The following is a 226862-nucleotide window of genomic DNA, read 5'->3' as shown; positions in this document are numbered from 1 at the left end:
TCAGGCCGCCGCCGGGCGTGGGGCCCCTGACGTACCTGCCTCCCGTTAGGCCGCCGCCGGGCGTGGGGCCCCTGACGTACCTGTGGGGCCCCTGACGTACCTGCCTCCCGTCAGGCCGCCGCCGGGCGTGGGGCCCCTGACGTACCTGTGGGGCCCCTGACGTACCTGCCTCCCGTCAGGCCGCCGCCGGGCGTGGGGCCCCTGACGTACCTGCCTGCCTCCCGTCAGGCCGCCGCCGGGCGTGGGGCCCCTGACGTACCTGCCTGCCTCCCGTCAGGCCGCCGCCGGGCGTGGAGCCCCTGACGTACCTGCCTGCCTCCCGTCAGGCCGCCGCCGGGCGTGGGGCCCCTGACGTAGCTACCATAGCTTTAACCCTAACACTAACTTGACTAACCCCAACATCCCTGAACCCCCAAAAATCTTCCCAGAGGTGTCCAGAGGGGGGGCCAGTTGCAGGAGGTGGGTGGTCGGGCCTGGGCAGACTCCTGACACCCCCCTATAACCCATGATGCCCGTAATGCCCCGCTATATCCCGTATTGCCTCATAACAGCCTCGCCACATCCCTTAAGGATACTGAAAAGGTATTAGTGGGGATTATGCCATATAGTGATGCATTTGTGTTTCCAAAGTATTATGGGATGTACTGGGGCATATGTGGGGCATGATGGGATATACCAGAGCATTAAGGGGGACTATGGGATATAGTGAGGCATTTTCCAAGTGTTATGGGATATACCATGGTGATAGTAGGGCATTATGTGATATAGTGAGGCACTTGTGGGGCATGATGGGATATACTGGGGCATTTTTATGGGGTATCATGAGATGTAAGGGGGTGTTAGGTGGGATTATGGCATATAGTGGGGGAATTTCTGTGGCATTTTGGGATATAGTGGGGCATTTGTGGGGGCATGATGGGATACAGCGGGGCAGTAGGGGGGCACGATGGGATACAGCGGGGCATTTGTGGCAGGATTATGTGATATAAGTATATAAACTGGGGGGAGTTGACCAGGAGGGGCCGATCACTGCTGGGGGACTGGCTGGGCATCAGTCAGCGGGTGGTGAGCAACTGTATTGTGCATCACTTGGGGGTTTTTCCCCTTTGGGTTTTATTCCTCTCTCTTTTTCATTACAATGGTTATTATTACTGTATTTTATTTCAATTGTTGTTCTTACCTCAACCCACAAGTTTTAATGTTTTCCTGATGCTACTCCCCATCCCACTGGGGACAGGGAGTGAGCAAGTGGCTGCGTGGTACTTGGTTACTGGCTGGGTTTAAACCACAACGGTCCCTTCTGGTGCCCAACGGGGGGCCTGAAGGGTTGAGATAATGACAGATCTGACCAGAGCATGTCAAAATCAATGTGTTGTAAGCATTCATTTTATTGTTTTAATAGTCACTGGCCACACTGTTGGTTTTTTTTTTGGGGGGTGTGTGGTTTTTTTTGTTTGTTCTCAGAGTTACATTATACAACACCTTACTTTAAGCTTGTGTTTGCTGGTTTAGTATTTATCACCCTTGGGGCCTGGGCTAAGGTTCTTGTTTTGTTGTGCTTTGCAGTACTGGCTTGCGGCATGTTAGAATCCTTGGTCCTGAAACTAAGCTGGTCTGTGTGATCAGTTTGGTCGTCACCTGTGTACTTCGGGTGCCATCCCATGGGAACTACCACTAATTACACCTTTTGCCCATTCTCCTCAGACAGCCAACCTATGGGTGAGACATCTTCCTACATCTCCCCCTTCTTCTCCAGGCTAGTTACAGAAGTATTTAAGAATTTTGAAAATTTTGAATATCCTTGGGCTGTTGAAACCTGCCTATTGCTGGTCCTGATACTATTTCTAGGAAAACTAAATGTGGTTCTGATTTTGCTGAGAATTAAGCAACCAGCTGTGGGTATTCCAGGTCCTGCAGTGAGGCACTGCAGCTACTCAGACTGAATAAGGAGCCATATATGATTTATTTAAGGAACAGTGTGCTCATGTTTATCTGAGGAGACCCTTATTGTTAACTTGATGTACTAAATCCTCAAACAGGTGACATAGGGAGTGTGCTAATTGTCCAGGCACAAGATATGTTAATATTGTTAACTTGAAGATATACTAAATCCTTGAATGGGAGTGTGCTAATTGTCCAGGCACAAGATATGTTAATGAGTTCCCAGAAAGTTAATGAATAAACATGAGTGACTTGTATAAAGAGGGGGCTGAAAGGCTCCCTTGGTGTGCATGACTTTGGTGGAGCGATGCCCCATGCACCCAGTGCTGCCGAATAAAGATAACCTCTGCTCACCTGCATATTGCAGACTGATTCTTCAAAGCAAGACCCCCGTGAGAGGCACTGTGGCTAGTCAGACACCTGCACTGGGCATTGTGGCTACTCCAGCCCCAACAGCAGGTACTGCAGTTACTCAGAACCCTGTGATGGGCACTGTGGCTACCCAGATCCTGGCAACAGGTGATGCAGAGGAACAACCCATGTCTGTATCAGTGACCCCTACACAGAAGAAGAAATGGACATGAAAAACAGCTCATTTAGTAATGGAGGATGCAGCAGGGCCACAACAGGAACTGGAGGAGGAGGAAGAACAGGAGGTAACCACTTGACCCCTGTCCCTGAAGGAGCTGTGGGCTATGCAAAAAGATTTTAGCTGTCATCCAGGTGAGCACGTTATCACCTGGCTGCTCTGATAGTGGGCTAGTAGTTCAGAATTAGAGGGTAGGGAAGCCAAGCAGCAAGGCTCATTTTTTAGAGAAGGGAGCATTGACAAGGCAATTGGAAGAGGGACACAAATCCTCAGGTTCTGGTGGTGGCTCCTGTCAAGTGTTAAGGAAAAGTATCCCTTCAAGGATGATATGACATGTTGCCCAGGCAAGTGGACTGCAGTAGAGAACGGTATCCAGCACCTGTGGGAGTTAGCCATTCCCCTGGCAGCCTTGTAAGAGCCCCACCAACACTGGGGCTACATGCTTTCCTAGCCACAAAACAGTTCCCTCATTTTCTCATTCTCATGGAAGTCTGCTCCAAAATTGAAGACTTTGGGAGGGGGTGAAGAGATAAGTCCTAATGTTTTATTCCTCCACACCAATGGAACATCTTACGCGTGCATGCATCCCCTGTTAGAGCCCACTCTTCTAGGGGGGACCTTCAGCATTGATTTATCTGGTTTTGAGCTGAAGGGCTCCCTCTTCTCCAGGTCCCTGCTAAAAAGACCTGTCTGTGCTCAGGAAGTCAGCTTGCCTTTTCTCTCTTCACATCTTACTCTAAGAAAATGAGTCCAGTTTTGGGGTATGGGACTGCCAAAGCAAAGATTTAGCTGTTCTGAAGTCACCTTTATCCAGCAAAAGGAACAACAGAAGTATTTCTTGCCTTACTTCGTGGAGAGAAATCAACCCCTATCAATACCCTACATGAATATTGAGATAAGCTCCTTTATACACAAATGCGGCATGCTAGTTTACTTGATTTTTGTGACCTTAGTGGAATTAGATAAGAAAATAACCCTCTGAGGTGAAGGCACAAAAGGCCAACACAAAACTACCCGTTGCTGCCCAGTGCCAGGTGAGCTGCCCACGCTGCCTTTCAAAAACCCTTAGAAAAGTGACTAGCAAGAAAAGGAACTGAGTTTCATCTACGAAGTCCCATATGTAAGAGGTAGTAGACCCACTTCCTCAGCCTTCCCCTGACAAGCAAGACATCAGTGATAAACAAATGGGTTAGCTGCAACACATTGGCATACATCAGGTGCAGCAGGTACCTGATACATTGGATCAACTACTAGTAAGTAATGAAGGTCCTGGCCCCATCAAGACATCATCAGAAATGCTCCTACAAAACATAAGATGAGGCCCCATTCCAGGAACTGGACCAAGAAGTTATCCCCACCTCCATGCAGAAATCCCAATTACTTGCATCCCAACATCTTGCCCTTCCTGGGCTCAAGTCCCCCGTAAGAGCTAGGTCTGTGATCCAGAGACTTCCTTGAGTTGTTTAAAGGAGATGCCACTTGCTTGTCCTGATCAGGACACTCACCTCTGCCACAACGCCAGAGTAGTTTCCATGCAAGCGCATGAAGAAGGTTAGGAGCAGACAAGGCCAAACACACTCTGCTTCCTAATGATGAAATCACTTTTGAACTTTAATTCTTGTTTCAGCATGCCACCAAAGCCAGCCTACTTTGGGACACAATAGCTGATAAAAGTAACGGTGAGATTAATACAGACTGGATAAAATGTAAGCACAACCATTCAGATGGATAAAAGGTAAATACATTTACATAAATGGATAGCATGGGGAAAATGTAAACATAATCATCCAACAATAAAAACAGTAACAAATTCCAAGACAGAACGTTGGCTAAGCTGCAAACAATGCACAGCAAGATGGGAAACACCAGGAAAAATTGAGCTCAAATCACTGGGTCAGTGGAGGGATTTGTTTCCACAGCTGGGCTCCTTCATGCCATTCCCATTTATCAGAATAACCCTGCAGCATAAAGAGAGAAAAGGAGAGAAGGCATGAAGGCCAAGCCAGACGCACCACAGTGGTTCCTCAGAGCAGTGGACAGGCAACTTCAGCAAAGCTGCCTCCTACAGCCCACCCCTGCCACCCTGTGTCTTGGCACGGAGCACTTACTGGCACATGCAGGATATGAAATCACTCCATCCAGGCACTCTACATGAAGTTTCTCTGTGGGTGAAACTACGCTGTATGACCATTTGCAGTTAAAGGAAATATAATCTCCAGAGCGATAGGTGGAAGTGCTCGATGGCCTTGGTGACTGTAGTTGAATATTATTAGCATTCATAACCTCCTCCTGCAATGTACAGTTCTCTGCAAAAAATTCTTTCGTTATTTGCCTGTAGGCTTCACACTGGACAACTGATGCTCTGTAACTGTAGGTACCAGCTCAGAGCCCCTGAGAGCCCTTTCCCCAGCAGTCTATCCAGCTCAGGTATGCTGGTCAACGGCTTCCCAGGAACACTGACCCTCACCACCTGCAGCTTACAGGATGCTCCCTCACCCTGGATCCTCCCCAGGCCCTCTCCCAGGAAAGTTAAAGGCTTTCCCCTCAGCTTCAGCACTAAAAATGCAACAACACAGCAGCTAAGCTGTGGCTGAAGTGGAGATGACTTACTTCCTTCATTGCACCGTGGATATTCTAACGTCCCCATCACACACTGCACTCTGAAGGGCGAAGATGCTGGGTCCGCCACATATCCTCTTTTACACTGAAATTCAATAAAGTCACCCGATGTGGAATACAGCTTTGTTTTTGTGACCCATTTCAGCTCAATATTGTTTCTGTCCATGTCTTCTTCAGATGCTGTACAGGCCACTTGAAAAAGGCATAAGAAGAGTGTCATGACTTCATACAGCTGCACCGCAGGTACCTTGTTTTCCTCTAGAGCCTACAGAAGTTCTACTCATCAACAGTAAAGACATTGACATGCAAGCTAAAGGGAAAGAAGACCATGGCTGAGACCCTGCGTAGAGCTACAGAGAAGCCTTTTCACTCTGACAATCACACAGGGCAAGATCAAAGCACAGGTGGGGAAGGTAACAGGCACCAGTGAACTGCCCTGTATCGTTTTTGGGATCGCCTCTTCTCTTCTGCTCAGCAGTTCTCTGTATTTGTTTCCTCACAGCTATGGCACGGATGCACCCCCAGATTTCCCCAACACTGCCATGTACTCTGACCCATCCTCCCCGCTCACAGCCTGCTGGCCATAGCAGCATCCCCAACTCGGAAGCGTTCGGGAGCCCTGCACAGCGATGGAGACCTGCTCACACAGAGGGGGCCAGCCAAACTCTCCTCCCAAACCTGTTGCGGCAGCAAGAGACAGCAGGCAGCAGAGGGGACTATGTGAGCTGCCTTCATTCAAGAAGAAACTCCTTTTGGACAAAAGAAGGACTCGTTGCTGTTCTGCCCTGCTGGCACCATGGCCTCAGCACAAGTGCTGCTGCACAAGTGATGCCCCCAGGATCTGAGAAGACAAAGTAACAGTCACACAGCCTTTGGCCACACAGCACACACGTAAGCCTACCTAGGCAAACTGGGGGACTTGTCCACTGCCCGTTAGTACAGGTGATATACCGGGATCCTTCCAGGATGTAGAGATTTGGGCATTTGTATTCCAGAGTTGTACCTTGCTGATATTCTCGCACAGGGAAGGAAAGAATATCTCCATTTTCAATAGCTGGAGGAGGGCCACATTTCCCACCTTTCCCTGGAAGGAAATTCCCAATCAGAGGGCATGCTGTGAGTTTAAATACAGCCTGATCTTAGTTTAACTGCTGTTTCTGCACCCATTTCAGCTTCCAGCTGGGTGGTGGTTGAGTCAAATGCTGCTGCATTGGTTCATGTGCTGAAACTTTCCGTATGTCTAATGAAAACAAATGCGATTATTCAGCGCACTCATGAAATCCTAGGAGGCACCAACACAATACCTAGGTATTGGCCCACACATCAAATTCTACTCTCGGTTGATTTAGCATTGATTTGACTGCATGGCATTCAATATAGCAGTGTTATTGTCTGCATTATTGGCATCTCAACTCACAGGGAAGCTGTTGGTTCTGTTCTCCCACACTGATGGCAAAATTTTCACTCTCTTCTCGTCAGGCAGACCAAGAAAGGAGATACTAAGTTGTCCAAGGACTACATCCCAAAATCAGACCTGGCCAGCAATTGTGCTCGGCCTCATGGTGGTTTTCTAGATGTGGCTCTCTCAAGTGAAGCTACTGGGGTCACACAGCTGTTAAACTCGTCTGAACAGCCACCGAGGGAAACGGCTTTTCCCTGAGCATGCCAGATACATTGTGTTTGTGCACAATAATGAGACTGAAATGTGGAGAAGTAAATGCCACCTTGTCAGCTTCATGACAGTCTCACTGACAGGTGACTGTAGGAAGAGAGAGAGAAATTACCTCTACACTTTGGCAGCTCTGTCCAGGTCCCATTCTGACACACTACGGTGGAAGGCCCACTCATCTGAAAGCCTTCCCAGCACTGATAGTGAGCATTCTCCTCAGGCAAATACCTTGACTTTTTAATACCTCGAACGTTACCACCAGCAATTTCTGGAGGAGGTTTACACGTCACATCTGAAAAGAGACACTGCTGCAGTCATGTTTGCAGTCGCTGAGGTGTTTCCCTATACAACCAACAGTTAAAAGAATCCACCTTGTTAAAATTTCTGTCCGGAGTTTCTGCCTCAGGTGGGTCAGAGCTCCAAAAGTTCATCACAGAGAAAACAACGAGGTGTGACAGTGGCAGCAGAACACTCTTTCTGGGACTCTCAGGAGATGGCAGTGTCAATGACAGCTTTTAGAAAAAGCTAGTGTTTCTGTAGCTACACCTTATAGCACAAGAAGCCACACCAGCCTTCCTGCATGGCCATGCCCCTCCACTGGGACATGGAAATCCCTGGCATCCCTGAAAATTGCAGGGGTAGTAGACCAGCTGGTGCTCTGGTCAAACACAGAGCTCTGGAGGACCAGCAGTGTCGGAGGAGCTTGTCAGCCTGCACTGTTCACCCTGCAGCCACAGATCTGGGCAGGGGACAGGAGCACAGCTCCTGACAGTTCCTTGTCACAGGAATGCTCTTCTGACTTCCATAGGCCTAGCAGATCTTACACGGTTTAGATCTGAGTCTCTGCTGGGATCTGCATTGGTCAGAGTGGAGCCCTGGGGAAGAACAGCTGTTTCTTCCCCGGCTGCTTCTTCCATTCAGATACTCCCTGACAAGTTGGAATAAAACAGAGGAGCCCTTATATGTCTTTCTGCTGAAGGATGCTGAAATGGTGGACTCTGGGGAAATGCCAGTATTACCCAGGACAATGACAGAGCAGCCCGTCTGAGGCCCTGCTTCTTCAAGGCGGTTTTGCCACTGATGAAAATACCCCCAGTATTTCTAGAAGCATCAGGCTAAATTAAAGTGCTGTGCAAGGAAGCAATAGCAAGCACAAAGTTGGGGTAGGAAACAGAAATAAAAAAGGTAAAGTCTTTAGTGTGTGTTCAGGTAAACAAACAGTTCCCTCTATGCTAACAGGCAAGATGAAAGCACAGATTCGTACCTCTGCAAGTTGGTGCTTGTGACCATACTCCATCCATACAAGTGACATAATTTCCACCCATAATTTGAAAAGTGCGTTCACATTCATACTGCACTCTGGCACCGGGCAGATACTTCTCCTGTTGAGTGCTTGTAATATAAGCATTGGGAATTTCAGGTGCGGGTCCACACCTAACATCTGAAAAGAGAGGTGCATTTAAGCATCCTAGTGCAGCAATACGACAACCACAGAACATTGCATTCCAGAGCACCGTTGTACCTGATGAGCAAAACCGGTTTGTGTAACACAGATCATTTTCTACAGGTAGAAAAGGAAAATACTATCTATGGTCTTTATTCTACAACACTTCACCACGTACTGTTTTTTCCTGGAGTGACTAAAAAGAGAAAAGGAGTTGCAGAGATTAGCCAAATGTGCAGCCTGGTGCTGTACAACATTGTGCACCAAAAAGCTGGAGAGCGAAGTGCTTGCTTTTGTATTTGAAGGCAACTTTCAGCAACTGGCATTCTTAGCGATGTGAAAATAAAATACAATATGCTGCTAGTAACCTCCTCCCTTGCAGCCAGCATCCGTTCCTCTGTAAGCCTCTGCCTGCTTGATTTCAGCAGAGAGCAAAGTTTGAGCTAGTAGCTTCAGCCCATGGGGGAAACAGTTTCTTTGCTGATCTACTCTGCTCGGTGTTACTCAGGAGCCAGAAAGACAGGCGTTGTAGCAGCCCATTCAAAGCAAGTCATTGGTTGGCTCTATTGGGCCAACTCACCTGCATGCCTGAGTTGACATTATTTTAATTCACAACATGAACGACTAAGTAGGATCACGTACTACTTAGAACTAGAACCTATACCTTGACAGAAGGGCGGTGCTGTCCAGTTTCCTTCTCTGCAGATCGTTTCAGGGGAACCAACAATCAGAAACCCCTCGTCACACTGGTAGCGAATTGTTTCACCAGCCTCATACATTTCCTTGTTTCTGCCTTCAGTTTGAGCATTGGCAACTTTTGGAAAACTTCCACATGGAATTTCTGAAAAGATACAGAAAATTGATGCTTGTTCTAATGTGATACACATCACATGAGTGTACTGTTTCCACCTCACAGATGCTTTAGAGAGCTTTTTCTAACATCAGCATAGTCATCTGCTGACAGTGGATTTTATATAAAAGGTAACATATGGAAGATTAAATAAGTCCTTCCCCTAAATAGGCATGGATGTCAGTCAGTGAAATATTTAGATCTTGTTGTTAACCGTGCCAGAAAATGTTAATAAAGGCTCTGTCCCTTGCTGTGCCAAAGTTGTTTCCATCACTGAGGCACCAAAGCAACTCCCAGTCGCTAGCTGGCTCTGTAGAAAACAGATCCTTGGATTATGAGGATGTGCCCAGGGCTCACCTGGCATAGATATGAACTGAACAAAGACTGCAAGAATACAAAGAATAAAATATTTAAAAATTAAACTGCAGTTGGAAGGTCAAGTCTTGCATCCAGACAGGATTGCTCTGAAGATATCCATGAGGGATGATAAGATTCCACAGCAAACTATGGAGTTAGGGGCCCTTACTAGTCAACTTCCAGTTTTAAATTCTTTCCATTTCATTGCTAAAAGCGATTCAGAAAAAGTACTTTTTCGTATTACCCAAGCATGTAGGAGCTGTGGTCCAGCTTCCCATAGAACAAGTTATCTCCGATGATCCATTTAACACATAACCAGAACGAGACACATACTTAAATCTAGCACCAGCCAAATATATTATTTTCCCTTCTTTTTTAATTTTTAAGTTTGGATTTTCCAGTCTGGGAACGTCAACACATTCTATGGGTTCTGGTGGCAAACATGGACTTTCTAAAAAAATACAGAAAACACAGATAAACAAAATGCAAGACAATTAATATTGCAATGACATATGCCATCTAAAACTAAAAAGAAAAGAAATAATCCAAACATAAATTAAATAGCTTTAAAGGAAGATGAAGAAATATTTAAGATACACAAAGAAAACAGTCTGTCTCATTTCCCTCCTGCATGGGGTTTCTCTCTATTCCTTTGAACGAAATTAAAGCTGTTTTCCAGTTCATTCCACGGAGGTGCAGTTACAGCTTAGCATCAATAACAGGGAAAATTTCATAGGCAGAGAAAGAGGGAGACGTCATCTTGTTTTGGGATACTGAAAGTGAATTCCTAGAATGTTACCTACTAAATTTTTCCACCATTAATAAAGTTGTACCAATGTCATAAGTGGTTTTGTGATGACATGATGAAAATGAAAACAAGAACAGAACTTCCAAAGTATTATAATGTACTTGCTGATAAATACAATGGATTAAATCTCTGCAAAGTCCTCCTGAGTCAGGGATGTTCCAGTGCTTTCTTTTGCTATACTACTGTCAGGTGAGTGAATGTAAATTATGTTTTGTATGATTTTAATTAACTAACTAATTTAAATTAATTAGTAAATTAGGTTTTACTAGTTGCCACATCAAGTTGGGAGCATATGTGTGCACTGAATTCCATAATACAAAAGATCTAATAATAGTCAAAGGTCCTGTTCAGTAACTGGGACGTGGAATTTTATTTCGGTAGAAGTTATTTTATGAATAGCTCAAACATTTTTTTGGTTATTCTTCTCTGTGTCTGCCACTTGTCAGCAGAAATGGAGACACGCAGTGTAGAAGAGAAACCACATGGCATCAGAATTTTGCAGCTTAAAAATACAGACATGGTTGGCATGTTGTGCACATCAGTCACCAGCTGGCATCTCATTCGTCCCATGCTCAGCTATTTCCTGTTCATTTCAGAAAACACTTTATTCTACCTCTTAACGAACTTCCACTTACAAGATATCACCTGCATCGGTAATATTTTACCAATTGAATTAGATTCCTCAGCATTTCTTAGAATAGATGGCCTGAGTGATGCCATGTCGTTTATACTCCTACTACAGGAAAAGCCCCTCCCCGCCTCCCCCCCCCCCCCAAAAAAAAAAAAAAAAGAAAAATCAAGAAAGAATAAAAATGAAGAAACCCAAATACTAAACCAGCTAAATAATAAATAGTACTGTTTTTTTTCACCAGGATACTATTAAAGGCCTCCAGTCAAAACTGAGACTCTATTCTGCAATATACTAAAGAAATACACAGCTCTTGAAGGACTACCTGAAAGTTTTATATGCCTCTTCGGTGAGTCTCTGTAAACAAGACTTACTGTCCAGCAGTTGGTTAACGACACTTTAGGAACTTACATTCTATTGCTTTTCTGCAGTTACCTGTTCATGATAATCTTAACGTAAATAGTATCATCCTCCTGCTAACGGTGACTGCAAATGCATAACATAGAAATTAATAATAAAATAAATAGAAAAAACAATCCACTACTGACCCACACAGTGAGGTGGTGATTGCCATTTCCCTTCTATACAGGTTATTTCATTCGAACCGACGAGCTGGAAACTCTTCAGACATGAAAAAGCTATTTTACTCCCATGCTTGTAATTTCTTCCAACTGTTATTGGCTGCGCACCAGGCACCTGAGGTGGAGGTGGGCATGTGCTCTTGCTGTCCTCAGCTAAGGACACACACTCATGTTAGATCAGAACATAAGATAAAGTGTAGCAGTTCATCACAGATTGCAATACAAACAACCAAGAAAACACTGGCATTGGATAATTCTTCAGCAGCTATCTCAAGCTTTAATCAATGTAATGATCATTTTTTTGTGCTTCAGAAACACCAGAGCTGCCTTCAGATGCTCATGTGCTTTCAAACTCATAGAAAAAACAGGCACAGCTGCCGACAGCCTTCTAAGCTGAAGCTTCTTGTAGTCCCTCCTTTCCCTTACACACAGCTGCACACTCTTTGTGCTTTCCCTCTCTAGTGAACTGCTTTAGGAAAAGTGGACCAACTTCTGGAGGTATTGTTTTGTTCTGTTGCTTTTTTTTCTTCAGACTTAGCTAATAACAGCTAAATAAGAATCACAAAAGGAAACAAATAAAACTTAAATTTTGCTGCTCAAGAAATGAAGGGCTGCTCCTGCCAAAGGAAAGAAAAAGGGAGGGAAGAAGGTAGATCTAGGAAGGAGAAGACCTTCAGAGCTTGGTTGGTTGCTCCTAGTGGTTCCAGAAAACTGAGAAGGTAGGGACACGGTTTTGAAAGGGAATGCAGCCCAGAGTGACTGCTGCTCTGTGCGCTTCTCCCACTTTCAGGCATCATTCCCATGGATCTGGCATAAACGAGGCAATGACTAGTTTACAATCGTGCCTTCTTCAGGCAACATCCCCCTGTGCTGTACGTGAAGGCAGTCCTGCAGGCATCTGACCTTTGGGGTGTGTTACATAAGGGCACTTATGTGTTACTCCAGGTCTGTGCTTTTGACTTGGCCAACTCGGCTTTTTTTTCTTATTATTTCACTAGGAAGTGAAATCAATAGGAAGCAATTGGAAAAAATAGAAGGGAAAAAAAAAAAAGAAAAATCAGGAATAGGAAAGCTTTGAACGTTTACAGGAAATAAAGGAACTTTTCTGGAGCTTGAGCTATGTGCTACTCTCATTTGCACCACGGTAAAGCCCTTTGGAAGAACCAAGCTTAAATTTATCATTGCATCTTTTCTCACATCAGAAGGAACAGTGACAACTGTTCCAGTTGTTAGAAGAGAGATTAGTAAGCCTGCCTTGCTAAAATACAGTGTCTCTAAACCTAGTCAATTGTTCAAATTAACTAGGTTTATTCATTACTATTGCAGATTATTCATATTTTTCGTGACTAGCCTTTAGCATATAATAGAGTAAGCATGTATATAAATAGGTAAGCTTTTCTATTTCAAACTAGTGAAACAGCAACACTAAGCAGCTTTAATAATGAGCATTTATCATTCCTAAATAAAAAGAAGAAATTGTCTGCAAATCTAAAAACATACCTGTACATTGAATCTCTGGTAACCATTTTCCAGACACACAACTTGCCAGTTTAATACTTTTGTCACCCGATTTACATACGTAACGTATAACTTTATGGAATCTAGTCTCCTTTTTTTGTTTGGAAAGATGACTCTTGTGCACAAGCTCAACATTCATTGGAAGTACACACTGAGGAATAGGATCTGGGAAAACAAAATAAAAAGAAAAAAAAAGAGCTAAAACCCAGTGTTGTTGAGTTAGTATGTACATACACATTCACCAATGAAGGGCTCATCAGTTTCCCAATGCATGTCCGTGGGAAAGTATGTGTTTAATTTACTGCAGTCTGAAGTAAGTACAAATAGTTACAAATAGAATCATTTTTGTTCCAGCTATCTAAAGCAGACTGTTCCCACTCACAAAGCCATTATTTTTATGTTGACAGGACCCCTTCTGCTGAGTGCAGCAAGTAAGATAAAACCAAAGCATTCTTTTCCTCCCTAAAACTATAAAAAGGTAGCAAGATGAGCAAGACAAAAAGCCTTCTTTTGCTTGTAGAAACAGGAGCATAAAGGAAGTACTACTCCACAACGAATGTGTATCCAGTATCAGACTCCCGTGGAAGTGTATCTAAGTCACAACCATGTCTTGAGTCCTTGATTGCTGATTCTGAGAGTCAGAACACAAGCCGTTTGTGAAAGCTAAGCAGAATGCGTTTTGTGCCAGATTCAATCCTAACATAATTGTAAATGAAGGTATGGTGTACTCAAATCACTGACGAATACAAAGTCACTTGTGAAGAAAAGGGGGGGTGGGGGGGTGGGGGGGGTGGGGAGGGAGGGAGGGGCAAGTTGTATTCTGTTACAGTGAAATGCTGGAGTAATCTAGAGTAATTTATCCCAGATAAGACTTCTCGTCCAGTGCCACTTCTTTCTTAAATTACTGACTCCAGTGTAATTCTTTTCTTTTTCTTAGGAAAAGGCTTTGTTTTATATATTTCTAAAAGTTATTACTTTCATTCAATTTATGCAGTGCAAAACTTAATGGGAAGATGGGAAAAAGAGAAAACTACTGATCAGAAATGAAAAGGACTAATCCACATAAAAACGGTGAGGATGGGATAAGCCTAGCATGTTGCAGCTATTAATAGTATTTTGAATTCCCAGTACGATTTTATAAAAGTAGTATACAGAGACATAAACCTATAAGTAATTAATGCAACAGGCACACTGCTTTATTGCAGCTGTGTCCCAAGGCTTCTGAAGGGTTGTTACTAGGGAAGAACACTGGAAAAATGGGTAAAAGCCACCACACACCGAAGATCTACCCCCATACTTGATTTTACCCACTGTGGAAGCATGTTTCCTTTCCCAAACCTGCTCAGAGTGCTTACAAACTTGTACCTGCAGGAACTTTCCAGGATGAAGGACATGTTCACATTTAAAAGAGAAGTAAATAAAAAACCTCTTAGCTGAGATGCATGAAGCTATAGTATTGCTGGCTACATACTGATTGCTGAAGGTGTTGACATTTTGAGTAGATCTGTTTCCCTAATATTTCCACAGTATTTCAGATATGAGCGTGATATAGATTACCAGGACAAAGAGGTAAAGGCTTCCATTCCCCATGAAGACATTTTATTTTCATTTGCCTAGAATTGCCAGAGCCTTGTTTACATCCACAAATTACTTCATCACCATGTGAAAACTGGGTCTGGTCTTCCTGATGGAGAACAACATTTGGAATAGAGGAAGGTGATCCACATGGCGCTTTGTCTTCTGTTGAAAAGAGCAGAAGCATTCCAGAATAATATTGGACTTGTATATGAATAGCTAAAAGACCTCAATTAAAAATAACCATATTTGCATATGGTGAATCAAATCTACTTCCATTAACTGTAACAACTAAACTTTAACACAGCTGAAGCACGTGTATCTTTTTACATCAGTTTATTAAGTCCCTCGCCCATCTGTTCCCTTCCTTTTCCATCACTGGGCTAAATCCACATGTGGCATGCTCCACAAGTAGTTTCGGTTAACATTCGTTTCCCAAACTGTTTTTCATTGATACATAAACCCTAAAGTGTAAGAAAACCTTCAATTAATCCAACACAATTGGATCCCTTGGTGGGATCAACCAACTTCCATGATTCTGATCAGTCAAAATTATATTTGATTATACATCTACACGTCTGTAACGCGCACTTTCAGTCACTATTATTACAAGAACTGAAAACCATTCTTGCATCACTTAGAGGGCTACAGCGCTCTCACCTCTGTGTGATATTAGCAGTTCCTGCTTTGGGCTGTCACTGTTGCAGTGGCAGTGACAGCAAAGGGTCGTGTCTTGCACAGGTGAGTGCAGCATGTGAGCAGGTTTTTTTGAAGGAGGAAAAAGGTATGCAAGGGAAATAAGGGCAAGGGCCTGCTCTGAACATGGGAGAGGGAAGACCCATGATAACCTCAAAAATTGATTTTGAACAACCCCATACTCAAGTTTGGACCATTATTCCTGTCAAGCCTTTGCACTGAAACTATTCTCACTGGATCAAGGATTGACAAGATGCAAGCTCCGTGCTATACGTATTTAAACCATCAGTGTTACTTAAGAAAGATGTGTCAGGCTGTACATGTATAGGGACAGAATAAACCAGTCCACAAAAATGCTACCATTTATTGGTTCTGCTGTAAGATCATCCTGTGCCGTAAGAATTCCCTAAATTATTTTCTGTATTTACAGATGTTCAGCTTGAATATTCTATTCTACTTCAATTCTGAGACACTCTCTTAACAAACAAATAGTAGTTTTGCACAAGCATTTTTAACCCATCGTTGCCATTCACACAGTATCAGACTTCTGTGTAGGTATGCTACCTAATGACATGCACAGCTGATCAAAATTGGGTTTAGGGGTAACACAAAGAAAAAGAACAAGTATGTAGCATATTTAAAACATGCTTAACATATCCAATTCAGAACTTGTAGATCAGTGAAAAGAGGCAAGGCATAAAAGCATGCTAGCAAACCTAAAAATTACCCCAAGCAGATCCTGTAAGGAGGAAATCATCAGCATCAACATCTTATTCTTCCCAGTGAACGACTGGAGATACTGATAATGTGCTACAACTTCCCTCCAAAACACACCAGACTGAAGACATTGACTTTAGGACCCAAAGAGACCCATAAACCCAGAAAAAGTGGTAAATAAGAGAAAGTGTGTGTATAAGAATTGTAATTATAGATAACTGTTTCTATTACTCTGATATTCTGTATTATTTATATATTTATAATTGTTCTTTATATATTATTTATTTTCTTTCTCTTTCTATAATCATTTGATCCAGAGTCACAACACTTTGTTTGGAATCTTAAGATTTCAGTTATACTACTAATAAAGTTTTGGCTTTACATATGGTATGTGTTTACTTTTCACCCATAACGTGTTAAAATGTAACATATTATACTTGCAATTATATAGTTTTAATTGTGAAAATATCTGTGAAGTATTAACCTACAGTGAATTATAGACTTCTCACAAGTAAGAGTTACATAAATTACCAATGCAAGAGGGAGAAGATGACCACTGTCCATCGACACATTCTATTTCCTTTGATCCACTCAATTTAAATTCAGTGTTGCATTCATATTGCATTCTGTCCCCATGCCGATACTGTCCCACAGAGCCACCAGCAATACTTCCATTGGTAATCTCAGGTGGAGGTCCACAACCTCTGGTGTTCGCTGAAATCAAGAGATCAAATCTATGCTCCGAATTCAGTACTTCTAGCACAGTTGTGTGTTAAGTGCAACACAAAATAAGTTGAATTTGTTGTTTAAAGTTAAGAAAACCCAGTAGAACAGGTTAAACAGGTCATTGGTTTATGCCTTTGACTATCTAGATTCATGTTGGGCTGGAGATCACAAACATACATGTGTGATCCTGGCTCACTGCGCTTACTTCCATGCACTTTGAATTGCCTGCTATGGTAAAAGAAATGGTTGATAAAAACAATCCAGTTTTAAGATTAAAAAAGTGTTATATGGATAACAGCTGCAGTATTCCTTAAAAAAAAAAAGTGAAAATTCTGCAAGTAATAACCACCTATGTTATAAACTACCCAGCAAGTGATATGTACTGTATACTAAAGGAATTAACTTCTGACGGAGCGAACAGAGCTCCTGTTAAGGGAGTTTAGAATCTTTCTGAGCTAAAGAGCCAACCGTATGAAACGTACTTGTTTTTAAATGCAAAAGAGAGTGAGCAAAAAGGAACTATGAGAGCATGAAGGACAACAAGGAAATTGAGTGTGAAGAAAAGGAGACGAGGAAGATGAGATCTTTTCATCCTCCCAAACTTTCTCATGAAAGGGCATAGCACCAGTAAAAGAAAATCTTTTCAGATGCCAGCAAGTTGTTCTGTGTCTTAAAACCAGTAAGAATAGGGGCATACAGCTTCCCTTCTGCACGAATTTGTTCATCCTACTGGATGAAGCTGAGGAATGTTAAAACCCTTCACTGAGCTTCTTTTGCTTGGGTTTAGCTCTGTGTCACCTCCAAAACAGTTTTTTTTCTTCATTATCATGTGATCAGAAAAAGGAATATAGGGTACAGTATCTGACGGGTATCAACACTAGGCAGTGGCAAAACTTAGGACACTTACGATACAGTAAGAGAGGATGTTACTCAAATTGACCACTCCTGGCTGCCATACTGCACATTATTTATGCCTTTTAAAATAATATTTTATTTTCATACAGTACAGTCAATAACCTGAGTGAAATTTTGCCTAAGCCATTTACCAGCTCACTTTTCATTGTTGCAGAACTCCACTTGGCATGATTAAAGCTAACAGAAAGTTCAACACTGAAAGTTCAGCTGTTCAGAACATGAAGTAGAAAACTACTATGAAATGATCCAAAGAGACCCGTTCCTGCTCTTCTAGAGCTGAAGATGGGATAATGGTTCTTGGGAGCAAGACTAGCTTACAGAAGGTGTCCACAGAAGTCTTTGGGACCCAGGCATTTTCATCTATCTCTTACTACATTAAAGTTAACAAAAGAATTACCTTTACATACTGGTGGTGGTGGAAACCATCCGAAGTAATAGCACTGAATAGAGGCAGGTCCCACTCTAATGTAATTGTTTGTACAGATAAAATTCACAACATCTCCATTCTTGTATTTACCCTCCTTGGGAGAAAAATCTCCATTGGGCAGTGTCAGCATGTCGCATTCTATTGCTACAAAGACAAAATATTTTAACATCTAGTACATACCTTACAAAAAATACATGAAGTGTTACCAATTAGAACAAAACCAAAGTAAGTCTTAAAGAAAAAACTTCACAAAGTCTATACAGAGTTGTACAAAGGCAACAATATTCACCAAGACACTGCGGTGTTGGACTCCATTCACCATTTACACCACACCTTGTGGTACCAGTTGGCATATTACTTGCAGTTCGATATCCCTCCAAACATGTATACTCAATTGTTTCTTCAGGAAAGAAGATAGTCCTATTTGTGTGGTAATTCAAAATGTCCACATGAGGTCTTTTACATGATTCTGTAGAATGAAACAAACAGTGCATTTTGTGATCCAGAAACACTGCCCTTTGGAAGCATAATTTCTGGAGCAGCTTTAATGCGTGCTAGTCTACTGAACTACTCAGTATATTTGAAACATGAAAATTCTTTATTGCCAGAATATGAATGTAGAACATCATATGTAGCATATTCATATAATATACATTGCATTAATTTTCAGAAACATGTATCTAGAAGTAGTATCTAGCATAAATATTTCTTCTTTAGATACAATTCCTTTCCTTCTACTATGTATTATTATTGGTGTCATAGCAAACATGCTGTAGTCCTGTTCCCCAAGGTCATTTGCAAGGGGGGCTTTTCTTTTACGATCCTGCACCCCAGTTCAGGAGAGGAAAAAACTTTTAAGAGGAAAAAGGCAAAAACAGTATGGAGGTATTTTTGGGAAAAAGCACTCCATTTTTTGTACTTTTTAACACCAGAGCAGACATGTGCATTGTGCTTTTTATGCATAGGGATAACATCTTCCCAAATAATGACCCCATTTTTCTCTAGTCTGGTCACATTTCAAGGAAGTTCTTGACAGAATCTCTTTGTTCACAGGTTCATAAATCTTCCCTCACATGTGTGAAAGGTGGGAGAATTGGGAGCACATGTTCCTTGTGTCAGGTAAGAATCACTGGAGAGGTGCAATTACCATATATTTGTGCTACAGAGGTCTAAAAAGATAACTCACCTAGAAAACAGTAGATATTTTCCCACCTTATTCACTTCCTCTATGTTTTCTCTATTTCTTGGACCTCCAGAAATGTCAATATCTGGAGGATCAGTCCTCTGAGTCTCCTTCTGCCAATAAGAAAATTCTACAAATCTGGATGACAAAAATCTGAGTACACAGGACATCATGTCTGTGCTAAGGACAATGACAGGGAGCTCTGAAGCCTTGGTGCTACTCACTGATGCACTTTGGAGGTGGAGTCCAGCCATTCTTTTGACACTGTGTCACTCCTGTTTCTTGTCCTTCTGGAGTTACAAAGCCAGTATGACAACTATAGGTGGTCTCCTCCCATAAATTAAATGTTTCCTCTCCAAGGCTGAAATAACCGTTGTCAAAATTGACATTATGGCATTTTTCTGAAAGAGAGATACGGAATTTCTTCCAAGTAAAACACTGCTAAACTACATATTTATAATACACAGAAGGAGAACAAATGAAGCACCAGTAGGACTGAGAACATTTTTAAGAGGACATGAGTTTTTGCTTCTTCATTGAGCTGTCTTCCTGGGGGACAACTGGAAAGTGAAAAGTCAGAGTTCATGTTACCAACTCATGCAGCACAGACAGGGATGGACAGGAGTTTGTTTTTCAGCAATCCTGCAAGCTTTCAAAATTGCATGTCCACATCTCGTCTTCGCTAGACAAGAAATTAATGTTGGGCATGCACAGCACCGCACGTGCTTAGAGGACCTTCTGTCTATATTGCAAGGGGCAAGGGCACGCCAGAGATCACCACGGTGTGCAGGTACTGCCTCAATTCTACCAGAGAGATATCATTCAGAGTGCACATACTGCAGGACTAAAGCAAATTTGGACCAGAAGTCCCTTTATTGCACGCTAAAACACTAGCCCCGACAGATGCAATGTTATAACTGGTTTCACATCACTTGGAATACATTAAGCCAGTCTAAATGGATTAAAATCGGTCATCTTGGTTGGATGTCATGGTCTTGTATTCTGAAATAAAATTTCTGTGGTATGCTAAATTCTTCACAAATAAATGAGCCTGTGAAGGAGTTTCCTCATTTTAAGAGATTAACACTAGAAACAAATAGCAATATTTTTGCATTAGAGAGTCAAGGAAATAAAGATATGAAAAAATAAAGACTTTGAGAAACACTAGAGGATGTATTTGAATGCCAGAAGCAGAGTTAATGATACTTTAGCGCAACAGCTTCAGAAATTTAAATTCTGTATCAAATTTTTTGGTGTTTATATCAGTGATGCCCACAATACCCTAACACTAGGAATCATAAGATTTTATTTTGCTTGCTCATTGCTATGTCAAAATCTATGTGGGTGGCAGTCCAAAACATTTTATGGTCAGTGTCTCTATTAGGGTCAAACTGTTTCCTAAAAAGATATTTTTACAGTCCAAGAAAATTAGGTTGTATTATTACTTTTGTCCATATGACATCATTATCTAAATTGTGCAAAGTTTCTGTGAGAGATTCTAGAAATTTCAGGCTTGGTGCAAGTCAGGAACAAAAGCTGGAAACAGAGTTAGGAGTGATAACTTTCCTATTCCCCCCACTTTCAGTATGACACTAACTGGAGAGGAAGCAAGAGAAACAAGGGTCAGGTGGCACAGAGAGAGGCTGAAAGGAGACAAGTTACAGCTAGGCTGTGCAAGGGAAATGATTATTATTTGTTACATTACTGCACAGCTACGTGCACAAGATTCCACTACTGAAGACAAAGGGACCATGACTCCCACCCCAGAGCATACATTCTGGGAGATCAGCACGAGTCACGTGTGAATGTTTCATAACGCTACATTTTTCATGTCTGTATAGTGACTGACCTCAGCAGCATAACAGGGACGTAAGAACCACACGAGACAGTTGAGAGAATCACAGCACTGTGTTTCAGTTGCAGAACACCTAGACTTAGGCTTAGTAAGCAGTGGTGATGGATTAATGCAGGTGATTTGATGACCAATTTACTGGTTTAAGCTAGAAACCCCAACAAAATACATTGCACACTCACTTTTACGGATACATCTTGGAGGAGGTGACCAGTCCTTCTTTGTGCATGTGACTTCCCCACCTTCATGTTCAGTATAATAGTCATTGTTGCAGGCATATTTAACTCTTTCACCTTCATTGTAAGCATTCTGCCAGCTACGTATGAAATAACCATTTTCCACACGTCTGACATAGCATTTTTCTATGGAAGGAAGATAAGTACATTTAACCACAGTAATTTGCACAGCAAGAACTGAGGTAAATGAATTCTTAGGAAGACAGTGACTTTAAAACAGGCTTCCAAGCACCTTTCTGTAGTCTTCAATCCCCAAAAGGTATTCATGTTCAAACCTGAATGAAAGCGTGTTTATTTCACTGCCCCAACTAATCACATGAGCAGGGATGCAAGTCACCACATAAGGTGCTGAGAAGCAGTATAGTAAACACTACCACTTACCTAGTGTTCATATGCAAGCCTGGCTAACTTCAGCGCACCTAGCGTCATGTACACCAGCTCTGGTTTGGTCTGCTATGTCTCTGAAACATTGGGGTCTGCCCTGAGTGATTTTCAGCATTTGCCTCTAAAAGATTTTATCTCTATGCAAATGTATCAGCCTCTCAAATCAGCAACAGCTAAGCACACTGGTGTTGCGGCACTCTCAAAACTAGCTGGCTGCAACAAGGCTTTTACCACCCCATACCAGGTTAACTTCGATAAGTAGTTCCCGTGCCTTGCCCCGGCACGGCCAGCAGTCCCCCACAAGGTTTCAACAGTTCATCTACTGGCCATGCTGTTTCTTCATCCTCTTCAGGCCAGTCCCTCCGCTGCATCCAGATCGTCTCTTCTCCCAGCCAGCCTCTCCTCACCTGGGCCCCCTTCCTCTCCTGGGGCCTCCCCTATATCTGGGGCACGTTCCCTCTGCTCCCTCCAGGTCTCTCTTCATCCAGTGCTCCTCTTCCATACCCCTTAGAGCTATTTAACTACTTAGCAGGAACCAGCCACAGCTGCACCTTATCCACATCAGCCAGCCCACCGCCCCTGAAGCCAGCCCACAGCTGTATATTATCAACGTTAATTAACCTGCCCTCATTCCTCTATAATTCCTCTACACACAACATCCTGCACCCCCAAGAGCCCAGACACACAGAAGGTGGCTGAAGGGATGATGTAGCTGTGTTACCTGAGCAACCAGGTCCTTTCATCTGAGCAGGACTCCATTCATTCCCTGCACTGAGCACCACTCAAGGCACCACAAGGGCAACAGGGAAAGATCAACCTTTTGTAATCCGCTTCCAAGCCCTACCAATAGGTAGGAACTTTGCTGTGACTGAAGATACATGTTAGGAGAGCAGGCCTCAGCTTGCTGCTTTAAATCTATTTTAAATCTAAGTCAGTGTATCTGGATCTTTTGCTGATGCCATGCTCACTCTCAGCTTATTGCAAGCATGTGCCCCCTTCTCCGCTCCAAATGTTTTCCAAAGGGAGCAGGCAATGGAGCTCAGAGAGCAAACTAGACAAAGTGCCCAAGATGCAGAGGGAAGAATATATCTACATAGAGTAGAAGCTCCCTGTTTATATGTGCAGATGAAAGTAGATGCATGCACATACCCTGGAAGCCGGACAAATGTTTCCTGTGTGTTTCTTAATCTCATGAATGGTTTTGGGAGTAGAGAATCTCCAAAATCTAAAAGCATTCTTTCATCCTTACTTTAATCATTTCAGAGTATCTTTTTCTTACTAGCTGACAGTTTGAGCTCTGCAGATAGGATGGACAGTCTGGTTGCAGTTCCAGGGATCAATTAAAGCAGTTCTGCTTTAGCAAACTGTTCCCTGTTCCGTCTTGTGCTCCATCGGCACAATTTCTGCCGCACAGACCTTTGCCAATTACAACAGAACTGAGCATATAGTAGAAATGTACTTACTGAGGCATTTTGGCTTTGGAGACCAGCCCCTTTCAGAACAGACCATTTGAACCCAGTATTCTCCACTCGGGGTTGAATAACCATTGTTGCAGCGGTAATGAGCGTGCTGCCCCAGCCTCATTGGAAAGTAATAGTATTTGCCGTACTCCAGTGATTCACTCAACCTGCCATTTTCTATAGCTGGATAGTCACACGGTTTCCCTTGAAATAAAATTGAACAGTAACAACATCAGCACATGCATGACAAGAAGTTCAGGACACAATTAATTCAGATTCAGTTTGGTCATCTGAGCGTTTTCTGAAACTGACAGAATCAGGACTGCACACCTTGGCAGATCCTAAGGAGTGCAGGAACAATCACACGCTGCTTCTGGTGTCTGTCAGTGCTTACACCTGTGTTGCTTCCCTTCGACTCCATTGGAACCAACAGAAATCAAGTCAATATTCTCAGTGGACTCCAAAGGCTGATTCATGAGACCAAATGTAAGTATTTATTCTACAGTGAGAGGACACCGTCTTTGTAGACTGTCCTGACTAAATTTGCTCTACTGACCATGATGGGAGCCCAGACAGCGAGCTCAGCTACAGACACTGAACTGTGGACTCTAAAACTGAGATGACTCCTGTCACCACTTTCATTTGTAACTTTTGGGATCCTGCACCAAAATCTCTTCCTAGATCTTCTAATTTTGATTTTAAAATTCTTTTGTTTTCTCAGTTCCTCAGAAGAACTGATCCTTTTCAGGGACAACTCAAGGACTGAAGGAGGAGATTCCCAGAAGCTTTTATTCAGTTTTTACCCAGGGTGTCCTATTCGGCCATGGCAGGTACATTCCTCCTGAAGTGCCCTGTCTCAGAGCCTACATGCTGAGGCAGGGGACATCACCCACTGGACAGACCACCCAATAATGAGTGAAGTGGTCTCAGAATCATATCTGAATTTTAGAACCCACACATATATAGAGGAAAGATCAATACAGATACTAACTGCACTTCTCAGGAATAGTTAAAATCATCTTATCCAAAGGTTCATTTACAAGATTGATTTCATCAGGGTTTCTCTCATTCTGTTTTCTAAGTTTTTCTTTTATTTTCAGTGACCAAAGAGTGCTAGATTATGAAATTAGTTGCCAATTTATTTATTTATTTGTTACTACTGTGCCTACTGGCAAAACTATAATTGTAGGTATGGGAAGTTTAAGCCAAGAATGAACTCATCAACAATCAAGAATATCTTGTTTTGTTATTTGACAGGTTATAACAGGTAGAATAAAACTGTGATTGTTCATAATATCCAACATACAACTGCAAATAAAAATATGAATGATGAAAGATAACCTCCAACCATTACCTATGTTTCAGTTTGGATACTTTAACACTCACTACATCCTCTTATCTTGACTGGCATGCTACTCTGGCAGACCACAAACCTTCCTGACAGGGAGCCAACTATAGCACATTTTAACACATACTTTCAGAAATGCAATAATAGATAACACCTGTGTTTATAAACAAAATGTAAATGTAGATTATACCATTGTTTGATAGCTGTTTTTCCAAACCACCAAATTAAGTTTTAAATCATGAAGAAACACAGTGAATAAGCAACTCTCACTTCTCATGCTTCTGAAGTTTTTCTCTTGGCCTCTTTTTCACTGATATATTTCCAAAAACTCCACATGTTGTGTCTTCATTCACAAGAGCTACTTACAGGTACAAACTGGATCAGGCACCCAGCCATTCTTGGTGCATTCAGCTGTGTTTCTGCCAGTTGTTGTTGTAATTTGATATCCATCATCACACTGTATTGTGATTGTATCACGTTCTTTGTAGCTGTTGCGTTGAGGTCTAAAGCTCCCATTGGGAATGCTTGGAGGAGAGCACTGAATTACTAAATAAAAAGAGAAAAACTGGATGCTAATTTGAAGACTATATTTATATTTATTACATAAGTTCTTATTTTCATAGCATATTAACCATAACTGCATGAAATCGTTAAAAAGATGTTGCTTAGGGCAAAGAAAAGGTTACACTTCTCTTCCACCCTTAGAAATGTACCACTTTGTGAGAGGAGAGTCACAGCTCTTACTGATGTCAGGCTAATTAAAAGACTAAACCTGAACTGCAAAGAGAATGGCCAAACTCCTTTGGCAATGGTGATGTCAACTTCAGATTGTTCTTCCTACAACACTATCTCACTATTTCAGAAGAACTCTTGAAAGGCAGCTTATAACTTAAATCAGGATTTTAATGTGAAAGACACTTTGAAAGAAACTTTTTTAATTTCCAGTAATTTCTGAAAGATTGCACTGTACACTAACAATTTCTTACTGAAGTTCCATCAGTGAAACAGGGATCATTTTTCAATTGTTCCTCTTCAGCTGGAACTGATCGATCAGAACTATTAGCCTGGAAATTTAGAGGATGGCTATAACGACTAGCAACCAGGTGCTCAGTCTGCTCAAACTACCCTAAGACTCATCAGGACACTCACACAAGATGCAGAGATCAGTTCAGCAGGTCAAGCAAACTTCTCTTCTCTCAAATGTTCATACAGGGTGAGATGCTGAGTGGTATTTTATGGTGTGGTTAGTCCCATGATTATAAGTAGCAGAGTCTCAGCTATGGGGCCACTGCATCTCAACTACTGAACACAGAAGACCTGAAGATGCATTAATTTGTATCTCCCCCTCAAAGAACTACTTGTGTTTCATAAGCATAGGCTTAAGCTTAAGGAAAGCTTAAGACTGTTAGCTTTCCCCAGTTTTAGTCATACTGCTACAATTCATATGGTATCAAACAAATATTTCTTTACCCAGTCTTCCAACATACAGCAAAGCCACTGACTTGTACCAGTTATGTTCAGGTTAAACACACTTAGAAAGGTATCAAAACTTGATGTGAAGACAAGAGGACTTAAAAAAACGATACCACTTCTCTAAGAACTTGGTTTGAAATGTTAATTTTTCAATGCATTAAAAATTTCAGGTTCCGTCTGTAGTTTAAATTTCTCTTGTATTAATAATTTTTTTCCTGCTTGCTTAAATATTCTTTTTAGTGCCTCATTTTTCCTTCCCTTAGATAAAACATGTTCATTGCATTTTGTAGAAGATAAAGAGATTCAGCTTTATCCCTCCTATTTGTCCAAATTAGGATTTTTTTCTAGCCCAAGAAATCATTTTCCTATGTTCTTCACATTAATACAGAATCATATATAAAAAAAGAATAAAATAACAATACCTGCTAATGCAGCATGAACTATTTTAACACCAGTCTTATTTATGCAGTATACTGGAGCAATTTTTGCTTTGTGGGCCTATTTAACTACACTCAAGTAACAAAAGACTGAATTAACTGTTTTTGCTGCTGCTCTCCATGGAAAATTCTTGCCCAGTTGTTTGGCCTCTTTAATACTTAGTCCTTCCAGATCTTCATGGGCTACTGGTCAGATGCGGATGGATTTATTTTGTGGTGATTAAACTAACTTTTGTCATTACTCAACTCTGAAATTACTTCCAAACACAATAAATGTGCAAAATAACTTTAGGCAAGGCTAACCAGTGCAATAGGGGGTTGGAGTCCATCCTGATTCAGTACATCGTACATCTGCTGTGTTACCATACGTATACCCTTCATCACAGACAAACGGCAGCTTTTCAGATTCCTTGTAAGACCTCTTTGGAGAACGTATAAATCCATGCTGAATATTTGGTACATCACAGATAATCTCTGAAATTGAGAAATACAGAATTTTTGTTTATTTTTATTTGCTACATTTAAATGCCTACTGGAATAAAATTTAGGTTTTTTTCATTTGACTTCACAAAACATTTGCATTTGGAAACTGAAACTTATTTGAAAACACTTCAGTGACCTGCTTGTGGATGCCAGGTAGAAAGTGTGGTGTAGCACAGCATCTATAGCAAATTGGTTCATGAGACACATTTTAGAGCTTTGCTTTGGGTTTTAATGATCTCATAATCAGTATATAAGGGCAGGGGACATTCTGAAATAAGCATCTAGGCTAGCTGAAATCTAGAATTTTCCATTTTTCAGATAATTAAATTTCCTTGTAATTTCCAGCAAACTTAAAGCTCTCTCATAGCCAGTAGATGATTAGTTAAATCATGGCATCAACAGGAAAAAAGAATTAAACTACCTGGAAAACTGACACTAGAATGCTTAACTATCTATAAAAGAACGTCAGCATCCCCATCTCCTTGCCAAACCCAATAAAACCACTAAGATCTTGCAGTTTCCAAAAACTGCATTCATAAAGCCAGAAAATATTCAAGGCTTTCTTTCCTAGGCCACAGAGCAGGACACCAAAGAGTCCTCTTGGATTCCCTTGCATTTAAGATGAAACATAGCTCAGTAGAACTGTAACTGTTTAATCAAATTCACTATATTCTGCAAAATATTAAAGGTACATGGCTGTAATCCCACTTTATGCTGTTCAATTTACAATAAATGGGGGTTTCAAATCAGAAAAATGCAGCACTGAAATTGTGAACAAACCATATCTGATATCCTGACATATATACTCTGCTCTTCTAAATGCACACTTCATGATCAGATAACATAAATACTCCAAGAAACTTGATGGACCAGATACTTAACAGTGATTGGTACCACAAGCTTCCTTACATACTGACAGTCCAATCCCATACAATCTGTATTTGCAAAATGGGAGGAATAAACCCATTCACCAGTAGAAGCTGTGGGCAGAGCAGGGTGGGGTCAATTGGCTAAAAAGTATTTTTGCAGAAAAAAATCTTAGCAGTCTTCGTGGACAAACTGAACAGGGGGTAACAACGTGTCTTTGCAGCAAACAATGAAAACAACACCCTGGGCTCCATTGGGAAGAGTGTTGCCAGCAGGTCAAAAGAGGTGACCTTCCCCCCTTACTCAGCACTGGTGAGACCACATCTGGAGTGCCGTGTTCAGGTCAAAGCTCCCCCAATACAGGAAAGACATGGACATACTGGAGCAGATCCGGTGAAGAGACATGAAGATAATTAAGGAATTGGAAAAACTGAAAGGCAAAAAAAGGCTTAAGAGAATCTAGAGAAAAGAAGGCTTGGGGGGAGAGAGGATTTTATTTATATGTATAAACTCCTGAATGGGGTGGGACAGGCAGAAGCAAAGATGATGGAGCCAGACCCTTCTCATTGGCACCCAGTGACTAGATGAGAAGCAATGGGCACAAACTGAAAGATAGGAAATACCACTTAAACATAAGAAAAAAACATTTTTACTTAAGAGTGGTCAAACACGGGAATGGGTTACCCAGGGAGGCTGTGGAGTCTCCATCTTTGGAGAAGTTGAAAAGCCAAGTGGACATAGTCTTGAGCAACTTGCCCTAGCTGACTGCTTTGAGGGTCCGTAAGAAGTCCCTTCCAGCCTCACCTATTCTGTTATTGTGTGGCTCTGTAAAAACTAGACATGAATTAACCTTCTAACCTGTCAAAACACATTAGTCTGAAGAAAGAAAGAAAGACCCACCATGATTTCTTTGTATTTTATATAACCTAAGAACATGAGTGAATTAAAATCATACCTGTTTTTTAAACTTGGTTCACATAGATTCAAAACTGTAATTACTTTTGTTAAATCAACACTGAAGTGATTGAATTTTATGTAGACATACCAAAGCTATTTTCAAGGAAATTGACTGCAGCCTGGCAAAACATAGAGCTTGTAGTGAAAATGTGGAACAAACAGATGGTCCATTATGACTATATTAGCATCCAATATTCTCTGATTTCTCTTTCTTATCCTACTTCTGCATATATGCAATGGAGATTGTTTACAGACAAACTATGCTTAATTGCTGTGGAACAAAGTGACAGCTTTGTAGTTTCCCATACGGCAACCAGTCCTTAGAAGTCTTTGAGAATAAAACTTCTTAATTACAGATAATAAATAGTTTCCTCTTTACCTTGGCACTGAGGCACATCGCTACTCCATTTTCCGTTAGAAGAGCAAATTATTTCTTTAGATCCAACAAGCTGGTATTTTGCATTACATTCAAAATTCACAACCTGGCCAAAGGAATATTCTTGGCCTAGCTCAAATGCACCAGTTGTAATTACTCTTCCATTTTCTGGTGCTTGTACAGGTAAACACTTTGCCACTGGAAAATAAAACAAAACCAAAGCAAAGGAAAAAAAGAGCCATTTTGAGGTCTATTCTGTAAAATAAACCAACACATAAAAAACTTAAAATACAGAAAAGTCATTGTAATTTTCTTTACACATTTTAAAAATATAGACTCTTGCTATGTAATCAGATACCATTTGCAAGAGATACAATACAAAACCCTAAGCAAAAAGACAGACCGACATAGGAGGAAGCTTGTAGACCAGCTCTCATCATCCTTTTCTCTGCCCTTGAAGGCTGAAGACAGAGCACCCACTGAATTAGATGACCTCAGGTCCCACCCAATCTAAATTATCCTGTGAATTCTACAGATGGTTAGATGAGCCTTGACTGATACACAGGGCCACTAAAATCTGTCAAAATAGATTCATTTACCTTAGCGCCATGCCAAACTGTATTTGCTATACACAAGTGTCTGGAAAAGTGCCATTGTTACAGGCTGACTCCAACAGTTCAGTTACCCACTAAAAATCCTCGTTCTCAGAACAATTATGTCGCTAAAGTAAAGGAATACAGTGTCAGCCATTAATTTAGACCTCTTTTATCTCCTAACTTTGTAATTCTAGAAAAAGGAAAATTTACTGTATAACATCAGATAATTCTTATTAAGGGGGAAATGACTATCAAAGCTCATTCTTGAATGTTCATGAAGATATCACTGAGCATACATGAAAGTGGCTGGCGTTTCGCCTACCATAGCTCCCACTTTCCTCTGACAACATTCTCCACCTTATAAGCGATCTGCCTTTTCTGTGAGCTTACATTCTATCTTCCTACAATTAGGACATTATGCAAATACTTTCTTCCATAGGCAATCACATTTCAGCACAATGAAAACTCAATCATGACAGAAAAACCTTATGAGGACTTTGAAATTGCAGTATCTTGGTGACATGTGACAGAAAATTTTGGAAACCATTGTTCTATACTGCGCAGAGACCTGCATGCCTAAAATTGAGGACGCTCAAAATCCAGTAAACAAGATGTGAAATATCTGAGATCAAGGAAATGTCAAAACACAGACAACAAACTCTAGACAAGAGAAAGATACTACTTTCATTTGTGATTCTTTACTTAGAGAACCCTTCCTGATATTAGATGCTTAAGCTAAAGATAAATGTCACCGCTGCACACATATGTTAAAACAGAGCAGTCAAAAATTAACTTTGAGAAGAAAGGAATCTTATTTTCATAATCATACAGGTTTGAAACGGGTGAAAATACTTCCAAAATCAGGGAAGTATCATCTGAGCCATCCAGTCTATTAAGTCTTGAGGTCTGAGTCTCTCTCACTCTTACTTATTGAAGTTCTTCCACAGTATGTTAATAGGGAGAAGAATTTCTAACCAAATCTTAATGGCTAGGATATTCGTGAGGGTGGAGGAGGAAACTGGCTAAAACCACACATGCTTTCACATATGTCTGAAATGCCCCATCCCGGCTGCCTTTTGTAACCATGTTTTGCAGGCATCTCAGGGCCTTCAGGTGAGGCAGAGCTTTAAGTGAGTCTGGGGGTGAAAAGACTGTTTTGCAAATGCTTTTTAAAAAAGCTTGAGTGTTTGTTGGACTAAAATGGCTGAGCAGTCATTGTAAGAGCTTCACTGCTTCATAACTTGAATTTAAACATACGTGAATTAATACCAGTAGAGAGATCACAGACTAGTTCTAGATCATATCAGACAGACAAAAAGACAGTTTGATAAAGAATTAAATGTCAAACTCCATTTACCTTCACAGTGAGGGATGTCATTGCTCCATCCATCTGCCTGACATTCACGGTAATTTCTTTGGCTGAGCATCCAGTATCTTACCGAATAAAAAGTAAACAGCTAAAATACAGTCTCATTATGTGACAGAAACAGCAGTGCTGCTGTTTTTGAAGCACAGGAAGTAGGTTTCATATGATCTAGCACAGACTAGCCAAAATGTGACAAAATGAAGTAGTTTTTTGGTCTGCATCTTAACTATGTTCTTTCTTTTAATTGCATACGGCAAAAAATACAAAGAAAATCTGAAAGTAGGAAGTGATTGGTAAGACGGCCTCTTCGTTACAGAGGTAGCAAGCTTTAGCTACATAACAAATAGCCTAGGCGTAATTTACTTAATCCATAGCAAGCAGAGTAAAACTCCTGTTGCTCAAGTATGACTGAAAGCCATGTGACAGCATCAAATTAGGACTTAGTCCAAACCGTATGTATCTCATGCTTTGATGAACTAGTATTGTCTTAGGTTTGAGGGCAACACGGCCACAATGCCATGGCTTCTGCTTTGTCTGCAATGTAGTCAAAGGAAGTACAGCCAGTCTGAAATGACAGTGAAGAACTGTCTGAAATTAAGGGATTAAGGAGAATATTGATTTTAGAACTCTTTTTGTGGAACTCAGACTAGATTCCAGCAATACAAAGATTGATATGCTACTGTACCATGCTTATAGCTGACTTGCATTTCAAGAGGAAAGCATGCAGTCAGAGGCATACTTAACTAAGCACAACACATATACAAAAGTATATATATATGTATTTGCCTTGCTGCAGTTTTCATCAGAGAAGATGAATAGAGGAGAAACAGAGAATTTCCTCCAAGCAGTCAATGAAGACATATTAGTGAGTCTACTAGAAATTCCTTCCATCAAACATTTTTTACAATACATTTTACTTCATAATGCACAAAAATGATTTAGGCAGGACTGGTGAGTTGTGGTTCTGAATAGGAGACTGTCGTAAGGACTAATGACTTCGCTACCAGAACTGCATCATGACTGCATACTGAAAGCACTGATTCCAGCATACAAAGCTGCATTTCCATCTGAACTGGCTGGCTGGTGGAGTCAGCTTCACAGACAGACCACTATATTTGTTTTCTACTTGAACAGCCATGATTTCAAGTTAGATACTGCCTTTAGTATTTTAGACACTTTGGATGACAGCTTCAAGTGCATGAGTTCAGTTACTCCAGTAGCACCAGACATGAGAAAGAGTTATCTTTAACATTACTGTAATTACATAAATTTAAATTAAACAATAACTGAGCATTAAATATTAACGTTGAATCTGCCTTACAGACAACAAATATATAACTGACACTTCTTTTAACATTAGCACCTTATGTTAACACCCATACATTGAACTAAAAAGGTATTACCCATCATTACATCTGTATTCAACTCTCGCACCAAATACAAATTCACTTCCACTGGTAAGTTCAAAGGAACCAAACTCAATATCTCCAGGATGTCCACAGGGCTTATCTGGTAAAAAACAAGAAGAAGAATTAAAAAACCCAGCAACTTACACCATACATAAGAATGCAAAAGTGTGAATGAGAGCACTTTTCTAATTATTAGTAGCAAGTATGGGCCTTTCAAAAATGCAAAAATACTCAGCATTAGCTTGATTACCCCCCCCCCCCTTTTTTAATTACTATCTTCAATGAGAATGTATTGCAGTAAGGATCTGTTGATTTTTTAATAACAGTTAAATAACAAATTAGCAGGTTTTATTCTTTAAAAAGGCTAAGCTCATCTTAAGTTTTATGACAAAGAGTGGCAGGATCTAACTTCAGATTTTTGTACAACTTGTGACATAAACGGGTCCAAAGCTTCCGCTACAGAATCCATCCATGACTGGAAAAGAAATTTCCTCAATTTGATGGGGATTGTGTTGAGTAAAGAGGGATGGTCTAAGGCCACAGGAGTTTTTTGGTCCTCTGTCCTTCCTGCTCAAAGCTCCCCAGAGGACTTTTCTTGTGGTCTGGCATCAACTATTTGCCCTGGATTCCCAAAAGAATTGCAAAGATGAGCACACCATCCCTCTCATTCATCCACTTTGGATGTCATAATATGGACTGGAAAATAAACTGCATAGCTAAAACGTATCAGGCCTCCTCAGAAGAAATCTTCCCTGGTCCTTGGTAACCTAAGCAATTTCACTTCTTGGACCATATCAGTGTCCTTGTTTTTCCCAAGGAAGAGGTGTTTGAGTAGGCCCTACGCCTGCTCCAGTGTGATTCAGAGAAAACCGAAAACCTCATGGTCAGTTTTGCTGTCCAGCCTGGCCTATCCTGAAAAAGGGACATGGTTATTTGTGGCAGATCATCCCTCTCCTTCTGCCTGCACCTTGCCAGTGCCAGTATCTATTCACTGGGTGGCAGTATTTACCAAAATATGCTACAAAAGAGCAACACCAATTTTTCTATAATTTTTAAGATCTGTGTTCACTAAGTTATCCAAACATATAAAAACTGAGAAGGTGACTAGATGAAAAATGTAAAAGAAACCAGTAACAACTTTATTAATTCATTTTTACTCATCATTTGTATTCATTTCTGTTTGAATGGCACCTGGACTAAATTACATATTATCAAACCAAACATTTATTTTCTATCAGTAAAAATTTTGTATGTTAGACATGCAAGAAAAAAAGCTGTTTCATCTAAAATTTGAGTTTAAAAATAATTTCTTATAGAAAATATCTGCTAATAATAATTTATTTATTACTTTATTTATATTTCTTCAGTTTATTCACTAATAAATTCCAAATCAAGGTGTGAGATACTTCTAAACTCTTAACATAGTATACTAGAGATAATATATAGCAGTGCTTATTCTAATCATGAATTTTCCTTCACAGATTAAAAAAGCAGGCAAAGAAAAATAATTTTGCACTTCCAAGAAGTTATATCTTTCATAGAACTAGTTGAAAACTTTAAAGAAGACAATACTGTCTCCTGACTCTCATTCAGAAGCTAGGTTTGTAATTCATTCTGGTTAGAATGTAAATTTCATCTGCATTCACTTTTTTTCTATAATTTTGGAAGCGAGCTCCTAATAACTTAATAACTTCACATAAATTGGGTTAATAAGACTGGTCTAGAGTAAGATCTTCTCCTGTAAAGAAAAAAAAATGCTCCTTTGATCTGGAGAAAAGGAAGTTCCAATAATATTTCCTTATGCATACATACTTTTTAGGATGATATTTTAAAGGATGCTGAAATAAGTAAGTTACAGGCAAAGATACAATTTCACATTGCCATCACTAGGGAGGAATGTGATCTGTCAGGTCTAATGTTTGCACATATTTTGTGTAAATACTTACTTTTGCATTCTACCCCTGGTGGATATTGCTTCCATGCTCCATCAACACACTCAAACACAATTCGTCCAAGTTTTATATATCCAGGCCGACATCCATATGTTACTTGAGTACCATGTGGATAGGGAGGTTTGTCCCATATTTCATTAGGCACTTCTTTAATCCTCCTAGGAGGAGGTTCTTCACAAGCTAAAAATTGTGAATAAAAATATTGGTGACTGAAGCATGTTGCAAGTGCCAAAATAATTTTACAATAGAAAATGTAGCAAGAAATCCTGGTGGCATTTACAATCAAATGAGCATACGTCTTCTACTTAATCATCACAAAATAGGAAAGTGCCAAGAAGCTGCATTTTGTAGGAATATGAACTGACATTTAGAAGGACATAAGAGCAGTCACAGAAATTCCAAGAAACGACACGGGACAGTCAAAATGCATGAAATAGATTTCAGTTACAAAGACCAAGATGACATTAGTGCCCAGGTTCTCACCCAGACACATCTTACCCTTCCACCTGCTGGAGCTCCTCCATGCCTGTCCTTCCATTACCACAGAGAACTCTGTGTATGCAGTTTCCTTTCAAACTATTTTCTTCTGCAGCCACCTCCATCCTTACTGACATTAAGTTCATGTGTCATTTGATCAACTTCTATCATATCTCCCCTCACTTTTGTGTTGCCTAAACTTTCTCTCCAGGCTGAAATCACCTGATATTCCAAAATTTAATTCCTCCTGTCCATGAGATTAGTTCTTATGACAAGTTACTTACTACACAATGTAATTAATTCTGGGTTACCTTTGTTAGCTTCAAAGCATTTTGATGCAACTTAGGGGGCAGATGGTATTGTGTGAGATTTCTCATTAGCTCAATATTATATAGTACTTCCCAAAAAACTCCTTCCTGGGCCTTCTTCAGTGTCTCCAGTATACAGAAATGTACAACTAAGCCCATATGAATTACAAGAAATGAGCCTGAATTAATATTAATTAGAAGTTCCTCAACAGCTTGAGAAGGAGAAAAATCGGACAAATTAGGTAGCTGTGATTTCTAATACAAAGTGAGCAGATTAAATACTCATTCTTCCACATCAAAGCGTGGAAAGTGAATTTTACTTTAGTTGTACAAAGACATACCCTTGAACACTCACCGATTTTATTTCAGTCAGTAGAGTACCTACCAAATTAGAGGCATAATTTTAGAAAATTGTTTAAAATTCAGGAAAAAGATCTGTTACAAGAAAAAACACACCTCTATAATTACAAGTGTACTGTTGCTATGGCATTTGAAAATATAAAGAAAAGAATGTTAATTGTGAGATCCAGTAACTTTATTTTGGCTGTCTTAAGTAGCCAGAAGCAGACAAGCTTTGACAATACTGCTGAGGTGCTAAAGGAAGAGTATGCCCACACATTCCCTTTTTTTCCAACTACTTTGATAAGTATGCTCCCTGCTACGAATGTTTGTATCTGAGTAAAAATTATTGCTTCTATCCACTAGAGGGTACTACCCTACTGTCAAAAAAGGCAGTAGGGCCTTCCACTTCACAGGATTTAAACACAGGCACTTTTTAATAACTTTTTTGCAAAATGCAGGAATAAACAAAATGAACAAGACTCCTTTAGCTAGTCCTGTCTTTTACATGTGTTAAAAATGGTTAGTTTACCCCATAAAAGTTCTGTGTAATGATGAGAAAAAGAAATTTTCTAATTCCACATGTTTTTCATTAAAGCTCGTTAGAATTAGTGCTTTCAGTTTGCAAGCTGAGAAAGAAGACTCCAAACTCCATTATTTAAAAAAGAGGCTGTTTAGTACAGGCAATGCTTCTCTGCTCTATTCCTCTCTTGCTTCTGAGTTCTATATTATTTTTAGCAGAACGAGGCCTCTTGACTCCTCCTTGTCTACATTTATAAAAAAAAATAATGCTATGCAAAAGAAAAACTCCTGATAGTCTCTTCATCATTACTAAAACATGCTTCCTTCTGGGTGCTATTTCAGCTCTCTCTGATTATTCTTTACCACTCCTGCCCTGATGTCAAACTATGTGTTACCACAAAGTGTCACAGTATTGGTAAGTATTTCTGACTACAGTCAATTTTATATTTTTTATATTGCAGCTTCTTAGTAGATTGAGAAGAAGTAGTCTGCTGACAGGATGCACTTCAAAACTATATTAATTACATCATGCACTCACCATGTGTACTCACCAAAACTGGGAGGGTTTCATTTTTATATTAGAAAGCATGCACTTAAATACATACCTTCAAATCCTTTAGTGAGAGAACAGGAGAGCTGGAATTAATCACTTAGTATTTATATGTGACTTGACCTCAGTCAGAAATAGCTCAAGCTGCTTTCTCGCTGTCATTACGCTGGTAGCAACTTCCATAAAGTCAAGCATAAATTATGAATTCAGGTAGAGGTATTTTTCAGCCCTTGTGCAAAAACCCAGCTCTTGAACAACTCACACAGACTTTCAACATGAAACTTGAACTAAGAACCCTGCATGATCCATGGTAATAGCTGTCCCAGATAAATCAAATATTGCTACATTCACATTCCTCTGCAATCTCTCTGATCTAAAGAAAGCATTGTGAAAAGGAACTGCAAATTCAGGGAAACTTTCTTTTCAAATTCCAGACTTTTCTGGACTTCCTTGCAAACAATTTAGACTTTATTAGTTGCTTTGGAGCATTCTTTATTATAAGGATATATAAAAAAGATAATAAATTTCATTAATGTTCTGATTTTTTTTCAGGTTTTCAAAGTAGAATCCATCAGATTGTTTTGATTAATAAGGTCTTCATAATCTTCACCTAAGATTAAAAACAACCTGAACCAAACAAAGACACACTAGCTCAAAACCATCTAGCACCCTTTTCACAACAGCTGATGTAAAGAAACCCAGACAGAAAGAAAAAAAGGAAATTACTAAACAAACATTAAACAAGATAAACACAATATCAAAAAAAATAAATTGAATAGAGAAGCAGAAAATATCAAAGGCTTCTGAAGATACCCAGAACACTAGCTACCTCTTTAAACAGGTACAAAAGCACACCTGTATACATTTATTACATTTAATAAATTAAAACCAGTCTGTCAGTCAATCGACATTTTGTAAGGTTCTCAGTCAACATAGTAATCATTCCTCTTTCTCAGATCATCTCACAGATTATTCCGGACAGAAAGAAATGCCCATTTAATGCATATTTCCTAATTTAATCTACTGGCTGTTTACAGGTTTTAAATGTTAGAATAATTAACAAACATAATCAATAACAAATGAGTTGTCTGACTGCAGCTTATAGGGATACTAACCATTAAAAATTCTGTTGCAACAGATTATAACAGCAGTAGTTATCCAAATAAATAGGTGAAATAATACTTATGACAGGATACCAGATACTGCCAGAAGAGAGCTCAATTATCATGATGCAAAGTTCATTAAAATGGGCTACAATGCAAATATTTTATTTACATATTGGTTTTGTTACCATCTTCACACACACTTTACGAAAGGTTTTGCTGGGGGGTGTGTGTGTGTGTGTGTCCCTTAAAGCTTACCTCTTTCTGCAGTACAATAACACATCCAACATAAGAGCATAGCTGTATAGCCCAGGAGCGACATCCTAGAGGTTCAGAAATTCAGCAAGCACACTGGTATTGTAGCCTACTTTTTTTGATTACTCTTATTTCCACTCCTGTTTTATTCCCTAACTGCTCCAGGGACTGACCTTGCAAAGCATTTATACTCTGATTTCAGCAGTCACTTCCCCTAATCCTCTTGCAACACACAAGTGTTTATTTTTTTTTTTCCCTCTCTAAACTTTGCTGAAAGAATAAATAAACTTCTGGCAAGCCTTGTTTTTACATTAAACCTCATGTTTTCATATTAATCCCTTCCACACTCAGATGTTTATTTCTTTTAGTATCCAAAACAAATTGTACAAATAAATTTCGTGATTCCATGTGTCTTATATGCTCAGTTAAAAAACAGAAATTCATATTAAATGGAATGTGTGTAAAAATTAACTTCTCTACTATATGCATATCATTCAAGATTTGTGTTGAAAACAATTGAAGTGAAAAGCAGACAAAAATACAAAGTGACTTACTAACTCACTGGTTCTCGTGTAAGATAATCAACTGCCCAGAACAAAAGAAACTTACTGGATTAAATAAACCTAGTTGATATTGAAGCACTTGTTTCAATACCACAAGAGAAATGATAAGATGGAGATGTGCATTAATTGTAAGATGGATAATAAACCATCCAAAGAAAAATCATAAAAAAGCTTGTGCTAAAAGAACTATATGCCAAACTGGCCTAACAGAGGAATTCCTCAAGGATTCATGTAAGTAACAGTCTTAGTAATATTCTCATTAAGTTTCTTGTCTTTATAAGAAATGCACTCCAGTGGAAATGTGGATAACATGATGACAATTATTTGATACTGAGAATTAGGGGGAAAAAATGTAACAGTACAAACTGCTCTCAGGAGATGCATGTAAAACAGCTGCATGCCAGATACCCCATAGTGGTCATGTCTGACTGGCAGGGAGTACGCACAGACCAATCTTGTATATACTCCCAAAAGACGCAGATAACAGACTTTTAAAATCACTGGCTTAGTTAGCCTACCGATATAGGATAAAAATTAGTGTGTTTAGAGAACAGACCTCAAATCAAACCTGAATTCCAAAGCAGTTAAATCTTTTTTTCTTCTTCCCAAAATGCAGCTGGAATTAGTTTGGGTTTTGTTTGGTGGGGTTTTGGTTGGTTGGTTGGTTTTGTTGTGGTTTTTTGTTTGTTCGTTTTGTTTTGGTTTTGTTTTTTGTTGTTTGGGTGGGTTTTTTTTGTAACCTGGGCTGTGTTTTCAATTACCAGTTCTAAGAAACGGTCTTAGTGAAAACTGGCATTCAGCTGTTTCACCTACAAGAACTCTTATAGACAGCATGACATCTCTTCCCTTCACTACCCCTTTCTCTTACATGGAAAATGAACTCTCACTCTGCTCCGTGACCCAATGATGATCAGCCTGCATCCATTTTGCAGCTACTGGTGCATACTTGATCAGTAAAAATATTTTTTTTGCACCTGCCTAAGTTCAGTTCTAAGAAACAGCTCCTTGCAGAACTTCACTGCCCAAATCTTTGGTAAAGTGCTATGTGCTGCTACCGACAGCAGTGCTCTAACTGCACCAAGACAGTCCCACATTTATAATAAACTTTTAATACCATGCACATGAAGTTGTGCACCCACCCACAGTTACACACACAGCCCTCCTCTTACACATGCCCTCTGTAGGAGATGCGGGTGCTTAATGTGTACCTGTGCTGCACCTCACAACCTGTTAATGCACACACTGGGGAGAAAGCACCACACAAGGTCACATATGCACACCCAGTTGTGAGCCCGTACCTGTTGCACCCTGTGCTGTTACCGCCTGAGCTGGATGCAGGCTGCTGGCAGAGTCAGATAGGGACGATGCTCTGCTGGCCCCAGGCAGAGGTTTTGATGCCAGTGGGTGAACATACAAGTGTCAAACTCAGTTCCTCCAGTTTTGACTGCTTGCTCTGTTCCCACTCTTCTCCCTACTGTTACAAAGTTTTATTTGTCCCTTACATTTATTTCCAAATTGGCATCTACCTTGTTTCAAAATTCACCCTAACTCCATGGTTACTGTTTCATCTGGCTGATGGTTGTCATCCTCTTTAATATGAGCAGCTGTAGCGCATGCACTTTCAGACAGTACTGGATGCGTGAACTCACACTCCTGTCTTAACAGCTGTTGTTGTTTAGGCCATTTTACCAAGGATGGGCCACATGAGCACCCCTGCAAATAGAAAAAAACAATATTAGGAATTCTTTGAATATTCCTTCAGCTTCTTCTAATGTAAATTAGGTAACAGCACCTGTTCAAGCAGGGTTTTGCAGCAATGACAGGAGACATATGTCCAATTCTGAAAGTATTTTGTGCCACACTTCTAATTACTCTTAAGTACTATCTCATTCTCCTGCCTTAGTGCTCTGTTAATGAAAAGTGAAGTGAAAATTACTTGAAAAGGGGTAGCAGGAAAAAAAAAAAAAAAGCTCTGCTGTATAAAAGCAGCTGTCAGTATCTCCAGTTAAATGAAGTCCTCCTACTTGCAGCCAAGTGGAGATTTACTGGAAGGCAATTCAGAGGTTATTACCATTTCCAACCAGCTCTACCCCCACTGTTGCAGTACTGCTATTCCTCTTATTCCTACAGTTTCTTGCTAGGTCCCCACAGATGTCAGAGGACTGTGGTGCACCAGGACCACGGGTAACCCTGAAGTGGATGCTGTTGCTTTTTGGATCTGTGCTATGATGGTTTAGCGTCTAAGAATACAAAGATCATGTCACATTGTGTGCCTTGTGTCTGAAACAGCCTTGTAAGGATCATGCTTGCAGTAGAGTCATGCTTACCTGGCTATGGAAAACATGCCGTCTGCCTACCAAGATTTCAGTTTAATTACACACATGACAAAAACCCAAACCTACCTACTTTTTTCTTTTTTTTTTTTTTTTTTTAAATCCTTTCACAGGTATTATAACATTGGAAATACCTCACATTACTCTTGCCCTAGCTTTGCAGCTTTTTCAGTGACCTTAAAATTCTGTTCTCACTTTGGGCTATTTCACTCTGTTACTGTTTCTAAATTACTATTAAACCTTTCATGCCAGCAGAACACTCTGCTGCTGCATAGCCATTTAAACAATAGGCACCAAGTGGAAAGATAGAAGAACTCCAAGAACATCTTTTCTCTGAAGTTTAAATAGCAGCATTGTACTCTGGAAGGTATATCAGATAGTAAAATCAAGAGATATGCAAAATACACAATGAAAAGTAAATGGGATCATTACATTTTTAAAGGTATGCAAGAATAGCAAGATTTGGTATTTGTTTGGAAAAAACACATGGAGCAGTCTGGAGCTTGTGCTGCTGCTGCTGCTTATAGAAAACTATGATTATTAGGGTTTTTTTTTATTTTATTATGTATTAGTAGTATTCCCCCAATGGCTGTGCTTTGTTAAAGGATAATTAAAATGATCATCAACTATTCCTGTTATTAGTTCAGCATGCAACCCAGCTACCTAGCAAGGAGGTCACATAAGCATTCCTTTCTGCAGAAACACTGCAGAAACTCTCTGGACAACATCATGATTATTTATGTGACCATAGTACTCAGACACCCCTGCACCCAGACTGTACTCTCAGATTCTGAATGAGCCAAAATTTTGCCTTATGCCTAACAGCCAGGAATCTAGTAAGCCATAACGAATGTGCATTTAGACTAAGAAACAAAAAAGGGTCAAAACTGATATGCTTATGTTGACCTAACCCACTATCAAGTTCTTTTTGAGAAAAGGATGTGAAAGAGTGGTATTGCAGTAGAGATTTTTTTGCAGCAAGGGAGAAGAAAATGATGATGCTTTCAAATTATAAAGTGTGGGAATAGGGAGTATTAGGGAAAGATGCAAGACAGAAGTAATCATCTGAATAGGAAATGCAAGAAGATAGATCCTGGACTTTTTTATTTTTAGATTTGACTTTTAGAGAGCGCTGATCTCAGAACACAGCACAATAAAACTGGCAAGAAGTTGGCAGCAGGGTAAATTGCTATTTTATTTATTTCCCATATCAGCAAAAGCAAAGAGTGAGTTACCTTTGAACTCTTGCCACATACGTGCACCTGTTTTGCTTCATCTAACAAGCCTTTCTGAGCAGTACATTGCAAACGCTGCATGCAGCAAGCTGTGAAAAAGGGTGAGCATCATACCCCAGTGATCCCAAGATTTTACAGGACCTGCGTCTCTCTAAAGAAACAGTAATCAGCGAAGCTATGTTTAAGAACTCTGTGGTGTAGAAGCAAGGAAAGATGCACCATCTGTAACAACAGCAGAGACAATCAGAGTCCTGAATTGAACTACCTGTTGGTTACCAGTAGAACTCTTTCCATCACAGCATAAAGCTATGTGCTGGATTCTCAGCAGGGCACGTTATTATGCGATACACTCCAGGCTGCCATACTGAAGCTGACACTGTATGTGCCATATCAGCTTTTAACTAGCTTGCCTTCTACGCAGAAATCCAACTGAATGCAAAAAGAAAGTTCACTCTTCAACACACAGTGTGAATGCATGTACCTAATGAGATACATGGTATTTTAACCATATATATGGAGAAGTTATGGAAATAACTTCTTGTGTATCAATTAGCTCCTGATTCAGGAAAATTTAGATCTGAATCTAAGAATTGCACCAGCGTTAAGACTGGGCATGACTTTGTTCTATAGGAAAGGAATGCTGTGACTGAATGGTTTAGGTCAGGGGTCCTCAAACTATGGCCCGCGAGCCGGATACGGCCCCCCAGGGTCCTCAATCTGGCCCCCGGTATTTACAGAACCCCCCTGCCCCCCCCCCCCCCCCGCCGGGGGTTGGGGGGGGAACCAAGCAGCCGCAGATGACTGCCTGCCACTTCATCCGCGAGCCGGCCCCCTGGTTAAAAAGTTTGAGGACCCCTGGTTTCGGTGAAGGCATAATCCAGGAAGGCAAATCATGGCAGGCTGTGAAATATAGTATTTCTGTTTACCAGAACTGGGGCATTACGTGCTAAGGATGACAGATAGTCTTCATTACAGCGGGCCTTCTAAGAGCAAATCAAAAAGCCATTATTCACTATTTCAATTTGGTGACAGCTAATTCAAACAAATAATCATATGGGTAATACGTGCTTAATCAGTCATATAAACTTTCTATACTGTCTCCCACTTTCAGACACTGCCTACAAATGTCAGTCACTGGAACAATTCCATTTCCCCGTATTTTTGCTGGGCCTGTGCTACTCCTCCTGAGGTGCACAGCAGCCCCCAGCTAATTAAAAGCAGGAACTGACCAACGGCGCATCGCGTTTGCGGCCGTGATTTTGGAAAAGCTGAGTCCCCAAACGCGAGACACATGTCACTGGCCAGATACGCCTGCCTGACTGCCGAGGGGAAAGGCACGGTTATGACAGACCCGAGCCCGCTCAGAGGAGCCCCCAGCAGTGGCATGGGGGCTGGGCAGGGGCTCCCCAATATCAATCACCTCAGTTTGCGAGCTTCGGGGCCGACAGAAAAGTGCTTCTGAGGAAGCCCCAGGCGGCGCGGAGGCAGGCTGGTGAAGGAGCCCCAGGACGGACACAGAGAGGGGCTGGGGCCGAGCCGGTGCCCGGGGCGTGCAGCTGCTCCTCTTGCCAAGTGCCGCGACGCGGGGACGGACTCGGCCACAGCGCCCCCCGGCCCCGAACCACCCCTCTCCTGCCGCCCGTCTGCGGCGCTGCTGGCGGCTCCCCGGGCCGGCCGGCAGGGCCCCCCGTGGGCAGGGCTCCCCCCTCCGCCCCGGCAGGGCCCCCCGTGGGCAGGGCTCCCCCCTCCGCCCCGGCAGGGCCCCCCGTGGGCAGGGCTCCCCCCTCCGCCCCGGCAGGGCCCCCCGTGGGCAGGGCTCCCCCGTGGGCAGGGCTCCCCCCTCCGCCCCGGCAGGGCCCCCCGTGGGCAGGGCTCCCCCGTGGGCAGGGCTCCCCCGTGGGCAGGGCTCCCCCCTCCGCCCCGGCAGGGCCCCCCGTGGGCAGGGCTCCCCCCTCCGCCCCGGCAGGGCCCCCCGTGGGCAGGGCTCCCCCGCTCCCCCCGCGGCGGCTCCGCGCGGCGCCGGGCAGCTCTTTGTTGTCAGCCGCGGCGGGCAGCGCGCGCGCCTCCGCGTGCGCGCTCGCTCGGTGGGCGCGCGGCGGGCCGCTCCCCGGCACCTGCCCCCCCCCCCCCCCCCCGCGGCGCGAGGCGAGGCGGGACTTTCAGCCCGGCGACCGTTAACCGCCGCTCGCCCCCAGCAGCGCGAGCCAGCCCCGCCCCGCCCCGCCGGCCACGCCGGGCAGCGCTCCCGCCGCCTTTGTGCGCGCAGCCCCCGCGCCCGCCTGCGGGGCCGCCTGCCCCGCCCCGCGCCCCGCCCCGGCCCGGCCCCGCTCGCCCCGGCCCCGCCCGCCCCAGCCCCGCACGCCGCGCCGGGCTCTTTCCCCACCCCGTGCGGGCGGGCGGGTGGCCGCTGCCCCCTCCGGGCAGGATGGTGGACCTGGACAGCGAGGTGCCCCCGCTGCCCCCGCGGTACCGCTTTCGGGACTTGCTGCTGGGCGACCAGGGCTGGCAGAGCGACGACAGGTGAGCGCACGGTCCGTGGGCGCGGGGGGCCGCGGTGGCAGCCCGGGAGGGAGCGGGGCTGCTCCCTGGCCGGCGCCCCCTGCCGCAGAAGGGCGGCCCGGGGTGGTCCCGCGGAGCGCCGTGCCCGTGTGTGGGCGCGCACCGGCCGCGGGAGGCCGGGCCCGGTGCAGAACTTTGCCGGGAAGGGGACGCGACGGCGGCGGGGGGCTGCGGTGCCCCTCCCCGTAGCGGGGGCGAGTCGCGGCCGGCGCCCCTCGCCGAGGCGCTGGGAGCCGCGCAGCCTCGGGGCCCGCTGCCTCTTGCCCCCGGCTGCGGGCGGAGGGGGAGCGGGACAAGTTGCGCCACCGGCTCCGGGTGATGAGATGCGGCGCGGGGGAGCCCCAACCAAACCAGCTTGTGCCACCGGTCCGGAGGCTGGCGGCCGGCGGCGCGGGGCGCGTTTGCTGTTCGGTATGCATGCTGCTTTACATACGGTTCCCTTTCATGCAAGGATCCTAGGCTTGGGTGTAACTACATTAATTTATTCCTTTATCAATTATTTCAAGGACTGTCACCATCTTCAATTACAAACCGATAGAAAAAGGTGTATGTTTGTGTCAAGTCACATAATGCCTTTAAAAGAAAAAAACAAAACACCACCAAACCCGTGATACTAAAACAAACAAAAGAACCAGGGATGTGTGTTTAATTTCAAAAAGCTAAATGAACAGTATTCATGACCACCCCCAGCACCATGCTACTTTATTTGACCGTAAAACCTGGCTTGTCAATTACATGATCCCATCCTGCAAAATTATGTGTGATCCATTGTTTTAGTAACAATTGTGGTCAAATGACAGAAAAGCAAAATTAGCTAGTAATATATAATGGCACATTGGGCCGATTTTAATTCAGTATGTTTACATTGTCGGAACGTGCGTTTAACTTGGCAGTCAAAAACTTTGTTTTTAATGCTGGTCTACATCATTTACATTTAGCTACTTTCCTAAAGAAAGATGGATTCTCATTGATTAGTAATCAAATGATAATGCAGATATGTGACTAATCGTTAACTCGGTTCAGGAGAATATGCTATACTTTGAAGCAATTAAATTCTGTCTATTTCTGAGAGTTATGAAAGGGTGAATGAAATCTTAAGATAGTCACAAAAAATGAATGCTGTTGGTTGCAAATGACAGCATTGTAACTACATAATGGAGAGTTAAGAGAGTATGTTTATCATGTTCTATAGTTTAAAAAATAATTAAACCATAAGTTTATTCTGTATTCATAAATTAATGATCACAGTATTCTTTGAGATTTTAGAAAATGTAGATCTTAGCATCTTACATCTACATTTTATTTTCTACTGGAATGGGAAAAAAAAAACCCCTTTCTTTTTCATCAGCTTTATTTAGCTAGGGTTTTGATGCCTAAAATAAACAAAATATTCTTTATTTATCTTTTTGGACCACTCTATGGCTTAACACTTTTTCCAGCTCTAGTTGAAACTTCTGTCAAGTGCTTCCCTGATACAAGTTGTTTGACTTGAACTTTATATTACCTTCAATGGCAGAAGCACAATCTGGTCTCTAATAAAATAGTGTATAAGCAGCTGCACAAACCATAGCATCTATGTAGCTATAGAAATGTCTATTTCAAGTCTCTGTGTACTTAACAAAATGGAAACAAATAATCCTTAAAAAATATTGATAGCAGAAATACAGCATGACAGTTGTATAGAGCATGGTTATTGTTGGAAAATTGTAGCAAACCAGTACTGGAAGATGAATAGTAACTTTTAGTTATTTCATTAATATTCGTACAAGCATTACAAGAAAGATCTCTAGCACATCTGAAATATAGAAGATGAACCCAGGAATGAAAATAGATAGTGGACATGGCTTTGTAGATCTTCAAGTATTGTCCTGTGCTGAGGCTGGACACAGGTGCACTGTGGCAGGAAGGCTGGGCAGTTGCTTCCCCACAATGCAATCAGGATTGTTTTACGTGAGGCTGTGACAGCAGCAGTCTCTCCTCCAGCTCTGCAAGTTACCATAGCAGTTTCTTTTGATAATAGCTTTCCAGTAACTGAACAAAGTCCACTCTTAAAAAAATCTTGAGTATTTTTTGGCCACCTTACAATAGGGTCTTGTCCAGATTCTTGTTTTTCTCTACTGGAGGATAACACTTTTAATATAGAAATATTAATCTAGTCCCATGTTGCTGGTATTTTGCTACTATCCATTATAGAAAAAGCGTATGTATTCTGCATAGAAATAGAACGTTTAGTGTGTTAGACATACTTTCAGGAAATATTTAATTAGAAAGACTGCAGACCTGTGGGGCCCCTGAGATCAGCTGCTTATTAATTAGTGATTATTAGTATTACACACTTATAGGTCTTATTTTTAATTGTTTGTATTTTTTTTGTCATTTCTTTGCACCCCTGTGTAAGTGGTTCAAGTTTGGTTTTGGCAAAGCATATCTTTTGTATTCTGTTGTAGTAAGTGTACATGCAATATAGCTAATGCCAAAGGTGTCGCTTGTAGTCCCTTCAGACATTAACTATGAATGGAATATCTGAACACTAAAATGCAGTTGAAGTAGCCTTATAGTATGGCTTCACAATGGCAAGAGATCCAGATAGTTAATTTTAGGCGGTTATTGGCCCTTGGCTGAGATGCTGGAAATAGTTGTCTGCATATTTCCAATTCATTGCTACTTCTTAATTCCACTTGCTTTCAACTCCTGCAATCTGATTCATATCAAGGGTTTTCCATGTGTGTGATCTGTGAACTTCAGGTCTGTTACCAGCTGAACTCTTTGTCTTCTGTCTTAGCCCCATTTCCTTTTTGATCTTTCCGGTCTGTTCATCCTTGAGGTCTCTCTTTTTCTCCTTGCATTCTGCTCTTTCTGGAAAGATGCTCACTTTTTGCTGGCTGGGAGGCATATGTTCCATCTCTGTGTTTTCAGATGCTTGTTGATTGTTCAAAGTGGAGAGGAGATGGAATTATTCCTCTCATCTGCCACAAACCTAGGATTCTGTGTCACCAAATGACAGTTTTGATAGAATAGTTTGCTAGTAAGTTGCATGGTAGTATTTAATAATAAATAGGATCAAAATGATACAGACCTCTTTTTTGCTGAAAGATAGATTTCTGACATAAGCATAGTACTCAGTTTTGAAACCGTACTGGTTACATTTCTTTAGGAGGAGAGTTTGATCAGCTGTTTCTTTTAAATGGTCCTGTTCATTTATGAAATGCACATGTGTTAAAATGCTTAGCTCAATGTAATAGGACTCTGATTCAGGATTTTTGTTCTTAAATCTGTACCTGTTTGGAGACAGATTTCTAATCTTATTTTTTTCTTGAGGACTTCTCCTGTGGTTGAGCTTGACTCAGCCTTTTTTTTTTTGTTGTCTAGCTCATGGTCCATTTCTTACCTGTACTTCTCCAGTACAGTAACATCCATCTCCCTGCTTTTGCATTTCTCTCCTAAGAAAATAATTCTACTTGCGTAGTGTAGGTTCCTAACCAACCTTGCACTTGGCTTCAGTAATAGATGGGTTCTGCACTGTTGCATTCCACAAACCACCAAACTGGATTGTATATTTTTCATAAAAGAAGTTGCTGTGTGCAGAAGAACATGATGAATCTTTCGCAAACACATTTATTCAGTAAATAAACTATGCTGAATAATTTATTAACATTCTTGAGTTTGCTGTGTGATTTTTTTTTCCTGAAAAAATTTGGATGTTAAAACCATTTTTTTTTAAGGTTTTTGAAGGACTAGATTTTCAAAAAATCTGTTTCCTTTTGACAACTGTGGAGATGAAGCTTGATGCTTTCAGTACACATGCTTGACCTGGAATAGTTAAATACTCATTTACTTGGAGAGATAACTGAGTAAAAAACTCACCTGTTTTCCTGTCACTATATAAAATATTTAAATACTGCCTGGATCTGAACAGCTTCCGCAGGACAGCATTTAAAAGATCAACCCAGTAGCTACAGCGCGTGTGTGTGTCAAGGGGGTGATCTCTGTGGCAGGTAGGGTAGTGTACCAGGTTTCTTCTGGCCGTGTAAATATCCCGGTCACTGGACTGAGGGTAAAGAGAAGATGGAGTCATTGACTTTTCCACTAATTCTGTAAATAATGCTAATATTCCTTTGTGAATCTCATGGTTTGCTTTCATTATTAGAAAGTATCTGAAACTGAAATAAGCTGTTTTGATTTGCTGGATATTCTGAGGTATTTCTTGACCATCATAATGAAATTTGTCTTTCAGTTTGGCTGCTGGGGAAGGGAGTGGAAATAAAGGGGGAACTCGGTGATTAACACAAGTTATTCACCTGTTAATTCAGTGAGGTTTCACTGAATCACGATTGTAACAGTAAATTATGTAATAAAAACATTTCATAAACCCACTGATCACTAATCCTTAGTCTTACCAGCTGTGTTGAAGACGAGCACAAAAGTAAAAAATATCCTACCTAGTGAATACATGTTTAAAGCTGGTAAATAATTTGTTTCGGAGGCGGGGAGAAAGGAAGATATTTATTTTAGGTTCCCATGTAAGCTTTGGAAAGATAGAATGGAGAGGTTATTCACAAAAAAGTATTTTCTGGTGAGCATACATCATTACCATGTACTTTCAAAATAGCCAAACCACAGGACACTGGAGATGTAAAGAAAGAATTCTAAGTTAAAAATAAAAAAGCGTTTAATTCCGTCAGTATCACTGCTTTTATAGTGAGGTCTGTCATATAAATTCAGTGCTTTGGTATCTTAAACCATTTGTGTACAGATATCTAATCTGTTCTTTAAAAGCTTATTAAGATATAAAAGCTGCATTTGTTTTAGTAAACAGAAGCAAGCCAGGAATGTTTCCCACCATTGAAGCATGTCTGCTTATACTAGTGAGCTGTTCAAATTTCCCTTTGCATGCTTTGGCCATAGCCAGTAGCCCAAACTGGCTTGAACAGTGCAGTTGCTCTGGAATGATTTGGCAGGGGGTGTGTCCAAGGAAACCTCCAAGCAGACAAGCTGCAGGTAATCACCCAATTTGGGAAGCTGGAACAGTTTTCTGCTACATACGTAGGCTGTTTGTGCCTTTTAATGACACTGCCTGGGACCGTATCTAGGCGAGTTTAACTCATTTAAAGATGTACCCAGAGAAGATCCAAGTAATTTTATAGTAACCTCTACACTGCAACATTACCGGCTGCTTCTCTCGTTTGTGCTGCTAGTTCCTCTCTTTCTGGTCTCCTGTATTTCTTGCACAGTCACACATTTAGATTTTGCATATATGGTGCACTAATGTTGCAGAAAGATCTATTTGTAAAGCACAGACCTGCTTATGCTTGGTGCCTGCCTTCCTGAAATACGCAGTATAGCCCGTATACATAGCCAATAAATGTGTTTTGTCCCAGAGTCTTAAAAAAAGGGGAGGAAACACTTGCTGTTAAAGATCTTTGATTATTGGAATAACTATTTTCCCACAACATTTTGAAGAAAGAGAAAGAGAAAGAAACATGGATGTTTTTACAATATGCAGAGTGATATGCTTTTTATTGATTTCATAAAAATATGTATAGTATTATTTTTTTATATACCTTTTACACTTTAAGCCCCTTTGGGTTTAGTAAGATTAAGCAGTATGTTGGGCTTGCTTTGGACCTTGCACACCAAGGTAAACTTTATCAATGCTGAATATTTCTAGCAATATTAATTGAGAGAACGTGAAGTACATTCCAGCATTGAATTGCTGAATTAATACAGTCTGCCATATGAACAAGTCATTTGACAGTCATAAGCATCTATTTCATACTACTATTTTGCCCTACTGCCTGTTGAAGTTTAGCATTGTTTACATAACTATTATGTTCTAGGAGAAATCACTACTACTGTGCTACTTCCCATACAACAATTGGAATGGAAAGAACAAAAAATGAACGTAGAAACCCAATAGATTTTTCCAACCCCCACCTTCAAAGCATCAGATTTCATAACTTTTTTATATGCTATTGCAGTAAGTGTTTATAATTTCACAGTCATGAACAAAAATTTACATTTTTCAATTCTGTAATTTTCTTTTTCTGTATATATGTAACAAGACACATTAACTGGTACTGGAAATACATTTCAAATCCTGCTTCTGTACTGAGATGAAAATTTGAGTCATTTTGCTACATTATATACTTTCATGATGAAACCAGAGAGCTAAATTTTACCTTTGTGCAAGAACTGTTGTTACATTGGATACTTAAAGGATTAAATTAAAATTAGCTTTCCCTTCTGATGTGCTTACTGCATAAAATGAACGTTAAAGGAAAGAGATTCATTCAGATAATACAGACACCTCCACACATCACTTGGACAATTGTATGCTGCTGGCTGCCATGTTGGCTGGTGACTTTCAAAAGAACAACTCCCTACCATAAATCTCAGAAGGCACTTTAACAGTCATTTGTCACAGTGTGAATCAGTGAGTGAAGCTCTCCCTTTGCCTTTCCTTTTGGAAATCACCTGAGATTATTAAACTATAAGGGGATAAAAAGCCCACACATTTCTGAATCAAGTGATTTAAAATATCAGAGTCTAGATTCAACTTGCGCAAGAATTCTGTTATAATTACCCCAAAAGAAAATTCTGTTATGATTTCTTCAAAATGATCTTCCTTTTTCTTTTGAGAAATACATCAGTTTGGCCTCCTGATTTTAGAAAGTGTGTTAACTTTTATGAGTTCTTCCATTTAACAGAGGCTACTACATAAAAGGACTGAAGCAAATATTGTCAATTTATCTTGATTTGTCCTTGTAAGTAAATTTTTGTAATACAATTATTTAGAAGCCTAAATTCTATTTTGAAAGCTGGATTTCACTGAAACTTCTCAAGATCTTAATGGTCTAATTCACTAAGAGAGCAAGTGTTTTCATATCGGCAGTGAGGCACTGCACAGTAGTAGGTGAGTTGCCCTAAAGCCTGAAAAAATCTCTGTGTGTACAGGCCAAGTCCTTTATCACTGTGAAACTCACCTAAATTAAAAAGGATTAAAGAAAAATATTAATATTTTTAGAATCACTGCATTGGGCACACCAAAAGTTTACACTTTTGTGGCAGGTTTTGGAGTCCTATGTAAGTAAACTGTTAATATATCTCCATACTCACCTTCCTTCAAAATTTATCTTAGGATTGGGTCCCTATTATAGATAAAAGAGGGAATCTATTTACTTGTGTGGAACGAAGAGGAAGTAATGCTTTGCAGAAAGCAGTTCTGTCCGCCTCATGCTAATTTCTGGTTTAGCATCGTTCTTGCAGCGACAATGGAAGACAAAATGCATTGTTTCTATATTCCACTTAAATTAGCACACACTGAAATTGGGGGAAGGACAACATGAAAAGAGGAGCGAAACACTTCAGTGCTGTTAAAACTGTAGCTGTTTGAGGAAGGCTTTGGTAGTATACCCCAGCCCAAGTTTTCTACTGCAGAAAAGGTTCTAAGTGTCTCAGCTTAAAAACTTCCACAGATCAGGCGGTCTTCCTCCTTTGGGACAAGATGATGTACAGTTTGTAAACGTTCTTTGGTACTTCAGTCATTACTTAGTTATATACTTACTACTCTAAAGCTGTAATTTTTCCATCTAGAACTTGATACATGCTACTTTACATTTGGCAGACACTATTATGCTCCATGGGGAACTGAAGCAGTTCTTTCCCAAATGGTTTCTCTCTTAATTTTATAATTGGTATTCTATCACAGCCAATGATTCTGATTATTTATTTTATAACAGTAAACGTCTGTGCTGCACTATGCATTACTCTCAGAATGAGTCTTCTATAACAAATGGTAGCATTGATTCATACCATCTCCCTTTTATCCTTTAACAAAGAAACAGATCACATGGAGCATCGGAAATGTCTGAAGCTTCAAAACGCTTTGATTGTAAAATAAATCTGCCAGCCGTTTCAGCGCTACACATTGAGTTTCTAGACTTAGCAATTAAAGGTGATCTTTCATACTGAATACCAGTACGTACAGTATGCCCAAGTACACGTACTAATTCACTACATGCTTTAGAAGTGGAATTTTCATGTTTTTTCCAAGTAAATGAGCAAGTTAAGTCCTTCCTGGAGGCCTGCACACCATGGTCCCATAATCTCCATGTCACTGGAGAGAACACCATTCATAAACTGCAAATGTTCTGCAGCATGGAAGATTTGATACAGAGTGCCTTAAAGCAGCTGTTGAAGATTTCAGCCTCCCCCGTGCAATCATCTGCTAATTATGTTAGCAGTCAACTTCCTGGTGGGAAGTAGCAGTAAAACAGAAACAGTCATTAAGAGACAAAACCCGGTGTTTATACTCATAGATAAAACCAGTGATACTATTATTTACTCAGAACTGTCTCTTGAGGGACAAATCCTGCCTCCACTTACAGAGATACCTGTTAGTAAGTGCTGTAGTTTTGTGGTGGAAAGCAATTTGCTATGTCTGACATCGTTGTCCTTGACTTGCAGAGTACCAAGCAGTGGTAGATGGGGAAGGCAGACATCAGGTTAAAATCAATGCAAATCATCTCCTGAGTTACCAGAAGGAAGAAAACTCTGCCTACTCCCTCTGCCTGGATCTTACAAGTCTCCTGCTAGCTTCAGCCATTAATCACTGCCTATCTGACTGCTAGCACTGGGACCATATGCCTGGCAGGGGCAATTACACGATTTGAACAGCAGTCCTCACTATGGATGAGCTCTGCCAGGAAAGTCTGGCCCTGCCTCCAAGATTCTGCACCGAGTCAAACCACTTTGGCTTTTTGCAAAGAAAAGAGTTTGCCCTTTAGCTTTTTATGATGTTAAAGTTAATAGCATTTACCGTACTTCAAGTAGCTTTAAGTTACTGAGCTCCTTCAAAGTATAGTGATTGTTAAAATATTTAATAAGGAGTAAACACTGTAAAATAGCCTCACTCTTTTATTGTTCTAAATAGCTGAAAATGTTCTAGAGGTTTTATGTCTTTCTCACTTTGTTTCTCTTCCCCTTGTGATTAGAGAAAACTGCAGCACAGATAAAAGCAGTGTTACCAAACCAAATCTAAAACAAATACAGATGGGAAAAACAACAAGCTGAGTTGCAAATGGAAAACAGTCAATATTATTTGTTCCTTATGACACAGCACCTGTTAATACACAACATTCCCTCACTTTGAAAGGGGATTTAGTTTCCCATCTTCACGCCAAGTTCAAAAGAAGCTAAGGTCACTTATCACTATTGCCCTGTAATTCTCACTATCGAAACCAGACAGCTATAACAGAGATGGCAAAGCTCTATATTTAGCTGAGTGTACCCTTTTGAAAAGTGAGCAAGCTGTGTTGTCATTGTGTCCAACAATTTAGCATTTGTTGATGATGACTTGTTCAAAGGGGTTTAATCAGTTAAGTAACTTTTAAAAATGCATTTTTGTAGATATTGTCCAGTTTTTAATTACTGTTTTGTTCTCTCAGTAGTCATAAAAAAAATACAAACACAGAAAGTAGAACAAAGTATTCTGTAATTACAGAATCACAGAATGGTCAGAGTTGGAAGGGGCCTCTGGAGACCATCTAGTCCACCCCCCTGCTAAAGCATGTTCACCAAACTTACGCAGAGTTGCGTCTAGGTGGGTTTTGAATGTCTCCAGAGAAGGAGGCTGCACAGCCTCTCTGGGCAGCCTGTTCGAGTGCTCTTTCACCCTCAGGGTGAAGAAAATTTTGCTCACATTCAGAAGGAACTCCCTGTGTTTCAGTTTGTGCCCCTTGTTCCGTCGCTGGCCACCACTGAAAAGAGCCTGGCCCCATCCTCTTGGCACTTGCCCTTAAGGTATTTGTTGACACTGTAAGTTTCCTTCTTGGTCTCCTCCAGGCTGAACAGCTCCAGCTCTGTCAGCCTTTCCTCAGGAGGGAGATGCTCCAGTCGCCTCATTGTCTTCACAGCCCCTGCTGGACCCTCTGCAGTAGTTCCCTGTCTCTCGTGAACAGGGGAGTCCAGCACTGCACACAGCACTCAGATGGGATTCTGGAGTGGTCACCTCCCCCAGCCTGCTGGCCACACTCCTCCTGATGCACCCCAGGATCCCACTGGCCCCTTGGCTACATGGGCACACTGCTGGCCCATGGGCAGCATGCTGTCCACTGGACTCCCAGGTCCTTCTCTGCAGAACTGCCTTCCAGCAGGTCAATCCCTAGCTCATACTGGTACATGGGGTTGTTCCTCCCCAGGTGCAGGACCTTGTATTTGCCTTTGCTGATTAGTCAACCAGGTTTTATAAAGACTGTCAAAATCCCAGTAGATTTTTCATCCACCGAAGAGTATCATAAAAGTGAAGCTTATCTCACAAGAGTCGTTCCAGGTATCATGTATCTCATTGACCTTGAGGAATTAATTTACAAACTATTCAAACAGTGACCCACATGATCATTTATTTTTGTACTGAGACTGACCACAGACTGCATGAAAATTACTATTTAGCTAAAATGATACAAACAACGTTCAAAATGCACTGAATTAATTTTAAAGGCTTGATTAGTTTTTACTTCCCATTTTCCCTCTTATTTGGGAGTTCACAGATCACAGTTTGAGTCCAGGAAAAAACAACAAAGTAAGTTAAATTTGCGCTAACATTCTGAATCCATTTAATACAATTAAGTGTGGCAGTTAGTGTTCGTGCCGAGCTTATCTGGTCCTTCCGAATGTTGGGATTTTAGTGTGAAGTTGCAGAGCATTGCGTGTGGTGGGAAGAACAAGGCTGGCTACTAGAGATGTTTCACAGTACTATTGAGGAAGTATCTTTGAGGGTGCAGGAGAGGCCTCTCATAGGCAGGCTTCTGACCAACACTGTGGGCTAGTCTGAGACTGTTGTGGAAAACCTCAGGTTTTGCTCTGAAATTCAGACAAAAAAAGAGCTGTTAGAAGATCACCATTATCAAAATTATGAGGTGAACGTTTTCTTCCAAGCCAGAGGTGGCTGGGCACAAAGAGTTTTCTAGCAACCTGTTGCTACTTGACTTCAGGCTAAGGTGAACTAAGCATTTAGAAAATTCCTTTCCTTTCTAAGATGGCAGTGCCGCTTTACAGGAATAGAAATGGTCGTATGGAGGGAAGGAATAGCTGGAAGCACTACAGTGCCTTCTTGTATCATCCTAGATGTTTGACGATTGGTTATCAGACCTCCTAATGACAATACAGCCAGTCTGGTCCAGTTCATAAACACCGATCTCTCCTCATTGTATCCATTTATTCCACCTAAGTCTGGTAAGTGTTAATATCTTCAAAACGAGATGACAGGGCAATACCTCTCTTGACACACCTCACCAATACAGTTAGCTAAAGAAGTCTTAAATAATTAGTGATAATAACTCTCACCACAGCCAGCAAACTGACATTTCTGCATTCATTTGGGAAGTCAGATTTAAGGAAAAAATACAGTGTTTACATTGGGCAGGCCAGTTTTCTGAAGGTACCTGCTAAATGATTTTCTAAACACACACAAGGCACGTTATGAAAGTTTGAAGTTATTATTTTGAAAAATTGAATACCGAACATACCATTCTACCAGCTATACCACTGATGAGCAGCATTTTACTTCAGAGTACTAAGATGTTAAGTGCCATTTGACATGAATAAAAATGACAAATTAAACTTCTAAAATATTGTGAAAATGGGTCTTTTAAATTTTTCTTAATCTAATGAAAAGGCAATTAAAACCATGACTTATGATTAATCAGGAAGTTTTAATAGCTCATTCAAGTAATGAGACTGAGATTTATGTGAAGTCTGTAATTACATGTACCCTGTTAGCTGTGGAGAGAACAGACAGGTGACATTTTAGAGATAATAATGACTTTTAAAAATTTTGTTTCTTTCTGTTACATGTTCACAGTTCTTGAATCATTTCCATACCTTAATGAGACATTTACAATTTGTATTAAAATTTTGTAAATTATTAAAATGTAAAACAATAATCATATACTATGGTTGTACTGTGCAGCGACCTGCATTTGAAAGGAAGAAAGCAATTCCACACCACTGTAGGATCTGATACAGTATATACATCATGTTAAGCTGCAAGTATTACTTCAGAAATCCTATGTATTTTATACTCCATCTGGATGACAACATTGGAGCCAAAACACCTTTGAATACTAGAGAATGAAGATAGGTATGCATCAATGCCCAATTCTTATAGGGAGCATCATCAGCCGGAAATGTCATCAGCAGTCTTTTCCTTTTGATTTAGTAGAGTCTGTGAAGTCTCTGACAACCTTTCCTGTGTGGGAAATGTCAGGTGAGACACCTACACCATCAGTATTAAGTTTTGTTTTATGCTTTTTCCTGAGTCTTTGCCTCAGTATGCCTCCTCTTTGTATTTATCTGTTTAAATACTCACCTTTGTCCTTGGTGTAACTGTTACATGATTGTGGAAGACTGAAAGCAGAGACAGCTCCCATAATTTCAGGCAAATTGTGATAAACTCAGATTCAGCTCTATATTTACCTTTCAGAGTGGCTGGCATTCTAATGGCAGCTTTTGGGTTACTGTATGTTTCCAGATTGCAAGTCTGGACTGTTTAAATATGTAACTTTAAAAAAACGAAAAAAAGACACTTCTTTTTTGTAAAGTTACCCTAGTCCTGGTCATGTGTAAAAAGCATGTGCAGTATCACTTCCCACCCTCCCCCCCCTCCTTTTAACGCTTCAGCTATATATGGAATCTCAGATAAGTTCTTCCCAGGCTTGTTAAAGTATCCGTGGGAAGTTCCTGACAAATGTAGTTTGACTTTTTACTATTTTTTCCCTTTCAGGTTCCTATAATTTCTTACCCTGTAATAAACAAATATTGTTAATCTAAGTAAAGCTGTAGGCAGATGGGGAATTGAGCAGAGTACAGAAAAGAAGTGAATGAAATATGTAAACTAACTTTATTGCTTTGGAAGTCATATTCTTGCATTCTACCTAATATTACTTCTATCAGTAACAGGAAGAATGTAGCTTGCAGAATAAATAAATGTTTGTGCAAGAAAAAAATAGTTTAAACGGTCTGATGTAATTGTTATTCCATGCTTTAGTGTGTTTTGTGATAATGATCATACAATCCAAAAGATAATGGTGTAACATTTTTAGTTACTAAAAATTCTGTAACTAGTAAATCTAGTTTAATTATCTTTACAGGTACTATTTTTAACTAGTGATATTTCTCCTGTGGAAATACTGCTGGCTATGATTAGAGTCAAGAAAGAGCTCTAAAAACTAGATTTCATTGTGTATTGTTGTGGGAGTTTTTTCATCATAAACATGGTTCATGTGAAGGTGAGGAACGATCAGAATTAGCTAGGTATTTATTTTAGATTAAAAGGACTGTGCATTTACCACACAGCTTGTTCAGTAAAGTTCCATAATGATTTTCAGTAACTCTGAAGAGGCTATTTGAATCATTCTCTCAAAACAAACTGAAGAAAGGCTAAATTATTATATTGACTAGTGGTTTGATGAGAATTAGCACAAAGCCTGATTTTAATTGGAAGTCTAATCTCTTCAAAGCTGAAAAATCTTTTTGAAGTACTTTTCTGCTTCTCTGATCAAGTAAAGATTCACACTCCAAAAAGTTCTTTATCAATTTTCACTTTAGGTCATAGAACAAAAAAGAAATGTTAGCATTTACTCCTTTTTGCAAAACCTAATGTAGATAACCTGTAAAAGGCATTGTTCCCTAGAAGTTATTCACAAATGGAAAAAAGGCCAAAACACCAACTGTATTCCTTATTTGCCATGCTCTCCTCTTCTCATAATCAATCCTTCACCTCCAACAGATTTAGGGTTGAGACTATGTCTTTTGGAAGCAAAACACCGATGTTTTTATCCATCAGATTGCCATGCTACCTTAAGTGGATTTGTACAAATTCTGGTCTGCAGCAAGACTTAACATCAGTATGGTACAATATTGTTTTGGGCAGATTTTCAGCCTCTGTGTATCTTTAAGTATTCATCAAAATACTGTAAAGAAACCAGTAGATCTAGATGAAGAAAGTTAGGCAAAAAGTGTTCTGACAGTTAATGGCGAAAAGGGGACACACACACAGATGACACACAACTGCTTTTTAAGTAACTTGCAAAGTTGGTTTTTTTTACATTAAATATCACTTTCTACTACAAGTAGTTATTTTTATTTCAGTGGGAATATTTGTGGGTCTTAGTCTGAGCAGAAAAGGTTATTTCCCATTTAAGAGAAAGCATACTAGGCAATACAGCATCAAGCTTTATGAAAACTCTTGTATTTTCACCTTGACCCAATGTAGCTTAAGGCACCAGATATAACTGCACAGATTTTTGAATATATGGAAAACTTAAAGCTAGCTTCAATTCCTCTTATCAGTACAATAAATATAGGCATAATAGGTAAAAAATAAATACAACTAATCTCAACAAGTGTCCTGTGAATTCATATGCTGATTTTTTCATTATCAAATGTGACTTAATAGTTTATTATTTTAAGTCTTAATTTGATAAATGGCATGTATACATTTTCACCCCGTACCAAATTAGCATGTGTGTACGACTAATAATTACTGGCCTCATTCTGTGCTACTGTATATTGAGGTTCATGGAGCATTATGCCAATGAACTCCTTCTCTTTTATATTACTTAATATATTTTAAATGGTGGTGCTACCAGTGCATACTGATAGGTCCTAAACAGACTGTTTCAGGTGACATCCTAGTGACCAATGTTTGACAATTTTAAAATATTCTAGAAGATCGAGACATTCACAGATAAGTCATGTGTATCTGTCAAAATATTGAAAATAATATGTTAATTTGTTGTTACTCAGTATTTTGAGAATTAAGATGCTTTGGGTGCTTTTGAAGATATAACTGCGCTACAAGTCCAGTGCTACACAGCAAGCAGATACAAAAATCATCACTGATAGATCACTTGCATGTCAGCTGTGTATTATTTTACCAAAGCAATATACACAGCAGAAAAAGAAGAGGTAATTAATTATTAGCATTTTTATTCTGCAGCTGTATTATCTGAACACTTAGTATACGTACCTAGGAATACACAGCGTTCTGACAACTTAGTCCAATTATTTTCCTCCCCTTTTGCTAAAGTAGCTGATTTTATACCTGAAGTTTATGTCTGTCCCATTTGACCACAAAGCATTTTTATTTCCTCTGCAACCAGATGTACAGAAGTCAACTGGTTAATAAATGATGATGAACACATTTTTACCTAAATGATCAATATATTCACAGCATAGGAAGAGAGTTGGAAGTATATGTAGTTCCTTTGTGTTGCAACTGAATATATGTATACAAGTTTCAAAATATTTATTCATTGCTCTCGGTTATTTTAGTGTTCTTACTGTCAGGGTTCAAGGCAAGTAAAGATTTCTTTGATCTTGCTTAGTCTGCTTCTGCTTTATGAGTGCAACAGGCCTCTTCTTCGCTATGTCTGTAAGAAGTTATGTGGCTTATTCTATTAGGATTCTGTCTGCTCCTTCTAAAGGATCATTGCATGGTCCTTTATGAAAAAGGATTTTGTACTATTTTATTTTTCAAGTTACCTTCCTGTTCAATAGGTTCTTTTCCTATTTGACTTTCAAGCTAAATTATTATATTAAAAATGTACAAAAAAAAAAAAGTATGCTTCTGTAGTGGTAATAGATTTTTACCACACATTTGTTCCAAAAGATGTCTTCTATGAGGATAGGCACTGACTTTGTGTTATATCAACACCATTTATTTACTTTTTGATCTGTTTACTTCTTTTCCTTATTACAAGCGTATGATTTTTTACCTTCAGTATCAATCTCCAGAGAACCTTTTCAAATGCCTTATAAAAATTTTAAGTACATGATGTTCACTTTAGACTTCCCCCTTATCTATCTCTTCCAATTATCTCATAATGGAGCAGAGTGCTACAGCTCATACTCTATTTATATTTGTCATTTGACTCATTCTTTGTTTGTTCCCAGGCTAAATCCAACTTGTAGGTCTTGACATGGGTGCCCTTTATTCTTTCTCATCTCTTGTTGACATTCTAGCCATTACTTTATTTTTATCATTCCTAATCTACATTATAAGAATATTTATGTTTGCCTTTTGCCATTACTTCATTTAGCTGCTATTTTTAACTCTTTAATCTTACTTGTAATACTCCGGTTACAAGACATGTCAATTCAGTATCTGGCATTGTAGCCTAGTCCCTGTGCCTAGAAACTCCTAACATTGCTAAAATGTTAGGAGTATGACAACCAGAATATATACAACTAAGTAGAATTATTATGTTCATTGAATAACATTAACCGTATATCTGAGACTACTATACCCATGCATGTTGTTCACATCCAGTTAGGAATTGCATGGATGTATTTGTGTTGAGAATGTGGTTTATACAACTTCATAGAAATTGACATCACTCCACAGTGAGGATTGCCTTCTGTGCTAAGGTGCTTCCGACTTCAGTGGCTATAGAATGGGATCCTTGAGACTCTCATTTTTTTTTAAGATAAAGCTTTCTTAGGAGTTCATAAAGAGAAAAATGGGAGGAACAAAGGAGCATGGGAAGGAAAGCATTGTGATACACAAAAATCTGGTTTTGAACTTCGTATACACTTGCCTTGTAAATAAATAAAAAAATATTATTAATTGTATTTTGATATAATCCAGAGACCTTGAGTCTAGGTCAGACCACAGTAGCAAAGCTCTGTAGGGAAACAGAGGAGCGTATGATTCCCATTTCAAAAAGAATGTGGCAGAAGTCAAGCGATGTGCAGCAAGTACATGGAGCACAGGACCAGGATATATAGATCAAACATGAATCAAACAATGAAGTATTCAGGGTACTGAACTACCCTTAATCCTGAAGGTGTATACAAATACTGATACATGAGAGGCACTTTTAGGAAGAACATTTGAAGACAGCAAACATGAAAATGAAGGAAAAATAGACAAGGTTACAGCAGTAAATGGAACATAGCCTTTCTCTAGACAGAACAGTGGCTTGATAATCTTTGTAGGTACGTGTTGAAGCAGTAGAGCAGGACCCTTTTTTCCAACTTTCCCCTCCATCACCACTCATGCCATTCCCATGTGTATTCCCATATTTTCTACATTTTGTTCTTACCATCAATATAGTTGTTATTGAAACAAATGATCAACATTTTCCTAATGATACCAAAGTGCTCCTCATGCTGTGTTTTGAAGCGCTAAAATGTGCTCTGCAAGTTTTGTATTAACATTTACAAAATGTTATTAGACAGCCTAATATAGACAGTATGATTAAAGTAAAGGTTGCAGAGAAACATCTGTATTATTTTAGAAGTAACTTGTGTTTGTGAAATGGGCTATGACTGGATGATTATTAGCTTGATCAAATAAAAAGTGATATGTTCTGCTTAAACTACCCCTGTAGGAGCTCTAACATCCGAATAGTGACAGATATATGGGGTTTTTTTATAATCAACTTGGAAATATTTTAGCACTTTAAGAACACTGTTAAGAAATTTGGCCTATAAAAATATTGTCACAGTTTAGGGAATTGATTTTGAAAATACATACTGACATTTGTCCAGATTTGAAGGAGACAATAAGGAACTAATTTATTTTAGAAATGCTGTTTATAAATCTATAAACTTGCCAGTTGCAAAAATTCTGAGTAAATATTTAACAAAACTATGACAGCTATTAATACTGTATTATGTATAGCATAGACGTTTTACACAATCAGTGGAAGGCCTTTCCTAAAAGGCTCACTAGCTAAGGACCAGTGATGAAAGTACATAGCCAGCAGAAGTCTCACTGGTGACGAGTGCACAACAGTTTATTATGCTAAAGCAAGGCTTAGTTTTGAACATTGTTATGTTTAAACCAATTTTTTAAAAAAGACTTGGCAGCAACATAAGCCCAGATACCTGTAATCACATTTAGGAATGCAATTCTATTAACCTCACACTGTTCAATCCTACACAAGAGTTTTCCGTTGTTGTCTCCCCACCCACCTGCTCTGGTTTAACTCCAGCCAGCAACTAAGTACCACATAGTCGCTCACTCACTCATTCCATGCCCTCACCCCCTGAGATGAGAAGGAGAATTAGAAAAAGGTAAAACCTGTGGGTTGAGGTAGGAACAGTTTAATAACCGAAATAAAGTAAAAATAACAACAGCAACAACTGTAATGAAGAAGAGAGAGGGAGGGAGGAATAAAATCCAAGGGAGAAAAAACCCTAACAAAATACTTCAAGTGATGAACAATACATCTGACCGATGCCCAGCCAGTCCCCAGGCAGCAATCAGCAGGCCCGGGCCAACTCCCCCCAGTTTCTACACTGAGCATGACGTTCTATGGTATGGAGTAGCCCTTTGGCTAGCTTGGGTCAGCTGGCTGGCTCTGCTCCCTCCCAGCTCCTTGTGCACCTACTGGCTGGCAGAGCATGGGAAACCCAATTAGTCCTTGATTTAGAGTAAGCACGACTTAGGAACAACTAAAACATCAGTGTGTGATCAACAGTATTTTCCTACTAAATGCAGAACACAGCACTGTACTAGCTACTAAGAAGAAAATAAACTCTATCCCAGCTGAAACCAGAGCACCAACCATTCCTTCCATTATTTCCATTTTCTGGGCAACTGAAGAATTGGTCCATGAACTTTGTAGCATCAAATTTATTCTGTCTTTTACACCAATACAAAGAGATAGTTAATAATAACTGTTAAGTCAGTCAAGCACTGCATCTGTACTAAGGCCTTGCCTTTTCCACTGTCCTAGAGTGTTTTCTCCTGCTATGCCTTTGTATTAGCTATGATAATCAAAATGATTAAGCTGAGTCTGATCAACAGACCGATCCAATTGAAAACTCTCTCCAAAGGAAAGAATAGAAACAGTCTTTAATTAGAGCTAGTTCCTAGTCAGGCTCACCTGGAAATCACCCCTTTGTAGGGGGCACCTGAGTGGAGGCCCCCATTGTGGACATGGCAGGTTCTTATACTGGTTGTAAAACAACATCCTAACTTGTCATTTTTATCTACTGCTGTCTGCCAACAGTCAGCACAAGCCTGTTTTACATGGTTGACAGATAAGTGATTTTGTGTTTACTTCTAATTCATACACAAATCTGTACCACTGGTTTATCTGGTAATAAGCATATCAAGTGTTAATTGGTCAGTACTGATAGATTTAGTGATAGTTGGCAAGAAAATCACATTGTTGAGAGCAGTAGAGCAGTGAACTGCACTTTGATAAATAAACAACTGTCTAGTTCCAAACATAAATCAGCTACTGCATCTGTAAGCTAAAAACTGCCTATATGACTTTCTTGAGAAAGCTGGTAGTAAGCTGATAAATACCAGATGATTCAGTGAAGACATGCATCTGAATATTCCTTAATGATTTTGCTGCTTCTGCAGAGATCCCAAATATACCCTAGTAAGACTCCACACTGAACAAATGTATGCATATTCCATATTGTGTATACACTTGACTATAAGTTTATCACTTGATACACCCGAACATTAAAGAGTTCAGCCAGTTCCAACTGAAACTGGTAAATCTGGAAGGGCAGTCTAAGCACAGCCTCATGTCCTGCACGCCTCTGCGTGTAGTAACAACAGCTCAGATCAACTAACAACAAGCTCAGATCAAAGTCCAAGGCTTGGGCCTCTCCTTTCAGGGCTGCTCTTCCACTGCAGGTTGCAAAAGTAAAAAACCTACATGCCCTTCCATTCCATAAGTCTGTGCCCAATGATTTTGTGTAAAGTAGCTACTGCCCATGTTAAAATTCTGGACAGCTGGTTTTATTTGCCACACTGCATGGTGCTTTGTTGAGGCTTTGCTGCCACTTCCTCTGGTCTGTGCTTAAGCTTCGTTGTGGTAGTTGCTGTCTGTGCCTCCTGTGTAACAATTCTCATGTTTTTCTGAGTTTCTTTTTGCTTTTGATTTTTTCTTTGTTTGTTTTTAAACACCCAACTGGAGAAGTAATAATTTTTGTGAATTTTTCAGGCCTTTGTGGCTTACTACTGCAATAGTGATTTGGACTATCAGACTTTTATTTAAACTCTATTGCACTACATGGCACCTGTCATATAAAGGTTTCTGGTCATTTATCTGAACATATAATGTCTTAACTTGCCCATCCCACCCAGAGATTTATGTTTGCATAGCTAAGGTAGATACGTGCAAGGATTTACCTTCCACATAGCATAAAACTCTGCCAGCCGCCTTTGTGCTGTATAAACTGCTCTGAGTAAGGCTGCTACACAGCACCCTGGAGAGCAGCTCTTGGCACTTGGTCCACACTCATCATATCCCTCTCTGCAGGGGATTAGGAGGTGAGAAAGCAAACTGTGGTGACAGCTGGGGGTGACAAGAGGAAGTTCTGAGGATTAGGGATGGAAGGAAAGAAGTAGCAAGGGTAGTAACAGAAAGTAAGATTCAGAACTTTTCCTCCTTCACATCTCCTATGCTGAAGAAACATTTGACAGTTTTGCTGAAAGAAACAGGCAAGAGGTCAAATAATCAAGGAAACAAGGACGTATGTATCACAGATAGACAGAGGTGTACGTAAGGCTACAGGTAATCTCACTGGACATTAAAACCAGCAACAACTTCATTCTGATGAAGTAAAGGTGTAAATACTTGAAGGTTGTAGTGTCTCAAGAATTTCACTGCTTACTTTCCCATGACTTGGCAGTAAAGTGCACCGGTTTCTAGAAATGTAGTTCATACTTGGACTGCCTTTGTAGAATAGGCAAAGTTAAATTGTAGACTAAGCGCCAGACTTTCATTGACTGGAAATGAATTTTACCTGCAAGGCTTTTTCTATAGCACACAGAATATTTTTTTGAGGGAATTTTGTGATTCAGGTTCTGAGACATCATGTTAGTATCACATCACAGGAAATACAGACGGCATTTTGCTGGCTTCACTTTGATGCTGGATTGTTAGATCCAGCAACTGCAGTATGTTTGGATGTTATTTTCTCGAGGTTAATATGTATATACACTTCAGGTTTATAATATGTTTAGAGAAAAATGTTAAATTTCAGGCTTTGTTTCTCCTCCAAACATCCATAATATGGACATTTTGTTTGTCTTGAAGGAAGCAGCTTTAGGAGATGTAAAAAAGGAAAAAAAACAGGTCAGTCTGAATGGGGTCAGAGAATGCAGATTTGGTGGCCAATTTAAAAAAAAAAGGATTGTAAGTGTAAAATGTGCTCATTTTTAGCTTAACACTGGGAAAGGAAGTCTTCCATGTTTGAAGGATAAATGCAATGTTTTCTGAAACTGCAGGTTATTACAATTCATCTGATGTTTCTTATAAACTTTTCTTAGTATTTTCAGTGAAGATGGCCTTAGTTTTGCTGGTTTTACTGCTGAACTCTGCAGGAAGCTGTTAAACAATAAGGAATCATGTTATCCCCATACAGTTACTTAGAAAGCAATCACAACAACTAAGTTAGGGCAGAGAATTATGAGAAGAATACAGCTTCCAAAAGGGAGGATACAGAATATAGATCACATCCCACCAGGTCAATGTGATACAAAAGGTGGCATAATACCTTGCATTGTAACTGGAGTTGTACAAGAAATAAATTTTAAGGCTACAAAGACTTAAAATTTCAGATACTCTGTTTTAATTGGGTCAGAAAACCCAAGCAACACCAAAATTCATATGAAAACAGAACTATTCTTTGGGCTGATGAATGCGTTTTCCTTGGAAAAATTCAATAGATTTTCTACCTTAAGAACAATTAAAAAATATAAAATATCATTACCTTCTTGAATAAAATATTTTCAGAGGGAAAACAGGAACTTGTGATTTTGATGTGACATATTGACATTTCTGTCTTGGAACTCAGAACATTCCATTTCTGAAACTTCTCTCCTTAAGAAATGCTAATCAGTAAGACTCCATACAAAGATCATGTAAATCATCTGTTTACATTGAACGCTGTAGTTTAACTGTTGTTTAATTTTTCATAAACTCTGACTTCTTTTGGATAGGTGCAGCTAATACTTCCCTGTAATTTACTATGTCTTTGGTAAAAATGGAGGTTGACTTACTGAATCCCAAAATTTCATTTGGGAACACAAACAAATAAACACCTTCAAAATTTGTTACTCTGAGTTGATATAATTATGCTGTGCATTTTTCCAGGAATCACTGAATGAATTGTTGGTTGTAATTGAAGATTACCAAGTATGACTAGCATAATACAGTAAAACCACAAAAGCAGAAAAGCCAGCAGACAGACATAATACTAAAGCAAGATGATAACTATGAAAAGCTGTGAAATTATATAAAAAGAGGGGAATAAATATATATGATCTTCTGAATCTCATACTGACCTGCCAGTTTTATATAAAATACATTGTATAATTGAACTAGCAAGAAATTTGCTTTAATTTTGGGAGAAAAATACTAATTAGATACTTAAAGTAATAGGGAAATATCTAGTTTGAATATTTTTAATATTTGATTATTTGACTCGACTCTTAAGTGAATAGTATCTTCCATTGATATAAGTGGGAATTGCATCAGACCTACTAGGAAGCTGGCTCTGTGTTCCAGGTAACATATTAATGAGTCATATTTAAAATTATATTTTACAGTTGGTCATGTGATACTTAAAAAATGACAGATGGGATTCACCCACAAAAGTTTTTTTTTTCTTTTTTTGATTTTTTTCTATCCATCTGCTCTTTTTCTCTTGTCCCTTCTGCTGCATTTTCAGAAAACTAAATCTGAATTTATTTTTTTAAAGTGAAAATAAAACTGAGATAAATGATCTAATCTGTGAGGATACCATGTACAAACAGCTCTCAGTTTTGTTCTACTTGCTGTTTTTGAAAAGTTCCAATCTTGAAAAATAAGAAAAAGGTAACTTACAGAAGAGCAATAACAGAGTAGTCAGATACATTTGTCTTACAGATGAGAAGTAGAGTTTAAGTAGTGGTCAGGATTTCTCTGGTAATCAGAGGCTAACTTGAGTCACTTGCAAGGGACCAAATTGTAGAAGAGTGTTTACTCAGCACTTCCTTAGTTAAGACATGTTGGGTTTATTCTTTCTCTCATTAAATGAGACCTCTGCACACACAGTGGTTTTTGCTCTTTTAAGCCCTGAACTACTACACACATAAAAATGAAAAGTATTAAGTAGCTCCTATGCCTAAACAAAGATGGCATGTCATTCACAGGTATTTGGTTTTTTGTATCATAGAATCATTTAGGTTGGAATAGACCTTTAAGATTATCAAGTGCAACTGCTAACCCGGTACTGCCAAGTCCATCACTGAACCATGTCCCTAAGCACCACATCTACATATTTTTTAAACACCTCCAGGGATGGTGATTCTACCACCTCCCTGGGCAGTCTTTCAGTCAAGACATTTTTCCCCATATCCAATCTAAGCCTCCCCTGGCACAACTTGAAGCAGTTTTCTCTTGTCCTGTTGCTTGTTACCTGGGAGAAGAGACCTACTCCCACCTGCCTACAGCGTCCTTCCAGGTAGTTGTAGAGAGCAATAATGGCCTCCCAGGGCCTCCTTCTCTCCCTCAGTGCCCCAGTGGGGTGTTGTGCCCCACAGGCAGGACCCGGCACTGAGCCCTGTTCAGCCTCATGCAGTTAGCCTCAGCCCGTCGGTCCAGCCTGCCCAGACCCCTGTGCAGAGCCTCCTGCCCTCTGGCAGGTCAGCACTCCTGCCAGCTCGGTGTTGTCTGCAGACTTACTGGGGATGCACTTGATCCCCTTGTCCAGATCATGGATAAAGGTATTAAACAGAACTGGCCCCAGCATGGAGCCCTGGGGAACATCATGTGTGCCCAGCACCAGCGGGATGTGACTCCATCCAGCACCACTCTTTGGGGCAGCCAGCTTTTAACCCAGCGCAGAGCACACCCGGCCCAGCCATGAGCAGCCTGTTTCCCCAGGAGAATGCTGTGGGAGATGGTGTCAAAGCCTTTATTAAGGTCCAGGTAGGTAACCAGCCACAGCCTTTCCTGCATCCATTGGGCAGGTCATCTTGTTGTAGGAGATCAGGTTCATCAAGCAGGACCTGCTTTTCATAAGCTGAGCCTGATCCCCCGGCTGTACAAAAATGTACCAGAACAGTTTAAGGTTCCTATTTATCCAAACACCTGTTTCTATCTTTATCTGGATAATCTCCATGACAATGTCCCTCATAGTGTTTAGCTGCTTGCTTTGTAAGAGAAAAGTGTTAAATGAGGAGCACGCAAACTGAATCCAAACTTACTAAAATAAAATCTACAGAGAAACAGCATTGCATGTTAAGTGTTGGAGTAGGAGTGATATAACTCCATCACTGCCATAGATCCATTTTGAACATACATTGGGTATTCTCGTACATGGTCACCATTTAGTCTTGATGGTGTTTATGCAATGCTGCAGAGGTTGTTTATTAAAGCCTTGGTATCTGTGGGCTATCCTAATGTGCAATACCAGAAGTAGGCTGAAAATTGATGAAATAACTCAAGAGAAGAGAAAAGCCAAACATCTCAAAGGACTGAGATTTTTCAGTGAAATGATAACTTTAAGAGTAGTGAAGTCCAGAGGTATCTGTGGCACAGGCCAAGATTTTGAACACTAGGAATTCAGAAGGAAAGGAATGACCTTTAGGTTTACTAATAAGCTGAAAGATAAAGTTACAGGAAGAGATGGATGATGAAAAAAGAGAATTTGCCAGAGGTAACACTAAGTTAATGACACTTGGTGACAAAGAACCAGGAAATTGTTAACGGTGACATGGAAGGAGGCCTAGAGAGAAGGCTATACATTCTGTTTTGACTGTGGTTAGAGGTGGTGGTGCTATGGGAAAGAATGAATTCTTCCTGCAAAAGGAAGATTTTTGGCCAGAAGGAAAGGAAGTTTCCAAAGGAGAACAGAAAAGGACAAGGAAGGAAGGAAGAGAGTCCTGAATTATAATTCCAGATGGTGAGACTGTAAAGAAGAAAGGTGTGTTGAAAGCAAAGGTCTATGCAGGGAATTAGAGCAAAGAAAAGAAACTACAGGAAGGACAGTGTGCCATTTCTGCAATGTTTTCAAGTGGAATGGTGAAGTTCTGTGGTACATAGGGGAAGACAAGACAGGGTGAATTCTGCAAGGAGGAACTAGACAAAAAAACCCACAACAAACCCAACCAAAAAACGGAAACCAAAACCTGTTGAAGAAGGGATTGGAAATATTCTTAAAATTTGAATGGAAGAATAGGAAGAAAGAGGAGTTTGAATGAGAAGATGGTGGATTAAATTGTTGATTTAAAGAGTTGATCGTGGATTAGCAGGCGAGAGATCTCAGATGACCAAGGAAAGAGGTTGGGGGCAGGAAGGTAAATAGATGGAGGGCTACAAAGAACTCCTAAAACTACTCCTGACCCTGCAGACGGTCTTTGGTGTAGACAGAAGTGTCTACTTGAGGAAATAACTAAGGGTTTTTTAGAAAGAGAACAAGAGTCTTGCTAAGGTAATAAGTAATTGGCAATGTTTTTACAGAAGTTTGGTAAGCATTAATAAATAGCTTCAATCAGAAGGTTTGCGATGATTAGCATTAAAATACTGTAGTAGAAAATACTGTTTAAATTTTAAATCAACAACTTGAGGCATGTTGTTACTCTTAAGAACAGTAATTTCCAATTCATTCATACTGTATACATGGGGTACCCAGGCAAGGTGCTTGACCTTGCATATGCCTTGCCTATCACAGAGAGGATAGATTCAATGCATAGAATGCTGTAGTTGTAGGAGCAGGATCTGTTACCCAGCTTTTGTTTTAGAGTATCAACAGGTGATAGGGACACGTAGTTGTGATACAGAGGAATAGAGCATGTTAGGCACATGAATTGTTCTCCTCCAAGTGCAGTTTCATTACTCATGAATCACCAGCCGTCCTGTTGCCTTTCATAGCAAAGCAACCTTTTCCTTGAAACAAAAATTAAATGTTGAATGGCAAAGAAGAAAGTTGGTACAGGAAAATAATTTCAGGAAAGCAGTAAAGAAGATGACCCGGTCAACAGAGAATAAAATTTGAGCAGAAAAAAAAAAGATATGGTAGCTTGTATCAGTTACAGTGTCTTTTTTTCCTAATACTCTAATATAGAATTAAATCCAGGCTGACAGCAACAGAATAGTGTTATCACGGTATGCCTGATATTCAACAAGTTTGTTTCAAGTGTCTTTTTGACAAGTAGTTGCCAACATTATTAAAAAAACCAAACCAACAAACATTCATGCTGTTCAGGTATGGTTAATTGGCAGAACTACATACAACTGAACAGTATCTGGACAAAAACTCATGAAGCATACCCCATTACAGATTTACAGAGTTGCAAATTACAGATATTCAGATTTACACACTTGAAAAGCATGGCATAGTGGATTTTTATTGCAGTAACTCTGTGCTGTAGATACTCTACACATGAAGTATTTTTGCCCAGAGATTAAAGAGAGCTGTTTTCATTTGCAGTTAATTCACTTTAAAATATGTTTGCTTTCCCCTCATTGTAAGCTTGGTGGGTGGGGTGGGGTGTTTATGAAAAAATAAAAGAGGAGAAAAAAATGAAGGAGGAAAAGAAAAACAGAACCCCCCTCCCTGAAAGTTTCATCGAACTTGTCAAATATCTTCCTTGTGTGATTTTCTTGCAAATTTAGCTTAAAACGGCGCTATTTCTTTATGCAGTATTCACATTTGATTTGTTAACATTCCAGTATTAGGCAATAGATTTGAACAGGAAAGTGTATTTGCAGTAAAGTTCAGAGTGTGATATTTGCAGGGCCACTAAAATGGAGAGGGAGATTGCTCTGAAGTTTCTTTCCCCCATAGTAAAACATTGTAGTATTTTCTGTTATGGTTTAATCTCAGCCAGCAACTAAGTACCACGCAGCCACTCATCCACTTCCCTCCCCCCTGCCCAGTGGAATGGAGAGGAGAATCAGAAAAAGGTAAAACCTGTGGGTTGAGATAGGAACAGTTTAATAATTGAAATAATAATAAAAAAATGATAATAACAACAATTGTAATGAAGAGGAGGGAGAGAGAGAGGACTAAAACCCAAGGGAAAAACCAAGTGACGCCCAACACAGTTGCTCACCACCCGCTGACCGGTGCCCAGCCCCAAGCAGCGACTGGCAGCCCCCAGCCAACTCCCCACAGTTTCTACACTGAGCATGACGTTCTATGGTATGGAGTAGCCCTTTGGCTAGCTTGGGTCAGCTGGCTGGCTCTGCTCCCTCCCAGCTCCTTGTGCACCTACTCGCGGGCAGAGCATGGGAAACCCAATTAGTCCTTGATTTAGAGTAAGCACGACTTAGGAACAACTAAAACATCAGTGTGTGATCAACAGTATTTTCCTACTAAATGCAGAACACAGCACTGTACTAGCTACTAAGAAGAAAATAAACTCTATCCCAGCTGAAACCTGTTTTAAAGGACACTTTAAAAAAAAAGTTTCTAATGACAAAGAATACAGATTGAACAGGTGTAAAAGTGACATGATAATTCCTTTTTGAATTTGGATGACTTCCTGTGAATGGGGGATTTTTTTTTTTAAAGGAGTGTTATATTTTGATTGAAAAGCATGCATGCTACCTACCACTGAGTCTCAGTCACTTTCTATCAGTCTTCCCTTAAAAATCTTCCCCTCAAAGAAATGCAAAAAATGAAGATATTTTGCAGTGAAATTTTGAAAAATAATGTAATTTTGTATCTCTACTGCTGTATTATTAAATTGCTGCCATGGATCTGTACAGGTTTTTACAAAGACAGCTTTATATAACTGAGGCCAGGAACATGGCAGGAACATAAAAAGGAACATGAAGCTGACTCACAATCAGATTTTAAAATATGTTTGTATTTATATACATAAAATTATAGATATACTATTTAAATTGTGCAGAAGAAAATGTTAATTAAGGGCTGAAATTTTTAGTATTCTGGCTTTTGAACAAGTGAAGAAAAAGTTTGCTTTTACATAGAAAATATTTTCTTGTGGTTGCAGGTGCAAATTTTTATGTTGTGCAACCTGAAAAATTCAGTTTTGCCTATTGTCTGGTGCTGTCTTAGATTTGTTTCCATTGAAACAAGCAGCACTTACTGGAAGGATACAGTAAGAAGTGTCTGAGCTTACATACATTTCTAAGCTATGAGGTCCTTTATTCTGTAACTTGTGATTAAAGTGAACTCAGTGTGTGCCATTTCTATCTTCATTAATACAGAGATTTTTTACAGTGACACCATAACACCTGATCTCTATAAACCCATCAATTATGGTAACATCCAGTTACAGAATCAAGCAAATGTAGGCATGTCTGGAAAAACTTCACTAGCTAGGTTAACTCAGATTCACTGGTTTAGGAAGTAACTTCTAAATAAATACACCCATAGAAAAAAAAGGAACAAAAGGAACACCACGTACAGATGTTATAGCATTACACTCTAAGTAGATGACCAAACGTGTCTTTGTTCCATGACAGTTCAAAGCTGAACCAGACAATTATGCTGTGCAGGAGGTTCTAGAGGGGTACTGCAAGAATTTAGTTTGGAAAAATAAAGAGATAATAAGTAATACTTCATACCACAAGGCAAGGCAATTGTTAGAAGGTGTAAAACCTGTGTTCTATCATGTACATTCATGATGTTAGGTATTATAAAGAATCTATAAGACAATACTACATGAACACAGTTCTGCAGAGATCTTTAAAATATTCATTGGGTTATTCATAATAAACAGATAAAATCCCCTGTCCGAAGACCTTATACCCATCAGTTTTAATTATGCTGACTTGTTAGAATTCATCTGTAAGAAAAAGCAAGGCCATTTGCAAGCGTTAGGTTTCATTAGCATTGTGCATGGCAAACGGCTTCAGTAAGTGTATAGCTTTTAAAGACTAAAGTACCCAGAAGAATGTTGGGGTCCTGATCTCCACAACTTTTTCATGTCATGTTCACACTGCAAGAATAGACTACCAGATGGCATCTTTCCTGTCTTTCCAGTAAGTGGGAGGAAACAAGCACGCTGCCTCCCCCAGTTACTACCATTGGCTTTGGGGTGCTGTCATTCAGCAGGAAGAGGAAATGGAAAAACTCAGAACTTTGTGTTGAGTGTTCACGATGACCTATGCAACTGATGACTGATTTCCTACCAGAAACAAATAGAAGGCCACCTCAGGTTAAGAACCAGTAATGGAAAAGTGCTGGTCTTACAACCATTTCCTTCAGCACAAGATGATGAGTTATTATTACAGACAAGCAGTCTCCATCTGTCATATGGATTCTGATGAAACAAACAGGCCTGGAAAGTCAAATGACCATTTTTCTTTGAAGTTCTAAACAAATCAGTGTTCCCAATATTTAAGAACTTGCAAAACTTCAAAAAGAAGAGAGCTGCTACCCAAGACAGTCATCATTAAACTACATTAATCTTTCATTAAAGGCTAAAAGAAAAAAATGCCCATTTTCTTTCTTTGCAGTAAAATAGGCTCTGACAATAGCAGTTCACTTCAGCACTGTTTTCTGATTGACTGAGTACCAAGCAAAAAATGAATTCCAAATCAAATATAGAATAAATGCAGTTTATTATATTACAATATAATAAAGGAAAATAGCATGCAATACGATAAGAGGAAGCAGTACTAGTTATTATGCATGATACGATAAAAGAGCAATAGGTGCGAAGCATCAAATCATTGCTGCAAAGCTTTAATGAGACTAAGGAAAGGAGACACCGCCAGTTCCCACCCCAACATCACCCAGGCCCATCCTTTGGCTGGGAGCCCCGTGGGAGCCAGCACCAGGAGTCTCTTGGGAACTGGGAAATTCCTATGCAGTGTGCTTGCCTGTAGGTGAGGCTTCTGGCCCAGTCCCGCAGCTTTCCTGCCTTTACGCTCAATGAAAACCAGAAACAGGTTACACACCTGGTGTATACAAACTTGTACGCTTATGCCAAGTGCAGGTGTGCACTGTCTCATGATCTGTGAGGGTCACACATGCCAGGGACGTTGCCCAGATGCTCGAGCGCGGTGGAGTTCCCACCATGACACAGCTGCATGCAGTATTATTGTCGGGATGGTCCTGCTCACATCTTGCTTGTTCAGGGGCTCAGGACAAACAGTACCTGCTCATTAAAGTTGTCCTTGATCTCCCTGAGCTCCCTGTCCAAGTTAAACGATTCCTAACTAAAGACAAAGGCTTTTTCATAAGCAGTAATCAATTTAATAAATTTTCACCACAAGCACCTATCTAGACCTTACATAATATACTTTCAGGTTTGAAATCTAACAGGATTTCACACATACTTGATTGGCAAATCCTAATAAAAAGCATATTGTGTCTGTATTACAAGCCTCTTTTTGTAGGAAAAACATGAAATATCCCTTCCCGTCAAGATGGATTTAAATAAATGGATCTGGTTTTCTTCAGCTTGGCTCCATTTGTACATTTAATATCTTTTCTTGATTCCAATGTCAAGAATTAGTAAGCATTTACAGCTTTTAGTACACACGTAGTGAGAAGTCCCAACTGATACTTTCATTTTTGAAGGGATTATTTCTGCCAAATCTGCTATTTTCTAACATAGATGACAATTCGTAGTTTTGAGGGTGCAAGGTAATACTGTTACTATAGTAAAGCATGGCTACAGAGTTAGAGTGACATTGTATATAACAACAGAAAAATGCAGACGGATTGGTCCCAGTGCTTTACAGTCATGACAAGCAGTGCTTTGTGTTAGTGCCCTTGGCATGAAATAGTATTTTCCTGCTATACTTCGTGGTACATGAAAACGTACTTCTCAAATGATGTCTTCACTGAATTAGAAGAGCATGATGTATACTGGTACTTTGGGTAGTTAAAGATGCTTCTTACAGTTTTGAAATATTCCATCGGCATCACTATTCTTAGATTTTAAACTAGAAGACCACTATTAATACTATTCATACTATTTAATTTTAAGAAGGTTAAAAAACCCACACTGTTTTCAAGGGAATCATGTAACTTCAGTTGTTTTTGCCACAAGTATACCAACCATGTATTTGTGCATTTTCAATAAAGCAAGAGTCAGTAAAGCGTAAGACCTGTTCTCTTGGCTTCCAAAAGCAGCTTTTCATGGAATATTCAGTGCCTACCACATAAATAGGAAAAATCAGAAGCGATTAACTGGCTGCATACACAAAATCCTTATGTTCATCAAACATTTCTGTCCCAGTAACCATCACCAAGGAGAGTAGTGTTTTAATCCTTCAGCTTGATTTCCTTTTGGTCAGGAACTACTTCTTTCACAGGAAAGTAAAGAACATGGAGCAGAAATTGTTTAAACTACGCTAAATTACTTACACTAGAAATACAGAACAAAACCAAACCTATTCCATAGGCTAGATGAGCTATGCACACATATACTATCCGCGTGTACTGCATGTGTCCCATTTTAACAAAACCATTTGCTTGCAATCAAATTCCAACAAGTATTTATCCTGCAACAGAGAAGTTTTGTATAAGTATGTGACAATGAATTTAATGCACTCACTTGAAACATCCAATTAAGTTCAGGAAAAGATTGTTGAAGCCCTTCACTACTACTACTAAATGATTTTGATTTTACAAGAGAAGTTCAGAATTTTTTTGTGTTATATTCCTGAAACACTCCTTTTCTAGGTTACACTTCATGGTGGGAAAAATAGAGAAAAGAGCAAATACTTGAAGTAGAATTTTAATCATTAAACTATAACACAAATGTTCATGTAGAATGAGTGTTCTCCCTAAAAATGAAAAGCAGAGTATTGGGAAGCAACAGTATCTGGAGGTTTCTGCCCTTAACCTGCCAGTGGCTTCTTCAGCCATTCATTTTTAGCTTTACTTAGCGAATGGTAACCTTCGAGAAACAGAATGAAATGTTTTCTGTCTGGTAGCCAGGGTATCATGAAAGTGTACATTGATTATAGATGCATGATAATGTATTTCCTGGAAATGTAGAAGGCTGATACAGTCTTAAGTAAGTTTAAAAAAAGTCAGGGGAAGGAGAAGGTGGAGTTGAGCCACAAAAGTGGTATTAGCAGTGTTTGTAATCCATTTTGCCATGGAAACTGCAGCTCTGTGGAATCCCAGTCTGCTCTGAGCGCAGGTTGCTAAGAAAAGAAAAGTAGACAGCTGTTAGAAGGCTATCAGAGCAATTCATAATGCTAGTGATAGGAGGGTGATTAGCTCCCACATCCTCTTTCCTCATTATCATTAAATCATGGCTTACTGTTAACATGTTGTTCTTTCACAGCGACTACTGTAATTTTCTTGCTCAAAAATTAGTTTAAAATGTGTAAAAAAGATCGCTGATACTGTGCACCTTTTAAATAACATCCCTTACTTCAATAGCTTGTGCCGCTTTGTTTACTTACTGAAACATGTCCTTGAAGATTAAGTATATACACTTAGCATGTGGCAGCTGCCAAATCATGGGAAGTGTTTCCCACTAAAATTGTCACTGCATTAATGACAGCCAGTAAGTACCCTGGGAAATGTGCAGAGAAGAACTGAGGCAGAGCTCAGGGCCCCACAAACCTGTTCACATAACAGTAAACCCCTGGACATGCTTCCTTAACTTGCCTTAGGGGTACCGACTGTCGAAACTGCACTGTTGATGGCAACAACTCCTGCAGTCTTGAACAGCACAACACTTAGTTCATATATAAGCTCAGGAAAAGTCCCAAAACAAGTTACTCTTCATCTGATGGGTTTTTCCTCAAGTTTGGTAGAAGTTTCTAGGACATTCCTCTGGGCCCAAGCTCTCTGGAAGATGCAGCTGCAGCTACTCTTAGTTTAAAAAGCAGGGGGTAGGTGGGTTCCTCCTCATTAATTCCAACTGCTTAAACTTCTTTACCACAGAAAGGGTAGAGCTGGATAGGGCAGGAATCTGGTCTGGGCTAGGGGTTGCTCTTACCACTGTGTCAGAGGTGTCATTACACAGAAATGCATTTGAACTTCTGTAAGTTATAGAGCTTGGTTCCAATACAGATTCTTAAAAATAAGGTTATGTTTTTTCTTCTTCTGAATAGGAAACCATGTAATTATCCATTCTACAAGGAACACTACAGTACACCACACCAAAGCAAAGTGACTAGCTAAAATTAACTGACCTCACTGAGTAAGTCATAGGGAGCCGCCTTTTCATGACTTGCTGTCCCTGTCCTACAAAGTGATAAGTAAGCAAGCATGCAAAAACTGCATTACCCACGATGTCATCCAGTCTGGGCCCATAACAAAATAATCCTCCAGTTCCACAAGTGTACAGAAATATGCAGTATTAGACAAGTATGAGAGGAAGATAGAGACTATAGATTAGGTAAGATTATACAAAAATTGTTTCAGCGAAGGCTTCACATGCAAGAAGGGAAAAATTAAAGTCAGGATCTTGCTTGAAAAACATATAAGAGCAAGTAATTGAAGTACAGTCATTTGATGAAGGAAAGACTGCTGAAAAGAAATGCTCAAAGATCAAGTATGTCTACAAACAAAAGGTACATGCAGTTTTGCAACAAATGATGGTATACAGAGCAAGCCAGAAGGAAGTAACTCACTTTTGTGATGTTGCTTAATTCTTTAGCAACAGTAGAGCAGTTCTCAAACTGAGCACTGATTTCTCAGGAAGGCACAGAAATTCTGCTGGGGTAAAGTGTTTCACTGCTGGAGGAGAACTGGGATTGGCGAGGGAGACCAGTCAGTTGGGTAGAGCAGGGACTTCAGTGGAAATGGAACTAACTAATGCTGTGTGGTGCAGCTCCACAAGTGTGGAATGGCCTAAGTTTTTGTATACAACTAATGCATACCTTTTCCCCTTGCCAGCCCCTGAAACAGTTTTTTCTCTCTTCTAGTCTGTAGAACTATTGCATGGGTTGTACTCGGACTGAATTGAGGAGCAGAAACATGAAGTACATCCTGGCAAATTCAGGAGGAAGGAAGGGAAAAGATGTTACTGTTGCTTTAATATAATGAGGAAGGGGAGCTGTTTTCTATACGATAGTGTATGTTTGCAACATAGCTTTGCTTTCAGGTCTCAGTATGCCATTGTGACAAAAGCGAAGTTCAGAGAGGGTGGCTTGTTTGGTGCATGAGCATTTTACGAAAGATGGATACAAACAAGTGAACACTTGGCTGAGAAATGAACACTTAGTAGAGATACAAACAAGACAGAAAAAAAGAAGGATCATTGACATGCCAATTTTACAGGAATGGAGTTAAACTGAGATGGAAGGTTTAACCTGAATATCAAGGAAATCTCCCTTACAAATATGCAGATATAAGAATAGTCTTCCAATGACAATATGAAAACCATAGATGCTTCTGATTTTGCAGTGTAGAGTATCCAAAGACTATGAAAATGATTCTGCATGTAAAGGGGCTAAACTAAAATTTTTTAGTTTGTTGGGTGGTTGGTTGTGTTTTTTTTTAATCTTTCAACATTACTCATTCAAATTCAAGTGAGCTCTTTACTGAACACTCTCTATATGTTCCTCCAGTTATATATAAAGAACAGGTGATTAGCATAATAATTTTGAAAAAAATAACTTATTATCTTTCATATTCAATTCTAATACTTCCTTTTATATTTCAGGGTGCAAGTTGAATTCTATATGAATGAAAATACATTTAAAGAGAGACTAAAGCTCTTCTTCATCAAAAACCAAAGATCAAGTAAGCAGTTGGATTAATTTCTGTTAAGCATAATTGTGATACTTTGAGTAGAATCCAATTCCATTGAAGGCAACAGAAAAGTTATCATTCATTCTCTTCTGAGCTAAAATTTTACCCTGTAGAGGAGTCAGTTTTACATAATATCCAAAACAAATTCAGAAAGTGTTACTTAAACTTAAAACCAACATGCTTTACTGCATAGGTTCAAATACTTAGTGACTTGATTTTATTCCTGTATCATGATCAAGTTGACCATTTTGCATGGATCTGACATTGCAGTGCTCACTGACAACTCATGATTGTATGTCTAGGAAAGCAAAGAGCCTCTAAGATGCTGGAGGAAAAAAATCTGCAGAAGTACGTAGCTTTTTGAAGTGTTCAATTTTATTAAGTATTCCTAAATAAATTTCAAACTTACTGTGTACTATGAAAATCAATTTGGAAAGGAAACTAATGGGGACAACATACCTCCTTCTTCTGAATGTGGTACCTCAGAAAGGTGGTCCTTCTCTTTAGTCTGATTTAACGATATCTTCATTGACATAAGCATTTCATAGGCCATAATATGAATTAAGATATCTTTTTATATACCTCCATGCAGCTGGTCAAAGGGAATAGAAGCATGGTATATTATGAAAACTTGATTATACCAGTTGAGGTCATAGCTGAGAAGAGCAGTAACTGCCCTCAATTTTCCTCTGTGTAGCAGGATTGAATTTACCTCCGTTTGCCTACATCTGTAAGGAACTAAAACTGCAATAGTTTTATACATAAAGCTTTTAGAATAGAAAGAATACATATTGGCCTTTGTAATACAATTAAGATAGTCCCATAGCTTTGTGTCTGGGAAAAGGACAGAAAAGAAAAAAAGGAAGGACTTTACTTTTTTGGTGTCTCAATCTAAAAAAACCCAGACAAAACAAAATTTGGGAGACTGGATCAAGTTTTTTAAAATAATACAGAGCATCAGACCTTCTATCAGTAACAGAGCATCAGACCTTCTATCAGTAAGAGCTAGCTTTTTATAGGTTAAGCTTCTCTAACTTTCCAAGTTTAAGAAGCAAAATTCTCCTGAGGAAAAAAAAAAAAGGCACTGTGCTGTGAATAACTGGTATTTTCAGTTTGGGCTTTGGATTTATTTGCCTGTTTTGAGCTGGAAAATTGGGTTTAACAAAGCTGCTGGAGGTTAATCCATGGGGAAAGCTTTATTTATTACACCTACATAGACACACAGGGGAAAATTAATCTCAATTCAGATGCCTAAATACCTTAGAAAGCAGAGGACTGCCTCTGCTACTAAATGATGTGGATAGCCTTTAGACTATATTCTCTTCTAAACTTCAGATGAGACATAGGTTTTTTTACATTTTTTATAGATTTAACTAGATTTGGTTGGTAAAATTATTTTCTAATGATACTTTTTATTTGAAAGAAGTTTCTTACTCTGTATTAGCACACGTTAGAGCTCTGTTATTGCATTTTGGCCAATATGAAAAGAATGTGTACAAAACCTCCGTATGCATAGAACAAAGAAAGGAGATGTGTGAAGTACAATTTCATACTCCATTTTATGTTTACAAGTCTGTGTTGCCAAAAATGAGTTTTTGCATCTAGATTGAGGAGTCTTTCTCCATAGAGATACTAAAAACTGTCTAAACACAGTCCTGGGCAACAAGCTCGAGGTGGCCCTATGTGAGCAGGGGGTGTTGGACAAAATGACCTCCAGAGGTCCCTTCCAACTCAACCATTTTGTGATTCATTAGAAATAAATGAATTTAACTGAATTTATATTTTAAATGTAATTAATTGCACTGTAATTTCTCAAATGGTTTTAGTTCTCTTCTACTTTTCTCCTGTGACTTTACATGTCTAAGTATTTTGTATCTTTATAGCCTTTGACTTACGACATTGTTGATATAGCGTGTAATGGAGTAAGAGATAAAACAGAAAAAGCATCCTACACTAGAAAAGAGCATTACTCCTGGCTAGAAAGGCAGTCAGAAGGTGTAAGCAATAAATAGGTTTTTTTAGTTTCTGATCTAGTCCACAAAACAAGAATTTGACGTGGTTTTGTTTACTTACTAAGAACATTTATAAAGTTATGACCTGACTCATTCTAAATCGCTTTTCACTGATAAGGTGGGAAGGTTCCAAACAGTACCTTCTGGCTTACATGAAAGAATGTTTTTCCCTACTTTAAGATCTTAACAAAGTTAGAAAAACCCACATATATACAGTTACCTATTTTGATGGCAGAACGGCAGACTCTGTGCATCTAAAAATAGATACATTTATGATCATCAGCACAAAAATTAAACCAGAAGTTCATTAATTAGTATGAATTTATAGCCTTTCCTTTGCCAAGTGCATACCCTTCTGGCTAAGCACATTAACGGAATTGTCATAAGTTACTACACTGGGACATCTCTATTAGGTTATGATTGGGTAAGTGTGATATATGGGTCCAAAGGAGATGAATGATGTGGAATTTTATTTGAAAAAAGCAAGAGAGTGTAAAACAACTGTTAATTCATCTTGTTGGAGATGGGTTCATGCTACAGACAAGTAGCACAGGAATTTTCCTTCTTGGCTTGCTTGATGATTGCTGGAAAAATCCAGATTCTGATGAATTCTCCTATGCAGTGATACCATACAGTACAAGGTAGATTTTTTAGAAGAATGTTGGTTTTGATTAACAAATAAAAACACAGTAATGAGTTCGTCCTGCACAGCTAGTAGAGACACTGTCATTATGGGCACCTTCATTCCTGACAGGTCCTCAGGAGAGGACTCCACGGAAAATTTAAGAGATGAGATGTTTTATCTATTGTTGAATTATGCAGCTGGTTCATGGAAAGTAAGTTGGAGAATGAGGGTGCTTACTGTACTTACAGCACCGTATGGCATGGGCATGGCATTTCCCACTAGAATCCCACAGGTTACCCAAGCACTGCTACTGGTTTTCATGATAGAAGAAGCTTAACCAACAACTGGAACTTAAACAAGACAACTTTCAGGAGAATCAAAGAGGAAATACAGCAGAATTATTACTGTGCTGAGTGAAAAAATAAAAAAAAAATCCTCAAATCGGAGTGTTCAGAATTGGTAAGTGCAGTCAAACACTCCTTCTGCTTATGCAGATCTTGGTTCATGTCCAAATACTTGCATTCAGAATCCTCTAAAATAATCTGTGTTCTTGTCCAAATACTCACAACCAGAGTCCTCTAAAATACCATCTCCAAAATCCTGCTGTTCAGATAGTAGCCTGCCACTCATTCAGTCCTCCATTGAAATTAGAGGATTCTGTTGCCCAGAGGTAAGAGGGAGTTGATAAAGATACTGCCCTTTAGATCTTTTTTGGTGTCTGTGAGAGCGCTGAAAACCTTCCTTCACATACAAAAGATGTAATTGCTGTAATTGAGAAAGTAATTGTCAGTAGTATCAGCGTATTTTCAGATAACTAAATCAAACTACCCGTGTTCACCAAACAGTTTTTGCTAACCACTAAGACTTCAGAAGTGAATTTAACACATCAGACTGTAATATCATGTGATTTTTTCAACTAACAGTCAACTCTAGAATTTATATGAAATTTCTACCAAATACTATTCTGATGCAAATCATGTGCAGACTGGTAGCATGAAATATCAAGCATTTAATTCATTATTCTAATTTTGGAAGTATTTCTGTAAACTGATAAAACAAGCCTCCATGCATGTCTAATGTCATCCTAGCTTCCACTCAGTCTTCTGCAGATGTCTAATGGAGTTCAACCAATGCATGAAAAGCTTTTTACAAAGGTGTCAGCCAGCCCTCTGCCAAAGAAAGAAAGGGGGGGGGGGGAGGGGGGGAGGGGGGAGATGACATATTGGTATGACTTACTTGTACTTGCCAAGATCACACACTGTATTATCACAGCATAAAGTAGGTCTCAAAGGGAAAAAATAAGCAACGTTTCAGTTTGGAGGAGAGGGAATGAAAGAACCACCACCAGGATATAAATCATAAACAGTATATTTTGATCTAACTTCCCAAGCAAGCTGCTACTGAGATGGTTTTTCCTAAAAAACAAAAATATGTTACAGACTTACGGGAAAGGAATAATGGAAGATGATCGTAAAATCTTCTGCTGCCATCTCTGTCACTGTTGCTTTGGTTTAGATCAGCTCTGTAAATGAGAGGATTAATCTCTGAAAATGCTTCTGAGGGAAGCATTAAGAATTTGTAATAAAAGTGAAAGTCAGTCAGCAACTGTATTACTGTACTTAAAAATTCCTGCAAAAAAGAGCAAATACTTGTCCAAACTGAGAAGGAAGCATTAATGTCTGACGTAGTTACATGTGTTTCACAGAACAGATTTTGAACTGTTATTATCAATTTGTTCTTTAAAGAAGACAAAGGATGTGACACTGTGGTTACACGGACACAGTGAAATTACGGTCTAATTAAACAATACATAAGTGGGTAACAGTGTATGATTGTTGTATCTGAATACAAGTTTCAGACACCAGTGTCAAAACAGAGATACTCTGTGCAAATGACCCTGCTACTTGAACAATCTGGCTGCAAATGGAAAAAAAGAAGTTAAGTAGACCGTGTTGATCCACTGACAGCATGTAAAGTGGAAGACGAAAATAACCAGCAAAAAGAAATATGAAATGCTTTCTTTGTAACAGAGTAATAAACAAAAACTTATTTTAAATACTTGCTCTAGTGATTGTCCCCTCCTTCCCATATTTGAAATCCTGTATCCCCGTGATAGTGGAATAAATGTGTTTCTTCCAACTCATAGGTGACACCCCCAACTATGAGGTTACAGAAGACTTCTACGAGAGACAGTACTTATTTGGTAGTCCTACATTAATTACTAAAGCATTGGTGGGGATGACTAATCCTACTCCCTCTGACAGCACATCCTATGTCTAAAGGCTGAGGCATACAGAACTAGGAGAGGTGACCTTCTGGAACAGGATAGACTTGAAGCCTGTTCTTCCGTGCTTCCATTGTAGTAACTGACCCAATCACACACGGTACCAGACCTATCCTATTGCCTTACTTTATGTATAACCCAGTCCCTGACACGCCCTTTATATCTACACTAACAAGAACCCTAATATGAAAATGTCTGGTGTGAAAACCCTGCCCGATATTCTGTCAGGAACAGCCATTCCTGTGGGGATACCCAGAGTCTGAAGCGCGTTTAGGCATAGCCTGGAATAGACTGATGGAACTTCAATATGTGAATAATTAAGTAGTTCTAGATTTGTCAGGACTAAAATTTGAGACTTAAGAATTTAAGGCAGCAGGCAGGATCATGGGTCCCTTTTATGGATGTAGTTGAAAAGCACCATTTTCTTTGGGCATCTAAACCAACACATAATTAGAAACCAGGTCATTATCAATGCAGAAAAGAAGTGTTTCACTCTAGGATTAACATTTACAGAGCTAAAAAACAGAAGAAAGAAACAGCAGGCTTTTATACTTATCTAAGAAAGTTAGACAGCATGAAATTGGTGAGGAAAAGAAATCCTGGTGGGCTTTTTTATTTGGGGTGAGGTGTTTTTTCATTTATTTTTTTTAACATTATCTGCTTTTCCTGTTGTAATAGTCTAGTTGTTATGGCAACCATTCATACTCTAGCAGACTTGCACAAAAGGGTTAGTACAGACAAAGAACTCATGTTTTCTTCAGCAACAGTTCGAAAAAGCTGCAAAAAAAAATGATCATAGCATTGTCCAAGAAAAGGTGTCTTCCTAGCATGACAACACACTTTTCTACCTTCTATAGCCTCTCACCCCGTTTACTACTTCAACATCTTCACTCATGTTGCGGAATAAATAGTCTCTGGCTAATGACTCTTGACAGGGCAGCAGGATCCGCTAGGTTAATGTTCACAAACCTAACTGCCAATAACAGCTGTGGGGCTTCTCATGGTTGGGACCACAGGATTTTAATCCCTAGTTTACAGATGACAAGGTGCTGTAAAAGTCCATCCAGATCTCGTGTCATAACTGCAACTTCACAGTTAAAAGTAGCAAGCAGTGTTGTGTAATGAGCTTTAAGATTTCTTTCAGCAATTGCATGGTAGAATATTTAAAAATCTGTTTCCTATTTTTCTGTGTTTTCTTTAGGTTGCATTTTAATGGGAGGGGAACTAGTAGATAAAAAAGGAGATTTATCAGTTTTATCTGTAAGGTGTTCATTTTGAACTTGGGACTGAGTAAAGTGAAAAAGTATGTAATATTACCATAAGATAATTGTGATTCTTTCCTTCAAAGGGAATGTATGCATACAGCTTTGGGTATATACAATAAAGCTGTAGTTCTGAAGCCATAGAAGTAATTACATTGAGTTCAGCAGACCTGCTAACATATTTGCAACAAACAATAAAATATATTATCTTTACTATGACTAGGCGCAAATGAAGTCACACCTTTGTAAGGCTTGGTCAGTAGAATTCTCCTTTGGACAGAAGGGTTCATCATGCAGAACTGGACTCTCAGTTCACAAGACTGGAAAAAATTGGTGCCTAAAGTGACCTCCCCCCACTTAACTTTAGTCAATTGACAGTTTTAACTTAATTGGTGAACAAAAACTTAAACCCAAGAGTTAGATACAAATATTTACATAGGCAAAATTTTAAGACTAGTGAATTTAATAGCAAGACTGAAAATCTAAACTCTAATCCTCTAATGACTGCAAAATCTGATTAAAATACAGTGAAGCTCCACTGTAGTAGATGATGGCTCCAGTAAGCACTGAAATAAATTGCCCATGTGATAGAAGCAAGTGTCCATGCGGATCCCTTTGAAGGAATCTTGTCTTTGGACCTATGTTTGTGGGAAATACTGTAATATTTTGTGATAGTATTTGTGATGTATCTTTTCAGCGAGAACATTTCAATATTCATATGGTCTGTAGAACAAGTTGTTGATTCAGTTCAGTTGTGCATTCAGCATGACTTTCAAATGCCTGGATTCTTGGACATGTAATTATGCAACTTCAACATGAAATAGCTACGGTTTAATATGTGTAAGTTGGGGTAGTATTAATATGTTCTGTATGAGAAGCTACTCCATGAAGACTTTAAAATATTAATATTTTAAAAAATTGCCATTGTATATCCTCTGCCTATGGTTGAAAGTATGCCTTCTTCATGTTGCTGAATCTTGCATCTAAAGTACCGTATGTAGTTCTGGTTCCCCTTTCAAGAAAGTGGACTTGTAAAACTATGGAAGACCCAAAGAATGGCCTCAGGAAAGATGAGTGGCATAGGCTAGGTTCAGACAAATCACTGAGTAGTTCTTTGTATTAAGACAGACTTGAGTCTTAACCCAGGGGTTCCTCGAAGCTCGAAAGGTGTATTTGTGCCTGACAGGCTTATTCTTACATTCTGTATGCTATGGCGATCGCCAGTATCAGGGACAGGTTACTGGCTAGATTGACCTTTGCTTTGTTACAGCATGGCTTTTCTAGTTCCTTTTAGTTTTATCTGTAAAGTGGATGAATCTGTAAAGAACCTGAATTTATGTCTGTGTTTTCTTTTCTTTTTAAAATAGGTCTGAGGATACGATTATTCAATTTCTCTCTCAAGCTACTAAGCTGTTTCTTATACATAATTCGTGTGCTCCTGGATGATCCTACACAAGGAGTTGGATGGTAATGTGTTTGATTTTTTTTTGTTTCTTTTTTGTTTGTTGGTTTGGTTTTTTTGTGTTGTGGGTTTTTTTTTAATTATTTTTGCTCTTAAAGCATTGTTTAACTTATAAGAAACGAATTAATGTAATTAATAAATGTTTGATATTCTGTCAACAGGGATTTGATTTTATGTCTTACAGATGTTTGGAAGAATTATAAAGCTAGTCTTACATCGTGAATGGAAATAAGAACTAAAATAACAATATTCTTTTTTCACTTTACTGCTAAAATAATCCTGACTGCCCAGATACAGTGTGTCAGATACAGTTGTGCAAACTTACATCTTTTGATTGTATTATTACATAGCATTTCTATATATTATGTTTATATTTATAAAAATCACAAATATTTGTTGCCAGTTTATGCAACAATGATTTTAGGATTTTACTTAAATAATTTTACTTTGGATTTTACTTGAATAATTTTACTTAAAACCCCAGATCCCAGAAACAGACAAATACATGAAACTGAGCTTTCATGGAGATGACATTGATGATAATTTTCTAGTCCCCTGCCTTCTCTAAACACTTAGAAAACAGAAAGGCCAAAAGTGTATTCCATGCTCATGCTGATCTATGGTGATAATGTGTGATTTTGCACACCTACAGTTGTCAGTGTGGCATTCTATGTGGGTCATTGGGTACTCTGCTCCCTCCCTCCCCCCGCCCCCCCCCCCCCCCCCCGCCCCCATGTGTTATACAATCAACCAGTTGTAGAAGAAATTATATTGATAATTTATTCAATTGTGTACTTCAGTTGTATTTGTATCCTGGATATATTGCATCTTCTCAATTCCAAATGCTAATAAGCACCACATTTTATTAACTTACTTGCTTTCACTTCATTTGATTCTGTCGGCCTTAAATACTGAAAGAAGCAAAGCACAGATGAAAATGCTAAGCTTAGGATAACAGAATAAGCACTCCTCACACAATGTTAAACAAAGGACAAAAGTATGAGTTCCAATTTTAATATTTGAAAATCAGTAAATTTGATAAGAGTAATACTATAAAAAATCTAGTACACAGGAGAAATACTACATTTTACAAGAACAGAGTCCAAAGCAAGGTATTGGCTTTACTCAGCAGTGCATGAGAGAAGGATGTGTGAATTGGAAGTACAGAAGATGCATTTGAGAAAATTTTTGTCAAGATTTATTGTAAGAAATTAGAACATTTGAAAAAGGGCCAGAAAAAAAAATCTTCCTGGAAAAGCGAAAGATATTTTTTGTCTCTGCATGTATCTGAGAATGTCTCTTCAATGAGAGGGAAATGTGCAGGGAGGAAGCGAGCAGTAAAGATTTTGCAAAACCTTTGTGATGGAGAAGAGAAAATCCATCCTTAGAAATTTTGACATAGTAACCACAGCAACTCAGGGACTTGAAATTTTACAGTTAATGATAGTTTCTGATACTGTTTTGTTGTAAGAATACTAGTGAGCCCAGATGAGCATATTATATTGCAAGGTTATGTGGGGTACACAGTACAGATTAGAATATCATCACTTCTGCCACGGTATACTTCAGTACTTTTGTATTCATATGCAAAGATATTTCTGCATCTTGCAGGCAGCTTAATTCCCCAGATGTTTCCTGACATGTCTGTTCCTTCAATCTAAATGTTGAACAATTCACCAACCAGAATTTGTATTTTCTGTATATACTATTCCCTTATATTGTGTTGTGGTACATTTAAGAGATTCTGTCTCTGTATAACATTTGTCTGGCTGAGAAGTTTCAGGTGAGTCATTTCTGCATGCTCACCAAGACCCCAGTCTTAGAAGCTATGCCAGACAAATCAGCCCTGTGCCCAAATGGTACCCTGTTAATGTTAATGCTTTTACCCGTAGAGATCCCAAGGGCTTTATACCTAAACTACTGCCATAATGCGTTCTTACAAATGCACTGTTATGAATTAAAAATAATCCTTTTTAGATACTGTGTCACAGCCTGATGAAAGAAACTACTCAATTTGTTGAGAGCATGGCCGCAGAAAACATTATCACCTGGTTGTTTTTAAAGTGACAGTTCTGGGAGGGATGCAAATTTATTTCCTGTTTTTCAGAAATTACTACACAAGTTAGTACCTTACATTTACTCCTTCAGGCACAGTGGGTGTGCAGGGAAGAGCTTAATACATAAAGCATCCTTATTAATGGACACCATTTAGCACCTGTCCCACTCATCGTTGGTAAAAAATACAGCTATTACTAATCTGTGGTCTGCAAATCCTTTTCTGCTGACCTTGTTTGCCAAGGTTAAACAAGGATATTTTTCATTACTTAAATATATATTCTCACATCCTTATATCACCTTTTGAAGGGAGGATTTGTGCCAGCAATTCAAGGCAAGAGAACATCACATGTACATAGCAGCTATTTTTTTAAATAGATGTCACCAGTTTCTTTCTTGAATTAATGCTGCATGAATCTCCAGCCCTCACCACATACTCAAATAAGGATATAAAGTGTAGTTTGATGCAATCTTCCCTATCTTTCCTGACGCTCTTTCTATCCCAGCCTGTCCATGTGATAGGATTTCTGCTGTCTTGATCTTAGTATTTATTGTGTGCTTAGTTCAGCTTGTTAAAGAATAATTTCAGCTGTTTTGTTTTTAAATTGAAACATGTTTGAAAAATCTTTAAAAAATATAACCCAATATGCTTCATAATTCTTTATCTGTAGATATGGAATACATACAAACTACTTCCTAGAAGTTAATTTACTTTTAAAAATGTCTATATCCATTGCCTAGGGTTTCAAACTATCACATGCATTTTATAAAACACTTCATAATGTAATTAATATCCCTTTCCTCTCATATGTTTTTATGATCGTGTTCCCATATACATTTGCTAATGAAAATGGACTTTGCATGGATGGCATGACAACTTTCAGTAAGGAGTTAAACCGGAGTTGTTCTAATCAAAACTACACACCTGGAATGATTGACTGGTGAGTTTCTATTTTGAAAAAGCAAACCAAAAGTCCACGTAATGGTGGGAAGGGGAGAAAAACAGAAAGACATATCCATTTCCGTCTGGAATGGGGACATTTTAAGATATAATAGTGACATTTCCATAACTCTCAAGCAATTACTTCCGTGTTCCTGATTATTCAAAGCTGCCTTTAATATTGTAATTGTTTCTGTGGTTGCATAAGTGAACTGCTGGATTGGATGTTCTTATAAGATCTGAATTCCATCAGTGCTTATACCTTGCTGAAACTCCCCCCCCCCCCCCCCCCCCCCCCCATTTAAAAAACAATTATGACTGCCAATAAATGAGTGACAGTAAGGTACTGTGCCATTGAGTGTGCCAGATCCCAGTAGTACTGTATCAAGTGCCTATTAATCTTGAATTTAGTAAATCCTAAGACACGAGATTTTTCCAAGATATGACAGCCCCTATGAGTTATGTACTATTTGTGTCATTACACAGAGAGCAAAAACTTCAGGCAAAATAATTGTCAAATTTTTTTCCTACCACAAAATATTACTCCTCTGCATCTCTAGAATCAAAAGCACAACTTGATTTATTCTTTCTGGAATCATAAAGGATGAACTAGCAGCCACTGAAGCCAGGAACAGATTTTGTTGTCACTGGGTGTTGGATTACTCCCATGGGAACTCAATGATTGGCTCTAGATTAGAAATACAAATGTCAATACTCAGTAGATAACTACTGATTTAAAACTTTTATTACTGAGAATTTGTTTAAAAGATAAGGCTGCTCTAATTTCCATTCACATGTACAAACTTTTTTCCTCTTGATTTTATTCAAAACACTAACTAGATTCTGATTAATTTCATATTTATTTTCTCATTATATTGAACAGGTCTCCTATTATTTGGGTGAATCGAAGCTTGCCTTTATGGGGATTACAGGTAATATGTAAATGGCCAATTTAACTATTTCCATTTAATAAGTGTAGACAATATTGATGAATAGCATTTTAGTGGTGTTAAAGGGTACTTGGAAAAGTTGGTATTAACAAAGAAGTCTACTTGATGGCCAAGTATAACAAAAGCACAAAGTAAAGATAAGCTGATCTGAGCTAACTGATTTGAATTTATATGACTTCACAATATATTTATAAAGTATTAAAGCTTATAACAAAATACTGTAGAATTAGATACCCTTTTCTCTTAGGATTATCGAGCTCTTTTGAGTCAAGTATTCACTGCTCTGATGATGAGTTTAAATTTCATAATTGCTTATGACTAGTTTTTGACATGCTTCATGGGCTTTCTTGTTAAATACATTAGAAAGCTAAAGTTACTTCATGGTATAGAAGCCTACATGTTCAGAGGAGTATGTCACAAAAGGTGCACTACATCAGTGCTTTTGGGGGTCCTGGAGGTCTTTTGAAGTTAGTGGCTCAATCCACAGTCTCCTGGATCCTGCTCAGTTTAAGGAATGCTTTTTTGACTTGTGGACAGTGATGTGGGAATTCTCCTTGTGAAATGCTTTTTTCTAGTAAGAATTCCTTAAGCTTCCAGAATGGTTCTACCATTATATTCTTGCACCATGCTTAGCGCAATGCCATTACTGTGGTTTGTACCTCTATGTAATACACAATTTTACTAAGACATGAAAAGACCTTTCAATCTCTTGTTCAAAGTATGCATAGTTTGAATAAATTTTGACTTAGACATTCAGATTACTGTATTCAGTTTAATTAAATACTGAGAGATTTATTTGCTTATGGTTACGGTCTTTCTCCAGTAAGTTTATTTGATAAACATAGGACTTTATACGTATGTGTATGCATGTGTATATATATGCCTGCATTCACAGTAAGGTATATACAATAGCTGCAAGCAAAGGTATATTTTTTTTAAGTATAACCTGAGTTTATGTAAAACAGTAATACTTACTTGGAGAAACTAATATATTTTGGTTACATATTTGAATAATTTTCCAATTCACAGCATCTTTTTCAAAACTAGATAATGATATTGAGAGTGAAAGTAGTGTACTCTTCTGAGTTTTCAGTAGTAGTGAGCATTGGTTTAAAATTAGAAATCCTGAGGCTTCTTTGACTTCAGGCTCCAGCTGAATTTGTGTATCTCTTTGATAGAATATTCCCACAATATACATTAAAATAGAAATATTTGCTATGCAGAGGATTTAAGTAAGTTTTGTGGTTATGTAATACGCATAAAGTTTTAAGTAGATTTTTCACCGTTTTGGTATTTGACTATTTACATATTTTTCAATTACATAATATGTATACTACATATAATCTTAGTGAAGGCTGGTAAGTTGAGCTCAGTTGCATTTGAATATTAAAATCAATAACTATTAATCTGTATCATTTTTTTGCTGTTTTCAGCTTTCTGAATTGTACACAGTCAGAAAAGTGTTTGTTTTTCCGCACATTCATAATAACCTTTCAGAAAAGTAAAGAGCTGACTAACTTCCATTATTTACAGCTTTCTCTTTCTCTGTCTTCTGAAAAGATCTTGCTACCTTTTAGGAACAGACAACTGAAACTTGAGAAACAATCTGGCAGACTATGTACGGAGCTGTCTAAAAACCATGGAAAGGCCATCCTGCAGGCTCTCTGGAGTGTTAAACTTGGAAAAGAGCAATGAGACTCAAGTCACAGCCGCTGCTTTAGTCAGAAAAATAACAATATTTAAGCTTCATGCTGAATGCTGTTAGCTGAGATGGCTTCAGAGGATGTGTGAAAAAGCTGTTTTTTACTGTCTTTTACTTTTCATTGTAGTGCTTAATGTCATATATTCTTTAGAAGCCAGTATTAATACGTATATTTTATCACTTAAGGTTTCTGTGGCTTTAATAAGTCTCTTTGAAACTCTGCTGCTGAGTTATTTAAGCTACAAGGTAAGTAATTCTAGTTACTTTTAGGTGTAAGTCATCAAAAAAAGTAAGTTAAATGTTTCAATGTAAAATTCATGTGCCTGCACTTATGCCCACACTGATGTACAAGCAGGAAATTAAGAAAACCACACATACAGAGGACAGCCTATTGTCACAGGCAGCCCTAGTCATGTTTCCCAAATTTATATGCAAACACTAATATCTAGAGAGTGGAAGTCAGAAATGAAGTTTCTGGGTTTTTTTCCGTTGTAATTTGAAAACATTCTCAAATGTGACCTTGATTTTTAGATACTGATTTTTCAAGTGCAGTTTTATATGTCTATCCGTAATGCAATGGACACGATTGTCATTGATGTCAATGCTGTAGCTCCTCAGTATCTGTAACTCAAGTTTCATGCCTCTAAAACTGCACACCAAAAACTAAGCCAAGATAGTACTTTTTGGTTTTTTTTTTTCATTCAATACCTACATACTTGTGTTATCCATCTCTCTGATGCTATTGGAACATCTTTGCAAAATGTCTTGAAATCATCTGGTGTGAATACATTATATTTTTGTATTTGCATTCTCCTTAAAAAGTTATATTTTCCTAAACTTTTTACTCAGTTTTTTTCATTACATTTTGTTATGTGCTGTTCCAGTGAGTTTTAGGTACTCTACATTTTTAGTATCTTCAGGAGAAAGAAGTGATTTATCAAAGTGAATATGAAAAGACTTGGTTTCTAAAGCTAAAAATATCTTGTAGCAAAATCTTTTTTTTTCCCCCCCCTCGATTTTTGAATTATTGACATTAAGTAGCTATCAGAGCCACCACTGGAGTTAGAAGTTGTACTTTAGTGTGCTTATCAAGTGATTATGGCATAAATATTTTTCTTAGTGCCCAATAATGCTAAAAGAATTAAAACTATCTACTGTCTAAAAATTACTCTTCTTAATCCTTATAGCATATACTGTTTAGTTGGAGATTACAGGTGCAAATCAGTTATAGGCAGAAGCAATCCAAAATTAACACATCTAGTGCCAAAACAGCGAAGAGCAATCACAATTTATATTGTTCCTGAGTTTACTGGGCAGCATTTTATGGGCATCCATTATGTTTGTGGTCTGCATCAATTTCAGTGAGTACAGAAGACGAGAGAAATATTGTCAAGTCACCTCCCATGAGCAGTTACTTACTAGTGTGCGATGAGTGTAAAGCTCTACTATCCTGATTTGCTGCATATGCCTGTCACAGAAGTTGAGGTAATTTTATGAGGCTGTCTTTCCACTTCCCATAAAGGAATAAGAGTAATGTAAGAAGAATAATAGTATTCAAATGCACTTTGGCAATCCACCTGATGCAAACACCTCCTTCTCTATGGTCCTGTCCTCGTAGTTACAATCTGGAAATGTCATGATAGAGCCATTTACCCCAGTTTTACAGCAGTCTCAGGAAGCCAAGGTGGCAGTTACTTTGTTCACTGTAAGGCATTTCTGCACTGCCAAGATGACCAAGGGAGTCTCGGTTCATGTAAGTCTGTGACAGATAACTTCTTGCCAACATTTCCAAAGCAAAAGCTTTTCCAAAAGCAATTTAGGCACAAGTCAGAGGATGAGCCAGGAAGAAAACAAGGAAAAGATGATTGTGTTTGCGTTTGTGTCCACATTGCTGGGATTTCACAAATAACCTGTAAAATAAAGCAAGCAGTCATTTGAGAGAATACTCCATGGAATTTACCTTTCCGATATCTGGTGGATGACATCTGAGAAGTGATTCAACGTGCAGAACAGTGAGGGTATAATAGTGTGTCATGCTACTAGGATACAGTTGATTTGCATTTCTTATTGTTTTTATATGGTGAGGAATGCAAAGAATGTAGCACTGTATTACATTGCTGATCACTTGGATCCAAGAATGAGTGGTTCACAGTCTGCATTCTCACAGCGTAACCCATTACATGAGGGTTCGCCCTTGGCCAGATTCTGACAGCTATATACGTTAGAACTTTCCACGGCCAAAACTCATCACATAGATCTGGCAGTCCTACTATATCACTGGCACACAGGCAATCTTAGCTACTCTTACCAGTACCGTATGCAAAATGCAGTTTTGCAGAAGACATGATGCATTTGTATGTAGAAGCCAGAATTTACAGCTGCATACATCAGTAAGTACCTGGAGCACATCTGTACAGGCATTTTGTGTGCACAAGTAAATTATGTGACATTTCTTTTCTATAATGCAGAAAAGAAACCTCTTAGCATTAAAAATGAGGAAGTTGGTAAAAACACAAAAAGGGTCAGTTGGGAAAATCAAATTTTCTTTTGATTTTATTATTCCTACAAACAAAACCTCAGCTTACCGTCTTATAATTTCATTTCTGTTTGCAGGGCTGCTTATCAAATGAAATATTTAAGGTTACTCAAGTATGTCTAACTCCCACCAAGTACAATTACATGGAAGACAATAATCCCTGCCCCATAGGTACAATGGCTTCCAGATGTGAAAAGTTAAAAACAGAAAAAGAGTTTTATATGCTATAACACTTGTATTTAATATTCAGTGGTTATATCAGATGGTTATTTGAACAGGAAAGATTAAGATGCCCTTGCAACTGAAAATATAATGCTGTACTGCACATTTTTTCAATATTGCCATGATATATACTACATTGTTATTGCATCACCTGTAATAATCTTGATATACAGAATTACTAAAGCCGTAAGTCACTGAATTTTAAATACCTTCTTTTTTAAATGTATGCATTTTCATCCCAACATTTAGTCATTCACAGTCACTGCTCAGTTGTGGAAAAGAAGTAGTATTATCCCCATCCTGTAGCTAGCAGTAAGCAGATTAAAAAGATCAGTACCACTTTTGTTGAAATATGTGGGAAGGACGCTGATTTAAATGTAAGCAGGTTCAAGTTCCAAAAAGCCTTGAAATGTAAGGAAGTGGTTGTGGCAGAAATACAGAACTTTGGTCTTGTAGTCCTAATTCAAATACTACATGCTAGATTGTCTTCCTTACTTCTTTTTCCAAAACAATAGGGAAAGAGAAAATGTAACGTAAAGATGAAAGAAGACAAATGCAAAGAAAGGACTTGGTATACTAATCTTTCTGTAATTTCACTTCATTCCTCTTCTTAATACGTATTTCTTAATAAGTTAAGATCTTGCAGAATTAGAATTAATAAAAGAAATATCCAGACCTTTGTGACTAACATGCAGAGGCTAATGAAACAAAATTAGGAGAAAATGAGCTGGTATTTTTTCTTTGGAAAATAGAACATATTTGCATTCCTCCTCTGTTTTATGTTTTGCCACGAAGTTCTATCAGAAGGATGTACAGAGAGCGCCTCATCATTCATAACAAACATTAGTATAGACTATAATAGGACAGCCACCTGTCCATAGAGTAATCAAAACAGTTGATTTGATGGTAAAATCTTCTGAGCAGGTCATGTCCTTTGGATAAGCAACTCTTAGGCTGTATTAGGGCTTTGTCTCTAGTTTTTAGACACTCTTAAGACAATAAACATTAAGGTAAGGAAAGCTTTGGCACCATCACAAGCTATAGCATTGCAATGCAGGATTTTAAATATTTAGAGTCTTCTAAGAAAAAGAAGTAGAAATAGTTGTAGGTAAAAGAATTTGCCAGCAAGGCAGTCTGCTACTTGTATGAAGAGTCACTGGAAAACGAGAGTTATTAAACAGATAAATTCCTTAGGACAGGAACTTCTTATCTGTGTGTAAGTCTGCATGTAAAAATGAAAGTAAACTAACCTTTGAAGAACAAAAAAGCAGAGATAAGGTGTCTGTGTATGATTCCAAGGTACCTAAAAATGCAATAGTAGAAAACAGGAGCATATTATTCTCTGAGATAAATGCATGTCCTCATTAGCTGAGAGAATGAGTTGACTAGTTAATGCAATTAAAAATCTTCATTTGAGCTATGTTACTAACTAGGTCATAGCAAGGAAGTATATGGTCATATGGAAATAGAGACCTGCTCTAGTGAAAATACAGGTTTAAAATTACATATTTTTACCTGTGCAGTACATTATGATAAACAGGAGATAAATAGGCCAGAGTGGCCTGTATTCTATATTCACTTTTGACGTATGTGTTTAAGTCTGAGATGAATGGTCTTTCTGAAATTCAGCTAGTGGGAGAGACTCCCTATGTGACATTGGAATATCACAAATATTTCTCATCAGAACTATACGTAAGCCTACTGTGACATGATGGGGTTTTTTCTTTTCATTGAAGGGAAATATCTGGGAACAAATCCTGAGAATACCCTTTCTCCTGGAAATAATTAATGCTGTCCCTTTCATCATCACGGTAATCATATTTGAATTAATACATTTGCACATTGCACTTTCATAGCTGCCAAATACTTTTAATTTTTATTGAAGTAAATTTGAACCATATATGGATGACAGATTTGTGTCTGTGGGAACAGAAATCTGTCAACAAGAAGAAGAAGATAGTTAGCTACATGAATGAAGTAATAATACAGATGAGTTTCCCCTTCCTCCCCAATAGGGGATAAATAAAAACAAAACCTTCTAAGTCAAACTACAACACAATTAATAAAATAGACTAGCTAGATAAAAAAATCTAAGAATATCTGGTGTCTGCAATGAAAATTGACTGTGCTTATTTTATCAAATTATCTTACATACAGTTAATCACAAAGGAAGAAAAAATATTATTTAAAGCCATATCTCACATTAGAAACATGTTAATAATAAGTATTTTTCCCAAGTGTTTCATTGCTGCTTGAATAGAAAAGCTCTATCCTTGAATAGAAAAGTGTTTAACAAATTTGTTAATTTTTCTTTCAGATTTTCTGGCCAGTCCTAAGAAACCTGTTTATTCCTGTATTTTTAAATTGTTGGCTGGCAAAGCATGCTTTAGAGAATATGATTGTAAGTATGAAAAAGGAAATAACTATTTTTGACTTTCTATTTTTTTAGTATATTGTCTTTAGTAGGATTTTCACAGTGCAGTACACCGTCCAGATTTAATAGACAGCTAACTAGATGTGTATTTAGATGATACAAATGGTCAAGCATTGCTAAACTTCTTTCTGCATTACAATTATCAAAAATTAAGACATCAAGTGAAATCTCAATTAGTAGAAATTGTTACTGTGCCAACAGGGAAAGTTGGAATAGCTAATTCTTTTGCTGCTCTTCCATTCATATACAATTGCAGGGGACTCAACTGCTATGCCTTAATTGGTCCTTGCAGCCTGTAATTTGTAAGTTAGACATAAGCAGACAGACCTTAGGGCAGCTTCCAATAGTATCAGGCTTGTGCAAGGATGAACAAAGAACTAGTTAAATAATCACAGAATCACAGCTGGCTCTTTCACAGACTTCTATATGATCAGCAAATTCTAGAGTGGTTTTGAATGACTGCATTTTATCAAGGCACTATATAATTCTTCTATAGAATCAGCTCATGCCTTATTAATTGAAAACAAAATATAACACCTATTTTCCATTAATATAGAATGATCTTCACAGAGCCATCCAGCGCACACAGTCTGCAATGTTTAACCAGGTCCTCATTTTAATATCTACCTTACTGTGTCTTATCTTCACTTGGTAAGTGGCCAACCCCCCGTTGTTTTTATTATATATTGGCTTTTCTTCCTTTACTACATGGTGATAAAACAGGCATTGTGCAAATCATGCATTGAAATATAAAGAGTAATGTACTTGAAATGAAAGTGTTAACTAGTACCTGGTACTGCTGGGGTCCTGACACACTGGGTTTGGAAACAGAACTGCATGCATGGGAAAGGGAATCATTCTCAGCCTAAGGAAGGAAGTACAGATGATGAAAAAACACGGGAGAAAGGAGGAAATTTACATGCACACCAAGAAAGCAATCTCAGCAGAAAAGTCACTCAGATTCGAAGAGTACTAAGGTCACCTTCCTCTGACTGATAGGCCAGACAGAGAAAAATATGCAAGATCGCTCTGGTGACCAAGTCAGGTTCACAAAGGGACTTTGGGGACAGCTGTTAATAATCTAGATTCCAGAAAATGTAGGTTTTATTTATCTAGGTTACAGAAAGTAGTGGATAGTAGATTAAATGCGTTACTCTGAGTAACTTTTTTTGCTGCAAAACCTGGAAAACTTAAAATTGATGGGAGTTTGGGAAACATTAAGGAAAAAATTTTGAGGGCATTAAATGTAAACATACTTGGTTAATGGAATCCATGAGCTACATGCTACTGGAGGCTAGGAAAAGATCCACAGGAAACACCACCTGATTGCTCCGTTTTTGTTGTATGCCTTAGGGGTCTGCTGTTGACCAGGGCTGGAGACAGATAAAGTAGACTACATGAGTCTTTGGTCTCTGGTAGTATGGAGTATGGTCATGCTTATGTCTGTATAAATGCACAGTGGTTGTAATGTAACTTGGTAGCTTACTTAACATACAGAATTTTCTGAGCAGTAGTGTCTGAGAAGTGAGTATCATGTCTGGGAGAGAAAAAAAAAATAGAGGAAGAATGTGTATGTTACAAGAGAGTGCAGAAAGGGGCAGTGAAGAGAGATGCTGCTGTGTGGAAAGGCTGAACCACCTCTATGCATGTGGCCAGACAGGCTGCCTTTGGGTCAGCACACTTGTAAAGTTTGCTCTGTCATTTTGAAGACACTGTGATTTTCTGTTACTTTATTTCTCTAGCTTGTTTTTCTGATAGCCACTGTTACATGCTGCCAAATGTTTTTGGTAATAAACAAATAATGGCTTTTTCCAGTCTTGTCCCTTTGGGTCCTTTATTCAAGAGGAGTTGTTTGTTCTAGCTAGTGGCTAACCAAATGGTCTGATTTTACTCTTTGTCTTATGGCCTCACAACTGCATAATGACAAATGCTGCAAGTTCTAAACAATAACGAATTTACCTGGGATTAAATTTGGTATTATGGCCCTTTGAGAGGAAATTTTATATGAATAAGGACTACAATACTTGAACCAGAATGCATAACATTCTATCGCTGTAGCATTTGGACATTTTTAATTGGGTCTAATTTTGCTTTTTTTTTTTTTTACAATAAAAAGTGCTCTGTAGTAAATGCGCCTTACCTTTTTTCACTAACCTACTTCAATATTTTACTGAACTGCTGCAAAAAAGCTGTATCTAGTTCTCACTGAAGTAAGCTAGTTAACAAGATTGTTTCCTAAGAACTCACTGTGATGATCCCTGGTTGAATGAGGCATAGAAGCTGCAGCTGAACAGAAAGAACATCATGCTCACCACCAGGCATTTTGATAACTGACAGTAAACATGCAGAAAATGGCAAGCTCACCTACAGTAATTATGTCTGGTCTCAACAGCCACAGATACCAGCTCGTATTAAATACTGACCTAACATTGACCCTTCTAGACTGCAAAATAAGCTAAATAGGGTGAAAACACCCTGTAATGCAATAACGAAGGAAATCAAGGAGTTTTGGAATTATAAAAACAGTTGTTCAAGCATCTGCAGCTTGCCTAAGCCAGAGTTCTGTTCAGGCAATTGTTACTATTGCTTACATGAACACACATAGTAGCATTTTTACAGTTTTTTACCCAGCTATGTATGATTTTATATTACAGAGTATATGTTTAAAAAAATCTAAAAATTTCTCTATAAACAGTCAAAATTCTTAGCTTAATCTTTTTTATTATGTTGTGTGTATGGGGAATTTGAGACAGTGTTTCATTTTAAGAGACATCATTTAGAGCTTACATGAGTTTCTTCGTGCTGAAAGAGGAGCAAAGTCCATTTCCAGAATCTGTCCACTTAAGGATGGCTTTCACCAGGTTGATCTTTCGCATTTTCTGCAACAGCAAGGAGTAACAAAGTGCATTCCCCCCAAATACGTACGGGAGCCAGCACTAGACTTATCCATACATGTAATGGAGCACAACACAAAAAAATTCTGAGCTAGCACTGGTCTGGTTTCATAATTACGTGTTGGTTACATTTAGAGATACTACCTTGGTCAGTGAAGTACCATAGCTTCAGTAATGTAAAATTAATAAGCCTAGATCAGTAGCTTGAATACAGTGCTTACACTTTCAAAGCACTTTCCCATTAGAGATATTCAGTACCATGGGGACATGCTCCTGGTGTGCTTTTGGCACCACTGATAACTGCCCTCACTGTGTCCCCCTCTGACCAATGACTTTCAGTCACTGTATGGATTAAATTGTAATACCACAGCCCCTCTTAGTTGTGGTTGACAGGCTTGCTTTTACCATCTGCTTCAATAGAAACATTGGCTTCTCAGCACTTCTGAAGTCAATATAATTTTACAACATAGGGTCCTTTTCAAAACCATGCTTTTTTGTCAGACACATAGAAAGGGTTGGCATGTAGCTTCATATGGGCATTACACCATTTTATAAGAAGTCCAAGATGGTATGAAGGACAGAAAGACTGTTCTTTCTACTTCCGTTTTTTATTGGTTCAGTTAGACTGGTGCACCGAGAAAGTGCTTTCTTACTGGTTCGAGACCGAAACCTTTGTAAGACTTTTGATGGTCATTGCTGTGAGAAGGTGTAAAACAAATAAATGCTGAAACGTATCTACTTTCCAGTGATTAGTTCGTATCTAGAATATATGCTCCTTAATCAACTTTTCAGAATTTTAGGTATATTTTGAACATATTTAAAAGCAGTTTTTTGCTGAGGTGTGAGATTCTTTCTTTACTTCCATGTACGACAACAGAAACCTGTAGTTCTGCATGGAGTACAAAACAGCTGGATATGTACAAGCATATTGGAGCTGACATGTCTCCACTGAAATTTCTGAAAGTACAGTTTTGCTGCAGAATGTATATTGTAGGATCTTTTCTGAAAGTTTGTGTGTTTATAGAGTAAGAGGGTATTTATATCAGAAGACAGTTATGTCTGATCTTTGTATGGGTGCAAGTTCAGTGAGTAGGAATGTGCATCTGCCATCTATCTGTCTAGCCAGAGCTTAAATTATGCTCTCTCAAATGTGGAAGAACTGTTTAGTCTCAGTCACTTAGAAGTGCCTCAGCACAGCCAGGATCCTGGGAAAGAACCTGGCTGGACCTCCTGGTCTCTCCTGATAGTTTACAACGGAGGGAGAAAATTTGGTATTTCTAAGCCTAGTACATTTCTACTTCTACTTGTTCTTCTAATGTGTAGCCAGCAGCATTGCATTTGTTACCATTTGACTGGTGATCTTTCTCAACGGAAGTTTTCTTTAAAGATCAGTTTGAGGGATCTATCTTATGCATCATAGCTGCTATAAAATGGTGTATTATAGAAAACTGTTAAAAAAATTATAAATGCATATAAAGGAGCTCCTCAACTTTCCTTCTGTCTGCATATAATAAGTATTTTCAGAATAACTTCTACCATAGCAAGCAGAAAATCCACATAAAATTTATTTAATTCTGCCTCATGCATCATCAGCAAACCTGTCAGTTACATATCCACAACAGAATGTTACAAGTGGTGGTTACACCTGTAGATGCATTACAACTTTAAGGCTTATAACTCAGGTGCAAGCTTTCAGATGAAAAGTTGAAAAAAATAAATTATCTAATGTTTACAGCTAATTGGCTGATCTCACAGTTCTTAGAGATCATTATTCAAGCTCTTCTTTGCACTCAATATAGTGGGAAAAGGCTCCTTCTGTATTTTTGTATATAGTTCAACGTTATTACAGAATAAACAGTAATCACATAATAAATTTTTTGTCTATTCCACTCCTTGATTTTTGATGATAATTGTGTATGGATCTGGGAGTAGAACTCATATGCAGAACAATAAATTCATAAGACCAACTCTGTGTATCTGTAGTTTACAGATTATATACCAGGATATTTTTTTCTCTTTTCTTCTGATTTCAAAGACAGATTAAGCTATCCAATAATTTTTCCTTCTTTAAATACCTCAGAGGCCTCCTAACCAGAGCAATTGTATATATACTGAAAGAGGTATACAGACTGTTCAGCAATCTCTGTTGATAGAGTTTTAGTGAAAGTTACAGACCTAGTCAAAGTATATGTTGTGTCATTTAGCTAATGGATGTTTGCACTTGTTTGTCAAATGGAATACTAATTATTTCTGTAAACTGTACAAGAAGAAAAATGACACTGAATGACTATTTCAGGCATCTTTCTGTGACACAGTGAATCATCTATTAAGACTTATTTTGCTTTTTAAGTCAGTGTTACTCATATATCACCAGTGTAGAATGATTAGCTTGTGAAAAAGGTGGCTACAAACTGAGATGGACGTTTATTTTTTTCATACTGAAGACTAAGAAACCTGCACAGACTTTGCTTGTGTCTTCTTTGAAAGCTCACTGAGGTCAGTCTTAACATTTTTTACCCTTTGGTGCTTTCAACATCAGAAAATTAGGATTTTTCCATACACTGATTTACAGAATAAACATAGTATGCCAGTACTGTAGCCTCAATGTCAATTACACAATCAAAATTCTCATCTGGAGGGAACAGTGTAAGTTCCTTGTAAGGATGAAAACAAATCCAGACAACAGTCTAGTCCAAACAAGACAAACTAATACCTTCAGATCTGGAACACTTAGGTTACAGAAAAAACCCAACCAAACAAAAAAGGATCAATCCACATAAGGTTAGTCAAAATAAGTCATCTCAGTACTCTGGTTCCCTTTATTATCAATAAGTAGAGGCAGACACCTTAGAGGGTAATGCAGATGCGAAGGGAACTTAATCACCACATGGAGGTCTGTGCTTCTCTGCCCTTCTGTGTTGATTATATCAGGAGCCTACAATGGCAGTTCTCCAAGAAAGATGCCTAGCATTAAGTAGGATGAACTTGAGGAGTGTTGGTGGATTACATAATGTAGAATAAAATGTGTTTTTTGGGTCTACAGTTCTTTCTGTAATGTTATGTTTTGTTCTACAGCACTCTCAGTGCTCGGGCCCAGTCTCAGTTTGATTTAAAGAGATTTTCTGCGTTCAAAAAGAGCACAAAAATAAACTGTAGTTCTGTAGTTTAGTTTGATAAGATCCAATTATTCTGAAGTGGTAAAAGCACACGAAGTCTCAGGCTCTAATGGACTAAACAGGAGTTGCAGAACTTAAATCCCAGAATATGATAGAACATTAATTGAAAACTCTTAAGTAACTGTAAATAATACAAAATAAATTATTCAATTTTTTTAAAAAAATCCCACAAGGTATTAAAATAATAGTGCTTGTGCTTTTCTTTCTTTGAAATAAAGCAAATCTGTCAGGAACTTGCTTGTTTCAAACAAGGGATCTCTGTATTTTCTGTTTTGAAATATTCCTATACAGTGCTCTTCAAACATAAACAAATCTAGAAGTAGGCCAGGTAGCACCTTGTAAATCCATTGTTTTCAACTTCCACCCTACTCTTGTCCTACTTCTCGATTGCTGGGATCGAGGCAGTGTGTAAGGGTAGTTTTCCTGTGGGTCAGTACCATTAGAACTGAAGTCTGCTTCGGGCAGTACCTTAACTCTTCCTTACGTGATGAAACAATGAAAAGGCTGTGCAGCCTCCAGAATGTCAATAACAAAGCATTTCTTAAAATACCCATTTGTCATTTGCAAACAAATAATCTATCAATTCGATTAGACTTTATCTGAAATATCGCTTTCTGGGAAAAGCTGTGTGCATCACCTCAAGGACAACACTTTCATCAGCTTTTGGAGGAGAAAAACACTGTACAGTATATTTCTTGGGTATAGAAATTTCTGAGGTGGCTTTGCTAAAATCTGCTGTATGGGACGCATGTGAAAACAGAGGCTTGCCACAAATAGTTGTCAATCTAGATTATTTATGTTAAACACAAATTCAGATAAAATTCTTGCTGTTTCTAATGGAATACGGACTTACGGGTTGGGCCACGCCTTTTTTACCTTTGCTAGCACGGGGGACCATTTGCTTACATCTGCATTACTAGTGCTTAAGGGCCAAAGCCTTTGAGAAGGCGCAATGAGAATGAAAAATTACAATGAGAAAATGCAATAAAACCCCAAACTTGTTTATTGGATTAAGGCTTTTGCACGTTTTTAGGCAACTGTTGTATTGTCACAACAAAGAAATATTACCATGTATAAATTTATTTTCTTTCTTTCCCCTTTGGTGGATACCATGGTAATTGTTATAACACATTTGTAAAAATATTTTTACGTGTGTAAGTTCAAGAGTTCAGATCTTAAAAAAGCATATGGGTGATTAGAGCTGTTAAGAATGCTGCTTAAAGAGGACATGGACTTAGGCAACTGAAAAATTGGTTAGTTGTTTGTGAGAGGCAGAACAGAAGTGTTTATTGTAGGGAGAGCAGAAGTAGTGAAGCCCAATCAGAAGTCTTTTTGGCTACCCATCAAACATGGTTTCTATGGAAACCTAGGTAATTATACAGTGATTTTCATGCTATTTTAGTTATGAATTTGGTAGTGACATAATATTTCCTTTGTTAATCTTTTTAGATGATTCTCCATATTTCTAAAATAATTAGGTCAGCATCTTTCCCATGCGACAAGCAGGGAATTCTTTGTGTAACTGATGTAATGGAACGTTTAAAACTAGACACTGACACCGGTGAAATTAACAATAATTCCAATAGTCTATTTATTGTGGTCTGTGGAAGAAAGTCAAAGGTTAGCGAGTTCAATCTAAATTATCTTCTGGCTGTGACAGATACATTTGTAGTCATCTTGTCGTCTTCTGAAAATAAAAAATAATCAGAAAGACACAATGGTAGCTCAGAAAGCTACACTTCATAAAACCTCTATAAAATGGAGTGTCAACATCATATTATTTATAAACAAATCCTTCTATTTTTTAGAAATAGAAATTTTAGAAATTTTTTAGAAATCTAAATATTAAATTAAGGAAGTAAACAGTATGATTGAGAGATTTCTGTTGTTTTATTGCACCCTGGAAGATGAGTCGGAGCTTCAGGTACTTGTAATATTTTCAAGTTACAATCAAAGCTGTGCTGATTTTCTAGCACAGGTTGTGGATCATTTATTAACCTGAAAATCGTTAGTTCCAGACTAAATTTAAGATAAAGGTGAGCAAAGTTAAAGTTCAATAAATTTGAAAGACAGCATAAATTTATCCACATTTTCTGTTCTCTATTGTTCTACCACACAATATTTTAATATTTTGTATGAGTAAATCACCCATCAGCAATTAATGCAATGGAAATGTCACAGTCTAGTAGTGTGTTCTTTAAATCAGTATTATTAATTGATACTAGGAAGAATTTTCAGCACGGCTTGCAAGACTTTTACTCTTGGTGGGAGTTAGACATTTAATTACTTGCCATTCTGAAAGTTCCAGCCTCTATCTTGTGAATCATTTGTGATCAGTCTCTTCTAATAATCTTTTCTGCTATGTGAAGGTACTGAAAATTCAGTCATCAGAATATGCATTTTTAAGTAACGTGTAAAAATAGATTCAAAACCAAACTCCTGCCCAATAAGGAGATAAAATGTCTCTCACGTTCTTTCCCAATATTTTCCCCGTAAGTTTCACATGATGTAAAAATGTGTCTCAGATAACAAATGCTGCTAATATTCAGAATAATCTTGACAAGTTTTCTTTGAAGATGCACTGAGAATATTTGGGATACAAATTATTTTACACAAAATATTATGCATTCTGAATATGCCATTGGGCGAAGAATTTTTTGACCTTTATTATCATATCTTGTAAAACAGTAATAATATTTCCAGATACCATGACAAGTAAAGGTTGTTCTGGAAGTAAAGGCCAATTACCGTTATGAAAAGAGGAAAAAAGGTAAATTATTTTGAGTCATATAGCACTTGGACTGTTAGAAATACAATGCTAAAAGACTACATCTCCATAGCATCTTTTCATTGGGAATTATATTTTGAATTCTGTGGGAGATAAATAAAATCAAGCTGCTACCACTATTAACTAATCATGGCTTGCCAGCATGTGTAAAGCAACACATAAAATTCCTCAAAGTTAATCTAAATGCAATCTTGTCCTTGTTCATCTGCAAGAGCATACCACAAGATAGAGTGACTTTAAGGAATATGTAAAGTTTTAGTAAAATTAACAATTAAATTAGTAAAGCCTGCTTTAATTTTCTGTGTCACACTGGTGTACATAAGGACAGAACTAGGGCCACAAAATATAATTCTGTAATTGTCATGTGAACCCCATGATGTAATAAAGGGCAATTTATTGAAAATCTGGAAGTGATTATCCAAATAGCATGAACAAATAAGATGTCAAAGAGAAATAGAATGCCATATTTCATTACAAAATCATCAATTACCATATTTTAATGCGTGCAATATGCGTTTGAGATATGTCTGTCTTCAGAAGTATCAGTACTTGAAAAAGATCCAAAGAAAAAATGCAGTCAGAGAAAAGGTTTTGGGGGTTGAGACAAAGGGAACTATGGAGGTAAACACAGCAGGCATGCAAAGGGATGCAAATTAGGATGTGGGTTCTCTAGTAAGCTTTCCATTGGTTTATAAACATACATGCACACATACACCTGCTGCTGAATCACAGGCTTGTAAGTAGATACCTTGTGTGAAAATGTAGATGTTACATATGCCAAATATGCATGTTACTTTCAGAACAGAGGTGACAAGAATAACTTTGCTAAAATAAAATGCTAGAATAAAAGTTGATCTGGAATACAACCAGAATCTTCAGGCTGTGAAATACTGTATCATCATATGGGTAAAAGAAATCTTAGGTTTTGCTTTGGTTTTGCGAGGACTTCAATAAAAGCAGGTATTCTCCTTAAAGGGGCAATTTGTTATATAGAGTAAGTATTAAAAACCTCTGTCTTCCATCTCCTTTATTACATGAAGGCATTGTATTTGCACTTTGCAGTAAAAACAAAATCCCGATAGTTGCATGCTGTCTTTCAGAATGTTATATCATTTTAGGCAGCAGCAAATAGAATGCCATGTGTAACAACAGATGACTAATTATGTTGAAGATGCTACTTCACCATTTAAAATTCAATGCCTGGCAGGAAACCATCATTACTCACAATTCCTGGCTCAGAAATGAAGTTGTCGTTAGCATCCAGACGTTTAAAAAACAAAAAAAAGTATCTTTCATTGACTGATTCATTAGGCTGACAAACTATTTATTTTACTTTACTAAAATTTGGTGTTTATGGTGATTTACACTAACAAATTTAACTGTATTATTAGATGCCATCGGTTACTCTGGTTCTCTGATGAGCAGTAACTCATTATGGTGATTTGTGATCAATATAGTTCTTTAGTGATTTCTTCACTTATATTGTCCATTTCATATTTCAACTGTATTTTAAGGGTGTGAAGTTTAGCAAAGTTAGAATTTCTCATATCAGAAAGTACAGTTTAAAAAGATAGTGATACAACTTTGGGCATACTAACAGAAGCTGGCACCAGCTACCAGAAATTAGTCACTTACACTCTGTTTGTATTAGGCATAACTTTATGGAATATTGAAGGGACATCTCAGAGGCTTTGGCAGAACTAGGGATGTGATATGAGGTGATCTAAAAGAAGACAGATGCTAGTGCATTTACAATGGATTTTAAAAGTCAAAAATTCTCATTTTTCTCTTCTGTATACTAGGTATTCCATTAGAAGTTGCTGTAATGTTTAGGCAGATGTTTTTTAAAGAGGTGAAGATGAGAGGTGTAGGCAGACATCCAACATAATATCATGTTTGGGCGAAAAACAAATACATGTAAAATTTAAATGTCCATGGATTCCTTGAATTCACCTGTGTGTGATATTTTTTGCATTTGCAATAGATGGAAAAAAGCAAGCAAAACATGCCAGGGATGTCATGTACCAGAGTCACTTACTGAGCTTAAGTAAAGGAAGCGAAGAATAAAAAGTATGGTTCATTACAAAAATGTTACTTGTAAACTCAATCTCTGAAAATTTCTCCTGGACTTCAATGAAAGTCTTTACCATAACATACAAGTCTGTCAATCATGTGACCTAGTCACAAAAATTAAATGTCAGCTTGATGTCAAGGAGTGTTAAAAGTTTAATCTCTAAATGGTATCTTATCTCCAATAAATTTGTATTTCTAGCACTGTTAACAGATACTGCTTTCCATTCCCCCTCTCCCCCACAAAGCAGAAGTCTGTAAATAAAGACCCTTTTGGGTGTAATCCAAATAAACAGCACTCTGATTAATGAGTTCTGTACTTTGGCAATTAAAACCTTCTCCTAAAAAAAATTAAAAATACTAGTTTATATTGAGTTTTGTTACCTCTCAACCTCATTAAAATATCTAACTGTATATTTGTAAAGAAACTCAAATGTAAGCCTAAAGTTGGATATATGCTCCCATTCTTTGCAAAAACATAGTTATGTTTTTTCTGTTTGTGGAAGTGGCACATTTCTGCAATATAGATGAAAAATTATATATACTGTGCATTATAGTGGAAGTGCCTGAGTCACAGAATAAGGAAGAAAAAATAATTGGTATTCATTTAGTAAACAATTAAGTACAAACCGTGGGTTGACTTTGCAGACTGAAAATTTAACAAGAGGTGTGAAATCAAATTGTTGGTTCCTTTGGGCACAGAATACCATACGTGATTCTACAGCAAAGCAGTATGTTTACTAATATATTACAAAAGGATTACGAGATCATGTGAGGGATGAGGCTATTTAAAGGTATCCAATACATTACTGTCTCCTATAATTGCATGCATTCTACTGCTTTGCTTAACTCCACAGTGTAAGAACAAAACACTTCATGGCCTTCCAATAAACTTTTGAATTACCTTTTCATATTTTCACAACATCTATTATTACTGGCCTACATTTATGATGAACCTTACTCAACTGCTGAGAACAAGCACAGGTACTTAATTTGCTTTTCAATTTAGAGTGTGTTAATATCAACAAATTAAATACAGTCCTCTGTTTTGCAAGTTTTTTATCATTAGTGATAAGCCGTGAAAACGGTCATGAAAGTATTTTATGCAAAGAAGTTAAAAATAAAATCATTAATGAGAAGGTAGAGCTTCATGTGAGCATGTATGTACATTTACTAGAATTAGATAAATACGGCAGAAAGAACGATTGTGGGTCACGTTTCAGCTGTGCTCCTTTACTCGATCTCTTTTTGTTAATTTTGCTAAAACTAAAAAAGAAAAAAAAATGCAGAAAATAAAGATTCAGGCAACTTCAAAGTGAACATGAAATACTTCATCTTGAATATTCAGAGTGGAAGTCTAATTTTAAGGTCTGTAGTGAGCATGTACTAAGTATAAAATCTTACTGAATGTTCTCCATGGACTAAGCAATCGTATGCCAGACAAAACATAGCAGAGACTGAACTATATAGTGTGCTGTCAGTCACGGTGATCTTCTTCTTCCTCCCCTGCCTTCATCTTTCCAGTATTATGATCAGTAATCCTGTATTATTTACTTGAATTGGCTCCCCTCTTCACTTACACGTATGCCTGCTGTTTTTTGGTCATCCTGATACAATCCGTGCTCTTCCTTTAAATCGTGAGTATAATCAAGCACACTCCATTGAGAAGACATGTAACATTAGAGAGGATACTTCAAGGTCAGGAACTGCAGGCTTGTTTACGACAAAAATGTTTGTAATGAGACTGCAGTGTACTTAGGCTAGGAGGGACACGGAGCTGATTCACCCGGCATCAGAGAAAGTCTGTTCTTGCACCACGAGTACGCTACGCACACTGAGTTATTACTACAGGTTCTTTTTTTAATGCAGACAGAGTATTTCAGGGGAGAATCCTTCCATACTGGTTTTGTTTATTCTTTCATTAAAAATGTGTTACTCCTCCCAGTAGAAGCAGGACACTGAATTAGAGTGTCTAATTACTTTTGCCTAATCCAATATGGCCTTTTTTTCTGTGTCAGTCCTTTCAGAAGCTTCATCCATCCAACTTGAGAATCTTTTTACTCTTCTTACCATCTCTCTCCATCACTGTCATAAAGACGAAAGAAATGGGATGTGTTTGAATTCAGTCATAGATGACGAATATGAAGCTGGATCTTCCATATCACCAGTAGCAATCTAACCAAAGGAGCAAATAATAAAAAAAAGAAAGATAAGCAGCAGTGCTTCCACAGTAGATATAACCTGATCTTAGAATTTTAAAAAATTTAGTTTCCATTTCTTTATTACTATTGGCTTCTCTTAGCCAACCTTCTATGATTCAAAAATTTTTATTTTTTTTTTTAACAAATCTGATTATTAAAATCCAAGTTTAGCATCTTTAAAATCTGTCAGGTACATAATTAAACAACTTCTGTAGTGGTAGTGGTACAATAACCAGGCTTTGGAAATTGGATATAATTTTCAATGATTTACCCCAAAACAAACTTAGGTTCAGACAGATACCCAAACACAGTCCTAGAGTTCATTAGCATTTTTTTGAGGTTTTCTTCATATTTTTGAGGATTTTTATTAATTTTTATTATTTATGCTAAGAGGATAACTGTGGACTGCACTCTTGTCACTAGGAAATGAAATATATATATATATATATACCTGGTCATAATCAATACCTCTGCCTCCAATTCCTATCCTGATTCTACATGGGTTAGTTAATTCTTACACATTTAATAAATATTTAGATAATGAGTCTTTCAATTGTTAATTCAGTTTGATCAAGGGGTTGTGGGCGGTTTGCATGACAACTGTTGCACCCTTAAGGGTGTTTCAAAACCACCTCAAGGAATGTCATGGTCCAAAGCGTAACATAGTGGGTGTATTAAATTAGAAGTCTGCATTTGAATTTTCCAGCACAGCACATATGATTTCTGAATATTATAAATAGATTACCTAATTATTCTTCCTGAGAAAGGCAAGGTATGTAGTATTATCTAATTCTGTGATGCCCTGCAGGTGCAGGGTGTCTGGTGGTTGAAGTACTGACTGCATGACTGATTTCCTGAAGAGTTGCTGGCTACTTCAGACTCCAGCTGCAGCAGGATTGATCCACTGATGTTCGAATGCCATGGCTTACTTTGTTTAACGTCAAGGCTCTGGGGAGCTCTGGGGCAAACTGAAAGCATGCAAAAATACAGGTAGTTCTTTGGACTTACAGACTGAAGGGTGCACAGACCTTTTTAGGGGAATGGGCTGAGCTGAGTGCTGCCCACAGTGGGACTCCACTTGTGCCGTCTCAATTACCAGGGTTGTTTTATTGCAGCTCCACTTCTCATTTCACAAGATGCAGCAGCAGGAGTAGAAAAGTTCTCACTCGGTTTCAACAAATATTTATAAACAGTTGGTCATTTCATAATATCCTATTCTGCTTACCAAGATGTTCTGCAGTTTCTAGAAATCACATGGCTTACTAGTGGAAGTTTATTTTTATAAGTTGAGCTTTTGCAACCATTAGCTGCATATAACATACTGATCTTTGGGGAAGGAAGATGCTTGTGTTAGGCACTATGGGTAAACAATAATGCTTATTATTAAAGCACCATAATTTAGGATAACGATACAGTTGGAATACAAAAAAAAAAGTGACCTTTCTGGCTGAAGTGACATTCAGAATTCATTTCTGACATGGTGGGATTTCTGTGCAGTGAAAGAAAGTTCTGCACCCCTACCTCAGCTTGTATTCAAAGTCCCACAGAACCAGAGAGCTTGATTCCAAGTCTGTGGATGTAATCTGAGTCCCTTCACTACCATGATTCTGAAAAAAAGGGAGAGTGTTGTATGAATATGTGCTGGTCTGTGAAAAGAAAATATTCTGGAAAAATAGAAAGATTTACATTGGACTTTCTGATAAAGTGATGTAAGTGTTGCAAAAATGTCTGAGATACGTAACATTAATTTTGTCCTTGAATATTAAGAAGCCACAATGTCCAGAAGTTGGTTTTTTTTATTTTTTGTCCAGTCAGTAAATACATTTCAGCATGATAGCAAATGTATTTCTCTACTGTCTTACTTTGAAGATACTGTAACAACCTTCGTCTTCTTTCAAGTCAGTGTTTCTCCCTCATTCCTTTCACTGTCTTGTATGCATTAACCATATTACGTCCTGGAATTCAATTATTCCCACAGCTTTAAAGCCTTCTATATGTAATTAAAGGTGCAAATTGTAATTTCTCGTTGTAATTCTTAAATTGCATATATTATACATGATACATTGTACCAGATTCTGTCATTTTAACATTTGGAAATTACACATCTACTTAGACTACTCAGTTTATTTATTTATGTAATTTTTTATTTCTATTTTAATACTGTTTATGGAAAGTTGCTTTTCCGAAAATAAATGCTTAAGAAAAAGCCCCAGATATTTTAAAAGGCCAGAGAAAGCATCACAAGGCTTGGAAAAAGTTGAAGCATTTGGTTTTTGGCAACTTAAAACCTCAGCTTCTGGGTGTTTGGGCAGGATAGACATTTTATTATTGATCAGAGTATTTTCTGATTGTCTCTTCACTCACTTATGTGCTGTAGTTTCTGCTCATTCCTTGTTCTCTTTCTTTGCCTCTTCCTCATTACTTACACAAGACTCAGAGATTCTATCAGAAAACATCAGGGGTTTAGGTCATAGGTAAGGTGGTTAGCAGCAACAGCTTCACCTTTTGTAGGACCAGACTACAGAGCTCAGCTGTGTCTCATAGGAAAAAGGTAATTAAAATTCAGAGGACATGTATTATCATTTAGAAGTCAGCATACAATATTTCTATATGTATCTTATACATATTTATATGTATATATGCTTTAAATTAGTCACTGCAGTCATACCAGTATTCAGTGCAGAGTTTTCTGAAGTGTAAATTGAGCGTTTAATGGTTTGTGTGTATACTAATTCTACAAAGACTTAGAATTGCTTTTCCAATAGTGTCTCATTTAAAAATACAGGACAAAACTGCATCTGGCTCTACCTCAGTGTCCTAGAGAAGACTGAACACCCCACAGAGACAACTTCAGTATGAAAAACTGTTTGCCTCTGTACGAAGCAGGGCATTCTCCAGATAGAGCATTAGTCCTAACACTGTAGAGGAATGAAGGCAGTGGGTTGATTACCATTGATAACATGCAGCTGTGGCCTCGCCGCGAAGGCTGTGGGTTGATTGACATGGATGATGTCCAGCTGTAGCGCGTTCCTGCTAAGTGGTTAAATAGCACTGGGGGTGGTGGTGGTGTGTATGTATATGTGGCTTCTGGAGGAAGGAGATATGATACAGATGGTAGAACCTGACCAATGGTACAGCCTTGTTGCAGCCTACTAGTTTGTTTGTGCTGCAGCATAACACCACTTCCATTTCAAGGACTTAAGACTGGCACTAGCTTAATATTAACATCTTTGGCAAGTAGCGAGCACCTTTTTCTACATTCAGGCAAAACCTCTATGCGTTTATCAGACTACTGAAAGATATTGCATGTCTCCCAGAGCAAGACTATAGTGTGAACTATTCTATAGCCACATTTTATTTTGGTGTGAAGATTGAGGAAGTTTCTTTAAACATCTTGGGTGAACTTTTCCAAAGCTTCATTTCCTTAAGCAGATACTTATAGCAACTATAGTGGTAAAATATGTCTCAAATGCCTGCCCGTGCGTTTCCTGGAAAGTTAATGTGGTCGTCATCTTCAGTATCTTGGTGTATTTGAATTTTACTTATAGATATTTGCTACAGTTGGTGGTCTGACAACAATTTTGCTGACTGATTGTTCATTCCATTTTTTCTCATAAAGAGAAAAAAAATAGCTGTGATAGTAGCATCATAAAATTTTGAAATAATACAAACAGCAGTACAGAACAATGAAATAATCATATTTTTATTTATGTCTTCTAACATCACCATTCTGTGGTAGGATATGTGGAAACCTAGAGTTTTGGATGTGAGAAACTGCTGGAAACACTTACTTAATATGCAGAATGGCTATATTTCTGAGTTATTTCAAATGTAAGTTTTGTAGTGTATCAGTACTGAGCCTGTACCACAGAATAGCACTGAACACAATAAAATGAATCCCCATTGATTTCAACATATTCATTAGGTAGTTCGTGTAGCTAGCTGATTAAAACACAACAAAGTAATTGTACAAGTTGAAGCTCAAAATTAAAGTCCAAAGAAAAAAATGCTGTTAGTTGCTGCCTAATCCTGAAGACACCTAAGCATCTCTAACTCTTGGCAGACCTCAAGAGGTTGTACCTATTAGCAATAATTTTCTCTAAAAGTAAAAAAAAAAAAATATGTAGAAATCGGACATACTTGGCAACACTGAAAAATGAAAATGCAAACCAATATAAAATAGATTATAATTAATTGCTTTTAAATAAGGATAGTTAATGTAAAGTACTTGCAAATTGCTATCCACATGGTTTTTGTTCTGTCTATTTCTATGACATGCTACCACAGCATGATAAAAATCTGACTTCATCTCAGGGGTTAATTTACTCTACAGTATTTGTTTCTATACTGCATGTAAAGACAGGCTATTTATACAAACAGTCGTTAGTGTTGGCACATAAAATACTCAAGCAAACAAAGATTCCTGGAATTAAAAAGAAATCTTCCAGGAAAACAAAGATTGAACTCTCAAAAGTTCAAATGATACCTAAACAAAACATGACTAATCTTCAGATTGCATGTTACTATCTTTACCTTTTGTTTTTCAAGTGTAGTGGTAGTAGAGTGTTTAAAATCACTTCCATTCTCAATAAGTTTGTAATAATTTTTCTGATACTACTTTTGCTTTAGCAGACCTATAGTTTGGGTTTCTGTGGGCTTTTTTAGTAGTACTAAATCTCCTCTCTGTTCAACCAGTTCTGTTTTTATCTGCTATGAAAAGGCAGCCTCGCTCAATTTACAGGAAACCTAAAATTGGTAGATAAAGTGCTGAATTGGCCCTATGTTTTAATGAGCCGTTTTCTGTGTATTTGTTATTACAGTCATTTATTTTCTCCACAAGAACAAGTTGGTGTGAGCACTGCCTTTGCTGAACATTCCCTTTCTGCTTGAAATCATTATGTTTGTCCAGGGATGACTAAATTAATTATTGTCTCTTCATGGGATGAAAAAGGAGGAGGAAGCACACTTCTCATAGAAGCATAGAATGGTTTGGGTTGAAAAGGACCTTAAAGATCATCAAGTTCCACCCCCCTGCCATGGGCAGGGCCACCTTCCACTAGACAAGGTTGCTCAATGACCTGGCCAACCTGACCTGGGACACTGCCAGAGATGGGGCATCCAGAGCTGCTCTGGGCAACCTGTGCCAGCGCCTCACCACCCTCACAGGGAAGAATGTCTTCCTAAGATCTATTCTAAATCTACCCTCTACAAGGAGTACCCTTGAAATCTAGCCTCTATACAAGAACAAGGAGATAAAAATACCAGCATGAAATATCAAAACAGCCAAAGGATGAAATCAAAGTTACAACATATTTCATTGTGAGGAAATATGAGAAAGCAGACAAGAACACACACTGTCTGTATTGGTACATGCCGTATTTATGCATCTTTTAAAAATAATGCTGAACACTTAATTTACAAGAAAAAAGGAGTTGATACTGCTATTTATATAAAGAATTAGGTTATATTGAAAGATATCAGAAAGTTGTGGGGAATGGAGTAACTAATGCATGTGGACAACTTTCCACTGCACTGTCTATGCAGTGTAATCAGGTAGCCCAAACAGATAGGAACATGCTATAGATGCTGACTAACATTTCTTTAGAGGCACTGATGGTGAGATTAAAGTGTAATATTCCTGGGGGAGGAGTAAAAGAGATAATATTTCACTTGGTAATTAGACTCCCAGAAGGTTGCCTCTTGAAAGTCAGTTTTTTCTGCAGTTTTGTGGTTTCTGCCTCTAGTAAAAACAAAAGGCAGAGCAGAAAAACACCCAGTAAAATTAAGACTTGGTAACTTAATTTTGGATTTATTGTTCCTTTTTTTTCAGGGTTAGGGCTTCGAGTACAATTTGGTAGAACTGCAAATGAGGTGCAAGTAATTTTGAAGAAATTAATTTTTTCAACAAATGCCTCTGCAGTATACTCCATTATTTCAAATTAGCACTGGAAAAGTATTTAGCAGAAAAACTTCCTTGTCTGAGACAAAAAGGAAGCTTCATTAGCTTAACTCCTTACAGTTCTTCTGTTAATATTTTCAGGGACAATAATATAATTATCCTCTTTGTAAAAAAAAAACCAAAACAACAAAACCAAAACCAACCAAACCCCCTAAAAACTGCAACAAACCCAAGCAAAAACAAAACCAAACCAAAACAAAAAAAAACCCCCAAACTTGGGAACATAGTGAAATTATGGAAGATCTAGATTACAACTCTAGTGAAAAATGTGGGACAAATTGGGTAGGAATATAAAAATATCAGTTCTGACTGAAGTATGAAGCTTATGCAAACAACGGGGGAAAAAACCCCACCCTTTTTAGAACATTTTGAGATGTGTGAAAACTACAAATGCTAGAACTGTGAAAAGGAAACTGGGAATTTGATCCATATGTTCTGGAAATGCCACTGCCCACAGCTAAATTATTTTTGGAGAACAGAACAGAGAACAGTAGAACAACTGCTAAAGCTGTTGTAAACACAGGGTCTCCCTGGTGATGCAAAGATCTCACCATGGCAGGTATTAATGGTTGACTATTACCATCTGGATACCACATGTGAAGAAGTAATCTTTGGCATGTTCTAGAATATTTACTAACAAATACGACATTATATTTCTCTTAATTCTCTGAGTAGAAATCAGTCTGTTAACTCCAAAGGGAAAAAACTGCTATTCAGGGTAGTCCACACATTGATATGCTTCATATAGGTGAATCTAATCTAAAAGCCTGAACTGATCTAATGAATTCTACTGTATGAGGGAAGATCATCTTCTAAGCTTGGGAAGCTCTTTAGCATGATACATTTTTTCAAAGTGAAATGTTTTTACAGATGTATGAAATAGCAGTAAGACCCGTGGACAGATTCGGCTAGTGCTTCTTAAAACTGAAAGCACATCATGCTGATTAAAAAGTAAATAATTACTAATTTACTTGAGCCATTTACTTGTTCACAGGAATGTGTGACTGGAAGGAATGAACTTCAATCATTTTGCTATCAAAGACAACCAGGCCTTGTATTTCTATTCTGTAATTTTAGCAAGCAGAGTCGACATACCAGTAGGCATCTTCCACTTCTACCTGAAGACTGACTCTGGACACTTACTCCTCTGACAATTCCATAGCCTGCAGTTCTCACATTCGGGTTGTTCTAGACAGAACCCATTTATACCAACATTATCCTGCTAGTATGGAACATGTACTCGCACAACTAGTTCATGCTAGTAACTCTTGCCACAGAAAGGGATGCAGACTAACCTAAAGAGCAATAGATTTAAAGAAAGCAGTATGTACATTTGCTTGGCCATTCCAGCAAACTCTCCCTGAAAAAGTTAAAATATGTTTATAAAAAATTCTGAATGGTGGCAACTATGTACCATCTGTTTTGTTCTGGTTTAGCAAGGAATTGCGTCAATCCGTGATGTTCTATATACCACCTCTCCCTCACAACAGCTACTAAAGCAAAACCTAGCAACAAAGTTGCAACTATCATATGGAAATAGTCAAGAAATGAGGTTTTTTTAATTAAAAATTACATTTGAAAGTTATATTAATAAGACACTTCTGGTGTGATACTAATTTTTACTCTTCTTTGAAAAAATGCCTTTGCAAAGTAATTAATGAATTCTGAAAATAAATAGTTATCTGCACATATAATCATCAAACTTGAACCGACCCTAAGTACAGTTTTTATTTTTCGTGTCTTTTATTCATTCTTTTCTACATAGTATTTGTGGAATTCAGCATCTGGAACGAGCAGGAAACAGATTGACTCTCTTTGACTCCCTTTATTTCTGCATAGTGACATTTTCCACTGTGGGCTTTGGGGATGTTACACCCAAGATATGGCCTTCAAAGCTGCTTGTTGTCATTATGATCTGTGTTGCTCTTGTGGTGTTGCCCATACAGGTAAATGTGGATTTTTCTTCTCTTTAGAACTGTTCCTAAAACAAAAGAATAATAACTGAAATAATTCATTGTTACTATTACTATTGCATATAAATGTCAGAAAAAATAACCATCTTCTATACCTCCTGTGTGTTTGTTGGGGTTTTTTTCTTCCCTTTTCCTTTGTCTTTTCTCCCATAGTCTAGATTTATACCAAAAAATAGAGCAGTAATAACAGTTTTTGAGTGCTGGTGAAAGCTTTCTATTCCTGTTGTGAGCCACAGAGCCTTTACTTCATCCTGAGATATGGGTTTGTTATTGCTGAAGCAATTTAAAAAAACACCCAAACACAACAGTAGCCAGCACTTTCTTTATGAGTATAGCATTTCCTCTGCAGGCGCTCCGTGTTTCTAATCTTGGTTCTCCCCACTTCCTCTTACCCTTACAGCTCAGTGCTAGCTTGAAAAAAATCTCATTAAATCTGCAACTCAAGCAAATTGGGTTCACAGCTGTGTATGTCAGTACACATACACAGACACACAGACAGAGCCAACAGCGCAGCTAGGAATTTTTTATGGCTACTTAAGTTTAGGACCTCTAACAATTTCAACAAGAAAAGGATGATTTAGGAAAATCCAAGTTTTTCAAGGCATGGATCAGTTGCATTAAATTTGTTACCAGACTTTTCCTAGCTCATTAGGTTAAGACTTGCTGGTAGAAACCCTGGGATTGTGTAGGAAACCCTGCCAAGATGTTAACTGTTCCACACTGGGTCCTGCCACAAAAAGGGGGTGTGGAAGACTTTGTGCAGGGTTATCAAAGCTGATAGTAGACTTGCTAGATCATGAAGCTCCGAAGTTTCCCACACAGCCATAGTTTTGAGACTCTGCTTCTTTGACAGTGAACTAAAGCTCACTGTGAGCGAACACAGAAGCCCTGAGAGGTTGCAAGCTCAAGATTTCAGCATTAGTTTTCTTGAAATTATTTGAACATTTTAATTATACCTAAATATTTGATCTTTGCATACACAGAGATAAACACTATCACAGTTATATTCACACTCAGTGGAAATCTAATGACAATAATACATGCTTTGTTTAAAAAAATTGGAATTTTCCAGGAAATAGAGATTATATCTTTCAGGTGGTTCTGACATAGACTTCAGACGTAAGAGCTATGCATTACCAGTAAACACCTGGAATCTACTGCCCTTTCAAATAAATTTACCAATTATTAGCTACTTTATTTTATAGCTTTGTAGTGATAATGGGGCTTCATATATTTTCCATACACAGAATGTGGGAGGCATTCTCTCCTCAGCTTTTGCCCTGCTAAGATGAAATAAATTATTATTCACAATTCAGTCTCTCTGTCAGTTGAATGCGGATGAGAAAAACCCCTACCACACAGGTATGTCATTAAGTTGAGCTCAGTATTAAATGCATATTACTTACAAGAAGCTTTGAAATAGTGTCTGTTTGTTTTATTGCAGATTGTTACAATGGCACTGATTGCTACAGTATTCTCTTTAAAGATTTGGACTGGTAGAGCAATGTTTACTGTTAGCCTGCATATATTGTTCAGCTGGCAAAGGCAGATTTGCTGTATTGACAATTGTGTATTTAAGTTCTATTTAAATTTGCAAGACAGATAAGAGAGTATACAGAAGGCCACCTTCAGAACAGTATAAAATCTCTTGAGAAGAGTTATTGGCCAAACTAAGTAAAATGGTGCTTCTATCCAAGTATCTGTAGTCACAGTATACACTTAAGTATACTTTCTTTTATAAGTTTTAACCTTTCATTTGAGGGAAGCACTTGTGTCCCATGGCACTGGAAAAAGAGAGCTCAGAGGTATAAAATGAGTACAAGAAATAAGGTACAGCCTTCATTCTTTTCTGAAATGTTGAGATTGACTGTGGTCTCATGATATTTTAGTGGACTTTCCTTGCTGTTTGTGTGTGGTCGAGACTGGCTGTACTGTCATGTTTTTCGATCACCCTATTACTCATTTCACCCACTTACCAGAAAAGTTTTTACAAAGGAAAAGACATTGTCGGCTAAGTGCAGCTTTTCACAGGGGCACAAGATGAATGATGCAACATTGTTAAGTCATGATACGGTTGTACTGCACATCTGCTTGTCTGTGTTTCACTGCCAATTGGGATCTCTTGCAGTTTGAACAGCTGGCATATTTGTGGATGGAGAGACAAAAATCTGGTGGTAACTACAGTCGACACAGGGCTCAGACGGAGAAACATGTTGTGCTGTGTGTTAGCTCTCTGAAGATTGACTTACTTATGGATTTCTTAAATGAATTCTATGCTCACCCCAGATTGCAGGTACTTACAGTGAAAGAAAAAAGAAAAAATCCACTGATTTTTTTTCAGCCGGCCTTCTGAAATGGCCTTTAATTTGTAAAACTGTTGGGAATTGCTGGCTGAATTGGGATTCTAGAATTGCAATAAGAAGCTGAGATACAGTATGGAGACATTAATTTTAAATTGAGGTAAATAGATCAAATAGATAGAATTACTGTCTTGTTGAATTATGCCAGTCCTTTTAGAAACAGGTATTTCCATGGAAATTCCCCATGTTCTACCCCAGAATAGAAAATAAACGAAAGTACTAAAATTATTTTTCCTGTTGTTTTGGGACTAGATCCAAAACTCCTTATAAGTCTAAGCGTCTTTTGGTTTCTGCCTTTTGCTCTGGTTTGTTGTCAGTCTTAGGAAGATTAGCTCCCTTCAGAATTGTTGAAATTACAAAATAAATAGTTGTACTTTAAAGAACAAAGACCTTGAAAGATTAAACACAAGAGATTTTCTTAGGGTACACGTATGCCCTAGGCAATGCAGACATGCCAAATGAGTTATTTTTGATCATATAAAAGCTTATTTATATGAGATAGTAATTTGGATTCATTATCATTAGCTTTGCTACAGACTATTTCTTTTATTAAATCTTCTCTACATCTTTTTCTGTTACCTGTTTTTCTGTAACCTGTGTTACATGGTTCCTTGACTAGTGCAAAAAATCATGAAAACACAATCTGCAAATTTTTGAGCAGCAATTTGACAAATCCCAAATCCAAAATACCAGCTAGTAAGAGGTGGAATTCAATGCACAAAGAAGTCAGGTTCTGTATAGATGCAGACACAAACTGAAATCCAAGATTTTGTTAATTAGCCTGAAGAATGAGTCAGGCTCTGTGGTACACTGGAGACAAAGAAGTCCTAATACTACTTATGCATCCTAAAAGAGCTTATATACATTCCTTTCACATTTGAAATGAGAAGCCGAAGGGTACAGATACACTGGGTCAAATGCTCTAAGCTTTCTGCAAAAGTCTCTGTGTGCTAAGGAAGACTGCTATGACAAGCCTGTCCTAAGGTCTCAGTCTCTCTGCTCATGTTCCTTTTATTTCTCCTTTCCATCTGTACACACGTGTATACTTCAGAGCAACCTTACTTTTCCTGACAAGGACTGTCTGTAGCACAGGAAACAGGGTTGGGATCTGCCCGTTAATGTAGGGGAAAAATGTAGGAGAAGACAATTCCATTTGGATTGTTGAAAACTTCCTACATTTTCCAGCTGGAAAGACAAAAATTTAAATTGTCTCTAAAAACAATTTATGATTGTATGGAAACAAGAATGTTTCTTAATGGACTTTAGTTGCCACCCTGGTGTCTTCTGTGAGCAGTTGACACCTATCTAGACATTTTTATTAAATAATTCAATATTTAAATTCATATATTCAAATAACTTTTGTTATTAATTTTGAGACTTAGCAGTGATATTTTTGACATCCTGAGTCTCTGTTGAATGATTCTCTAGCAACAATAAATGTTAACATAAAAAAATAACATGACTGTTCCCCCTTATGTTTTTGACAGGACTATTATGTCGTTATTTTGTGTCCTACTGAGATGGATGCTCAGGTCCGAAGGGTGTTACAAATCCCAATGTGGTCCCAAAGAGTTATCTATCTGCAAGGCTCAGCACTAAAAGATCAAGACCTGTTGAGAGCTAAGTAGGCAAATATTGACCAATATTAGTTTTTACTTTGTGTCACTCACACTGTTTGATAAATAAGTTTGACAAACAACAAAAGCCGTGCTAGAAGGAAAGCATGTGTATTCAGAAAGCCAGGCTCTTTGATATAATTTGTTTTTCTTAATATCTGAAATGTTTTAAGGAACAAGTATTTGTAAGCTCTTTCATTTGACCAAATTTTTCTTCACTGTCTTTTCTGTCTCAGTATTTAAAGATATTGAAACAGAGGGTCTGTGATTTCTTCTGAAAAAGCAGCACAGAAAATTCCAAAACTGCTAGTCATGATAGAGTTTGTTTCTGTTCCTTGAGCTAAGATGGTAAATGTGATGGTAGTTCTTCTGACTAACTGAAGAGGAAAAAAGTAAACAATTACCACCCTTTGAACCCGTTGCACAGTTTCGTTTTCTTCCTAAGTTCAGCCTGGTAGTGTAAGCAACTACCCCACTATACCTCTGTATACTCTTCTTTCAGGCCCTTCCTCTTACCGCATACTTCCACCACACCTACACAATCCTCTCTGCCAGTTGGTGAACGGCATTAATCAAAACACATCAGTCAAACACCATTAGTCAGACTCCCCCCACCACTGCTCAGTCTCTTGAAGGTGTGAAGGAATTCACAGTGGAATTCACATAGGAGGATCATCTCTCTAAACTCTCCAAAGAAAGAGAAAGGTGATTCTTAGCAAATAACTGATTTAAATTACCTGCATTGTTCTTTATAAGAACTTACTCAGCAACTAAGGTAGATGTTTAAAATTAAGCCAATACCTGTCTGAGTATTTGAGTCATCCAGCCTTCTTTACCCCAGGGGAGTTATTTCCAAGAATCTAATTTATGAGAAGTCAAGTGAGCACTCTTGTCTTCTCAGATTTCTGCCACTGAGGAAACAAATACTTCTGAATGTTTAAAATTGGAAAATACAATAAAGCTTTTTTCAGGATTAGCAATTTTCTTTTAGAGGGAGGTCCCTTTTTTGGCTTTCTTGATGTTTTCAAGACAGAATTCACGTGGGGATTTAGCTGGCATTTGTTCTACACATTAGGAGAAGAAAAATTAGGCTGTTCCCTAAAGGTAATCTTGAATTTCACTTATAATAACCTGGAGGTAGTCAGCTGTGGAACTGTGCTTTTTCCTGCAGAACATGTAATTGGATGTACCTGTCACAGAATAATTTTCAACCTCTCCTGAGGGAAGAAGCATAGTGGGAATTTAATAGAACATTTAATATGAAATATAACCCAGTACCTAAGACACTTGCTGTATTTCTTTTTAATAAGAACATAATGTACTGAGAAGATAACAAGGCACAGGTTAACTTATTTTAATAAATAAAATAATGGTTACCAACACAACTAAAAAATAAAAATCAAGAAGTTTCTCGTTATCAAAGTTTATACATATATTCTATGTGAAACGCAATGTCAAAATAACATGATAAAGGTCACCCTAAAAAAGAATACCAAAATTTGGCAGACTGGGTAAGTAGTAATTAACAAAAGACTGTATTTTTTCTTTATATGCCGTAGAACACAATTTGACTTCACAAAAATGATATCCGTTCCTGCTTCTTACCTTTGGACCTTCACTTTGCAAATTTTTGGTGTTCTCTGAACAGTGTTCATGTGCTCAGCTTTAACAAAAAAACAGAACGAATTCTGTCATGAGGTATCACACTGATACTTACTTTGTTCTTCAGCCTGACTGGAAACTATAGCTGCTTCAGCATTTGAAACAACACAGTAACTGCTTAAACCAGCTCTCGTTCTCCGTGCAGACTTGCACTAGAAAGTAACACTACTATGCTTTATCTCTTTCCCCTGTGACTTTCTCCCATGTTCTGTCATGACCCCAAATATTTTCACTCTCTCCTTCCAGTTTCTTTAGTGAACCGTCACAGATCGTAATCCTCGTCTTTACCACTCTTTTTCTTGACTTTATACTTCTTCCTTTCAGAAATTTCTCTTCAGTATAAAAAGTCCCTATAATTTCTGCCATCCTCAAGCAGTGGAACTGTCAGGGGGTTTTGCCTCAGATTCAGTTTTCTGGCATGTAAAAATGTTGTAACTGACAAAGCTTTTTCAGTTGTTAGGTCTTGAATAACATTACTCATAAGGATACTCTGGGTTCTAATGAGTGTTTTCAACACAGATGCTGTTAGTGTTTCTGTTGTCCAAATTAATGAGATTTGTAGATGTTAATGTCAGGTTATTATTCTTGTTGTCTGTGGCTGAAGTGATTCAAGAAGTTACAGAAAAACGTTGGGGAAAAAGGTGACTATATTCATATGAGGTTTCATTTCTTTGTGAAACCATCTGTGTCATCCCAATTACCTCATCAGCTCTCATCAAAATCTCATCTAATTGCACTGAATTTTCTTTCCTACAACTTTTTTTAAGACCCTATCTTCCCAGTTCTGCTCCCATACTTAGCTGAAGCTACTCATACGGTTCCCATGATTTCTTCCTAATCAGCCCTCGGAAGTGACCTCCTGTCCTCACTTCTCCACATCAGCTGCATTTGGCATTACTATTTTAGATATATTGATTTACCTTTGTTACAGTGATTTTTCCGTTTCAAGTACTTTAACCTTTTGAGGCTTCCCCTGTTTTCCTACTGCTGGGTACCTATGAGGAATCTACAGTGACCTGACTTTATCCTTCTCTTTTCTTTATACTTTCTCTGAATGATGTCACACAACGCACACATATTTAATCTCTGTTTCTATAGTCAAAACCTAAAAGGTTGGCCAAGCTATCTGACATCTCATTGTGGATATCTATTCATAGACTTTAGTTTAGTTGCAGACAGCTGTAAATAGATCTTAGTTTTTTCCTACTAAAATAAAGCCAGTATCCTACTGTGGATCATAAGCTTGGAATCATATTGTAGAGTATCCTGTGTAGACTGAGCCTGCATCTTGCAAGTGTTTTCTCACACAAGCTTATTTTTGCCCCACTTAAAATTGTATTTATATTCTTAACACATACATCATCTCAACTCCCTGAACCCTTGTTTCAGAATACTCTGGAAATATTATTTACATAGTACATCGCTTTGCCTCAGTGCAGTCCTTCTGTGGCTTACCTTTCTTTATTTCATCAAGGAGTGACCCCTTATTCTCACTTAGCCTGAAACTCCCAGTAATTCCAGTAAAGTAACCACAGTATTCTCTGTTGCATCCTCTCTTCGGTGGGTTCTCTGCTATCAGGTGAGATCACTTTCTGCCATGGTAATTTTTGTATTCAGGTATTGTCACACCGTTTCTTCCCGTTTCACATGTCTGCATATACTTTCGTTGTCCTTTGTCATGTCACTTAGAGCTTATATGGCAAGGACCGTCTTTTTGTTCTGTGTTTGTACAGTACCTAAAGGAATGGGCTGTCAGTCTAAGCCTACAGTCCCAATGGCCTAAACTGTTACTGATAACCACCAATTCCATTTTCTAGAGCAGAGAAACCAAAGATTTAGGACTCTTGGGTCCCATTCCAGACTCCAGAATAGAGTTGCTGTAATGGGCAGTGTATCTCCTGCTCATTTTCCCCAGCTTCTCTCTCACTTTTCCCCTTCCCAGGAAACCCATTCTGATCATCCCGTTTCTCTTTGCCCAGAAAGTTGTGTCCTCCCAAAGAGGTCAACAAAGTCCCCATTTCTTTATTTCCACATAACAGCAAGTGAAGTTAGATTCTCTGGAGAAGGATATCAAGATCTGAGGCAAGAGAGGAAAAGCAAATTTGGATGAAACCTTCAGTCGGACAGTTTTTCTCTGTACTTCCACCACCACTCCTTTTATTATGTGACTCGCTAGAGAACAATTAGGCATTAAAAGTTCTCAAAGAGACCATGAACTGGAAACAGTTAATTCATTTAATGCATACATACACAGAAATGTTTGTTATTTATCCCAGATGTATTAATCTAGTACCTCTACCCATTCTTCTGCTACCACTAGGCAAGACAGGTCTATACTAAGTTATCTGCCCCCTCTTATGCATTCTTACCAATAGTAACTCATCATACCCTTACACACTATGCAGACTGGTGCTATTTATTTACCTTTTACAGTCATGGCAGATAAATATTTATTTTGCAAATTAGGTATGTTTGAGGCCTCTCTGGTTTTATTCATTTGGCACAGCTTCTATGGCACTACAGAAAGAAGGTTTCCCACAGCCTAGCGAAGAATTACTGGCACACTAAGTCAGTGCACAAGGTGACTGCTGCTGACGTTCAGATAATGCATGAGAACAAATTGAATAAAATTTCTCTGTATTCTGTTTCTGTAAGTGTACAACACTATAAACTGTGAAACATGAGTCCACATAAGTATTTGTTGGCATGTAACAGGCTTGTCTCCCCTTTTCTAGAATGGATGATGCTGAAGCTTGTTTCATTCTGAGTAGCCGCTGTGAGGTGGACCGGACAGCAGCTGTAAGTTTTGAAGGAATAACTAAGAATGAACGTGCATGCTGTTCATACTGTTACTGCCCTTATTCCCTTTCAGGGACTGAGACTTCTGTGAATAGAAGGTTAAAATTAGCTGATTTACACAGAGATTTTGCATGCAGGGTGAACTTCTTGTCTCAGTTTGGATAATGAAAAGGTTTCTATTAGATTCTATAAGGCCAGGATTTCACAAATGTATGAAACATGATCTAGAGGCTTATTTCATGTAACATATCTACTTCTTTTTTAGAAAATAAATTACATGACCTATCTAGCAAAGAAGTTAGGATTTTACAGCACACTTTAGTTATACATTGAACTTTAAAATAAAAGAAGAATTTATACATTCTTACTGGACTTTAAGAAAACTAAGTACTGTAAGAATGGAGTACTTTCAAAAAACAATTTTCATGCTGACTAGAGTAACTTTCAATGAGTTCTTTCCTTTTATGGACCAATGGCAGAACACCATATAAGCACTATCATGGTACCTTATAGATAGATCGACGCTTGGTCATTAATCGCTCCAAAGGGTAGCGCTCTTTCAAAAATTTTTACTCAGATTACCTGCACTAATACCAGGGTTTGCTCAAGATATCAAATTCAAAAAGTTATATTTATTAAATCAGAAAAGAGTTATATATCAGCTGGCTGGTACTTCCATGCAGAACTATTGAAGTATTGAAAGTTTACTACTAACAAAGTAAAGATTGAATTCAACTGTATAAATTAATCTGTGATTAATACCAACTAACCAACATATCTGAGAGTATGACCATTTTTCATACTGGGCAATTTAAAATGTGAAAAATGGCGGGATCCTTTAAATGAGTTACTGTAGTTTTGCCCATTCTACTAGTTACTTGCAGTCAGGTAAGTTGCTGTCCACAAAGCAAGACTGCTAAGAGAAGCCTCGACTCAGCGTTATCTGTGGTAAGAGAATAAAACTATTTTAATATGAACTAGAACTCTTCAAACTAATGAAATTACCTACTGATCACAAATCTTCAGGAAAAAAGTCCACATGGGAACGATTTATGAAGACAGCTTTGAACTTTTCACCATGAGATACATGCTAAAATTATTGCACACTTGCTTATATCCAGTTTGATCTTGAACTCCAAAGGAAGATCAGAATAAGTCTAAATATTCACAAAGTTAAATTGAGATGCTTACAAATTGCCAACAAGATCAAACTAATGTTTATTATAAAGTAATTATGTTTAAGCTATCTCAATTTAAAAATACTGTTTTGCTCCTACATTATAAGACACAGCAATTACTTTTCTAAATGTTAGAAATAAAGTAAAACATGAGAAACAAGGGCTTTGCATTATATATGTAGTATTTCTTAATATATTCTCTATCAGTTGCTATAATTTCTTCATCTGCCGTCAAAACTTAGTTGTTTCCATACCTACAGATATAGCTTATCAGAGAAGGAGAACAAAAAAAGCAACATAAGCTGCAGCTAGCAAGAAGAAGGGATTGTGTCCTTGCTAGGCAAATGAGTTGCCAGAAGCAAATTTTATCAAAAATAGCTTAAATTGTGTAGGCTATCAGCGTGATGAAGAAATGTATTTTATTCAAAGCTAAAGACCCTGTACTTACCCATCACTTGCAGAAAGCCACTGAACTCCCTGACAAATGAATGTGTGGTCCTACTATAGTATTAAAAGTTAATGAATGAAGAGATCTGAATTTGATTAATCAGCCACAGGCTCCTGAAAACACACTAGCAAAAGCCACTGAATTGGCAACAAGTAATCCTGGAGTGGTCAAGTAAGGCAAGTGTACTATTTGGAAGTGACAGAGGTGCTAGTGTGTTTAAGAACAAGCAACAGTTCTTGCAAATACCTGGGAAAATACTGGTAACTTCTGTGAGACTGAAAAATATCAAAAAGACAAGCTGCCTTGCCTAAATTAGCCATGAAATTCAGAATAAATCAGCTACAACATCTCATTTCACAAAATATACTTGACAGTTGTGAAATGGTTAGAAATGAGAAATGCCATACAAGCAGAGCACGTGATTTACATTGCACTCGGTAGGTTTAAGCAGCTTTAAGGACAGCTGCACCAACACAGGATTCATTTTGAGGTAAGCTGTTCATCTCTGCTAGTAACCTCTCCAGAATTTATGCAAAGGACGGACTTTTTCAGCTCTGCTGAACCCTGCTACAGGGCACACACGCAGTGGACTCTGTGTGGAGCTTTCATCCATTCTGGCCAGCACTGGCTGGTTTTGGGCTCCGAGTCGTGGCCAGCTACAGCTCTCTCCAGGCAGCCTTTGTGCCCTCAGGGACAGTGTGCCCCAGGAGACCGTACCTGGCACATTTCAGCATCCAGTACGGACTGTTATCAAATCTCATTTATCACTGTATATGGAGCACACAGACACAATGCTGTTACTTTCCTTGAGACAGAATGCCCTGTTGGGGGACTGGCTGGCTAGTCATAATGACCCAGTATCTCAACTGTAGCGGTGATACTGTGACAGTCACTGTCATCTTAAGTTTTTAAACAAGATGTCATCTCTCTCCCTATTTCTCTTGCTGTTCAGATTTCCTTTGCACAGGGAATGCAATTTTATACTGCAAGTTGAAAACAGGACAACTGTTTGTTGTTTTGTTGTTTTTTGTTTTTTTTTTTAAATTATTTTAGTGCCCCCTAGAGCTTTGAAATGAAATGGATTTAATTTCCTACACTGTTCCAGCTCTAGTCACTACTAAGAACCTCTGTAAGGTACAACATAAGGTTACAGTTTGTCGCTGAGCTGAAGAAAGTTCAGTTAGCCCAGTGTCAGTCTTTATAACTACCAACTCATTTTTCACCCCGCTGTGCTTGAGAGGCTGACAAACCATTAGGAGTGCCTTGGATCCTCTCCTGTGTCTGACAGCTGTCAAAACAGGATTTAACAGATGCATTGAGGAGATTCCTGACCAGAACAGCTGTTGTTACTTACGATTTTTTGAAGTCTGTGAGGGTTTTTATCTCCCAAGCTCCAGTCCTCAGCAGATCTAGTCATTTGCCATGAATACCGCTGGCTAATCATTGCTTGCTGTTTCATTAGTTTTGGTGCCAAAATCTGTGGCTTCTGACCCATGGGTCTCAGCTGTAGCTCAGAGGAAAAGTACAGTAACAGGTGACATGCAGTTACTTTGTGAAAATTGTCAGTTGCTTCCTTTTTCATTTGGAGGCGTAGGAACTTAAGCAGTCTAACCAAGAATTTGTCAGCTTTCCAAAGTCTCCTACCGGAAACTTTCTCTTCTCTTGCAAGACAGAGCTCTGCCAGATTTTATTCTATCAAATGCCATTTTGACTTCTTAGACCAAAGTGTAAACTGCTCATCTGCTACAGTAAGCAGGGCAGACATCTGTTTCACTTCTGGAGGAGGCAGCTCTTAAAGACAGTTCAAATTGTAATTAATTCTGGATGACAACTTGGTTTGGTTTTGCTGTTGCGGGTTTTTTTTTAAAAATTTGGGTTTTTTTATTATTTTGATTATTTGTTATTTTGATTGATGGGTATAGAACAGCAGTCTGTGCCACACCACGAAGTTAGCCAATAACTTCAGTGCACTGCCTACATCAAAACTGCTCCACAAAACTAAGGTGCTTGAAAACAGTGCATCTGCTGTTTTAACCCAAGTAGGTGTGGGAAGAGAAGTCTCTTTTGAATTATCCTGTAACTCATTAATAGGTAATATGTCAGACCACTTCTACTGCTGACAGCTTTGTTCTGATGCTTTCTGAAAATTTGGAGATGGCCGAGTTCAGTTTTTCCCCCCCTTCTGTTAATTAAATTGCATGACGCTATTATACTTGTAATCTAAGTTACATTGCCATTAATAGCATCACAAGACGGATGCATTGCATAGGAAGATGTAACTAATTTATCAAGTTGTGTGTGGCAAGAAAAAATTAACAAACTATTTAAAAGTATATATTAAATCAAGGCCTTGCTTTGAGTTCTGATGATTTAAATTCCTTATACCCACTTTAAAAATTACAGCTTTTGAGACATGAACTTAAATATCACCTCTATATTAATCACCATCCATATCAGTGGTAATTTTTGATCACTGACTTCAATTCATTGCTTGGAGAGCACACAGAAGAGAATGCATATTTCCCCCCATCTCCCAAAGAAGCATATATTTTGTAATGTGGATAGAAACTAAGACAACCGCCCATACTATACGAAGACACCGATTCCAAGAAATCATTTGAAGTGCCTGCCTGAATTTTCATTTCTACCCCTGGAATGCATCTCCAGAGGGGAATTTGGGAAGGTAACTGAACGAAAAAACCCATGAAAACCCAAATAACCAGATTTTGTATACAAACACATGCATATACGAAGTGAAAAGAGAGGAAATGAAACAATAAGGCAGGGTTATTATGTTAACAGTACAGACACACTGAGTTGATCTTATGAAGCTGTATAGGAATTTAAGTATCCATTTTATACATATTGCATATTTGTAGACTGCTTCTTCAAAAAAGAGATAGCAAATGGAAAGCAATACATATTGTTAAAACTGCAAATGTGCCAACTGATCATCAAGAGATTTCAATATTAAGGAGTCTTTCCCTTTCCTATACAATTATTTAATAACATTTCATGTTGAGATTCATTCTTTTAGTTTTACAACACTCACTTCTGTGGGTCTAGGTTTGTTTACTTTTCTTAATGGTGCCATTGGAATAATTTTAATAAGCGCTTTTCATTCTTTTTTTTAACAATTCTTGCACCGTCTGACAAAACCACGCTTTTTGGACCAAATAATATTTTAAAAAATCAAAGAAAATATCTTAATATCAAGATTAAATAAGGAAGAGTAAACAGTCTGAAATGTACAGCCAGAATAGTATTTACTGGTACAGTTGTGGTTTATCACAGTGAATTTAATCTTAGCTCATATATGTAATACTGAAGAATGAAAAAAGTAGTTTACCTGAGTTTCATTGAATATAAACTATATTTCTATGCATGCGGCATACAGGAAACAGCCTTTTCTCACCACTTTTGCAAGCCAATGTGGTCTGTGAATGATTGCTGTGGAAAGGAAGGGAAGAAACCAGTAATGTCAAACTGTGCAGTTGAAGCCATACCAGCACTGCAAGTGACTCTTAATGTGTTTCCCTGACACCTTTTGCATAAAAAGATTAGGTAACATCTTCAACAATACAGGTTTTTCAAATCTGTCCCAAATCTACTCCTACTCCTTCTATAGTATATCTATACAACTGCCATCTATCCCATTACCCAGCCATTTGCTACTCCTAAGGTGTGTTGGCATTTCATTCCCTTAAAACAAAACAGCAAAGAAAACCCCTAAATACAACCCCCCCCCTACAGATCCTAAAGAGGATAAGTTGCTGTATGCTATAGAAAAAGTGAGGAAAAAGTGCCTGCATGGAAGGAAAGCTCATAGCAGGGTACATCCAAGCTCTGAAATCTCCTGAATGGGCACAGCAATCCTACATCTATGAAACTCTTAATAAGAAAGATGTGAAATAGTGGTTTTTATCGTCCTCAAAAGGTCTTCCCCTTATGACTCCATTCTAGTATTTCTAATAGAAAAAGTACTTGCTAACATCTCAGTAGACATTAAAATATTATGGTTTGAAAGTGTCAATTATGCTCTGTTCCAGGCAGATATTTTCCCTTGTGTTCATCAGCATGAAAGCTTTTCTTACTGCTGATGCTGAAAACATAATGAATCATACTTTATATTTTATCTTTTAATACCACCAATTTAATGACTAGGCAAGATATTTCAACCCAAGTATTGCTTCCTACATGTGGCTCTCAAATATTCCTTTCCAGTTCTGAAATAAAAACTGATGGCTGGATACACTGAAATTAACCATATTTCATGAAATTCAATATATGATTGTGTTGCCTTAAAGGGGATGGAGTAATTTAGTGGGAAATACACACACACCCACACACACACACCCGCCTTCCAGCTCTCCTCACCGAGGTGGGAGGTTGGGTGCAGCTAGGGTTAAATTCTAGGTGATGTCCAATTTACCACTATCAGTCCAGTCGCGCTTAATATGTATATTAAAGTGCCAGGGGTCTGCACTGCCAGCCCAGCCGTGCTCATGAGCTAGCACGGCCACACTCTAGGGGATGGTCGCGCTCAATTAGGAGCTGCGATGACCAGCTACTTAACAGGGCAGTTTTATGAGTGCAACAGATAGACAGGTTCTTGGATTGCCAGTGATAGCGACTGTTTGCAAAAAGGCACGTGCAAATAAAATGTTATAACATGTGGAAAAGTTACAACAATACAACCTGGCTACAAATATTGAAAAGTAACTCTCGAGAGATATTTCTAAGTCTCCCAAAGAAGCACTTAGTTTCAGTCTCATGCAAGGTGTCCCAAGGGGGGGAGAAGCAAGGCTCAGCCTGTCGGCTGGTCCCAGGAGTCTGTCTCGGTGGTGTCTTCCCTTGGTGGTGTCTTCCCCACTTGTCCCCTCATTCATTCACTTTTTATACTTCTCTTTACTCTCAGGTGGAGCTTGAGTGACTCTAGTCATACATTCCTTTATTATGCTTGGTGTAAAGTTCTCTCACTTTCATTTAAAGAAACAGTTCATTTTAAATTTACTGCGCATGCTCCCCGAGCGGGGGATTCACTTTCTTCGGGGGAACCATTCAAGCAGGAGGTCGCGATCTCCCACTACCACAATTATTTTACCCTAGCATCCTTGAGTTTTATCTCTTCAGCAGTTCGTTTTCTTTTAGCAGTTAGCACGTCCTCATCAGAAAGCTTTGAAGTGCTGAGGGGGCCTAATTCCCAACCTTCTTTCGCAGGTAATGAGGCTTTTGCTTGGTCTTCACCACAGTTGCTGGCCCAGCAACAAGCATCTATATTTGCAGCCACTATGCAGCTTATCGGCTGTACGGTACCATTGCATTCCGGGTCCTGCAGGGAGTAGAGCAGATCCTGGCCATGGTGTCTCCACTGCGCTCCACCCCGCACTGCTGCTCTAGGATAGCAGGTGGTGTGGCTTTAGGGGACTGTGGTGATGGAGATTTCATGCATGCCAACCGTCTGAAAGGCGATTGCTGCATTTTACCCTAAAAAGCTTTCTGTAATACTATGCTTCTATTAGTATTTTTCTATTTTTCTCTAATTTCCCCATCAAGGTGGTTTTCCCACAGAATGTATTACCCATAATTTATGGGATAGCAGTATTCATCCTGTGGTTAACGCACTCTCAACATGTGGTAACAGGTACCAAAACTAACAGGCTGGGAAATCTCTTGGAATCCTTTGGTCAGTAGCTGGCTGAATTCTGACATCAGTTATGCGAATGTTCTAGTTGCACAAATATGTCAAACTGTTTTTAACTGAGCTGATACTTTTTAGAATCATCCACATTTTTAAACTCTTAATTCCTGATGTCCTCATTTAATGTTATTTAAATTCTGAGTCTCCTTGGAAGGCCATGTCTAATACATCATTCTTGAATAATTTGACATGACTCATCACTACCATCTAAGTTTTCACACAATTCTTCCACGGCCAAATGCTACCCCTTCCAAATTATAAGATCCCCAACATTTTCAGAAAGATAGGAGAGGGAAAAAATATTAGTAGATGATTTCTGGAAACAAACCCTCTCTTCTGCATTCCAATAAATGAAATATATTATACTAGAATCGTAGGGTAGTAATGGAGGTTGGAAGGAAGCTCAGGAGGTCTCTAGTCTGACAGGAGTCAGTTATGGACATAGACCACATTGCTCAGGGCTTTATCTAGGCTGGTGTGAAAGTGTCCAAGGGTGGAGACAGCAGAGACTTTCTGCACCACCTGTTCCACTGCCTGTCTTCGTGGAGAAGAGGTTTCTTATATCCACCCTGAATCTCTCTTTTCAACCTAACATCCACTGTCTCTTGTCTTCCAACCATGCATCACTGCGCAGGACCTGGCTCCATCTGCTCAGTAACCATCCCGTAGATAGTGGGGGTTGGTGTTAGGTCCCCCTGAAGCCATCTCTTCTGCAGGCTGAACAAGCTCCATTCCCTCAGCCTGTCCTCACAGGGCCTCTGCTGCCGCCCCTGACCATCTTGGTGACCCTCTGTTGAACTCGCTCCAGTTGTGCTGGGGGCCTGCAAACTGGTTGCAGTGTCTGGAGTCAGTCTAACTTGCACTGAGTAGAAGGGGATAAGCAGTGTCCTCTGTCTCCTCACGGTGCTTCTGTTAAAACAGCCCAGGATGCTGTCTGCCACCTCTGCTTCCAGGGCACACTGCCAGCCCATGCTTGGCTCACTCTCTGCCAGGACCCCCAGGTTTTTCCAGCAGAGCTGCTGCCTAGCCAGCCAGCCCCCAGCCTGTGCCAGTGCAGGAGGTTACCCAGTCCCAGAGACAGGACTCTGCTTGTGCCCTTGCTGAATTTCATGTAGTTCTTGCCAATCCATTCCTGCATCTTACCTTGGTTCATGCCCTAAAGTGTTTTGACTGTGCCCTTCAGTCTGGTATTGTCTGCCAACCTGCTGAGTGCGCACTCTTTCACCTCCTCCAGTTCACAGATAAAGATGTTTAATAGAACAGGTTCCAGTACAGATCCCTGTGACACTCCAGTGGCCCCAGGTCTCTGGGTAGAGTGCCATTTACCACTGACCTGAGACTCCAATCATCTAACCAGCGTTTTACCCCTGTAGTTTTCCACTCATCCAGACTGTAATACCTGAATGTGGAAATGAGAATCTGTAGAGGATCAAAGGCTGTGGGTTGATTGACATGGATGATGTGCAGCTGTAGCTTGTTCCTGCAAAGTGGTTAAATAGCACTGGGGGGTAGTGGGGGGGTTGGGTTCTGGGGGAGAGAGAAGCTTGGAGAAGGAAAACTCTCAATGTAGCAGACAGAAGGAGCAGTGTGGTTTGGCCCCTGGAGGATGGAGAAACAGCTTGGATGGTAGAATCTGGCCAATGGTAAAGCCTTGTTGCAGCCTACTGGTTTTGCTTGTGCAGCAACAATTGGTGCCCTGTGTGAGGAAAACTGATTTGGACTCAAACTGCAAAAAGGATCCTCTCTGAGATGCAGCATTCATGTGCCTGAACTATAGTTCCCCACTTCATCCTTTTGTTTGAAGATGGGTGGAACTATTAATTTTTCTGCTGTTGTTGAGGACCTCCCCCAGTCTGCACAGTGCTTCAAAGGCAGGAAAGCAGCTGTGCAAGGACACTAGCCTGCTCTCCCTGCACCCATCTGATTCTGTGTGCTTATACAGGTTGAGTTCCCTGGAGCACTCCCTGTCTTAAAATAATCCACTGCTGGTCATTCTACTCCTGCTTGAAGCCTGCCTCAAAGCAGAGGCCTGAGAGATGTTGTTGGTGAACACTGAGAGTACCACAGCCTTGTCTGTGTATATGTATATTTAGGTGTATTTACATACCTGTAATATACATAATGTTACTTATACAATGTGGACATCTGCATGTAACATCCACAACAGCTGGTGTTAAACAGGCTTAAAATGAGTTTTCTTCAATGGAACTGGTCTGGTAAGTTCTTTCTCTAATTTAACATGGTATTTATGTTTCATTGTTGTCTCATACTCTTTATTCTAGGATCATCAAACCATTTTAAGAGCATGGGCAGTCAAAGACTTTGCTCCAAATTGTCCTTTGTATGTCCAGATACTGAAACCTGAGAATAAATTCCACATCAAGTTTGCAGGTAAGTTAAGATTTCAGCCATTTGAACCACCTGTTAGTATTTGGCAGTTTTTCATATGCACACAAGCAAAGTGAAATTCCATAGGCATGTTTACTGGTTAGAAGCAGATTGAGATTGCAGTATTGTAAAATGACATGGGCTGTACGTAACCTATCAATAGTAAAATGCTATGTTTTACATTGAAGTCTTATTTATAAATACTTTTATGGATTATTACTCTCATGTTACATAACACAGTAGAATTATTTGCTACATAACACGTTGTTACTCCTTAATTATCAATCCAGGTAGGTTTCCAGCTTGATGTATCCATGTCTTTAAATCATTTCTGCCTACTACTAAGGGATATATGAGAAGATCTGCTCAGAAGAGGCCAAATTTTATCCCAAAAAACAATTGGGGGGGGAAAAAAAGTCTTCCCATGGGACTGGTTTTTTTTCTAAGTAATACAAAAAACATTGTTTTAATGACTTCCAGATATTTTGGGAAGATGCATGTAACTTAATTCTGTATTCAGTAAAACACGTGTTCAAAACTATGACATAAAATGCCAAATAATGTTAAGAAATCCAAACAAATCTATTCTTTTAAGAAGCAATTGCAGCTTTAATTTGACAGACTGTCTCTCTGCAGTACGTAGGTAGGTCTGTCTCTGTCTATGTATAAACACACACATACACATATATATATATAACTGCATATACATACATACATATGCACGTGCAAAATGACACCAATACTTTTGTAATGAACTTATTTTGCCTATCTTTGGAAAGATACCTGTATGAAGTATAGGCAAAGCTTTCCTTTTCAACTGTAATTTTGAAAATTCAGTTTTCTGGAAGGATATTCTAAGGAAGAAAGGGTTGCTGAGTCATGCAAAATTAAAAAAAACTCCATGGAAAAATATTAGTCTACTCCATCATCCCAGAATGTGATGAAAAAGTAAATTCCAGTGCAGAACAATTCCAGAGCAACAGTTAAAGCTGTAATTTTAAAAGCTACTGAATTACCACTAGGTTGGAAAGAAGGAAGAAAGCATCAATAGCGGTTCTGAAGTTATAAAAGTGTAATCTCAAATTGTGAGATGGCACAACAGGGAATAAGGCTCTTGCTGTGACAAGAATGATGGTGCTTTTTCATCTTCCCCTTAAAACCACCCAGCACAAACATAATCTCTTCTCCCTAGCCATGGCCACTTTTCTTTATCAGTAACTGTGCTAATGTTGTTCCTAATTGTATTTTTAGGAGAGTTTCATTATTCTTAATGGCTTGTCTCTGTAGGAGCTTATATGTAACTAGACTTGCAAAACTGAGGCAATATTTCATATATGTTCCAAGTCTCAGACTGAGACTTCAGACTTTTTTAAAAAAAAAACCAAAACAGCAACAACAAAACCCCCTCTTTTTTTCCAACATTTCATTCAACTAAGCTTAACCAATCTGGTATCTTACTGCCTTAATTTATGTTCTGTAGCTCTTCAGGGGCTTGAAAGAGACCTTTTGTATTCTGTGCCTTGTTAGCCCCCTCTAACATTAATAGTACTGTGGCATAAGTCTAAATATTCAGATAGCACCTCACATCCCAGAATATTTTCACATGGATCGTAGGGATCACTGCATCCATTTCCACACTCTCTCAGCACAACATTAAAAGCAGAGAATTACAAGCCTTCCTTCAAGATTAATTTTATTCATATAAAACACAGGAAACTTTTAATGCAGTTTTAAATTCACAAGGTTACGAACATGGTATAAATATCACCGCTGGATGCTTACCTACTGCAAATGGTTAGGCTACTGACAGTCACGAGAACATTTGTTTACATACGTTTTCCCAAGAGGACTACTTTGGTTATTAATCTCATTCCACTCTTCTTCATTCTGAAATCTGTACGCAGTGGGGGCTGCAGACTATAGCCCTGTCAGAGTGCTTACGAATAAAATTTGTCATAACCGCATGGAACACTTTGTAATCCGAAAAGCACTTAGCAATTTGGGACTGCTTTGTTAGTACCTTAATGCAAAAGTTTTTTTAAACTTAATATTCGTTTAAAAAATGACTCCTTCCTTCTGGAGGTTTCACAAAACAATATTGTGCATTATTGTGGACTTGAAATATTCAGTAATAGCAGTAATAGGATTTCTTTCTTTTTTTTTTTTGCTTTATACACAGGTTTAGAGACTATAACTGTCAGAAAGTTTCTGAATTTAGAAAAAATACAACCAAAGAGTTCCAGAAGGACCTTGTAAAAAAGTTTAACTTTTAACTACATGGAAAATTTTTAAATCACTAGAAGCCCAGTTTCTCAGCAGGTTGTATTAGGTTGACCAGTCATCCTATATTGCATGAGACAGCCCTGAAATTTAGACCCTGACTGCATTTTCCCCTGGAATAGCATCCTGGAGATTTTCTGCCAGAGGCTTCAGTAATCATATATATGACAAGTGCTTGCTATAATTTATTCCCATTTGGTAGACAAGACTTCTACATTCTTCTTCTCCTTAATGAGAGTACAACAACTTATTCCTATCATCAGAGCAAAGAATGGAGACACTTTGCACGGGGTAGTATGGCCTGTCAGAAAGGCAGGTTTCTTGTCTTTTCACCTGATGACAGACACACACCTTTGCATCCTCTATTTTCTCTGTTACTTTTTACAGCAGAGCTTAGCTACTTTGTTTAAAAAGGTAACTTATGCTTATGTTAGTTAACATAGTGGAAATATTTCTCTGTGCTTGAAAATGATTCTTCAGTGGAATCTGGAAAGCACACAGCGTAAGTGTTTGTCCCAGCAAACTCCTTTGCAAGTTCAAGGTGTAAACGCCTTATAAATATATAGTCACTCTAACATGACAATTGTCAGATGGGCAAGAAAACATTCCTGTCACCTGTGTTAACAGTCTTATGTCTGAAGCTGAAATGCTTTGGTTACTCCTTTAGTAATTTCTAATATACAAATGCGGTGACATGTCCAGTTTTTCTTTCAGTAATACTGCATTTTTCTTCACTGGCAGTTGCATGTGTTTTTCTTAATCTTCCTGCTTTTCCTTCAAACACACAAGGCTACAAAAGGCCACGTACTCTTAATGCGTGCATTTCAGCACAAACATGAAATAAAGCAAAGATTATCCACAGCAGAGCAATATATTTATGCAATTCAGAGACTGGAATAAAAATGCATGTTTTCAGAGTTGAGCTTAGAACTTTTATGTATTTGCTAGAAAATAAATTAATTGCCTTTACCTTGAATATTCAGAAATCATGTATAATCACAATTCCAGGAACTGGGGATACATTTTGATGTTCTGTATTTATTCAGAATGCACTGATGAATTAGCACAGGTTGGTGGTCTGACATTAAGCCTTTAGTAGTTTATTGAAAAGGAACATAGTCCAGATTCACCAAAATGGATGCATTTTAAAGTGAATGCATCTGATGAGTAACCAATCCAATTAACTATAAAAATGGTCTAGAAGTAATGAATGGGCATTTTTCTCTATCTGGTCTGGTAGTGATCATGTTAATTTATCAAATTGACAAAAGTAGGGTTTCTCAGGATAGTTGTGTCATGACTGGGACATTCTTAACACATGGCTGATGCTGCAGGCTTAAAACATATTTAAAATACTAATTTATCTTCAGGAACATTCAGAAGTCATAACTCACCACACTGCGTTACTACATCTATTTGAGACAGACTTAGAAACGTGTTTTTTGTCAAAATATATTTTCAACAGAAAATACAGCTTCTGGAAAATACTAAATGGATTATTTCTTTAGTGTAAATGCAGTCAAAATACTTGTTTGGTAACCTGATTTGACATATTTAATACTCATTTCAAGATAAACTGCAGTTTCCTCTGCTGCCTTGCTGCCATACTGAAGGAATAATTTGCTGATTCTAGAACCTGCTGTCACAGGACCTGACTGATGTCCCACACCTGAGGAGTGGGAAAGTTGTCACCGAGCTTCCTCCCTACTCACTTTAGAAGGGAGAGCATCAGATAAAATTCTGTATAGCCTTCACTGCATCTCCACAATAAGAGTCCTGAACATAAATATAAAACACAGTAACATTAGAGGCAAACTATAATCTGTCAAATAATTAAAGAAACAAACAAGTTATTTTTGACCTGATCCGTGTCTAGTACAAGAACTTCAGCCAAGAAGAAAAACCCATAGTACCTCTCTTCATTTTTCAAATGGCTATGATATTTCTAATCATGATAATTGGATCACTGAAGAATCTTTCACCTGATGTTGTCAAACCACCTCTGAGAATTCAAAAACTTCAAAATAGTTCTGAAATAGGCAGGGTATTATTTGCATATACCCATTTTACAGATGCATAAAAGATCATGGAGGGCATAAATAACTCATACAAAGTCAAAGTTTATGATAGGAGTGGAAATAGTCCTACAAATCCCAGCTCCATGGCTCCTGATGTAACTGGACAATACAATGTGAATCTCTTACACGTAGGAGATGAAGATGAGTATTGTAGGACAGCAATCTCTGTTTGCTATGTGCTATGTTACCTGTTAAAATGGTACTTTAACATAAATTATATCCAAAAAGTCCACCATAGATGTCAGAGAATGTAGAACATATGGAGAACTTATGTCTGATACACTTTTCATTTGCATCGTGCCATCCATGATATATCCATTTTCATTTACATATATTTAGGTCAGCATGTACAGTTTTGTCCAAGTACAAGATTTGAAATAACAGATGAAATAATTTTCCTGTGTATTTTTTCTTGCCCCTATTTTCAAAAGTATTAGCTATAATATAACAACATTCTAAACAAAAAATAAGGGGAGGTTATTTGGCAAAATCCTATACAATATGGAGAGTTTGCATTCCTCTGTCAGGAAGTCAGTATTCGCTTTCATGAATCTTTGCCATCTGACTAATGGTAACGGAATGCAGATACTCCATCCAAGCAGTAGACTATGCCTTACTGTCTCAAAATCTCTAGTTTAAAATTCAAATAGATTTATTCATGGCACATCGTCAACTAAAAGAACACATTTCTGTCTGAAATATTTTCTGCAGGAAATTTTTAATTGCTACAACTGAAATATAATTAGCAGAGGAAAAATCTCATTTTGTTCTATATTTGACGTTGTCTTTATATAACTAAATTCATTCCTTTCCTATGACATTTAAATATGCCTTGATCTTCAGAAAATGAGAGAATGAGTTTCTCCTTCTGGTAGTCAGTGATTCTGTTACTGAAAAGGCTCTAAAAATTTCAAAAAAAGGAATAGAGAAGGCATAAAGTATGCCGGTTCAGTAAGTGGCATGCTTATAGCTACAGTATAAGTTCTGTCTAGAAAGTAGCTTAGAGAGGTAAGGTGGTTCTATGGATTTTAATGATACATTAGGGCAACTAGAAGTAGAGGTATGTAGACAGCTCAGACCTAGGTGGGAAGATGATTTGCTTGCTTTTATTAAGCAATTTTCATACAGCTTATGTTTTGATAATAGGCTGTACTACTTGTAGTATTCTTTCTCATCAGAAGCAAATGCTGCTCCTATTGAAAGTAACATAGACTGAATCAAACAGTAAATTCAGAAGAAAAAATACTTACTAGCATGCAATAAATGCCTTCATGACCTTAGAAAACCTTTATGACTTGTGAATTTCTACACTGACAAGTTTAAGTCATAAGTTTTGTGCTTATCCCTCCTTATATCTATTTTAATACTGTCACAGCTATTATGTGAATGACATTAAAGAGTAATTTCTATTTCATTTTCATGCTGTCACCACCACTGGAGAGCACTTAACTGTGATCTGAATTTTAAGCACTGCCTATCCAAGTTAAATAATAATTGATGTGATACTGAAAGCATGTGCAGAAGATTTGGCAGTTTTAGCTATAAGCCAATACAGAGGACTAGATATAATGTCTCTGTTGCTTTCTCTTCTTACTTCCCCTCCCCTAAATGCCATTAAAAGACAGAAAAAAATAGGTGTGCCTATAGTACTGTTCCATCACAGCAAGTACTAACATGCAGACATACTTTCTTCTAAGGACTCTTAGAACAATGCACATTTTGTGATTACAAAAGCCAGACAAGGACTGGGGTAAAAAGAACGCAAAGTTGTAAAAAACTGGAAAAGAAAAAGCAACCACCCCCCTGGCCTATATTTCAAGGAGGTAGCAGCTGTTAGCAGTTCCTGGGGAGATAACAGTCAAACCTACATCACATATGGAGGTGCAGCGCAAACTCCCAGAGCCGCTGTCAAATAACCAGTCTGCAAACCAGTACAGCCTATCTAATTGATCAGCACTCCTGCATTGCGATATCCTGGGTATGCTACTTGCTGAACACAAAATTGTATCTGTGCAATGCTTGATGTCTCTATGCAAAACTGCAGAAGGCGCAAAAGATAGAAACTAGACATGTGACATGGCTTACTCATTCAACTAGTGCAGCAAGATAGTGGAAGTGGGAATCACAGAGCCGTTGCATCCTCTCCATGTGTAGCCGCAGGACAGAAAGTCTGAAGCGGATGCAGAAGTAACTCTGCTTATGCAATCTGAGAGAGAGCGTAGATTGGGCAAATCATACACAGCTGCTGTCTGGGTTCTAGTGGAAGATGAATGTCTGGAGGCAAATTTTGATTGTCCCTGTCTTCACCACTTTCCTAGACAAGGAAAGGAAGTGATAATTCTTTTCAATGGAAAGTATTTTTTTAGAACAATTTATATCTTCTTTTTGTTTCTACAGATCATGTTGTGTGTGAAGAGGAATTCAAATATGCTATGCTAGCTCTCAATTGTATATGCCCAGCTACCTCTACGTTAATCACGCTGCTGGTTCATACATCTAGGGGACAGTAAGTATATGCCACAATAAAAAAAAACACCTTATGGGAGTTGTAGCTGATATTCTTTGGAAAATAGCTTACCCTGAACTCCCAGACAAAGTTTTTAAGGAGAAATTGGAACTTTCTGCGCAATAAAAGCATCAAGTTATTTTACTAAAGATACTGTTATCTCAAAAAGAAACTCCCCCCACCAATATTTAACCTTGTTGCCTGCTGTTGTGCCGCTTCCACAAGGTACGAAAAATATGTATTTCCAATGTAGTAGATTGAATTGTGTATTTATCACACAGTTCTACTTAACAACAGCAAGAGCCAAAAATGCCAATTTTAATATGTTAATGTGAAGTTCTGTTTTTGTACACATACAAAAATTCCTATTAATTCAGCTCAAAAAATGTTTTTATGATAACATGCAAGATATTATTTGCTATTCAGTGCCTGAATGTTAAGAAGTAAACATACATATGAAGAGATGGTTTTTAACATCATAACCACACTGCCAGAAGGGATACAGACACGGTCACAGTAGAACCTCTCTATATTTACCAAAAGAATTTTACCACATCTAGTATATCTCTGTTATGCTATGTTCTTGGAATAATAAGGTATTCTTATCAAAATGTTGTGGGAGGAGGGAGGCATTAAAGAGTAAATCTCCAAATATATCTGTAGAAATGGAATATGTGCATATAGACTGCACAAGAGTGTATTTGGGAGTCTCGTAAAAATGCATACTTTTTTTTCGAGTAATCATGGACCCAGTAATTCCTTGATATTTACAAGCAGTGTTATTTAACCTTCTATATTGCATTTATATATCCCCCTGTGCCCAGGATGGGGAAAACTGAAATTATTGCTAGAACTTTTACTACCAAGAACCACAAATGTCAAGATTTTAATGGCAGTATCTGTAGTCGAATCTGTTAATAAGAAGACAACAAAATACTGTTTCTGTGCCTCCTGATAATCATGCTGAAATATGTTCTCCAGCTGCCTAGCATTCAGTATCTGACATGCACAGAATACAGAGCCTTTTTTAGTTATTTAGGAGAGTAATATTCTTAACAGCTAGCAGAGAATTCTCAGTCAGCACAAAACCAAACATATGAAAGGGAATCTGTTTTCTGCTATACTTAAGAACTCTGGCATTTCATTTTTAACACAGGCATATTGATCATTTATACAGATTCCCAACTATGATGCAAAGTAACTCTAATAGAATGCAAAAGCTCTTACTCGGAATTAACTGTTGTTATCAAGATTGTTAAAGTAACTGATTTCTAGTCTGGTCATTGTATACTAGGAACTAAAAAAAAATTTTTGGCACAAATAGTTGTCTGTGTTACTTTGAATCCTTCTTACAGAAACATTACAAGCTTGCTGTATAAACACAGGAGAACTGGAAAAGTGAAGATGCCTAGTTGTTTCTTATACTTTAGTCAGCACTCATCAGAGCATTTAATCTTGGATGGGCTCCAAAATACTGAAAAATGGCAAACTTTGGACATCTTAGAGCACGTGTATTAATGCTGGACTAATTGGTTGAATAGATGTGACCGTTCCTTAAAACCACACTATATGTGCAAAAGTTTAAAACATTAGAGGAAAAAAACTTCAAAAATATTTCAAATTTGAGTACTCTTCGCAGTGCTAAAAATAACTCAAAAAATTAAGTATTTCTCTCCCAAAATACCACTTTCTAAGCTTTCAAGTTTGATATTTTTGCTACTTCCTTTCATTTTTGCTAGATGTTTACGTAATTTTCGGACTGGTGGAGTATTTCTTGCCCTTTTGTTCCTTAAAACTGTTTGAGATCCCCTGGAAATGCTGGAATATTTTCTCAGAAGTCTAATTTAACTGTGATTTAAATTTTTCTTTAAATTTTTAAGTGCACAGATCTGTTCAATGTATGATAAAGTCGCCAAGTCAAACATTCAGAATTAGGAAATGAGGACAAAGCTGTCTTTTTGCTAGCCTGCTCTGATCCTATTAAAAACCTACTGTGCTGTTGGAAACATTAAGTAATGGTATACTTGATCTTACTTCTTGCTTATAACTGAGTGTCAGGTAGGCCATGTTTAATCTGGAAGTTTTGTGTCCTCGAACGTTTAGTTAAGATGATCATTAACAACTAGTGATTTAACCATTGATTTTTAACAAGTATGCACTTCATGAATGTAATAATCTCAGTTCAAAGGAGGACAGTAATCACACATAACTGAAAAAGTCATATAAAATATTTAAATATGTGAAAATAATTTCTTTCCTGTATTACCTCTTCAGTGTCCCAATTTTATCAGCCTTTTTTATTCATAATTTTTATGTGTAATACCATCATTGATTTAAACCCTTGCTAACTGAAATAAACTCATAATTAGGTACAGGTATAAATCTGATCTTTAGAAATACTGTGCTTAAAGAAATTTATTTTCAGACTTTCTTACTGAGTATACAGTAATGCTTTAAGGGAAAAATTCCTTTCAAACTTACATTGTTCATAAGCATCTCTGGGATTTGCACTGACTCTAGAGTGTTTGAACAGTCTTGGTAAAAAAAAATGATTCTGCATTTCATTGTCCTCGGGGGGGAAATCTGTTTTCAAAATAGTTATCAGTTTTGAGCTTCATCTTCAGGTTGTCATTATATTTGCAGACAAAACTGCTTTGGATTTGACAAATTTATAAATCAGAGTAATTGTTTGGGCTTTTCTGTAGATTTTTCTGATGTTGAACAACAGGTAAATTAACTGCTGATAGTTAAAAAAGTTACCTTTATTCAAATGAAAGATTAAGTTGGTGAACATTTGAGTTCGGTTAAGTATAAGTAAAAAGATTAACTGAAAACCGATTATTTAAGCTACAAATAAAAATGTTAACTATGTGTGCATTTATATCCAAACTAAATACTAACTTTGACATACATAATGAAGAGTATTTGTTAAATAGACTTCCAATAGTAACAGTGAACTGCTTTCCTTGTGTTGTGGTTTAACCCTGGCCGGCAAGCAAGCCCCACACAGCCGCTTGCTCACTGCCGCCACGGTGGGATCGGGGAGAGGATCAGAAGAGTAAAAGTGAGAAAACTCGTGGGTTGAGATAAAGACAGTTTAATGGGTAACACAAAAGCCATGCATGCAAGCAGAGCAAGCCAAGGAATTAATTCCCTGCTCCCCAAGGAGACAGGCAGGGGCTCAGCCGTCCCCAGGACAGCCGAGCTCCATCAGACAGAACAGTTACTTGGGAAGACAAACACCATAGTGCCGAATATCCCCCCTTTCTTCTTCTTCCCCATCTTATATATACACTCAGCACGACATTCTGTGGCATGGAATATCCCTCTGGCCAGTTCGGGTCAGCTGTCCTGGCTGTGTCCCCTCCCGATCTCCCATGCCCCTCCTGCCTATCGCTGGCAGCGCCCAAGAAACTGGAAAGTCCTTGACTCAGTATGAACACCCCCAGCAACAACCAAACCCATCCTGTGCCATCAGCATTGCTCTCACACCAAACCCCAACACAGCACCGCCCAGCCACTGAGAAGAAAATTAACTCCATCCCAGCTGAAACCAGGACACCTTTACATGGGTTGTTGTTAAATTATCCTTTCATTGTCCTGGTTACTACCAGCACCTGCATTGAACTTCATGTAGAACTTGACTTTTAAATGCCTGTCAGTACTGACTTTGTTATATAAAAAGAACAGGTTTGAATTATGGGGAGACTGCAATGAATCAATGGCTTCCAACCTTGGATAATCTTCCTAAAGCGTATTCAAGGTCATTGGAAAGATTGTCATAATAATGAATTCAGGTTTCCATTCACAGAACCCCCATGTCTGTTGACTTACTTAACTTCCATGTAGTGGCTGGGAATGTTTGTGCAAGTTTTTATCACAGATAACAAAGTTCAAATGACTACCTGTGCCTTTCTGTTCCACAAGGAATGATTCTTCTTTTTCCATGGTATTTTAAGTGCATGTAACCAGAGGAGATTATCAAGGACCTGACCAGAATATTTCTTGCTTTTTGTTATTTCCCTGGTGAAAAGCCATTCATTAAGGGAAAATATGATCACTTTCAAATTCTAGCTTCTTAACATTTGTTAATTTAGTGAAATAATGATCTTAAATGACTCTCATTTTAATGGAATTAAACAGTTCATTGACAGTTCATAGATAAAACATTGTCCCAACTGTTTGTTGTACTCTTACAAATGAAGTGCTACTTATTCCACAGGGAATCTGTTTCCTGTATTTACAAAGAAATAGTGTGCCACTGTTAATAATATAACCCCATTTCTGATAATCACGAAGATAAGTACACTGAGAAATTACTGGAAGTTGAAGGCAATACTTAGCAGCAGAACACAGGCAAAATCATTATTCTTTGTAATCCTAATTAGAATGGTAATACAATAAACAGTAAACAAAAAGAAACATGTACATAAATTAAAAACACCTTATCTTTTGTATTATTATGTGAGAGACTGGGGAAAATGTTCATTTTCAAAGCAAACTTTGGCTAGCTCAACTTGCTATTAAAATTAAGGGAGGTTTGCTGCTGTTTTTATGAACTGGCTTTGCTCTTTAATGCAATTTTTCAGATTAAACAAACCAGGTGTAAATAATCCCATTCCCTTCTCAGCTGTTTATGGAATTCAAGTCCTCAGTCTGTAAGACACCAAAACTCTACCTGGAATCTTATGTATAATATTCTTATTGATCTTAGTATTTATTTTCAATGTTACCTAGTTATCTAATTTAGTGGTAGAACTTTATTGAGTTTGTATTATGATCCAAAATATTGGAAGAAAATAGCTTTTCTGACTTGAACTTAATGTGATCTTTACAGAACAGACCCATGGGAAGCTTTTAGACAACTAACTGGAACAAAGCAGACTTTAAACAGGTAAACATTGTATTTTAGGAGAAAATGAAATACGGAGAATTTTTTTCTGTAATTACATTTCTAGTTCTGCTATTCTACATGTAGTGCACTTTGTTAACACTGCTGCAATAAAAGTGGTTTACTTATTTCCATCTTGAAACAAAATGTTCCTATGCTAACGGTGGAGATGAGTGATAAATTGAAGAAAAACAGAAATTGTGTGAAGATATTGAAAATGTTTAAATGAGCACAAAGGAGCGTGTCCCAGTATCTTGAGATCATAGCTCCAAGTGGCAAAACACAGAGCACATTTGTCAGTTTTATGTTCTATCTGCACATACATATATCTGTATATATATGCACCCATTATATCCAGGAAAACTCATATAGACAGAACCTTGTTTCTGCATGAAACTTAATAAAGAAATTCACAGAAGCCCCAAGTCTGCAAGTTCTGGTGTTCACTAAGGTTTGGAACATTTCCACTAACAGTCCATCTGGATAAAGAACGTTAGCTGCATATAGTAAAGGATGATATGCGTAAATGGTTAAGGTAATTATAGAAAGGAAGGTATACACTTGTCATAGTATACAAGGCACAGTAATTAAAAATGCCCATACAGTAAATGCTGAAGATAACCAACAAGCAAATGCAGGGGAAACCCCAGAAATTTTCCTTACAGATAAAGTGACTGAAGCCAAATGGGTCTTCCCTGCATAAGTTAATTTTAACGGTTCTACTTCAGACGGGAACCAGAGCACCTGAAGGGGCTGTCTTTATGCACAGAATGAGTATGCTGTTGGTTTCACCTGACATCTTTAGATTGTAATGAATCTACTTATTAATGGTGTGAATTTAAAGTTAATTCAGCCGTCTCTCTCGTGATGTTAAAGTACATAATCTTATATGCCTATTACTTAGCAGAAAATGTTAATTTATTAAAATAATCTCTGTACTTACACTGTTACCAAGCTTTGATATCAAATATTTCTTTCAGATTAGCAGATGGGACATTTTTAACAGACATTTGTAGTTTCTATTGCCATGAAATACTGTTTTGATTAGTAAGAATTCGACATTGTTTTAAATTATTCTCTACCTGTACATGTTTCAGGGAGAGTCAGCAGTCACCGGAACAATGGCAGAAAATGTATGGCAGGTGCTCCGGTAATGAAGTGTATCATATTAACCTGGAAGAAAGTACTTTTTTTGCTGAGTATGAGGGGAAAAGCTTCACATATGCTTCTTTCCATGCACATAAAAAGTATGTTGATTTTCCTATCAGCAATTAAAACTTCAAAAAACTAATTATTTGTTTTGCCTGCAATGTAACTTTGCATTCGAAGGTGCGGTATTACACATTACTGTGCTTCTGGGTTTAAATATCTGCCCATTAATATGTTTTGTGGATGTTTTTATGTAAGTTACAGCTGGTCAGGGAAAAGCTCGTGTTGGTTCTGTATAGGGCGGCTCAGTCTGACAGAATAGATTACAAAGGATGTGTGGGGTAAGGCTGACAACCAGAAATAAACCTGCATCTTAGAGAGGTTGTATGAGAACACCAGTCTCTTTCCATGTGCAAAATAATCTAGAAAAGGGTGGGTGGGAGGGTGTTAGTGTATTTATTTTTTTCATTTATTTAGGAGTCAGCTGGACATCTGGCTTCCTTTGTGGCGTGTTCATTTCATGCCAAATGTTCAATTGAAAGGTGGTACATGCTATATTCTGGTGACTGTTCAAAATAAACCCATATTTTTTCTGTTCGATGCTATCATATCTTCTTTAGGTTCCAGATCATGCATGACTTATTCAGTGCTGCTCTGTAAGGAGAACATACAGACTAAAACCAAATCATGTATATTCCTATATATTTAACAAAATGGACGTATATCAAACCCTGAACACTGAGTTTATTCTCAAACTTAATAAAAGAGATTTTTTTTTCTTTAATTCCTTATTTTCTTCCACTAATTAAATACATTTCTAGGAGTGAATTGCAAAAATAAATTCTGAAAATGGTTTCTATTGCATATGAATAATGGAACAATTTAACATGATCAATGCTTTTGCATATTATATATCCATTCTTCTACTAATATTTTCCCAGAGGGGACTATAGATCTGATTTAAAAAAAATCAACAGCATTAGAAGAATATTATCGGGGTTAAGAAGAACACTGGATTTCAAACACCTAGGGATCCGTGAACTCATAAAAACTACTTGAGCAGAAGTGGCCTATCAAGGAGACAACGTTTTTCAAACATTGGTCACAAAAATCTGCAAATGTTCATGATCTGCAAAATATAAAAATATACTGGAGGTTCATTTTTGACAGTGGAAATTCTGGTATATATGGGACTATGCAAAATGAACCATGCCTTTCCTTTTCTAATTAAGGTTTGGAGTCTGTCTGATTGGTGTTAGAAAGGAAGATAACAAAAACATTTTGCTGAATCCAGGTCCTCGATATATCATGAATTCTACAGATATATGCTTTTATATAAATATCACCAAGGAAGAGAATTCTGCTTTTAAGAAGCAAGAAAAGCACAGAAAAAAACAGGAATCAAAGTTATCTTACTGTGGAGCTTCTAGGTTGCCTGTACACAGTATAATAGCCAGCATGGGTAAGTAAAAAAAAAGCCTCACAACATATTCAATGAATAGTGCATTTTAAAGTGTTTAACAGTGTATTCCTAAAATTTTAAGAAATTATAATAGTGGGTGGAAAGAAAAAGCATTAAATGCTTGCCCTCCTATTTTCAAAAAAAACCACCCCAAAACAAACAAACAAAAAAGAAAACCGAACAGAAATAGGTTATGTTTTTCTTTTACTTGACAATATGGAATTACATTGCCGAAGACAGTTGTATTGAAAAGTAATAATAAAATGTACACAAAGCAAAACAACTGGGAAAATCACATGGGTAGTTTCTTTGTCATTCATAACTAGTTGTTTGTAATAAGTTTTCATAAACGTCTTCAATTAATAAAATGCCCTTGCTCAATAAAAACCTACTGGTTGTTGGTGCATATAAATATGGATTAGTTATAGGAGGTATGATTTTTAAAAGGTATTTAAAAAGTTGTATTAATGGTCAGAAAAAGTGCTGCTTTGCAGGAAAAGACTTGCTCAGGAAGAGTTTACGTATTTGTTTTATTTTAGTGTAATAATCAATATAGTGTTCCTTTTAGTCTGTGGCAGTGTAGGCTGGTAATCCCCACTAAATGCAGGAATGTTATTCAAATGTTTTGACAACCACATTGAGAATATGCTTTCAACTCTGCTTCAGGGACAGTGGCTATCGATTTGCAAGATGCAGGATGCCGAACGTCCAGCGGACCTACGCTCGCTCTGCCTTCTGAGGGGGGTAAAGAGGGCAGACGGCCCAGTATAGCACCTGTTCTGGAGGTTGCAGACTCATCCTCACTTCAGACGTGTGACCTGCTAAGTGACCAGTCAGAAGATGAAACTACCCCATCGGATGATGAAGTCTCTGCAGGCTTAGAGTATGTATATTAAATATAAAAACCATAATTTGAAAGGCTAATATTATGTAGGTGGCACGGATAATTTTTTGACATGCAGATCAATTCAAGCAGTTGTAGCAAGCAAGACCCATAAGGGGCAATTACAGAGTTATTCCCTTTTTTGAAATGCTGTTGTCTGTTAGCAGAATGCTTTTATGCCCATGTTGAAATTCAAAAAAACCTGATCAATATCTCCATTTGCTGGAGATTTTCTATACTCGGTTATAGGTATCTCCTTTTTTAATAGCGTCTTTTATAGCTGTTTTTCTTGCATTCTATTGTTACACAGACAGGACTCAAATGATCTGTAAACAGAAGAGTACTTCTGAGAATGCAGTGATAATCAGATCGTTCAACAGGCTTGTTGAATAGGCTAGGTGTCTGACTTCAAAATGTAGGAATGAAAAAAAAGTATGAGACAAATCTATTACATCAAATTTAAAATGCATATTAAGCAATTATGTTTATTGGGATTATTGACAGGGATGTTAAAACTGAAATACACAATTAAGCCAATGGCTCACCTAACACAGTTTCCTATCTCTAACAGTGGCAAGCGTGAGAAGCCCCAGGTAAGATCATAAAGCTCCAATAAAAAAAATAATAGGACAAGCCTTCTAAAATCTGCAGGCTAAAATACCAGGATGTAAAAGGCCCCTCGTTAAAAACTAAGGCCAATTAGAAATTTCATCTCTTGCCATTTACAACTTATTCCAGCTATGTTTAAAGTATGTTATTAAAGCAAGAAAATAATGACCTCAATCATTCGTGATAATGTTTGAAAGAGAAATGGGGAAGGAAGAGCAGAAGTACCACAATTATTTCAGTTTTATTTCCTTTTTTTTCCTTCCCTAGAAGTTTCCAGAACATGCATCCAAAACACTAGGGCAGCACACTGATACATCAGCCCATTTCCAAAGATGCCTGTACAAAAAAACCCAAGCCAAATTCTTTTGGTCCAGAAAAGCATGATAGCTTTCACTAAATTCTATTGCATTGGTCGAAGCTACAAAATGTATTCCTTTGATCCTTATTAAACATAGTGCATTTCATGTATTTGACTCTGCTAGTCTAGAGATAACTGCAAAACTTAAGACATTGGTATAAACATCCCACGAAATAGTTGTATAGTCAACTGTTTTCCTGTAATTTGCTATATTGAAAATGTTTGTTCTATTCTAGGTATGCCAAAGGCTATCCTCCTTACTCTCCATATATTGGAAGCTCTCCTACATTTTGTCATCTTCTGCATGAAAAAGTACCCTTCTGTTGTCTAAGACTAGATAAGGTAAAGGGAGTTTCTGTTACTGGGTACAGCTGCATTCTCATTTGTCTCTTGCATCTGAACAGTTAAATTCTGGTTTCTGCTCAGAGATGAGGTTTGTTCAGCACGTACTAAGCTATGATACATTTTCTCATCCTTTTCATGACCAAGCATTTATTGATGCCTGATCAGGCCCTGGGTGAGGTCACCTGATAAAATTTTCTACTTCTAATGGTAAAGGCCTTTAATGTCACATCTAAACCTCTTTATTCATATCCACTAAACTTGTTCTTATTTTGATTTCAGGGATGCCAACATAACTACTACGAAGACGCCAAAGCCTATGGATTCAAAAATAAATTGATTATAGTTGCAGCAGAAACTGCTGGAAATGGCTTATATAACTTTATTGTTCCACTCAGAGCTTATTATCGACCAAAGAAAGAACTAAATCCCATTGTATTACTCCTGGATAACCCGTAAGTAAATTTTAAGTTCTTTTTTTAGTGATATGTTTTAAATTCATTTTACCATTACTTCAATAGATGATCACTTCACATGGCCAACTTAAAATCAAAAACATTATGGCACTTTTATTGTGGAGAAAAGTTAGTGACAGAAGTAATACCCTATGTTCACTGTCATACACCAAATTGACTTTTTATATGACTGTAAACGGCTATACTGAATTTAAATGTCCTTATGCTTCATGGCCAATGTTTCAGTTAAGTATTTCTTAAAAATGCCCAAAATAACGTGAATATTACTGCTAAAATCAAATAACTTCATAAATAGTGTAAAAAACAAGCTGTGCAACAGCTGTGCACAGCTACATGACAGCACTCCATTTTTATCACGAGGTACTTCAGTGGCCTGGGCCAGTTAGGTATGATTTTAGTAATTTTAGACTCTTAAGATAAACAGTTCTTTAAGCTAGTAGGACACGCACCCACTTGGCCTATGTTTATATGAAGTCATGGAAGAAAATTAAAATCTGCAATATTATCTGGAGATCACTGAAATTCTTAGCCTGTCTTGCATTATCTGTTTAAAATTTCAGGCAACTTCTTCTCTGGCAAGACTGAATCATTTACAATCTGACAATGAATGAGACTTTTTTTGGGGGGGGTGGGGGGCAACACTTTGGTACTGCTCAAGTACTTAAAATCACAATTTGGAAGACACAGAAATGGAGGTTAGCTGCATATAGAAAATTAGATCAAGCTATGAAAGCACAGAAATGTCTCATGGGTTCGGATTCCAAGTTGACACTTCCTTTTGCATATATATATATCTTCTAGTTTTAAGTGATTTATTATATAAAGACGTGCTGTGAAGTGTCCTGATTTTGCCTCGGAAAGCTCTTAGTGAAGCCGTATACACCTGTGTTTCCAAAACCAAAGCTTTATAATGTTCATATTATGCTGTAAAGTGAATTACACACATTGGTAAGAGCCTAAATTAAGCCAAAGGACTTCTGATTTGCAACTTGCTGAAGATGAAAGATGTGAGCATACAGTGCCCTCTTGTGCTTGTTCCTTTTTCCATCAGGGTGCCCGAATTTCATGCTATCGTGACATTTTATGGCTAAACCCACTTCTTATTAGCATAAAGTAAAAGCTATTGTTGCTAATTAAACTAATACCTTAAGTGTTATCTCCCTCTGTAGCGTTTGCAGTGACTCCTCTGAAGGGCCAGCATTTGTGGGACTAGAGAAGCTGGCTGAAAAGCCAGCATGCTTTCCATACCTGCATGAGGTGGAATTCAGACTGCCATTCCAGTCAATTGGAATTTTGAAATTTACTTCATTGGACTTAGGAATTTGGCCACCTTCAGTGACCCTATCTATGCCCTGGTGTTATATTCCTATTTTCTCTATTTATCAAGACAATTTATTACAGTATGTTTATTCTGATACCTATACATCACATGTGTTTTAAGATTCCCAATGTTTCTTTGTATGTAAGAAGAAACACAGTAAAATTTACGATTAAAGAAACAATGCAATAAAATACAGTATCTTAGTTTTCACATTTCATTTTAAAAATAAGGTTTCATCTAAGATGGTCTCATTGACTTGAATGGAGCAGTTGGCATGAAAAACCAAATGATGGTTGGGTTTCCACTTCACATTTTAATTAGAAATTCTCACTGCTTATTTTAAGTACTCCTAAGTCATGCACTGGAGTATAACTTGGTAGGGTGTCTTTTAACATCAGTCGTTCATTTTTATATTTGGAATTGTACTGTGCCATAAAATTTCTGATTTAAGAGGTGCTTTTTTTTAGTATAAGCATGTTAATTCTGATCATTCTTTATGATCACAGCAAAGTATTGATACACAGTTTAGAACAGTTATTTCTTTTTTAAAAAAAAGCTACCAGTTTATTGAAATATTTCAGAAGAGATGCCGCTGTTGTGATATTGTGTTTCATTTTGTAATCCCATTTGCTGCTTAGGCCAGATATGCATTTTCTGGATGCAATCTGTTGGTTTCCAATGGTTTACTACATGGTGGGCTCTATCGACAAGTAGGTGAAATAACTGTTAGAAAACCTAACATTGTAGTGCTCAGTGGTTTGTGTGTATTGTCATTGCATGTTTAAGTGTGTGTTGTATTTGAAGATGAACTTTTTGCATGCGTGGTTTGTGTTTGTGTACTGTAATTTGGGATTTCAAATTTCTGACTTGTAAAGGATATCATTAGTGAAAAGTGTGACAGGGAACACAGGTTAATATCTTCAAAAAGTTAAAATTAACACTTCCTTAGTTGCATTAAGATGTTTCTGCAAATTGCCAGATTATAGCCTTGATTCTAATTTTATATTTAGTTAGTATTTAGTTATAATTTGTTTGGATTACTGACTGGGGCTGATAGCTGCAGAATGTAGACAGTCTGGAATGTGTCCAGCAGTCTTCAGCTACTGCTACTTAAACTATCGCCTACCTCTACATTTCTGTCTTCACCTATGCTAACATGTGTTTGCATATGTAGGTTTAGCAACATAGATTTAATGTAAAACTCAGGCAGAAATAAGAAAATAGCAAGGGCTCACTGCCATTTTAGTAAACTCCTGTGTATGGAGTGTCAATTTAGAGAAGAAAATGGTTTGCTTTACTACGTTGCTAATATTGAGTTGGGGCTACAAGCCCGTAATACTTATTCCCCAAGTAGAAAACAAAATCATTATTTCCTACTGTGAAATAACAGAATCCAGTTTTTCTATGAGAATTCTGGAGAGTCAACATTTCTCCATCTCAACCTGTTGTAACAAGGGCTTTAAAACTACTTACAGTAGTGATACGGTTACAAATTTACCTTGGTGATGCATAGTCATTGTGAGATTTGCAAAGAATCTACAGGAATGTTTTTCACCTTCTGCATTTTTCCTCTAAACCAACAGTGTCTCACGTTGTTAATATCTACTACTTTCTTAACTCTTTATTCCAAAAAATTATAAAAAGAATTCATACCAGCAGAGTAATTGAATTGACTCACAGTATCCAAAACCACCCATAGATGTTAAACTAGTTTTTTTGAACATGGAAAATAAAACTTAATTAAGTTTTCTGAGTTTATTTCAAAAAGAAAATCACCAGAGCCCTCCCTATAGGTGTTCTGTTTTCAGAACCGAGTACATAAAAAAAAATTAAGTGTGTAGTCTTTGAAATAAGTCTTTGAAATGCAGAATGCTAGAGTTTAAAGTAATACTAGCATGAACTTCTGCATTTCTTCTGACAATACAATCACTTCAATTCCTGGTGCAATAAGCGATCATATCTGGGGGGGGGGAGTGTTGACATCTTTTCATCAATAACAGTGCTTTTAACAATGTAATTCATACTTATCATGTACAAGTAATAGAAGTTTACCATCCTTAGCTAAGAACAATAATGTAAAATATGAGAAGCCTCCTTTGTTATTTAATGAGTATAGCATACATTCCCAAAGTACCACCTCCTACCTTTAAGTATCTAATCTATTTGTCATTTGATCACCTGGCATAAAATGCCATCACCTTAGAAAGAAAACTACCAAAGGACTTACTCTCTTTTACCACTCCAGTATTAGAAGTGGGTGGCCTGCAGAAAAATAGCTTTACCAAAATTCATAGATGGCATGAACTTTGTTACAATATGTTGTTGAGTAGTAGATACCTGTTCTACAGTCTTCAGGTAAAAATTATTTGAGATCTGTAACTGAACAGATTTCACAGTTGTGTAGAAATCTATTCAGTATTAAGAAAGCTATAGCTAGAGGTACTAGAGAACTAGAATTATAATACTTCTAAACCAACATTTTTTAAATTCTCCACAAATCAGCTGAATGTAACTGCTAAAATAATAGCTGTTGAGCTTGTGAAATGTTGAAATGCATAAAAGCTGCGCCTTTCAGAATATGCTGCTATGTTCAAGAATCAGCTGGGAGACCAAAAAAGCAGAAATAGATTGCTCAGAGAAAGTTTAGAGTTCTACTTGTGCACTGAAGTCTTTAATATAGCTCATATAAAATACAGCCTTTCTTTTGTTGTAGTAAACCATCACTGTTATTGCACAGTTTCAAAAATAATTATATTATGTATTTGTTTTGGAAGAATATGTATAAAACGTAACAACAACAAAAAAAAACAAACCACAAATTTGTAGAGATTTCCTCACTCAGAATTTCAAAAATAGTTTATATTAGGTTACATAAACTTAAGAAGATCATTACTGAAAAAAACCCACTGTATCAGGACAATTAAGACTTAATTAATTTTACAGATTGCCAAATAAGAAGCAATTACAATGACAAAATAGCTTTTCAGCTTGGAAGTAAACAGAATGATGCAAAAATTTAGTTTTCCAGGTTCCCTTGGAAACAAGAAATTCACCTTTTCATCTTATTTTCACTCACTTAAAAATTGCTAGGTTCCTAGCAGTCTTTATCATTATGGAAAACATCCTTTCTAAACTTTTCAAGGAGTGCTTGGCTTCTATGGAAAATATTATCGTTAAAACAACTGAAAGATGCTTCATTTGGCAAACAGAACTATAATGCCTGATGAGAACTGTAACTCAGCTGTCTGTGTGTGTTTTCTATGGTCAGGCTTCACAGGGAACAGTGTCCAGTGGCATGCAAAGTTTTATTGATGTACAGCTGCTCCTAAAAGCATCAGGAGAACCCTACAACTCATAGATTAACCTAAAAGAGGAATGTATTAAATGTCCTGGTAGAACATTTATCAGCATTTTGAAACTGAAATATAAAGGTGGGGAAGAGCAACCCAAAGCATTTATTTGGGTCTATTTATTGCCAAAAGTAACTAAAGTGAAGCAAGTTCTTGCTGCATGTAAGGACATAAAATAAGCCTTATGTTAAAAGCTTATTTTAAAAAGCTGAAATGTATCATTTTAGCAAAAGGAGAGGGACTGTAACAACCTACTGATGTGCATTTTGTATGACTTCAAGGAAAATAATTATTCATATGCTGTTCTATCAATTAATTGAGATTATGTAATTGCTATAGATTATATCGGAAATTATGATACATACATGGAGATGAAGGGAACCAGCAACTCACCCTGTGATCTGCAAATTCCAGCCATCCCTAATCTTTTAAGTGTTCCATGCTTAAGTTGCTTGTTTCTTTCTCCCTCTTTTTCTTCACAAAAGCCTAGATGACTTACTAAGATGTGGGGTCACCTTTGCAGCTAACATGGTGGTGGTGGACAAAGAAAGTACAATGAGTGCCGAGGAGGACTACATGGCAGATGCTAAGACTATTGTAAATGTTCAAACACTCTTTAGGTAATTCATTTTTGCGTTCTATCTATACATCCTCATCAATCGTGAAATATGTAATGCCTTTGTTACTCAGGTAAGAAATTATTTCTTTTTCTTCCTTCTACTTAAATTTTCCCTTATATGAATTTGTGTCTTACATGGGCAAACCTTTTTCCACCCTGCTTAGCAGTACACTCAGAATCCTGAGGTATTCTTCTGAAATCTCAGATAAAATTCTGCAAATCCCCAAACTGGATGATCATTTAAAAAGTCAACTGTCAGGTTTGGAGCAAGGAAAACAAAGCCACTCTTAAAGACTTAGAACCAAATATAGTTGTGAAAAGAATTTTTTCCTCTGTGCAGCAGCCTTTCACGGTAATTCTAAAGCCAGTATGTAAAGCAGATCCTTCTAATGCTGAAAGGTAAGGAATGCATCACTGGAGTTAGTAGTAAGGGCTCATACTTGGTATATTTAGTTTTGAACAAAAGTTAGGTTTTTAGGCACATATATGCAACATTACATATGACAACTACATACTAAGAGTCGTAAAAGAATAACTGAAAGCAGAGTGAAAAAATTACCAGTCTAATAAAGAGGCTGAGAAGGCAGTGCTGTGATGAAGGGCTAAACACCCTGAGATTTCCTCTTCATTTGAGAACCTCTCCTGATTAAAGCCTCGCTTTGTGTTAAATACCTGGATTCAACAGGTAGCAAAAGATAGATGTCTCTTCAAAGTGTGAAAAAAGGTCTTATTTGCTTAGAGAACTAAACACACTACACAGTGAGCTATGAAATGCTTCGCTGAAATGGGGCTTAAGCCGAGTGCTTACTGCTGGTCGTTCTAGTAGGACCTGGACAAAAGTCTGTCCTTCCCTAGAGGATTCAGTATCATTCACCATTGCTGCCCTTTCATGTGTCAAGCCTTCCGCTTAAGACCAGAAGAAGATGCATAGTAAAGGTCTGTCGAAAATCTGTCAGTGTTGTAGAAAGCTGAGCTCATTAAAACACAGGTATTTCAATCAGGAGATTTTCTTTTAATGCAGCGGTGTGTGAGAATGCAGTTAAACGCTGTTAGAGCTTGTGTGTGTGCTAAAAAGAGGCAAAATCTACATTACACAAGAAACTTAAGTTGTGTCTTTTTCTAACAGTTTTTGAATTTGTACCCAGTACTAGTACAGGTATGCGTGTTTCATAATCACACCTAAATTTAACCTAGAAACTGTAATTGAACTTAATCTGTGCATGATTCAAGTTACTCTTAATTATATTGTGCTAGGGTATCTCACTGAGGTTTCGACATAGGCCACTTAAAGTTTTCAGAAATACATTTTATCCCTAAATTCAAAACAGAAAAATTAGTTGAATGAAAATTGAAACTTATAAAGCACTAGTTGATTTTTCCTGTAGTATTGTTCTACTTTGTAAAATACTTTCTAAAAAAACGCCAAAAAAACCAAAAGAAAAAAGATCATAGTAGTACACTACGTACCATAGGTGTCCAACTAGAACAACTTCCTGTATAATCATTCAGTTGTCTTGCACAATGCTAACAACTAGGTGGCAGCTTTAACTCATGTATAAATTATATGTATCTGGTTCAGCATAATTTTAAGACTGCATGGTACATTTTACACATATCAAAATTGATCAGAATAAATCTCTTGGTCTAAGTCTTCACAATGCTTTCCCAGAAAACTTCTAAACTTTCACAGTAGTGAAAATATTGAAATATTTATTATAATAATAAATATATTGAAAAATAGTGAAAATATAGAATATAGTGTATTCTATACTTTTTTTCTAATTTTTTTTCTCCGTAGAACACGTACCATAATTTCACTTTATTTTTATATTATGTAAAAATTGTAGAAATCAGTAAGCTTTGGGAAGAGGCAAAAGGTAGTGGCATTTACCTGTTCCACAGAATAAATGTCAGTCATTGTGCCAAGGTAAATACTTTGTAAATGAACCCTAAAAATATGTTTTTTAAAAAAAGTGTGCTGCTGTACCCTCTGGCCTCGGTTGCCAGTTCTTATATACTTGCTCTGACATTATTCCCTGGTTTACATAAATTTGTAAGCTTGCTTTGCCAGAAGAGTGTGTCCCCCACACCTTAGAAGACAGGTGCATTATTTATAACGACAAGGTTATTAGCACCTTTAAGGTTAAAAACTGTTCCATACCAATTAAAACTGTGACACAACACTAGCTTATCTGACTTAATTATGGCTAAAAGGAGTACAGAAGTGTGACTCAAATGGTCACACTGACTAAAAAAGGAAAACTTGGGATGGGAAAAAACAGGTTAGCGTAGTTTAAAAGTACAAGAGGAGATTACTAGGTTTGGACTGTGTCCTGGAGATGCTTTCCACTTCTTCACGTGAAACATGAACCCGACTGTTGAGTCCCTGCTGACAGCTGCGAGTCCACCTCGGCAAAACCGTGAGTCTGTACTAGAACAAGTGTTTGTATTTACTCTTGCTTTCTATTACTTTCTATTTAATTTTCTAAATAATTTCTATTCATTAACAGCTCGGGTAATTAAACATGGGTGTTTGGGAGGCCCTGTTTTTCAGTTTTTTAGTAGCTTAAATCTTGAAGGCTATGTTTGAAATACTGCAAGAAGCCTACTGACAGCAGTACACCCAAGAAGTCAATAGCTTGGCTGGTGTCTAGCAGCCAGCACCAATTTACATTTAAATCAAATGAGATGTTATGATGTCATTACCTTATTTTCTTGGTATATCTCTTTGCTTTGGCAAAGAACTAAATGCATCTCTTGCTTGTCTGATTCCCAAACACTGGTGCAACAGCAGCCCATGTCTTCCATCAGACTGGTTAGGGCTTTCTCTGCCCCATCCAGGCCTTTTTTACCAGAATAGGATAAAGAGAGGGATCTTTGCACAGAAGTCACCTGCTCTGGTGCTGAAAGCTTTCAGGCAGTGTGCCTTACACCCAGGGCAAGAGGCAATCTCGCCCTGACTGCCTGGAAGGTTATTGCCTCCGATTCCCCTGAAAGGCACTCTCAAGTGAAATAGGGATTTTACCAAGACCAGGTTTGAAACTGACTTCCTAATACGAATCATTTTTTGTATCTTGGTAGTAAACTAAACCCATCTTTAACAGAAACCTAGTGACCTGCATTTTTTCATTTAAGTTGTGTGTATTTTATAATTAGATCAGCTTCTAATTTCCTGTTACTCTTAGTTCTGAACGTTTTGTTGTTATTTTTCAAATATGAATGTCTGTCCTTTAATGCAGCAATGTGAGAGAATTTCCAGCCAGCAGAAACTTAAGTAATTCTATGCTACCTGACACAGAATTAACGCAGAGGAAATTTATGCTTCTTCCTCAGAACTTTAACACGTTTGTTAAGCTACTTAATAAGTACAAGTTCATACCTACAAGTGTGATATTACTGGGATTTTTTTTTTTTTCAGTTTTCACAAACACTTCATAGGTTTTTATAACACACAGCATGCAAGCAAAGACGTACCACAGTTGCCTCTCAAGGGTGTGGTTCTAGTTATTATATAGGTATTTAACCTATGCATGCAGACTCCGTTCCCTAAGTGCCTAATCTTTGGTAGGCCATAAGCAGACTTTGTATAACAACACTGCACCACTCAGAGTTTGTATCAAAATCTGACTGTAAGAGCTAAAAAGGTACAGAAATTTCTGAGCAGGTACAATGCCTTTCAAACTACAGTGTACACAAATGGTTACTGTTCAGTGGTTCACGTTCTCAACCACTTTGCCAAGTTTGGTTTTCCTCATAAAATCACATTTAATATTTGGTTTTTCACAGTGACATGATAGCTGCTAACATTAGAATGGCTAGCATTTCTGCCATCATATGTTCAGAGCATGTTTGGGATCGTGTGGACATTACCAGTCTATGTTTTGCGTCCACAGACCTAGGGCTGTATTGCAATAATATGTCACTGATGCATACTGACAGATAGTTTTGACAGATGTTTCTCCACCTTCCTCTCCGTTTGAATTGCCATTTCAGTGAAGTCTCTCCATACAAAAATGAGGGGAAAAGACTAAAGACTTGCAAAAAGGTGTATTGGATTCCATCTGACACTAATTTACTAAATTCAGCTTTCAAGAAAGCCACTATAATTTTTATCTGAATGAAGCAAGCCACATTAATGATGTCATTTGTACTACAATTATCGATTGTCACATGTAGCTAAGTACTTTCACAATCAGCAAAACAGATTACAAAAGCACATTTCAGTTTCTGATGCTAATCTGTCAGTAATGATCAATCTCAAATAATAATAATCTGAGTTCTATTCCAAGTTTTTTAGTATTTGCATTTCATAAACTGCAGATTTCTTTCTAGTTCTTAGGGCTGTGAGGACTGGGGCGGGGCTTTTTAGTCTGCTGCATGAAAACCTGTGTAATTCAGCCAGATCAGAGTTAAGCTTTCTTCACTGTTTTTTGTTATTGGAAATCTGAATTGGTGTTCATTTATAAATATTTTGTATATATAAATATTTCACGTGAGAACATAAGTATACATAAGCATTCATTTTCTCAGCAACTCCCAAGAAGTGTCAATTTTTGTCTATGTTGCTCAGTCTGTGGACACAGCATACAAACAGAACTAAAAATAAAAATAAAAATCAAACTGAAAGATCACATAAGCCAGTTCTTACAAAATTGTAGTTTACATGAAACCAGATACTAAGTACAGCCTGTACAGTTTTGCATTTTTTGTTGTTCCCTACAAATTTGTGTCATTTTAGAAATTACTAAATACAATCTCTGGTAACGAAATGAAATGTTTCCTTTCTAGCTTTAACGTATTTTATAAGCTCAACCTTTGAATGTGTTTTTTCTTCTTTTTGAATTCTACGGAGAATGTTTTGTAGTTCTGGTATTATACCAGCATTTCATTGTGCTAAATAACACCACAGCTTTCAGGAACTTCATTAAAAAACGTGGGCGTGGGCACAAGATACAGCAGCATTACATAGAGCCTTCCATTTGTGAATTCTTACTAGAGGTATAACTGTTACATTCTTTTAAAATACAGGTTGTTCTCAAGCCTAAGCATTATCACGGAACTAACTCACCCAGCCAATATGAGATTCATGCAGTTCAGAGCCAAAGACTGCTATTCTCTTGCTCTATCCAAATTAGAAAAGGTAAGGAGATTTGCCTCCCCCTACCCCCAACCGAAGTGTTATCATTTTAGCGTTTTGTCTGATTTTGTAACAATGCTTTCAAAACATTCTGAAACGGTGAAATCATTTTATGGTCACAGAGCTAATGTAAAAGATTATTTTTTGCAGATTCTACCCTCATTTAAGAATGAAGTTTAATACTATATTGTAAAGTGATGGAACTCAAATCAATCCACCAATGGTGTGGTGGAATTTTCTCAAGGAAAACCGAGTATTTTTGGATGACTGAATATTTAGAGCTAGTATGGTTTTCCAGGAGGCTGCCGCAGGCAATTAATGTGGAAAATATTTTTATTGAGTAAACACTTAAGATATTTACAGCTTTTATTATAATGTATTTTTTATTCCAAATCACTTTAAAGGGACTATAGTTAAATACTCTGTATACATTTCCATGTATCTGTATGGGGTGTTTGCATTAACTGTGACAGTTTGAGAAGAGCAATTGTACTCTGTCGAGGGGCAGTGCCAGTGCCAGTGATGGTAAGGATAGTACCACTACTTAAATGCTAGATAAAAACCTTCATATTCTATACATTTTAGTGCACATGTTGGCATTTTCAAGCTGTGGAATAGGGAGGCTATACGGAGATAAGTCTAATTTAATCTGTTTGTCCAAAATACTGTTGCTAAAATAATAGAGGGAACATACAAAGTAACATTGTGCAGCTGTTTAACTTGGTAAGTTTGAGGGCAATTCTCTTTTTTTACAGATCTTCATTTTGATCTGACCTACCTACTTATGCAGCCCACAAAACTTAATGGTATCACTTTCGTGATCTTTCAGGCTGTTTTCTGAGTTTATAAGACAATATCACTGGGCCAGTCTTCAAGGACAGAGAGATCTTTCACTCCAGTCGTCTTTTTTCCCCCTTGTTATCAGTCTAGGTTCTCTTGTGCAGCCCCCCAATCTCTTTACCTCAGATATCTTGCATATCTTGGCAAATTTGAATTAATGCTAAAGTCATTGTCATTCTACAGAATTAGCACATAATTCCCATTTCCTAGCTGTACAGTAAATTTCCTGGATTTTGGCGATTTCAGATATTTCACTATTTACTGTATATTGTTCACATCGCTTATTTTATTATATATTTAATGGAAAACAAACTTTACATACAAACTTATCTTCATGGGCCAGCTCCCAGTTTCCTCAACAAGAATCGAATTCTGCAAAAATTTAGCCTATCTAGGTGAGATAGGGTAAGTGCAGAAGTCAAATCTTTTACTCAGTTGACTATCACGCTTACATTTCAGCCACAAGATGTAAATACCTGGGTCAGCTTTTGTGATTTATTGACCTTTGTCTGAAACAGGACAAAGGCTTAATTGTATTTAGGGGGCATTCTGGTAAGCAAATAAAATGGAGAACTGTGAGAAAGCTAGACAAAAGCTGTTACACAAAAAGAGGAGCAGTTTGCAGTGGGAGGCACATTGTCATTTGGGTTATGCCGTTCCCACTGTCCATTAAGGGTTGCACCTGTGGTTCTTCGGTTTTAGTACTCCCTCCCTTAACGATAACTTCAGGAGGAATAAGCTGGCACTGGCTGGAATCACGCATTGACATTTTATTCAGGGCAACAAGTGCCAACATCTGGATGGTGTCTTCACAACGATGTTCCAACCTAACTTACTTCCTTGGTGTGCTATAACTGACAGCAATTTTTATTTTTTTTAGAGCATATTCCCTTAATTCATATAGTTTGGTGATAAGGGGAGATAAGACTAGTAACAGCTTTACTAGTGTGTGGTGTCTACAGTTGCTTTTGGAATACTCTGTGGGCTGTAGCCTGTCTACTTCAATGCAGCGAAACCAGCATTTTTATCTCTGTTCTCTTTATTGCTTTATATAGGCTCCTTCATTTTTCCAGCAAAGATTCTGGAAATTGTTAGAAATATTATAACTTCTTCCCTATCCTTATTCATCTACTGTGCAAATGCAGAATTGCGAATATAGATTGGAAGCTGAAGAGTTAATTCTAGCCAAACTACGCTATGCTGAAATAGAGGTGGTAGATAAATTATCTTAAAGAAAGAACATTTTGTTCATTGCTGTTGAAGTTGCCTGCTGTTGATATTTCCCACTCATTTCATCTTAACATTTGCAGGGAGCACTTCACAGGTGGTGCTGTAGCTCATTTGATGTTTCAGAACTCCCTCATGCAAAATGAAAGGCAAATAAAAACTCAAGTAAAAATTATCTAATGCAGTCAAATGTACAGTTTATTATTATCTCTGCATTAAGCACCTCATTTTCAGACAGACTAAAAAATTCAGGCAAGCTGCCTTCAGGTAGCACTGAAACACACATGCAAAATTGACTTTTCAACCTAATGGGCTGCAGAAAAAATATATACAACTCAAAAGTCCATCTGCTGTTGCAGCTGCAACTTTCCTCATTTTAGAGGGAAATAAATCTGAACACCAGGCTCAGCACTGATGTAGGAGAAAGCAATGGCCCTTATTCAACAGGGAAAAGGAAAAATAGAACATGCATGGTCTAAACTTAAAACATGTTCTCCATTTGTCTTAGATAAGAAAAAATATGTGATAACCACCCCCTCTTTCTTCAAAGAAAGGGTTTAGAATGTCTTGGATAAAAGAGTCATACTTTAGTTTTCTGTATTATTTTTTAATTTTCCAAGTAAATATTGCAGGTGTCAACTGAAGGATAAACAGTCTAAACCTTTAAGCGATCATTTTAAAACCTGTGCAAATTTCTGTATCTTTCAATCAAACCATTAATACTGTGATTTTTTTATCTTCCACAAGGCTAAGCACATACATGTTAGGTGAGCAGAAATCATCTGGGATGGCCCAGCGTATTTGCGGTGATATACACAAAGCCAGGCTGTGGTTTTCGCCTTCAATCAAGGACAGAGCATGCTGTCTCCCTTTGTTTTTAATATTGTTCATTTTTTAAGCAGATTTGAAGTAACATTAAATAATGGCAAGCAGTAATGATATATGGGTTATAAAAAATAGATTGGTACCTCTTAATTGGTTTACGTCTCTTTTTGGATGGATCTCTAATGGTTTACATCAGCTACAATTCTAAAACTATAGAAATAATAAGCATACACATTTGGCTGTTGAACTGTCAGGTTTTTAGAAAGCTGTTCCAGATCAAAACCAGAAAGCTAATCTGTTCTTGCCAAAAAGGTAGAACAGAAGCCCATAGTCCAAAATAATGTAAACTGTTATTGATCCAGAATTCCCTTATGTAAAGAAAAGGACCGTAAAGATGTTTCCATGCCCAGATTTTTGTTCAGTCTTGTATATGACATGGGCAACAACTGACATTTACCAAAACTAACCGTGCACTGTTATAAGCCACTACTTCTGTCACCCTTATATGTTCTTGCATGATCCCCAGCCTGCCCACCTCATCCTTGTGTGTTCATTACAGTAATTTTGCAGTTTGTATGCAACAGTTGCAGCCTATCATGGCAGTTCCCATATTACCATCTATATTGGTGGAGAACATCGTAAAATCAACATGGGCCCTAGATCTCTCTCAGCCACCAACAGAGTGGCCAAAACAAGGTTTCACGTTGGTTTGGGGCTGGTACTTTGTTGGTATCATAGAATTAACTGTTATGAAGGAATAGGTATTTATTTAGAAATAACAAAAACATAAAACCATGATAAAAGAGCCCTAAAAAGGATTTAACACAAAAGACAATGAAATAAACTAAAAATCTTATGAACTTGACCTTCTGGCCAGATGGTCTTTAGTATTCTCCCAATATGCAAAGCCAAAAGGAAGTAATTAACTTCAAATTAAATAGCCTATATGGAAGAAGCACATGCTAAGAACATCTCAAAACCACCAGTGTACAGCTGTTATTGCTTAGAAAGAAAGCAGTAAAAGTTCTGAGCTTCCTGACTTGAGCAAAGCCACACACATAGGAAGACTGAGGATGAAGTAAAGATCTCCATCTATTAATAGCTGGGTCTTAAAATGTCACCTATATATGTGAAGTTCTACAAGACACCTTTGTGACATCATCTTATATTTCTATTCCTAGAAATGATCTATGATTTTGGAGTTAATAAGGAAGGGGATATAACTACTTAAAGTATCAGGGAAGGAGCTCCTGGGCATCACACTTACCATGAAATAAAACTGCTGGGGCATTCTGGCACACTTCTGGCTTCCACATCCACAGTATTCTCTGGGAAGTGAATAAGTCTGCAAGTCATAAAGCAGAACTCAAAAGAGATTTGTGAGAAATACAATTATTACTCAAACACTTTGCATTAAGTAAGAATAAAGGAAAAGCAAGACTGTAATAAGAGATGGAAGGAGACCATACAAGAAATCTAAAATAAAGGGGGAGCATAAACTTCCAAGCTTCCATTTTAAAATAAAACAAATAAGAACTTCCTTATGTTTATCATCAGAATTTTGGATAAGAATCACATTATTCCCCAAGTATCTCTTGCCTTATCCCACCTTTCTTGGCACAAAATCAGAATCTGCTACGAATGTCTCTAAACAGATGGAAGGATAAACATAATGCCTAAGTCACATAATAGGGAGGATAGTCACTTCACAGCCAGTTCCTTATAGTTTATGGCATGAATCTAAAAGGATTTAATGTAATGTACATTATAATATGCATGTAGTTTTAATGTTGAAGTATTTGTTGTAAAAAAAATCTTGATTTTTTTCCCTAATTCACATAAAAGTTTTTATTCTCAATAGCAATTGAAGAAAAGTATCTTCTACTTTGACCGACCGCACCAAAAGAAAAACACTCAAATATATGAGGTCGAACTACAAAAGAAATACAGAAGTTCTTGTTTCTGTGGCTTACAGCAGTAAGCACAATGGCGTGCTTGTCTAGGCAAAAGTGTTCTTTCTGCGATTAGACTGCTTGCTGCTTCAACTGTCAGAACACGCAGCTTGCTAGAAACACCCCTTTGCTGCTCAGCCATCAAAGCACACACGTGTGTGTGCATGTGTGCCAGAGCTTGAGTGTATATTTGCATGTGTTTCTCCTAGAGAAGAAACTCTAATACAGGCTAGTAGTATTTGGTCAGAACAGAGAATGTTTGCAATGAAAAAACCCTGAAATAATAATTATATTTTATTTCCTTAAAATTTTGAATCCCCTTTAAACTGAAGAGACTGACAGAGGTGACTTAAAAATATACAGCAAATAACTTTTTATGAAGGACAGATTGATGTCATATTTTTATCTGGGGCGGAAATTCTTTTTGTGTGATTTCCTTTTCAGCTCCGCTCATATGAGGCCACAGAAATCAACAGGTACTACCAGACTATCCAGCAACGACAAACGGGTTAGTAGGCTACTGTTCAACAAAACCATTAGTTAGAGCAGACTGTTCATTTGCACATCACAGAGTCAGAGCATGACCTCGGGAGGAGGTCATCTTGCCTAACGTCCCTGCGCAGGCAGGGCCATGTAGAGCCAGTTTCCCAGGACAGGGTCCAGAGGGCTTTTAATTATCTCCAAAGAAGGAGACTCCACAACCTCCCTGGGCAGCTTGTACCGGTGCTCCATCACACTCACAGTAAAAACATGTTTCCTGATGTTTAGAAGGAACTGTTTCGGCTGGTGCCTGCTGTCTCTTGTCCTGTCCTCTAGGCACCACTGGAAAGTGTCTGACTTGTCTTCTCTACACCTTTCCTTCAGGTATTTATACACATTGATGAGATCCTCCCTGTCCCTACTGCTCTCCAGGCTAAACAGTCCCAGCTCTCTTTCAGTCTTTCCTCATAGGACAGATGCTCCAGTCCCTTGACCGTCTTACCAGTGCTTTTCTGGACTACCTCCAGTAGCTCCATCTCTCCTTGTATTGGAGAGCCCAGGACTGGGACACAGTACTCCAGCTGTGGTCTTACTAGTGCTGAGTAATGGGGAAGGATCACCTTCCTCGACCTGCTGGCTGCACTCCTAACACAGTCCAGGACACGGTTAGCCGCCTTTGCCGCAAAGGCGCGTTGCTGGCTTGTGTTCAACTTGGTGTCCACCAGGACCCCCAGGGTCTTGTCCTGCCAAGCTGCTTGCCACCCAGTCAGTCACCAGCATATACTGCTTCGAGATGTGGTGGGTGTGTCTCAATTCCAAGACATGGAACGTTTCTGTACTTTGAGAACATATTATTCTTCGTGACATCTCTGAACTGAAAGCTTCATATTTTCTCTCTTCTTAAAATAACAAAATCACTTCCAACCTGTAGTTTTGCTCTCTGATAACTGAAGGAATAGGAGGCACGTTGTGTTCCTCTGCAAGTGAGATGTGGTAAGAGTAAGGTATAACTATAGTTACGTTTTTCTGCGTCCCTTCCCCAGAAGCATCAGAGCAATAAGTTTCTACCCCAGTCTGTGTCTTACCTCGTGTCACATCCTCACATTCACTGAAAAAACATTTCTTCCCTTTTGCATCAGATTCTGTTCATATTTCACATTCATTCAGGTCCAGAAAGTCTACTAGGAATGTGAGAGTCCACTGTCAGCAACAGGGAATTGCAACAGGAAAAACAAGAGCTTTGCTCTAAGCACAGTTGAAATCCCTCAATCATTTTTAAAATGAACTGGTAGAATATGCTGCCCATGCAATTTGAGATGTGATGAATGAAACAATATATACGTTAAACAAAATCTTTCAACCTGAAAAACTGTAAGTACCCAACAAAGATGCTACATATTTGTAGAAAGGAACTATATTGAGTAAAGGGATTTTACAGTTTAGATCTCTTTCGAGGTAATATGCATTTGATGTTTTTATTATAGTCCTTCCAAAATCAGCACTAAAAGTATTTTATATTTTTTAATTCCTTAACAGAAAGAGCGGGAGAAGGGATCTAATCTGGCATTTATGTTTCGACTGCCATTCGCTGCTGGCAGGGTTTTCAGCATCAGTATGTTGGATACGCTGCTTTATCAGGTACGATGAAGAATAACGTGACTTACCTTAACACGGACATGCCTTGTTACCACATATGTTATTGTACTTGTTAGACAACCCTGGTTTTCTACATGTAAGCCATTAATGTGTGTCTGCACCAGGAACAAGCAAAGGCAAAAGATAATGGAGCATATTCCACATGACAGTACTACCTCTGTTGTCAGCCCCAAAATCGCCCTGTCCTTGCACAAATTCTGCTGTTAAACGATATACTACTGCTGGTGAATAAGCAGGATAGTTTTGATAAAGCCTACATAAAATACAGATTATACATACTAGTAATACTTGCACTCTGCAACAAAAAGGGCATGCCCATTCCCACAAAGTAGTGTCTCTAACCACAAAAATCAACAGAATCACTTTTATGAGTGATAGTCATCTGCATTTGCTGATAAGAGGCCTCAATTACTTCACTGTGTCCTGTCCTCTTACTCACGTTGACTAGGCCTCCAGGTGACCAGTCATCATACCTTAAAGCAACTCATTCTGGCCCTAACAAGAAATATATGCAGTGGTTACAAAGAGATGGTGGGGAAAGAAAAGGCAGCACTGAACCTTGCTGCCCAAGAATCCAGGACAGAGCTCCTCATGCAAAAAGATAGGATGCTAGTCCGTGGGGATAAGGGAAGGGCAGCAGCCTCAGATAGATGAAGAAACAATATATCAGAAAATACGAGGTCAGGGCAAATGAAGGTCGTAGTTGCTGGTTTCAGGGTGAAAAAAAGTGTAGAACATTGCCCTCGCTTCTCAGCCGTGACCACCTTTCTGCACACCCTGACACATTGGGATGGCCAAGCGGCAGCTGCCAACACTAGCCTTCAAGGGTCAAGGTGTGCAGAATAAGCAGCCACATCGCTGTGACCCATGTAGTCTGCTCTCCTGAGTAGCTACCCACTTTGCCTGTACCTAGAGGTAGGCTGTGGATGCCTTTGTATTCAGACGCTAAACGTTCTTTCAGGGAAATTAGTTTACTTGGGAATTTGGTGCACAAAAGGTATTCTTTTATCTAAATTCTACTTCCAAATAAATTATCTGAGGGCAAATTCCACATAAATAGAAAAAATCCTGAAGCTAAGATTTTCTCAAAAAAGTCAGTAATATATAAAAGTCATGTATATGGACAGGTACCAAAAGCAGATTAGCCAACAGGTGTAAAGCCATTTATCAAATTCTAGATGTTTAGAAATAAATGTATTTGCTTATAAAACATGTTTTTAATCATGTCCCAGAATATCAACATCACATATGGCAAAACTTTTTTAAAAACCATATTTAAGACACCTATATAGAAACAGATCTGTCATCATCAACAATTCCTGCCAGTGTGTAAGTAATTTCAATATTTTATATTTGCTCCTAGACATGATCAGTCATACTATGACTTGACAGAGTAAAACCATTCACCAGGAAGTGTTTAAAGCAACAACAATAAAACCTACACACTCAGTCTCACTCAAATTCTACCCATTCTTTCTTTGAACTCCTGTTGTTCTGGTGAACTGTCTTTTTCTAGAAGTATCTTTCTTATTCCGAGTTACAAATACTATGACAACAAGTTCCCTCTGTTCTTTATCCATGGTCACATCCTTTTCTGTACGGCATCTTTTTCTTTTGCATATGAGCAACAGAGGGGTTTCATGTGATGCTTCTTATGTTAGGCCAAAGGAAAAGCCTTTTAATTATCTTTAGGACAGTGACTCAAAAATGAAAACTTGGTCTTGTGACTGCACATGATAATCTTAAATGTTGCCTCCAAGATAACAAGTAAGTGAAGGCTGCAGAAAATTTTCTTCATATCAAGAAGATGCTGAATGGCATTTACCCAATCACAACTGGAAGATTACCGGTACAAAAATTAAAATAGATTAATCGCTATGTATCAAATCTGTCTAGCTTCTGAGTTTAAACAATTTCAGATGCTATAACTCTAAAGGATTTATCTAACAGCTTTGTAAGGTATTTCTTTATTAAAATCTATTTGCTAGCTCCCTATTTGCATTAAGCCAAAAGAGCTAATTGCAGGTTGTGTTCCAACAAGGATTGATAGCCTGCCTTGAATGCTGCCCTGCTACACCTAAGGAGAGGTGGCAATGAACTGTCCTACCACAGTTAACAGAGCACCCACACGGCCCTCTGATTCCAGCAGCCCAAGCCATAAGGAGGAGAAATATTTGAGATTTTAGCTGATCTATTGTCTGGTCCTGGTCTTAGCCGATACTTCTACATTTAGCCTAATTTCTACCTTTTAACCAATCATTAAAACACTTCTGTTAGTAGAGCAACAAGCCTGACCTGAGATAAGGCAGATCAACCCTTAAAAAGCCAGATGGATTGGTGAAGGCAAATGACTCGTCTGAATTAAAATAATAACAGTCTCACCTTAGTATTACCCACTACTCAGTACTGCAGACCCATCTAACATAAGACAGTGTTTCTTTTGCACAGAATAGTTCATTATAATAATTTCACACCTAATAAGGCTAAGACCTTAACTTCCATTGATCTTATATCTACATTCATCTTCACTTTCATGGTGCCTTATTATGCCTTAGTCTCTTTGAATCCTGTGTGTATATTGCATGCATATGCAGAATCAAGTAATGAAATTTATTTTGTGTAAGTAGATTCAACACAAAGAAAGGGATAGCTATTTCTACAGTGATTAAGATACATAAAATATAAAGAGATTGATTGTAAACACAGATGTACAAATTCTTTGAAATTCACACATGGTGCAAATGGTTACATGCTCATCTGTTCATTATTTTTTTTCCTTTCTTTTGCATCTCTCCTATTAAAAATCTTGCAGTCATTTGTGAAAGATTATATGATTTCTATTACAAGACTCCTGCTGGGACTTGATACTACACCAGGATCTGGGTTTCTTTGTTCCGTAAGTTATTTAAAAAAAAAAAATTATTAGAGTACGAGAGAAGATTCTGTACTGTCTGCAGAATACTTTTAATTTCTTTGTATGGCCCTTCCTTTTTTGAAAGTCCAGGAAAGACCTGTTTCCTTTTTCACTTGGGGGGGGGGAGAAGACAAAAAAATTAGATGGAAAACGTACCTATTTTTAGTTAATTCCATAGCAACAAACACCCCTCCCTTCCCCCAAGAAAATACAATTAATTCTATAAAGCACAAGGGAAAATAGGAGAACAGGAAAACACAGGAAAAATGCATTTTATATGAAATAGCAATGGCAGTTCAGCAAGCAATTTTACAAATTAAGTATATAAAAAAAGAGGAAGCACTACCTGTGTTGTACAGGCTGGCTAGCGCATTGTGGAAACACAATGCTACTACTTCACAACACCCATTTCCATCATAGGCAATAAAGGGCAGAACTGGATATTACATATGGGTAAGATGTATTAAATGACTTTAGTTTAAGTGTCAAAGTTCAAAAGTCATCTTGCTATTATGTATGTCCATATTCCCCAAAGCACAGTTTATTTTTTAATCTATTTTTAATATGTATATACACACACACACAAACCCAACAAAAATTGTATTTTTGTTAAAAATAAGACCCATCTTTCTGTTTTGTCCCATGTCCATCACACCCCAGGGGGTAAACAGATCAGTAGAGTTATTTACCAGTTGCTTTCTGGGTAACTAAAAAGAACTGCAGGATGTTGTTCTCAAAAAGGAAGTTATCAATGATGGTTTAAAAATTTTGTTTAAATATAAAATAATAATGGAATTGTTGGACAGTCATTAAACTTTGTTACCATAAATGCAAGACGGTTGAATCTCTGAAAAGGAGCTCTCGTATCTCCAACTAAAGCTAGTGTAACAGTAATGAAATACTTGAGATTAATTTAAGACTTTCTTATGCCATCTATGCTTACTGTATTACTTTCCCCCCCAGTCCCTTCTCACCAGATGTTCAGCCTGCAGTCTAGTAAACAGTTATCTGGCTGCATTCAAAATACTTGTGTGTTCTTCAGTCTGTCCATCGCCAGTTTCTTACTGCTGCCAATATTTAGTTCATTCTTTTTTATTTTAGTCAGATATGAACACTGGATGAAGGTTGTCATACAAGTTTTCAAGTAATTTTAAAACAAGGACAGAAGCAATTTCATAAGACAACCATTTGCATTGCAGTGTCTCCCAGACAGGGAGAGAACAATAGAAATGGTGCCTACAAACTCAATAGAAGTTCCAGATCAGTTGTGGAGCAAAGGTGCAATACTACAATGAGATCATTACCAGCTAGTGTTTAGTTTTAAAATTTTTTCAAGTATAGCATAGTGATATGGCCTCAAGAGTTAAAAGTCCTCCTTCCTATTATTATTTGTTCAGATGAAAATCACGGAAGAGGATCTATGGATTAGGACATATGCCAGGCTGTATCAGAAACTTTGTTCTTCTACAGGAGACATTCCAATTGGAGTCTACAGGACAGAATCCCAGAAGCTTACAACATCTGAGGTATGTCAGTTTACCGTACTTTTCTCTGAATTTGATTACAGAGTACATGCTACATTCTTCGGTCCTCAGAAAAATGGGAGCCGCTTTTTAAAAAGAGTATTGTGACTGCCGTATCTGCAAATGCCGTATCTGCAAATGCATAGAACAAATGTACAGAATTCCAACGACCCACGGAAGGTCTCCCTCTGCTGACACGTGTGTGGTCACGTTAACTCAGGGTTCACCCTCAGCCCCAGACGTGGTGACTACCCAGAGCCAGTCTGACCTGCCGGCTTTCGTTCCCGTGCTTGCCTGCGGAGAACTGGCCGAGTGCCCGCAGGAGGCGGCTCGGGCACAGGTCGGACGGGCCAGGACAGTTGGCTCTAACCTGAACTTGCACGTGGTGGCTAACGGCCATATCCCTAACAAGCCGAACAACCACGTCCTGTATCAGGGGTGACAAGAATGCCAGCACTATATTTCAAAACAGGTGGCCTTTCAGTATTCACGTGACTTTCTAAGTAGAGGTGAGCAACAAGAGAATAAATAAATGTTAGCAACAGTATTGTGGGATTTCTCTAAATCTAGCTGCCAAACAGTGGTAATTTTTTGTGTATATGTATTTATGTGTCTGCTGTATAAATATATACATTTCTTCCTATATCGATACAAGGAACGATGAAAATACTTTCTCCTGACTATTTAACATATGGGTTTTTTGTTTGTGCAGTTTTTATTTGTCATGTACAAGCCATTTGTTTATGTGACCATTAGAACTGCCATCTCATGAAACCATGGCTCAAATACAGCTCTGCAATGCAACAGTGAACAACAACTTTCTTCTGAAATACTCAGACATAGTTTACTAATTTCCTAGACAGGCAATTTGTATTTTCTCTTCCATATTTCAGAAAAAATGTTATAAAATATTAAGCCATGTAATGCTTAACTGCAGGATTTATCTTGGAAGAGGTATAAACATTCAGTTAAAGTTAATTTAAAAATAAGGGTTACAAAAAGCTGTGCAAGATTCCACCAGGTTCAGTAGTGTCTCTCTCTGTGAGCCACCGATACCTCCACAGGTGGCTTTTACAGCTTAGCCAGGGGACTCAGCCACTGCAATAACATCAGCTGATTTTTTAAAATGTAGGAGTCTTAACATAAGCCGTCAAAATCATTCCTTGGAGAAGAATACAGGCAGCATCACTGCCAATATGAAAAAAAAGTCTGTCATAGCTTTTAACAAAACAGAGGACATGCCAAACTTTACGAATTCATTGAATAAGGATAAGTAATACGAAATTCATGGCAATCTTTTATTCTCACATCCACAGCTGGCTATTTAGCTTCAGGTCCCAAAAAGAGAATCCGGAACAATTGAACTGTGAGCATGTAACGCTGTGGAGAGTGCATTTTGGTGGCCTGGTTGGTTTTTTTTTTTCTTTTCTGCATTTTCACATGCTTTCAAACATACAGGCTGACTGGCAAACAGCATCCGTACAGTGGATGAGTAACTATGAAGAGTGACACTCATCTTGTCTACGTGAACTTTTTTTTTTTTGGCAGGAAGGTGGGGCTAAGCATTCACACTCAAGTAAGTCTTCTGAGGCAAACTTAACTGATCAAAATTTTTCAAATGTTTTTCTGAAAATAAGGTTTGGGACCACAAGTCACTTACCTCCTAACTCACAATTTTCATACAACATTGGGAACCTGTGCAGCCTGTACACATGCAGTACTTGAATACTTGATCAGACCAGGCCCAGACTTAGTTTAAGATAGTCATTGATCATCTTTTACAAAGAAGCAATTTCTTAAAACATTCAGACACTGAAACCAGCCTGGAAGCCACTGCGCACCAGGGGAGTTCTGCTGTCAGTTCCTACCAGGTTACACAGGTAATCTCCTGAAGAGTTTGAGTTAGATCAGGTAGAGGAAGAATGGGAACGGGGGGGGTGGGGAAACGTAGATAAATTTTCAGTTTGTAAGGTCCTGGAGTCATGTGGAAGGGTGGCACTGTCCTTGTTTATTAAGTGAAGTAAAAGCGTATGTTACTCTTCTTAAAAATCTCAAGGCTCTCTGAATGCAGACCCCCCCCGTGGTATTTTCACACTTAAATACTTCAGCAGCAGTTTCTTGTTCATTGAGTGAGCATTTGTAAAATCCTTCCCCCTCTAGAGAGGAGCAGGGCGATCTTCCCTAACCTAGCTCTTCCCCAGAACACGAAAGGGCAACATCTGGCCCTGCTTCTGTGTTCTTTACGGGTAGAAACCTCAAAAGCAGAGATGCTGAAAGCTGTAATCTCTCTGCAAAGTGTTTCCTTTGAAGTCAAAGGAATTTTGGACTAATTTCACTAATAAAATAACATTACCGTGGGATATCATTTTAGCTTTTCAATATATTAAGCCAGAAACAACTTTAAAATATTGTTGGATGAGATCTTTAAATTGGAAGTTAGAGAAATGTGAATTGCTATTTGTCTCAGGAATTAGGAACTTCTAACCATAATTTGAAGGTTTCTAACTCAGAGAACCTCCGATGTGTATATCAATTTGAGTTTAAACAGAGATACAAAACTTAATCTGTATTGCACACACCTGGAAACTGTCAGCAGTTAAATTGAGCCACAAGAACAAAATATGCCAATATTATTATTATTTCTGTATGTACAGTTTCTCCTTTGACACCCCCTTTTTTGTTCTATGCAAATGAGAAGCCCTCACTTCATTCTGACAGATAAATATAATTCCTTTAAAAAGAAAGTTTTTGGTCATTTAGTTACTAAATAACAAGCAAATCTAGCCTGCCTTTCAATGACCTGCACCTATGACTCAAACCATTTCCATTTCATAAAAGAAAAACAAGAAGATACGAAATCTTCCTTACTACCTGTGCAGCTGATTTTCTGTGGTTCCTGTTAATTCCACATTTGTTTCTTCAGGTTCACTTCTGTTTAAATTGTCTTGTGTTTTCTTTTTTCCCCTTCTTTTGTCAGTCACGAGAAATGGCTTCACAAGTAAGTATTTGCTTGTTGCCTGCCTGCCGCTGGGAGTTGTGGCTGAAGCCCAGCAGGCAGCAAGCCCTGCACGGCTTCTTGCTTGCTCTCCCCCCGTGGGATGGGGAGAGGATCGGAGGAGTAAAAGTGGGAAAACTCATGGGTTAAGATAAAGACAGTTTAATAGGTAAAACAAAAGCTGCTCACGCAAGCAAAGCAAGCCAAGGAATGCATTCGTTGCTTCCCGTTGGCAGGCAGGGGTTCAGCCATCGCCAGGACAGTGGCGCTCCATCACACATACTTGGGAAGACAAATGCCATTAACTCCACACGTCCCCCCATTCGTTCACCTTCCCCAGCCTTTATTGCTGAACACAACACCATGTGGTATGGGATGTCCCTTTGAATGCTTGGGCTCAGCTGTCCCGGCTGTGCCCCCTTGCAGCTTCTTGTGCCCCCCAGCCTGCTCGCTGGCAGGGCACAGTGAGGAGCAGAAAAGCCCTTGGCTCTGTGCAAGCACTGCTCAGCAGTAACTGATACATCCCTGTGTTACCAGCACCATTTTCATCACAAACCCAAAATACAGCCTCATGCAAACTACTATGAAGAAATATAACTGTATCCCAGCCAAAACCAGCACACTGGGTTAAAACCTAGGAGTAAAAATCCTTGCAGGAAATGGAGCTATGGAATGGATCAACCTTGCATAAATAAAGCTTAAAGCAGCGTTGTTCTGGACACAAACTTCTTATTAAAAATATGAAAGCTGACTTTCAAAAAAGCCCAGTGGAATTTGGTCTCATTTGGTCCTGTCCCTATTGAATTCCGAAGATAACAGATCATCTTTACAGTCTGGTTAAAGCGTTGATCCTAACCACCTTAAATGCTAATGGACAGAAATCCCAAAGTTTATCATAAAAGGACTACGTGGCTGTACATAACAACAGTTCAGACAGCTGTTGGAGCTGAAAAGCCTTCCTAGCAGCCTAGATGCAACTAAGAGCTATTGGTATACAGAACAGTAAAGTTATTTTAACATAAAGCTTGCAGTTAGATAAAAACAAGGCATTGCTTCAGAATGGGTGAATATGCACATTAAAACTGCTCCATATTTTACTCACGCTTAGCTCCCAGGGAGCAGCAAGGCATGGGAACAGAGATCCAAGAAGCTAACCGATGTTTGGTGTTGTAGTGCTGTTACTGCCATACTCACAGCCACCCTGACCATCTCAAATATGAGCATGGGCGTGTTGGCGACTACATCCCCGTTCCTGCAATGTGTTGGCCAACCTGAGCTAGTGTTTAAAAAAGGGTGTGAAATGTCCTATTAGAGCACCTTGCCAGAGTGGAAACCCCCCTGTGGGTCACAGACGTCCAGCAGCACAAGTGAGCAATCGTATCCATTTGGACACACAGTCTGACACTTGAGATGGGAACCTGCCTTGTAAAAAAACACACACCCCTGAAACTTAATAAATAAATAAAATTAATAAAAAATAAAATTAAAGGCAAATGCTTCATCACTTAATGTGTGACATACAGATTTTTTTCCCTAGTAAAAGGAGCAGTGATTATGTAAAGACCTAACATGCACCTTGGTATTTTCCAGAGATCTCACCATGTTTCCATTTTAAGGAATCTAAAAAAATTTATGTAAATTTCATAAAACATAGGATCAATTACTGCTATATAGTAGTTGTGACACCGTATCATTCTTACAGAGCAGGTTTAGAAGCTTTGCAAAAAGGGAGTTAAATTAAAAGAAATCAAAGCAATCAAACCTCAAAACAAATATTGTTTTGGAAGTATTATTATGGAAGTATTTTTAAAGAAAGTTTGAGACTGATTGAAACAGAGGAGGACACACAGAAGTACTCTGTGCTGGGCTTTTATCTTCCGTGGATTAAAGAGCAGGCACTGACAGGCACACTTCTGTGCTGCCTCTGAAGTTTTGTGTTTCTTTGGTTTTGCTTTGCCTTTAAGCAGTTTTAATTTTTAGCTCCTGCATGCAGCAAAGGGCCATTCTGAACATCCTTCTCAACAGGCACCATAAAAACTGAACAGTCACTGAAGTAAAATATTCAGTCCCCTTGATTTCTGGTTTCAACTGACCTATCTCAGTGTTTCAAAAGTTCAAACTAAGGATTTACAGATTCGCAAAATCAAGAGCCTTGTTCTTTTACTTGGCCTCTCCTAATAAATCTCTGGCTCAAAAAATGTGATTTACCCTGCTGTAAGAATTAGGATGATCGGTCTCTGCCTTTCCAATACTACTGCCAGCAGGTCCAGATGGCTGTTTTATGAAGAGCTGGACAAAGGAAGCTACCAATGCAGACAGAAGGAATGGCAAAACAAGACCATACTTTACACTGTTTGTATTAGATTTGTTCATACCAAATAGACCCTTTCTATCCATAAGCAGCCCCTTGTTATATGGAATGTACTTTGCCTACATTGATCCTTACTGTAAAACACATTCAAAACCAAAAGACAGTTTCAGATAATAACAGAATCAAATAGCATTCCGGTACGTGGGAATTCAGGGTTCTTTCTTATGCTCTGCCCAAAATAACATCAGCCGAGTCAGTAACAAAACTTCAAAAATCATGTAGTTTTTCAAAAAACCCACCTTTCTATGGCAGACTAATCTGAAGATCCTCAATAAATTAGTGGGTCTTTGCATGAGGACTAATCTGAAGATCCTCAATAAATTAGTGGGTCTTTGCATGAGGCTTATTTCATATCCTAGTCTAGAATATTAAAAATGTGATGTTACTTAAGTGCTACAACATAAGCATATTTTAATGTTCTTTTTAATTGTTAGTTTTGATTGTGCAAAAGGGGAAAAAAATAGTGTCAGACTTATTCATCTCAAATAAAATTTTATGGATTCCAGGAACCTTACAGATTCTGTTTGGGACAGGGTGCTGAGCCTCTTAAAGAAGGGTTATTTTCAACACCAATGAGGTCAACAGAATCTTGCGTTCAGATTTTATGTTGATGGGAAAAGGCCTTCAGAACCTCAGTAGCTCTTCAGTTAAATTTGCTTTATTTGCTGATCCCTTCCTGCCTTCTGTGAACTCTTTCTCTTCTTGAGGATTCATACAGACTGAGCCAGCTCCACTTCAAGTCATCTTTTTTTCATACTTCATTTATTTTAAACATGCAACACACTGAAACAGGTCACCAGTAACTTGGCAGTATGACTGTGCTTACACCAGCAAGGGCTTCACTGATTCGGTGTCAGTAAAAGACATTTCAAAGGTGACATCAATAACTCAGGATTATAAGGAAGTAGTTTTGAAACTAGAAGCTAAAAGTTTTAGTTAAATATAAAACAGACATTAAAGCAGTTTTGAAGTTGTCTTTAAAATTTTGTCTTCTTACGTTTCCTATGATCTTTTTGTATGTTAGAACCAACGCAGTCCATCCACTTGAGTTATTTCAGTACTGCTGTATGTATATACGATTGGTCATACTTGGGTGACATAAAGAAAATACAGCAAGAGAGACAGATTTTGGCTCTTAAGTCTGCTTTTTTTTGTTACTACATGAGTGAAAAAGCAACATCACTATGCTTTAAGGTAGGAATTAATTACTTTTTTTGCAAGAGGTGCCCTGAGTCACACTGAAGGCTACTGCATATGTCTGCTTTCAGACACAGAGGTATTCCAGATACCACGTGCTGGAGGGTCCTAAAATGCCTGGGAATGAGACACAGGTAACAGGCATGTTCCATCTGTGTCTCCACTTAAAATTGTACTCAGAACAGTGCAGCCAAAGTTTAACTATGAGTTAATGAATCCAAAACATACATTGAAAAAGCAGCTATAGAAATTGAAATTCTAAAAGACCTGCAGACTTGGAAGAAAGTAGATTAAGTCATTACTGTAGATTCCGAGATCGAGGAAAGGCAGTATCAGAAGGCTAGAGTTGTTTTTCTCAGAATCAAAATAGAATCAGGCACTAAATAACTCTTAACTGCTTTTCACTTGAGAAACATATTTATATCATAAACGAGCCTTTTACATAATAAGTTGAAGTCTAGTAAAGGCTGCCCAATTCAGGAACAGTTGCCAAGTACAAACAGCTGAATCCCCTCAGCTTCGTTCCAACCAAAAGACATGTTCAACTGCACTGTTGAAAAGAGGAGAGAACATCTTAATCTGTTTCCATTTTTTAAAGCCCTTAATCTCTCTTGTCATTTTCCTTTCAAGTCTCAGATCTCTATCAGTGTTGAAGAATGGGAAGACACTAAGGACACCAAAGAACAGATCAGTTACCGTAGTAATCATCGTAACTCAACATCTAGTGATCAGTCTGATCATCCCTTGTTACGACGAAAAAGCATGCAGTGGGCCCGACGGCTGAGCAGAAGAGTACCGAGACACCCTGGTAAAACAGCCGAGAAGATAAACCAGCAGCGAATGAACCTTTACAGGAGGTCAGAAAGGCAGGAACTCGCCGAACTTGTGAAAAACAGAATGAAGCATCTGGGCCTTTCTCCAGCAGGATACGGTATGATTACTAAAATACTTGAAATTAATAAAAGCATTAGTATTACGCAAGATGAACTTACTTTTTAAGAACTGAAGGTGCTATATATGAAGTTTATGATAATAGTTTTGTTGTTTTGGGGTTTTTTTGTTTGTTTGGTTTTTGTTTCTTTTTACTAAAACTTGGAGTGTTTTTAATCAGTTCTGTTAGCACCTATTCCTATTTTCAAGTGGAAAGCTCAGAAGGCAGCCTGCCAGTCACATTTATATTTAGCACATATGATATGTGTATTCAGAATATATAAACATTCCCCTGTCACTGAACAGCTTCACCATATTTCCTCAAACTTGTTGAAATGTAGATGAAGACAGAGCTGTTGTGAAGTTCACTCATATGTCAGGGTGGGGAGTTGTCTATATGTGAAGGATCTTGCATTTTCCCTGCAATTTTTAAAATGGATGCCAAAGTGTCATGTTAAAGTAATTTTTATGCAGCATGTCTTTAGGTCTTTAGATGCCATTTTTACCCAGCAAGGCTGATGCTGGGTTGCTAACACTTTAATATATGCACCACGGCTGCCTGGGTTGCCTTTCTACAGCCTTGACTCTGTAGTGTGTTGTGTGGAAGCTCCCAGAACTATGGGTTCTGGCTGTCCTAGAAACAACAAGAATTTCTAGATCTCATTGTATTTGTCTGCATAGTAGGTCCAATCTGGAGCTTAGTGCTTTCTACTTCAGAAGCACCAACTGGGGTGTTCCCATGCTCAATTTTAATTCCAAGAATCCAAAACATACTGTTTTACAGAAGTGCTACTCTTCATTTTTCAACGCGGTTATTTTTAAATTTGACTTACCCCCACATTATCCATTCAGTGTAGGTAAATGGTGTATTTCCTGCAGAATGGCTATTTCTATTTTAACTACACACATTCTCAATGCAGGGTCAAAACATCTTTTGACATCAATAGCAATACCCAGCAGTAGTTCTTATTGCTGCTATTGATGCAAAATCAACTTAATTGTGAGAGAAGGCTGCTACAGAATACATGGTTATAGTTTAGCTCAATCTTTACAAATTAGATATGTAAATGCAAGATTTTTATCCCACACTACAACTGGATAATTACTACTCCTGCTTCCTTTTTGGATACTATACGACTCTCTGAAGAAGATTCAGGACTAAATATTTTCCAGGAGTGACACAGGCCACAATAACATTTGATCAACTGCAAAGAAGTTTTGTAAATTTGATTCATATTTATCCTAGTAACAAGAAAACTTTGTTGTATCCCTGTCTTTCTTTTAAAAGTTAAAAGCCAACAGTAATTGTTTATTTCGTTATTTAAAATTTAGGAAGAATATATACCAACTGCAGAATAACAAAATCTTGATACGTAAATGCTTCACCTGATTACATTTATCTGCCCTGATTTTGATTTATAGATTTTCATGATCACGTCTCCATTTTGTTACAGATGCACCTCATTATAAAGAAAGCTTCTACTTTTACAAGCCCAGGAATACCCACATTCTGAAAAAAAAAACAACAAAACAACAAACCCCTCAAAAAACACAGATCAGTTTTACACAGGCAATCAGCTGCAAACCTGGGTTGTCACATCCCCACTGCCATCTCTCCACACTCCCTCACATTCAGAAAGAAATGTCAGAAGCCTTTCACCTCGCTTCAGAGCTAGCTCACTCTGCACTCATCCCACTACATATTAAACACAGAATAAAAACTTTTAAATCTCCCTGGCCTTTCAAACTATCAGGAGTCAATCATACCAGTTAACTCCCTGCAGCAGTTAAACACACTGCTTAGTACTATCTCTCTGCATGTACAGGGAACAATGACCAAAAAGAAAAAAAAATTAAAAAAAAAAATCACAGCTGCTTATGTATCTCCATGTATGGGGATGATCTCTGAAGCCAGTTTCACATCTTCAGGGTCCTTTTTACATTGATAACCTAATAACCTTTAAGACCTCCAAATTTAAATTCAATTAACTGTGAGTTCCATTAAGCCACTGAGACACAACACTCTTTTGACCATCCAAGCCTCTAGCAGAGGCGTGATGTTAGTATGGCGGCACAGCTGCTTGTATAACGGCTTAGAATACTTCGCATTGGTTCCACCTTTAGAGAAGTAAGCTGTGTCGTAAAACACCATTCTGGCTGTGTAATTGCATGTAAGAATCTACGTGAGCTTATCTGATTGCTTTCTAGAGAGGCGTGCCTATGGTGGTGCGAATATAAGCATGTAGAAAGATGACACTAGAAAATACCCAATATAATTTTCAACCTACAGACAGTATAACAAGAATACTTCATTAGCAAAAGATTTAGGAATTGCATTGAAACTAGAATGGGGCTGTTCTCTTTCAAATCATTTTCCCTAAAATGCTGAAGAGAGAAATTAACACAGAAGCAATGCTTCTCCTTTCTAGTTCTATCAAATTAAAACTAGTCTCACTGCAGCATCCCAGGAAGCATACCAAGAGAAGGCTATACAAAAGGCACTGCAGTGGCAGCTGCAATTTAGCAAGACTTGACTAGGCAAAAACATTAAAAAAAATTAAAAAAGATTTTCTGTCAGCCTTCATTTGCAACATACTGTTAGAAAAATTGTTTAAAATGCAAGAAAAAAAATACCAATTTCCATCTATACAGCATTCACGTTTCAACCCATTGGCACAGGTGATAAAAGGAAGGAAAACGCTTATCAGATAAATAGAGAAAAGGAAAAAAGGTTTATATTGACCAAACCTGGAAGTGGATGAGAATGCCATACACCTCCATTAAACTTGCTTGCCACTTGAACCCAACGCCAGCTGAGGGTGGAAGTCCCTACTTCCCACATACGAACATAAGCCACATGACAGATTGGTAAATCACTCTAAAACTGGGTTGCATTCAGAATTTCTATGACTGAAAAAAATGCAAAAGAACATTTTTTGATTATTCAGAAACAGGATATTTTGAAAACTGATAAATCAAAAGATGCTATGTCAGATATTTCCGATTCAAGTACAGTCGGAAAAAACTAGCTAAACTTATTTGAAAGCACTTTGACACTTTTGGCAGCCCTATGAACCAATGAAGATCTTTCATCAAATTAGTTTGCCAGAAATCACGCTTTTCACTATTTATTTGCAAATATAATTAATTTTGTATGTTGGGTTTGTTTGGTTTTTTTTGTCCTATAGATGAAATGAATGATCATCAGAACAACCTTTCTTACATCCTGATCAATCCTTCTCCAGATACAAGATTAGAGCTGAATGACATAGTGTAAGTTAAAGCACAACACAAAAAAACCCCAAGTCAGAAGACCTGAAAAATGTCTTGTTTTCACTTCCTGTCTGGCTTTATTTTGTTATTTTTCTGCTGGAAAAGAACCCCTAACTTTGCCGTGCACCTGGAAAAAAGATATTACTACGGGGACTTCTATTTAAATAGACAATTATTCATATATATGTCTGTATTTAAAATACACATATGAATATGTAACATATGTTAGTAATGTTTTTACCTCATATTCTCTCATCCTCCTCTTACTCTGTTATAGGATATATTTAGAAAATAATTAATCAAGTCTGCTGGACAGCTTCACAGAATTAATATTTGCATTAAATTTTTGCTACCCAATTTAAAGCTAGATTTAGCTACCTCATCATAATAGAAAGATCAACCCTTCAAAATCAGTGTTTTCACATAGAATTTCATTACATAGATTCAAAGGTCATTAAAGCAAATGGCAGTCTTCTGAATATCATGTGATATTCATGCTTAAGATAACCCAAATAAAAACGGCAGGAACTTCACACAGGATATTTTTTCACTTGCTTACCAGGAATTTTGCAGACTACATGAAAAAAAGAAGGGAAGAAAGTGAACACAAATTTGCACCATCAAGAAAGTGTTGGAAGTCAAGAATTTTAGATAGTTATTTGTCATTGTCTCACACTGAAGGCTGATGTGATTGCTGTGTTAGGTCCCAAGCCATTTCTGTGTCTAACCTCTCCCGCCACTGCCTGGCGACACTGACGTGCCCCATCTGCTCCAGGGAAAGAAACCACACAGCCCAGTTGTGCAAGGTCCTGCACATCAGTGCTGACTCACCTCACTGCTTGCAGAGGAGGAGCAGGAGGAAGACTGAACTGTTAGCCCTACTGATACTAAAACAAAATCCTCATATGAAGAACACACCATGGTAACAACTGTATCAAACAGCAAAGGCAATTATCATAAAATGTTGAAATTATTTGGAATACTGTTTTTATTGTTACAGGAATCCACAGTATGATGCATGCTAATATTTAACCTGTAAATTCACGTACTGTTACCTGTTCTATCTAGATGAACGAGCTATCCTGCATTCTGTTTTTCTTTCTTTGCAAAACCAAAGGTACTCAGCAGTCCAATATTGCAAAAACTTGTAGCGGTACTGAATTCGTAGTGTGCTACCTACACATATTTAGCCTGTAAACGCACATACTGTTACCTAGCTTGATGTATGTTCATTTCCCAATACTTATTGAGTGGGCCTATGTCGCAGCTTAAGCTCAGACTTCGTTTTTTTAAAACCTGACACAAGAACATAATACTTGTATCTGCGTAACTGTTAAGGCTTCCATAACCCAGATCATTACTCTGACTGAATATGGTTCTTTGGACTAGGCAGCCAGTTCACCCTCATGCAATGGGGGATTATTAGCAGAGAGGCAAGGACGAAGAGGTTGTTCTCTTTCTACAGTTCTCTTTGTCAGAAATCCCACCCAGAACCTGTAAAAAGCTTTTTCTATTTGTCCTTCCTGCTGACAAGCTGGAAGGCCAGTCGTCCGGTATTTTTTTCCCCTCCCCTTCTCAATATGATTTTGCTGGTTACTCTTTCATCACACTTGTTAGCTGCACTTTTATGCCAACATGGCTTATTGTTACCCAAAGCACATGTTTCTGTGCGTATCTGTGAGAGAAGCCAAAACACTCGCTTTAAGTCCTATAGATGGAACCTTCATTCTCTGATTTCCCATGCTTATAGAAATTGAAGTCTTCTGCATTCGCTATGATCCTATTACATTTGTAACTTCTTGTGAGTATATTGGGTAACATATAACCCTGAACCAGCATATGAGGAAACCTTCTCAGCTTTTAGATATAGGTTGCACCCAGAGCAACTGTAGTTGCTCAGAAAGCTTTCTTGTTAGTGTTTGCATTAGCTTTGCAGGCTAATGTTTAGTATCTTGACCTGATGGAGCTTAAAAGGACAATGATCTCACTATTTTTATTGAACAATTGAAAAAAAAAAGCCCTTATGTTTCTAGTAATATGTTCAGACTTCGCCTTAATAACTCTACATTTCATCTAGCCTATATGCCTTAGGAAGCAGCCACTGCATAACAGCATTTTCATTCTATACCCATGAGATTTTTGTAGCAAAGTGTTTTAACATCCTGACTGTCAGCAGAGCCTGATGTTCTTCTATAGCAGAGTTTAGTACTTGCAAACGGATCTTGCAGTAACACTCCTTGTTCTATTAGTAGAATATATTCTGTTGCTAGCACTAGCCCTCTCCTTATTAAAGAAAAAAACAACCAACCAACCACCACCACCCCCCCAAAAAAAAACCTAAAACCAAACAACCCCCTCACAACAACAACAAACCACACACACACAAAACCAACAACCTCAAAACCTCACTAATGGCAGTTTCTTGATGCATTTGGTTGTTTTTGAGTGGGTTCCCCCCCCCCGCCCCGGAGATTTACACTGTTCTTTGTTCTGAGGTTGGTGTTGATGGTGCCCTATAAAACCATCAAATTCAGAATTGTAGTTTCAGTACTAAGAGTTGCATTTAAGAGTTCCAAACTTCAGCAATCTGCAGTAACATCCAAAGATCACACACAGGAATTGTTTATGCAGGACTGGTCCAGACATGCCTAAGGGGGAAGGTGGCACGGAGATTTGGCAGCTGTGACATGAGCCCAGTTATAAACCCTCAAGGCTCCAGCAGTTGTTTATCATATATTCAGGCTTCTTAAAATTTTATCAGTGTTTATCACTATAAAAGTCTTGTTCATTTTCACTTGAGGGATGCTGTGATTTACTTCCTACAGAATTATTTGTGATGTAGACCCTGTGAATTATATATTTCAGGTACAAATAATTGGTTTAGTTTACTCTAAAAAAATAAATACAGAAGCACCTGAATTTCCCCCCCCCAAATCTAAGACAGCCTATTAAAAAAAAAAAAAATCAAGCAAGAAAAGTAAGAGTGTTTTTCATGTATTTAAATACGCTTCATTTGGATTTAACAAGCAGAATAGAGCAGGCTTTTCCACTACTTGTCAGTTTCTGGGTCAGCAAAATAAATAGGTTCTACCAGAATAAACATAAACAACAGCTGTTATAGAGGGCAGTAAGTGTGATGTTTAACAAACAGATACCATGAGAAAGTGACCTACATAGGAACAGTATGAGTAGATTTCTTTAATCCCCTACTTAAGTCAATTGTTTGCTTACACAAGTAAGTTCAGGATGTTTGTATCAACAAACTCCATGAGAGAGAGGAAGCTGCTATTCTACTTTAGCCCTGAGAGAAAAATAAACATTAAGAAATTAACAGAGGCAGGCGGTGGTTCCAAATCATGGAGATCAAGGTGATTCTTTCTTGGGTACCACTGATAAAGCCCCCAGACGTGGAAGCCCATGCTTTGAAGGGCCAGGAACAGTCTGTTCCTAAGCAAGCTGAAAACATACAGCAGTTCTGTGGGACATGTGGCAGGGATTGCTCGTGCACTTAGAGAACAGTTCCGTTAATCGGGATTTTGCATTTTATTGAAGAATTTTTGAGGGTGTTTTAATTCAGTCTGTGGCGAAACATGCTCATTAATACTGAATGTAGAAGTTCATGGCCTGCAGAAACAGAGACTTTCTTCAGGGCCACTGCTAAGTAATAGAGCAAACCGTTGTAAGCACCACACAGCCTGCACACCATCTCTGTTGGGGTATTTAAGCATTTTCATTTGGTTGATGATGGGATGGACAGACATGTGGCACCCAGATTTCTGAGGCTATGAGAGGAAGGATTCATTCACATTTCATTTTCCTGCCCCTTTTTGAGTTTTGTTTTGGGTTTTTTTTTGGTGGTGTCCATCATCCCCCTCCACCCCTGCTGAAAGAAAGAAGAGTCAAAACCAGGATTTGAAATAACATTTCCAATGGCTTCAACAGTACTGCCCATCTTTGGACAAGTTTAGATATTGGGATTGAATCTACTTGTCTGTTCTCTCTTTAGGAGCATAGTGGCACTGGGAAGCGCTGATCGATGGCTCAGAACACTGAAGTGTTAGTTCTGCAGCAGCACAAGGCTGCTACCACGTTAGTACCAAAAGCTGTCTCAGATCACATCATTTGTCACTTAAGACAGCTGACAAAACAGTGCAGAATTTACACTTACAAACTAATGGGAAGCTCTTCCATCCTTACCCTAAGAAAAGCAGTCATTTTAAACATCTCAAACTTTGGTTCGAACTCATGAGGCATTTTCCTCAAATATTCAGATCTACTAAGAAGTTCTTAGACTCCATCTCTGTATCTGTCAGCCTACACTGAGATTATCGACATCAGGCTTTGTATTTATTGAGCACAGTGACTAGACTTATCCATTGTTTTCTCACAAAATTATTTTAGAAATTACTCTGTAGACTGCTTGTCCCTACTTTAAGACGTCATGAATAAGGAGATGCATAAAGAAGCACAGAGTTACTGGCAAAGGAACTGTCGGTCAAAATTTTTAGCTGTGCACTAGTGCATGCAGATGATGTCTAGGCAGACAAAATGTGAAAAGCTTTATTATTGACAGCTAAATGAGTGATATGTTACCCAATAGGAACTAGACTAAGCACCTTTAAAATAAGTCTCTAAGTCTTCCCCAGATCTTTTCAACGTTACAACTGTATGTACTTGTTTTATCCTTGCTCGCACTGAGCCTTTTTAATAAGAGCTATAATTTCTTTTTATAGATACTTGATCCGACCTGATCCACTGGCTTATGTTCCAAATACTGCACCCAGCCGAAAAGACAGCTTCTGCAATACAGTGGGACAAGATACCAGGGAGGAAACGCAACTTTGATATGTAACTTATCACAAAATTAAGAGACAATTTTATACACATGTTGTTTCCACTACCCGTTTTGAGAACTGTGTGCTACATTTTGTTCAGATTTTGGAAACAAAAAGACAGCGTTTAAGTGACCAAATACAGAAATGTGGTGTCTAGAAACTCTGATTTATGGGACTGTCAGGCTTGCAGCCTGTTAAACTGGCAAAGTTCTGCTACCACATGGAACAGAATTATGACACCAATTACTATTTAACCAATATGAACAAATGATTTAAAAAGTGACAGATCCCATTGTGTTTTGCTTAGATGCTTCTAAGCATATTTATAAAGGTGACAGCACGTCAGTGACTAAGCTTCTGACCTACATCAGTAAAGATTATCTGATGATTGTAACGAGACCATGCATAATTTGTTGTAAACAAATACATTAATACGTAAAGCTGCCAACGAGACTTTGCATGTCAAGAATCCAGCCCTTGAAATAATTCTCGGTCTCAGCCTGTCACCCATTTATATTAGAACAGGCTAGTTTCGGTCCCGTTTTAGCCTCCGGGGCTCAAGTGTTAGTTCCCTGGGTTTAAACAGCTGGTGTTGAATGACACAGCCTAGCCACACCACAGAGGCTGAGATCTGAGACATATCTACTGAGAGATTAGCTTAGAGGAGCCCACCTGGAGGAAAGTCCCTATCATCTCACACAGGCAGCCCCCCACATTTGCAAAAACTGGCAAAGGACTATCTGTGTGAAGCTGCAAACTGGTAGCTCAGGTGAAATACAACCGTTTTAACCTTAGCAAGTTTGTCAATAAAAGCCTGAATAGATTATGATACAGAAGTGAGAGCATCCCTCTAGGGAATGAGTCACACCACAGATCCTTCCCATTTCCATGAATGTGCCAGAACCTCAGCTGTCAAAAGTACCACATGCCATCATGCAGATTACCCAAATGTGATACATTTTCGTATTATGTAACATGTTGAAAATTAAAGAAATATATAACCCATTCCATAAAACAAATGTAATACCACAGTATGTGAAAAGGCACCATGGATTTGAAGACTCTGTTTGGCACTAAAGTACACAAGAAAGCATCTGCTAAGGTATGAACATCTGGGGCTGCTACAGAACCTCCAGTCTACATATAAAACAATCCCACAATTGGTCAAGCTTTGCAGACAACTAAGCATGCCTCTATGCGATCTTCCAAAATGACATTTTTGCTTTGCCGTCTCACAAAGAAGGAAGAGCATGCATAAGGGAAAAAACCTTGCTGTTACAATTATCCATATAGAATGGGTAGAAGAAATATGGCAGGTAGCCTGCAATGGAAAAAATGATAATTCTTTGAAGTCTCTTGATGTTCTACATGTACAAAAATTCAGTCAAAATTGTTTATATTCTCTTCTATATTATTTGGTAGAACAAGTACAATTTATTTCAGAAAAACAAAATACCGAATTGCCCATGAACAAACAACTTGTGGATACAAGTACACTTAGCATTGTAAGGATGCTGAAATCAAGTCACATTCATATTAGGAAAGACAGCAAGCGTGCTATTACTCCCTCCCTTCCTCTTAATTCTTCCAAAACTGAACTAATCCATTCCATGTTAAGTTAGAAAACCTAAAGCCACAATTACAAAAAACCCACAAAACAAAACTACAGAGGTCTCAGAGTAGACTGAAGCCGTGAGAAGACCAAAAGTACCAATTTTAAAAGAAAGAAAGATAACTGGACAGTAGGGTTTCTCCTGGTTTTTTTTTCATATTGACATATGAAAGTAGCATCATGGTTCCGAAGGGTTTCAGTGATTCTGCATAGAGTCCTTTATTGTTCATTGTTTATCCACACATACTAATGATTTATCACATTATTCACCAGTAAAGACAAAAGTATTTCAAATAGGCCCTCTGGGTACTGGGGAAAAAAAGAATCAATTGAAACAGCTGCATAGACTAGAAGTTTTTTTTAAAAAACGGTATATGGTACAGGATCTTGTCCAAGATCTCTCCTAGAAGATATTGTACAAGAGACTCCATGTGCAGTGTGGATAGCTTTTTATTTTTAATGCCTTCAGTAAGAAAACTATTCCAGTGGAATATTTTCAAAAAAATACAAGTTTCTTAAAAATGTCCACTCCAAAATACAGGAGGATCCTTTGTTTCACACTGAAGGCCTTTCTAACAGGGTCTCAAGTAGGCAGATGGGATTCCAGAGGCATGCCTACCCTTCCGCTGGCAAGCTGGATACTCTGCAAGCAGTGCGATTCACACGCTGCTGGCAGGCATCCCCCAAACACTGCCTATAGTACCCACCACAGGTTTAAGGACTCTGCCACAAGGGTCTATAGCTGGGACTCGATGCCTCCCATCTAACAGCCTATAAAGCAGTACAGACAATAGTCGAGTATATCCATTTCTCCACCCAACTCAGCAGCATTGCTGCTCAGCTAGATTTAAATAGCAGCATCTCATGTGACCTGATATTTCTTCAGGTTTAATGAATTTCTAATTGCTCATTAGCCCCAGAAGATTTACTAAAGCAAACACAAAGACAGCTGGAGACAGTTGAAATCTCTAAAATGAATGAAAGCCAATCTTTCTGAATAAAATACTTGGTTCTCTTCAAAACGTGCTGGAAGGCAAAACTAACAACAGCTTCTCATGAAACAGAAGTTCTAATAACCCATGAATAATATGCCACAAAGTTCTGTTAATCAAAATATACTGCCTTCCACATTGAAAGAACAGCTTTACTTCCTCTGAAATACCTTCCTAGAGGAAGGACTAAATCCCACTAGAATGGGATTTCAAGAACCGTCCTAAGCACCTCCGCAGTGACACTGAATGAGGCAGTACACACATTCCTTCAGGGGCAAGGGAGGCGATTCTTCAGTGATCAACCTACAGGCAGTCTTTTGTTCACACGGTTTCTTCTCATCATGATTATCAGAAACAAAATACAAGTCTAGCAGGACTGGAATCAGATTGAGGACAGTAATCTCTATGCTTGGTGCTGGAGAAGGGATGATTTTAGAATCATCATGATTTAGAAGTTTTAGAATCAGCAGATCCAGATGACTGTTGAACAGAGGAGTTTTCTCTGGTCATAGTTCACTCAGTAGACAGAGAAATTTAGAGCTATGATCACCAACATAAGCAAGAGATTTAATCCTAAACTAGTTGTCAGAGGTCAGATGGTTGGATAACCTATATTTGTTTCTCTCCATCACGGGGGGGAAAAAAAAAAAAAAAAAAGAAAAAAGGATTATTTCAATCTGTGCTTAACTATGCATTTTTCCTTCTGACTCACTTCTACCAATAACTCAAAGCCGCCCATTTTCCCTAGTGCTACCTTAACACATACAAAGCAATTTGGTACCCAAAGTCACAATCCCAGTGAAGAAAGTGATAGCAGATAATAATTACTTCATTCTCACAAGGGAATTCTCCAGCAAAGTGAGATCTGCCTATGAAAACGTGGTGCCTAGTCTGCAGTAAAGTCACAAAAAGTGTTTCAGTGGAATGCAGCATGCTAACTATTTCACTCCAATTCCAGAACACACATTAGTTCACACATGAAGTAAAAAGCATACAAATTGAGTTTTAAAAACCTGCAGTAAAATGAGTTAGTAAAGTCTTCATGACATTTTGACTTGGAAATGAAAAGAACAAGTTATTTCCCAGCATACATATTTCCCCTCGCACAAACAGCTTCCTACTACAACTATTCTTTTAACAAGTTTAAAGTATACAAATACACATTACTGAGTATTTCTTATACACCTTTGTTTACCAGCACACCAATAAGAAGCTAAAGAACAAATAGATTTCAGGCTGCGGCAGTGGAGGAAAACTGAAATGAGATCAAGTGCACCATAAGTAACATACAATTCTGTAGTTTTTAGGCAGCTAGGGCTGACAGCAACCATTCTGTAATTTTCAAGCACTGATGCATGAGGCTTTGCTGCGGTGAATTCCACTTGATAGCTGAGAGAAATCAGACACTACAATCTGGAAATGAATTAATAAAGACAAGCAGCAGTGGGTAGTGACGTCAAGTTGTACGAGGTTATGAAAAATATTTTTTTCCAGGCAGTTATATAAATGCAAAATTCATGAAATAAAGAAATCCACATCAAATATTGTTGCATATTTTTGATACTGTATTAGAAACAGCCCACCCCACTTTGAAACAGACATACATTGAATACATGTCTAAAAGAGCTGCACTTTAATTTTCCAGTCATGGTACCTTGTGCTTGATGCAGTATATGCATTGCCCAGAGACAGGAAGAAAGTTATTAATTCATATTAAATTGTGAGAGATGACCAAGACTTTGCTTATGGTCGTATTCTGAAATTAATTCAAAATATTAATGATGGTTTTGTTACATACTTCATTATTGCCTACGCTGCTAATGCAAGAATGCTGTCAGTAACAGTATTCAACACAAGCATAAACTCCCACGGCCTCTCAAGAAGCTTAAAAAGGCAAGTATTTCTGCTTCATAAAGTTAAAAACAAGCATTTGAAGTTTCTGTGAACTGAAGTTTTCTATTTGTTCTACAAAATCTAAATTGTATACTCTTAGGGAAATTCACAACTGGCCCATGCCAACCATGGAGAAAGGCTGGGATGCAAAGTATAGAATTAAAAGAGTAAATATTTACTCATGTGCATGAGGTGGCCCAGCCAAATTCAGGCACCCTGAATGTGGTTCTACACGGGGCTCTTTTACCTTTGATACATTTAGGTACAATATAATTTGACTAATCACTAACACCCACACTAGCACTTACTAATCATAGCAAAACATCTCTAGATCATTTCCTATTTCTTGTTTTGTCCTTTCACCAGTATGGGCTGGCTGATGAACATTTCTTTGGCAATTGTATAGCTTTTAACAGTTTGGCATTTACTCCCACTGGAAGTTATGAACCCTCGCTGCTTACATAACTGTCCAGTGGTGTGACAGATCCCAAATACAGAAGATCAGTATATTTATAAATCTTTCTTTGGACAGCTGGCAAGTCATTGTTAACACAATCAATTCTGCTGCTTGCGCACTCAGCTTCAGAGCGAATGGTGAAGCTTCCAGTACTTGATCTTCAGTAGTTACTGAATAACCTGTAACTTGGTTACCATTCAGATAACGTAAGGACCTGTCTACACATAGTTCAAGTTCAGGATTTGGAAATGGTACATCTATTAGAAAGTTCCTGTGGGTAGGTTGGTTTTGGGGGTTTTTTTCAGCTTCATGGGCTATTACTGCATTATGGTATGGTGTTCCTTCCCCTGGTACAGCATTCAGCTTACCTGCAGTGCTTAATGTAAGGTACAGGTGTCAGCTATACAAGATTCCACGGATCTAACAAAGCATCAACATATTGTGTCAAAAACAGATCCTTTTTTTTTTTTTTTTTTTAAAAACACAACATCCTGTGAAACTTCTATTAAAATTCTAGAAAAACAAGGCAGGATACAATGGATCCCTGAGGGACCTTTGTCCATGTTAGCTGTATCTCTCCCCAGGTAAATGCAAAAAGATCTTCAAAGCCCAGAGTAATAGGTATACTGATTTAAGGTAGAAAAATTATCCCTTGTATGTATTAAACAGGGTTAATCATGTTCCTTAATCAAAAGGTTTAAGACTGAATTCTCACAAGAAGGGGAAAACGCTTCGTATTCGGAGGCTGCACAATAGGTCCCGCTGACTGTCAATCCTGGGCCAGACGTAGCTGCCCCTGTTGCACAGAGCAGGGAAAGATTGCATTGTACGATTCACAGGTCTTTTGGGGAGGCTTTTTTTTTTTTTTTTTTTTTTCTTCATCATGCCAAGCACTCCCATTTCCAATGGGCATCTTGTCCACAATAATTACAGCAGTCTCCAGTTCCTTGAGACCCATTGCTTTGAAAATTTTCTCCCCTGCCCCAGCTTGGATATCTCCACGCCCTTGTTTCCTTATCTAGGGCTATTACTCAGTGCTGCTGCCAATAGACCAGCTTTCTTTTTCTGTTCTTTTCCTTTCGTGCAAAAGCAACTATATTTCTGCAGCATTCTTGCTACTTGTCTATTGATCCAGATGTGCCTGGAGTCAGTCTTGTTATACATACTCATCGGTGATGCCAGACAACACTGGAAGGGTTTCAAAGATGCATTAAAGGGGCTAGGATGCTGGCATTATCTTGGTTGTCCAGGGGTATCTTTTTCCTTCATGGACAGCTCTAAGATTCTGAGAAGCAAAGTCCTTATTTCCAGGGCCAGGCTGACCTTTCCTTTGTTTTACTTAAGCATGAACAATACCAGAGTCTCCAGTAAAATTCCACTACCTCATTACATCACAGTGTATAATGTCATCTAGTATATAACAAAGTTAATACACTTTCATACTAGAAAGATTGAATGATATAATATTTAAGGGAAGAGTATTTTTGTAACGTTACCTTTTTAGCAGTATAAAAAAAGGATAAGTTTCTCTAGACTTGGGTCTCCTCAGATAAAGAAATAATGGCCAAGATGCTTGTTCTTGCTTCCTTCCTCCCTCCCCTCCCTCTCCTAGCTGACTCACTGCTTGCTTTACATTTCTCCAATGAAAGCTTGAAAATTGTCACTCTTTGTACTTGTCAAAAAGAGCAGCTGACTTGCTCTTGAGTGGCTTTTCCTTCCCTAACTCAAATAAAGAAAATACATTGAAAGGAACGAGGAAGTGCTTTGAGAAGATTCTTGGCTATCAGTAGCTTTTATCACCGCTTGGGTGGATTCAACACAAAGCAGAGCAGCATAGCCTGAGACCTTTCACACCACAGGAATTTTACCTAGTTTAAATCATGGCATGGTTTAACATATTTTCTCAACAATACTATATAAAGAAATCTTAAGCATATGATATCTACATCAGCTTCTTCAAGTTTCAATTTTTATCTGCATCATATTCAACAGCATGAACTCAAGAGTCTATTTTTAATATCAACTAAGAATTAGCACAGAACTGAAGTTGCAGCAAAACTCTCAACAGAGAGGGTAAAATGTTTATGTGGAAGATTGGCCAGACTCAGAAAGCTTTAATAGGGATTAGGCAATCTAAGAAACAGTTATAATCACAAACCAGTGCAATGGCTGAAGCTCAAAGAGATAGCTTTGATTTTTACAAGTTTTCATATAAATATTACTGAAAGTAGAAGTTAATTCCAAAGCAGGAAACTTAACGGAGGAAATAAGGTAGAACACGCCCTTGAGTTTAGTCCTTGTTATTGCCTTATTGAAAACTAATTCGACTCTAGTTTCTATGCACTTGTAGTATAAGAATCTACAGCAGATATAATTAATCCAGACAAATCAGTTAGATTGAAGTGTTTAACCAAAGAACTCAAACAATCCATGGGCCTTTGAGATGTCCAGCATATTTGACAATTCCTACACTTTTGCTATGCTCTTGCAGTGATGGTGGCATATAAAAAACATTACTCTGTATCAAGCAACTTCAGTTTTCAGGCAGACTTCTTCATATAATTTATTCATATGTCTAGAAAAAAGGCATAAATTGCAGCATCAAGTCGCCTGAAAACATTGTGCAAGTCTTTCTAAAACAACCCCAGTTACGAGTGTAAGTCAATATAACATCTGAGGTAACTAGAGTGTACTGGTATTTTTTTCTTATGTACTTTGGATGAATACAGCCTGAATAGGGGATGGCCGAAGAGAATATCCCTATACACTGAACTGCACAAAGGGTTCTTCTAAATCAGATAAAACTTAGCGTAAAGTTTTATACCCTTCTCCAACAGCTTCTGAAGTGCAGAAGTCTCCAAGATAAAGATCAAGACACCAAATCTGAAATACAGCTTTAGTTCTGTGTACTGACAGGCAGAACAGTAAACGGCATGCCAGCAACCATAAAGGCAATAATAAAATCCAATCATTGGTTAGCTTTTTCAGACATAGCTTTAAATTATTAAATTACATGTTACATTTCTTACCAGCCAACATCAGAAGTAGAAGACTCTAATCTTCTTAGGCTTGCATTTCCTGAGATTAGTTTTACATGAACACAGGAATCTGGTGCAGAAAAGTTATTTTTCCAATATCCTTCCAACCACAGCACTAAGAGTGCTTCTGATGTAATTCTTTCTTGAAAAGAATGGTTCCGGAGGAGAAAAGACTGCAGCTCAAACCTCTTCCACAAGGAGCAGAGCCCTTGCCAGGACTGTTTGTATCACCTCAGTCAGAAGACTCACCTGTGTCTGCAGCCAGCCTTAAAGAACCAGCATCACATCTTACACAGGGCATACTGGTTTCATTTGCAAAATAAAATGTAAGGATTTCCCCAAAGTACAACAATAGAAATATCAAGTGTTTTTGTACTATGAACAATCTGGAAACCAGTCTCACTCAAAGAGTCTTTATTGTTCTGGGGACAGATGAAAAAGTTTTGAAAGGGCTTAGGACACATTGCAGAAACAAAGCAGTATTTAATGGCTTTTTCTTTCTTTCTGGTGCAAGATATGCATCCCTATTTGTTAGAGCCCACGTTATTCTAACTGCATAGTCATAATATGTGTATCAATTTTACACACTCTGTAATCTTCTCTAAGTAAGCACTCTTTTTTTGGATTTAATTGGAAAATTTGCATCAATGAACACTCTTGGCTCTAGTAGGCAGCATCCTGAAGCAAGTCCTTTCTCAGTTAGAATTACTTCTGCTGGAGCGTGTCTTGGTTCTTGCCCAAATGCCATTGCAATCACTCAAAATCTCAACATGCTTTAGATTAAGTTCCTGTAATCATACCATGTCGTACAGTCACAGGATCACAGGATAATGCTGTTTGCAGGGAAGCTCAGGAGGTCTCCAGTCCCCATCCCCTGCCCAAAGCAGGGGTAGCTGTGAGCTCAGACCAGGCTGCTCAGGGCTTTCTCTAGTTGTAGGGATAAAAAGTACAATCTAACCCTTACATCTATCACAGGGCAGATCAGCTAAGCTATTGTTTGCATATTAGTATAACATAACGTCGACATAAAAAAATGGTGTAGAGAAAGAGTTCTAGATTCTTTGGGTTTTCATTGCTGGTCATTTTAACCAAGACTCCTAGTATTTAATGTTTTTCTCTTCTGGACTCTCTCTAAATGGTTCAAATCTTTGGACTCTGTGGACAACGCATAGAAATGACCTGCTTACCAAGAGGGAAAAAAAAACCCAACCAAAAACCAACTCAGTCCATAACCTTGTTTTCTATAGGTGAATTTCCTAAGGAAGTATATTTTGGATTTTTTTCTGAGCAACTGCAGAAAAGGGTTTTTCTCTCCACAGGAAGACATATAATTCAATTAGGTTTCTTTATTAAACATCATCACATATGCTTATAAAATGACAGTGGGGACACATATACTCACTTCCTCACTTCAGCTGTGGCTGAAGTATTTGTATTGATGTGATTGACATTTTGAATCCCACATGCATCTGATAAGATCCCTGCAAAGCTACAGGTACTTTTTCCTAGCTATTCAATTAATCCAGCCAGTTGGCCCACACAGTATCACTGTAAAGGTCTCTTAATTCTTCTTGGGGGATAATTTATATTCTTGGTTGGAGAGAAATCTGGGAAGCAATTTACTGACATAGACATTTTGACTGAACCTTGCGAGGTTATTAAGCATCGTCTTATTTTTTCCTTAGCTATAAGGATATGTTGTACATGGCTGAGTACCCCAAAATGGTGTTTAATATGTTCCTGTCAAAACACTCTATCAGCGTTTAATTTTCCTCTTGTTTGTTTTATCTCTATAATAACAACTAAGTGGTATCTTCTGTATGGGGTGTTCTTTGTATATATGACTAGAGAGTAATAGCAGCTTCATGCACTAATAGAGATCTGGCAAATGCTAAGATTAGATTTTCTGAGTCAAAGCAGTTTCCATCCATATTTCTACCACTAATTCAGCAGCATAGGATATTAAGTATGCTTTCTTCTCCAGTCATGTTGAAAAGCCATCTGAGTAATTGTAATGGTACGTAGACTAGTTACATCTGAGCAATATAAAATTAGCACATTAACTTTATTATTAGTTTTTAATGAAAAATTAAGTTTCATTTCATCTTTATTGCTTTTTCGTCAATGTACCGTATTTTAAACAGTATAAGAATTGGTCACTGCCTCATCCAAAACAAAGTAAGGTACTGAGCAACAGACAAAAGCTTGCTTTAAGGAAGAAAAACCCTTTGAATGCAACATATTACAAAAACTACACCCCTGATTCAGGGTATCCCTGAACCTGGAAAGTTATCGCCACATAGATGCTCTGTTTCTAAGAAAACATCTGCTGTTTACTCTGTTGTCAAAGAAAGAAAGTGCTCTCTTGCTGTGGGCTTTTCTGTTCTGACACGCGTGGTTCTTGTTTTGCAGTGTTTTCCTGTAGAATATATGATCATTTGTCCGAATATGAAGAGGTGTAATTGTGGTGTTGTACAGAGGAGAAAATGGGACCTTGGATATGTTAAACAATGAACAACTAGGTGGTGGTACTACCTGTATTCCCTTTGCATTAAGACAGAGCCCTACATAACACCTTCCAAATGTATGTATGTTATTGTTAAAGAAGCACTGACAATTTTTGAAGCCAGGTTTCCAGAACAGACGTCACCAGTTCCTGAACAAAAAGGATGGAATTTGTCACCTGAGTAGTAGTATTCTGATAGCTATCACTTACTTTTTTATTCTAAGTAGGCTCATGCCCCTTCATAAGACAGCCTGTGAAATAGTTTTATGGAGGAGGTGAAAGAGGCCTGAGGAGGTTTTCTATTAGGTATATTGTATTAACAAAACCATCACCGCCTGCCTGCATAACAAAGTTTGCGCCACTGCAGTAAGAGGCAACCCACTTAAGTTAAAACCCCAGTTTTAAGAGTTAAGTTATGGTAAGTGTCCAGGAAGCCCTGTTGAATAACACCCTGCTATTGCTGGCGTTCTCTCAGCAGGACCTCCTTTGGAGCCTTGCTCCCACCACCCAGCAACCAACCAACCAACCTCAGCTCTGGGAGCAACATATTAATTTCCCCAAGTTTTTCCGATGGAACTAATGTGCTGAATTTCAGCAGCTCTAGTTGCTATTAGCAATATCAAGAAAGGTGTTTTATCTTTACACTTCTCTTTTTCATTGATAATGAATTTAAATTACCATGTTGAAATGTATCTGGTTTTATTCCCAAATTTCTCATTTTCAGCTGGTGGTTCTCCATTTTCTTTCCATGAGAATTGTTTAAAATTTAAAATACTGTTTTCATGTAAAGTATTTTCGTTTTCCATCTGAAGATTATCACACCTTTTGATCAAAAGTATGTCTTCTATGCCATAATTTTTTTGAACTTTACTTTCGTTTAGAACAGCAAGGTGATCAGAATTCAAAAAAAAAAGAAAATCAAATACCTTGCTGTAAAAGAGATGGAGGCAATCAGGAAAACATTTCTCTTGGCACAGTCCCAAGGTGAGGAGAAGGATCCACTACAGTAATTCATGTTGGCAGCCTGGAGAGGATGCACAAAAAGCTGTTTTTTAAATGGACAAATATTTTTTCAGAAGAGTAGTTAGTTTGAATTGTTTTCCTTAGGGACACAGGAAGACAAAAGCAATCTGGAGGCTTCTGATTCTTCAAGATTCCTTTCTTTTCTTTTCTTTTCTTTCCTTGCTTTCTTTCTTTTTTTTTTTTTTATTGGAAGTATCCCATTATTTCGTCTTAGAATAAATCGTAAAAATTTTCACAGAAGAAAAAAAAAAACTTTAAAAAAAATCACTATTTAATTTTCAGGCTTTTCTTTCTAAAAGAAATGCAGTAAGAAATAAATAAAACTAAATAAATACAATATTAAAAATAGTACTTTTCTCAGAACAGAACTTACTCGGATATATATTTAAACATTGGAATATATGTAAAATATAAATGTAAATTAATTCCAATATTATAATCAATATGTTAATATTTATGTATATATGCAGAATACCTGTCAATCTTTCAATATGTTTGTCTTCAATACTAATACCAGGGTGCTGAACACCTAAGAGGTATGGTAGAATGTAGAATATTCATTCCATTTCAAATGCATACATTTATTAAAACATGCAAAAAGATACACATTTGAAGTAAAGATTGTAATTGCTATTCCAATTGCTACAGTGCTCTCTTCATTATAAAAGTATAAGAACGATTTTAAAAGTACAAAATAAAAATAGAAGAAAGGTTATAAAAACAGAAGAAAGACAGCTTAACTTCATGTAGGCTTTACAAAATATTGTGTCATTGACTAATCCAAAGCTAATTAAGGGTGATGATTGAGTATGGAGGCACTGCTTTGGAGACTGTTGTGATAAGATCACATGGCAGGTACCTTTGGCCATTTAAAAGGTAGAGAGAGAGATGCTTGAAAGTGATTGTCTAGGCTGCGTAAAATGTCAGTGCTGACAGAGAGGTCGCATTTCCAGAGGCAAACTTGGCCACTGAAAGACAGGTGTCTTACATGAGACAAAGTGGCCCCTGCCAGCATCTACCTCTGTAAAGAGTACTTAGGACAACTGCCTTAGGCTAGATCCATACATTTTAAATGGCTTCAACTGAATGGGCTGCAAGGACAGCTGAAATATAAATACTTGGAACAATGAAAATACTGTTTTTTGTGATTACCATAATAGCTAATTTCAAATTCTGGCTTCCTTCAGCTAAATGATACATAGATTTATCTAAGCTTTGGAGGTTCACTGCAGTTTGCAGGGAGAGGGAGATAATCACATGTATCCAAGGCACCACAAACTGGTAACACCCAAGAATTCCATTTGGAAAAAAGGGCAAGGTAACTGTATTAAACTGCTTTTCACAAACTGGTCTCTGAAGGGTGCTCTACATGTACTCCACAGTGAGCTGCAAAAGTACAGTAAGTCAGGGGGGTTCAGGTTTTTGTGCCAAAACACTACTTGACAGATGCAAGATGTAGCTCGCAATCAAACAGCAAAATTCAACGCGTCTCACCATAATCTTTGAAAGCACACATTCATCCCAGTCATACGACCATGGTATTTTTGGAACAGATTCTTCAGTAGTTTCTTGCTGCTTTGCAAAGAAATTACAGATTTAGAAGGACTGAAATAGAGTCAGGGATCCTATGTCTGCCCATGGAGAACCTGAGGACAATCTTCCAGGCCCTTGAGGTTCTGTTCTAAGTTTGTTCCAGAGGAATTATGAATTAACACAAATGAAAACCAGGACATTCACCATTCTATCCGAAAGGGAGAAACTCTGTGACTTGTTAGCAATGAAGACCATTTATAAAATGAAATTGGATTTAACCATTTCAGAATATGCAATATGAATGTACAATAAGAAATGGATTTATGATGAGATTATAATTTAATGTGGATAAAATAGGTGTTGATTAATCTGAATGCAAATGTATCATGGATTACCCTTGGCCAGCATCCAAACACCCCCCCAGCTGCTCACCCTCTTTCCCCCTCCTCAGCAGGACAAGGGGAGAAAATAACATGAAACAGCTTGTGGGTCAAGATAAGGACAGGGAGATCACTTACCGGATACCATCAAGGGCAAAAGAGATTTGGGGAAAATTAGTATAATTTATTGCTAACTAAAAAACATTTGGAGAGTGAGAAACAAGAAAAAAATTAAAACAATACACACACATTCACACATCTTTTCCTGGCCTCAACTTGATTCCTTTACCTGCCCCCCACTGCCCCCAGCAGCAGAAGGGGGTTGGGGTTTAAGGCTCCTCCCTGCATCTCCTGCTGTTCAGAAAAATCTGCTCCAGCTGAGCAATATATAAACAATATATTTATTCAACTAGGTGGAGCAAAGAGTGAGGTTGAATATGAAAGTATGTTGAGCTGTTTGCATACAGATAGCAATAGAGAACAGGGAGAGACCTTAACAAGACATCTAGACCACAAGTTGCCCCAAAACCGTATCAGTTTTAACCAAGGCATTCCTGACAAATACCAGCTTGTACTTTTCTAACCTGTACTTAAATAATTTAGACCCCATAACCTTCCATTGCATCTACTTTATGCTTCATTACTCTGTTACCCTAATCTAAACTGACATTCCCATGCTACACCTTAAATTCATTACTTCTTGAAGCACTGAAAACAAACATTCTTTTTCTCTGTGAAGAGCATTTGATAACTTTTACTTTATAACTTCACTTACATCCCCAGTTCTGACGTGTTTTCTGAACCTCTAACCGTTATTATTCCTCCTCTTCAGTTCTCTGCCCTGAAAGGACCAGGGAGACACATTACTTCACGTGAAGCCTAGCACTGAGGGGGTAGAGCAGAAGGATTACTTCATGTGTCCTCCAGGCTTTCTCCCTGTTTGTACACCCCAGGAAAACCATTGTCTTTTTTGTAACTATCAGATGCTTGATCCACATGATCTGCTGTTGCAATAAGAGAGAGAGCTTGTGACCTGTTGTGCGGTGTGACCCACTTCCACGTGGCCGGGCAGCTTAGCCAATATGCTGCCTTTGTTTCTCGTTATCTCAGATAATTTCCACTTTACCCTACCAACCACAACCTCATTATTTTCGTATGTTATTCCAAGCCCCTTGTGAGGCCCTGGTCAAAGTAGAATTCCATTTTCATAAGAAACGACTCCAAGGTAGGCTCTGAGCTGGTTTTCTAGACACTTGTATAAGCCCATCACGGCAGATTCATCTGCCCCGTAGCTCCCTATCCAGTGATTCTTCCCCCTCACCAACAGTGACAAGCACCTTGTCATTAGGTCCTTGGTGGCTTATCCCAAAATGCGAGTGCAGTTTCCCCTTATATCTGACAAACCAGTAAGTATCTTCAGTAAGCTTGTTTACTGATCTGCTTACATGGATTATGGAAACGTCGTAGTTTTCATTATAGTCTCTTAGGTCCTTTAATGAACTTGGCTTAAGAAACTTGTGTGATCGTGTCAGCCGTTGTGGCTACAGACACTACAGACACTAACCACCCTACTCATTATTTCTTATTTATACACTACCTCACAGAACATATTTGCCACATAAAGACATACGCAAGTACATTATTTCATGCAATAATTTAAAAGCAAACAGAGTTGCTTGTACTAAAGCTACAAATGCTCTTAGATGTGTAAGCAGTGGCCTTCCCTACGATCAGAGCTGTCTGGGTTACTTGACACGAAGGGTTTTGTAATGATCCCTTCTTGTGACCATGGTGAAAATGACACCGTCTAGAACAGCAACATTTCATTTTTTCCCATATATTTTAGGCTCAGGCAGCAATTGAACGGACTATGTGAGGATCAAACTGATGGCAGCGGGTACTATTTGTCCCATTTCTTTGCTTGGCCTAAAACTCTTTCCCTAGTTCGGTTTTCAGCAGGTGACTGGGTTCTTCAACAGACAGTCCAAAGAGGTGCCAAACACAGCTCCCAGTGGTTTCTGAGTACTAACCACCGCGCCACCCCACCTTATTTCCATACATGGAACTGGAACTAGAATTTTCTTTAAAAACTATACCTCATACAGAGCCTTCTATCCAGATATATTTATGAATTTAAAGATACCGTTTTAACATCAGGGAAGATGGGTCTCTGCAAGGATATTACTTCACTACACACAACCGCTTCAAGTACTATCTGAATTTACTAGTTTAGATAACAAGACAGGAAGATAGGGAAGTGGGACTATGAGGAATTAAATTCAAAATTGGAAATTAGCAGAGAGAGATATTTTAAAACAGTTAATGCTAGCAGTAGCCTAATGAGAGCCATTTGCAGAACATACTTGCTCCGTTGATCCTCCACCCACAGGTGGCCCCGTTATGAATTAGACAGCTGTTTTATACTTTACATACCCACACGTCCACGCAATTGTTTTCATAAATGTATCAGGACAACATGCAGGAAAAAAGGTAGCTTTGACACAGGTTAGAAACAACACGTTAAATTAAAATTTTATTTATGACATTTATCTTTCACTTGTTTGTTACAATTGTGTCTGGATTCTTAAACTAAATTTATCATGGGCACAAACCCCAAAACTACATCAGTTTTCTTTATTAACTTTAGTACATAGCTGGGTCTTTTTAGGAATTAGGATAAATTAGAATAGCAATTTATATTAGAGATGTTTGGCTAATTTATATTTTATCATTAAAAGTTCTGACAATGATGAGTTCCTTAGATCAATTACAAAAAAAAATTAACATAAATTTAATTATGAGTGTTTATGTGTGGGTAGTTCATAAACAGCTAGTCTTCAGGCACTAGTGTCTCATGCCTTTTGTGAATTCCTGTAAAAGCTGCAGAACATTCAAGCCTTTCTTCCTTCTTCTCTTGGTTAATCATGAAGTTGTATAATTTAATTCAGCTAAAAATGACATTTATAAAGCTTCATTATTTGCTAGAACATGAGTGCCTTGTTCTGTCGCTACAGGGACACATGCATATGGAACGTCTTGAGCATTTCTGTTCAGCACTGGCTGTAATTCAAAGAGCTTGTTCACTGCAGGGATCCGGAATGTTTCTTCACCAATGTAACTGCATGGATCTCATGCTTTTTCCTATGTGGATTCACCACAGGGAGTGAAAACACAGGAGAGGTGACCTGGAACCCCTTCCAGCTTTGAAAGGCACTGCATCAACTCCCTCCTGTCCTGGATAGAGTCCTGTGGTTGCTGCCACATTTTTAAATGTCACTCTCATGCATCAGGCATGAGCAATGCATGCTCATCAGACCTCCAGAAGATAAAACCAAAATATTATCTTGGAATAGTCTGACTTAGAAGTGAGTTTAGATGTAGGATAGATAGAAGCTGTCAGCCTTTCCCATGCAGTTACTGCTGTGAGCATGTCCAGAGGCAGCACGCAGAGCCCTTGGGAAACCTCCCTAGTGAAAACACAGACACCAATGGATTTTTCCGGTTCTGTGGGGGCAGACTGAAGTTCAGTTGAGACCTGCAGTTTTAACTGTGTAGGTGATAATTTCACCTTAACCTTCCTTTTTGCAGTTCATGTTCTGTTGCATTTCATGCAGTACTCCTCGGACTGCTGAGCAGCAGCTATCTGATCCAGGCACAGGTTTTGCAACCTAGACTTTCAGATCTGTTCTTTTCTGAACTTTTACAGATAAACCCCCTTAAACAGAGAAGAAAGAGCACTTTCATTTAGGGCTTGTTAAAAAAAACCCTGGCCTCTATAAAGAATTATATCCTGCCTAAGAAGCTATACCACTGATTCCACCCAGATTAAATCTTATTTTTAGATAATTCCAAAGAAATACCAGCATAGTGATCGACTTACTGCTCATCATATAACTTGGTCAAAAATATCTGCAAATCCAGATGCAAAGGTGTTTGTCCTCTGGCATAAAACACTACATCACATTTCAGTTCTAAAATAATAGGAAGATGCAAAAAGATGAACATAATGAAACAAAGGGTTAAATAAAATTAAAAGAACACCTTTAATTTCCTGTAATGTCTACCTATGCCCTTCCTGTCAAACCCTTCACCTTTCTGATAGACTCCCAGGAATTTACTCTCAGTCCTGACAGTCAAGAGGGATTCCTTTAGAAGACGTTCAGCAAGTTGTCGTGAGGTTCTCAGGCAGGTGTGTTGTCAGGCCCTTTCAGCAAAATGGGCCTAAAAGGGCAACGTTTTGGTACCCAAAAAGTACTTTGAAACAGCACCTTCTTACAGTGATTGTTAAGAACAAAACACCCTCTGAGGTGATTTGTTTAAGAAATGTTGGGAAGGAAGATTTGCTTCTATTTTAACTTTATATTTCAAGGGGAAACAAGATTTTGCACTAGGATTTCTTAAATTCTCCATTAGGCTAAAAACCTGAAGAATCCAGGCATGCACTGAAATAATCGTAATAATCCTGCACTGAAGGTAATCATAGCGGACTGAATGACAAATACAAAGAGGAATCGCTTTTCTGGCACTCGTACCAACGTTCAGGTCGCAGAGCACAGGGAGCATTTTCACTGGTATGGAAAAGCTTTGTTGAAATGCTCTAGAAGCTGTGCTGGGGGTTATATGTAACTAGTTCAAAGTAGAACTAATAACCCTTCTACAGGTCTAACAGGTATTCCTTTATCATTGCCTGCTCTTGGCTGGGCCTCTAGATGGTAGTGTAACACCACGGGCAAGGACAGGAAGGCAAATGAGTATTTTCACTTTTATTGCTGGCCAATACTCGGCTCATGTTACAAAGTAGCCATAAAACCCGTGGGTTATCAGTCTCCATAAAACCAGCTGGTAGTTCCAGTTCAGATTTTATTGGAAAACTGTCCGGTTTCCACCATTTGAATTTGCATTCTTATTGGCGGTGACAGCCAAATCATTACTCCCCAGCACAGATCACAGTTAAAACACTCCACTGTAATAAAAGAAGACATTTTTTATGTTCCTTTAGCAGAAAAAAAATAAAATTGTCATTTTAGTCTGGCACCTAAACAAACATCACTTTTATGTCAGCAACCCTTAAGAAAATAGCCTAGTGGGAAAATGAATTCTGAGAGGATTTAGGGTGTGTTATATAGTCTTTTCAGTACCTATTTTTGTAGCACTTTAAAATTGCTTTCATGTTCAGCTCTTTAGAATATTTACCAATAAAATTAATTTGATCACAATAAATTTATGCATAAATTGTGCCAAGAAATATCTATGTGTCTCCTATATTAAACAATGGGTTATGATGACAGCTGATCACGTTGAAACGATGTCATGTTTATTTTTGATTCATACTAAGGTTTACTTCCTATGGACAGACTTGCTGAGTTGGGAAACTGAATTTTCAAAAGCACTTCTATAAAGCTTAAAGAAAGCATAGTTTTCTAGTCATTAAGGGTACTACAGCAGATAGACTGAACCTTTATCAAGACACTATGCACAGTACAGGTACCTAAAATAATGAGGTACTTTTCAACACTCTGATCACCTCTCGGACTGGATTTTGAAATGGATAAGATACCCTTTTTTTTAGACCATAGTATTTGCAGTGGAAGCGTGTTCCTAGCACACTGCATCATGAAAGTTCTTGACTGGACTAAAATCCGCATCACGGGAACTGCATAAACTTGTTTATAAAAGAGTAGTTAGTTCACATCATTTGTGAACAAAGAAAGAGGGTTTAATCTACAATTTTCTCAAACTCAAGACATATAATTGTACAAAACTCTGTATCTAGAAGTCAGATTCAATGCCTTTTGAATGATGTATGCTGTTCCTATATTCTGTAACTCTCTTGGGTTCTGTGCTTCTGAAGCTAACCAAATATCAAGTAGTCACAATCCTGAAAAACAGATACACTTTTGTGCCACACGAAATAGAAAGAACCTGTGAAATCAACATAAATACCAACATAGTCTCCCAGAGCAAAATCTTTTGTCTTGAAGACAATTAATAGAAAAGCAAATGATCAGATGACTTCAGCCACCTAATGTATTGGGCTTTCAAACACAAAGTTAAACTGATATTTACTTGTCAAATACTCAAAATTTTTCATCACACTACAGGGTTACATTGTACTGTTTTACAGATAAGATTATGACGGCTACTAGGAAATCATGTGAGAATCAGAAATCAGAATTTATGAAAAAGAATTATTAGAACGTATTTCATGTATATAGGCTGAACTAGGAAAGCAATAGTACCTTTAATGGTAAAATCAGTATAAGAAGTGAGCGATAACCTGCTATGGGGATTATATGTGTTCTTCTTCAATTATACTCTCCTTGGTTTTCTTCCCTGATTTTTGCTACAGCAAATAATGTAGCAGTTGAAAAAAATGTAGTTGAGTTATTGCATGGGAACCGCCTCCTGAAGGCAAGTACAGAAAGAAGCATTTAGACACACACATTTTTTTTCACTGAGCTCCGATGTTCTTCCATTTGCTGCCATAGCTTGAGCTCTTATACCATTTTTACTTAGATATATAATTCAGTTTTGCAGTTCGGAATATTACTGCAAGTAAGTCTATCATATATAAATAAAACATAGTTTGGAACTGTCATAGTTATTTTTTTCATAACATAGAAGTAGCATATATATATACGGCAGCAAAAGGGAAACTACCCTCAGTGACAAAAGCAGAGGAAAGCAAAATTTATTAATATTGCATATATACTTCACCAGTTTTCAGAATAGTACTTTGTTTTGTATTTGCCTCGTGATCAAAAGTTTCCAAGAGAAAAAAAGCACCACCATTCTCTGCCAGCCTCAAATGATCAAGTCATCTAAAAAGGGAAGCATAAACAAAAGGCTCCAACACTAGAATTCTGTGACCACTTGCACATTTCTTCCTTAGTTTGAAAGCAGAGGTATTTTCAGACTTTGCATACCTATCATAAAACACACTGTGGTGGTAGGAAAGGGCACAGAGAACTGAGATCTGAAACAACACTTGCGTGTGCTAGGATGAAAAATAAGCAGGTCGTTCTAAACAAAGGACCAAAGGACTAAAAAAAGACCTTTGGAAAACATAAGACAACATTTTAACATAAATGTGTTTATTCTTTACGGTTAGGATTGAGGTAAATAAAATTGTACAGAAGTAATAAAGTATTTATTGTTTTATATATGGCAAAAAAATGGATTGGAAGTTTATGACTCTAAATTATGATGAAAGTAGCATATGCTTTTTATAAGCTAGTTATTCACTTTGCCTGTGCACATAGGAGAGCCCCTTAATTTATCTGTTTTGGTGCTATCTCCATTGTCTTAGAGAGCTTTTCCCTCCAAAACAAACTGAGCAGTCAAATGAACCTGGGTTTCACACATCCCTGGAGAGCCTCTCAGTTACAGAAACAATAGACACACACTCTTATGTTTTCCCCTCCTTTTTATCTTCTACTGTAGGGCTGCACAGGGGCAAAAAAAAAATTCATTTTCAAATAAATTTAAAAGGTTTTGATCATGTATTGGTGCAGTAGAAACACCTTTTGAAAGCAGATAAGGTTCCCAGGAAACTGTCAGCACTAGTCAAAATAATTAAGACCTATTAATGAAATCCTGTTAAGCCAAATCTCCCCTAAGGACAGGGTATGAAGGAATGCAAGTTTTGTCCTTTTTCTTCGTGTCTTGTTTCTGAATTGTGGGAGATAATCATATTGCTAACATGAGAAACAGCTTCGTAAGCACAGCTATGCAAAGACCACAATTTAAAATAGTGCTTATGCTTTCCTTCATTACAGAAGTTGCCGTAGTCACTTTATTTCCTCACAGAAATAGTGATGTCCTAAGTTATTTATTCCTTTTTTTTTTTTTTTTTTTTTTTTGTAAATTATAGTAAATGGTTCTTCTGATAGGCAATTTGGATTATTTCTTAGAAGTGTCATCAAGTTATGGATGCATTAAGGCGCAGCAGGAATGAAATATCTATCACCTCAGTGCTTAAGGATGTGTCCAAAAAGCTTGGATATTTTAATAGGCCGCGATATATTTTCACTGCAAGTCACTTTCACAACTCACTGTGCAACAAATTATTTAACGATCGCCAATCTTTTTTCACATATCAAAGGCATTAATTAAAATGCAATTGCATGCACTTTATTGATGTTTTCAATGCTTTCCTCCCATCCTCTCTTAAGTAGAAATGTATGGTGAAGAAATCCCTCTTCAGGGTGAACTTCAGCAAGCAGGGTGAGAACTAGTTTGACAGGCTGTTGAAATAGCCCTGAAAAAATGTCACACAAGCATTACTTAAGTGTTAAGGTTGTGTCTGTGTGTATGTCTGAAGATGTTAGGTAGGATATGGAACTAGTAAAACTATTATTTGAGTCAACTACCATTTCATTATCCTCGTGCTTCTGCTTACAGCTTTCCTTTTTGTCTTCCAATTTCAATTTAACCTTCACGACTTGTGTAAGAATATTTATTTGAAATTGAAATCCTAACCTCTGTTAAGAGGATGCAGCCTGCTTCAGAAACAGTGGTCTTAGCACTTTTTAAATTTGATATGCAAAAAACAACCCAAAAATATCTCTTTTGTGCACATAAAATGAAATGTGCAAGATCATCTATAACATAATACATAAACTTTATTTCCTACCTGTCTAACTGCATTGCGACCTAATATACTTTACATTAGCTATTACTTCTGCAAATTCTCATTTTCTCTGTCAAATGATGCATGAAAGCTAGAATCACTACAGCTTAATGGAATAAGCCCTTATCAAGTGCTATATATCAAAAGCATCCCTCTTTGAACATCTAAGGACAGAATGATCACAAGTTCTAAAACAAATTCAACAGAATTCACAATAGGTCACTGGGTTTGAAGTTTTGCTCCAGCTGTTCACTTTTGCCTGACTGTGGAGACAGTGGCCAGTGTTACGCTGTTACTTGTTCTTTACATGCTTAAGCATGCAGGTGGTCAGCATAGTGCTACAGCTCAAAATGATGTCAGGAGGGAATTTTTTGTCCCAAAGAAGCACGCTATGTGTCTCTATTAGAGATTTTTGGAAAAGAAAATATCCCAAATCATGCATATTTGCATTAATTTAAATAATCATATCAATACTTGATATAATAATAGCAATAATAATATGAATGATATAATAATAAATAATTTATATAACAGGCAAGAAAGAGGTTGAAAACAGTTTTATAAATCCAAGGCTGTGGTCACAGAGGCTGTGCCCAAAGAACAGAAGCACAGGTTTGGGGTAAGCTACAAAGAATGATGAGTCAGGAGAGGGGAGAGAAAGAAAATTCAGTTCCGTGACTACCTTGACCTGGACTGACTGTCTCTGCATCTCTTCGGAGCTTGTGGTAACAGTACTTGGTAGACCTAAGGCAGACAGATGATTCAAGTGCCACCCTGGAAAAGAAGAGGCAAACAGCTATATGAATGGTTGTGTCCTTGCCTAATGAAAACCAACTAAAGAACATTCCTAATGTACTCTTTTGGCGGTGGGGGCAGGGAGGTCCAGGACGGTGTGAAAGGTTCAGAATAGGACAGTGAGGAGCAACTTAGAAAGCATTTCATACATGGCCTCTTGCACAATATCTAATGCCAAACTCCAGTTTTCATTTTCTTAAATCATGTGCTTATGATGTTATGGCAGAAAGTGAGTCTGGCTGAGTGTCCAGGTGGCTACCAAGTACCACCTCCTTTGCCAAATTCCCATTTTCATTATAAAGCTGCATCGTAGCTAGATCTTCTAACAGTATGGAGACTTAGCTTATAAAACCTCCATGCTTCATCTTCTTAGCTGCATCCTCTTTTGGATTCAGTCAAGCCATATTTAATTTTTCTCTCATGAAAAAATCTGTGGACACTTAAATAGAGCTATGGGAACCTGCAAAAAAACTAATAAGAAAACAAAACCCACAAGAATGAGAATCTATCTGAGGTTTTTCTCATCCATTTCTATTGGAGAGTACAATATAAGGGAGAAGTGAACACATGAAGCATTAAACTAGATTTACACAGGAAGCTTTTGAAGCTTCCATCACTGAAGAGCTTTAAGAACAAATTGGACAAACTTCAGCCAGGAGTGTTAGCCTGCTTCAGAGCATGGGAATTCCCCTGATGATCTCTGAAGATCTCTTCCTGCCCTATTTTTCTACGATTTCTAGAATATACTCATTTACAAATATTTAAGTTATTTAGGATCTCTTAAAAAAACACAAGAAACTTACAAGTATATAAAAAAGTCCTTTTTAAAAATAATTACACACACACACACACACTCACACCCCCCGTCAGGTTAATTTACTCTCTTCAAACAGAAGACCCAGGGTTCCCATTAATTTCTGAGATCTTTATACAAGTATATGACTTCGTGCCTCATATTCTGATAATAATTGATCTAAGACACACAAAGCAAGCTTCATTAAGTTTTCAGTTTTCTTTATATTGACTTTCCTATTAATCATATGAATATATAGGACATGGACATTTGAACATATAGGGCATATTCCCTGTCTTGAGAAAATGGCTCTGCCCATAAAATAGCTTATAGTCCGGAACAGTTCATTCTTGTTACTTCAATCTAATTTTTTTTTTTTTTTGTCATTTCCGGGTCTGCCTATGACATTGTGTTTATCTGGGATGATTTTTTCTGTTTTATCAGATTTTGGTAGCTTTAAGGCGAATCAAAGAAAGAATGAATTATTTCAGTGAAACCTGACAAAGAGTGGGAGCTGCTAAAAATTATTTGCTTTTTTAAAGAAGCTAGATTTCAAAAGCTCCTGCTGTTGCAGTATGGTATAGTAATGTAGCACTGGAGTACTCTGTTTATGAGTAGTCCGCTGACAGGTGAAGCAATGTCAGCAAGAATGGGACACAGATGAAAAACCGCTAACAGGTAGAAGATATACCACCTTCTTTCCAGCATAGCGAAGGGGCTGTACTGCTGGAGGAACAGGGCTGGTATTAATTCATTTATCTCTTTGTGAAGCTATGAAGTTTTTATTTTTCTAATCCTATATTTCTAGTGGACTTCACAATGACATGCATTTTATGTAAATGGCCTTGACTATTGAAGGTAAGAAGAGCACTGCCACTAGGATGCTATGAACTTAAATCACATACACCCCACACTAACAAATATGTTTGTATGAAAAGCAACTCAAGAACACCTCAAAGATTTAAAGACACCTGAAAATTGCGGTTCAACATTTCATCAGTTCAAAATCCCAATTCTGAGGAGCCTTAGCTAAAGATTTACATAAGCTGTGACAAAGTACATTTCTTCTTGTTTTGTTAGGGTTTATAGCAAACAAAATTATCTTCCTTCATTTATTCATCAGTTATTTGTAAACAGACTTCTCTTAGCTGTACTATTTGATGAAAATATTTATCAAACATTTTGAACTAATCATATTTGCCTGCGTAGTTTTGCAGCTACTCAAACTGATGCAGTAAAAATGCAAGCTTCACTTAAATAGAATAATGATGGAAGAGTCTGAGACAGCATGGTTTGGTTCTGATTCTTTCCCCTGGATCCATATGTGAAGTAGGAATTTGGAAGATGAAGATGAGTATCACCTTAGGGAGATATATATATAGATATAGATATAGATAGAGATATATATATATTTGGTTGGGTAACACAAAGGAAGTTGAAATAAGGAGTATGGATATAACAAATGCTCTTCCTTTCCCAAAGTGACTTGCTGAAATGACAAAACACTGATTTTAATAATTAAAAGGAAAAATAGAGATGTTCTTTGCCGATGCTGTATCCCTTTGGTTTTGGTAGGTATTTATCAGGAGTTAGAGGACTCAGAATCAAAGATTAGTATAAATTAACCAAACCAAAGTTAGAGAAAGTTACAGTTTAGCCATCTGAGCTGACCTCAATCTTGCTATAAATTAAACAAATAAATAAATAAAATTGAAGACAGTGAATTTCCTTTGCTTTATACAGATGCGTTTGGCCTCAAGTACCCAATGCCTCACTGGTATCACAATGTGTTATCACTTAATGCCTGTGCACAGAGATTAGAAAACACTTGCATTTTCTTTCACTTCACAGAAACATAAATTGTCATTTCAGATGGAGGGTCAATGTGCAATCAAGCCCACAAGGGCAGCAGGGTGAGACAGCAGCAAGACAAATAGATGACAGCCGGCAGTAAGAGAAAGCAGCTTGCCTCAGCCAGGCATGTTGCTTACTTTTGCTCTTCTGCTGCCCCTTTTTTGTTGTCCAACATATACCTTCTGCTATCTTACTATCATTATGACTGTCCCTTCCCCCCCGCCCCCAAAATAATCTTGTGGGTTATCTGAGTATGGGAAAGATCCACTTTTCTCTGAACTCTCATACCAAAATGGGTTACCAGAATGCAGATCACCTCGGTTTAGGATTAGGAAGAGGAAAATGAAGGAACAAAATTTATTGTTAGTTCTGACAAGAGCAAGCTTTCTGCGGTCACTGAGCATGGTACAATGATTCTAAACAAAGTATGACATGACTTAATTTTTATTCCTAAGTGTACTAACATGCATGTCTACTCAGGACGACAATTACTGATACCTGTAAACAGTACAGAATGTTGTGTTATTTGTTGTGATTACATTTATAACTCTGAACCACCACTGATGGAATTGCCAAAATAAGCAGGGATTATTTTTTTTTTGTTCTTCCTCCATGTTCATATAGGCCTGATTTCCTTAGATGCTGACATTTTATAAATGTCATAGTTTACGAGGAAATAATAAAACCCCAGATAACACCACACAACACTGTGACCTTTAGCTGAGGGATTGGTATAAGTTCTTAAGTAAGCTCAGTAAAGAAATTCAGAGGTGAAAATTCAGGTTCTAGTAAGTAATTGAAGACTTCAAAGGTCACAGATTTAGCAGAAATTCTGTCTGTGCGTCAGAGCCAGCAATACTACTTTTTTTTTTAGCCTGTTGCTTGTGATTTGATTTTGCAATTGATCTGCTTTAGCAACATACTATAAACAGCTTTAATTGAAAATTCAGAATTTTTCATTATTACTTGGAATTGAGTTTTTTTTTTACAGTGACCAGTGTAATCAAACCTCCAGGCATTCCCACTGTTAATGTTATTGCTTAGGAAGTAAATTTTATGGATATGTTTCCATGACAGTATTTCTGGCAGATACTCCCAACAGGTGTCTTAGTTCCATTTAATGAGCCACTCCCAAAATGGAGAAAAACGTGTTTTGTCTATACTTATGAAGATTATCAGAACTGTTTTGAAGATTTAAGCTCTATCGTAGCTTCAATAGGTGTCTTGAAATTTGAGATAGCATCCCCCGCTACAAGGAATATCTATTGTTTTTCCCATAAGGCAGCAGACAATAGTTAAGTTTTTGGCCTCCAAAGGGGGCCATCCCCTCCCACTCTCCAAAACAGGGAGAAAAAACCCAAAAGGTTCCTACATGCTCACAGGCTTATTCAATTTTGCAATCTATATCTGTATCCTAGAAGAACTGCACAGTTGTTTATTCCCCAGACTTCAAGAACTGAGCAGATTATACCAGTTCAGTCTATATGGACACAGAATGGCAAGCTGGTTAGCTTTTCTAATAAGACAGACATTAAACCGTATCTCATTGCTCAAAGAATTACATCTGAAGCTGCATGTAATGTGAAGCTATAATAACCAGAAGCACAACTAAACCCCACCTAAACAATTATTATTTAAGCCCAAAATCAGTATGTGTAAAAAAACTAACAAGAAATAAAAATTAGTATATTTAAGTATGGAGGTACTTGATAAAGTGTATTTATCAATTAAGTCAATGAAGTGCAGGCTCCTGAGAAGTGTAGTGATAGATAATGCTACAAAGGCAGAAAGTCACTGTTCTGTGTGCTGCATTTGAAATAAAAGCAGGAAGAACTAGACATCCGCTGTGATGTTGTGGGAATAGAAACTTTGCTATAGGTAGCACAAAAGACATGGGATGGCTTCTTCCAAAATTAAGTATTACTAATCCTGGAAAAACAGAGAAAATGTTACCTGTAAATGAGATATATTTGTTGCAAACCCACAAAATTTCGTAGAGATTGGTGGCATTGGGAAATGTGGACGACGGGTTACAGGAGAGTTTTAATTGGTTGTTCAAATGGTCTTAAAAGCACAACTTGTGGTTTAATACTCCTGGGAATTGAAAACTTGGTTTGCACCTCTGGGATAGAATCATGTATAGAACAGGAAGTTTGAAATCTAGTCAGAAGCTATCCGGGATAGTCACTGCGGCTTGAGCTCATATGAGAGTTGCGTATGTTTAAATGGAATTGAAATTCTGAGAATACATAGAGAGACATTTTCTTACCTGTACACACAGCACCTTTACAACAATCACAGCACCAATATATAGATGTTTTCTCACCTGCATGCTCAGCACCAATCAGGACTTCTAACAGGTTCATTCCACACTTCCAGAAAACAAGCGGCAATACAGAACATAGTACAAATCTAATTCACATTTGCCTTAGTCTAAGGTTTAAATGACTTGACCCAGCTCCTGAAGTATTTTGATTGCAATTGCTGAAAATCAAAAAATCCCCACAACTGACAAATGGTGAAAAGAAATTATTTGATCCAAGTCTGAGGCAAGCATTTTGTTGCAGTCTGCTATCTAGGAAATTAATCGCGCATGTACCATGTAAATATATGAGCGCCTGCTAAAATGGCATGAATAGTGATACTCCTGACACACTTAAGAGTACTGTTAAAATATTAATCATTTGGTAATAGAAAAGGAAGCATTTAGGTAGTATGGCACTCCTACTCCAATAAGTTATAAATGTTACTTTTGACATAAGCTCCATGGATCTCTGAACTCTCAAAGCAGTAGGGGTAGTCAGAGTAGAGAAGTCAGGTGTAAAATAAAATACAAAAAACCATCAAAAACTATTTCTAGCACACAGAAACATCTCAGCAGTAGGTTACTTGGTAGTTCCATATAGAATTTTTATTGTGTTGGTGAATTAATGCATGCTCTAAATATTGCAAATAAAATAGCAGTTGCTTTGCTATAACTGTGAATGACTGGTACTGTTCTGTAACATCATTTATTACAAAATATCACAAAACCAGCTTCTTGAGTCACATACAAAAATCTCCTAATGCCTGAACTGTAGAAAGAAATCTCTCTCAAACTTCTAACTGTGCTAAAAGTTCTTCTAAGTCCTTCTCCATTCAAATTTTGTGAATGTCAATTTGTTCCAGCTCACACTTTCAAATTTATTAAATCTTATTGGTTTTCTTGTCAAAAAACCTGGGTTTGAGCTTAGAGGGCTTTTGCATGTCAATGCTGATTGTATCCCCAGAAAATGACATATCATTATATCTCAGTCCTCAACTACCTACTAATATAATGTATTTTAGAATAAAAGATTCATCGGAAACAGCTAAAACTCAGAGTAGATGAAATCACAGACCTTTCTGTTGATAATGGGAACTCTTGCACTCACACAGAATAATTTGAGAGGAAAAGGCCTATTTTGGATCCAGATATAATTTTGTCTCTTCCTTAAATCTTGAAAAAAATATTTGCTGTTAGTTACTTTTGGTTAGATGTCAAATCCACAGAAATTTATAATTATGATTGTGCAATAAACAACGTTGCTACTGATAAGTTATGAATGCTTTGCAAACATTACCATGCATTTTTTAAATTTAACATGCAACAGCGATGGAAGACAGCATGAGATATTTCTCTACAGATTTTGCAGTGTAACTCGTTCATAATATCTTTAATACTCTTCAGCAATAATCTGTTAAAAATTAATTTTACTGTCATAGCAAAGAGTATTTTGAATACACTTTGCACATCTAAAACTGATTTATATCTTAATTTTTTTCTACAATAGTATTTTGCAGTTACATTGCACCTCCTACAAAAATAGATTCTAGAAGACCCCACATACACTGCTGAAAGTCAAGTTCATAAAACAACTGTGATTGAATACAATAATTGCTGGGTATTAGAAAGAAGTAAGACATCAGATTTCATATGTAAAGGATCATGTGGAAAATATTAATTAGAAGTTATTAAGAACCTAATCTGAGGGTCATTTAGGAAAGGTCAGTTGCAACTATTTCAAAGAGGAAATGGAAAGAATATGAATGTCTCTCCCTTCCCTCTTCCATCATTAAGCACTCATTATGAGACATGATTAAGCAAAGTGTTTGAAATCCTGCAACTAGTTGATCACTTAGTCTGTGCAGCAGAAGGTTAAAGACTATTCCATGTTAGATTGAACCATCTAATGAGATACTCTGATGAAGATTCTGCACAATTGGAATCTTGCTCTTGAAAAATCCTGAGAGACTGAATTTACCTCTGTGTGTGGACTTTTTTTTCTAAACAGATAAAATGATGAATCTCTATACAAAACCATTAATCGCTAAATGAATTAGCATTGCAAGGTTCTGGGATCAGGAAAGTTAAATTCTCTTTTCAAGATTCACTAGTAAGAGAACCTGTTTGAGGTATTTAAGCAAGAATGAGGGGGAAAACCACCTTGTTCTCATTCTTGACGAAATCTTGTGTTGCAGTGTTTTGCTGCAACAACAGAGCAACACTCTGAAGTAGGATCAGAGAGGTTGGAGTTTTGTAAGTGAGCCACTGAGAGGTCTCAAGGTGGAGAGGTGAAGGTCCAATAACAGGTCCTATTCGGGCTTCTGATTCTGCAGCTATGGTGATAAGTGGGGATCTCCGCCCATCTCCTCACTGACCCCTTAAATCCTTCCCAGCATCACTAATAATCTTCAAGGGTAACTTCAAGAAGTTACTGTTCATAAGAATTAATGGGCTTGATTCCCCAGTGCATTAGAGCTTCTTTTTTTATTGCAAACTAGGCAGAAGCCAGCTGCTATGAGAACCAATGGTGGGAATATTCTCTGGAAGTAGTTTCGGTAATACTTCTGGCTGTAATAACTTCCAGCTGTAGCTTCTTCTGCAATACCTTCTAGCTGTGGCTGTAAGACACGCAACCAAGGATAAAAGGGTGCCTTTTAACAAAATCCTTTGTCTTCTATGGTCTGCTATGAGACTGTAAAATAGACTTCAGTCTACTTTGCTGATACCCGCCACTGTATAAGTGCCTGGTTCACATTCACTGAGTCTGTGGAAAAGCAATCACTGCATAAACTATTTCATATTCTTCTTGATAGCTGCCAATCTTATGCATTCAAGCTACCTCAGATGTGATGCTGCAGAAACATTATTTGTTTGGGTTTTTTTCCAGAAAAGTACCTCTCTCTTTCCTATAATTACCTTAAGAGTAGTATCCCATCTGCCTCTCCAAATGGTGTTCATATTTCCAGATTTTTCCTCAGTCATAATTTTAAAATATAGAGCTGTTTACAGAACACTACATTAAGTATTTCAGATTTCAAAATATGGTTTTGCTCTTATTCTAAACCAAAGCATTATAAACTCTATCAGGCAAATACATTTTTCTGAAGACAATTTGTTTTGCCTCAAACAGTTCATTTTTAAACTTTTTTTTTTACTTGGCATTATAACACAATTAAAAACAAAATCAGTATTAAAACTTGTTCTAAAAAAATATACTCTTTGTAACAAGTTTTAAAATGGGATAACTTGAAGTTGCCAGGACTTCTTCCTAATTTTTATGTTTGCTTTTTCTTGAAACAGATTTCTAAGAATAAACCCCTGTTTTTAATCAAAGATTTTGATTTGAGCAACACATTCTCACAGAAGTAGCTCTGTTGCTTTTCCTACCTATCTTAATTAGAAATGCTAGCCATAGGGGTTTTTTGTACAGAAAAAAGAATTGGCTAATCTAGGCTGCTCCGTACAGAGATGGCCACACCGGCTGCACAGTTGTCACTTGCCAAATTGGGATGATTTCCTATGGGAAATCTGGGTGTACCCTGAAAAACCAACCTATGAGCTCTTGGCCAAACAACATCTGAATTCAGAGGTCCCGCAAGAATTCACAGGTATGGGATCTCTGGAGAAGCTTTCTTTTCGGACCAATTATGGAACGAGTTTGACAGGCTTAATGTGGATAAAGTTACTGTTAGTTCTTTCACATTACTGTTAGATATTTTGGAAATGTTGTGTAGACTTTCAAGCAGGCAGAGTACTATAAGAAAAACACTCTTCCATTCAACAAGCTGCAAATCTGTTATTACACTGATTTTTATCCAGCTCCCCATGTTCCTGAAAACACATAGTTTCAAACATCACACTACATACTCTCTTGAGTGACAAGTTTTCCTCCCTGCACAACATTCCCTGTTTGACATCATACAAAAGTATAATTAGCATAAATATATGAATAATGAGAATGTCCTTTCAATAAGATATCTTAAAGTATTTAAAGAATTTTTAAAAGTTTTGTGGAACTTATCAGTATCTATGTATAAACTACATATTAGAAGAATATCTACAGTTACCTCTTCAAAACACATCTTGGGTTCTTTTTCCTCGTTATTATTCTGGGAGAAGCAGGCAGTGATGTACACACTTATATGTACTGTGCGCCATTACCACTGCACTCAAGTATACTGCAGTCTTTTCATTTATTTGTAAGCCTTCTGCAAACTCAGTAAGTCCAGCATGAAGGACTGTATGCAATAGACCTTGGTTCTATACAAATAAATATACCAGCTCAAGCCCTTATCCAACAACATGGGAAACCTAAATGCACGTTCTTTGAATTAACAAACACATCTGTTTGCTCTAGAATTACGTATGAAAAAGAGAAATTATAAAAAGTTATAAACTTGGAGTAAAAGAACAGCAGAACCTTTTTCTAAATTATGATTAAGCATCCTTCTTCCAGGAACTGTTCACTAACTATTTGCAACCTGCTTATAGGAATATTCCAAAGATCCCTGTTCTCTCTGTGCCATCCCCCAAATTATACATACTGCAAGCATTAATCCTAGTGTCCTCTTTCAGGTCTATCTATAGCTGGCCATGCAGGGATTTTGACATGAAAGCCAGCTTAATTATTTTGGTTTGGTTTTGTATTTTTTTGTTTGTTTGGTGGGGTCTTTTTTTAAGCATTGGAACTTTGTTAGTATCAGCTGTGCTAACCCTCAGAGTAAAATCTTTACACCAAGAGAGGCTAAGACCTATCACTGATACATTAAATACTGCCATAAATCAGGAAAACTCCTCCTTCGTCCACTACTCTTCATGTAAATTCAAGATTTATAATGTGCCACTGAAGACATTCTGAACAGACAGTCTGTAAAGCTGAAGCTCCTCACGGTAGCTTTTTAAAGGTTCACCTCTTTATCCACAACAACCTAGAGACAGACAATGCTACATTTCCACGTACAGGAACCTGGCAGAAAGATGAACACCTTAGGCATAGAGTCACATTCTCTGCTTTCACTGTTCTTCCAAGGCAAAGTGTTTTTCTTCATTCAAATCACTATTTCTCCCTAGGATACTTCCATCTGACTGTCCCATTTTCTTCATGTGCCTGCTTAGTGCTTCTGCAGAAACAGGAGTTGCTCTTTCATTTGGTGACTGTCTTGCACTTTGGGAACATTCTCCATTCTGCCTGAGTTGTCTCTGATTTTTGCAAAGTTTTCTATTATACCATGAACAAAAGTCTTGAGATCAAGTTGCTGGCCCAAAGTGAATAACCAGGACCCTTTGAAAAAGGGTTTCCAAAAGTTCTGTCTCTGTGGCATCCTCATGTGTCCATCACAAATCAGCAACCTTTTGCCAGGTAGAAGGTATAATGAACTGTATTAAGAAAGCTGACTGAAGGAACGCAAATGCATATAAGATACGTATAGCCCTATGTGCTTCCAAGGAGAGTGGTTTAGTTAGAGGTTGCTTTGTTCTTTACTGCTAACAGGTAGCTAATACTGGATTGCTCCTACAGCTTCTCGGCACATGTTGATCTTGGTTTTATTTTTACTTGACAGCTTACAGGGCACACAATTCAAATTAAGGGGTAAAATTTTTACATTTTCATGTTTAGCAAGTACCAGAAGATCATTAGACTGTGCCATTATCTAGTCGATGACTTCACACAGCCAGGTGCTGAACTGCACTCTTCCCTTAGTGGATAAGGAGGACAATGAAGAAGGAGAGTAGGGCTGCAGCTGTATTTCCATTGCAGCTACCTGGGAGTCAGAGTGATGCTGTTTCACACTTCTTGGAAAAGAAATACTTCATTCTTCAGTCCACTCGTACAACACATGGTGTTCACCTTGTTGTCCATCATTGTCCTTTGTCCAGTTTTATAGAGGACCTGTGATGTTAGTCAGTTATTTATCAGATTCCTACTGATGTGGTAGCTTCACCTAGGGGAAGCAGAGCATGAACTTGTAGCACTGCAGTGCCCTGAAGGATACGGATATTATAGGTGTGAAAACCGAGCATTTTGTTTATTGGATATCGGTTGAACGTGACGAGGCAGAACACAAGATGTGTAAGTGTGCTACTGGTTGGGAAAAAAAAGCAGTCCTGCTTATTGAGGAGGAATTAGAAATAAAGAATAGCAGAAATAAATTTAACTATTTTGAAGGGCAGATACTTTTGTGTTCTGAAATTGAGGCCTAACAACTGCTTTAACCCCTATTTTACTTCCAAAACAATCCTGAGAAAATAGATTAGTAATATGCAGAGCCAAATGAGATTTCATATCTCATGAGTCTCCAAAGACATTTGTGACTAGGTATGAAGTACTACTTCTATCAGGCAATCTCCACTGCTAGTCTTCCTAGCTGAACTGAATACTACTTTTGAAGATGTTCAGCCCTTCCAGCCATGTCAGTCACAAGTTCTGTCAGAAAGCAGGGTAACAATACTCTTTTCTTCTGTAGGTTAGGAGCAATTTGTTCCACAAGATGCCACAGTGTGACAAAGTCTGTTGAAGAGAAGATAATCTTCAGTTATCAAGGTAGCATCTGTAATCTCAAAAGCGATTAGTCACTTCAAAGAGGATAGCTCATTGATTACATCCTTGGAGTTAGAAGAAAATTCAAAATGGGTTTGATGAGGTCCAGCCTGTCACCACAGGGAAGGAGCATTTTCTCTATTTCAGAAGGGCAATGCGTGCACTCTGTGGCCACTCATTCTAATTATGAGAGGTACTCATCACCCCAAACCCCAAGATTCTTATATGTGCATAGAAAACAAGGCAGGTTTTCATTTAGCTTCAGGAATTATAATTTGATGTCATTAATGTTTTTATGTACATAGTTTAGGCTACTTTATTACACATAAACTAACATATCACACGTTTGACAATACCTGCATGGGGCAGACAGTCATACATCTTTCTTTAGACAGATTAATGAGAGATTTTGTGAAGGAAAGAGCTCATTTAGGAATTACGTCTGAGACTATTGCAAAGCCTTGTCTATGCAAGTACATTAAAGGTGATAAAATATTTAGAATTACTTTAATGAATCTATTCTTATCTCTAAAGGAAAAGAAAGGGGGGCAAATCATGTAGTTAGAGCTTAATGGAAAAGGTTTATGTGCTGACACATGCTGTTTTGTTAACCTTCTTCCAGTTAATTCATCATGTATTGTTGAAAAGCCTCTCATGATGCAGTAAGAGAGCGTCTCCTGTAAGCCAGGCAAAATAATTAACAGAGTTGAGGTGCTCTGGGTTTATACTATGGCAAATATAAACCATGCTTCTCTGTGTCATCTGCTATATAATCAAGATCTTATAGGTATGACCATTTGTCATCCTTTTCTTTTACAGAAGGTGGAAAAAAAAATATTTAAGGTATCCTTAAAGTTCTCACACCATTCCTTCCCTGAAATAGCCCAGCCCCTACTTCAAGAATCCATTGCTAATTGCAGAAGACATGACTCCTATTTTTAAGTTACTCCATCAGCTCACTGAATGTGGAAGTCCAATGAA

The 226862-nt window shown here is 38.0% G+C and overlaps 2 protein-coding genes and 1 long non-coding RNA gene across 11 annotated transcripts; 1 reads left to right on the top strand and 2 right to left on the bottom strand.

The window, feature by feature from the left end:
• Window positions 1–4113: 4113 nt before the first annotated feature.
• Window positions 4114–38164, bottom strand: CFH (complement factor H). Its single transcript, XM_027786515.2, has 24 exons — window positions 37997–38164; window positions 34434–34619; window positions 32482–32587; window positions 31070–31146; window positions 29120–29314; window positions 26737–26907; window positions 24890–25069; window positions 23179–23379; window positions 21278–21457; window positions 19468–19644; window positions 18350–18529; window positions 18031–18204; window positions 16524–16706; window positions 14562–14744; window positions 12987–13169; window positions 11454–11639; window positions 9714–9920; window positions 8927–9103; window positions 8083–8259; window positions 6934–7110; window positions 6051–6233; window positions 5141–5341; window positions 4639–4836; window positions 4114–4488 (listed from the first exon to the last, which is right to left on the bottom strand). The coding sequence occupies exons 1-24, from the start codon at window positions 38058–38060 to the stop codon at window positions 4478–4480; spliced, it is 3957 nt and encodes a 1318-aa protein (XP_027642316.1). The 5' UTR covers window positions 38061–38164; the 3' UTR covers window positions 4114–4477.
• A 6305-nt stretch (window positions 38165–44469) lies between these two features.
• KCNT2 (potassium sodium-activated channel subfamily T member 2) lies at window positions 44470–195676 on the top strand. Of its 7 annotated transcripts, XM_055815038.1 has the most exons (30): window positions 44548–44644; window positions 55808–55915; window positions 79266–79345; window positions 86905–87004; window positions 89939–89995; window positions 90878–90926; window positions 92833–92892; window positions 97141–97215; window positions 97722–97805; window positions 98395–98489; window positions 118692–118872; window positions 121028–121192; window positions 122747–122883; window positions 127273–127336; window positions 136946–137054; window positions 143807–143915; window positions 148753–148809; window positions 149904–150053; window positions 151188–151417; window positions 152084–152300; window positions 153504–153609; window positions 153892–154064; window positions 159242–159376; window positions 164404–164515; window positions 171373–171474; window positions 174305–174388; window positions 175804–175932; window positions 183123–183423; window positions 186611–186695; window positions 191429–195676. In XM_055815038.1, the coding sequence occupies exons 3-30, from the start codon at window positions 79285–79287 to the stop codon at window positions 191538–191540; spliced, it is 3339 nt and encodes a 1112-aa protein (XP_055671013.1). In that variant the 5' UTR covers window positions 44548–44644; window positions 55808–55915; window positions 79266–79284; the 3' UTR covers window positions 191541–195676. The 7 variants fall into 7 exon arrangements, with proteins under 7 accessions (XP_055671017.1, XP_055671016.1, XP_055671012.1 ...); XM_055815037.1 differs by lacking the exon at window positions 55808–55915 and having other exon boundaries at window positions 44472–44644; XM_055815040.1 differs by lacking the exons at window positions 55808–55915; window positions 121028–121192 and having other exon boundaries at window positions 44472–44644.
• Window positions 118795–171018, bottom strand: LOC114012122 (uncharacterized). 3 transcript variants are annotated; one of them, XR_003554402.2, is made up of 6 exons: window positions 170922–171018; window positions 168672–168749; window positions 132312–132412; window positions 130317–130466; window positions 123677–123786; window positions 118795–118907 (listed from the first exon to the last, which is right to left on the bottom strand). It is a non-coding gene; the product is annotated as an uncharacterized LOC114012122 (long non-coding RNA). The 3 variants fall into 3 exon arrangements; XR_008748968.1 differs by having other exon boundaries at window positions 168672–168732; XR_003554400.2 differs by lacking the exon at window positions 123677–123786 and having other exon boundaries at window positions 118811–118907.
• Window positions 195677–226862: the final 31186 nt, after the last annotated feature.

Source organism: Falco peregrinus, chromosome 10 (assembly GCF_023634155.1).
Source record: "Falco peregrinus isolate bFalPer1 chromosome 10, bFalPer1.pri, whole genome shotgun sequence".
In the NCBI taxonomy this organism is placed as follows: Eukaryota; Metazoa; Chordata; class Aves; order Falconiformes; family Falconidae; genus Falco; species Falco peregrinus.
Note: the sequence above shows the minus strand (reverse complement) of the source record. Positions and strands in the feature narration are given on the sequence as shown.

What these genes read in the sequence shown, in the direction of transcription:
- CFH (XM_027786515.2), bottom strand. Translation starts at nt 38,060, where the DNA reads ATGTCGCTCCTGGGCTATACAGCTATGCTCTTATGTTGGATGTGTTAT. An exon ending in TCCAACACCGCAGTGTCTTG is followed by an intron (nt 18,205 to 18,349) that starts GTGAATATTGTT and finishes TTGTCTTTGTAG; the next exon opens with CAATAGAATGCGACATGCTG. An exon ending in ATCTTCTCCCTCTTGCATTG is followed by an intron (nt 14,745 to 16,523) that starts GTAATTTATGTA and finishes TCTTTTCAACAG; the next exon opens with AAGACAAAGCGCCATGTGGA.
- KCNT2 (XM_055815037.1), top strand. Translation starts at nt 44,550, where the DNA reads ATGGTGGACCTGGACAGCGAGGTGCCCCCGCTGCCCCCGCGGTACCGC. An exon ending in TGCCTTTATGGGGATTACAG is followed by an intron (nt 90,927 to 92,832) that starts GTAATATGTAAA and finishes TTATCACTTAAG; the next exon opens with GTTTCTGTGGCTTTAATAAG. An exon ending in CTGTCCCTTTCATCATCACG is followed by an intron (nt 97,216 to 97,721) that starts GTAATCATATTT and finishes TTTTTCTTTCAG; the next exon opens with ATTTTCTGGCCAGTCCTAAG.